This window comes from Triturus cristatus, chromosome 2_1 (assembly GCF_964204655.1).
Source record: "Triturus cristatus chromosome 2_1, aTriCri1.1, whole genome shotgun sequence".
NCBI classification, from domain to species: Eukaryota; Metazoa; Chordata; class Amphibia; order Caudata; family Salamandridae; genus Triturus; species Triturus cristatus.
The window spans coordinates 122,526,898-122,815,255 of record NC_140581.1 but is presented as its reverse complement, the minus strand read 5'-3'; the positions used below and the strand labels follow the sequence as shown (position 1 = coordinate 122,815,255).

Here is a 288,358-nt window from a genome sequence, read left to right as displayed (position 1 = left end):
CCACATTGTACTCCTACTACTGCAGGTGCAGGCCAATATCCATTGCAATTTTGTAATATGGAATATATTATAAACTTAATCAGAGTCACTACAGACTGAGTTGGTGTTGGAGAACACGTACCACACGGTCATGATGCTGACCATACTATCTTTGCACACAGTCAGTTGGGTCAGAGATAACTGATGGAATAACTGCGTTTCATGGACTGGCATAAAAGGTAAACACAATAATTCAACAAGAACCACAGCAGACCTAGGCTACATGTCCGTGTAGTGGTGTGGACTGGAGTAGAGTGTAGTGGTATGAGTGACAATGGCGCATTGATTTAGTCACTTGATTTGGAAAATGCTAGGTTGCTGCATATGCCTTTTGTCTGGCTCTGTCAAAATTTAAGGTAAATGGGGGTTGGGTGCCGGGCCTGGCCTGGCCTGTGCCGTGGTTGGCCTGTTCTGTGCTGGCTCCTGTCCTGTTGTTGTCGTAGCTTAATGCTGTAGAGTAGACACGATGTATCCAAGCCGCCTCAGTCTGAAAGTGTTCTCTCAAGAGTCTTGTCTTCTCTTCTTGCACTCCACTGTAATTGAGTTTATTTTTTTTAATTCAGTTATTTTTCAATACCCCTTTTGTTTTTCCATCTACACTTACAGGCCGGCCATTACCCTGTGCTATAGTAGGAGAAACAACTCACACTTACCTTACCAATCCTCATCAGGCAGGCACCCAAGATTGATGTGCGGAGTGTCCATGGAAGGGAGGACCAGATGAATGACGAGAATGATGCAACTCCACAATTGGACCAGGATAATACAGTAACTTTAGTATCATTTATCATTCGTCTTTTAATTTATTTGATTCCTTTTTTCTCTTCAATCATTACGACTGTTTGTTGTGGTTTGTTTGGTAATTGATCCCTACAACTATTTTTTCATTTTCTTTGCTAGCTTTAAAAATGAAAGTAAGCCCGGTACAGCATGTAATTTGGTTCACTGTGAGGGCAGACAGGCAAGGCAAATTTCATATTAATAATTTCTGCCCTGTACTGTCTAATTGTGTAGTAGTAGTTAGTAAGTACAACTCATTAACCATCAAGTTCTCTTCATCATCATGCATGCATTTCCTTTTTCTCCCTTTATAGATTTCTTGGATAATGGATCATGGTCGTCTTCCAAGATTGTGTTTTACTTTTGTTGTGTCCATGCATACTGTCTGTTTTTCTTTGTCAAACCTTTCCCCAAACCTCCCTTCCCATCCATTCATCAACCTGTAACCCTCTTCCCCAGGGCTGTGTGATTTATCTTGAGGTGTGATGTGACTACATTAAATGTACACCAACAATTAATCACACACTTGCTGGGGAAGATGTGGTGAAAGCAACACTAATTGAATTTCAAGGCAGGGCAAGGATCTTCTTCTGCTTGCCCACCCATGCTGTACTTTACTTCGTTCTACTACTCCTCCCACAGTCTCTCTCAGGCAAGTGACTGTCTCTTTTTTTTCTTCAAATGCTAGTGCCAGTGTCTACTACTACCACCACAACCATGGCATCTTCTCCATTCACTTGGGAAACCAACCATGCAGCCATCACTGTGCCGAACTTCATCATCATCAATCACAGGTAAGATACGTTTGGTGTGAGGTATAATGGACTAGGAGGAGAGACTGACAGTACTAGTAGGACCAATAAAATAACTCAGTGAGGGGTACCGCATCTATCTGTTTGTATGTTACAAAATCGGCAGATCTTTTAAATCAAACACTGGCTGCGGGCCTGCAGCAGCAAGGAAACCAACCATGTGACGTAAATTCGTAAAACAGTAACCCACCCACAAAACATTAACATCGTATGTTTAAGTAAATAATATATAATTTAATACCCTAACAAAAATAAACTATCCTACTCTGACCTGACCCACCCAGCCTCCCTAAACCCCAACCAATGTCCAAAAGTGAAAGTCCCAAATGTCCAGAAAAAACCCCAACGCCCAAAACCCACCCGCCAACAAAAGGAATTAAAAAAGGGGCAAATAAACAAGGTCCTAAATTCGGCGGGCTTTCAGGTGTTTGTCAATCAGGAACTTCACCCGCTCCTCTAGGTGCTCCTCCAAGCGTGCCATCCGGAGGAGCATCTGGTGGCGAAATGCCCTGCAGTTACATCCAGGGTGGGGGGCAGCAGTGCTTGATATTGAGGCACGGCGGCGGGAGGCTGCCTGACCACGGCGCCGTAAAACTAGAGGCGGGGTCTGACTGGGGCCCGGGGCATTGGAGGAGGCTGCAGCTGCAGCCACCTCCTCCTCCTCCTCCTCCGCCTGAGCCACCAGCCGCCGGTATTCCTCACAAATGGCCTTCAGTTTACGGCACCGGGCCCTGGCTGCCAACTCCTTCCGCATAGGTTTTGGTTGGGAAGGAGGATCTATATCAAGAAAGAAAAAGAACATTGTTGTAACCAATACTCTTAGCAAAACAGTAACACAAAATTCATTCAACACATAGTGGCACAGTATCACTAGCAAGCACAGTACATAACATTTGTGGTAAGTATCTATCCTCCTACTTCCTCAGACTCTAACATTTGTGGGAGTTTCAGGCATTATACTAGCACTATGTACTCCAGTACACACCAGTCGTCTTGTTCTTATCTCTAGTTTAGCAAAATTACATAACCTTGTAGTAGCCGGCATGCCCGCTCAGTCAGCTAAGCTTGCACCCAAGAGAAACAGATACGAGTCACATGATGCAGACTCACATTAGTTTTATTTACTACTACTGTCTGCTGGTGGGGAAGCTCATATTTTTGTATTACGGGTGGCACTGGCCATACTCTCTCTGTTACATGAGGGCAATTGCTCAATTTCACTTTCACCCTGCCCTGGGTACTACAAAAAGGCAGATTATTTATCGGATCCAATGATCATTGCTTATATTATAGATGGTAACTCGACATCAGGTCAGTAGCGGTCGGTGGTGGGAGTGCTGTCGGGCGGTGACGTGGGGAGGGGCAGGGTGGGGGTAGTAAACTATGGATTACGGACAATCACAGGTAAGTAAACAATACATATAAATAAATAAAACAAATTTTGTTGCACGCACTGCATCGCATTTGGCGGTGCAGTGCGCACAATGAAAATCGGTTTAATTTATTTTTATGTTTACTTACCTGTATTTGGCCGTAATACATAGTTTACTCCCCCCCCACCCTGCCCCTCCCCACGTCACCGCCCGCCAGCACTCCCACCACCGACCGCTACTGCATAGGGTACTTTGTTTTCATTGATTGTGTAACCAACAGATAGGCCACCCTTTGCAGGCTGGCTGACACAATCGAAAATACATTAACATAGGTAGGTAGTGGTCCTCGGAGTCGGAGGAAGGCGCTTGATAATATATATATATAAGATGTGCTTGCAAACTACTGTGAATTAACTGTATTCTGAAAATACTACTTATATTCCCCTCCGCTTTGCTACTCTGGCACAGTTTCTTTTACATTCTCTTCAAAGTAAGACTCTCCAGTGACAGTCTCCACCTATGCTGTCTATTGATGATAGTACATCCAGGCATACATCCATTAAAGTAAATGTCTATCATTCTTTTTTATATATCTCTTAACAAACCTTAGTTGGTTTCACCAACAACCACCCATGCGTCCGCTCCTTCCTTGCTTGCCTTGGCACTGAGTTTGAACCAAACACCGCTGATGATTCTTGCTATCTAGTATCCACCCATACTGTGTCTCCCACCCAGGCAGGTATCCTCTTTCACCTTCCACACATCCTTCAACAACCCATGCATCTGATCTGATTCCTATCAGCCACCTATGCATGCTTCCAACATATACTTCTCTGCCAGTCATATTACATCTCGCCCGTCCTTCCACCCTTCTTTCCCTCTTTGTTCAACACATCCATCAAGGTCATCTGATCTGAGTTTTAGTCTTCTCCATAAAACCTTCACAGCTCAGTTGGAGTCAGATAGAAGAGGCCATTGGTTACTCAACTCACGCTGCTAATGCTAAGTAAAGGGTGTCTTCTTCAACAGTTGTATAATGTTCACTACAACTTAATAAGTCTCACAGTACAGTGAGTGAAGTGAACACACTTCCATCTAGTAGTAATGTCAAGAAGTAATGAATATAACTTACCACCACCCGCCACTGCTGCTGGCTCCCCCCCTGTAGCTCCTGCAGGTGCCGCCTGGTCTCCCGCCCCCTCCGGAATGACCGCATCGCCGCTGGCCCCGCCGGCACTGGTGGTTGGTAGTATGCCTAAAAAAAAATTACACATTTTTAGATGCCTGTACACCTCCCCCTATTTTATTAGTTTTCACTAGGAAGATTGAAAAAAAAGTTCATGCAACATACATCATCACTAGTCCAAATCGGGTACTAGAGCAGTAGAGTCAGTAGACAGATACTAGTAGTGTTATATGGTCCCTCGGGTCATCTAGTTCTACTCTACTCTTTGGAAAGTTAGCCTGAGCCATGTAACCCTTTTAGATTCATCATGTCTACTACTCTTTTTGCGGATATTATACCTCGCAGATTGTTGTGCAGTAGACGCCTTTGAGGCCACATGACGGTTGCGTACAAGTGAAGAGGTCGAAAAACAAGCCGCTTTGTTATGGAGTTCGGTTAGTCCCTATTGCTTAGCCATCACATGTACATGTTACACTTTTTGCCACGGCTGCGAAATGCTTGCATTATTGCAGTATACTATCTAACGCGCAGCATTTTTCTCATGATAGGCGGAAGATTCCCTTCTACAAACCAGAGATTTGCAGAGCTTATGATGCATGATGTAAAAAGTATTTCTACGTTCTACGGTGATGGGTCTTCCAGAATTCACACAGATCTTTAATCTTATGCTTTTTGCTGTTGAAGCTGGCTGTAGTAATAATTTCATATAACGACGTACAGAGCTTGTTACTTATTTGAAAATAAACATTTTGAACTTACACATAGACTCTGTGGTATTTGGTGTGTTGGGGTGGACTTACACAAGTGAGTGAGCAAAAGGGTGTTATTATGTTCTGGGTTGTCTGTCTCATCATCATTGTGGGACCTAATGAGACACTATAGCTAGTCGGTCAGGGGATTGTGGGTTCTTCTGACTGAGGTGTGAGTAAGGTCCAACCTCCCATCACCAACATCGTATTTTCTTGTGCATAGTTCTGTATGTGGCTCTGCAGAATCCCTACAACAGTAGTAGTATGTACTATCTGATCCAAAATACTAGTGAAATATCTGGTTGGGCATTTTGTTGGTGGGAATTGTCAAAGCCTCAAGATTAAGAAGACTAGAAGAGGACAACCCAAAGGACAGGACACAGTGGCTAGACTATTGGTCAATCTGAGTTTTATTCCAAAGAAAACCTTCAATAAGGAGTGGCCAACTGGGCAAGCTTAGCTACAGACAGACTAATAGTAGTAGTAGTACAGAGAGTCATAGCAGAGGCAGTTAGAAGGAACTTAGAGGCAGGGATAACCAGAATTTGGAAACAGATAGTCAAGGTCAAAGAAGCTTTTGTAAAAAATTGAATTAGAAAGTGGAACCATAATTGTTAATATTAACCACTGGAGTACTTACTGGGGCCAGCAACAGGAGCCTCGGTAGAGGAGCGGTCCTCTCATGGTTGTTGTTGTCCCGCCGATCGTGTCTTCTTGCCCCTGGGTGGTGCTGATGTTCATGTAAGATATAATAAAGAAAGAGACAAACATTAAGGAGTGCTGTGAAACAAATAAATCATTTGAAAAAAAAGTCCAAAAACATTTTAGGAAACAACAATTGCAATACAATTGACCTATCTAATCAGATGGATCGACTACTGGGCTGCTTGCTGGATTCACAGATCATCTACTTATTTATGAAAACTCCAGTGTTCCATAATCATTCTGATTCCAAACACTAACGAAGCCTAAGTACCACCTGACCTAGACCACCTATTCCAGACGGGTCAATTGTTCACTAAGTCTGCATTTCCATTTTATTTTAGCCATCAAATGCATAGATGAGATGGAGGACACATGCATAAATTTGTGCATACACCAAATTGTGGGTTGGTTGCATCTGATCTTGTTCTGCTACTGACTGATCCTGCTAAGCCTTCCACTCACTAAACAAACTACAAAAGGTTCTATGGATGACTGGGGTAAGCAGCACTCAGTGACAGAGGAGACATCACGCAGACCGTAAAACAATTATTAACTAATACTAACTAAACCTAGTATCCATCCACCACTATTTCACAGGAGGACAATGGAAGGACTAGAGTCTCTCTAGCAATAGCATTACCTAACTTCAGTTCTCTAAAATAAACTCTTACATTAATCAGCCCAAGCTAGCGCAAAGTTGCAAACAAGTTAGAGTAGCACCGAGCACCTGGGTCCTACAATCACAGAAGATTTTGAAATGTAATTTACCAGCAATGTTAGCAGCAGTAATATTGTTATTCGTCAAATATGTATACACAACAATACCTATACTAAGTTACTCACCAAGCCCAACAACCTCGACACCTAGCTGATCCAACAGGTCCTGCTCCCGGTCCAGGATGTCAGACCACCGGTGGGCCAGCTGGTTATGGGTGCGCCGAACCCCTGAGCACCGAAACACTGCCCGGCGCACTTTCGCCCACCGATGATGATGCTCCTGGGTAGCGTACCCGGAGCCGGGCCTGCCGCCTGCTGGCAAGGTCAAGGGGAGGTGGCGCTGGATGAAAAAAACAAGGGCGGCCACCTCCGCCTCACCAAAAAGCTGCCGGGCCTGCACTCCTGCAGGACGCATTCTGCCGCAAGGCAGGCGGTTCTTGGCCGCAGGCGCCTTGCCCTTTGAGCTGTTAGTGGCAGTGCCCTTGGCCATGGTTCTGGGGTGGGTGGGAGGCGGAAAAGAAAAGTTAGACGGGAAAAAAGAAAGTTAGGGGGAAGAAGTAGTAGCTTAAAGAAAGAAGTAATAAAAGTTAAAAAAACATGGTAAAAGTAGAAATAAAATGCAAAATATAAACTTAGGGACAGAGAGAGATAGCTGATAAATAAAAAAAAGTCAGAAAAACTGTGTACAAAACTAAGGATTCCAAAGATTAAGGGATGATAGAAAAGTAGGCCCAGAACCATAGCATAGAGTGAAAAACAAGATGGCCGCGCCCATTCGCGACCGCGTGGGTAAGTTCGCGCGATATTTCTCACGAACACGCAATAATCGTCGCGAACAAGTAAAATGCGCTCCCGAACATGACATGCGCATCGCGAACACGCTATACGTGACCCGGAACAGGAAATAAGGCATCGCGAGCAGGCGGGATAATTGAAAAACAAGATGGCCGCGCCCATTGGCGACCGCATGGGTAAGTTCGCAAGATATTATCCCCCGAGCATTCAACCAGCGCCCCGAACACGCACAACGTGCTTAGTCAAAACACTTCCTGATTGGAGCATCACCACGCTCTGCAGCTTCACGTTCCTGTTTCCTGGATACCAGTATTGACCACGATTGCTCTGAACTGTTACAACGTCACTACGCTTCCCGAATGTCACCATGTTTTGCCATCTCTGATTGGCCATAGTACACGTCAGTACGCTGGCGGCCATCTTAGTGCGTGTGTTTATTTTTAGAAAAACGCCGGAAACATACTAGAAACACCGAGGGAAACGCTGTGGTGAACGTGGGATAGTATTTTCTTTGGCCAAAATTCGTGTTTTAAACAGGTAGGATTGTCTTCATCAGCGGTGACAGGCACACCTTTTCAAATTAATTATTCTTCACTTCGGTGACAGGCACACCTTGCATCTTTGCTTCTACAGCCTGTCTGGGATCGGTGACAAGCACACCTTGTTATTCTGCTTGTGGTACAATTTACTAAGCACACCTTGTCAAACTACTTATTTTCATTTTTTTCGGTGACAGGCACACCTTGCATTTTACTTTTACAGCCTGTTGGATCGGTGACAAGCACACCTTGTTATTCTGATGGAGAACGTATGTCAGCGGAGAGGAAAAAAAATATTTTTCTTCACTGTTTAGGTTCTGAAGGTCAGCTTGTGTATAGAACTATTCCTCCTGTTAGATCAGGAGGTGATTACAATGTGTATGATGAAGCCATTTTACATATAGACGGCAGATTTAAACCTACGACTAGTGTTGCCCTAAACAGATTTACATTTTACACCAGAGCTCAAGAAGAAGGCGAGAGCTTTGATGATTTTCTAACTGCTTTACGTGCTTTATCTTTACACTGTAATTTTGGATTAATGACTGACGAGATGACCAGGGACCAAATTATTGTTCATGTTAGAAGTAAAAAAGTACAGGAGCAATTGTGGATTTTGGGTGATCCTAATTTAGAGACTGCCATTAGTACAGCCAAAGCATTGGAGCAATCTGATAAGTGGATCAAGTCTCTCAATAAGGAAATGAAATCTTCTGATTCCTGTGAAGTCAATGTAATTAACCCTGGTACTTACAAGACTCACTATAACGACACATCTGTTCCTAGTAGTAAACAATTTTATTGCTATAGATGCGGTACTCCTGATCATATAGCTTCTTTTCCACGCTGTCCTGCTATTAGTAAAGAATGTAGTAAATGTGGACGTTTGGGACATTTCTCTAAAATGTGCAAAAATGTCAGCAAAGGTGGTTCTCAGAATTTCAAGAAGTTTGTACCATCTTCGTCCAAGTTATCCAAAGGAAAAGTCTCTTGTGTACCTTGTGATACTCATTCTTATGACCATTCTCAAGGTGATTCCCATTCTTGTGATCATTTTCGTGGAGATGTAGAATCTGGTATTGTAGTTTCTATCCAAAATTCCTTTGATGTGTCTCAAGCTGAAAAGATTTCTTCTCCTAAATGCATACATTTTGGGAAGAGAATTGGAATTAATGGCTGATTTGGGATCGCCTTGGACCATAATCACAAAAGATTTTTGTCTAAAATCTTTTGGTGAACTAATTGACCTTGATTCGTTATGTGAACCTGACATTGTTGCGCAAAATTTTGATGGATCCTACATTGATTTTATGGGTTTCAAAGAGGTATCCATTGAGTTCAAGGGTAACTCTGCTAACATTAAACTATATGTTGCGTTCAAGGGTGTCAAAGTTTTAGGTTGGAGCGATCAAGCCAAACTGGGGATTGTCTTGAACCCCAGGAACAAAGAACCTGTTTCAGTTCTTACTTTATCTTCAGCTGATACCGATTTTGTAAAATTGTCTCCTGATGTATTTTCTGATAACCTGGGCAAGCTCATGGGTTTCAGTCATAGGATTAAAATCAAACAATGTTCAAAAACTGAGAGGAGTTCCTATTAGTATTAGGACTGAGTTAAAAGTCTTGTTGGATGAAATGGTTCGGAGTGGATTTATCAAAGAAATTGAATCTTCAGAGTGGGTTTCTCCCATTGTTTTAGCTCATAAACCAGATGAAAGTATTAGGTTGTATGTTGACTTGAGGGCTTTGAATTCTAATCTAGTGGCAGATTGTCACCCTCTTCCTAACATAAATGAGATGGTATGCATGTTGGATGGCGCTTGCATTTTTTCCACCCTTGATCTCCAATCGGCTTACCACCAGATTGAACTCACGGCGGACTCCAAACATTACACCGCATTCATCACACCCCATGGCCTCTTACAATTTAAGAGGATGCCATTTGGTCTTGCTTCGGCCGCATCTCTATTTCAAAGGGCCATGTATCATATTTTTAAAGATGACAGCAATTTCGTTAAATGTTTGCAGGATGATATTTAGATTTTTTCTAAAAATGAGGAAGACCATTTTCACCATGTAAAGGAAGTTTGTCGTAAGCTAGGTAGGTGTGGTTTGACAGTCAAAGCTGCTAATTGTATTTTTTTTTGTAAATCAGTGGAGTATCTAGGTCATACCCTCTCTGGTGATGGAGTTGTACCCAAGAAATCTTTGGTCGATGCCATCATCAACGCACCTGCTCCTGACAATAAAGAAAAACTTCTTTCTTTTGCTGGCTTTTGTGAATACTATAGTAAATTCATACAGAACTTTGCAACCAAAATTGAGCCCCTTAGGGAGTTAATCAGAAAATCTACCGAGTTTTTCTGGTCGGATAAGCAAGACACAGCTTTCAAACAAATTAAGAATGAAATTGTTAATGCTCCTACTCTAAAGTCTTTCTCTCTTAATAAGAGGTGTATTATCACCTTGGATGCCAGTCTTTATGGACTTGGAGGGATGCTCAGCCAATGTGCAGGGAAGGAAGAGTGGTGTGTGGCTTTTGCTTCTAGGACCCTTTCTATGACTGAGAGGAGATTTTCTGTGATTGAGAGAGAATTGTTGGCTTGCATCTGGGCCATTGAACATTTTCGTAACTATGTCTGGGGTAATAGATTTACGCTCAGAACTGATCATAAACCCCTAGTTGGTATATTATCTCCAGGGGGAGGATGGAACTCCACTGTACGTATAGCCCGTCTTACATCTAGATTACAAATATGATTTTGAAGTCGTGTATGTTCCTGGTAGAAACAACGTCACGGCTGATTTTCTTTCTAGATTGCCGTGTTCTGATGAGTGCCGAGTTGAACAGGAAATGGACATTGTTACCACTGTCAAGGATTTTGTATCTCAGGAATTTTTAGGTTTGTCTGAGACTGAGTGGTTTACTGAAGCTAGTAATGACGTTATCTCTCAACAGATTATTGAATATGTGAGTTATGGGTGGCCCAAAGAAAAGTCTGCTTCTGCTGAAATTGCTCCTTTTTGTCGTGTTTCTAATGAGATAGAAGATCTTAATGGTTTACTTTTTAAAGCAGGTAAGATCATTCCTCCTACGTCCATGCAGAACAAGATATTATTACTTGCCCACCAAGGACATTTGGGTATGTCCTCTATGAAACGGCTTATTCGAGCAATTTTTTGGTGGCCTGGGCTCGACAAAATGGTGGATAGGATGGTTAGAGAATGTCATGAGTGTATTAGTAGTGATAAGATGCTTAAAGTGTCATCTGCTCCCCTTAATTCAGTTTCTTGGCCGGAGTGCCCCTGGCAAAAGATAGCTTTCGATATATCTGGTCCTTTCAAACAGTTACCTTCTAATGCCTGCTTTGCTCTGGTTATGGTGGACCATCATTCCAAGTGGCCGGAAGTTAAATTTGTAGCTAATGCCACTAGTCAAGTTATTATTACTTTTTTCAAGGAAGTTTTTCCACGTGAGGGGTCCCTCGAGGTTCTGGTAACGGACAACGGGGTGCAACTTATATCACAAGAAATTGAAAGTTTTCTACATATGTGTAATACTAAACATGTGACCACTTCCCTGTATGAACCAAGAGAAAATGGCCAGGTGGAATGGTTTAACCGTGTTTTTAAAGATGGTATCCAGTTAGCGGGCAGATCGGATAATTGGAGAGATGTTGTGAGGAAAAAAGTGTGGATGTATCGCATCACTCCACATTCGATGTCTGGAGTAAGTCCATTCAGACTTTTGAAGGGCAGAGAACCTATTTCGGAAATTTGTCCATGGTGGATTAAAAAAATTATTAAGGAGGATAAGAGTATTGATCTTAACCAAGTTACTAAACGTGTGGAGGACAAGCAGGACAAGATGAAAATCTTGTTTGACTCCAAAATGAATGTCAAAATTCCTGAATTTGCAGTTGGAGATTGGGTTAGAATTAAAAAACCTGGATTTTTGGTGAAAGGCTTTTCCAAATTTAGTCATCCTATTAAAGTTGTTAAAAGTTTGTAGGAACACTGTTATTACCCAGGATAGTAGAGTATGGAATGTAAGGAGAGTTGCTAAATGTAAGTCATCAAGGTACTCTACGAATGGTGATAATGAATCATTGTAATGAACAAAGTTGAGATGAGATGCACACCTTAGATAATCCAATATCTGAACCATTTTCAACAATTTACTCCATTTAAACATTCACGGCGTGCAAAACCTGCTCCGCGTTCCGTCCCATTGCGCTGCAACATTACTCAAACACGAGGGAACCATCTTAGGATCCACCAGGCTGCACAGCCACATGTCTGCCTGAATCCAATGAATTAAATTCATATAATTTAATCTGCTTTCTTCATTTTTTCACCAATAATTTTCAACCTTTCTTTTCCTTTACGTTCAATTCATTTTATTCAATCCATACTTAATGTCAATCTTCGAAAAAGGCTCAGAAGCATATAACGGGTTCCATGTCATGATTTATTTTAGCAAACCCAATGCATTTCGGGAATAGATTCCCTTCGTCAGGGGCATCTGAAAATACAAGCAAATATATACTTTTAAGCATGTCTATCAACAAAGCATTTCATTGAAATCTAAACAGCGTATAAAAATGATATTAGCAATGAGCCTATAAATAAAGCGCTGAAAATTCGTCTGCCATATATGCAAAAAATTGTAACTTTCAAACTGTACCCAATCATTTCTAAACCCACATTATTCATATATATTCAGTGTAACACGATGACACCATAGTTTTGAGTGAATTAACTCCTTATCAATGATAAAAGCAGTACCACTTCTTTGAAAACACAAACACTTATATAAACTTCTTGGCGCTTACCATGACATGCTGTTACGTCCTAAAATATCAAAACGGGATTCCAAAATAACCAAATCCAATTTAAAATCCATAGCTTCATTTTCCTGCTGTCCAGCACACCGAGGCACGCGTGTCTCATTACAAAGTAAACTGAATCTGATGCTCAGTGAACCACTATAAAGTGTTTCCGCCCTTCTTAACACCCTGCAGGTGATTAATTTCGTATGCTTGTGTCACACCCCACTTAACAACAAACCATAAGCGCTGAGCTTTTAACTTTATTCACCATGATTCAATGAGTACTACTACAAATCCCACAATGCACTATACCCACACTCTTCCACCTGGTGTAGATCACAAAACCCACTGTTTCCGATTTTCAAAACAAATTCATGTTAATAAAAGTTAAGCCACTCCTTTCCAAACCGCTTTATGTCCGTTTTTTTTATGGGCCTTGTGAGTCCTCCAAGAAATGCTTCTTTACGTAAAATTTCCAACATTGCTCTTTCCATGAAAATGCTTGTGCACTCAGTTTTTTCATAATAATCCAACACGGCACGGAACCCGGCTTCTGGGTCATTCGTCATCAACTTGTTTGTCAAATTCTTAACTTGTCCTATTGTTCATTACATTTTAAACTTTTTATGGGTGCAATCTCATTGGAGACGAAAATAATTCATGCAATGAACAAAGTTGAGATGAGATGCACACCTTAGATAATCCAATATCTGAATCATTTTCAACAATTTACTCCATTTAAACATTCACGGCGTGCAAAACCTGCTCCGCGCTCCGTCCCATTGCGCTGCAACATTACTCAAACACGAGGGAACCATCTTAGGATCCACCAGGCTGCACAGCCACATGTCTGCCTGAATCCAATGAATTAAATTCATATAATTTAATCTGCTTTCTTCATTTTTTCACCAATAATTTTCAACCTTTCTTTTCCTTTACGTTCAATTCATTTTATTCAATCCATACTTAACGTCAATCTTCGAAAAATGCTCAGAAGCATATAACGGGTTCCATGTCATGATTTATTTTAGCAAACCCAATGCATTTCGGGAATAGATTCCCTTCGTCAGGGGCATCTGAAAATACAAGCAAATATATACTTTTAAGCATGTCTATCAACAAAGCATTTCATTGAAATCTAAACAGCGTATAAAAATGATATTAGCAATGAGCCTATAAATAAAGCGCTGAAAATTCGTCTGCCATATATGCAAAAAATTGTAACTTTCAAACTGTACCCAATCATTTCTAAACCCACATTATTCATATATATTCAGTGTAACACGATGACACCATAGTTTTGAGTGAATTAACCCCTTATCAATGATAAAAGCAGTACCACTTCTTTGAAAACACAAACACTTATCATTGCTGCACTAGCGCAGGTCGCGCTGCCAGCGGGCTCCGATATTTTAAACTACCTTTAGTTTATCTTGGTTGCTTTACTTTTTTTATCCCCTGATTTTACCTACCGCTCTGCTGGGCTTCTGTCCCCTCACTCGCACTTAATTTGTGGGAAACTCACCGCCATTCGGCGGGTCCGGGTCCCGGGGCTGGATAGCTGTGGGCGCCATCTTTGTTTGGGGTGAGTGTGTTCTTGCGCGGGCGCCATCTTGGAGCGTCCCGACGCTCGAGTTGTTTTGGGAGACGCCTATTTAAGGCGGACTTACATTGTCAATCGTTCTGATCATTGCTGCACTAGCGCAGGTCGCGCTGCCAGCGGGCTCTGATATTTTAAACTACCTTTAGTTTATCTTGGTTGCTTTACTTTTTTTATCCCCTGATTTTACCTACCGCTCTGCTGGGCTTCTGTCCCCTCACTCGCACTTAATTTGTGGGAAACTCACCGCCATTCGGCGGGTCCGTGTTCCGGGGCTGGATAGCTGTGGGCGCCATCTTTGTTTGGGGTGAGTGTGTTCTTGCGCGGGCGCCATCTTGGAGCGTCCCGACGCTCGAGTTGTTTTGGGAGACGCCTATTTAAGGCGGACTTACATTGTCAATCGTTCTGATCATTGCTGCACTAGCGCAGGTCGCGCTGCCAGCGGGCTCTGATATTTTAAACTACCTTTAGTTTATCTTGGTTGCTTTACTTTTTTTATCCCCTGATTTTACCTACCGCTCTGCTGGGCTTCTGTCCCCTCACTCGCACTTAATTTGTGGGAAACTCACCGCCATTCGGCGGGTCCGGGTCCCGGGGCTGGATAGCTGTGGGCGCCATCTTTGTTTGGGGTGAGTGTGTTCTTGCGCGGGCGCCATCTTGGAGCGTCCCGACGCTCGAGTTGTTTTGGGAGACGCCTATTTAAGGCGGACTTACATTGTCAATCGTTCTGATCATTGCTGCACTAGCGCAGGTCGCGCTGCCAGCGGGCTCTGATATTTTAAACTACCTTTAGTTTATCTTGGTTGCTTTACTTTTTTTATCCCCTGATTTTACCTACCGCTCTGCTGGGCTTCTGTCCCCTCACTCGCACTTAATTTGTGGGAAACTCACCGCCATTCGGCGGGTCCGTGTTCCGGGGCTGGATAGCTGTGGGCGCCATCTTTGTTTGGGGTGAGTGTGTTCTTGCGCGGGCGCCATCTTGGAGCGTCCCGACGCTCGAGTTGTTTTGGGAGACGCCTATTTAAGGCGGACTTACATTGTCAATCGTTCTGATCATTGCTGCACTAGCGCAGGTCGCGCTGCCAGCGGGCTCTGATATTTTAAACTACCTTTAGTTTATCTTGGTTGCTTTACTTTTTTTATCCCCTGATTTTACCTACCGCTCTGCTGGGCTTCTGTCCCCTCACTCGCACTTAATTTGTGGGAAACTCACCGCCATTCGGCGGGTCCGGGTCCCGGGGCTGGATAGCTGTGGGCGCCATCTTTGTTTGGGGTGAGTGTGTTCTTGCGCGGGCGCCATCTTGGAGCGTCCCGACGCTCGAGTTGTTTTGGGAGACGCCTATTTAAGGCGGACTTACATTGTCAATCGTTCTGATCATTGCTGCACTAGCGCAGGTCGCGCTGCCAGCGGGCTCTGATATTTTAAACTACCTTTAGTTTATCTTGGTTGCTTTACTTTTTTTATCCCCTGATTTTACCTACCGCTCTGCTGGGCTTCTGTCCCCTCACTCGCACCTTATTTGTGGGAAACTCACCGCCATTCGGCGGGTCCGGGTCCCGGGGCTGGATAGCTGTGGGCGCCATCTTTGTTTGGGGTGAGTGTGTTCTTGCGCGGGCGCCATCTTGGAGCGTCCCGACGCTCGAGTTGTTTCGGGAGACGCCTATTTAAGGCGGACTTACATTGTCAATCGTTCTGATCATTGCTGCACTAGCGCAGGTCGCGCTGCCAGCGGGCTCTGATATTTTAAACTACCTTTAGTTTATCTTGGTTGCTTTACTTTTTTTATCCCCTGATTTTACCTACCGCTCTGCTGGGCTTCTGTCCCCTCACTCGCACTTAATTTGTGGGAAACTCACCGCCATTCGGCGGGTCCGGGTCCCGGGGCTGGATAGCTGTGGGCGCCATCTTTGTTTGGGGTGAGTGTGTTCTTGCGCGGGCGCCATCTTGGAGCGTCCCGACGCTCGAGTTGTTTTGGGAGACGCCTATTTAAGGCGGACTTACATTGTCAATCGTTCTGATCATTGCTGCACTAGCGCAGGTCGCGCTGCCAGCGGGCTCTGATATTTTAAACTACCTTTAGTTTATCTTGGTTGCTTTACTTTTTTTATCCCCTGATTTTACCTACCGCTCTGCTGGGCTTCTGTCCCCTCACTCGCACTTAATTTGTGGGAAACTCACCGCCATTCGGCGGGTCCGGGTCCCGGGGCTGGATAGCTGCGGGCGCCATCTTTGTTTGGGGTGAGTGTGTTCTTGCGCGGGCGCCATCTTGGAGCGTCCCGACGCTCGAGTTGTTTTGGGAGACGCCTATTTAAGGCGGACTTACATTGTCAATCGTTCTGATCATTGCTGCACTAGCGCAGGTCGCGCTGCCAGCGGGCTCTGATATTTTAAACTACCTTTAGTTTATCTTGGTTGCTTTACTTTTTTTATCCCCTGATTTTACCTACCTCTCTGCTGGGCTTCTGTCCCCTCACTCGCACTTAATTTGTGGGAAACTCACCGCCATTCGGCGGGTCCGGGTCCCGGGGCTGGATAGCTGTGGGCGCAATCTTTGTTTGGGGTGAGTGTGTTCTTTCGCGGGCGCCATCTTGGAGCGTCCCGACGCTCGAGTTGTTTTGGGAGACGCCTATTTAAGGCGGACTTACATTGTCAATCGTTCTGATCATTGCTGCACTAGCGCAGGTCGCGCTGCCAGCGGGCTCTGATATTTTAAACTACCTTTAGTTTATCTTGGTTGCTTTACTTTTTTGATCCCCTGATTTTACCTACCGCTCTGCTGGGCTTCTGTCCCCTCACTCGCACTTAATTTGTGGGAAACTCACCGCCATTCGGCGGGTCCGGGTCCCGGGGCTGGATAGCTGTGGGCGCCATCTTTGTTTGGGGTGAGTGTGTTCTTGCACGGGCGCCATCTTGGAGCGTCCCGACGCTCGAGTTGTTTTGGGAGACGCCTATTTAAAGTCGTCCTCTCCCGCGCAGCGGGAACGCGCAGTGGGACGCCGTCGCTTAGCCGGAGTCGTGCCAGAGTCCTGCCCGTCTGCGCTCGTCCGCGTCGAGGTAGCGGGTGCGGGCTATGGACTCTGGCCTCCTGCCATTGCACCATCATGTGTAACATAGCGACACTCAGGTACGATCGTGCTGATCTCTTTTCCATAAGAGACAGTCTTCTGGCGTGTAACCATGTCCCTGTACCTCCTCTCTCGGGACCTTATGATTGTTCTTGCGGCTGTTTCTCCCTGGCCACACCCATTGGGGTGCGCCCTGCTGAAGGGACTGCCCGTGGCACTCACACGGATTGCACCGAGCAGGAACTCAATATATGGAGCTTGAATGTTAGATCTTTGGTCAAGCACCATCAGTCACTACGGGACATGATAGATACGGACCTTCCTGACATCATTTTTCTTACCGAAACTTGGTCACAGGACGCTGACACTGCCATTATAAATCTGGCTTTCCCCTCTACCTACACGGTGTTTACTCTGAACCGCTCGACTAGGGGAGGTGGTATAGCCATGGCGACTAAATCCTGCTTCCCAGCTGAGTGGAAGGCTTTGGATCTTCCAATGTGTGAAAGCGCCTCGTTTAAGGTAAAGGTCAGTCATCAATTTACCTTCAGTGGCGTGCTTATCTATCGTCCACCTGGGAACGACACTGCTTTCAAGGCCGCCCTTGCGGTTGTGGTTAGCTCGCTGGCTCCTAGGTGTGCTAACTTTAGCATAGTAGGTGACTTAAATATACATCTTGATCAGACGTCATCTCTATCCATCAGCTCCTTGTTAGCGGACCTGGAAGCGATGCAACTTAACCAACTAGTCACCTCCCCCACCCATATAGGAGGACATATACTTGACCCCTTCTTTACCACCTTAGTTCGGGCTAGATCATCTGACCCGATGTTGGTGGGTTGGACTGACCATCTGCTGGTTAAGGTGTCATGTCCCCTAGACAACCCGCAACTTAAACCTGTGGATAAACAGATCCTAAAGCGCAATTGGCGTAAACTCAAGTTGGAGGAGTTTGTCAGGATATTGGAGGCACAACCCCTAGGCAAACTGCAGAATGTGGAACAGGGATATGAACAGTTTTGCAACTGGGTCCTTACTGCCCTCGATTCTCTTATACCTCTGCGCTGGGCTAAATGTCACGCTAAAAATCGTAGCCCTTGGTATAATGAGACTCTTGCCGAGCACAAGAGAACCTGCCGGCAAGCTGAGAGGGCCTGGCGAAAATCCTTTGATCCCACGTTAAAATCGCTGTACTTTGCCCAGCTTAAGACCTATCACAGAGCTATCTGTCAAACCCGGGCCGCTTATTATGCAGCTGAGTTTTCCAACAGCCCTAACCCTTCTAAGTTAATCTTCAAGGTACTCAAAGACCTGATGGGGAAACGGGCCACCTCGCAAGAAATCTGCACGGACTCTCACTGTGAAAGTTTGGCATCCTTTTTCGTGGAGAAGGTGCAGACAATCTACCGAGGATTTATACCATCTGTTCCCGGGGATGCTCCTAGTGATGTGAAGGTCTCGGTGTCCGAAACTCTGTCCATCCTGCCGGCCATGTCTAACGAGGTATTTGACACTCTGAGCCTCAAAATTAAATCTGGCTCCCCCTTAGACCCACTGAAGCCGGAGTTCCTTACCCGTCTCCCGCCTCTCTGTCGTGAGCCCATTTTGGACTTGATTAATCTCTCCCTCAGTGAGGGCGTGGTCCCGCCATCCTGGAAGCAAGCTGTGGTCAGCCCTATTCTGAAGAAACCCAACTCTGACCCCTTGCTCCCGGAGAATTACCGGCCCATCTCCCTCCTGCCTTGGACCGCCAAGGTCACTGAGGCACACGTGAATTCCATCCTGTCTGCCCACCTCTCTCGTAATAACATTCTTGACGAGAGTCAAAATGGATTCCGCGCTCAACACAGCACTGAAACTGCCTTGCTCTTTATGACCGAGCATCTGCGGTCAGTGCTGGATGCGGGGCAGACTGCGGCGCTCCTACTGTTAGACCTGAGCGCCGCGTTTGACACGGTGTCTCATGACATTTTGATGCGGCGCTTGGAGGAAGTGGGTATTGGGGGGAAGGCTCTTCAGTGGTTCCGCTCCTTCCTCTCGGACCGGTTTTTCAAAGTAGCCATTCCACCTGGCCAGTCCTCTTTCCATTCTTTGGAACTGGGAGTCCCTCAGGGCTCTGCTTTAAGCGCCACATTGTTCAACTTGTATGTGAAACCGCTGGCTGCTGTCGTCAGGCAATGTGGCCTTACCATGACATCGTATGCCGACGACACGCAGCTGGCGGTGACACTCAGTGGGGACCCTGAGGTGACTGCGCCCAGGTTCCGTGCAGGACTTATAGCTGTGGCTAGCTGGATGCGTAGCAACTGCCTACAGCTCAATGCTAAGAAAACCGAGGTCCTGGTTGTAGGGAAGCAGGCGGAACTCTGGGGAGACCAGTGGTGGCCTTCCGAACTGGGGGTGTCCCCCATCCCAGCGGCCGAAGTTAAAAATCTGGGGGTTTGGCTGGATTCTAACCTTTCTTATACCAGCCATACAAAGAAGACAGCAGCTACCTGCTTTGGTATTCTGCGAGGACTGAGGCCAGTCCTCAAATTCTTTGACCCTCCCACTCGGCAACTGGTGGTTCAGGCCTCTATCCTTTCCCGGCTGGACTACGGGAGTGCCTTGCTACTTGGAGTCAACCAGGCTGAGGCTACTAGGCTTCAGAGGGTGCAGAACGCTGCTGCACGGGCCATTGTTGGCCTTCCGAGACGTTGTTCTGTCTCTGCTGTTCTGACCTCCCTTCACTGGCTTCCGGTCAGACAGAGAATCAAATTTAAGGCTCTCTGTCTGACATTTAAGATTCTGAAGCTTTCCTCTCCCCCTGCTTTGGCGGGCCTTATTTCTTCATACGTCCCCACGCGGTCCCTCAGGTCTGAATCTTACCATCTGGCGATTAAGCCTAGGTTCAGGCTGAGTAGGATGGGAGGACGCTCCTTCCGTGTTCTGGCGGCTGAGCTATGGAATTCCCTTCCTTTACATATTCGAGCCCTAAATAGTCTGACTCTTTTTAGACGCGCCATTAAAACCCACCTGTTTGCCTCTGCTAATTGATTTCTCTTCTCCTCAGCTTTGACCTGTTGTGTTGTGTACCTGTTCAGGCGCCAGGACGCCCCTTCGCTGGGGCAGCTGTGCGCCTAATAAAAGTTATTAACATAACATAACATAACTTATATAAACTTCTTGGCGCTTACCATGACATGCTGTTACGTCCTAAAATATCAAAACGAGATTCCAGATAATGAATCATTGTTACATGATGTTTCTAATCATGATAATACCTCTTATTGTCCCTCTCTATCTGATAATAACTCTTATTCTCCCACTCAATCTGTGGCATCCAGAGTCAAGATCAATGACCGTCCGAGAATTTTACCTGCCAGATTTATGTCTTGAATTGTTATTGCTTGTTGTTCCTTTTTGTTTCTTTTTTTTTTGTTAGGGGTGAGATGTGTTACATCCATCCTTACTGTGATATTTTCTCTACTTTTTACCCCTTTTCCCCTGCCTGGAACATGGAACACTGTACCTGCGTGGTACAAGTTACGTTCCATGTTCCAGAGCCTTTAGATGTCAGTTATTTCTTGGTGCTGTGCTGTACAGCTGTTCTGTGCCTCCTTCCAATAAAATTTTACACTTACCTTTGGACTTCATTCTTTACAGCATGACACCTAGCTTTGTAGGTGTGTGAGAGCCCTAGTTCCGAAAAGGGGAATTCCCCCTTTATTTCCAGTGTGGGGTTATTCCTGGTTTACCCCACCTTTACTATCTCCCTGTTCGTTCACTTGGACTCAGAGGAACTCCATACCCTTCTTGCATACATCTCAAAAGCCTCCACAGTAATCCTAAACACTCGGCACAAAAAATAACTGACCTATGACTTCCGACTCTCGATTTTTCTTTTTCTTTCAAATGACTCTCTAATCAGCCTGTGTCAAGAATTCCTGTCATACAAGGGAAACACGCCCTTATGTAAACAGGAGAGCTGTTACATAACTCAAGGGAAACACGCCCTTATGTAAACAGGAGAGCTGTTACATAACTCAAGGGAAACACGCCCTTATGTAAACAGGACAGCTGTTACATAACTCAAGGGAAACACGCCCTTATGTAAACAGGAGAGCTGTTACATAACTCAAGGAAAACACGCCCTATAAAGGGAGGAACCGGGAGGTACAAGGCTGTCGGATATTGTGTTTACACCGACGTACCTGCTTCGTGAAGAGCAGTGTTCCGGAGTGGTGCTCCAGTAAGGCAAGAACGGAGGTAGGTCGAGTCGTTACTCCCTGGGCCGTGTCTTGCCCCATCGTCACCTGTGAAGGACCCGGAAGCTCTACCGGTCAACCATTGAGCTTCGCTTTTTGACTCGGCTGAGTCCAAGCGCAGTGGCGCTTTTGCTGGTTGGAGTCGTAACTCCCAGCCCGACCAGAGACACAGGGACTGCCAGCTGTAACGCACACCAGGAGGTGTTTGCCGCGTTACAGACTCGGAAGTCCACAGGATCGATCGAGCGGCTGCTCTCGGTTCAGTCTTCTTGCTTGTGATTGGGGTATCGGTGACGCATCACCAGGAGGTGACTCCGCGTCCCAGTGCAGTCTGAGGAAGAGGTTGAGCGGCTGCTCCCTTCAGGTAGAGACCCCGGCTGGGTGTTTCCCTGACTCCTCGATTCTCCCCAACACTCTTCGTGCCCCTCACAGCCTACCGATTGGCATTGTCGGCCATTTCATTTCTGCCCTCTGTTGGCATACGCCGGGATCGGCGTATATGCAGAGGACGGTTAGGACCATCCGTGCTGTGGGCTGGTAACGTACTTAGCCTGGAGGATTCCAGTGACTATAACTTTTGTTTGTTCTTTGTATTTTATTTGCCTTCATTAAAAGAACTAACCCTTCACAAGTGGTTGCGTCCTCATTGTCGTGTCTGTTAAACGATCCTGAGACGTTCAGGGCGTTACAAAATATCCGACCTTAATAACACTAACTGTCTCCCGGTCGATAACAGACATGGCAACACTTGATGATGTGCTGGCTGCTTTAGCGGCCATGCAAGTTGAAGTGGCTGCCTCTAGGCAAGAAACAGCCGATGTAAAAGCCAGACTGGATGCTATCCAATTGGACCCGCTCACGCCCAGCACCTCCCTCACGAACCAGACCCCTGCGGTAGTAGTGGAAATACCGGTAGCCATCCCCTTGGCAACACCAGAGAGGTACAGTGGGGATCCTAACACAGTGCAGGTATTCCTCACACAAGTGGCGCTACATTTATCGTGCAAACCAAAGGCGTTCCCCACGAGTCAGGCTCGTGTGGCTTTCCTTATATCCTATTTGGCTGGAAACGCGGCACAATGGGCCGTACCTCTGGTGAGCAGGGACGACCCCCTCTTATGTGATTGGGGTGCTTTTCGCGAGGAATTCCTGAAGGTATTCGACAGAAGGGCTGACTCGTACACGGCGGACCGTGAAATGCTTGAGTTGAGACAGGGATCCAACGACCTGGTGCAGTATCTCAACGCGTTCCGAAGGCTGGTTGCGGAAACCAAGTGGCCTGTTGCTAAACAGACGGCGCTCTTCCATCAAGGGCTGTGCGATGAGCTCAAGGACGCCGTGGCTCATATTGACCCTCAACCCAAGACATGTGAGGGCCTTATCAACCTGGTATTACGGCTGGAACATAGGCTAAGTGAAAGAAAGGGGGATCATGGGAGAAAAGGAAAATCCCTTCCATCCTATGTGACGGTGGGAAGTCCTGAAACTTCCACCGCATCCAAGGGAGAACCCATGGACATCAGCGCAATACGAGCGAGCCTCACAGCCACGGAGAAAGAGTCACGCCGTAAACAAGGATTGTGCCTATATTGTGGCAAAAAAGGCCACTACGTACGTGAATGCCCTGCCAAACCGAAGACGTCACGTTATCGGGCCAACCGGTCGGTAACAGCCGTGGTGGACATACCGGCGGAAAACTAGAGGACTCCAAGACCAGAGAAGGGGCATCTCGGAGTCACTCATCCATCCCTTCACTTTCCAACTCGGTCACTAAGGGACAACGACACCTGTTTATCACGGTGCACGTGGGAGTGCATGACCAGTGGATACCCGTTGTGGCCATGGTGGATTCAGGGGCCACTGGCATGTTTATGGACCACAACGAGGCATGCAGGCTAGGGCTAGTGCTTCTTCCCAAAGCAGTACCCGAAGACGTCTATGCGGTAGACGGAAGGCGATTGGTGACGGGGCCCATCGGACAGCACACGGGGGTCCTTCCGATGAGATATGGGAGGAACCATTTGGAACAAATCGATTTTAACATCATCCGAGCGCCCCAATATGGCGTCATATTGGGATTGCCGTGGCTACAGAAACACAACCCCTTTGTGGATTGGCCAACACATCGCATCGAAATGACGTCACCGTATTGCATCCTGCATTGTGGAATAAGAACGGAATCCCTTGACGCAGATGAGAGCGGGAGTCAGACGGTGGCTACAGCGGCAGAAAAAGATGTGGCTCTCCCCCAGGCTTATCACAGTTTTGAGGATGTATTTGATGAGGTGAAGGCGGAAGTGCTACCACCACATAGACAGTTTGACTGCCAGATCGACCTGGTGCCAGGGGCCTGCGTTCCCAGCGGCAGGCTGTATGCCCTGACGGAGCCTGAAAACGTGCATCTCCGGGGGTACCTGGATAAACTCCTCAAGCTAGGATTCATCCGCCCGTCCAAGTCTCCGGCCGCCTCGCCACTCTTCTTCATCCCGAAGGCTAATGGGGAGCTGAGAGCCTGTGTGGACTTTAGGGCATTGAATGCGATAACCATAAAAAATCGGTACCCCTTGCCTCTCATCAGTGTACTTCTGGAACAGGTCAAGAAAGCTCGTATCTACACCAAGTTGGATTTGAAAGGGGCATACCATCTGGTGCGCATGAGGGACGGAGACGAGTGGAAGACCGCCTTTAAGACCAGGTTCGGCCTTTTTGAGTACCTCGTCATGCCGTTCGGTCTGTGCAACGCCCCAGCAGCCTTTCAGTACTTTTTGAATGAGGTATTCAGAGAGGAGTTGGATATCTACGTGGTCGTATATATCGACGACATCCTCATCTATTCGTCCAGTGTGGAGGAGCACGTACACCACGTCAAAGCTGTGCTCCAAAAGCTGAGGGAAAACATGCTGTTTTGTAAACTCAGCAAGTGTGACTTCCACGTCACATCCGTGGAATTCCTCGGAGTGATGCTGAGTCCAGAGGGACAGGAGATGGCAGAACGAAGGATCAAGGCGGTGAAAGAATGGCCGGTGCCCCAAAGCGTGAAGGACGTCCAAAGTTTCATTGGCTTCGCCAACTTTTACAGGCGGTTTATAGATGGATTTTCAGGAGTGGTGGCCCCAATCACACAGCTACTGAGGAAGTCCAAGGAGTTTGTCTGGTCCCCTGAAGCGAACAAAGCCTTTGAGGCCCTGAAAAGCGCCTTTGGTAAGGCGCCGGTGTTGGCTCACCCCGATCCGGATCTCCCCTACGTGGTGGAAGCGGACGCGTCGGATGTGGCGCTGGGGGCTATCTTGTCCCAACGCAACCACGACACAGGGGTGCTTCATCCCGTTGCGTACATGTCCCGCAAACTCAACGACGCCGAACGCAACTACCATATTGCAGAGAAGGAGCTTCTCGCAATCAAGGACGCCTTCACCGAATGGAGGCATTGGTTGATGGGGGCAAGACATGTGGTATCGGTGTACACGGACCATCGGAACCTACAGTTCATGACGGCCACTAGACACCTTTCTCCCAGGCAGCTGCGGTGGATGATCTTCTTTGCGGGGTTCAACTTCCGCATCACATATCGGCCGGGGACGGAAAACCGGAAGGCGGACGCCCTGTCCCGTCAATCTGCAGTTAAGGAACCATTGCCTGCAACCGAGCGTTCCATCATTTCCCCGAGGATGGTATTGGGGGTTATCCAACCGGATACTTTCCTGAGGGGAATAAAGAGAGGGATCAGGTCATTCGCATGGCGGAGGTGGCTCCTCAGTCACAGAGAATGGCAGCTGAAGGACGGGATACCCCTGAAGGGCAGGTGCCTATTGATACCCACGCCTAGCCTAAGGAAACAAGCATTCATCTGGTGCCATGACTCTCCATGCGCAGGTCATTTGGGCTTTGAAAAAACGGTGGCTAGCATGGGACGGCATTTCTGGTGGCCAACCATGAGAGTGGATGTCAGGAGGTGGGGACAGGAGTGTCCTACGTGTGCTACCATGAAGGCCGACCATGGCCGAACCCAAGGGCTCTTACATCCACTTCCGACCCCGGATAGACCATGGGATAGCATATCACTGGACTTCGTGGTGGGCCTACCGGTAGACCAGGGGATGACGGCAATACTGGTGGTGGTGGATTACTTGACGAAAATGGGGCACTTCATCCCCTGCAAGAGAGTCCCTACGGCCGGGGAATTGGCGTCACTACTCCTAAAGAATGTGGTACGACTGCATGGATTACCTGGGGTGATCGTGTCGGACCGGGGGTCGCAGTTTACTGCGCAATTCTGGAAGACTTGGTGCACTGCGCTGCATGTTAAGACCGCCCTGTCCACCAGCTACCACCCTCAAACGGACGGCCAAACCGAGCGCCTGAACCAAACGCTCAAACAGTATCTGCGATGTTTTGTGGACCAGGGCAGGGAAGAATGGGTCGACTTGCTATGGGTTGCAGAGATAGCCTATAACAACGCCACTCACAGCTCCACACAGTCATCTCCGTTCTATAGCAACTATGGCCAACATCCCAGGTTCTTGCCATTTCTACATCCGTTCAGAGAGGACAGGATTCCCGCCACAGCGGACAGGGTGGCACACATAAAAGACACGTTGATGCGCTCAAGGGCTGTCCTAATAGAGGCCAAGAGAAGATACAAGGCTGCGGCAGATAGGAAGAGAAGGCCCGGGCCACTGTACCGCACTGGAGACTACGTCTGGATATCCACAAGAAACATGAGGTTTCGAAAGAACAGTGTGTTCCATCCCAAGTACATGGGCCCCTATCGAATTACCAAGTGTATGGGTCCCGTGAACGTGAAGGTGTGCTTGCCCCAGTCATTGCGGATACACCCTGTCTTTCATGTATCATTGCTCAAACCAGCACCCTCCAAGCCGTCTGGGACACCTAGGCCGGTATGCGTGGAGTCGGAGGTGGAGTATGAAGTGTCGGGCATACGGGCGTCCAAATGGCGCAGGGGGAAGCTGTGGTACCTGGTTGCGTGGAAAGGCTATGGCCCGGAGGAGCATTCATGGGAACCGGCTGAAGGGGTTCATGCTCCGCGCTTGGTCTCCTTGTTCCATCGGCGTTTTCCTGCCAGCGCTGGACCCGTGGGGAGCCGCTGAGAGGGAGGATGTACTGTCAAGAATTCCTGTCATACAAGGGAAACACGCCCTTATGTAAACAGGAGAGCTGTTACATAACTCAAGGGAAACACGCCCTTATGTAAACAGGAGAGCTGTTACATAACTCAAGGGAAACACGCCCTTATGTAAACAGGAAAGCTGTTACATAACTCAAGGGAAACACGCCCTTATGTAAACAGGAGAGCTGTTACATAACTCAAGGAAAACACGCCCTATAAAGGGAGGAACCGGGAGGTACAAGGCTGTCGGATATTGTGTTTACACCGACGTACCTGCTTCGTGAAGAGCAGTGTTCCGGAGTGGTGCTCCAGTAAGGCAAGAACGGAGGTAGGTCGAGTCGTTACTCCCTGGGCCGTGTCTTGCCCCATCGTCACCTGTGAAGGACCCGGAAGCTCTACCGGTCAACCATTGAGCTTCGCTTTTTGACTCGGCTGAGTCCAAGCGCAGTGGCGCTTTTGCTGGTTGGAGTCGTAACTCCCAGCCCGACCAGAGACACAGGGACTGCCAGCTGTAGCGCACACCAGGAGGTGTTTGCCGCGTTACAGACTCGGAAGTCCACAGGATCGATCGAGCGGCTGCTCTCGGTTCAGTCTTCTTGCTTGTGATTGGGGTATCGGTGACGCATCACCAGGAGGTGACTCCGCGTCCCGGTGCAGTCTGAGGAAGAGGTTGAGCGGCTGCTCCCTTCAGGTAGAGACCCCGGCTGGGTGTTTCCCTGACTCCTCGATTCTCCCCAACACTCTTCGTGCCCCTCACAGCCTACCGATTGGCATTGTCGGCCATTTCATTTCTGCCCTCTGTTGGCATACGCCGGGATCGGCGTATATGCAGAGGACGGTTAGGACCATCCGTGCTGTGGGCTGGTAACGTACTTAGCCTGGAGGATTCCAGTGACTATAACTTTTGTTTGTTCTTTGTATTTTATTTGCCTTCATTAAAAGAACTAACCCTTCACAAGTGGTTGCGTCCTCATTGTCGTGTCTGTTAAACGATCCTGAGACGTTCAGGGCGTTACAGCCTGCCTCCACTCTCAGTGTACAGTCTAGTCTAAATCACATGCATGTTTGTCTTAATTCTTACTATTGTATCTCTGTAAATTACCCACACCTTATTCCAAATATCACAACCTCGCCTTTAAAATCATACCCTGCACACTAACAATACTTAATCACCTGTAGTTTATTTATTAATACTACTAGCCAATACATGAAACTCCCACATCTCCCTCTCCCACTAAAGATCACACCTAATTCCTACTACTGTAATCTACCACATAAAATGCATGGAATGGCTCCTGTAGAACAAAAGACTAATCCCAAAAACCAACAATAACTACCAAAAAAAAATGCTTATCCTGGGACCTGGAGCAGCATGCTGTCCAGTGTAAAAGCACAACAATGCCTCTTCATGGGTAGTAAGTGCTATATAATGCAATTACAATACAATATATATCCCACACTATAATACCATACCACTCAGCAGTCAGACAGTCAATTGTAGTTCATACAGGCTGCTTAATTATTCCCTTTTACTGCCTGACACTCTTACACTCAGGTAAGACAAAACTAAGGGTCATGTCTGTCAACCAGGACTGTTCCAGCCCACAGCAATAACCTACCCATGACCAATTGACCAGGCTATCAGAATTGGAGGACAAGGCTGAGACTCTCAGTAAAGATGTCACTGAAGCCTGTAATACCACCAAAGAAGTGTTGTGTAGACTAGAAGATGCTGAAGGAATCGAGGGCCTTGACATGGTGCAATTCCTAGACATCTGGCTACGCTCCATTATCCCCCAAGATATATTTTCCTTCTGTTTTCTCTTAGAGTGGGCGCACCGTGCACTAGGGAGCAAGCCCCTGCCTGGAGTACCCCCTAAGACTGGAATCGCACTATTTCTAAACTTTCGAGATAGAGACATGATCCTAACAGAGGGTTGCAGATTGGGGGAAGTGCATCACGCCAACTCTAAAATCATATTAGTTTCTGACTACAAAAAGGTGGTTCAGATGCAAAGACGCACCTTCGACGACGTGAAGGCAAGGTTACCAGGCCTTCATGCTTATGTTCTCGGCCAAGTTCAAAGTTTTGTATCAGGGAAAACCCGTCTTTTTCCTAACACCAGAGGAAGCTTGGGCTTGGCTAGAGTGCCCCAATCAGCAGAGATGTCGAGAAGAGTGGCACGACTTCTGTCCCTACACAATGTAGGGGGCTCGGCTCAAAGACAAGCGCCACCCCAGGGGGAGGGGTCTGAGACGGCCGCGGAGAGACACTGACCCACCATGGTGGAGGCAGGGCCCTCCTGAGTGATAGCGGACTTCCTTGGACAAAAGAGCTGTGGCTCTGGGGGAATCGCCTTAACCAGGCCCAAGTGGACGATCAAGGGGTCCAGTGAAATGGGTAAACCCACCATGCCTGATATGAATTGCTGTTTGGGTGGAAAGTTCTGGACTTACGGCCAATGGGCCACTAGGGCGAAACACGTGTCGGCTTTTGTTGTTTCTTTTCTCTTCATATTTTATATTTGCACTCTTTTGACAAAAAATACAAATAAAATCAGACAAGTGATTTCGACTCGAGAAATTTTTGATGTGGATTATCCAATGATGTGGATCAATTAAGAAGGCACTACCCTCTACCGTTTCCTAGCCACCATGCCTGATAACCTAGTCAGTATTGCACGCTAATAGCTATTAATTTGTGTACATAGCCACGCAAGATGCAAAAAACAGCGTCATGAGCCCTACAGGGTCTACAACTTGCCAAGGGCAAGTTGTGAATATTTCTTGATCCTCAAAACCAAGGCTATGAAGGAGTATCCCTGTCTTCATTTCAATAGGTATCCTTTCAGCATAAATGTTCCCCAAATATGTTAAAAACCACTTTATCCATGAAACTGGTGGTTTGACTTTATTTTTATAAGAAATTTTTGGAAAGTCAAATTGCCTTCAGCAATGTAAAGGGGAAGCAAGTAAGAACTTGCTTTTTCACGTCCCGTGGCCTAATTCAATGTATACAGATGATGTACGTGAGAACCCCAGTAACTAATTTACGGCCCATCTTGTGTGAATTTCCCCGATTTTGGGAGCTGTCTGGGGTCATCCCACACTAGAAGACAAAGTGCGGTGTCAGCAGCTGTGTCGCCTGCAGCTGGCGACAGTGGGTAACCCATACCCAGATGAACGCTTCCTGGATCTGCATGCCTTGAGGGCAACTACTACGTGCACGCCCATGGACATATTTCTATATTACCTACTGCGAGGTGCATGTAGGGCTGTGCACCCTACCTTCCTCCAGGAACCGACTACGCTCCCTGCGCTAGACGTCCCCTCTGCTACACTCTCCCCAAGGAAACGTATGACACGTTTACTGCACTATGCAAGCAACTGCCCTGTCCCCATGGCAAGAGCACGAGAGGACTGGCAGCATGACCTGTGAACAGACATTACTGATAAACAATGGCTATATTACTGCTCCCAAATAGGAGAGTGTGAGAGGGAGGGTCGAAAGGAAAAGCGAGGAGGCCGAATTGAATGAGCAATTGTGATTGGGTTTTATTCAAGTGAAATTAATCGTTCCACAAAACAGGTCTAGGATGGTTTGATGGCCTTCTCTAGTCGGCGATCTTCCTCGTTGTCTTCCGGCTGGTGACGGGTTCCTGTCGTGGTCGGACTTCCTCCCCAGGTTGCCTCGGAAAGTGAAAGGAGAGAAGGCGATAAGTTTCACTGTTCAGGCTTTTCTGATATGAACCCTTCACCAGTGACTAAAAACCACCCGTTCTGAGGCACGACAAAAAGACACAGTTGTGGTGTTTTTATGGGATCAGGCATAGGACGGGGATAAGGAAATCGGGTTTATCCTGGCATACCAGAAAACCGGGATGATTAAAGAAGGGAGGTTCACGAGAATCCAAGGATGTTTGCAACACAAAAAAAGGGGGGTTAGGAGTATACACTCTACTGAGGAGCAGACATGGGATAATGGCAGAGGAGCTAAAACATGCGGATCACAGTACTCCTACTAACGCGGCTGGGTTGTGAAGGGGTACAAAGGGAGGTGCGTGATAGGACAACCGTTCTCACCACAGGTTTCCATGCATTTGTATAACCCGGTGATCGACTAGCTGGACCCCGCTTATCCCTCCCCCTTCCCGTGTCACGTACCGCGTTGGCCGCAACTCTCCGGAGTTGCGGCGGCTTATCAGCGTCCTCCTGGGGGTGTCCACCACTCTTCGGACCAGGTCTCGACCTCTCCGGATTCGGGTGATTCTTCTGAGTCGACGGCTGGTCTCGGATCCTCGTCTCCTATGATGTTGGTCGAGTGTTCCTCTCCGCTCTTCTCTTCCTCTCGGTGTGGCTGTTCTCTCTGCTCCACTGGTTCCACACGCCGTCGCTGTTCTTCCGGGTTCCCTTCATACTCGACAGTTCCCGCCTCTCTCACATTCCATTGGTTCCTGCTCAACCCGGGTGTGGCTCCTCCCTGCACACAAGAGTCAGTGGAAAGGATTAACTCATTCCCTCCCAGCCTTCGCGTACCGTTGTCGTTCTGTTGTACAAGGGATGTTAGGAAGGGTATACCGGCTATGGAGGCCACCTCCTCACATCCCCCTTCCATAACTTTCTTGCTGGCAAGGAAAGAGTCAAGGGGATATCTAGACAGATAATCAGCATTAGAATGTTCTTTCCCTTTCCGGTGAAGAGTAGTAAACCGAAAAGGTTGTAGGGCCAAAAACCATCTCATGATTCTGTCATTATGCCCTTTGTTGCGAGAGAGCAATTGTGAGGGTGCATGGTCCGTATACAGAGTGAATTCTCTTCCTTCCAGATAGTAACGGAGGGTCTCTATGGCCCATTTTATGGCCAATGCCTCCTTCTCAATGACGTGGTACAAAAGGGGGTGGTGATGGACGGAGGATCAGAACCAATCAAACACTCACACCCAGTCAACAGATCTGGGTTTGATCCATCACCGTTCTTTAGCCCACTCTGCCACCCCAGTTCAGACATGGCCATATGCAAATCAGTGTGACCCTGTGCCTCATGGGAACAGTCCAGCCCGAACTGCCAAGCCATGCCTTCCCTGGACCGGAAAAAAGCTTCCTAAGACCGGTTTCTGGCATTTCAGCCGTCTTCAGCCAGGCTTGCTTGAATTCAGTGGCAAAGTGAGCAAGGGACTCACGTCTGATCATACCCTGCCAACTTATGGCGAACAAAGCGGTACAAAAGGGGGTGGTGATGGACGGAGGATCAGAACCAATCAAACACTCACACCCAGTCAACAGATCTGGGTTTGATCCATCACCGTTCTTTAGCCCACTCTGCCACCCCAGTTCAGACATGGCCATATGCAAATCAGTCTGACCCTGTGCCTCATGGGAACAGTCCAGCCCGAACTGCCAAGCCATGCCTTCCCTGGACCGGAAACAAGCTTCCTAAGACCGGTTTCTGGCATTTCAGCCGTCTTCAGCCAGGCTTGCTTGAATTCAGTGGCAAAGTGAGCAAGGGACTCATGTCTGAGCATACCCTGCCAACTTATGGCGAACAAAGCGGTACAAAAGGGGGTGGTGATGGACGGAGGATCAGAACCAATCAAACACTCACACCCAGTCAACAGATCTGGGTTTGATCCATCACCGTTTTTTAGCCCACTCTGCCACCCCAGTTCAGACATGGCCATATGCAAATCAGTCTGACCCTGTGCCTCATGGGGACAGTCCAGCCCAAACTGCCAAGCCATGCCTTCCCTGGACCGGAAACAAGCTTCCTAAGACCGGTTTCTGGCATTTCAGCCGTCTTCAGCCAGGCTTGCTTGAATTCAGTGGCAAAGTGAGCAAGGGACTCACGTCTGAGCATACCCTGCCAACTTATGGCGAACAAAGCGGTACAAAAGGGGGTGGTGATGGACGGAGTATCAGAACCAATCAAACACTCACACCCAGTCAACAGATCTGGGTTTGATCCATCACCGTTCTTTAGCCCACTCTGCCACCCCAGTTCAGACATGGCCATATGCAAATCAGTCTGACCCTGTGCCTAATGGGAACAGTCCAGCCCGAACTGCCAAGCCATGCCTTCCCTGGACCGGAAACAAGTTTCCTAAGACCGGTTTCTGGCATTTCAGCCGTCTTCAGCCAGGCTTGCTTGAATTCAGTGGCAAAGTGAGCAAGGGACTCACGTCTGAGCATACCCTGCCAACTTATGGTGAACAAAGCGGTATGACAGCATATTTGGTTTCCCTAGGAAATAATTTCCTGCTGAGGTATAATACAGGTCTTTCCTGGTTCTGAGTGTCGGTTTGGGATAGGACAGCACCCAGTCCTTGATCCGACGCATCCGTTTGCAATATAAACGGTTTAGTGTAATCGGGACTCATCAGCACTGGCTTCGATGTTATGGCTGTTTTTAAGGTCTGAAAGGCCGCTAGCTGTTGGGTTGAGGGGGATCGTAGCACTTTCTCGGTGTTGATGTTCTTTTGCAGGAGGTCGGTCAACGGGGCAACTGTTTGTGAAAAATCTGGGATGAACATCCTATAATATCCTAGGATACCGAGAAATGCTCGTAACTCCTTTTTCGTTTGGGGAAAAGGTATATTGGCAATAGCGGTTACTTTTTCGTTTTGGGGTTTGATGAGTCCCTCCCCGAGGAGATACCCTAGGTATTTAACTGACCTAGCTGCTAGCTTGCTTTTAGCAGGATTGATGGTTAAACCGCTGGTTTTCAGGGCCTGTACTACCGCTACCAGATGATCCAGATGTTGTTCCCATGTGTCACTAAAAATGACGATATCGTCAATGTAGGCGGCGGCGTAGTCAGCACAGGGCTTCAGTACTGTGTTCATTAATCTTTGAAAAGTAGCTGGGGCCCCGTGTAACCCAAAGGGTAAAACATTAAAGTGATACAGACCTCCCGGGGTTGAAAAGGCGGTCTTTTCCCTGTCCTGTCTTCGTAGTGGAACCTGCCAGTATCCTTTACTTAAGTCTAGGGTGCTAATATACTGTGAGTTACCAAGCTTCTCAATGATTTCATCGACCCGGGGTAATGGGTATGAATCAAACTGTGATATTTTGTTAACCTCGCGGAAATCGATACAGAATCGAATGGATCCGTCGGGCTTCGGCACTAAAACTATTGGAGAATTCCACTCAGTAGTAGAAGGTTCAATCACTCCCATATGGAGCATCTGTTGTACCTCCTTCTCTACTGCCAATCTGCGGGCTTCCGGTATACGATAGGGACGTAATTTCACCCTCCTCCCGGGCAGAATATTAATGGCGTGTTCGGTTAATACGGTGTGTCCTGGGAGGGTAGTGAAGATGTCCTGAAAAGGCTGTAGCCTGTCATGCAGGTTCTCTTTCTGCCTCTCTGTCAAGTCAGGGTCTAAGCTCACGGAAAAAGGGGGGGGGTCCTTGGTTACGGCTACCAACTGGGATACCTGTCCTTCCCATTTCTTTAATAAATTCATGTGAAAGATTTGGGTGTTAGTTGGTTTTGTGGGGTCCATTTCCAGGCGATAAGTCACTGGAGTGACGGCCTCTAAGACCCGGAATGGTCCTTGCCATTGCCCCAGGAGTTTGTGGTCTGTGGAAGGCATCATAAGTAAAGCAAAATCACCCACATTCAGGGATCTATTTTTGGTTCCCTTATCGTAGTACCGTTTCTGGGCTTCTTGGGCCTGTTCCAAGTGAGTTTTACAGATACTACATATCTCGTGGAGGTGAGTCTTCAGTTTTAAGACATATTCATGTAGGGGTTTAGTACCCTCGGGAACTTCCTCCCATTCCTCCCTTGCCATGTCTAGTAGGGTGCGTAGGGGTCGGCCATATAACAGCTCGAACGGTGAGTATCCGGTGCTTCTCTGGGACTTACATCGGATAGCAAAAAGAGCAAGAGGCAACATGTCCTCCCAATGACGGGTTTCTAACTCAAGCAGCTTTTTTAGTGTGGTTTTAAGGGTAGCATTATATCTTTCCACTAACCCGTCGGTTTGAGGATGATAGGCTGATGTTCGGATCTGCTTGATGTGTAACTGTGTACAGACCTGTTTCAAGAACTTGGAGACAAAAGGTGTCCCCTGGTCCGTTATTATCTCTCGTGGAAAGCCTACTCGGGAAAAAATGTTAACCATGGCTTTAGCTATATGTAGGGCGTTTGGATGTCGCAACGCCACTGCCTCAGGATATCGAGTGGCATAGTCAACTAAGACCAACACAAATCTACAGCCGCTTCGAGAGGGGAGCAAGGGGCCTATTATGTCCATCCCTACACGAGCAAAGGGTTTTCTAATGACAGGTAGGGGACGCAAGGGGACTCTAGAGAAGACACGCCTGTTGGTTTTTTGACAAATGGCGCACTCCTTACAGTATCTACGGATTTATTGGTATATACCTGGCCAAAAGAACTGTTTTAGAATCTCCTTTTCTGTTTTTTCTTCCCCAAAGTGTCCCCCTAGGAGATGGCTGTGGGCAAGGAACATCACTTTCTCTCTATAGGTGATTGGGACTAATAGTTGTAGGGGTTGGTTATGTCCCCCCTTTCTATATAGCAACCCCTTCCTCACTAGGAACTGGGGACCTACTTGATTCGGGTCTTCCTCCTCTGTGGCCTTGTTCCATGCTTCCCTCAGCGTATCATCCTCTCGTTGTGCGGCAAAAAAACCTTGGTCGTACTGCCACATGGCTTCCTCCTTGGTCTGGGTTAGTGCTACTCGGTTCCAGTCCCTTTTCTCTCTTTTCTTTTGGTTTCTACTTTTCTGGGGTTTCTCCTGGAGTGGAGTGAGATGAGGCTCCTTGGAAAAAGGGGCGGTTAAATACCAATCGTTCTGATCGGTGAGATTTTCCGGAACAACCTTAGAGAGATAGGGGTAGTCAGAACCCAGGACTAAAGGTTCTGGTAGCCGGGGTATCAACCCTACTCTCACTGGTACTGGAGCATAAGCGGGACTGTGTTGGATTTGTACAGTTGTGGCAGGATATCTCTTGTTGTCCCCATGTACACACTGTATGTTTACGGTCCCCGCGGTTTGTGTAACCACTCCCGGGACTGCAGAAGGCTGTATGACACTCTGTAAACATCCTGTGTCCATCAGGGCTTGTCGTTCTTCTCCATTGACCCTTACGGTGTGGTGATAGGGAGGTTTCTTTCCCCCGGGATTACAATAATAGGAACGTGTGAGCCCGATTTCCATGGGCTCTTCTTTTTGGGGGCATACTCGGGCTATATGACCGAAACCTCCACATGAAAAACACTGGGGTCCTGGGGAAGGAGAGGACCGAAGGGAGTGAGGCAGGGGACCGGGTAGTAGGGTGACTGTATCCGATCTCCGTGGAACCGTTGGCCTCACTGTCTTGGCAGGTCCGCCGCTAGGCCGTTTCCAGGTTTGTTCGTCCTTCCCTCTTTGAAAGTCTTGTGCGCGGTTATACGCCCCAGCGATATCTACTGCCCTGTCAAAAGTCAGTCCCGTGTGTTGTCGCACCCATTTCTGTACGGGGGGATGTAAGGAGGATAAAAACTGTTCGAGATATATCTTTTCCATGATGTCCTCCTTGGTGGCAAATAGGGGTTTCAACCACCGGTCAGCTAGATCCCGGATCCGAAAAGAGAGGACCCTGGGGGTCTCCTGGAGGCCTTCTTTTACTTGTCTAAGACGTAGTCTGTACGTCTCATCGTCTATCCCCAACCTTTCCAGCATCGCTTTCTTCACGTCATCATATGGTGTAAGGCCTAAGGGGTTGGCAGCCTGATAGGCGGCCTGCAGATCCCCGGCCAACAGCGGTCCTAAATACTGACCCCATTTGTCTGTGGCCCACCCGGCTGTTCGAGCCATTCTCTCAAAATTAGAAAAAAAGAAATCCGGGTCCTCCCCATTTACATACTTCTGGAGAACCACTGAAGGTAGGGTGGTTTGGTTTCTTTGCTGACCCATTGTATCCACAAGTCGGTTGAAAATGGCTTCCTGGGATTGGCTTTGCTCCAACATGGTTTTATGGTGTTTCTCTCTGTCCTCTTCGGTTAAGGCTAGGAATCGTTCCATGATACAACCTAACTTTTCCTGACCTTCAGCCATTTTCTGTATTGCGGCCTCCATCCTTTCTGATCCCACTTCTGACACCACGTGTGAGAGGGAGGGTCGAAAGGAAAAGCGAGGAGGCCGAATTGAATGAGCAATTGTGATTGGGTTTTATTCAAGTGAAATTAATCGTTCCACAAAACAGGTCTAGGATGGTTTGATGGCCTTCTCTAGTCGGGGATATTCCTCGTTGTCTTCCGGCTGGTGATGGGTTCCTGTCGTGGTCGGACTTCCTCCCCAGGTTGCCTCGGAAAGTGAAAGGAGAGAAGGCGATAAGTTTCGCTGTTCAGGCTTTTCTGATATGAACCCTTCACCAGTGACTAAAAACCACCCGTTGTGAGGCACGACAAAAAGACACAGTTGTGGTGTTTTTATGGGATCAGGCATAGGACGGGGATAAGGGAGTCGGGTTTATCCTGGCATACCAGAAAACCGGGATGATTAAAGAAGGGAGGTTCACGAGAATCCAAGGATGTGCGCAACACAAAAAAAGGGGGGGTTAGGAGTATACACTCTACTGAGGAGCAGACATGGGATAATGGCAGAGGAGCTAAAACATGCGGATCACAGTACTCCTACTAACGCGGCTGGGTTGTGAAGGGATACAAAGGGAGGTGCGTGATAGGACAACCGTTCTCACCACAGGTTTCCATGCATTTGTATAACCCGGTGATCGACTAGCTGGACCCCGCTTATCCCTCCCCCTTCCCGTGTCACGTACCGCGTTGGCCGCAACTCTCCGGAGTTACGGCGGCTTATCAGCGTCCTCCTGGGGGTGTCCACCACTCTTCGGACCAGGTCTCGACCTCTCCGGATTCGGGTGATTCTTCCGAGTCGACGGCTGGTCTCGGATCCTCGTCTCCTATGATGTTGGTCGAGTGTTCCTCTCCGCTCTTCTCTTCCTCTCGGTGTGGCTGTTCTCTCTGCTCCGCTGGTTCCACATGCCGTCGCTGTTCTTCCGGGTTCCCTTCATACTCGACAGTTCCCGCCTCTCTCACATTCCATTGGTTCCTGCTCAACCCGGGTGGAGCTCCTCCCTGCACACAAGAGTCAGTGGAAAGGATTAACTCATTCCCTCCCAGCCTTCGCGTACCGTTGTCGTTCTGTTGTACAAGGGATGTTAGGAAGGGTATACCGGCTATGGAGGCCACCTCCTCACAGAGAGGTGTCCCCAAACTAAAGGCTTTGCCTCATCCATGTTCAATACCTGCAGGACCTGTTGCTTGTGAGTGGCCGCTTTCCAAAAGGCGGCCACCTACAAAAAGTAACCAGGGCACAAAAAGCCAAACTACCAGGTCACATCAAACGAATGGTGGTACTCCATGGTTAATCCTGTTCCTCGTCACCAAGAAAAGATGTTAAGATTATGAGAAAATAGGGTATACAAATGTGTTTACAGCAAGCAAAAAGCTTTGTGACCAGCACTTTAACAGAGCCATGAATGCCAGTCTAACTGACAAATGGAATATATTCTCCCCAACAAACTATGCTGAACCATTAGGGAAAGAAAAGAAGGTAACAAGTAAAGGAGAGAGAAACAGGGGCAATATCAATAACATAAAATGCCTCCATCTCCCAGAGGGCTGGTATCAATTCTAGTCTCTCTTGCGACTTCATCTCGATTCCCCACGTGGGATTATTCAAAATCTGAATCCAGCAGGTTGATTCAGGTAGTGAGTTCACCTGTTACCAAAAGGTCACACTGTACTGTTAAGTCAGGGCATTGCAATAATTTGAAACACAGTAGATACCGCTTCCTGAATGAAGAGAAACAGTCTCAGAAGTTCAAAGTATACAAATTGTCATGTAGGATCTGTGCATTGTTTGGACAACATAAACTAGGGGCTTGGTGCCAAGACTGATTCAGAACAAGTTAGAGTAATCACTCTTTTTCAAGGGAAAAAATTCCCAAGTTATTGTTTCATTTTTTTTGGGGGGGATGTTTGATTTTTCACAATTTGATTAATGCAACACATAGGCGGATCAATAGATCCCCGCAACAAAAAAGGACATTTAACAGCCAACACGTGTTTCACCCCCTTGCAAAGGCCTGGAGCTTCCTCAGGGCATGATAAATATTAAGGTCTATGCATGTTCGTTAAATCCTGTTTCTGAATTCTGTAATTGTAACATGATTGTAACACTTGGGCATTAGGTCTTCATAAACGCGTCAATGGATCCAAGAATCAAGCATCCAAAAATCGAAAAATTAAACAATAAATTTTGCCCTTGAAAAAGAGTGATTACTCCACTCTCAGTTTACCTAGAATGTGTGTAGGTGTAAAGCCAAGAATCCCCCCAAGGGACAATCCTATCCTATTACCTGGTGGGGGAGAATGAAGGACCCTGTCTTGGTTACGAACTGGACATTCCTCTTGAGATGTCAAACCGCTGCGTGGTGATTTCTTAGCATGCAAGGACCTCTGGTGTCAGCTGGAGTGCCTCCTATGTTAATCTATTGGGATGCTCATATTTTATAATAGAAAGCAGCCTTGCGATGTGCGTATAGATTAGTGATGTTATGGATATGTAGATAGCCCTGTCGCCCCGTGGATAAAGATAGAGATGACATTTTTTTACACAGTGCGAAAACAGACCTTGTACATGATGTTCAGGGCGTTGTGATAATGTTGTGCGAAGCTAAATGTGTAAACAAGTTTAGTTTCAGTGAAACTAATCCAACATTGTCACACACGCAAATATGTGTAAAAGGTTTCTGCTGAAAAATAGGACAATGTAAGAAAAAAGCTGCTTCGCCACATGGGTCTAACTTGGGAATATAACACCCACTCCTCATACTAAGGGTCAATATCTAAAAGCTATCTAAAAAAGCTAGCAGACTTTGGCTCCCCTTTTAAAATATTTATTTAAAAGCCTTTAAGTCATTATAGCATTTGAGATCCCAAGCAGTCAGAAAGCCTTATTGCCTAGACAAAAGAAAGAAAAAGCTGTTTTGGTTCATTTTGTTAAAAAAATAGGCCAAATTGTTCCCACACAGAAGAAGTCATTTGTTTATGTGTTCTAAGTGTTAGACGCAACATTACTGTTGACCACAACCGCAGATGATCATCCCAGAGGCGTACTTTGAAGCAGGTTTATGGAGCAATGGTGATTCCATCCAATTCCCACAGCAGCTGCTGAGGGAGGTGTTGTTACCCATAAGTGATCCGCAGAGCTGCTGTTCACATCACTAGCAGCTGAAGCATCCCAGGGTGGCCTTAAGAATCCATTCATCAGCAATGGACTACGCTGGGGACAACAATACGCATGGGCCTTTAAGGGGTCCATCAGTACCTCAATGTCCTGTGGTGCAACTAATTCTGGTCCGGGACATATATCTAGGACGCATTCGTGGCTGCAAAGCAGACAGTGGAAGACAGGTTGTATGCAGTCAAGCCAGACAGGCCTGAATGATAAGAGCCAATGCTCGTTCAGTTCTTGAAGCCAAGGTGTGCTGAAGCAGTATACCCTGCTCTCACAGCAATGTTTGTAAGCCCCGTCCATTGCGGAGCAGAACAATTAAAACCAGAATTCCCGCCACAAGTTGAAGGACAAGCAGGAGCCCTCCAAAAACGCTTCCCAACACGGAGTGTATGAACGATGGTATAACTTTGAAAATCGTCTGAAAGGTGCTAACCACACCAGAGTCGATACATTTAAAAAAGTGCACTATTCCCTTCGTACCAGACATGTTAAAGATACGGTGGACCAGCTCCCCAAAATGCAGCGGGAAGTTAGTATGGAGTAGTGTCTGTATCTCAGATGACGACCTTGCAACCTGGAGATCAAAAGTCTCTCTGGCTAAAGTTAAGGCCACATCCTTCTGAAAAAGCATGGCTTTCAGTTTGCTGAAAGAATCAAACTGCATGTCGGAAACATTTATTGAAGGCCATAGCACTGCCTCCCTACCTGTACGGGCAGGTCGAAACAGTACTTGTGTGCTACAGGTCAATTAACCGTCACTAGATAAGCGATGCTCGGTTCCATTCCGCAGCAACTTTGATCATTCAGCATTAAATAGCTCCCATTCAAGAGCAGCTTGAATACTAGATGAATCATGGCAGCTGGAGAACCCTTCAGATGACAAGTTTGCCACAGAAGCATTGTATGCCCTGTGGATAGAAATGTCTTTGCAGACTAAGGAACTGCTTATAGCATCCTCACAATCGGAACCGCTAAGGACAACCTCTGTGTCCCCATTTCTGCAACTAAACCTGAATGGTAAGTCCCAATACTCATGCACATAAACTTTCCCTAGCACTACATATCTGCCTACCTGTTGGTACTGGAGACAGTATTGGAATTGGAATGTTGTGACTGGTAGGGTGATATAACCATGGATTATCCAGCCAGTGGATGGTGTCTCAGCCAACGGTGAAAGGTAATTGGTCGAAATTTTCATTGTGCAACATGGTATATTTCGCATCTCTACGTGCTATTGATCTTAAATCCTCCGGTGTTACCCAGGAATCTAGATTGACAAGTGTTTGTGTCTATCGGCCAAACCAACCATCCCTTCCAATTGGGATCTGATGAATTAAAAGAACCATTAAGACTCATGGTATCTAGAGTATTCTCATTGAAGTGTGTTAAGTGCTGCCAATTCTCGAAGCGTGAGAATACAGGAATAAGCGGTGTGTTCAAATCCTTAATTTTTGTTATACAAGACATGAACTTAGTTGCACTGTTTTGTTCAGGAAAATCATTTGATGTGCTATGAGGCATGCTCTAAATAAGGCCTCTGTTTCCTGAACCTTCCAATCTTTTGTCCCCCAGACAGATTTAGTGTCTATGGTGTCTTTCCAAAAGTCGAAACCTTGTATAGACAGTTGGGAAATGAAGGAAGCAGAGTATATCAGCTTGGTGTTTGTAAGCATATTTTTCTTTGCAGGTGTAGGTGCAAGCCTATAATAATACGAGGCTGGGTCTGATGTTTCAAAACCTAAAAAATAAGCAAACTCCTGTGCAAATGTCTTTGAACTACCTTTCGGCGGTGTTGGGCAGTGTTACCATTTTGTGTAATTATAAACAGCGTGCAGGATACTAGCTTTGTGCAAAAAACAGTGACCATAATGTTGCTAGCAGAAAATTTCTCCATAGTTAGATGTACCATCATACAATTCATCATTAGAAAATGCAGCTGATTGCTCCATATCTGCAAGCAAATTATGAAAAGTTTCAATGTCCCAATCATCAGAGAAAGTACTAGAGGTGATGATATAATTTAAGGAAATTTTAAACAAATAAGGCACTTGCAACAATTCAGTAGGACCAGATACATCATACGATACCCTGTCCCAAACATTTCCCTCAGGAACTGGAACTGCTGTAATAATCACCAGGGACAGGTCCCTCAGTTCACGGTGTAGGTGGTTTAAGAACCACGTTCACGAGTTGTACTGTGGAGAGTTCTCGGAGAAAGTGTCTATTCAGAAGCAGGAAAAGGACAGTCACTAAACCAATACAGAATAACAGGAAAAGTAATCCAATTGTAATTCACAGATGTATCCAGGGAACAACAAAGTATTTTTCATCCAATGATAGAGGGCATACATTCGTAGCTTGAAAGGGAGTGGCGATGTTGGCAGTTCAGGGTCACTTGGATCCGATGAGAAATCGTCATAAGGCACGAAGTAGCCAGACGCCGTCCGGTCTATTCTTGGCAGCTCAGCAGGTTTTGTAGATGGTAAATGATGTCAGGATCGTACAGGTGCTCACCTGTTGGTTTCTGCAGAAGCGCCCGGGAACTGAAGATTAGGTCCACTACTTCCCCAACCCCGTACCGCGCCTATCAGACTCTAGGCAGCAATATGAGGTCTGGGGAAGAAGGGAAACAAAACAAGGAAAGTAGGGATCTCTCAGCTTATGGCACCAACCAGGAGTCCTCGCACAAATGGAACTGAAAGGAAAGAACAAACAATGTATCTCTATACTCTAGGAAAGGAAAATTGATCTAGATAAAGTCCTTTATAGAAAGATACCTTAAAGCCACCCTTCTTCCTCTAAGACAGGACAGGCTCCACTCTACTAGGGGTCTGAACCTTAAAGGGACAGAAGAACATGCCATTATTACAATGTAAAGTCTACTGGGAGTAAATGAGGCAAACAGATCGTAGTGCTTACTGGGCGGAGTCAATGGAGCCTCCATGTATAGGAATCCAGATATAAGTAAGAACGAATTTCAGACTGCTCTTCCCTCAGAGAAGTCTGCCTTGGCCTAAACTCATAACCCAACAGGATACTGGAATCCACAAACAGAAATGATAAGGAAAATAAAGCAGCGAATACTCGCTGTTACCGTATCCCCTCTGGCAGTTGCAGTGTCCTCTTTTCGTGATTGTTCCAAATAGGGATATGCGGTGTGGTAAACAAATAGAATCAAGTCTCTTCCCTCGGAGAAGTCTCTTCCACCGAAGGTGGATATCAGGAACGTTCCATGAACAATTATTGGGGGCTTTCAGTATTTTCCATAGTCTCCCACAAAGATAATGGACAGCCCCGAAATACACGCGAGTGACACCAGGTAATCCGACCGGTCGATGGAATTCCAATCCAGTCGACTAGTGAAACCCCCGATGCACTCTACCTGTTTGCGGGACAGCCCTTCACCCCGTGGTCCGAACAACGGACAGATACTGGAATTATTGAAGCCCTAGCAAGCAAGGGACTAGGGGCAAAGGATGCCGCGGCACTGACTCTCTGCACAGCACCGTGCACTTTGAACAAGGGAACGGGGTTCTTCCAAGTCGTGTCCAAGACGTCCGTTCGGGAACACTGAAGGCACCGTAGGACTCTGTGGCTTCTGGAAACGGAAATGACGCAAAGCGCATTTCCCGGCGGACGTCAGTCTTTTGTTGACTGCCTGACTTCCTCGTGCAAGCGCGTTAGGATCCCGTTGTCTGTAGCGGAATGAAGACGGCAATCCTGACAAATGACTCTATCTGTGGCATGTTTACATAGACATCGTCAATTTTTTAAAAATAAAATTACTGTACTCGTTGCTTGTACGGTTGTAGTTGTTTCAACAGGGAGAAGTATCATTTCATTGTAGTTCACAGCTTCTCTTTGGAGAGTGGAGTCTTCAGTCGTTATTAAAGCTTCCATCGGAACTACCTGTTCAGTAGCAAGAGGAGTGCAGTGGCTACACAGGAGCCCACGTAGCCTACTTTTGAGAATTGGCCACATAGTGTGGTTTGATCGGATCAATTGAGACAAACCTTTTGTCTCAGCGACCGGCAATGGACGGTAGAAGTACAGTTCTGGTACCCCCAAGAGCCAGGCCAGGTACAGGTGCTCTGTATGATGGCCCAAATTCTTTTTAGTTCACTATCTTTTCTCTGACCAGGTCCCCAATCTCTGGGACCCAGGCAGGCTTTGCCGGAACTACCTTTATTTCTCCAGTGATGATGCGTTTTACTTGGACGTTGCTTTGTAAGGCCTGGAATTCATTGGGTTCCTGTAAAACAGCCAAAACGTTCATTGATGTCAAATGGTGTTTCAGCCGCCACTGTGCTTTTACTATCGAGGTCTGGTACCCAGATTCTCACGCCAAACATGAGTTCATAAGGTGTACAGCCCCTGAAGATTTTCTTGGCATGTTGTTAAGTGCCCTCTGGACCACATATAGGTGATTGACCCAACTGCCACCTGAGACTAATATCCTAGCTGTTAAGGATTGCTTTAAGTCATGGTTTTTCCTTTCAATGACCAAATTTCCCTCTGGCCCTAACCTACAGGAATCTGGAGCATGAATCCATTGCCACCAAGATATACTTGAAAGCCCCATCTGATTGTAAGGGGCCGCAGTGGTTCAAATAAACACAAGCCAAAGGCTCGTCTGATATCATTAGAGGTATCTGTGCTGGACGTGCTACAGTGGAGCCTTTCATCTGCTGGCAGATGTTGCATCTAAGGACAAAGTCCTTGGTCTATTTTGATAGACTTGGCCACCAATCGCGGTGCTTCAGTAATAAAACTGTAGCTGTAATCCCTGCGTGAGCAGAACCCAGTCCCTCATGTGCAGCTAGTATCAGTTCTAATCTGCAATCAATGTTTGGTATAACTCTATCCCCCACTCCTGGAATCTGAGCATACGGAATGTTTTGAACATCTAACTTGTAGAAGTACTTAAGTGGAAAGTCTTTTGGCAGGGCTGTTACATTACGCGTGGCATCAACTGCCACCATAGTTGTTCCGTCTATCTTTGTACTTGAGAGAGTTATTGCAGCAAAGGCAGCAGTACGAAATGTTGCCTTGGTGGCTTAATCCGCCATCAAATTTCCTTCAACGTGAACACCAACACGTTGATGACTCAATGTATGAACATGAGGTTCAGGCCTTCTTTTAGCTTTGCCACTTGTTCCTAAAGCATCTTGTGCTTTACTGTGCAACCTCTGGAGTCCTTAAATTTATTCTGGCCCCAATAATCACACACAATTTGTGTGGGGACTTCACGATCCGTATTTTATAGTGCCAGTATCAGAGCTTTTAGTTCCACCAGCTGCGCCGTACAGTCTGAGTGTGTGTTTTCTTAGGACGGAACTTTCTATCATGCATGCCCCCTTTTACAGTTGTGCATGCCGCAGAATATTGCTGTTTTGTTCCTACAGCCGGCTGGGCAGAACCATCAGTATAAAAGATACATTCATATCGATCTAGAGGCATAATTTCATTTGGCAGAGGATAGTCTTGTTCGTACTGCAGGAATGCTTGTGTTTTTAATGTAGAGTCAGATCTTTAATCTACCTCTGTTACAGTGAGGGAGTTATTCCATCATGGATATAATGCTCTAGTATTTGGGATGCTTGCTTTTGAAATGGCCTCTAGGGTTGGTATCGGGGATCACGACAATTATGCGTTTCCCCTGCGCTTAGTGCAGCACAATGTGCATGTTGTACTGCAAATGTGCATGCGGAAGCGTTCAAATGTCTATAGTCTAAGACTAGAATATATGAATTATCGGGTTTCATTACAGGAAACAAGGGATTATTCATAGGTGAGGTGCAATTCTCTGTCACACCTTGGTATTCAAGTTGATCTAGGATCTCCCTGACGTGTTTCTTTGCTTCATGCTTTATTGGGTATTGTCTTTGTGGTTGAGGAATTGATTTTAAAGGGATTTCATGATCAGGTGACACATTATCACACCCAACATGATTGCGGTAAAGTGCAGCAGCTAGTGCTGACGCCCACTCCTGCATGTATGAATTTGTAACTGATTCTGGTATGAGGTCGGGGAAAGTAAGTAAAATAACTTCTTCCCCCATTGGACAATCCACTACGAAATCAGGGGGCCAATCCTTTTCAGCCAAAAGAATGTCATAAACATATGTCAGGTTCTCCCAAAAGAGACAGACGCTTTACCTGACTGGGTATGTTCTCCTTCATTTGGAGTGGTATTTCGTATAAACTATGTGGGACACTTACCATTGTATCAGGTGTTTCCACCGTGATATGCTCACTCAGCGCTACTACCGCCATCAGGTTTCGGTGAGCTATTGTGACTTCTGCCGCGCTGTCTAGCATCATTACTGCCCATTCCCTGTTCAGAAGCAGAGTCTTCAGTAGCCTGGGCATTTCTAACTTTAATACCGGCTACCTTCTTCTTTTTAAATTGTGGTTCAGAAGTCTTTTGTTTATCTTCCTGTTCAATGATGATGTCCTAAGTGCGATGTGTCTCCCTTTTCGGTATGACTCGCTCTTCCGATCTGTGTTCTGACCGTCCGTCTCTCTCCAAACATTTTTTGGATGACTCCTGAAAGGAACAAGAGGAACATGTATCAGTATCCTGATAACTGTTAGGCTTCCTAATATTTTCACAGTTTCTCAAATTGTATTTTCTCTCAGTGTGTTCCTGTTGAGAAGACGCACCCCATGACTGTGTTTTGTTTTGTTTATTTTATTGTTTATTATCCCATTTCTTCTTTGAAGAATCGGGTGCTTGCTTAGAGTTATCCTTTTCAGAATTGCTCTTAACTATGGGTTTCCCAGGTCTGGCTCCCAGATTATCTCTACCTAGTGAAGCATGTTTCTTCGATAATCTTAGGCAATTCTCGCTTCTGCGATGCAAGAGTGAATTACCTCAGGCGTTGGCGAATAGCCACTGCGGCTGACCTCCTTTTATGTTACTTAACATAATCACAGACACCTGGGCAGAATTGCCCATCAGTTTCATACCCAGATATAGGGCAGGCTTTGCCCCGTACTCATTCTGTATTTGTTTCAGTACGTCTGGTGTAACTGCTATTGAGGGGGTATCATGAGTTCTGGTATAAACGCTAGCGAAGATTGTACCCCAAGTGACACAATCTTCTATCAGGGGAGCCATCCCCATTAGCAAGCAAATTGCTAGTATTCTGTTTTTTTCCTGCGGGCCAATAAGGGGAAAAACTGCTTCAAGCTATGCTGTCTTTTGTACTATACAGAACGGATTTTCTCCCGGCTGGTGGGAATTTTTCCTATAGTGGCGTTTAGTGTTTGTGGGCTAATACCTGTAGTAGCCAATTGAGGTTGTACAGCCTGAGCAGCCCTATGAGGTTGGACTGTCAATGTTCTCATTATGTATTGTGTAAGATTTCTATACATTTTTACAAAATCTCTATAAAGTGTACACATTCCTCCTGCTGTTAGAGTAGCAATGTCTGGATGTGGTGTATATGAAGCTTAGACCGGCCAGTTCGCTCCATCTTTGCTGAGCGGACCGTGTCTCATGCTTTCTGTGGTATGGGGTAGAGCGCCTTTAAGCCAAGTGTCTTAAAACAACATGCAACAACATAATATCAAAGCACGAGTCTTCAGTACTGCAGCTGTGTGTAGCATGTTATGTCTAGGTGCTAGGGACTAACCAGAAAAGAATAACAAGGAACATTGTTGATTGACCTTACACATCGTGTTCAGACTAAACTCCAGGAAAGGCAGAGAACACAAAAGCAGCCCGTTCTCATGTGAAAGGCACAAACAGAGTCTTGCAAAAACAAAGTCATGTAGTAACGTGCGCAAAAGCAGCATCATGGCAGCAAAGCTCATGCTAACTTAGCAATGTCGACAAAGTCCCCAGGCGCCATTTAACACCCTAAGAACCATATAACAAAATATTTATAGAGATATGGTATGCACAATGCGGGAACTTCTATTCCTCCAAGCATGAATAACCTACAGCCAATACATACGGTATACCTACTCAGCTGAGGTGGATTTGTTTCCCTTCTCACTTGGGACGTCTCTGGTTCAAATGTGAATAAGGGTCTCTGAGAAAGCCCGACTAAACTACTCAGATTGACCACTAAATAAGACGGCGCCATGTTGTGTAGTTCCTATTAATCCGTAGACTCTGCGCATTGCTTGGACAACATAAACTAGGGGTTTGGTGCCAAGACTGATTCCGGACATCCCCGCAGGATATGTTGGTCTATAGACGATCTAGCTCAATTTTCCACCGTAAGCCCCCCTAACCTACCAAGGAGCAAATAGTTTCTAGCAACCACTGAACATGACAACCCTGATCCCTTAGGGATCGTGGAAACAGTACAGAACCTTTCGCTCAGTCATTCGTGCCTACTTATTGTCAGAGAGGTATACAGAGAATACACAGTGGGCCGTTTTCAATATATTTATTGAACCAGCATTATTCTTGTATAAAATACATGTGCTGCAATGATTAATAGACAGAAACAGATAAAAGTGATTACAAGCACCAAAAGTGTGAATAGTAGATATAGTTCTACCATGGTGCTAAAACAATGTATATATGCAGTCCTATAAAACAAGGCAGTACTTGACAGTACTCCTGTTCTGCGAACCCTACTCTAAGTGTACCTAGAGTGTGTGTAGGTGTAAAGCCAAGAGCCCCCCCAAGTGACGGTCCAACCCCATTCTGAAACACGACCTAGAAAAGGGACTTAAAGATCTGGGAGCTGTGAGTGCACGTGGGGGAATAACACATACGTGTATTAAAACTACCCACACACAGCAAGCTGTGTCATGCTTCATCATAGGGCTGCTAACACACCTCCGGGCAGACCAGCGCTGGAGGTGGAGCAATAGGGAGGGGGAAGACAATACAACACAAAATAGACAATAATGTGGGATCACAGGTGAGAATTGTGCAGAAAAAAGTGATTTAAAACTGGTTCCAAGGAGTCCCTATCATAATGTTAATACTGGGTACCCTGTCCAGAATACGATATGGTCACAGCAGGACCAGTGGATGATGGACTGGGGAGCTTATAATGAGACACCAGTCCCTCCTGGAGGTGGAGCAATAGGGAGGCCCTGTCACGAACTAGACACCCCTCACGAGATGTGAGATCGCTGCGTGGTGATTTCCCAGCATGCAAGGACCTCTGGTGTCAGCTGAAGTGCCTCCTTTGTTAATCTATCAGGATGCTCATCTTTTATAATAGAAATCAGACTTGCGATGCACGTTTAGATTAGTGATGTTATGGATATGTAGAAAGCCCTGTCGCCCCGTGGATGAAGATAAAGATGGCATTTGTACATAGTTCGAAAAGAGACCCTGTACATGATGTTCAGGGCATTGTGATAATGTGCGAAACTGGATATGTACACAAGTTTAGTTTCAGGGAAACTAATCCAACAGTGTTGTGCACGCAAATATCTGCAAAAGGTTACTGCTGAAAAATAGGGCAATGTAAGAAATAAGCTGCTTTGCCACATGGACCTATAATGGGAATATAACAAAATGTTAGAGAGGAAACTAAATGTGTAGAAGTTGCTCTACAGCAGACATCAGCAGAAAGCGTTACACAGCTCTACGTGGTGAAAGAGCAGTGCAGGCCTAAATTCCATGTTGATTCCAGAGAGGTGAAGAGTTCACTAGGAAACAGAATGCGTGATCAGCAAGATCTTAGAACCCATGTTTTCAAGCCTTCAGGAATTTATGGTCACAGCACATCAAGCATGTATTCTGTGCTCACAGTAAATTGAAAAGGTGATTGAAAAATAGGAGCAAGAGGTAGAGTTAGCCAAGGGTACACAGAATCTAATAAAAAGTCTTGGGAGCAGAGCAATAAAACACACACGCAAATACACATGCATTCAAAAGTAAATACATGGTTTGTTAAGCATTGTTAGAATTACAATAAAGAATGTGTAGTGAAAAAAGTCAGGAGTTAAAGACACGTGATGTGATGTTTTGTAACAAATATGTAATTACTGAGGAACCTATTATACGACCTTTTGTAAGACACATTGTTTGTGTGACTATTTAAGGATCTGCCATTTGAGACCAGCTGTTTACCTGTATGGAGATAGCTACCTTCCCTGCCGCTACAGTAAACGTGCTTTTACCTTGCCAAGAGGAGTCCTTCTTCATTTCAGTTACCTTGCAACACAAATCATGTTTGATGTGAGCATCACTGCTACACAATGCAAACACCAAAGCTCACCCATGGTGCTGGTGGTCTTTGTATTATCTGGGAAAACAAGAATACATTTTTTTGAGCTCGCGCTGGGCAGAGGTACATCATTCGATTTTGCTGTTATAACAGTTGACACTCAGAATGGATTTACAACCCAGAGTGAAAACAGAAAATGGTAAAACCTCATGTATTGCCTTTACATATGCTAGAGACTATATTTTCTTTCCATTCACACCTTGCCCACACCCATCCCTACACAGGCGTCACTGGTCAGGTTACCATGCTAATAAATGAGAGCTGTTACATGTGCCTTCATCACAGTTAGCAACGTGTGCCTTGCTTCTTTGTGAAGTATGACCAGCACCAACTAGGGCTCTACCTATCCTCCTTCTACTTTCAACTATCCACCTCCTTAATCACTACCCTGATAACAATTCAACCGTTCTACTGTGAACTAACACTTGTCTTACTCAATTATCTTAGTCATTTCTGTACCAACCATCAAATCCCTTATGAAATCTAGCTGAACTGAAATCCATAAAACATCAAACAAAAGGAATCCTTGAGGCCTCTGGAACAAATATCATGGCCATAATTGCCCTCTGGAAGACTGTCCTAAGATATTCCTTGGATTAATGTAATACATGCTAACATTTGGTAAAACGTAAGAGGCAAGAACTGGGTAATTTACTTTCACCTTTTTAAAGCAGGGCAGGTAAGGAGCCGGAGTCTTTATGGGGTATGTTAGTGCCCCCTTCTGATAAATTTGAATGCGAGGCTTGATATTAATGCAACACTGTGTGTTGCAACTGGTGTTAATGCGCCCTTTTCTGTTTTAAAATTCATGCTTTACAACTTCAGAAAACGTATGGGCCACTATTAGTTATTTACGCATTCATGGTCCTTTGGCTTTTACAAACATGAACAGCTACTAAAACAACTCGACTCCCTCCCACCCAATTTCGAGTCCATCAAAGATTAACTAAGCTCTTTCATTTGGCCCTTCATAAGGCTTATAATTGGAAACTCATTTATTGTAATAATTGAGTCTCAATCTAATATACATTTTAATAAGGAAAATTGACATGAAGTTGCTGTTCACTTGAATATAATTTCTATTGCAAGCCTTCCAACCGATTCAGGCTGGATTTCATTGGCTTTTTAAACACCCAGCAGGATTGCCAATACTGATAGAATAAAACTGCAGACAGTTGGTTTTCTACTTCTGAACTACCTCAACCGACCAACATTAAGACTTAAAAATCACACTGCCCAGTTTTAACTTTTTAACATGTCACTCTAAAAATGTTAATAGGCTGTTAAAAAAACGAAATGATTTGTGTACAGCAGATTATAAAAATAGAGCTTAACAGGTGTTTTCAGCAAACGTTTCAGGGTCGTCTCTGCATAATGGTGCCTCTGGGAAGCAGAATTTCTACCATCACTAGTAAACCTTACTGCGTGCCATAGTGTACCAATGAGTATCCATCCCCTGCTATCTTCTTGGCCTTGTCTTTTAAACTTAAAGAGAGTAGATTGGGCGCAAATGGTCTGCAAATCAATTTTTACTCTCTTATGTAAACCTGAACAGGCTGTTGTATTAACCAAATGCTGGTGCTTTCCAAGATTGGAAAAATGTGAGCTTGGTTACAAAAGACTGAAGTGAACCATACATTTTTAAAGAGGCACATGGAATGTGGTGATGGTGAAAACAGTCCTTTTACCTGACTCTCTTTCAAGAATATCCACTGTTGTATGCTGCACAACTGGTTAAAGGTGGTTCTCCTTTCAAATACCCTTTTTAGGCTATTCTACACTCACAGTCTTTGTTTAGTGATGCCCATCACAGCAGGGTAGTCTCTGACCTGCAGAACTCACAAAAGGGGCACAGAGGTGTGAGGTTTTTGTGCTTGGTTGGCATAAACCCAATGAAAGTGTAATCAGGGAAGACAAAAGACTGAGCCTCACCTAAAAGGTCCCTTTCACCTTACAGAATATGCAGTTCTACCTCTCACCCCTTCCATTTACCAAAATGCTGTGCTTCTAAAAGTCGAATTAGCAGCCACTTGCTATCAAAGTGTTCACTGAATTTTTAAAAGGAGCCCAATCACCATCATTCTCGCCTCAGTGTCTAAATATCCACCCTGCAGCTACAGAAATGCAGACAATACACTTTCATTGTCTGGAGGAGCTCTCCTCAACCTTAACCTTAAATCTTGATAAACAGGGAGTGTTTGCTTTGTAAATAATACTTGGAGCCAAAACTTCAGGGTTAACATAAGAAAACATCAGCATTGACCCTTGCAGAATCTCCTTTCAATGTTTGCATTAGTCTCAATATTTGCCCACATTATGATCTTGAGATTAGTGGGTCCTTTAAATACAGCCTAAAACTCTTAATATTTCTCTCAATATGTGTCCAGTCTTTACTTTACACTTTCAGTCCCTAAGCTGGTCAGCTGTCCTTGTTGGAGCGGTGGACTAGTGGTAGCCTGGAATTGGACAAACTGATCGCCTGATTCTAGTTCATATCAAAAGCACCTAATATTGCATGTTTAGCATAATATATCATTATATTCTCATGCAAGTAATGTTTGTTTTTAAAGCATTACATCCTCAAATTGCATGCTATGTCAGAAAGCATTCGTTAGATTCCTACAATCTGAGATGAAAAATTGTTCTTTACTTAAAAATGTCCAATTGTCAACTCGCCTTTTTCTTTCAAAAAGCTTTTTGTTCTTTTTCATCCTCTGCATGTTTTCTCTCTGCACACAACCTTCTCTAAGTCATATGCATGTTTCATACATGCCAACATTTTCACAGTGGGAGGTGGAAGATTTAGGTAAAAAAATGGGAAATGTATTTTCTGCATTGGCATATATTGAAACAGAGGCAATTTTAGGCAGGAGACACTTAAAATAAAGCCAATTAAAAAACGGTGAGTCTCCCGCCTGAATCAGGTCTATTGGCGTGTATGATGTTTGGCATTATCGCTATTAGAACATAGGAATGTTGAGGGCTCTATTGAAGATAATGGAGTAGCTCTGGGTTTATGAAGGCCGGTACAAGCCCGGAACACCAATATTCTAATGTATGTTTTTATATTTCTCCCTTTTTAGTTTGGAACATTCTACCCTTAGTGTGTGAATGTTCTGCTAGACTTACAGCCCTTCTTCCTCTGAATATTCTGGAAGACCCCCACCCCTCATAGTATTTCTGCAAACTGACAACACATAATTTCAAAGATAACAATCTCTCCTTCCAAAGTCATGCCCCTGCAGCCTCATAATACCTAATCTCCTCTAGTGCATCTGTTAATGCCACCAATCCACCTGCAGGAACTTTTCACCTGAAAATCAAGGCCCTCTACGACCACTTCAACGAGCGAACTGCAGAACCACTCCCCCCCCCCCCCCCCCCGCCACCCCAACACCACCAACCGACCCGCAATCTCCGCCTGGACCCCAGCCACCACCGAAGACACCGAATCTACCATGAAGGGCATCCACTCAGGAGCACTCAAGGACCCCTGCACTCCGCACATCTTCCACAAAGCCGCGATCGCACCAGAACTACGACGCACCATCAATACCACCTTCATAACCGGCACCTTCCCCGACGACTGGAAATGCGCTGAAGTCAAGCCCCTGCTCAAGAAACCCTCGACAAACCCCTCTGACCTCAAGAACTATCGACCCATCTCCCTCCTGCCTTTCGCGGACAAAGTCACTGAGAAGACCATCAACGCCCAACTAACGAAATTCATTGAAGAGAACGCCATCCTCGACCCCTCCCAAGCCGGATTCCGAAGCAACCACAGTACCGAGACTGCCCTACTTGCTGCCACAGATGACATCCACACCCTGCTCGACCAAGGCCACACTGCAGCCCTGAACCTACTCGACCTCTCTGCCGCATTCAACACCGTCTCCTACCGCACACTCACCGTCAGACTCTCCGACGCCGGCATATGGGGAACTGCCTTCGAATGGCTCCGCTCCTTCCTCACCTGCAGGACCCAAAGAATCAGACTGGTGCCTTTCCTCTCCGAACCCACTGAGATCAACTGCGGAGTGCCTCAGGGATCGTTTTCTCAGCCCCACTCTCTTCAACATCTACGTGGCCCCCTTTGCCGCCATCGTCAGGCAACACAGACTCAACATAGTCTACTACGCCGACGACAGCCAACTCATCCTCTCCCTCACCAAGGACCCCGTCATCACCAGGCTCAGTTTTCAGGAAGGAATGAAGGACGTAGCAACCTGGATGAGCAGCAGCTGCCTGAAGCTTAACTCGGAGAAGTCAGAGGTCTTCGTCCTCGTACCCGCCCCCACAACCTGGTGGTCCACCGCCCTCAGCAGCCCACCCATCCCTACCGACCATGCCTGGAACCTCAGCATCGTACTAGACTCCTCCCTCTCCATGACCCGACAAGTTAACGCCGTCACCTCTACCTGCTTCTGCTGGAGCGGGGTTTATTTTAAACATTTTGTATACCCTCTCCATTTTGCATGTTTCTATTAATAAGAATAATTCATTAATCATAATTGTATTAATTGAATTGCTGTGGAATTTAAGAAACCTTACTAATAAGAATACACGTGGGAATTGTATTTGCATGGCCTAACTAATACATAAACTAAATTGTATATGCATACTGACCATAGATAATTAGAATTTTGCATGAATATATGTTGCTCTCGTGATGTATTCGTGATTTGTGCTTTATTAATGTGAATATAACCCGCATTAAGTGTTGCTTCTGCTAGATAAATACACACACATATGGGTATTAGTAAGGGGATAACATTTTATTAGTCATTTCCATGTATTAATTACGTTTTTGTGTTTCTTTGCTTAAGTTGACCATTTGGTGGCCACAAAATGGCCGGCATCCCTATTTGACGAACACAACTCTATTGTGAAGGTCTCTGGGTGAAGTGCGCATGCGTCACCAGCAGCAGCAGTGGCCTCTACGCGACCCTAACTCAACTGTGCCACTCAAGGACACTCCGGGCTATCAGCCAGCTGCTCTGAAAGAAACAATAAAAGATACTTTTCCTATGAAATTATGAACTATATCTAAAGACACATTTTCCGCATGGGAAAGCTTTTGAACCATTTTAACGGACCAATCAGAAGCATTTAAAAATATTACTCGTTACTTTTGGAATGTAATTTTACTATAAAACACCATAGATTAGAGAGGTTGAGAGCGAGACCCTTCAGAAGATTTTCGATTTCCTGACGTTATGCTGACGGAGAGGACGGTGACACTGCAGGACAGCTGTTTCCTAAGACTCTGACAGTTTGAACTGATGACCAAGATTTTGACTTAAAGGACGACTTTTAGCCAGAATAGGTAAATATGATGATCCCCTGCTTGATTAAACAAAAGATTCGATTTTCAATTATTTAGATAAAGATTTAAGATTTATTACAAGAACTGTGTTGGGTCGTTATTATGAAAAGTGTATTTATGTAAATAGTTATAGATTTCGTTATCACTCCAACCAGCAGCTAGCTGATTCATGACCTATTCATGGGAGGAGTACTAAAAGGTGAAGTTTAGGCCTTAATAAATAGGGATATATGAATACTTCCTTCCATTACAGCGAGTGGAACAATCGCCTCCTTGGAAACAGGTTAATAGAGGATGAATGTTGGTGTTATGGGCCCCACCAGCGAATGTAATGATTAAATGTGATCCATGATCTGTGACGAAGAGAGGGATTTTGCATTCCGCGCTGCATCAATTTTCTTGGTAGCAGAGATATGGTTAGCTACTGTTTTGGTTTAGTGATCATTGCTTGTAAATAGCTTATTGATTATTGATTGGTATTGATTTATGTACTAACACTATATGTTGAGTTACGTTGAGTTATATGTTGTTAGCACGGCTTCTGGGATATAGGAAGTCGGAAGTTTGTAACAGTTCCGTAGCTCTCGGAAAAGACGGAGTTGTTGTTGCCCTGTAGGTACACAGGGGAAACGTGTGACAAGTGAAGTTGCACGGCGCATTGTCTGGGTTCGATTCGGCAGCATCGTCGTGTGTTGCCATTAGAAATATTCTGTGTGAGAGAAGTGTGTAGCGAAGGTTACCTGTGAAATTTTGGTCTTTAAGTACCAGGAAACCAAATGGCATACCGATGACGCTTATCACTGAAAAGGTAGCAGGTGTTCTCTGAGCTTGTTAGAAGGACAAAGTAGAGGGAAGCGCTGCTTTGTTAACAAATGTCATAATTCTGTAGTAGGGCAGAGGTAAGCGCTGCTCTCGGAAAAGACAGAAGTCTGTGTGAATGGTCTACATTTTTCCCTGTATGACAGTGTGTGTATGAAAAAGACATTCCGATTAATGGCGACACTCTAGAGACCTAATGCTAATTCTAATTAGGTGTCTTAATTCTAGAGAAGCGATTAGTTGATGCTTGTTAGAAGGGTAAGGTAGAGGGATGTGCTACTTTTTCAACGGAAGTAACGATTCCGTAGTAGGGCAGAGGTAAGCGTAAGGAAAGACGGAATTCTCGTGAGAAAGGTCTATTGCTATTCTTTGGTTAGCGAAGCGGACAATGGAGATGTTCTAGTGTTGTTACTAATAGAATTGTAAGAGTTGCCATAGAAGTTCACGGAGCGGACTTGTAAAGGAGGGGTAGACAGGAGCAGAGCTGCCGCAGTGGCTGCTGACGTCAAAAAGACCGCGCTGGGATTGGACAGTCGGTCGGAAGTGTAAAACGCCTCGGATTGGTGCGTTAGTGTAAAGCCGCGCTAGGATTGGAAAAGTACAGGGTGACGTAAACGCTCCCCATTGGTGCGTTAGTGTAAGTCGCGCTGGGACTGGAGGACTGTGACAGTGACGTAGACGCTCTTGATTGGTGCGTTAGCGTGAAGTCGCGCTGTGAGTGGACAGAATAGCGGTACAGTTGTAAAGGACTAGCGATACACAGAAATCAAGAAAATTTATTACCAGCCACCAGATAGAGAAAAGAAGTCCTGGTTTGGTAAAGTTAAGAAGTGGTTTAAGAAACATAAACAGGTCAAAACTAGGGAAGGACAGTTACTTCCTCCACCGAAAACTGACGCATCTTTAATGATTGCGAAATATGGATATCATACCTGTATTTGGTTGGATAATTGGGTAAAATATACCAAGGACGATGGAGTCCTGGCATTTCCAGAACATGGTTCCTTTAATATGGCAGTTTTAAGGAATTTACGAGAAAAGATGACGTATTTAGAACCGAGAACTAGACCAACACAGTTTGAAGCATTGACGGAGTGGGAAGACGAAATGCATGAGCGAGAAAAGCAAAGAAATGGTAGAAGTTACAGATTTTTTTTTTTTTGAAAATTCTTTTTATTGGCATTTAAGAATATAAGCATACATACATCACGTTCCGTGAAAATGAGTATGTTACATGAGTAGACAAATAGACCAACATCAATATAGAGAGTACGTATATGTCTTGTTCCGTGTGGAAGTGGTCTGTATTGTAGCAGATCATTGCCTGTATAGAAAACTGGGGAGGAGAACCAAACTGGGGGATGCCATGAAGTTCTGAGTGACGAGGTATAGGCTATGTCCCGAGTCTGCCATTGCCCATTCGGCTATATAGCTGCCTCCCGTCTAGGGGGGGTGGGCGTGTGCACAATCCGGGATGAGGTGCATCAGGTGAGCAGGGGGGGGGAACCCATCTGGCCCGAAGGTGGTGCGGGGGGACATTGGGGGGGGATCCCCCGCCGTGGAGACCCGGACCGCGTGAGGCGGTGCGGCGTAGGGGTTATGCATGTCAGCTACCAGTGCAGCTGGGGTCTGAGATTGTCTGAATTGGTGTAGTAGGAGCGCCCATTCTAGAGAGATTGGGGTTTTACGGGTACCTTTGGCCTCCTCCTCTCGTATTGCGTCCTCCTCCGCAGCAGCCCATTTAAGAACCGCCCCTACCCAAGCTGCAAGTGGAGGACCAGTAGGGGACCGCCAGTGCATTGCTATACAGCGTTTGGCCAATAGGTGGGCCAGGAAGATGAAGCGCATCGGCACCTTGTGTCGCTTTCTCCGCCCCAGGATACCCATCGCGCATCCCTCCCAGGTAGTCAAATGGGTCAGCCCAGTGAGATCTCTGAGTGTTGAGTGGATAGATGTCCAATAGTTCTGAATGCCCGGACAGGTCCAGAACATGTGAAAGAAGGCAGCATCCCGCGCCTGACAACGAGGGCATAGAAATGTAGTGTCGGGATAAAAACGTTGAAAGTGCGCTGGCGTCAAATAGGCCCTATGTAGAATGTGAAACTGTATATTCTTAAAGCGGGCATTCCTGGATACTTTTTTGGGGAATTCTATCGCTCTGTCCCATTTGCTGTCGTGAAATGGTCGTCCTGTCTCCTCCTCCCTTAGGGCTCGGAGAGGCACCAGCAGTGGGGGTGTTAGGTCCCCAATTGATTTATACAACCACGTAATAAGGTGTCGACCCCGTCCCAGTTGTAAGATTGTGTGAAGGACTGGGTGTGTGGGAGGCTCCCCCTGCGTGAGATCAGAATATGGTCGAAAGTGGCTGAGGAGTTGATGGTGAAGCAGGAACTGGCCTGGGGGCAAATCGTAATCCTCCATGAGCTGTCGGTATGGCCGGAGCTGTCCCTCGTCAAATAGCATTTCCGCTTCGACTATGTCCCTCGCCGTCCACTCCCGAAGCGTGGCAGGTGTGAAAAATCTGTCATTTCTGGGCCACCCGACCAGCGGTAGTGATGGCGTGTATGGAGGGCAGCGCGGTGCCATGCGGTGGATACGTTGCACACATTTCCGGGCAATGTCCACCTGCAGGGGGTAGGTTCGCGTGGGACGGGAACCCGGCAGAAGCAGGCGACGCAACTCGGGCAGGGGCACACATCCCGTGACAGTGCATGTCTCAAGCAGGCATCGCTCCGCCGTCCAATATGAGAGCCATTGGAGCTGCGACGCCAGGAAGTAGGCTTCGAATGAGGGCCCCCGAGCCCCCCCTGTGTCGTGGGCAGTCTTAGCTTGGCCAGCGCGATTCTGTGCCATCCCTGCCCCCATATTAGAGAGCTGAGGAGCGTATCTAAATCTTTGAAGAAGGAGCGGGGGGGGAATCACTGGGAGATTGGTGAAGTAGTACAAGAGCCGCGGGACCAGTATCATTGTAGGAATGCCGATAGCCTGACACGAGGTATGTATGGAGACCAGGCAGCATATGAGGTATTGTAATCCTTATTTAATAGGAACAAGCCACAGGGTACAGGATTTCCTCCTTTCTTTTAACTACAAATGAACTGAATGACCAAACAGGGGCATCCACAAGTTAGCACCACAGGTTCAGGGCTGAGCCAGCGTATTTCTGCTATCGCTCCTTCTCTCCTCCGATGGTTGCAGTGACCTTCTTGCCCCCTTCTCTGGTTCTTCTCACCCTCTTCGTAGGGGAACCTCCAAAACCCGGGCAGCCCCAAGGGAAAAGAAAGAAACGCTCTGGTTAGGTTCTCCTCACTTCTCCTATTTGCCTGTGCCACCGCCACCAAACGTCGTGAGAGGGGAAAAGGAAAAAGTAGGGGTCAGGAAGGAACGGTAATGTGAGAGGGGTGAGGGATTCCGATTCTACTCCGACTGTGACTGTGTTGCTTTTTCTATGTACAAGCACCCCAGGTACCCCACCAAAAAGACCCTTTAAGGGGCACTTGCCTGTGGCCACGACCCAGGTACCGGGCCGTGGCAGCTGGACCCGGGGCGTCCTTTCCCTCTCTCGGGCCGCCGGGCTTGTGCGCAGTGTACGCTTCCACCCTTGAGGGTACGGCTTCCGAGGTTTCCCCGTCTGCTTCACTGGTCGTCACAGATCCCGCTCTTCTCCGAGTGCCGTCGCTGACGTCTCCGCTGGTTGTCCGTGGCTCCGTTGTTCTCTCTCCCTGGTTCCGCTCTTCCTCCGCGCTGTCCTGGAACAACGCCTTCCGGGTACCGCCCTCCTTATATTCTATTGGCTACAGTGTGCTGACGATGCGCGTTCCGAGCGCAACTAGACCGCGAGCTGTTTCCGGCACTTCCTGGTCATCGTAGTCCGTTTCGCCCACCTTCCGCCTGGCTGCGTCGTCGTCCTCCTCACAATCATCTTTGCCAGGGCTATGGTAGAAGTTACAGATATCTGTTTGGCAGGTCATATGGAAATGAAACACATGATGAACGAATGAAAAGATGGAGGAATGCAAGTATGACTGAGGGTATGTTTCCTGTAAGAGCGGTAGGAGAGAATGAAGGAAGAAAATGTGTGGAAAAAAGGAATAATGTGGAATCAAGAGGTTACGGAGCAAATGAATCAGATGATGATGTGCTGGATGATGTGTTTTATAAAAATCCTAAGAGTTGCACTATCCCATCCAGGGTGGTGTCCCTCTATGCGCACAGCGTTGTGGGGTAACAAAGTTACCAATTTTCGTTCTGGTTAAACCAAAGTTCATTTATTCATGATTAGAAATTAGAAATTCATTGTTCCGTGTAACAAATTATCACATGTTGTGTCAACACAGGTGCTGGTGGATATCCTCTATGCATTTCGGGTGAAACCCTTCATCAGGAGGAATCCTGTAAACAAAAACAGGAGATAATGTTGCATGTCCCCTCATAGGATTTAACTTTCACTTACAAATTAAAGCGTTAACAAAGTTAAATAAGTGAAAACATGTACCATCCAAGATATCAAGCTTCAAAAAGTGCACGAAAGCATATCAAGAAACGCTGTTAAGGAGAACTACAAAGGCGTATTAGAAATTGCACCCAAGCTATCCGGTGTCTTTTTTGAAAATTTTCGGCGTGTGAATCGTGCTGTGAAATAGATACGGTGATAGCGGCGTGTTAAATAGATACGTGAATGTTATATGAAATATGCGTGCCGAGATCAAGTGAGATAGTCCAACACGTGTACAAAGTAAAGCATGCAGTGTTAGCAACATAAGCCATAAGATAGAACCACGCACCAAAGTCGATTGAGATCGTGACAGTTACCTCAGTTCACCCGTTCGAATGAGCATATCCAAACTGCTCTGATCCGAAAAACCGTTAGTAAACGTGTAGCCATGTTAAGTATGCGGATAGTGAACAAAGAAAGAAGACTCTAATAGTGGCGGCCATCTTAGAATAGGAAACATATAAATTGTCAGAACATGACAAAAAGCAATAAACAATGACTCGACAAGAAAACCGAGTTAGTACAATGTAACCAAGGCAAAATACATAAAAGTTGAAATAATAAGTTGTGGTCACCAATGTAAAATAAAAGCTAAAAAACGGTGTTGGAAAAATTAAATAAATAAAGTTATAAAGAATCAAATCAAAAAGAAACATGGATGGAAAATACATGTAAGCAGAAAGGTGGGTAAAGAAACAGTGGAGAAAAAACAATGACATTTTAAACATGTATATGAGCTTTTGGGCATTCTTGTAGGCAACAATTCAAAGTCAAATAAAGCAACTCAGTTCGAGACGATCATTCAGTCCAAGGGGTACCATGGAGTTCATTTTGTAAATCCAAAAGGTCTCTCTTTGAATCAGAAATTTTCTGTTGTCACAACCTTCCCTTAGCGGAACTGTTTCACACACTAGGAAACGTAATTGACTGACATTGTGTTTGTGTTCATTGAAGTGTACTGCTACTGTCGAATTGAGATTGTTGTTGCGGATGTTGCTTTTGTGTTCGTTTAATCGGGTTTTCATTTTCCTTTCGGTTTTGCCAATATAAGGCAAGCCACATGGGCACTTCAACATGTAAACAATATTTTTGGAATCACAAGTTGCAGAAACGAAAAGTTTTATGTTGTGACCTTTAGTTGGATGTTGTATGTTCGTGCCTGTAATGATGTTATTACAATTCCCACAATTGTGGCAAGGTATAGTACCCTTGTATTCAGAAAAATCCACCACCGTATTGACCAGAACTAGAAATGTTGACACCAAATGCCTCAATGAGAGAAACATTACGAATTATCAAGACTGAGACTATGTCACCAGATTTAGAAAAGAGAAACTCCACTAGAGAAGTAGAAAAGAGGTCGGAGAATAGAATAAATAGTGAAAATTCAGCAGAATTGGCCAAAACAACTCTAGAAATAACAGAGAAAATAAGAGAATTAACTAAGAATCTAGAAGCTGTAACAGTTCCAGTGACCATAGGTCCAGTAATGCCCATTTTTGAGAAGCAAAAGGATAGCGAACATTGCTTGACGGTACCATACCGGAACCATAATTTGGTTGAGAGTTCAGAACGGAGTCAAATTGAGAATCCATGGGGACCGACAATAAATATGTTTGAACCAAATGTTTCAAATAATCCCTTTATAAATCAGAATTATGCTGAAAGGAGTAGAACGACAATAGAAACTTTGTTGGAACCCCAGAGAAATCCAGAACAGAGTAACATAGAAAACCCGTTAGGACCTTCTGTGGAAGAACTAAGTGAATGGTTAAGAGCAGCGGTACTCAAAGTACGGCCCGCGGGCCAGTTGCGGCCCGCCAGCCCTTTCCATGCGGCCCTCGTGTAAAACAACAGACAGTTGGCAATCAACTGCAATTCCGCCTGTTGTTATTCCTCGGGGGCCGCATTCACTGGGTAAAGAAGCATCCGCAAAACCAGTGCCTCGCAAGCAAAGGCGCAACTAGAGCCAAATTTCGGCGGCGGGGGGAGGCGGGGGGCTTGAATCTTTAAGCTATAGGCAGAGTGGAGCTGATTTCGGGGGAGGGGGGGCCTGAATCTTTAAGCAATAGGCAGAGTGGCGCTGCAGGGCCTCTTAGAAGGGGTGAAACAGCGAGGCCTCATTAACATGCAAATGGTCTTTTAAAGACCTGTGAAGTGCTCGGGTGCGGCTGTGGCCCGGGAAGCTGTCTCATCCCGAGCTGCCACACAGGTGGTTAAATGATTGTAAATAGATATTCCTTCTTGCCACATACTGCTCCAAGCAAAGATGTGAATAAACATGAGAAATGAAGCATAGTTTAATTGTCCACTGATGTTGCTGGACTGTGCTTGTTTTCCATTTTACAAAATAAATGACAGTAAAATATTTTTAAAGTACATTTGGCCCATATTCAGGGGGCTTGTATTTGTGGGCTGGCAACTGCCAAAGATCACCGATGATGCCAAAAATCAGCACACAGAATCTAATCTTCAACCAGTTACCACTTACAGGTCAGCATGGCCTGTAGAACTTGGCGGGTTTTAGAAAGGGTGCATGTTTAATTTTCGTCACAAGGACAATGAGTTCTCAGACAGAGAGCGGCAGAGAGATGTAGAAGACGGAGGGAGAGGGAGGGAGGGAGACAGGGAGCGAGACAGAGGGGGGGAGACAGAGAGAGGGAACAGAGGGAGAGAGAGGGAGGGAGACAGCGAGAGGGAGGGAGACAGAGAGAGACCGAGAGGGAGGGAGACAGAGCGAGGGAGAGAGGGAGGGAGACAGAGGGGGAGGGAGACAGAGGGACACAGAGGGAGACAGGGAGACAGAAAGAGGGAGACAGGGAGGGAGACAGGGAGAGAGAGAGGGAGACAGGGAGAGAGAGAGGGAGAGAGGGAGGGAAACAGGGAGAGAGAGAGGGAAACAGGGAGGGAGACAGGGAGAGAGAGAGGGAGAGAGAGAGGGAAACAGGGAGAGAGAGAGGGAAACAGGGAGAGAGAGAGGGAGACAAAGGGAGGGAGACAGAGGGAGTTGGAGGGAGACAGAGGGAGACAAAGGGAGGGAGACAGAGGGAGGAAGAGGGAGGGAGACAGAGGGAGGAAGAGGGAGGGGGAGACAGAGAGAGGGGGAGACAGAGAGAGGGGGAGACAGGGAGGGAGACAGAGAGTGAGGGAGGGAGACAGGGAGGGAGGGAGACAGAGAGGGAGGGAGACAAAGGGACACAGACAGAGGGAGACAGAGAGAGAGAGAGGGAGACCGGGAGAGAGAGAGTGAGACCGGGAGAGAGAGAGTCCCTGTTTGGCAGTATGTCGTATGACCAAATGGGCTGCTCTATATGAGACAGCACGTTGCGTGCGATATACTGCCAAACAAGGACTCGGGAAACTTTCATTCACATACTACTGACTGTGTGAGCCTCTGAGGAAGAGAGTCATCGAAACGCGTCGGGCTCAGTCAGGTGTGAATAATTACAGGCAAGCGCGACGAACCATACCTAATAAAAGCTTGTGGGGAAAAGCAGCTTGTGTTCAAGTGCGGTTCTTCTGATGGACAAATCCCCAATGAACTGTATACATATGTGTGTGTGTATGCTGGGTCTGGTGGCTCAGTGGAAGAATGCGTCCGCTGCAGGGGTCTGTGTTCAACCTCATGGTCAGTTTTTTTTAGTTGCTCTAGCCCCGCCCCCTCCACCACTGACCCCGCCCCCACAGGTGCGGCCCTCGGCCACAAACCACACTGTAAATTTGGCCCCCGAGAGAAAGTTTGTGAGTACCCCTGGTTAAGAGGGTTACAGAAACAAGATAAAGAATCCCAGTCAATAGATGTGGCCAAATTATGGATGGTATTGGAAGAATTAATTGTAGGGACTATTACCGTAGAAAAATTGAAAATTTATCAGGATTAGGAGTTGTTATTCCAATGCAAAAGCGTGACATGGAGAGCGAAAAATCTGCTTGAAAGACTAGGAGAAGTTGCGAATGAAATGGGTATAGATATTGATAAGGTAAAAGCTTTACAGAAACCCTATCAAGTTGATTTTACTGAAAAAGATATTGAAAATCTGAACACCACAGGACAGATAGGTCAGATTAAGGACATAATAATTTTATTGAGAAAATGGGGAGACGTGGATAAATGGAGAAGTAAATGGTATAGAAATCGTAATGATGCCTCAGAAAAGACAATCTCGGCATTCCCTGTTATAGAGAAAGAAAAGGCAGTAACTGAATACCCCATGAGGGAGATTCCAGGAGGAGGGTATGTACACGTCCCATTGGCAAGACAGGACATTTTGTCATTTACAAATGATTTCCCTCGACTACGCGAAAAGCCCGTTGAGTGGTACCGGCAGGTAGACAGATTTGTAAAATTGTCGAAAGTACTATGGATAGATTTGAATAGTCTATTTGATATAATAGTACCGTCAGATTTGTGGACAGAGTGCAAGTTGATAATCAACTGGCCTACTCAAGAGTACCCTAGGGATCCTAAGACAGGAGCTCCCGACCCTGAGGTAATGAAGAAGTATGAACAGGTTATGGTATTTTTGAAAAACAAAGTGCCCCCTAAAGAGACAGATTGGGTAAAAATTGATCGAACACATCAGGAAGGAAAAGAGTCAGTACATGCATACTATGAGAGGCTAATTCAAGCTTTTAAGCAGTTCAGTGGAGATGAGAACCTGAGTGATAAGGATTTGAGTCATTTCGTATACAGATTTGTATATGGTTTACGCCCAGAAATTGGTGACATGATAAAACAGCATACGGTTGATTGGCAGAATAAGAAAATAGATGAAGTATTGAGACATGCTAAATATTTTAGTGACGAAATTGAGGCCAAACAGCGAAAATTAAAAGAAAAGGCAATGTGGGCACAAGTAAAGGTAGCTGAAAGGCAGGAAGCTCAGTTGGTCGAACAAGCAAATAACCCAGGAACTAGACCAAAATTTGGCCCAGGAAAAGGGAAAGGTAATATAGAAGAAGCTAAAAAGAAGTTCCCATGCCATAATTGCGGTAGGTTAGGGCATTGGAAATCCGAGTGTAAATTTCCCCCAAGTACTAATAATGAAAATGCATCATTGAATCCGCAGGTGCAGAATGAGGTGAGTGGTCAACGGCAGCAACAGCAGCAGGTGGTTACCTCACAGAATCAGGTGCCAAAACCAACTTTCCCGCAGAGCAGAAACACTCAGAAGTATAGTAATGAATCGGGATTCTACAATGAAGAACAGGTAAATAAACTGCCACGCGCTGTTTCACAGTATTGGCTGCAACGCGATGAGAGTGACTCAGAGGAAAGCTATTGACGGTGCCGAAAGGAGGAAGAAGAGTGCGTACTTGGCGCAACTCTAGAAGTAGACCAGACAGGACCATTTGTAGATAGGAAGGTTAATGATGAAAATATTACTTTCCTAGTGGACACTGGTGCTACTCAATCAACTGTTAGATCAGCTGATGTTAAGAATCTTCCTCTTTCGGATGAAACAATCCAAGTAGTTGGTGTGTCCAACAGACAGATAAAGACATTTCTGACAGAACCAGTGAAAGGTAGTATAGGGAATTTTTCAGAGATGCACCGCTTTGTTGTGTGCGACACCAGTCCAGTGAATTTATTAGGTAGGGACCTGTTGTGCAAAATGAATTGCACCATATTCTGTACTCCAGATGGAATAGCATTTGAAACACCAAATGAGGATGTGCTGTATAAAATGACCATAGCTAACAGAGAAAATGAGGTTACTGAGACTTATGCAATATTCAACCCTGATGAATTACCTAAAGAACTGAAGCAGTCTGTGAAAGCAGAAGTGTGGGATTTTACAGGAGAAGATGTAGGACTAATGAGAAATATAGATCCAGTAAAAATAACTGTGAAGTAAGGAATAAGCTATCCAAATGTCCCTCAATATAAATTGACCCCTGAGATAATTGAAGGAGTAACCCCAATAATTGAGAAAATGATCAAGCAAGGAATTTTAAGAGAAATAATGAGTAGTCCATGTAATTCACCGATAATGGGACTGAAAAAGCCTAATGGGAAATTCAGGATAGTGCAAGATTTGAGAAAGGTAAACAAAATTGTGGTATCATGCTGTCCCATTGTGCCAACCCCATCAGTAATTCTGTACCAGATTCCCCATGATGCGGAATGGTATACAGTGATTGATTTATGCCATGCTTTCTTTTCTATCCCATTGCATCATGACAGTCAGCAAATTTTTGCATTTCGTTTTGGAGAGCGGATTTTGGCATGGTGCCGAATCCCACAGGGGTATACAGAGAGCCCCTCAATATTCAATCAATTGTTGAAGAAATCTTTGGAAAGTCTGCAAATGCCTGAAAGTTCAGTACTAGTGCAATATATCGACGACCTTTTGGTGGCGTCGAAAACACGTGAAGCTTGCGAGGTAGACACAATAGCACTACTGAATCATTTGGCAGACGGAGGATTGAAAGTGTCACCAGCAAAATTGCAGTATTGTAAGAAGGAAGTACAGTATTTGGGACATAAAATCGAGAAAGGACTGAGGAAAATAACAATAGACAGAATCAGAATTATAAAAGGAATGAGAGCCCCCATGACCCAAAGAGAGGTGAGACTGTTTCTGGGAATGGTGGGGTATTGCCGTCAGTGGATAAGTAATTTTTCCCTGATCGCAAAACCTTTGGTAAGTTTGACCAGAAGTGATGTAAAAAATCCCCTTGAATTGAACAAGGAAGAATTGGCAGCATTCAAACGATTGAAAGAGGGTTTGTGTGAAGCACCAGCACTAGGCATGCCTGATTACGAGAATGAGTTTGAGTTGTATTGCAGTGAGAGAAATGGAGGTGCACTCTCTGTGTTGATCCAGAAACATGGAAGGTTGAGGAGACCAATTGCATATTTTTCATCAATGCTTGACCCAGTGGCTGCAGCTTTACCTGGGTGTCTGAAAGCAGTGGCTGCAACATGTCGAAGTTTGGAGCAGAGTGAAGGTATTGTGATGGGATATCCGTTGAAAGTGTTTGTACCTCATGATGTGGCGATCCTCTTGACAAGGAGTCGTACTCAGTAAATGACACATAGTCGGCTGACTAAGTATGAAAAGGTCATATTAGGTGCAACAAATGTGAGCCTTGCGAGATGTTTGAATGTGAATCCTGCAACATTGTTACCTGATGCTGAAAATGTAGAAGTGAGAGATGAAGCAGATCATGATTGTTTGGACGTGCTTGAGTACTGCACAAAGCCAAGACCAGATATAAAAGATGTATCTTTGCCAGAAAGTGATTTTGTGTTGTTTGTTGATGGGTCATGTTTGAGAACAGATGAAGGAGTGCTAAGCGCAGCATATGCAGTATGCACGGTTGCAGCAGTGATGGAAGCATCTTATTTGAAAGGAGTGAGGTCAGCCCAAGTAGCTGAACTTGTTGCTTTGACCAGAGCATGCAAAATCGGGAAAAGTGTGAGAGTGACTGTGATAACTGACAGCCAGTATGGCTTCGGGGTTGTCCATGATTTTGGTCAGCTTTGGCTACAAAGAGGTTTCCTGACCTCAAGTGGAACCCCTATTAAGAATGCTGAAGTGGTTGGAAAATTGATTGAGGCGATACAGCTGCCTAGACATTCGGCTGTGGTGAAATGTGCTGCCCATAGTCAAGGTAGTGATTACATCACTACCGGAAACAGGTATGCGAACGATATGGCACAATATTGTGCACAAAATCAGAATTCGGTCAATCGGGCCAAGGAAAGAGAAATGTCTTCTTGCTCAGTAATGTTTACTAACACCGTGGGAACTTGGGAAGAAGTGAGACAATTGCAGGAAGAGTCAGGAGATGAGGAAATGAAACAGTGGATAAAAGCAGGGTGTGCATCAAGAGAAAAGGACCGTGTGTGGGTTTATCGAGATGGAAGACCAGTGATGCCTGATAGCATGATGTCTACCATGGCATGGATGTATCATTGCCAGGGACACATAGGGAGAGACGCCAGGATTAGGTCCTTTAAGCAGACCTGGTACAATCCAAAATTCAGACTTTTAGCAGAAAGCTTATGTCAGAGATGCCTAATATGTCAGCAATACAATCCTGGGAGAAAGACAGTGGTGAGTCTAGGAACCATAGGCCGAGAAGGAGGGCCTTTTACCAGAATGCAGGTTGACTTCATTGAAATGCCTCCATGTACAGGACTAAGGTATGTTCTGGTTATAGTCTGCCTATTTTCCAGGTGGGTGGAAGCATTCCCAACAAGAAGAAATGATGGGATGACAGTGTCTAAGCTACTTTTGAGAGAATTCATCCCCAGGTTTGGGTTTCCAGTGACTCTTGAATCAGACAGAGGAGGACATTTTCATAACGAGATTGTAAAATTGATTAGTGAAGCATTGAATGTACAACAGAAACTACATTGTGCCTACCGACCAGAGGCTTCTGGTGTGGTTGAACAGATGAATGGTACAATCAAAAACAGGATTGGGAAAACGTGTTTAGCCACTGGTATGAAATGGCCTGATGTCTTGCCTCTAGTATTAATGACAATTCGAGCAATACCAGACAGAACCACAGGGTTAAGTCCTCATGAAATAGTCATGGGACGAGCGATGAGGCATGTGTACATTCCAGTCAACAAGCTGATGACAATAACTGATGACATGGTGTTGGAATACTGTAAAGGCCTGGCTGACGCAGTTCATTCTGTGTTTCATCAGGTTGGAGCAGATGCCACCACTCTTGAATGGAAGCCCGCCCATGATCTAAGCCCAGGAGACTGGGTAAGGATAAAAGTCCACAGAAAAAGAAATTGTTTGGTTCCAAGGTGGGGAAAACCAAGACAAGTCATTCTGACCACAACAACAGCTGTGAAGTGTGCTGGAGTGAAAAACTGGATCCATGCCAGCCATACTTTGAGGATACCAAATCCAGTTGACAGCAAAGAAAAAGAGTACTATGACGAATCAGAGTCAAGTTCTGAATCAGATAACGAAGAGCCAAAAACACAAGAAAATCCTGAAAGGGAGGAAAAAGAATCTGATCAAATATTAGTCCCCAGAAGTATCTCTCAGAGAAGACGATTGCAGATTTCTGATACCAGTTCAGATTCTGAAGACGAACAAGGGAGACTAGGTCCCAGAAAAGAACACAGAAAGAAAAAAGGAAAAGACAACGAAGAAGCAGTAAAAGAAATTCGAGAGAAGGAAGTTTCAGATGAAAGACCAAGAGAAATTCCACCTGAAATAATAGATCAAAGTGAAAAAGGGACAGGTACAGAGAGAGAGGGACAGATTGCGGAAGACCCCCGAGGAGGTGTAGGGAACTGCAACATCCAGCTAGGTGAAGGGATAAGTAGCCAGCAGGAAGATTGCGTGTCGGAGACCCGAGGAGGGACAGAAGTAGGGAAAACAAAACAAGTGGTGGAAAAAGAAGTTGTTGAAAAGAAAAAGCAAGTTGAAACAGAATCTGAAGAGAGTGAAAATGAAATACCAGAAGGTCGAGTTCTAAGAAAAAGGGCTTGGAGAGAAGAAAAGAATAATAAAGAAGGTAAACAGAAAAGAGATAAAAAGGACGAAGTGTGGCCAAACAAAATAAAGAGATTGAGATATCGGCTGACACAAGTGAAATCACCACGGGCAGATCAGGTGAATGAAGTGACAAGCCAAGAAAAATCGAAAGAAGAAGAGACTAATCAAAATAAGGAAGAAGGAAAAAGAACAAGGAAACCTAACCAGAAGTATAAGTCACCGGAATGGACGTACGTGGCTCTGCCTGAAAAAGAAGAGGAGGCAGACAGTCAAGGAAATCCAGAGGAGGCTGTACTGAAAGTGGTTGAGGAGGAAGAAGAAGCAGGAATCCTGAGAGTTATCTTATCCGACATCGGAGAAGAAGAAACGGAAGATCAGGAAATTCTGTATTTGGATGAACAGAAAGAAGTGAAAAACGATGAAATGCCAAACTGAGAAAATCTAGAAAACTATTGATGAAGGAATAACAATTGAGTCAAACGATAGATACTGGTAGAACCAAGTAGGGCCTTAGAGCCTAAGGTTAGAAAACTAGTTGTGAAGTAAAAGAGGCTAAGTCAAAAGACACAGTCCAAATTAACAAAGATGGCTAACATAGATAGTAGCAAAAGTAGATGTACATTCATGAAGAGATGGTGTAAAATGTGTTGTTGTTGTACAGGATTATTAATGCTTCTATAGAGCATACTTTCTCTTTTGATTTCTTTTAAGGTTACTATAGATACATTAGAAGGACACACTGAAAACATTACTAACATAAGGAAGATTCAAAAGGTAGTTCAGACTAGAATAGATAATAATTATTTACATAAAGATAGGTCTATTAATGATTTTTCAAATAATGTGTTTTCAAAGTTATTGTATGAATATGTAAAGACCATGGACGTAAGGGACTGCTACGTATGCATGCAGTTACCTGCATCTGTGTCAGAGGGAGTGACTTATCATCACCTTCCAGCAACGTATGGAATAGCATGTAGTGTGATAGCTAGCTTATTTTATGAGACAGGTAAATTAGAATATTATTTTTCAGATGTAGATAACATTTTTGCGCAAGTGCCTGCTAATAACAAACTAAACAAAGTAAGACCTGCTAAGGTATTAGGTGAATTTTTCTTAGAAACTAAGGAGCTAACATTAGAGTATATATTTAAAAATAATTTGACATGCAGTTTGAAGAAAGATGAAAAGACATTCCTAGACATGGTCGAGGAAAGGAGATTGAAAATGCGAAGAAAGGCATCTGAAGGAAAAGGGGAGAAAACAGTCTGGGATGTAGAAATGGAAAAACATATGAAGGGAGAATCTAATCCAACTTTGGCTTTAGATTGGCCTCAGAAAGGGAAACTGTGTATAAGAAGGAATCAAACGGAGTATGGCAATTATTTTGTAGGGAATAGTGAGTGCCATGATACATACCGAATCATGGGTGGATGGGGATTTAAAGGTGGAAGAGATCCAGTTTTCCCTGGACTTTATTTTATCTGTGGAAACAGGGCATATTATCGTTTGCCAGACCATTGGTATGGCACATGTTACGTAGGCCTGGTTTTTCCAAAAATCTTTCACATGGACAGAGGTAAAGATGGTGTGCATAGTTTAGGTAATCATTTAGTGCGTAGTAAAAGAGAATCTTGGGCAGAAATTGTAGGCGACATTTTTGGAGCATTGATACCAGCAGTGGGAATATCTCTGAATGCGAACAATATTAGAAGATTATCAACAGTAGTGGATCGCTTGTCAACAAGCACCGCTGGAGGATTCTTATTGGTTAATACTGAAATGGTTGCCATGCGTGCTATGGTAATGCAAAATCGACTTGCCCTTGATATATTATTGGCAAAAGAGGGTGGAGTTTGTTGAATGCTGAAAGTTCAACATTGTTGCACTTACATTCCAGACGAAAGCAAAGATCTGAAAGTTTACATTAAAAATATTACTGAATTGCATGACGAAATTGTACCACTGGAGGTTGAAGGTGTTTGGGAAAAGATTGGGAAGAAAATAGCTGCTATTAAAAATTTCTTAGTGAAAATAGGTAGTACATTTATAGGTAAAATATTATTTCCATTAACATGTGTGATTTTTGTGTTATTAATATTAAGATTAGGTTGCATGTATTGTAAAAACAAGAAAACAAAGAATAAAATAAAAAGAGAAAAACTGAAAAGAAAAGAAAAGGATCCAGATAGAGATTTAGTAGAGATATCTTTAGAAGAATGGAAAGAAAGTATGTATAAAAAGGCAAAAAGAGATGAAGAAGAAACTGAATTATGAATAAGAGCAAGAATACATTTCAATTTTCCGTAAAAGGGTGAATAAATTTAGTGTTGTTGTGGTGATAAAATCACCAAAGGGGGGATTGCTGGAGCGGGGTTTATTTTAAAAATTTTGTATACCCTTTCCATTTTGCATGTTTCTATTAATAAGAATAATTAATTAATCATAATTGTATTAATTGAATTGCTGTAGATTTTAACCAACCTTACTAATAAGAATACACGTGGGAATTGCATTTGCATGGCCTAATACGTAAACTAAATTGTATATGCATACTGACCATAGATAATTAGAATTTTGCATGAATATATGTTGCTCTTGTGATGTATTCGTGATTTGTGCTTTATTAATGTGAATATAACCCGCATTAAGTGTTGCTTCTGCTAGATAAATACACACACATATGGGTATTAGTAAGGGGATAACATTTTATTAGTCATTTCCATGTATTAATTACGTTTTTGTGTTTCTTTGCTTAAGTTGACCATTTGGTGGCCACAAAATGGCCGACATCCCTATTTGACGAACACAACTCTATTGTGAAGGTCTCTGGGTGAAGTGCGCATGCGTCGCCAGCAGCAGCAGTGGCCTCTACGCGACCCTAACTCAACTGTGCCACTCAAGGACACTCCGGGCTATCAGCCAGCTGCTCTGAAAGAAACAATAAAAGATACTTTACCTATGAAATTATGAACTATATCTAAAGACGGATTTTCCGCATGGGAAAGCTGTTGAACCATTTTAACGGACCAATCAGAAGCATTTAAAAATATTACTTGTTATTTTTGGAATGTAATTTTACTATAAAACACCATAGACGAGACTACAGACCAGCAGACGAGACTACAGTAATAACCTCTACGCCGGAATCAACAAGTCGCTGCTCTGCAAACTCCAGACGATCCAGAACATCGCAGCCAGACTTGTCCTCGGCGTCCCTCAACAGGAACACATGACCCAACACCTGCGAGATCTCCACTGGCTCCCCGTCGAGAAGAGAGTAACCTTCAAGCTACTCACCCATGCCTATAAATGCCTCCACAACACCAGACCCCAATACCTCAACGAAAGAATCTCCTTACATGCACCCAAGAGAAACCTACGATCCGCTGATCTCGCCGAAATCCCGCGCATTCGCAGAGCCAGAACGGCCGGAAAGGCCTTCTCCTACATCACAACCAAGACCTGGAACAAGCTCCCGATCGACATCAGACGCGCCCCCTCTCTGAAAATCTTCAGGAAGGCGTTCAAGACCTGGCTCTGCGACTGAACAGTGCTGCTCACCTCCTTCCCCCCCACACCTTGAGACCCTCACGGGTAAGTAGCACGTTTACAATTCCGTGATTTATTGATTGAGGAACTCACATTACCATCAAGACCCTGCCTCCGCAACTAATCCTCACAATTTTATTTAATACACCACAAAGAAACTGGAGTAAATGTATGGAATGGTTTGCTTGACTGCACAAGATTTTACCCAATATTCAACATAACATTTTCACACCTTACTAGTCTATATGTTCTTTATCATTATGTACACACTTTCGCCGTATACATCCATTACCACTATCATTGCAGCCGCCCAGACGTTCATCATGACTCAGCATTAAATCTGAAATTAAAAAGTATAGAACATGACAAAACTTGAATACATGCCAATACACCCGATTTTTGAAGCCGAAATGGCTTTATTTTGGCTGACTCCCGCTTGAAATTGCCTCCGTTTGAGTAGAAGTCAATGGAAGAAATGCGTTCTCCAGATTATTATTTTTAATCTCCCATTTTCCTCTCTTGAAATGTTGGTATGCATGCAAGAGGTTATTTCCATCAACTAAGTTTTGCTGTAGTCTGTAGATGGGATGGCATGTATGCGAACGAAACAGAGAAGACGGACGAGGGAAGAATGCCCCCCACGCCCCGCCCCCCGGACAAAATTAACAAGGCAGCCATCTTCACTGAGACAGTTTTGGGTCAGAAATGTCCGACTTAGAATGAAAATGGGCACAGGATAAACTGAAGTTCCAGTATCTATTAGTTAATCGAGTTATTTTTCCTTTCATCCACGAAAAAGTATGATCTTATTCAAAATATGAATTGATATATTACTACGTTTAACAGTTCAGTTTAAAAAGATGATCTAATCAAAATGCTTTATATGTACGAGTTTTTTCGAAAGCATTAAGGTATGCTCTACTTATTATCAGTAATTCTCCTTAGACGCCTGCTATCTTTTACCACTATTCATACACGAAACCTCTTGATTGTGAATCAGACCTGACATGCCCGAGTTAGAATTACGCCACTCTGCGGCCCCGCCGTTGATGTGCTGAGACGCCTACAGCGTGGTGACGTCAATGGCTGCTCAGCTGACAGATGGAGAATGAGACGTCACAACATGGCGTCCCGCGGTAGAGCGGGTGTCGGAGCCAGGTTTTCATAGACAGGCCGTGTCCGCACCTGGTAAGAAAGAGATGCTTCTGCTCTGCGTTACAATAATATTATTGGTGTTTTCTTCTGTTCACTTTCGGTTACATGCCTGACTGTGTACTGTGCCGGCTTTAATATGTGTGGCCTTTTCCGCGAAGTGCCTTTCCTCCATAGTTTCAAAGCCCTGGATCACTAGTTCTAAATGTATTGATTTCAGTTCCTGGATTTTCTGTTTCCAGACTGCCACGTCTTTTTGCTCCCCCGCTGCTCATGTTATTCTCCTTGCCACAACCTCCAGTCACTCCATTTCTCCTCCACCTGGACCCCAAGAGTTGGCTGCTTCTGTTCAACCCTCCTTGGACGGTGAACACTCTTATACTGCCTTCTCGGGCGGTCATGTACCGACACCAACCATTTCCTGACTTGTTATTGTGAGCGTATTTCAAGATTTAAGTTGTATTGCAAAATATATATTCATTTACAGGAGTTTAAATGGCGTGGGTTCCTCATAGTCTCAGACCCGGAAGTAATTAGAAACTGATTCTGAAACTGGACTCCATCGAGGCTAGTATTGACGCCCCTTACAGGGAAACACTGATCGAATTCTCAACAACGCTACCTCAACGACTGTAAACATATTTTAAGGTAGTCCATTCCAATTAAGTATCCATCTCCTCTTTACATTTCACGCGTTTTACTTAATTTACGTATCTAAGAGTATTTACCTTTTCCAGAGTGCTGTTTTTCTGCAGTTTTTAAATGCATCATATTCAGCTTGTATTGTTTGTGTCTGTTATCTCCGGTTGTGGGTGATTGTTTATTACCGGTCATGATTGAGATGTCTGAAGTTGAGGCTGAAGGCAGACCGAGGTTCACCAGGTGCATGTCAGTGAGTCCCGAAGGGAAAAGTGTGCATGCTCAGTCATTCCTTGATCCTACTGCAGAGCACACAGAACAGTGTTGACAAGTGCCAACTGTGCATGTGTGTGAAAGGTGGTACAGAGTTTTTGAAATACTGACAGGGCCAAATGTGATGAAGTGCTTACAGATGAATGTTTGTGGTCCGATAGTTAAATGAAAGAGATACAAGAGATTGTGTTCTAAAGAGGAACGTGATGAAGTCTGAAAAACGCAGATGAAGGATATTAGAAAGAATCGGTGAGTAAAAGAGGGCTGGCGTTTCACAGTGAGGAAGAAAGGGAAAGTGGTGTGAAGGGAAGGACTGGACTAATTGCTACACTCCGAAGAGCCCCAGCTCTTTTCACAGACCTTAGTAATGTTTAATTCAGTCTCATATTTTCATAATTGAAACACTTCAAACGTAAGTGTTCACAACAATATAATTATTACTCATGTATCCAATATAGTAACAAGAATTGACAAACTTAATAGGTCTGGCTAGTTTTAGGCGCCTGCCCGTTATTCTGTGGTGTCGGAATGCAGTCAATGTTTGCAGAGAGATACTCAAATAGTAGTCAGATGGCACACCGCACAAGACTTTACTTTGTGTTGTGAGCCGTACCCTTAACTACATAGGCTATGCCTCTTGGAAAGTATAAATAGTTAAAAATGTTTGGTACTTTTAGAGTGACCCCCCCCCCCCCCACAATCTTATTTCATCCCACTTAAAGTTCCTTTTATTTACCTGCCTGTATTTATTTGAAATGCACTTTTAATATTACGTCACCTGATCCTAGTGGAATGGAGTGGCCTGTGAAATTTAGTATATGTCAAGCTGAGAAACTACAGACACCATGTATGCTGTCTCCTGACATGATATAGTGAAGTGTTTTGATTGGCTCTGAACCCATATAGCACAGCTGTCAGCTGACTTCTGTCACGTGACTGTCTTTTAGTCCGCATTGATTAGCTTTATACATACTGAGATTTGTATTTTAATATTTTCATTTAATTTTTAAATGTGGTTCTGCAAGATTTAAAACACACCCAGTAGGACGCAAGGCCCGTTATGTTTGTTTGTAAAGTGCACTATCACTCGTGAGGGTATCCTGGTACTGAGCAGGTGTGTGCGCTTAACCCTGTCTATGGTCGGTTGGTTAAGTGACGAGCCAGGTCTTCAGCTTGTTGTAGAATTCAAGAAGAGAGGAGGAGGCTCTGATGTGCAGTGGGAGGTTGTTCTAAGCTTTAGGAGTGATGTAAGAGAATGCTTGTCCTCCTGATCTGGTTCTGTGTATGCGTGGGATGTGTGTGAGGAGGAGTGGTGTGAGGTGGAGGTGTCTGGGTAGTTGATGGAATGTTCAGGTAGGTGGGGCCTGAGTTGTGTAGTGCCTTTATTTTAATGTGTGTATGAGGAGTTTGAATTGAGCATGCTTGTGTACCTTGAGGCGGTGTAGTGTGATGTGAGTTCTGTGTGGAACCTGCCATACAGAGGCAACCTAGGTATGCATGGGTTCCGACTTTACGGGAATCTTCATATAGATGAAGGCACAGGGAAACTAATTGCACTTTTTTTTCTATTGAGAACCATGCTACCAATGACTTGTGCTTATTGCACAGTGGGCTCATATGTCGGATTAGTCTTTCCACATTACATCAATAAGATATTTTAAACCAGTACTACCAGGACATTCAATCTGCATCAGCTGAACAGCTTTTTCTTCATAATTTTTGAGTAAAACAAATGAGGTGTTGTCTGTACTGTTGTGTGTACTTCATTGCATCAAGTAGGATTAATTGCCTAGAGCTATATTTTTTAACATCTGAATTCCGCAAGTGCAAAATGTATTCTGTATCAACTGTTTTATATCTTAAGGGCACTAGTACCACCCCATAGAGGTGTTGCTTTGTGTTTTAAGCTGAATGATCTACCAGTTTGCGTCAATTTGGAATTTTAGTGATGATGATTTTGTCTTTGCTGGTATCCTATATTTTGATTAAAGAAAAGACTGCAGACGAAAGCTATGCTGTCTGCCTATAATGATGCAGTGCAGAGTCCTGAAGTAGGTAATTGTTTCCCAATAACTGTGACCAAGTTAGTAACTGAAAACTCTTGTTTGCTAGTCTTTGTGTGAAATAACTTGGCAGCTATATTCACGGATCAAATTTATCCTAAATCAGTAGATTAATTGTTTGCATTCAGGTAGGATAATTTCAAACAGAAAAGCTTTACTTAGAAAACTTAACAGGATGTGTAACGCTGTTATTTAGATTAGGTGGTAAAGTAAACAATTAGGTGACGTACTGAGTGGTGAACAAGGCAACACACCTCTAGCACAATAAACAGCGTAAAGGCATTCTAATCTACTTAGGAGAGGAACTACAGTTTGTGTATATTTTTGTTTTCTTTTGGTATGTGTGTATGCAGTGTGTACCATAGAGGTGAATAAATGTGGCCTAATAAATGCTGTTTCGAGCAAATATACATTGTGTCTGGCAAATTCCATGTTCACCAGAGTCTAGCACAACCAACATGAGCAGCAGTCTACTATACGTTAGTGATTTTATATAGAGCAATAGTCACAAGGCTCCTCTTTTTTTGTTTTACCTTATTGTACAAATTTAAACTCCTGCACACTGATTTTGATTAAAATGTTTTTTTTCAAAATATTCCTGAAAAAACAGTTGTGTTTAGGGAACAAGGGCAACCCTACGAACAAGGAACCATGGTGTGTAGTGTATATGTAGAAGATAATGGTTCTTGTGGAGAATATGAAGATAAAGATAATAGCTTAGGCACATTCACAATGACTTTTGGCACAAGGATGCTGAAAGAGAAGACATTCATGCAGAATGCAATTACCATACCAAATATTAGTTATGCAAATTTTGCAAGTGTATTTGAAAAAAACAGCTAAGGTGCTCGCAGTGTTCCAAGTGAACATACAACCAACACATATTGGGTGACAAATTTTGACATATAGCAAGGTTTCTTGGTACATCTGAACAAACCATTATATTATACAGTGTTTAGCCGCAGCCTTCTGTTTATATCACAGATACTGGAAATGGTTAGTTTATTATGCGAGTTGACAACGTTTCAACCCCGCAAACAATATTAAAAAAACAATTTGGAATTAATATCCAACAAGTCATTGTTATGAATTGTTTGATATTATTTGCAAATTGTTTTTAATATTGTTTGCATGTTTTAAATATGGTATGTATAAAGTGTGACAACGGATGACTCGTTTATAAAATGTTGGAAATCTGGTGATAACATTTGGTATATATTAAGATTACAGTTACAATTTTCCCGGGTTTTTAATCTTTTTACTGAATATTTATGGATTTGTATATTGTAAACCTTTTGAGCAAATTAAATAAACAAAAATTTCATAATGAACTAAGAAGGCAGTCATAATTGGTAATACAGGGTTAAATATTGTAAATTATTCAGTGCAGCCCTATTGTACTACTAGTTGATATACAGAGGTTGTATCGATTTGTAAGCTTTTTTACGTAAGGGTAATTGTTCTTTGCTATACTTGCTCTGTCACCTTTGGCTTAGAAGAGTAACTCTTTTGTACTTAAGTCTTTCCAATTGAGCACAGACTCATTCACCGCCTGTAATTTTGTTTCTTGCATTTTAAATGTGCACGAGATGTTCTTTGACCGACTCAAAATGTATTGCTCTTTATAACCTGGACTGAATTTATTTGTTAAAAAAAGATTGTTTTCCAAACATTGCATTGGGAAAAAATATGGTAATACAGCCACATTCACCATCTGCTCTATTTAGTTATCAGTGTCAACTATTTTTCAATGAAACCAAATGATGATTGTTGTCCCAAACTCACCTTCCAACTTTTAGTAGCTACAAAAGTATACCTTTTGAAGTTAAAGCTCTGATGGGTTTGTTTAGATTTTTATTTTCGTCATTGATGCCATTTCCATTTAACAGTTGTACATGCATTCAAATTGTTTGTTTGTTGCCTTAAAATCTTGCTACTTGAAAAACTTTATTCGGTTTAAGAGTCTAAACATTTTTAAATATTTTAGTGGTAACAAGCCTTCCTTTGTGGAACAGCTTTTATGAACAGATAAACCTGAAGTGTTGTATCCCAAGTGAGTGTTCAAGTATTAACCCTCAATATAAACATTTGAATAATTGCTGAGGCCAGTCATAGAGTTGATAACGCCTAGTGCGATGGAGAAATGAAGCGTGATGTTAAGAAATGCTGCAAAACTGGAATAAATGCTGCAGCAACAAATGATTGATGAATGCTGAATGAATCAAACATTAAGCTCCCAGTCGAGATCTGGGTTAAATTAATTGTTCTTTTGCACACTAAGCAACCCCAGTTTGGAACTAGCCATATGAAAATCAGTCTTGACCCTGCTCCTCATGGGAACAGTCCAGCCCAAACTGTGAAGCCAGGTTCTCCCTTGACCAGAAACCAGCATCCTGGGACTCGTTTAGGGATAACAACCCTCATCAGACCGATCTCTCTTCTCCCCATCCCAGTCAAAATCATAGACTAGGCCATCAGCGCCCAGCTGTCAGAGTTCATCAAAGCAAACCACGCCCTGGACACCTCCCAATCCGACTTCTGAAGCAACTACAGCACAGAGACTGCACTCCTCGCCGCCACAGACATCTGCTCCCTCCTCGACGGGGCGAGATCGCAGCCCTCATTCTCCTAGACCTCTCAGCCGCCTTCGACACCGTCTTCCACGCATCCTAATCACCAGACTCCATGACACAGGCATCTGCGACAAAGCCCTGGACTTGATCTCACCGGCCGCACCCAGCGAGTCAGACTACCACCGTTCCCCTTGGAAACTACGGAGATTAGCTGTGGAGTTCCCCAGGGTTACTCCCTGAGCTTCAGTCTCTACAGGGCTCCCCTCGTTGCCATTGTCACAAGCATCGTACTCAACCTAGTCTCCTACGCCAATGATACCCAGCTGATCCTCTCCCTCACCAATGAACCCACAACTGCCAGAACCAACTTCCATAGTGGAATGAAGGCCGTTGCTTCATGGATGAAAGACAGCTGCCTCAAGCTCATCTTGGACAAGGCAGAAGTACTCCTCCTGGGTCCCACCCCTTCAGCTTGGGACCATTCCTGGTAGCCAGCCGCGCTGGGACCCCCAGACCTCCCTTGCCCCAGACAGCCGCGCATGTAACCTTGGCATCATACTGGACTCTTCACTCGCAGTGAACCACCAAATCAACGCAGTTTCCTCAGCCTGCTTCCACACGCTCTGCCTGGTCCGAAAGACATTCAGATGGATCCCCACAGAATCCAGAAAGACGGTCACCCACGCATTCATCACCAGCAGACTCGACAACGGCAATCTGCTCTATGCCGGCGTCACCCAGAAACCGCTCAAAACAACTACTAAACGTCCAAAACTCTGCCGCCAGACTAGTCCTTGACATTCCCCGCCACAGCCACATCACGCAACACCTCTGTCAACTCCACTAGCTCCCAATCAACGAGTCTCTTTCAAGCTCCTCACTTCAGCGTACCTGAACCACCACCTCACATTGCACGCACCCACCAGACAACTCCGATCCTCCCAACTCGCCCTTTCCTCCATCCCCAGGATCCACAAGACCAGAACCGGGGAAGGTCATTCTCCTGCCTCGCCACTAAGAGCTGGAACACCCTGCCCTTGCTCTTAAGGCAATCGGCGTCTTTTACCCAATTCAGGAAGGACCTCAAGACCTGGCTTTTCAAATGATCCTCCACCCTGTCTGTCCAGCAGCCTCCCAGCCCCCCCAGGGCCTTGAGACCGTCACAGGTGAGTAGTTTTGCTTTACAAGCCCCTGATTGATTAATTTATTGATCAGTCAGGCTAGCTTGATCAGTCAGGCTAGCTTGAATCCAGTGGCAGAGCGAGTACGGTAACCACGTCTGGGCATACCCTTTCCTCTTAGGGCAAAATGTGCTGCAGCAACAAATGATGGATGGAATGCTGAATGAATCAAACATTCACCCCTAGTCAAGAGATCGGGGTTAAAATAATCGTTCTTTTGCTCACTACGCCAGCCTGGTTTGGACACACCTTTCTGCAAATCAGCCTTCACGCTGCTCTTCATGGGAAGAGTCCAGCCCGAACTGCCATGCCGGGTCCTCCCTGGGCCGGAGACAAGCATCCTGGAACTGATTTCAGGGTAACACTCCCTTGTCAGGCTAGCTGAAATCCAGTGGCACAGCGAGCAAGGTATGCACAAAACTGGGGTAGGCGGTGTTAACTTGGGTTTAAATCACCCAGATACTAACTCGTATGATTCATGAGGCTCATTATCGACTGTGAAACAAAGTTAGCAATCAAGCAAATATTTGTTCATTTTCATACTTATGTTTTTTAACTGGCCTAATCAAGAGGTATCTGTGGCTTTGTGTACCTGTTAAATTTTAGTTGCTTTCCAGAGTTTTGGAACATAGACTGCGAGTGCTTAGTTTGATGTTTTAGATGTGAATATTTAAAGGCTTTACAGGAAGAAGTGTGCATTAGTGCTAGTCATGTAGATTTCTTTCTCCTGCCTTGTTTTTCGTGTAGGTAAGCTAGCTGTAGGAATATTGTGCTTTGGTTTCTTACTGAATGGGACTATCTGCCCCTGGCTTGACAGAATAAATCCAAAGTGTAGTGCAACAACTTGTGCCTTATTTTATTTTCTGATAAGCTACTATTTATCATAATGGTCTTACAATAGACTTACACAAACTACTTCAGTCTTCCTCCTACATGTCTGTAGGGCTCCACTCGTTCAGTGGGGTAGCAGCACTTTTATTAGGCTATCTCTTCGGGATGAGAATGTTCTCTGAATGGTATATGAGCATGTACCCCTACCATGCTTGACCCAAGTGCATGTAAAATTGATATTCTGACCATGCTAATCTAGTGTGTGCGCTGTAGTTTGGTCCTGTTCATAACTTGTCCTGTGACCAGGAGGGGCACACGGAGTGTGTCCTTGTAATTGACATGGGACTACTATACTTATCCTGGGTTGGTCACATAAAGAAATGGTGGCAGCATAACGAGATTTGTGAATTTAGTCCGGACCAGACCATTTTCCTGTCCGAGAGAAGAGCAATCTACTGACCCCCTAATTGGGTTAAATTCAAGTTTGCTGCGACCCAGAGACCTTTGTGCTGACATTCCATGTGCATGCTAAGTGTGGGGATTTAGGCTGAATGTGTAAACACATGGCTGGTTACTGGGTTCTATGTATGGTGAGAGTCTGGGTGTTGCGATGAGTAGAACATATTTTGAGTTACTCTTGGTTAAGTATGGCATAAGATGCAGGTTTGATACAGCTTTCACCAGGCTGTGGAAATGCATTCATGTTACTGTGGGGATGGGGGATTGGGGCAGACACTGAAGGGAAGGAGGATGGAGTCAGAGCACCCCTTGGAAATTCTTTGAGATCTTTTTAGTGTTGGAGTTGCAAATTAGATTTTCCTCAGTACTCTCCTTTGTTTGATAGTAGGGAAGAAGGGTGGGTTAACATTGTTCTGTTAAAAGTGAGAAAGTGTCTATGCACAGCCTGGCCTTTTGAGTTACCCTGATTGTTCCTCAAGAAGGCTGATGACAGCCAATAGGAATCTCACGCTTCATTGAGGCATTGTTTTGGATACTCCTGCTTGGAGCCAGCCTAATCACTACCTGCTGTGGAAGCCACAACTTTGCGCAGAGGCTGTGTCTGTGCTGATGACAGAAAATTACATTTGAAAAGGAACCACCCCGACCAGTTCCAGGATTTAGACTGTGGATCCATGCCCTCGACTGGAAAATGAGCATAAAAGTAGGACCCAAACCACTCCGCTTTGATCCAATGTTAAGTTTTTCTTAGCCAAGGATGGGGGTGCTATGCAGAGTACTTGAAGAGCTGCTCTGTTACCAGCGCTGGTGTCTGTATGGCAGCCAGTCAACGGAAGTGAGGGGCCATCACCTGTAGTCTGTGCAAATTGCGGAGGATCGGTTTACCACCAAAGAGCCTGTCTGGCTCCTCTGCAAGGGAAGGAGTGTGCATGGCCCTATAAGGGTAGAGACTCTCCAGGAGGAGAAGCCCAGTGGTGTCCTTAGTGTAAGGAGAACGCAGGGGCAGCTCAGTGCCATTGAAGCCTCTGCTAACCTGTGTCATGAGGGGTCACCTCGTCACCCAGTACTGTTCCTGTAGTTAGTGGATCTAGTGAGGGTGATGTAGCCACGTAAGTGTAAGCCCTGTTTCCAGCCGCATCCACTGAAGATGCACGCTCGCTGAACAGACTTGCCATGTAGCTCAACCCCCAGTGATCTAAGCCAAGAGGCAGGCTTCCACCATGATCCAGCATCACTGGAGCTGAAGGTGCAAGTCAAGTGAGCTCTCCCGCCAGCGCCAAGGAACCTGTGTTTTCATGAGCAGGTAACAGGGGATTAAACCTTAAAAACTGAACTGATGGTGCAGAGGTAAACTTGTTGTGAAAACATTGTTACCAGTGAGATCATTTTTGCCAACAGCTGTTTTGAAGCAATCTATGAATGAGCTTGTGGGATAATCACCACTGAACTGAATCTGTGCCTAATATATTCCTCTGACTGTATTTTTGTGTAAGTCACTGTAGACACTGAGAGCTTCCTAGAAAGGAGAGGCGCCGTAGTGGTTGTAATGCTTGACTAGGAATCTTAAGTGAGAACACAACCCTGTAACTGAGTCCCAGTTGAGCATTTTATTAAAATACTTTTGTTTTATTGGCCCAGACAGTATCTTCTTGTTTGTTTGATTTTTGAGTTCTGAGCACTTAAACTCCACACCTTCTCCTTAAGAAGCTTTGACTGCTTACCCTCGCCTTCCTGAAAGTCCGATGCAAAATGTGTGTACTTGGCCCAGTTTGCAGAGCAATAATAGGACGGGCGATAGTGGCAAAGTAAACCTCTACGATTATGATCTAGTAATCTATTCACTGTGGGCCCCCAAAGAGGATCTGGCACTTTGTTTACTAAGCAGAAAAAAATGAAACAAAGAAACAAAAGATGCAGTTATTCATTACTCCATTGCCACTTTCCCACTATTTTGCCTTAAATCATTTCTTTCAATTTGGCTGAAGGAACGAGCATGCATGTAATGTCTGTAAAACGATCAGCTTTTTTGCCAATCCCAAATTTAACAGTCTGTGTACTCCTTTGTGCCTCACCTGCCCACAAGCCAAACTTCAGTTCATAAGCCTCGTGCCCAGCACAGCGAAGAATTGCAACTGACACTGTTTTTCAGCAAAATGAAGATTGCATGTTATTTTTAACAAGCAGATTTTATTGAGTTTATGCATTGAACATAACTGGGGAGGAAAAATGGTATAAAGTGCATACAATTTTGAAGGTACAGTAGGCAAAACAAACTGCATGATGTGTTCCATCAGTTGGCAGTAAAATAATAGAATGACCACCATCTCACTTAGATCTTCTAGTGCTTGCAGGGACAGCCCCTGGCTGTGTAGATAGGTTCCTCCAGCTTGGTACAACAGTCTGTAGCAGAGCTCCATTCAGCCAGGGATGAGGACACTGGGAACTTCAAACAGCGAGCAACGTCTCATTTAGCTATGATTGTTCTAATACCAACATGGGTGCGATTTCTCCCAACTGCTTCCTACATCCTCCAGGATGCCCAGTAAAGGGATATGAGGGGAGCAGTCCACTATTATTCTGTACAAAGAAATGCAGACCAGTAACGCCCAATAATTGTTCAAGCCCTAACCATATGAAAGAAATTGCATTTGTTGCTCATACGCCAATAGCATGTAGGTAACGGGGATTGGGCTCATTTTCCAAGAGCGTTGGGGAGTGAAATAGGATATATACAAATTCTGCAGTAGAACCAAATGTAGCGGGAAGGGATAACCAGCTTGTGTGTGGGGGGTCCATTCTTGCTTTCACTCTAGATTAGGAGCCTAATCCAACACTTTCACTTATCACGAAGGACAGTGAAGGAGTCTGGTGCGTTCACAATAAGGGATATGTAGAGGCATGACGTGCCTCTGCAGTTTAGCGGGGACAAGGTTACCTTAGGTTCAAGTGGGTTATATGCTTGTAGGTTGATCTGCGTTGGATTGTATACCACCACTGCATGTTCCAACTGCTGGTATTTATAGAATTGAGTCTTGTGCAGGTTGAATTCCTCCTGAAGAGCCTGAAATGCTTTCATCTGTGTTCATCCCAATCATCTCCAAGCCACGAGACCCCAATAAGGTCCCACCTTTTAAAAACCTGCCATAAAGGAGTTTTCTTTGTAGGTTTACAATCCCATTGGATCCTGAGTAGGGCATCCCGCTGGCACAAGAGTGTCTCCGTCATGGCCGGGTCCTGGGAACCCCCTAAACAGCCACTTAAATCTGCAAAGCTAAGTAGTATGGGCGAGCATTAGCCATCCGAATCCCTGCCTCATAGGTCGATTGGATGCATTTCTGGAAGGCTATACCCAGGCCTTTATTGTCCCAAAGAAAGGAACACACTTTCAAAACCAGGATTGTGGGATGAATAGAGAGATATTCTGGAAGATGTAGAGAGGATTTGGCAAAGCTGTAATTTTAAAGAGCGCTTCTTGTCCCAAAACATTGGGGGTTAAGGTTGACCATCTGGATGTGTCTTGACACATCTTTTGTAGCAGGGGTGTGAGGTTAAGACACCAGGTAAGGTGCAGGGGCAAGGAACAACCCTAGGCAATGGAATCTGAGTCATGGTCTCCCTACAGGGGATTTGGACCAGTTAATTGTTAACCAACATGCCTCACTGTATAATAAAAATATCGGCAGGTGGATGGAGGGGGGGGAGGGAGTGGGGGAGTCAATGAGATGGTTCTGACTCATGAAGAGCAGTATGTCATCGTCGTAGAGCATGATGCAGTCCTCCGGGCCATCACTACATTGAAAGCCTCAGACCTGAGCATTGCAGCATACCCAGGCTGCCAGAGGCTCGATTGCTAGTGCAAAGAGCAGCGGCGAGATGGTACCCCATACCCCCGTCTGGTGCCCCTACCTGTAAATGATTAGCAGCGAGATGATATGGTTTACTTTAACTGGGGTCAAGCATAGAGCACCCTGACAGAAGAAAGGAAACTGGGTCCGAATCCCATTGGTGAAAGGACCTGGAGAAGGGACAACCAGTCTATATTGTCCAATGCTTTAGCAAAATGTAAAAGCATGAGTGCGGATGTGTCTTTTAAGTCAAAGACGGTGGACCAGACAATGTGCACTCTGTGAATACAGTGGTGGGTGCTGCAGTAGGGCATAAAGCCACATGTGTTTGGGTGGTCAGTACTGGCAGGAGGTGATTGTCTAGGATTTTGGCAAAAACATAATTTCTGTGTTCATGAGAGAAATTGGGGAATAGGACGAACAATGTTCAGGAGAAAGTCCTGACTTTTGGCGGACTACAGTGTTGATCAGATCTAGTTTAGGAGGAAATTAACCTAAACTAGAGGTTCGGAAGGTGAGTGATAAGAGTCAACTTAGTTAATATGGTGCTCAATTCAAAACAAGCTTTATTCAATTTAAGAGTGTAAATCATAAAAGTATATTATATCACATTATTAAAAACGCACATCGATCTAATATAAAATGTTAAAGATTTTGTAAATACCATACATTAAAAAGCCAAATTCATGTTTCACATAGTTTTCCTATAGCTAATCACGCATCTCAGGTACATGGCTAGAGGACTAGTGAAGGGATCGTACTGTAAAAATCGTATCGTTAAAAAAAGCTGGGCGACATTGTCTCAGACCTAATATCTTTAGCATGTGTACGATCCATCTTTTCCGTGGTACAGTGTAGAATTTACAGAAAAAAAGCATGTGCATTGTGGATTGCAAAGACATATCGTTGCATGGGGGCAGAGTTCTAGACCAGTCACCCATACCGGGAAAACGTATTAGTCTATGAAAATTCCCCAAACTAAGACGTGTCAACAACATCCTGTCATAGCCCCCAGACACATTTACAAGATATGGCTACCATTGCCCATTAATAGCATCTGATTTTCCTTGACCGTGGGCTTTAGGATTTCTATTGCAAGTCTAATTGTGTCCAGATGCATTAGTCATTTATCAAAGTTTTTCTAGGAATAGTAGTGATGCTATCTGGATTATCAAAAAATTCTGGGTGCCCAATATCTAGCATGACATTTTTAACATCATTTAACCATGGTATAAAAAAACAGATTTTGAAGCGCCAGTCATTTAAAATACCGCGGTTAAAACTGGTATGTGTTGTTGACCATATCTTGTGCCGTAATAGAATCATTTGTGTCTTAATTATGTCAGATATGTACGGCAACCCTAGCTCTGCATGACAAATCTAGTTGGCAGTGCTTTTTGGTGCAGCTAGTAAGTACCTACAAAAAGCATTCTCGATTAATTGGTGCTAAGTCAGGAAGCCGTCTGGTCCCATACTGCTGATAACTCCTAGAACCTCAACCACAACAGGCAACTGATCAAGAGCAGGCCCTTTCTGTCCCACTTAGGGTGGCCAGGGGACGGTCTGTGATCAAGGGATGAGTATCTTCTCGAGCTGGGCTGTGTCACCGAACATAGAGATCACTAAAGTAGGAGGCACGGGTAGCAGCATTTTCTTTTGAGGTGCAGATTTGCTATCCGGACAGATTCTGGATCAGTCCTGAGTTGCCTGCCAATAAAGCAGCTTCCCGGTTTTGTCACTCCATCCATAGACTTGGTTGATGGAGACAACCCAACATTGTTTAGATACCTCAAAGCACAGTTAAAAAGGGAGGACTTACACCCCAATAGCTGCCATAGGGCGTACTCCTCTTTGGACCATCGATACATGCTTATGAGAGACAGATTTTGTGATTCTTGGACCGAGATCCACTGGAGTCTAGTCTTATCTTGCCTACTAAAAAATGCCTTTGTCCTACCTTGTAGAACTGCTTTCCAGCCCATCCACAGTGTCCCCTTATGAATTGCAGAGCCTTCACTCATCTAGACAGAGGTTTTCAGTTCGTGGAGTAAGTGCTTGAAGTATTGCGTGCCAACCAGGCACCTGGCATTCAGTTGATACATTGGTCTATTGGCCTCTGTGGGGTTTCTCATGTGCAGTGTGATTGGAGATGCCACTTGGTAGAGTATTTGCGGCCACAGTGACTGGGACAACTGTTGCAGGCATAAAGAAGTTGTCTATTCTGGACATACTGCTATATGGAGTGGAGAGGTGGGTATATTCAGTCACACATGGATGCTATGTTCTCCAGACTTTGCAGCGGCCCAGAGAGGCGACCCCGTCCACCAGCATGGAGAGCTGCTTTGGTACCATTGCTCTAGCCCAGGTTGTGTCTAGTTGTGGATACATTGGCGCATTAAAATCACCCCCCAATGATAGTGTGTCCTAGCTGATTAAAAAGGTTTGGAAGGCTGACCAAAAGTAAGAGAACTCCCTATCGATTGAAGAGCTAAGTTTTAAATTTTTTCCTAAAAGAAAAGAGGTCTCTTTCCTTTTTTCAGGCATAAGGGAAAGCTGTTCCAGAGCTGGGAAGTACTACCTATAAAACTTCATTGTGCTCTACTCTGGGGACCATGATATACATGCTGACTCAGAACGGAGGGATCTCATTGAAATATTACAACAAAACCAAAGTTTGAAAAATTGTGGGCCTTCATCATGTAGAGCCTTGATTGCAATGCAAAGAGCCTCAAATTGTATATGCTTCTCAATAGGTAGCCAGTGTAGAAGCGGAAGGGCAGCTGAGACTGATTTTCTTTTGGGTCTGCCGAGTAATCAATCAATCACGAAATTTGTAGAGCGCGCTACTCACCCGAGCGGGTCTCAAGGCGCTGGGGGGTGGTGCTGCTACTGCTCGAAGAGCCAGGTCTTGAGGTGCTTCCTGAAGGAGAGGTGGGCCTGGGTCAGTCGTAGGTGGGTGGGGAGGGAGTTCCACGTCTTGGCGGCCAGGTAGGAGAAGGATCTTCCGGTGGTGGTTCTGCGAATCCGTGGGACGGTGGCGAGGGCGAGGCTGGTGGAGCGGAGCAGGCGGGCCGGCGAGTAGAAAGTAAGGCAGTTGTTGAGGTATTCGGGGCCTCTGTCGTGGAGAGCTTTGTGTGCGTGGGTGAGGAGCCTGAACGTGATCCTCTTGCTGACGGGGAGCCAGTGCAGGTCTCAGGTGGGCGGAGATGTGGGAGTGACGAGGGATGTCCAGGATGAGTCGTGCAGATGCGTTCTGTATGTGCTGGAGTCTTTTCTGTAGTTTGGCTGTGGTTACAGCGTAGAGTTGTTTTCCGTAGTCCAACCGGCTGGTGACGAGGGCCTGGGTGACCGCCTTTCTGGTTTCGGTGGGGATCCATCGGAAGATCTTTCGGAGCATGCAAAGGGTGTTGAAGCATGAGGATGAGACTGCGTTGACTTGCTTGGTCATCGTGAGGGAGGAGTCGAGGATGAAGCCCAGGTTGCGTGCGTGGTCCGTGGGCTTGTGGGCAGTGCCCAGGGCAGGGGGCCACCAGGGGTCGTCCCAGGCGGAGGGGGTTGGTCCAAGGATCAGGACCTCCGTCTTGTCCGAGTTCAGTTTCAGACGGCTGAGCTTCATCCATTCCGCGACGTCTTTCATTCCTTCCTGGAGGCTGGTTTTGGGGTGGCGGGGTCTTCGGTGAGGGAGAGGATCAGCTGGGTGTCGTCGGCGTAGGAGATGATGTTGAGGTTGTGGTTGTGAGCGATGGCTGCGAGGGGGCTCATGTAGACATTGAAGAGGGTGGTGCTGAGCGAGGAGCCTTGGGGTACGCCGCAGATGATCTTGGTGGCCGCGGCGCGGAAGGGCGGGAGACGGACTCTGGGTTCTGTCGGAGAGGAAGGAGGTGATACATTCCAGGGCCTTTCCTTGGATCCCGGCGTGGTGGAGGCGGGTTGTTAGTGTGCGGTGGCACACTGTATCGAATACGGCCGATAGGTCGAGGAGGATGAGGGCGGCAGTTTCCCCGTTGTCGAGCAGGGTCCTGATGTCATCGGTGGCTGCGATTAGGGCGGTCTCGGTGCTGTGGTTTGCTCGGAAACCGGACTGCGATGGGTCGAGGGAGTCGTTTGTCTCGAGGAAGGCGGTCAGTTGCTTGTTGACTGTCTTTTCAATGACTTTTGCGGGGAAGGGGAGTAGTGAGATGGGCCGGAAGTTCTTGAGGTCTGTGGGGTCCGCAATGGGTTTCTTCAGGAGGGCGTTTATCTCTGCGTGCTTCCAGCTCTCCGGAAAGGTAGCGGATGCGAAGGAGTTGTTGATGATGTTCCGGAGTTAGGGTGCCATGATGGAGTCGGCTTTGTTGAAAATGTGGTGGGGGCAGGGGTCGGCTGGGGAGCCATAGTGGATGGTGTTCATCACGCGGGTGGTGTCTTCAGTGCTGACGGGGGTCCAGGCTCAGAGGGTGGTGGTGGGGGGCGTTGGTGGGGTACGTGGACTGGGGGCCGAAGCTGTCGTGTATATCGACGATCTTGCTGTGGAAGAACGTGGCGAGTGAGTTGCAGGGGTCTTGCGAAGGCATGATGTCGTTGCTGCTGGGGTTGGAGAGCTCTTTGACGATGCTGAAGAGTTCCTTGTTGTTGTGGGTGGTGTTGTCCAGTCGTTCCCTGAACGATGTCCTTTTGGTTGTGCGGATCAGCTGGTGATGTTTTTGGGTGGCGTTCTTGAGGGCAGTCAGGTTATCTGCCGTTTGTTCATGGCGCCAGGCTTTCTCGAGGGTACGGCAGGATTTCTTTGAGTCTTTGAGGTCAGCGGTGAACCATGGGGCTTTCCTGCTGCCAGGTTTGATTCGAGGGTTTTTCAGTGGTGCCAGGTCATCGGCGCAGTTGGTGATCCACTGTGTGAGGTTGCTGGCTGCGTCGTTGGTGTCCGTCGTGTAGGTAGGGGGGTTTTGGCTCAGGGAAGTGGTAAGCTGGTCGGTGGTGATCTTGCTCCAGCATCTTCGGGGGGCCTGTTGCGCGTAGTGGTGAGTCGTGGTCCTTCTGTAGTTTAAATGGACGCAGCTGTGATCGGTCCAATGTAGACTGGTTGAGTGGCTGTAGGTGACGCGGTTGCTGGAGGAGAAGACTGGGTCAAGCGTGTGGCCGGCGTAGTGGGTGGGGGTGTCCACCAGTTGCTTGAGTCCGAGGTTGGTGAGGTTGTCTAGCAGGGTGGTGGAGTTGTTGTCATTGTTGTTCTCCAGGTGGAAGTTCAGGTCCCCTAGGAGGATGTAGTCTGAGGAGGAGAGGGCATGCAGGCTGATGAAGTCTGCGATGGCTTCGCTGAATTGTGTGCGTGTCCCTGGGGGTCTGTAGATAAGGGTACCTCGGAGGGTGGTCTTGGGGTCGGTGTGTATCTGGAAGTGAAGGTGCTCGGCGGCGGTGAGGGTGTCATCGGAGTTGGTCGTGATGCGGAAGGTGTTCCTGTAGACTATGGCGATGCCTCCTCCGGTTTGGTTGACGCGGTCCCTCCGGGTGATCTTGTAGCCGTCCGGGATGGCTATGGCGATGTCTGGGGCTGAGGAAGCGTTCAACCAGGTTTCCGTGAGGAAGGCGACGTCTGGCGCTGTTGTGTCGAGGAGGTCCCAGAGTTCGACGGCGTGCTTGTGGACGGAGCGGGTGTTGAGCAGGATGCACCTGAGGTGTTTGACAACCTGAGTAAAAGACAAGAGCTGAGTTCTGTAGGACCTGTAACTTATTGGCACTTTTCCTTTTGATATTTGCAAAAAGAGCATTTGCATAGTCCATCTTTGAGAGTTTCAGTGCGGAAATTACAGTTTTCTGCAGGTCTTTCGTAATAAAGGGGCAGGTCTTTCTTAAAAGATTCATAGTAAAAAAAGGGGTAGATGTAATTGCATTTACGTGCCCTTCAAAGGTCAGTTGATTATCAAAAATTACTCCTAGGTTTTTAACCTTTGTTACTGGCAACGGAAGTTGGCCAAGTTGAGAAGGCCATTAATCTTGGGACCAAAAGGAGGAATCCTTTTCAAAGAGCAGAACCCCGGTCTTGCCTGAATTAAGCTTCAGGCAGTTTTGGTTATCCATTTTCTGATATCCTGCAAAAACGCTTTGCTGTCTCTGAAACATTGGATGATACTGAGATCACTAATTGGGTATCATCTGCATAATTAACAGCAGAGAATCCAAAAGATCTAATAATTTTGGGCAATGGTACCACATAAATGTTAAAAAGGGTCGGGCTATGAGACGAACCCCGGGGGACGCCACAGGAAAGTGAAAAGGGTAAAGATTTAAAATCCTCTACTGCTACAAACTGAATTTCATCTACCAAAAAAGATTTATGAAACGCAAGCTCCATCTTTTACCCCAATGTCCTCCAACCTATTCAGCAGGATTTCGTGATTTACAGTGTCAAATGCTGCTGAGAGGTCTAACAGAACCAACACTGCACTACCACCCATATCTAGCGTCAGTCTGATCTGTTCCGAGACACTGATCAATGCTAATTCTGTACTGTGATGTTTCCTAAATCCGAATTGGCAGGGTCTAAGGGACCCTGGTCCTCAATGAAAGCTGTCAGTTGAGCATTTATGACTTTCTCAATTATTTTGGCTGGCGGAGGCAATTGGGATCTTGATTAGCTTTTTTTTTTAAGTAGAGGAAGAATGTGTGCTATCTTCCAGACACTAGGAAATATCCCTGATTTAACCATGACAAAAGTTTCCGTTAGGTAGCCCGAGATGGTTTCAGCTACTACATGATTTTTTTTAAATTGTATTTATTAAATTTTGCAAATAAGACCGAACAAACCATACAAAAAGGAATTGAAATGAAACCAGTCACAGTGTACATATGCATAGGTTCGGAGGCATAACAAATATCTGAACACAAGTTCACTGAGATGTACTTTCAAGGGAGCAATGCATCCTCATTCAATTCCTATACAACTGTATCTTGGGTTGCATTGCATCAAATTGGGGAATTGCCTATAGAAATAGCACAGAAATAATACCCCTGGAACAGCTTGCAGGCATGTTTTACATAGTTAGAAACTGGTGTAGAAACCTAATAGGAAAGCCTGTAGTTCCGTAGCACTGCTTGCTGAATACCCCCCACACGAGGGATGGAGCCGGGATTCCAGATATCTTTTACTCTTTACCAGCTAGGTAGCTCTGGTACAAGCTCCAGAAGTTCTTGGGGTGACTCTGAGGAGGAAGCAGATTGCAATATAATTCGGATTGCGTGTTGCAAAACCTGTCTTTTGACCATTGCATCATTGTAGGAGGTGGCCCTCTAGCCCAGCGCATAGCTACTCCCCACTTTGCTATCAGTAATCCCATATCTACCAGGCGTCTTATATCTTTCCGTATGCGCTTAAGAGTAACCTAGCAGAGCCAGCAAGGGGTCTGGTGTCAGTCTCTCCTGTAATATCACTTCGTTTTTAGGTCTCGCCTGGCGTTGGCTGCGCGCATGCGCAGTCTCGCTGGCGAGATTTAAAGTTTGAGTATTTTCTGTAAGGGGCTTTAAGCCCCGCCCCTCTTTTCCATTGGCTGGCGTCACCGTTTATGGTAAACGGTGGCCAGCCATTGGAACAGAGCTGTGCATGACTTATTTGCTTGGCTTTTTGAGCCGTCCCACTTGGACGGGCTCGCCTGAATTACGTTCGTCGCAAAAGGTTTCTTATTTTTATGGGGCCAAACACATGGCCCCATAAAGACAAGAAACCTTTTAGCAGGCAAGGCCTTCCAAGTGGCACGACAGAAAAAGCCGAGCAAATACGTCATGGTGAGCGCTTGTATATAGCGTGACCTCGACCCAACTGTATTGGAGCGCTTTACATGAGCACTACTTACGTCACACAAGGAAACGCTCCTTTTTGGTAGGCACGGGGATAAAGTGATTTGCCCAGAATCAAAGGCTTTTAAGCTAACATGGAGCATTGTTACCCTGTTTGAAAGACGGCAGCTCGGACTGTTAGGCCACATTATCTCCCTGGGTTTTGAGGCACGTGATGTATAGGGCGGCGCATGTCTGACAAATATAGAAAGGGGGAGCAATGCCTATTTCCGAAGCTTGTCACGCTGCGCATGTGCAACGTGAATTAAAGACTTGTTGCATTGATCTCGTACGACGTAACTGCTGAGCTGCCACGCCCTCAACATTTTATTATCCATGGCGTTCTGCAAAGACCATCAGACACAAGTGCCGGGGGTTCCTCCCACCGGCGGGTCCGTGGCAATCTGCCGCTCCGTGCAATGACTGAAAGAGCTGAAGGGCAATCAAATAATTCTGACGGCACCTTATTTGGAGTGAGGTTGATGAGATACTGGGTCACAAACGTAGCGGATATCCCTTCTACCATATTATATTACAAGTGCATTGGGAAAAGGATGCGCGCCACGTTCGTGACGACTTTCCTACCCGCCAAGCTCAATGTAAATCTCCAAGTCTTCATTCATCTTGGTTAAATTGTGCAGTCGGTCGATCTGAAGACTTGTGTGGCTTCAGCGCCCCCTGCTGCTGACTGGAGAAATGTAGGTGCTGTTTTTTTTTTTTGTTCATGTTTCACTTGGCAAACCTTTAGAGACGTTTCCTCACATACCTATGGGTTCTATTTGTTGAGATAATCCTTATTTTGGCATTTCGACATACAAACCACAACTAGTAAGTATAGTGGTGTAAAGCTTCCAGCTGGAGTGCAATTAAATGCGGCCTCGTTCTTTCAAATTTAAATTACGGCCCATAAACCAAAAGTGGAAAAACAGCCTGTCGCATGCAGCAGGGTCGGAGTGGCAATGGCATGGGCAATCCGGCAGTGTCCAATGGGCTGGCCTTACAGATCAGAGTGTGGGCCGATTTTTAGCAGTTTGTGGGCCTGTTTAATATCCAGGTGAGCCGGTGTTTTCCTGTTGATTTCACATTTTCACTGATATTGCCACAAGCAGCGGATGTGGTCTAACGGCTTGGGTGGGCGACCTTGAAGCTGAGGAACCAGGTTCCAGTCTCGGCAGGGACGCTCAACATCCTGTGATTCTGGGCAGAGCATTCAATTTCCCTGTGCCAAGCAAAATGAATGTGTGGTCTGTGACGTAACTGGTGCTCGTGTAAATCGCTCGAATACCTTCGGGTTGAGTTAGTACTGTATAAAGCTGCAAAAAAAGCGTTGTAGTTAGCAAATGTATGCAGTGTCCTGTGCCCATACAGCGTGACTTTAGAAGTATGGCAAGCTCAAAACTGGCCTGATTTGCAAATGTTGGGCCTCTTTTTCAGCTGTGTTGTTCGCTAATTGGGCCACTTTTGTTTTGGTGCCCAGGTCTATTTTTTTTCCATTCCTACCCTGGCATGCTATACTTCTGAAACATTTTGATGAATTATTTCTGCGTCCAGGGGTGTGCATTAGTGAGGTTTGGAAGGTGAGTGAGGTTTTACACCCATCTCTACTAACCCATCCTACTTAGAAAGAGTTTTCATTAAGCACGGGTTCGGTGTTCGAAAGACCAGCATCAGGGTGATAAAGGTTTTTGTTGTTAAGAGTCCAAGGAAAGAAATGTGATTTTTGAAAATTAATTAACATTCTTGAAGCCCTTCAAATCTATATGTTCAAATAGATTTGTATAGGAAGAGCTTGTTAACAGCCTAGCACTAGGAGACTGGTAAGCTGGGCCTATGCTACTGAAACCCATCATCTTTGGGAAACTGTAACCTGCTATGCTTTACAGGTTCCAGTTTGGCAGCTCACAAGACTGCGTGCCTGCTGCAGTGATCTGTCTGTAAAAAAAATAATTCAGGTCATATATGAGAGGGCGGAGTATGTGTGTGCACGCGTGCAAATCGATACGTGTTTGTTTGTAACCTGAACGCTATTTAGTTTTTGTTTTGTTAAAGTACTTGATTATTAGCATGAACCTATATATGACCCCTCAAGTACCTGTTTAGGGAGTTAGCACTGTTTTATACATTGGAAGGATTCTCTGGAGCAGGTAAGGTGAGAGGCATCCGGTTTCAGCACAGATGAATAATTGCATTTGTTTATCTTTGTCACATAATGTGTGGCACAGAATGAGAAGGGCTGCTCTAAATGAGTTTCTTGGGTTCAGGTACAGGGGTTCAGGTACAGGGGCTACCCCTGTGATGAGCCCAAGGGAGATTTAAAGCATATGGTGCCAAACTCAACTCAGGGGCCCTGGATCGATCTTTTCAAATGGACAGTGTATTCTTTTGGGGTGTGTGACACCTCAAGCAGCCCCCATAATCTGTGCCCTTGTCTGCATCATGGACAGGCTTCATCTTTCCTAGCACCAAATTACACAATATTGATTGTGGTGGAGCATTTACACTTAAAAGTGTTTTTCTGTGTTCCACAGCACCGAAATATACTTTTAAGCACATGTGTACAAGGTAAGATGTCCCTGATTAAAGAAGAGTTTTGTCATAGTTTAAAAAAAGTCTTTAGCATTGTCTTTTGGGGCCAGCCGAGACCTTGTTAATACTGAACAGTGCCCTTTGGGCTGAACTCAGATGGAAGAGGGGTGAGGTCTCCTGGAAAAACGAGATTGATTCCTGTCTTAAACTGATTTCTAATGCCATTAATTAAGTCTAGCCTGTTGACAGCTTAAGTTTTTTACCATCCTTAAGTAATCAAAATGATTCATAAATTAAACAATACATACATGCATGCATGCATTTAAATTAGAAAGACCTTTCAGCCCTCTTCATCCATTGATCTGTTCAACTGCTCTTCACATGTTGCTTCTGCCAGCAAGGGGCAATGGGTACGCCCAGGGCACAAGTACTAAAAAAAAAAAAAAACAAGCATTTGCAATGCAATAGGTCTCGCATTTGCAAGAGTTTGAGCCTTTGGCATTGTAAATAACAATGCCTATTTTTCTGTTTTCAAAAACATCACATAAATAGAAGGCATTGTTATTTACAATGCCAATTGCTCAAACTCTTGCAAATGTGAGACCTATTGCATTGCAAATGCTTGTTAGAATATTGCTATCCAGTACTTGGCTATGTAGGTACACAGCCAGGACAGGTGTATGAAACCTGCTGGGCCCGCACCACATCTCTCACCTCTCGCTGTGTCACGGAGACCATATCTGTGTAATCGGAGTGGAGTATAATATACTCTATTGATAAATATTTAAAATGAATGAGTCGGTGACATCCGTTCAGGGAGACATGTTGTGTAGCTTCACAACAATAGCGCCATATATCCTCATGAGACCCCCAAATCAGTTTGCCACTCTCGCTTGGCTTTAATGAAATAATTCTTTCGGTCGTCTTGGGCTAGACTGTAAATATTAGATTAATATATGGGGGGACTCTGCTCGTAGCATTAAAGAAAAAGGGGTAACTTCCGGCGGCCCCAACATTTCTTCACCAAGGCTGCCACGGAGCGCGTGTCTAACTCTATAGAAATGGAATGTTGTCAATGGGTAACACCTTGTCTTTCCGAAATGATCTCATCTCATCTCATCTCATCCCATCCCCATTCCATCCTCCAAGAGATCACCTATTTTGGAGATATCGAGAAGTGCCAGGGCACGTATTACTTTCGGCTCAATGATCACCGGTAGCTATAGACACCATTCAACAGGTGAGTGGGGAATACACGATAGAGGCTGCCTGTCTTTTCATTAAATTCTGCCATGCATGTGTGTTGGCGTTTATAGAATCTAGAGTACCTGCCGCCTAGACGGTGCCCGAAACAGGAATGCAGCCAAGGGAGATGGCGCAGCAGGGACCTTCTCTATATGTAGATGTGGGGAAGGGGATTGTTGATGCAGCCAGTAAAAGGCATGCAAGCATTGTGCCACACAATAGTAAAGTTCTAGATCTGGTGCACCCAATCCACCCATTGAGTTAGGGGAGTGCAAGAATATCCCATTTGACTCGAGGCTGTTTACCAGCCCAGGCCAATCGAACCAGTAGGGATTTGATCCATTTGAAGAAATGAGCCTGGAGGATAATAGGTATATTTAAAAATAAGAACAGAAACCTAGGTAATACCACATTTTCATTAAGGAGACACGGCCAAGGAGAGACAATGGGAGGCGCATCCTTCTATTAACATCATCTTTTAGCTTGGCGACCGCCCTGCCATAGTTCTCCTTAAATACCGTTTCAGAGTTCGTGTGTAACTGAATACCCAAAAAGCGCACAAAGCCAAGGGACCAGTTCAGCGAAAATTCCAGTTCAATCGGCACCGTGGTAAGGGGAAAAATGGTGGATTTGGTCCAGTTAATTTTATGGCCGGAGAATTCGCCATATCGTACCACTTCTCTCAAAACTGGGGAAAGGTTCATCTCTGGATCTCTTATGTATAAGAGAGTGTCATCCACATAGGAGGAAATTATTAAGTTCTATCCAGGGAAACTTATCCCTCTACAGCTATAGTACTCTCTGAGGGCGCATGCCAAGGGCTCGGCCATGATAGCGTAAAGGAGAGGCGATAGCAGGCACCCTTGACGGGTACCCATGGAAATTTTAAAAGGAGAGGTTATCAGATTGCCTGCTCTGACCCTAGCAGTTGGGGAAGTATACAAGACAGTCACCAGTCGGGAGAAGAGATCACCAACACACATCCGCCTTAAAACTATCATCATGAATTTTCATTTGACGGAATCGAAGGCCTTTTCAGCATCTAGAAATATCGCAGCAGCTTTAATCTCTGGATTAGTGTGTTGGATAGCACAAAATACTGTACGCAGGTTATGTGTTAGGGTGCGACCTCGAACAAATCCTGCCTGCTCGGGTCTGACCAATGACTGCACCAATGGAGCCAAGCGGTTGGCTAAGACTTTGGCGAATAATTTGGTGTCAACATTCAACAATGACAACGGTCTATAGGATGAACACTCGTCAGGAGGCTTGCCCGGTTTCGGGAGGGTAACTAGCAGAGCCTCACACATAGACGGGGGCATCACTTCACTCTCTCCCATTTCCTCGAACTGGGTAATCAAATGGAGGACAAGAAGCTCTTTGAACTCCTTGTAGAAGACAACGGTTAATCCGTCCTGCCCAGGGACGCTACCGACATACATGAATTTTAACGCTTCGTGAACCTCTCAAGCCTCCAGTGGCCTCATAAGGTGTTCTCTATGTTCCTCCGCTAACTATGGTAGCTTTATATGTTCCAGATAATCTAGGGCTGCATCGTTCTCTCCAGCTGTTCTGGTTTGATACAGCGCTGAGTAGTAGTTACTAAATCTGTCTGCAATGGGGGAGGAGCTTAGCGCGTGATCAAGATGGCCGCGTGAGCCTAGAGCTCCCGAGACCCTCGCTCCCTCCGGCAGCTATCCTGTCTACTATCCTGCTTTTGATGCCCGGAATATTGGAGGGGAGCTGTTGCTGAGGCGAGAGCCGCTGTCCGGATCGAAATCGTCCACCGGAGACCGAAGTTGTACTGCCTGGAAGTTTGTGGCCTACTCCCTGCACGGTGCCCGGGACTTGCGTTTGCACAGTGCCCGTGCACTAATTGAACAACAGCGGCCGGGCTGGTGATGAGTCGGCGGAGGGAGGGTGTTCTCACTTTCACTTTCACTTTCGCCTTCCAGTCTCCACAGCGCCCGGGACGGGGCGTGCGTAGTGCCAGCCACTGGTCGCATGGTTGATTACTCTGTATGGGCAAGGAGATTGTCTACACGGCAGATTGCGATGTCGACCAAATCGGACGCCGACAAACAGAAGCCCAAGAGTACCAGGCGGGGCAGCTACACCCAGACTAACAACATGGACCGTTATGCCCATCAGAAGGGGTCTCCGGGCGGATCGGGCCCGATACTGGAGGCTTCGAAGGAAGCGACACCTCCCTCCACAGAACTAACTCTGCAAGATATCATGGGGGCCATCGAAGGTATGAAGTCCTCGATTGGGCAACAATTTGAGACCCTGGCACATAAAGTGGATGCCATATCGATTGACGTCAATCTGGTTCGGGCAGATCTGGGGAAAACTAATGAGCGGGTTCAGTCCTTGGACCTCAAGACTGCCGGCCTCCTGGGCGACGTCTCCGGCCTTCAGCAGGAAGTCCGTACCCTGCGGACGGCAAATGATCACTTTGCCCGACGGTTGGAAGAGTTCGAAGGCCGTGCAAGGCGCAATAACGTGCGCATCGTTGGGGTTCCGGAAAATTCGGAGGAGCAGTCGGTGGACCTGTTCGTGGAGGACCTGGTGGTGAACCATCTGGCGCCCAAAGGCCTCAGTAAGTTCTTTGCTGTCGAACGGGCCCATAGAGTCCCTGGCGGGAGGCCGAAGGTGGGGGCCCCTCCGAGGCCGATTGTCGCCAGGATTTTTAACTTCAGGGACCGAGATGCCATTCTGCAAGCATCGCGGGTGGCCGGCCCGCTGCCATTCCAGAACACTACTGTAAGTTTCTATCCGGACTTTACCCAGATGGTGCAGAAGCAACGGCAAGGCTTCCTGGCGGTCAAGAGAAGACTACGTGAGATGGGACTAAAATATGCCATGCTCTTCCCGGCCAGGCTGCGGGTGGTGTTCGAAGAGCGGACTTTCTTTTTTGAGTCACCCGACATGGTCGGAGACTGGCTGGACACATTGCCCCTAGGACGGACTGGCGTGGAACGCTCCGGTGGCGCAGACGGTGGTGGGGATGAACACTGAGCCAGGACTTAAGTACTAGGACTCCGGTTCCTCCGGGAGGTTGATAATCCGGGGGGTAGCGGGGGCAGTATGGGAGCTTTTTCCTCCTCTGGGGTTCTTTTCGTAGATTAGTCTTTATAAGGGGCGACAGGCACACTGCAAGTTGGGGGGCACTTTAGAGCTTACGCAGGGGTGCAGGGTGGGGGGTGGATGGGGGTTGTTGTTGGGGTTGTTGTTGTTTTCTGTTATGCAAGGCGTAAAGATGCAAGCTTCTGTGACTCGGGTCTGGTTCCACGCGGGGGGTGGTGGTCTCCTTACATGTTGGGATGGGGGGTAGGGGCCTAAAAATACTCAGTTGGAATGTAAATGGCTTGGGGGATCGTATTGAGCGTGGGATCGTCCTGCAATTTCTGAAGCGATGTACCCCTGATATTGTCTTATTGCAAGAGACGCACTTGATTGGTAACACGTGCTATGCACTCAATCGTAAAGGCTATAAATTTGTTGCACATTCCGGGTTTTCCTCGGGTTCTAGAGGGGCGGGAATACTAGTCAGGTCCTCTCTGCCATTCGAGGTTGACTCCACTACCGTTGACGATAGGGGACGCTTTGCGGCAGTAGCGGGGCGGTGGGAGGGCAGGACTCTGGTCCTGGTGTCGGTTTATGTCCCCCCTGCACTGCAGCCCTCTACACTAGCGGACTTAGAGAGGACATTGTTGGATCTCCCAGAGGGAATGTTGGTGGTGGGTGGCGACTTCAATGCGGTCGGCTCTGGCCTGCTCGACAGACACCCGCAGAGGAGTACGGGGGGGGCTCAGAAGTGGCTTCCTGATTTTATAGATACCCTTGGGCTGGTTGATTGTTGGAGACTGTTGCATCTCACACAACGACAATATACTTTCCACTCAGGGGCGCATGGCAGTCTCTCCAGAATTGATTATGTCCTTACCCTAGCTGCACACGCCTCCTTTGTCTCTGAGGCCAGACACATGGCACGAGGTATTTCCGACCATTCTCCGGTGTGGATCTGTATGGATGTTGGCAGAGGAGTGGGTGGTAGGGTGGCCCCAATTAACCCGTGGTATTTCAGGGACCCTGCGACTCGTAGTGCGGTACTGAAGGCGGTCGATCGTTACTTTCAAGAAAACCTCGGCTCGGTCACGTCGGCGGTGTCCTTGTGGGAAGCGTTCAAAACAGTGATTAGGGGTGAGGCCCTCTCCTTGATAACAGCGGCCAAGCGTCGGAGAGACGCGGAGGTCGCCCAGCTTGAGGCGGAGATCGCGGATCTAGAGTTGGCTCTGGAGGGGGAGGCCTCGGCGGAGGCGCTGCACAAGTTGAGCCTTAAACAATCGGAGTACAGGGCCCTCGTGACGGATGCGGCCAAAGCCCTGAGTAGGGAACAGCGGGGCCGCCTGTACGACGTCGGGGACAAGGCCGGGAAATTGATTGCGTGGCTGGATAAAAAGGAGCGGGTCAATCGTGTTGTGCCGGACCTTGTGACGGAGGATGGCGTCATGGTCACGGAGCCGGATGGCATAGTCCAGTGCTTTGCGGATTACTTCCACACGGTCTATACCTCCGTGTCGGACAGGCCAGTGGAGGATTCATGTGAGCTCCTGCGCGATCTTGCCCTGCCTTGCCTCTCCGACATAGACAGAGACGATCTTGATGGCGACATCACAGTTGACGAGATTGCGGGGGCTATCCGTTCTTTGCGTCCGGGCAAGGCCTCGGGCCCGAATGGCCTGCCAATTGAGCTTTACAAACTCCGACCGGACAAGATCGCTCCGTATTTGCGGGCCATGTTTGTGGAGGCGCGGGAGATGGGCTGCCTCCCACTTGATCAGCGCCTGGCAACGATTGTGGTCATCCATAAAGATGGCAAGCCCAGGAACCGGTGCAGCTCATACAGGCCGATCTCGCTCCTTAATGCTGAGCCGAAGATCCTCGCCAAAATCCTCGCAAACCGGCTGGTCAGGGTGGTCGGGGATCTGATCCACCCTGACCAATCTGGCTTCATCCCGCATCGTAATACCGCGTTGAATCTTAGGCGCATTCACGGAGTGATCGCACGGGTGGGGACGATGCGGGAGCCGGCCATGGTGGCTGCGCTCGACGCAACGATGGCATTCGACACGGTGGAGTGGGCATACCTGTGGGCTACGCTTGCGAAATTCGGCTTCGGGCCCGGATTTGTGGGCTGGGTAAGGCTATTATACGAAGGACCTCTCGCCAAAGTCGCAGTTAACGGTAGGGCGTCCCGTCCCTTCGACCTGGGGAGGGGTACCAGGCAGGGTTGTCCTCTATCGCCGCTGTTGTTCGCTCTCGCCCTTGAGCCGCTGGCGGCCTGGATACGATGGCACCCAGATGTGAGGGGGATTCGATGGTCCCCTGACCACGAAGACCGCATTTCCCTCTATGCTGACGATATTCTGCTCTATCTCACTTCACCCCGGAAGTCCCTTATAGTTGTCTGCGACATATTGACTTCCTTCGGGAGGAACTCGGGGCTAACCATTAATTGGGGTAAGTCATATCTGTATGCCCTGTGTGGGGACGTCCCGGTTCCCCCGCGGAATTGCCCGATCCAGATCGCCCGGGAGGGTTTCCTGTATCTTGGGATTTATATCTCTGCCGACCCAACGGTACGGTATGAGAGGAACCTGCTCCCTCCGTTGGCGCGCCTGCGGCGGGACGTGGCGGGCTGGCGGCGGCTGCCGCTTTCCCTCCTTGGCCGTGCGGTGCTATTCAAAATGATGTCTCTTCCCCGTTTTCTCTATGCCCTGCAGAACACCCAGGAGCTGGTTCCGGCCAGCTACTTTCGGGAGGTTGAGAGTCTGCAGCGTTCGCTGCTGTGGGACGGCCGCCCGCGTATAGCGATAGCAAAATTAACTCTCCCTTGGTACGACGGGGGTATCGCGCTTCCCGACATCCGAAGATACTATTGGGCCTCCCAACTGAGCGCGATCAATCATGGAGTCTACGGTCCGGCGCTTGGCCCTGGCTTTGCTATGGACCGGTGGTTGCTGCGGGGTGGTGGCTATTATAGAGCACTTTATTCGAGGCCACCGGCTGGGTCCCTCACAGGGCCGACCGGGGTGGCGGTGCACGTGTGGAAGACAGTCACGAACTCCCTGGGATGGAAGGATAGGCTCACCCTCGCCACTCCGTTGTATGACTCGGACATGTTGGGGAAACTCTGGCACTCTAAGGGGTTCGACAAATGGGATCTGATTGGGATCTCCAGGGTGGGGGACATGCTGACCAAGGGGCGGATTAAGTCGTTTGACGAGCTGCGGTCGGAATACGCGCTTGAGGGCACGGAATACTTCCGGTATGCGCAGGTGCGCCATGCGCTGCAGTCGGTCCTCGTTGAGGGGGAAAAGGTGCCTGAGTCCTCTCCATTGGAGGACCGGATCCTGGACGGCCATATGCCGGAGAGCACAACCTCCCTAATTTACAAAAAGCTTGTGAACGTTCGGACCGATCTCCTCCTGGGGGTGCGGGACCAGTGGACTAGAGACGGTCTTGAGCTGGACGATGAGGATTGGCAGTACGCGGTCTCCTCTCCTAAGGAGGTCGCAATCCCCGCCAGGTTGCGGCTGGTCCAGCTTAAGATACTCCACAGAGTCTATGTCACTGGGCCCCGATTGGTCCATATGGGTTTCTCCGAGGATGGGCTGTGTAAGAGGGGCTGTGGGATGGTGGGCACCTTTCTGCACATTATATGGGAGTGTGGTGTGATTGCAGAACTATGGAAGCGGATTCACGTTGTGATGCAGGAGGTCACGGGTATTGTACTGCACCCAGAGGCGCGGCGCTGTCTTTTGAATGTGTGGGGTCCTACAGACTATGACGCGGCGCAGACTCAATGGGTGACCCTAGGTAACATGGTGGCTAAGCGAGATATTGCAAGATTGTGGGGATCCCCTAGCCCGCCCACCCTGGATGCGTGGAAGGACAACATGGACTGGTGCATGTTCCGGGAGAAAACGGTGTATAGTGCGCGGGGGAGGCCCAAGAAATGGCATAAGGTGTGGGGAGGTTGGAACCAGTATAGGGGTACATATGTTTGCCTCCTGCCACTGAACCACTAGAGGAGCAACTTTCCCCCTAGCCTCGCTTCCGACTTGGGTCTTTCTGACACACCTCCGTTAGAATGTTAGCGCCTCTGCTTCTCCCTCCTCCTCTCAATCGGTGGCTTGATCTGATGTTGGAAATGGGGCCGCCCCCTCGCTGGGAACTGACGCGAACTTATGATGTATATTGCCTTGCTTGTTGTGTTCATTTTTAAAATTGGAACCTTTGTTTTATCCTGCATGAGAGCTGTAGATGACTGCACGTGTCGATTGACGAGCTGCCGAACCTCCGGGTTGTCGGCTGAATAGCAGTGTATCTGACTTATACGAATAAAGGTTTTAAAAAAAAAAAAAATCTGTCTGCAATGGCTTCAGGGTCTCGTATTATCTCGCCGGTTGCTGGGACTCCATTATTCTTCCGTCTGCCTCTGAGTACTACCGCTAATGTTGCTCCCGGGCGCTCCCCCTCACCATATGTTTTAGCTACAGCGTACTTACCTAAAAACGTGACCTCTGTCAGCGGTGTCGTGATACTCCTCCAGGGTAGCCTTTAACTGTTCCTTGACCTGCTCAGTCCCCATCTCCAGGGCCTCCCGCTCAAGAGCAGACAATTTCTTTTTTAGCACTTCCAAATGGCTTCTAATTGAACGGAGCACCCCCAAGTGTTTAGTCATAGCGATCCCTCTAATGTAGACCTTCAAGAGCTCCCATATCGTAGCAAACTGAGTTACTGAATTAATATTTGTATCAAAGAAGGTCTCAATGGCTTCTGACATCTATCTTTTTTTATTTTTTTTAAATTATAACTTTTTATTGAAACAACATGAAAACGTACAATAAAAACAAGTGCAGTGTGGTGCAGTAATCAACCTTCCAGGTGGTCATAATAAGGTAGTACAATACAGATAAAACATATCGCAGGGGCCATAGTGCAGTCACAGGCTTCGTAGTTTCCGTTGTATTCACACATCAAATGCTTTCGTTGGCAATTAGCGATGAAGGATTATCAGTGAAAGGGGTATAAAGCATGCCTCTACTTTCATTCCATGGGCCCCAGATTCTTGTCCATTTATGTGGGCGGCCGCTACTTTCGTAAATTACTCTCTGCTTGCATACACCAATTCATATCTGACATCTCAGTCTTGAATACATTATCTAGAAGAGCATAAGCCAGGAACCTCCAAGTGAATGGGGCTGGCAGTTTCAGCGGGTTCTCAAAGTCTAGTTGTATGGGAGAGTAGTCTGAATATGATCATGGGTGCACCAAGCACGTTAGTATTGCAATGCCAAGGGAGCTAGAAATGAACCAATAATCAATCCTGGTATACAGGTCGTGTGGGGCGGAATAGTGTGTGAATACCCCCGTCCCCGAGCGCCAAATATCTACCAAGTTCAACCGAGCAATTGCATCTTCTGTGGCCTTAGCTACTAATGATTGACGCTGCGCAGGGCCCCCAGAGCGGTCTAGAGCTGGATTAAGGGTACAGTTTAAATCACCACCCCACACCAGTGGGGGCGATACCAAACATCGCATGCGCTCAAGGAGCTCTCTGTAAAATTGCAGATGGTCGAAATTAGGGCCATATACATTAACAATAATGAACTCCATACCTTTACACTTGAACATGGCATACCTGCCCTCTCTGTCTGTCTTGAAAGCCTCGAGAGAGATACCACTTTTGGGGTTAACCTATGTGAGCACCCCCTCGGGCATGAGTAGAATAGCCTGCGGACGCTCCTTCTCTCTGGAATACCCTGCCCCCATCTAACTCTGTGCCTTTCTTTTTCTCTCCGTCCGCTCAGCGCCTTGACACCCACAGGTATGATTGCGCTTTATACATTTTTATCCTATCCTTATTGCTGGTCTGTCTTCACTGGCTATTTTCAACTAGTTCTTCGGAATCAAAAGACGGATACCCTTACTATGGGCTACATGTTGGTATCTATTACAAACAAAAAACATTTTCAGATCATTGCACTGATAAGATCCCATATTTTTTAGCTTGTCATTCTAATTCCCTTCTCCTATTCCTTCTCCCCTTAACTATTGCTCAGTGATTTATTTGGACCCATCACACCCTTTCCCTTTACAGATTGAACAAAGTTTTCATTGCACTTAATGTATCTCTTCCGCTCCTGCACTACTAAAGGCAGGGTCTTATCTGGTTAACTGACTCCACTAACTGCATACCAGTGCCCTCTCTAAATTTCTTTGGAAGCCTATATCCCTACTGGAGCGATTACACAAAGATACTTTTGCTAGAGTAAGGTTCGGATTAAATGGTGAATTTACGCACCCATTTGGAGTAGAGAAGGGAGTGAGGCAGGGCTGTGTACTAGCCCCCACCCTCTTTTCTCTCTTTTTAAATGGGCTGGTTGAGGATATACTGACCATAAAAGACATAGATGCACCTAGGTTGGCGGGCAGGAAAATACCTGCACTAATGTTTGCAGATGACACCCTGCTCCTGTCCAGGACGCCCATGTGGATGGAAAGAGTCCTGGACGGATTTGCTTCATTCTGCAGGAAAAGGAACTTAGTCATCAATGTGAGTAAGACCAAATATATGGTCCTCCATGCAGACATCACAAACCGCCCTACACCAAAACTAGCCGGCCTGCATTTAGAACGGGTGGACATCTTTGACTATTTGGGTTTGACACTTAATAATAAAATGAATTGGGGCACCCAGATTTCAAAGGTAAACCTCAAATTTGTACAGATAACCGGGGGAATTATAAAGATGTACAAAAATAGCCCATTAAAGTTGATTAGCCCCCTGGTAGAGGTATACAAAGCCCAAGCAAGGGGGATGGTGGCCTATGGTGCGGAACTATGGGGCCACAATAAAGTCGACACTTTAACCAAGTCAGAAAACCTTCTTTTTTTTTTTTTAGACAATTACGTGCACTCCCTATGAGCACTCCTATGCAGCCGCTTAGGATGGACTTGGGTATACAATCCATTGCTGATATGGTCGCTTCAAGACCAGTTATGTATTGGCGCCGACTATGGACTACTCCCGAACTTGCTAAATTTCAGGAGGAACTGAGATCTATCTTGATAACTCCAAAATCAGGCGCCATTCTCTGGTTAGCATTTGTAAAAAAATCTCTGAGGGCAATAGGGAGAGAAGACCTTTGGCTTACACCCGAGGAGTCATGTCCCTTATCCTCCAAAAAATCTCTGGCAAAAACCCTGGAGGATCACAATCTGATCCAGATTTTCAGATCAGTGCATAGTCCCAACCTGACCTCTGTATTTCTCGAAGTTAAAAATGGTTCTAGCTTTGAGCCTGCATTAGATCTGATCCACCCGGTCATTGCCAAGAAATTATATATACAATTCAGGCATGGCTCCCTCCCGCTATTTGCAAGAACGAATAAGTGGGCTGGTTCTAGTAGCCAAACCTGCCCTGGGTGTGGTGATCAAGAAGAATCAGAGGTTCATGTTATATTCTTCTGTGCAGCCTATAAAATCCCCAGTCGAAAATGGATTATCCAGTTGGCAAAAAACACGGGGGTTAGGAACTATAGAGATTTGTTCAGGCTGCTGAAGTATGACCCTTCTCCCCTATTTGTCACGGTGATTGCTAAATTCCTATTTTCAATGTGGTTAACCAGGAGACGTTTACTATTACATTAAGGTAAACCTTGTGATACTATCCATCCTAAACTTAGTGCTTTTTTTAGTCCATGTTTGTATGTTTTTATATATACATTTTTAATTATGTACCAGTTCCTTTGTATTTATTGTACATGTTTTATGTTTTATTGTGTTTATGAACTTTTATGGCTGACAGCCGAAATAAAGTTTTCTGACTGACTGACTATATCCCAGTGGTTTTCCCTGTTTTCGTGAACGTCCTCCGTGATGAGCCATACCTTATTTCTCTCTTTCGCCCCCTCCACCAATAATGTCACTGGTTTGATGGCTGTTTTGTTTTTAGTTGGCCAAATGCATTTCTGTGCTTTGAATCTTTCTGAACGCCTCTCTTGCTGTACATTGCTGAGTCTCGTATATTGTCAGAAGTTTGTTCAAGGAATCCTTTCATAGCTGTGCATAGACTCTTCCTTTCATCGCTTAGCCACGAGGTATTTTGTGGAATGTTGCTTATGACGCAGGATTTCATAATCCTTCATAGCATTGCTTCACATGTTTATGTTGAAACCTTGCCTTTCCGTTTGAGAAATGATTTTATCAGGTTATGTGGCCTGACCATTTACCTCTGATTGAAGGCAGTGGACTCTACTCATTAAATGTGAGTGAAGGCGAGGGGAGTTAGTTTAGGAGTAAGGTAGATTACTGTGTGAATGACTAATTCTTGGACGGCAAAGAGACCTCCTTTTTAAATAAGAACAAATAAGCGACAAATGTAGGGCATGGCTCGCCTGTCAGTGTTGTGGTACTGCTAACGATACGATAAACAGTCTATGACCCTATTGCTCTGTGCAAAACCCTGATTGTTTCTGAATGTTGAAATGTTTTATTTGTATTTTTCTTTCCTAAATGTGGATTCTTGTTGTGCCATCTCAATCGTTTATTTTTCGTGCCCCTTTACCCCAATTATCATCTGATGACTACATACATCTCTAAATTTAACTTTATAAAGTGTCTTTATAGAGATCCTCAACGTCTGTGAGGCCTGATTCATTTGGTAGAAAAGTATAAAGAAAAATAAGTTATTATTCCTAAATATACTCATAGGTATAACATTGTCTGTGACTCTGATCTAAATACTTACAATTCAAACCCAATTCTCCATGTTGGCTACTTTCGTAGACCAAGTTCTGTGCACCTGTATGAATTTTCTGGAGACTAAAATCGATGGCTAAACCTGTTGGCACTGGGGGCTGGTATATCTGATTTCGTTCAGCTATAGAATTAGGTTTTCTTCTATTCTGAAGGCGTGTCCTTTTGCTGTTGAGTCATGCACTGCAGCATTTAATAGCTGGAAAGTACACAGTCTTGAAAGGCACAATACTTGCCTTTGTATGGGAATGTATTTCCTCTGCTGACCACTCCCTGGAAAGGTAAGCTCTTGTGTTGATGCATGTTTGCCAATTCCCTCTGCTGACTGACTTTTGAGCTTAGTCATTCCTCGGACGTATTGGATGTTTAACTAATGAGGTCATATTTTCTCATTTACATCAATCAAATGATGAATTGCCCTCCGTATTTAGGATCCATTCTGAGACAACCAGCAAATAAACAAAAACTCTCATGTGGCTGTCATTTATGGTAGTTAATCGTTTTGTTAACTCTGCTTTGATGTTAAATAACACAAAGTTGTGCCTGGTCACTTCTCTGTTTTGAATGTATGAATCACAAAGTCCACAAAGGCTTTACTACCACCTCCTCCCAAACACCTCTGTGTAATTTATTTGAAACTGGATGATGGAAGAACCTATGACATTCCACTTCTTCTTTGAGAGGAGTTGGCAGTATAGTGGAGCAGTTATAAGTATAGGTGGAATGGAATTCTCTCATTGTTGATGCTATTAAAATAAGGGGAGTACTAGTTTAAAAATGTCAACTCTCTATGAAGTTCGGACCGGGGCGCTGATAGAGAAGTTCTTTATTGTGCGATGATTTTAAATCATTACAATAAGAACCATGGTTGCATGTTTGTATAAAATACAAAACAGAATACTTAAATTAAGCTAATGGGAGGCTCAAAACCTACACAAGTTTGAAATCGCCCAATATTAGGAAAGGTAGTGAAACATCCCTGTATGTTTTAGTAATGCATAAATTTAAGGTGCTAAATGTTAAGGTACTTAAAAAGATCTGGAACAGTTTTTGCCAAATAACACAGATTTGATTTCAGCTTGCGACTCCCTACTCTGACCACTTGCTGCTTGGATGCTCCTCTAATATGAACCAGGTGGAATTTTTTCATTCAACAGTTTGTCTGAGAATGAAAATTTCCAATCTTTCTTGGTCCTAGATTATTTAATCTGTATTCCCTTTCAGACTACTAAACCGCATAATCTTAATTTCTTTGTACAGTAATTAGCTAGTTTTGGGGTATTGGAAATGTCACTAGATAAGATCCCCCCCCTGATAGAACCTCACTCACCACATGTTCATTACAGCATGAAGCTACTTATGGCTCCCCTCTTTTTTCACTGATTGTAGGGCTGGGTAGGAAGGACATTTGGGCCTACAAGCACCTGAATGTCTTTCCTACCCAGTCTTGCAGTCCATTGTGTATTGTTAGACTATAGATGTTAACACGACTGTCTGTGCTCATTGTCATAGTAGAGGTGAGTTTACGCTGTGACCTAAAATCTATTCTCATTTTGGTAAAACTGGTACCACATTTCTGCAGCAAAAGTGGATATGATGGAAAGAAAAGTGCTTCAGTAATATTAAGCAGCTAAACAGTGGCTATAAACGGAAGAACAGAGCAGTGTGTGCAGTTGTTTAAAACCTCGCCGTGAGGAAATAGGATGTATTATATTGTGTCCTTGTGCGACCTCGACATATAGTACACTTACCAACCCTTTGAGAACAATTAGTTTAGTTTGTTAAACCTTTAACTCGACCCTGGGTGTCTGTGGCTCTGAGCAGTCGGGCTTACACAAATAAACAAGTGTACAGAATTTAAACAGCACCAAAATAATCAAAGCAGAAATACATGAAACACCACAGAAATTAAATACCAGTGCATAAAAAAACATTTTTGTGCAATTTTTTACACCAAAACGAATAAGATCCCCCCCAGAGGGTTCTGGAGATAAAGAATTTACAAGGTATAGTAAATCAATACTTTTTCCTTAACCACAAACAAGCATTGGCAAATTCAACAAATTTGACACTTAAACTTTTTCAGGAAAAACTTTATTAAGTGTCAATGGGGTTATTTTAGGTGACCAACTCTGGCAGGGAGTCAGGGGGGACACATAAGGTCCACAAAAATGGTTACCTCTCCATGAAAAGCAGTCTTCAGTCCTAGCGTCAATGGCTCCTTGCCTTTTACTTCTATGTAGTGCTCCTGATGCAAAGGATACAGGATGCTGACTATTCTGTGTTGTTGATGGGGGTCATCTTCGGGTTACTCCTCAGTCTACGGGCTTAGTGAAGCAATCCAGGCCACAGGGGTTGACGTCCCTCAAAATCCCCTCAAGCTTTTTCAGAAGTCCAGTCACCAGGCACAGCGGAGCGGTTTCAGTGGTTTTCTTCTTTTGGTGTTAACGTCCATTCTTGCTAGCTGCACTCCGACTCTCCCGGGTTCCGCAGATCCTGGGGCAACTACTGAGCATTGGGTCTTCATCCCTAGAGCTGCACAATGGCGAGGAGCAGTGATTCAGGAATCTTGGCTACCAACTTGAAGGCTTCTTCAGCGGTTGTGACCCTGTGCTGTCAACAGGTCAGCCAACTGATCCTTGGAATCTCTTGCTTCGGCTGGTTTCAGTAGTCGATTTCTCCACAAGCAGGACACAGCAGTCGCAGTCCCTCTTCCTTTGTTGGCCTCCAGGTTCAGCAGGTGCAGTCCATGTTGGTGCTGTCTCTTTTCGCCAGGCCTTTGGTGCAGCAGGGCAGTCCTCCTTCGGTCCTCTTTTCCATTCCAATGAGATCTGAGTGTTAGACATGCCCTTTCTATGCCCAGAAAATGCCCTCCAGGAGGTCGCGCTCACTAGACAATGGACGACTAGGTTCTCTCCTTCCTGAGTGTCTATTCTGCCTCTCTGGGCATGTAGAGCTCCCTAGTACAACCCAGAGGTATGGCTACCAAGGGGGGACACACCCCTGAAAAACTGTTTGACAACTGCCTTCCCCTCTCTTTTCCATGTGCCAGCCTACCTACCTAAGCAATAGAGCAGCCCCTCTCGCAAGTGTTAACCATTTGCCCTTCCAAGGCGGCTTCCCCTTTGATGCTCGCCTTTTGGGCCAACACCTGTGTTGCTTCCTACCAGGGAGAAGTAACGCCTCTCCCCCAGACAGGCTTCTATTGTGTCACAAGTTTGCAGTCTCCCCAGGATGGCAGAAAGCTGTCTCGGGGACAGACCCTATATGCAACTGTGAGCAGACAACCAAACTTTAGGCAACAAAAGTGGTAACTTTTTGTGAAAGATGCACAGAGCAACACATTACATTAATTTCGAATTGGGGATCAAGTCAGGCGTATTGAAATGAGTTGTTTGATAACTTACAGTACCAACTTTAGAAGCTCCAATCAGAAATTAGATAGGCTGAAGTGTCAGCTTGTAACTCTGCAGTCACTGATGGCCTTTTCCACAGTAAAAACGTAAATTATGGGTTTTTACTGTTGGAACATGTAAAAGTTAAACCTTTCAGTGTACAGCACCTTGCCTTAGGGTTCGATTGGCCTACCTTAGGGATCACTTAAATACAATAGAAAGGGAGGTTTGCTTTAAATGGCTACGTCAAGTTAACAGTTGAAAACTGCCCTTCAGTCTGCAGTTGCTGACTGGGAGCCATGTTTTACCATTTCGCACCCAGAGTGACACAATCAGTGCTGCAGTCCCTAGGGTGACACTCTAACTTACAGGCCCAGAGTACCATATATTAGAGACCTGCAAATAAATTAGCTTATGCAAATTTGGTATAATTAAATCAACCATACACATTTTAGGGTTAGTGCACTGCTATGCAGCCTAGTTAGCAAGCCTAAGTGCACTATGAGTCGAAAAACCAGCAGCATCAGTCTAGCACTTTCAAGGTGACAATACAAAAAGAGACATTTCCTTACACTCCTGTTGTCAATCTCTATTATTAAAGTTGCGTACATATGCCCATATACCCACTCATAAATACCCAGACTGAAGTTAAATAGTAAAAATTTAGCCAAATAACCTAGATGCAAGTCCTAAACCACAAGATCATTTCTGATATGAAATGTGTGATGATATCCAGCCCTGAATATTTACTCCAAACGAGAGAGAGCTATTGGTAACTGGTATGTCCATGTTTTGACTGGTATTGCTTATTTTGGTCTGCTGTTAGCCAAGATCCATTGATTTTATTAAATTATATACATAATATACTTATTTATGGGGCTTTCAGCCAGGACTTTTCTCACATTGGACTGTTTATTCACAAATATTTTTGCCCTGTTCATTATATAGCATGGGGCAATGGCCTTTTCTCTAACTTCCCTGTGAGTGACAGTATTCTGTTGTTTCACAAGGAAACACCTCTGCGCTCAAAGTAGTTACCTTCAGTGACTGGAACTTTGTCAGTGTGTTCCTTTTTGAAACCATGACAAACAAAACCAGGTTTGACAAAGCTAAAAGGCTGGCAGCCAAAGTCAGACCTATTGCTTTGCCAGTGCTTGTTTTACATTTTCAGTTTTCCCCATTGTTGTATTTAGAATCTAATAAAATGGAAGTTGCAAGTATAGTAACTCAGAGTAGTATGCCCTCTCCTCCTATAACTTCTCATCCTCCATTCCAGTTCATCTTCTAGCCACTGGTCCTGAGGGACTCTCATAACAAAGTAGCACCTGTTCTCATTAAATGATGGATTTGAGATTAGGGGCACGTCAGACCTGATGGCACAGTGGATTCAGGGTGCATTGCAGGGATTCTTAGCTTGACCCTATGGTCTCAGGTGTGAGAAGAAGCAGATCATCTCACCCTTTCATTTACTAAGATGAGTACAGTTGATTGAGTAACAGTAAACATGTTAAGTCAGTAGTAGCAAGAGACCCTCGTAGGGGTGAATGTGCACTTTACAAATAAACATCATCTGCTACAGTCCTCAACCACTTCTGAAGGCACACTGTATCCTCCTCTACTGTTCTGCCTTTTTCTATCCGTGGGAAGGATTCTTTGACCCAAAAGATACGATGGAGAGAGTGCACGGTTTAAAGTTAACCAAAGAATTAGACAATCTTTTGTTAGGAAAGCTTTTAGGGCAAAGGAGATTTTAGATAGCGCCATGTTGACCATAAAGTAAAGGCTTAACCAGACTGTATAACATCTGCACTTGTTCTAGTTAATTCATTTATGGATATTTGAGCAAGAGGAAAGTGCATGTGCAGGTATAAAGGATGCTAAGCAAGGTAAACTGTGAGCCTGAAACACTAAGTGATGTTGAACGCAACTGCATACATTAAATTAATCTTCATTTCAGTTGCAAGGTAGTGTGTGTGAGTGCTTTTCCTTGTATTTAATGTGTTATTATTTGCTATTGCAAAAAAATAGGTTTGACGCCAAATCAGGCTGCTGAATATGTGGATCATTGTGTTATGTAAAGGTTGTACAGGAGATAATCCAGGTTATCTCAAAATAACTAAGCCCAAAGGCAGGCCCACCTGCTTCTGTGGTGTAAAGCTTCGATTTTTTTTTTTCAAACTCTTGGCTACGGTTTAGTTTTTTTTTTTTGTTAAACCTTATTTTCATTTTGACAATGGCAATTTCAGTTACATTCAGAACGCTTACACGATCACAATTGGAAGTGAAACGCAGCATATATACAACATTTTGCAGCGGCAATTCCCCTGTTTGTCTTTTGACCCCATGCAATCGTGGAAAGAGACCATACATCATTATGACACCAGAGAAGGAAAAAAGAATAATAGTAGCATAAGTAATATGAAAATCCCCATAAAAACAGAGTCCACAGGCTCCTAGTATTTAACAAATTGGCAGACTTTCCACATGACTATAATCCAGCAGGCTGATATAGCGTTGAGATGTATAATAGCAAATAGTTATTTCTGCTTAAATTCACCCCACTCCAGTTCTATCCAACTCTTCCTGAGGATCTGTGGCCCTAGCTTTGCTCAACAAATATTGTCTGTACGGGCCCCATATGTCTTTAGGTGCACATCGGGCAGGCATGAGTGTATTATAATTGTCAGACTGGGTGGAGCAATATGCCAAATCTTTTTCTCAATCTTCGATTGTAGGCAACGGGCCCCTCATCCATCCCATGGCAACTCTTCTCTTTGCTAGTAATAGGCTGATGGTTGCGAGTTTTCGTACCCCCTTTCGGATCTCCTTCACATACCCCAACAGAGCCACAAGAGGCACTTCAGGCAACTCCACAGACAACAGTTCTGAAAGGATCTGGTATACTTTGCGCCAAAAAAGGTACGTATACCCGGACAAGTCCACGCCAGATGTAGAAAGGTAGCGTGGCTAGCGGAGCATCGCGGGCAAGCGTCGTCATCACGTAGCACATATTGATACAACCTAACTGGTGTATAGTATGCTCTGTGTGTATATATTTAAATTGTATTAGCCGATGTCTGCCGTTTAAAGAAATGGACCTCACGGAGGCAAAACACCATGCTCACTGTTCATCAGTTAGTGTTGTGTTCAGCTCAGCTTCCCAATCTGCTAGGAATTTTAATTTGGGCTTCTCACAAGACCTGTGAAATGATGCATAAACTCTAGTTATACTATGCTGTGTAGTAGGGGTTTGTAATAAATACGTCAATGATGGCATCTCTGCCGGTTCTACCATGCCATCTGTCTACAATTCATGTAGAGCGCAGCGGAGTCTATGGTATTGGAACATGTCTAAAGTCGTGACCCCTGCCACTTGACATGACACCTGTTCCCAGGTTTTGACCCCCCCCCTTCCTGAAATAGATCACCCAAATAGTGAATATTTAACTTTGCTACTGTACCCATTAATGATTTGTCATCCCTATGTGGGAGCCAGCTGCACCATGCGGTGGGCAGTTTGTAGGATTATATGAGAGTTAGATGTTGTTTTGCAGTCTTGAAGAACTGCGAGCCGGTACAGTTCACCGGATCTATCCTACCACGAGTAGTGCATGCTGCACCTGTCGCCAGCATAAGCAGTGAGGAAGGGGACACCATGTTCCGTTCGAGGAGATATTGTTGCATATTTGGGGGGCCGTGAAACCAGACACGCGCTTGCAATGCTTATGCAGCCCTGAAACACCGTTCCATGTCAAGAGCGTTTAGCCCTCCCCTCGCATAAGGGCGTGTAAGTACTTCCCATCTAATCCTTGGTTGCTGCCCTGCCCATATTAGGCGGCTTACCGCGCTACGTAATGTATTAAAAAACGATTGAGGTAGACCCATGGGAATATTGGCAAACAAGAACAATAAAAGCGGGAGCACCACCATTTTCGCCAGCGCTGTTCTGCCCATCAGCGACAGCGGTAATTTAATCCACCTGTCCACTGATTTGGATAGTTTCTGTAGGGCTCGGCCATATTTTTCGGACAAGACCAGGTCAGCATCTGTGTGGATTTTCATACCTAAATACCTTACTGGTTCCGTGGTCCATTCTAATGGGTACGGGGTATCTATTTGCACTGTCCGAGGTAAGTGAGAATATAAGTGATTTATGCCAATTGATATGTAACCCCGAGTGTTGGCTAAATCTCTCTACTTCTTGTAGCATGGGTAACCAATTTTGCTCCGGGTTGATGACAGTTGTGTGTCATCGGCGTAGGCCGCAATCACAGTATTGTAATGTGGGGAACGTATGCCTCTGTAGGAATGGTTTTCCCGCATTGCGCACATTAGGGGTTGGGCCACTAGTGCGTATAATAGGGGGAGAGGGGGCACCCCTGCCTCGTCCCTCTAGTGATTGCTATCGCCCGAGAGAGTGCCCCATTGATTTTCACCTTCGCTACCGGGGCTGTGTATAATACCTGAATCAGCTGCACAAAAATATCCCCAACGCCCACCTTCCTGAGTACTGCATATAAAAATCGCCATTCTACAGAATCAAAGGCTTTCTCTATATCAATAAATAGGGCCGCTGCCTCCGTCCGAGGCGGAATACACGCTTTGGTTCCAAACAGCGTACGGAGATTATTAGAGAGAGATCGGCCTGGGACAAATCCAGTCTGTTCCAGGCCTACCATCTTGGGCAGTAAAGGGGCCAGTCTATTAGCTAACACTTTTGCCAACAGCTTTGTATAGGTATTTAACAATGAAAGCGGCCTATATACGAAGAGCTGAGGTCCGGAGTTTTCCCAGCCTTGAGTAATGTAACTATAGTTGCTTCTCTCATAGATGGTGGCATGATGCCAGTCTTAACCATTTCCTCAAACAAATTAACCAAATGAGGAAGCAGCTTGTCAAGGAAAGCCTTGTAAAATGCCACAGTTAGGCCATCAGCCCCTGGGGTCTTTTCACCAGGCATGCTTTTCAGTGCAGCTGTGATTTCTGTGGGTCTCAAGGGGCCTATCAACCGTTCTCTGTCACTATTAGTCAGCCAGGACATGGCCATATACTCTTAAGTATTCCTCAACCGACTCAGAGGACAGTGTATAGCGCTGTGTAGTAATCTGCAAAAGCGTCTAAGATGGTCGGCGTGTCATGTACCAAAGTCTGCTCTGAGCTATACATCTGCGATATGTGATTGTTCACTCCCCCCCCCCCCCCCCCTTCCCCCCCTCCGGAGGTCTCACCTCCGCAGCCAGCATGGCGCTCGGTCTATCCCTTTCCGCATATGCTCTGGCCACAGCATACTTTCCCAGATGCTTAACCTCGTCCTCCGCTATATCCTGAGATTTACTTAGTTGTGTTCGGATCTGAGCCAACACTAGCGGGTCACCTGTCTCTAAGTGGACATGTTACAACAATCTCCGAGTATCTTCTGTAGATGCCAACTGAGCACAAATAGACCTGAGAACCCCAGTGTGTTTGGAGATTTTATCCCTCTTATATACAATTTAAAAGCTTCCCACACCGCCCCTAAGGAGTCCACACTCACCCAAATTTGTTGAAAAGTACTCATCTATGGCAGTACTCGGGTCTGCACTAAAGACCGAATCCAGGAGAGAATATTGTGGGAAACGCCAAGATCTTTATGGAAAGCCCCTTACTGGTAGCTTCATTGTGAGGCATAGTGGGAAATGATACGATGAAGTCCTGGACATATGTATGCAATCTTAAAATGAAGTGAGCAGTGTCAGTGAGGAGATCCAATAATCTATACGCGTATGAATGTCATGCGCTGCTGAATAATGCGTATACTCCCTCCCAAGGCGATTGCACTGGCGCCACGCATCACACATGCCCTCAGCCCGAACGATGGAAGCTAAAGCGCAGGCTGCACGTGAGAAAGGTCTTGAGGCCCCCCTAGACCGGTCCAATTCCAAGTCTTGTATAAAATTAAAGTGTCCTCCCCACAATATGCGCATGTGTGCCTGGTTTGAAATCTTGGAATGTAGGATGTGGTAGAACTGTGGATCATCGTGGTTGGGACCATACACCCCTACCAGCAGCAATGTGAAATGCTCCTTGCAGCATTTCGCTATTACATATCTGCCATTTGGGTCCAAATCAATAGGCTGTACCTGTATGCCAGAGTTCTTGCGTGTCCACATGAGTACACCTCTAGCATGTGATGTAAACCCCGCGGCTATACACTGCCCCTTCATTCTACGTAGTGTTAGCAGACCTGTCTTTGGGGGAAGGTGGGTCTCCTGTAGTACAGCTACATCAACCCGGTGTCTATGCAAATACGCTACCACTTTGCGTATTTTTCGTTGGTCATTTATGTTATGTTATCATGATTTATAGAGCGCACAGCTGCCCCAGCAATGGGGCGTCCCGGCGCTATGGTAGACAAGGAACCAGACAACAGACAATACCAGGAGAAACGATACACCGGCTCTAGGCAGTCACAGGAAAAAGGAAGGTTTTTATAGCCTTCCTAAAAGCTGTCAATTCCTCGATAGCACGGATATGAACAGGGAGAGAATTCCAAAGCTTGGCAGCAAGTACTCTGAAAGAGCGACCACCTGCCCTAGCCCTCTTAAAACACGGGACTGTAACCAAATGAAGCCCTGAAGATCTTAGAGACCGCGCTGGTACATACGGCGAGATAAAATGCTCCCAAATCTGAGGGGAAGAATACTTCAAAATTTTAAAAGAAAGACAGAGATTTAAACCGGATCCTCTGGGCAACAGGGAGCCAATGAAGTTTATGAATAGTTTTTCTGGCCGAGCAAAATCTCGGCAAACCAACCAAAACCCTGGCCGCAGCGTTTCGCACGCGTTGGAATCTTAAAAGTTCGGCCTGATTATTGGCTCCCAGCAAAAGAGAACTAGCGTAATCCAACCTAGACAGGATTGTAGCTTGTACAATAAGCTGTCTGGTGGGGGCATCGAAAAATTTCAGAATGGGTCTGAGTCTACAAAGAGTCCCAAAGCAAATGGCAGCAGTTTTCTTAGTGTGGGAGACAAAGCTAAGTTTTGAGTCCAGCCAGACCCCTAGGTTTTTAACCTCGGTGACGGGAAGAGGGGTTGGAGCAAGCTCAGACGGCCACCAGTTGTCGCCCCAAAGGTGACTCTGACTACCAACAATGAGAACCTCAGTTGTTTTGGCATTCAATTGTAGGCAGTGATCTGTCATCCAGCGGGCCACTGAGCTGATACCCCCACAAAACTTGGCTGCCTCAAGGTTGGATGCCCCACTTATTGCAACCGCCAGCTGCGTGTCATCAGCGTAGGACACCATAGTCAGGTTCCAACGTTTGGCGACAGCAGCCAGCGGCTGCACATAAAGATTGAAAAGAGTGGGGCTAAGAGCCGACCCCTGTGGGACACCTTGAGCAATAGGGTAGGGTTTAGATTTAAAAGGAGGAGTAACAACCCTAAATGTGCGGCCTGATAAAAATGATCGAAACCATTCAAGTGCAGTATTATCGACACCAGCCTCAACCAGTCGCTGCAATAAGATAGTGTGGGAGACAGTGTCGAACGCGGCACTGAGATCTAAAAGCACCAGTGCCGCTGTTCGACCAGAGTCAACCAAAAATCTTAGATTGTCGACCATTGCAAGCAGCGCAGTCTCGGTGCTGTGGCCAGCTCGAAAACCATTCTGTGAAGGGTCTAAGATATTAGCCGAGTGGAGATGGTTGGATAAGATGGTGTTAACGTGGGCCTCAGTCAGTTTTGCCGCCCACGGAAGAAGAGATATGGGGCAGTAATTCTCTGACTTTAAAGGTCCAAGGCAGGTTTTTTTAAAATAGGCATCACCTGGGCTTGTTTCCAGCTGCCCGGGACAGAGCCTGACGTCAAAGATAAGTTGACAAGGTTACATAGAGGAAGAAAACAAAGCGACGCAGATTCTCTGATTTGGGCAGGCCGGAGAGGGTCAGTGGGTGAGCCTGATTGGACCTTCATCGCAATTCTATAGAATTCCTCCATAGAAAGTTCCGGAAAAGAGCACAGAGACATAGATGTCTTCGGGCCAGATTCCAGTTTCTCCAGAGACGCAGATGAGTCAAGAAAAGAGCGATAAATAGCCTCCACTTTTTGAACAAAGAGGGCAGCCAGGTCCTCGCAATGCGAGGCAGAACGAATCTCAGCGACTGAAGCTCTACTGGCTGTGAGATCCTTAAGCACCTTAAATATTAGTTTGGTAGGATTGGTGCTGGTGTTAAATTCATGAGAGTAATAGGCGGCTCGAGCTTGACATACCGCTCTATGATATGCCTTAGTTCTAGCAAGATACAGCTTTTTCCTGTCCGACAGATATGACTTGCGCCAGGCTCTTTCAGCTTGTTTACAAGATATTTTTAAGAGCCGAAGCGAGTCATCATACCATGGACTAGATACGGGGCGCCGACATTTACTTTCAGCGATTGGGATCAGGCAGTCTATGGCTCCAGTCAGCCAGCTGCAAAAAAGGTCATAGCCTGACTCAACATCAGAGAAAGGACCTGGAGGATGTAAACCAAGGAGTCGATGGAAATCGGCAAGCTTCAGTTTTTTCCAGGGACGTCTGAAGGACACAGGTGGAATTACTCTATGAGAAGGAGTCTCGACTGTAAGATGCCACTCTATAAGATAATGATCGGTCCAGGCCATAGGCCTGGGAGGTAGCACTTTAGCCAAAGAGAAGTTGGAAAAAATGGGGTCCAAAATGTGTCCACCAACATGGGTGCAATGATTAACCAGCTGAAAAAGCTGGAGGGCCTCCAAATCAGCAATGATATTACTGACCGCAGGAGAAAGGGGAGCATCAAAATGAAGATTTAGATCGCCAATAATACTAAAGTTGGCAGCCCCTAAAGCTAGAGTACTCACAATTTCAGGAAGAGCAGACCTGAAGGCAGCATCTGGACCCGGAGGTCGATAAATGAGCAGCCCAGAGAAAGTAAAATGTGGACTCACCGAGATGCGAAAATGAGCACTTTCGCAACCAACAATGTCTAGAGCCTTCCATGTACATGGGTAGCAGGATTTGACCGCAGCTGCAATACCGCCACCTCTCGAGTTACGATTAACAGTAAAAATTACGTATTCAGAGGGGAGAGCTAAGTTAACTGCTGCCAAGGCTTCCTCATGTAACCAGGTCTCAGACATAAAAAGGATATCAGGAGCTTCCTCCGTGAGTAGGTTGTAGACGTCTAAGTGATGTTTAGCCAACGATCTCACATTAAGGTGACAAACCTTAAAAACAAAAGAGGCCTGAGGATTTGGCGGTAAAGGAACAACACAGTCAGAACATTCTAAGAAGGTTGATCTGTCAATTAAGATAGAAACCGGAGATGAAAGTTTGAAAACACACTCAGGGCACTGAAATGGGCCGGATAGAGGGTGTAATGATGTACGAGAACAAGGCGAAAACTCGCGGAGGCTCAACAGCTCTAAGCGAGAATACATTCGTAATGACAGGCCGGCAACTAAGTGGGCATGAAAGGGTACCCCGTCCAGCCTCTGCACAGCCTCTGCACTGACTCGGCGCGGACGAGCGCGACTCTGGCGCGACTCTGGCACGACTCTGGCACGGAGAAGGCACGCTCGCGCGTAATCGCTGCGCGCTTGGAGATCTGGCTTAAGTAGGCTGCCCGCGTGTGAAAGAGCGCTAGACCGCTCAAAATGACGGCCCCCAGCGTCCCCAACACCGTTCCAAAATGGCAGCCTGATCCCCCCAATAGCGTTTCTCCAATGGGACCGGACCTGCCAAACAGCGGTGATACTACCAATTTATATACAGGTAAGAGGGCAGACAGACCCTATTTAAAGCTAATAACAGGGGAAAACAAATGAAGTTAGAACTGAAATACAGAACTGGGTGAGTAAAAAGCGAGCGCAGCGCGTCTTAGCCACAGTACGCCGAGCGCAGATTTTTAACTGCTCTGAAGAGCCAAGTTACCTTGTTACCTAGGCCTCGGACGTTCCATGAAAGGAAACGTATCACTACTGGAAGATTGCTAGCGCCTGGGAAATCTGCAGTTACCTGGACCTAAGAGTACATGCACTGCGTATCTGAATGCAATTAGATAATAACGACTTTGCCAATAAAACAGTTGCTGCATCTTAACATCCCCAACTCCCACACTCCCAACCCCCCTCCCCACACCATATCAAAATAGGTAGATATAGCATTCCCCTGGCCCACCCACCCCGGTTCCAATTCTGTTCTTTGCCTGCCAACAGGGCAGCAAACCCCAACACGAAACCTTTGTGATATACACTCTGTGGCGTTGGCTGCCGGCCCCCAGTATATGATCGGGCAAGCCAGCGCCTCCCGAATCCTACAGAACCTTAAAGACATATTCATTTTTGAAAGATCTGTAGGGAAGCCATATTCAGTGACATTGTATTACTACTAGCACTACTTTGTCAGTCGCATCCCCACAGATAACACAACAAAAAGCGGCCAGTGCGAGGAACATTCAGGACGGTAAGTAAGATGAGGAGGCAGTTTCCGGGTCTCCATTAGTATCTGCAGGTGCTCTCTAGCCATCCGCTGTCACGGGTGGGGGGCATCCCCTCTTGCCTTTTCTGAACCATATTTCTTGAAGTCTTTTTGCAGAGCACTTGGGTCAGTATAAAGTCTAGTTTGACCATCAAATGAGACCTTTAGGCGAGCAGGATAGAGCATCGCATAGTCTAATTGAAGCTCTCTGAGTTTACGTTTGACCGGTCCAAACTTCTTGCTTGCCTCTTGGACCGTGGGGATGAAATCCGGGAAGAGGGACAGTTCTGATCCTTCATATGGGAGTGATTTTAGCTCTCTTGCGTGCCTTAGAGCAGCATCACTGTCTCTATAATTCAACAGGCGAATGAGTACCGGTCTTGGAGGGGCTCCCGGTGGTGGACGTGGGGCCAGTGAGCGGTGCGCCCATTCCACAATGAACACATCGGAGAACATATCAGGCCCCCACAACTGCACTAGCAGCTTCTCGATAAACTGCTCCATGGGACCCATAGCAGTCGATTCCTCCTGGCCCAACAGGCGCACATTGTTCCTTCGCGAGCTCTCCTCCAAGTCTTCAACCTTATCCTTCAGAGTCGTTACCAACTTCTCCATCGGATGCTGTGTGGACCCCGTTTCGGTCTGTGCATCCTCAGCATTGGAGATCCTGCGCTCTGCCAGATCAATTCGTTCAGAGTGTTTGTCCACTCTTTCAGACATCCTGTCTAGTCGATATGCCATAGTCTATTTTAGCATCTATAGAGGTTAAGCTATGCTGCATTGCCCCAAGAATCTGGCGGATATCCCCCTCCGGTACAGCGGCATCATCAGAACCAGCGGAATTGCTCATCCTCCCTGAGTCTCGTGTACTTTTGGTTTTCAAAGGAGATTTTAGGCTGCGTTTTGTCTGTATGCCCCATGGCTGCTGCAAAGAAAAGGTGGGTAGCTGTGTCCTTATTTTGTGCTGTGGCACCCAATGCTGAATCGCAAGATGGCCGCCGCTTCTGACTACTGCAGGCAGACGAGGAAAGTTCCACCTGGCAGGCCCCAAGGATGGTATATGCTGTGCCTGTACTGTAGTTAGGCAGGCTTACGTGGCTCCCAGCTTCCGCTGTACCTCACGCACTGCCATCGTGTATGCAGAGTCTCCCGTGGGCCCTACGCAGACGCTAGCGAAAGACTGCCTCTTATGGAAGCGTTGTCGATATTCTCATGCACCCCCAACTGGCCGTTATGGCTCCTGGGGCCCCCTGATGTCAACGTACAGTCGCAGCGCACACTGCGCGACCGACAGCATGGCCTCACCTCACACAGGCCGCAAAGGCAGCGTCTCAACCGGAGCGGGTCTGGGCAGGCGGGAACTCCCGTGCAGGCGCCAGTCCACACTGCCTTAACACAGTGCGCCATGTGCAAAAACAACAATTGATTGACAGAATGCAGAACAATGTTATACATTCACGCTAGTGCAGAGATCTGGGCCTAAATCCATAGTTTTTTTGCTCACCATGCCATTCCAGTTTGAACCCAGCCATATGCAAATCAGTCTTGACCCTGTGCCTTATGGGAACAGTCCAGCCCGAACTGCCAAGCCAGGTCCTCCCTGGACCGGAAACAAGCATCCTAGGACCGGTTTTGGGGTTTCACCCCTCTTCAGCCAGGATAGCCTGATTCCAGTGGCACAGTGAGCCCGGGACCCGCTATCATGCCCCGCGGTTCGGACCGGCAGACGGTCCAGTATATAAGGACTCTAAGCTTGCTTGAACGCGCTTGGCGTTCTAGCCTGGAATCCTGTTCCGTCCTAGTTAGTGTAGCCTGACTTCCGGTTGTTTGGTTTCCTGTTCCGGGAGTCCTTTCTTGGTGTTCGAAGTGTTTCGCGGCTAGTCCCGCGTCCTTGGCGTTCTCGAGGAAACGCAGCTTAATTTTGGTTGAGTTCTAGTACTTCAAGGCGGTGTTTAATAGCGCTCCATTCTTGCAGTTCTGCAGTCTTCAGTTACGATCAGAAACGTAGCGAGAAGTGTGAGTGTACAGTTCCCCTTTTCTTTCTGCAACCCTCCTCAGTGTTGCATTCACTCCCTGGTGGCGGTGTGTAGTGTGTGTGGCTTGGTACCCCAGTGTGCTCTGGCTCCGTTCTTCCGGCCCATTCCCGAATACTTCCTAATCCCCGTCATTTGGCCCCCACTATCCGCTCCCTCAATACAGCGGAATATACCGGGTCCAGTATTTAACGGAGTGAGAGGTGCAGCCAATCCCCGTGTACCTCCCTACATTTTAGTTACGAGTGGACGCTTGTGTTCACCAGCGTTTTGCTAACCGGTTGGGCCTCACCCCTTCCAGATCCTCTCTACTTTCTCATTCAGCGAGGATCATCCGAGGCCGAAGAACGTTATAAAGACAGAGGGGGAGCACTTACGTGGACCACGGTATTGTTTGATCGGTGTGCGTCAGAAACACGGTAACAGCGCTGTGCGCTACCTTTCATTATACATACAGCATACCCTTGAGCGGGCGGGAGGTAACAATTGTTGTTCTGCTCTACTCTAGTCTTCAGCCCTTTATCGACACCTACTTGGTTAACCTGTTACCCTGCTCCTCATTGAAGAATCGGGGTTCCTGGGTGTTAGCAAATGGTGAGTTAGCTGCAAGACAAGACTAATGATATCATGTGTGGGACAGGTCCTGAATTAGTGCTTTATGTTACATAGGATACTGGACTGTATTTTCCACGGTTCCTACCTCCCGACTGGGATCAACATCCTCCATAGGAAAGAGCATACCGAGAGGTGGGACTATAAAATCAGCAAAGTGATATTTGTAGGTATTCTTATGTGAATGGTTATATAATCAAACTTTCGTTACAGCACAGAAGGGCCTCACCCTTGGTTCCGCCTCTGCCACTATCTTGACGTCACACCCTCCTTCCCTTGTTTTGTTTCCCTGTTTTCCCCTAGCGCGTCATCCGGTTCTCTAGTGTTCGATAGAGACGGAGAACCGCAGGGGAAGACTGAGAATTATCTTCACGGACCTGACGCTCCTGCGGATCAACCCACGGATCCTTACACCCACGTCTGGGCATACCCGGCGCACTTAGGGCGAGAAAGCAATAGATACACAATTGATGGATGGAATGCAGAACAAATCAAAACATTCACCCCCAGTCAAGAAATCTGGGTATAATCTCAGACGTGAGTCCTGTGCTCTCCATGCCACTGGAATCAAGCTATTATTAGTCAATCTACTTGTTGTCCGTTGACATCTGAAGGTCGACCTATGCTCCTTGATCCTAATCTTTACCCGTCTGGCAGTCATACCAAGGTATAGTAGATCACAGGGACATTTCAACAAGTAAATTACATAGGAGGAATTACAGTTCGTGTGACTCCTTTGTTCCCAAGGGTAGGGCAGCCCTAAGTCTATACTTTTTGTATTTGCTGTTAGATGACAAACATCGCACATCCCACATCTTGTGTGCCCTGAGACTGGGGGAAGAACCCCTCTCTGATTCTCACCACCTGTTTCCTCTTGCCTGTTTCTGGTTTTTCTAGGTCTTGTGTGAACCAGAATATCTTTGATATTCTGGCTCCTCTTAAATGAAAACAGGGGCTTCTTGAAGGCAAGTCCCTTAGAATTTAAAATTCTCCAGTTTCACAAAATGATTTTTTGAATGTCACATAGACTGGGGGTTTTAGTCTCGCTGGCATCTTGAGATTAGCAGGATATCTTCATCTATTGAGAAAGTTTGGTAGCACTCCACACTAGAATGAGACGACTAAGGGTGGAGGAAGATTCGAGTCTGCGTTCCGTAAAAAAGATGACCCTTGTTCCTAATCTATATTTAACAAGGAGGTTTCTCTGTGAGTGAGAGACAGGGCGCACCAGAACAGGGCGAGAGTACACAACCCTAAATTCGTCTGATGTGTAAGAGGGCGCTAGGCTCTTCATAATAAAAGTCCTACTAGTGTGCAACATATTTTTAAATTTCAAAAATTACTCTTTTTTTTTTTTTTTTTTTATCACATTCTTTTACTTTACAGAGTGCACGCGGGCAGCTGTTCTCACTCCCCCGCCATTTCGAGTTTACGAATGTAATAAACTCTGTAAGTTTGGCTCAGTGAACGGTGCCGGGTATACTCTTGGTGTTCTGAGCAATGTTTAGTAGGTTAATGTATATAACCACACCTCCTGATTTGAAAACTTTTCGAATGGAGTGTATTGGCCGGTAGCTACAACAGCTATAGGATTGGAAGCAACCACCCTCATCCTTTTCTGAGGGGAGGTGTGAGTATTCTTCAGTGGAGATTTTTTGTGTGTTTGGGCATGATTCACCATATCAATGACATTTTGTTTTTAATCGTTATAGGTTCCTCTCGAACGGCGAGGGGCTCCACTTAAGGTGATATTTTCCTTTTATCCTCTAATTGGGAGGAGGAAGGTTCTGCACCTAGGGATTATAGTGGTGAGAAGTCCTGAGGTAAGCCGGGTTATTATTTAGTGCTGGCTGAAACATGTCGACATTTATGCAGTGTGGGGGGGTTGGAATCTCATTATAAGCTCTCCAACCTGCCACCCACGTTTTTTGTTTTGAAAATTTTGGATGGGGCACCTAATATTAAAATTGTAATAAGGATCTCCCGGTACCATTTTTATATCCCTTACTATCACTTGTTCTGCACTGTTAGCTCACCTATGGTTCCACTTCACATTATGTGTTGCATTGTCTTCCCTATTGCTCCACCTCCAGCGTTTGGCTGGCGCGGATGTGTGTTAGCAGCCCTATGATGAAGCATGACACAGCTTGCTGTGTGTGAGGGCAGTTTTATAAAATTGGTGCATTTCCATGCATTTTGAGTGCTACATGGGCCGCGCAGTAGGGTTGCAGAAGCTGAATCTTGAGTGACACAGAGGTAGGGCAGGAGAGTGAGTGTAACAGAGACAATACAGAGACTGCACTAAAACTGACGCACCGGCTACTGTGAGCTAGACAGAGACTTCAATATGAGTGGTCCAGAGACTGCGAGTCAGTGATGCAGAGACTGCCTAGTGAGTGAGAGACAGCAGCAGGAGTTACATGGAAACTTCACATTGGGTGCTACGCACACGGCACTATGAGGAGCACAGAAACTGCACTTGCATTGCCAGCAGCATCAAAAGATTTGTCAACATTAATAACGAACAGACACAGTGAAAGAGTTCATGCTTTCCTTTTATAGAGAATAATAAGCAGAACACAGAGCTTGAACAGTAGCAGAAAACATTCGACAGATACTGAACAGCCCTGAAAAAAATAATCTTCAATCAAGTACAAGAACATATACAGCAATAGAAAAGTAGAGTGCATTTCTGGAGCCTCACAAGGCAAAGCGTAGGCATTGGCAGGGTAAGCCTTCTTACACAGTGCAGGTAGTGAAACCAGCCCCACGAAAATTGAAAGAAGAGAGCGCTAGGATCGGCTGGGGCAGTGAAGAAATGTTTCGATAAAAACAAAGAGTAAACAGACCCGGTCCGGCTGTTCTCGTGACCCTGCTGCCGGAAGTTCTTCAGCCAGGACAGCACGGCATGTGGCCAAAAAGCATTGCTGTGGAGAGCTATTTAGCGCTTTTAAGTGCAAAGAAAAGCAAGTTTTGGCCGCGCAGCGCACTGAGAACACCAAAGTGGCCGAAAGCGGAGAAAGGAGGGGTGAGTGCAAGCCGAGGTGACAAGAAGGGTTGGGCGAGAAGGGAGACGGGAATGCCAGCAGCAGAGGAGCCTGATTAAAGCTGATGAAAAGGGAGGGGAGAAGGGAGGAGGGAGTGCGAGCAGCAGCTGTGCACGTGCACACAAGCTTCAGGCCTGAAATCATGTGGGTAGCACTTTGAAAACCCGTATACTAAATGTCTCTCCGTGCAGCGCATGCGCGCTGGCTCAGCGAGACCTACAAATGATTGCCATTTTTGAGACTTTGTTATAAGGCACTTGCCTGAAAAACAATAAATAAATTGTTATAGTTATGGAGAACTGATCCCTGCACCTCTGTTCCCTCTGTCCCTCAGATGTTTAAAAAAGAAGAACGTTTGTTTTTGTTTCATTATCGTGCGGCTTGGACTGTATGTGTCCAACTTACATTAAATTAAAACTACATATACTGAGACACTCCTCAACTTTGCAAACCTGATAGTCTGTTGATTAGTATTCTGCATTCATGTATATACTCCTGCTCTCTCCCATACTTGTGTACTCGATGCTTAAGTCTGGCTATCCACAATGCACTCCATCTAGCAGGATACATGAGTTTTGGTGAACAGCACTTTCCTCATTTTCTAGATCATGTCCCCTTCTTTCCTCTATCCTGTTATGACTTTATCAAGGCACACTTAGTCTTGAGTCTCCTCATCACTGAAATATCAAATTTTACACTGTGACCTGTTTATAACAACAGAGTTGATAGAGCTCTGTCAATCTGCTAATATTTAATGCCATGCAGTGTTCTAATAGAAATGGGCCTAGAAGTTGCCCATTCCTCCACCCTCTGAGGCTGTACCTAGTTTACCTTGTTCTGTGGGTGGTTTCTCTCTAAAGGGGAGTAGAACCCTGATCTCAGCTTGGTATCCTTTTATAAGTCCATAAGATGGTACTTTAATATTTCCCCCGGTGTCCCTGGGTGATATAGCATGCATCACAGTGATGGTTCTGCATTTGACCTTTAACAAATCTCTTAATCACAGAGCAACTAAGTGTGGCCACAAATCACATCCATTTTTTTTTTGATAATCAATTTTATTGAGTTTTCAATGTAACCAAACAAACGGCACCATTCAGGACTACATCACATGGGAATAGTCCAGGGTAAGCACATTTCACATTGATATAAAAGGTGACATACATACAAATCAAAGTCCCAAATCCCTAGAAGCATTCTGTAGATCCAGCCGACCCACCTTAAAACTCTTTCACCCCCACCCACTTCCCCCACATTCGGCGAATGTTCTCGGGGCATCTCCTGGCCACATAAAGAGGTCGTTCCTGGGCAGCACACCAGTCCAACCCCCTGCACCAACGCGCCAATGTTGGTGCTGTAGCAGTCAGCCAGTGGGCAGCGATATCTCTCTTTGCTACTACCAAGGCCGTGTTAAGAAAAAGCTTTTCGGCTCTGCTACCGTCCAGACCATCAGTTATGCCCAATAGAATACGCGTAGGAGCCAGAGGGACCTCCCAGCCCAAGACCTCCGTCAATTCTCCTGTTAAGGACTCCCAGTACCGCTGTATCGCGGGACAAAGCCACACCATGTGATCGAAGTCGGCGCTGGGATGGGAGCAGCGGGGGCAAAGGGCATCCGACCGGAGCCCTGCGATGTGAATGCGCAGCAGTGTAAGATAGGCAGCATGCAGGAAGTAAATTTGGAGCAACCGAAGCCGCGCCGAGACCGTGATTGTTTTTGGGCCCATCAAGGCATCTCTCCAGTCTGCATCCTCTAGCGCCCCAAGCCAGCCCTCCCACTTATCACGGAGGTGAGAGAGGGAGTTGGGGGTATTATTAGTGAGTGATCGATATAGTCTGGAAATCCCCCCCACCCCTCTCTTTACCCCCAAATCGCCAGTCATAATCTGCGCCTTCGGCGGACTGTACTCCGGCAAGGAAGTACCATCTGGGATGTATGAGCGAAGGGCATGGCGCAGCTGCAAAAGTTGGGAGGGGTGGAGAGAATGCCTGGCCTGCAGGTCTTTAAAGGAGCGCAAGTGGGTACCCCTCCAGACATCGCCAAGCAGGGATATCCCAATGAGGTCCCACTGCCGGAACCCTGCCTGGGACGCCACCTCTCCGAGCCGGGTACCACACCACAGGGGGGCATATTGCGTCAGCCTGCCCGACCAACGGGTGTGGCGCAATGAGGCCCGCCAAGCCAGGAACACTCCACAAGTAACCTCAGGGAGAGCCTGAGGAACAGCCGCACCATAGAGCATCCCCGGAGGGAGGCGAATCCCAGAGTGTGCAGTTCCAGGTGATATGCCGGATCGGACCATCCGCCGTTAAACCAGTCGTGAAGTGTGAGTAGTCGGGTCGCTAAATAATACAGATAGAAGCTCATCGGACCAAGGCCTCCGTCAAAAGGTGGAATGCGGCACTGGGCCAGGGCCAGCCTGGGCCTCTTCCCTCTCCCGCCCCCCCATAAAAACTTCGTGATCAGACCATCCATCTCCCGGAACCAAGACCTGGCTAACAAGAGTTGTGTGTTTTTGAAGCATGTAGAGAAAACGGGGTAAAATAATCTTTTTGAAAAGGGCTATCCTTCCCAAAGGGTTTAGGGGCAGAGTACGCCATTTTGAGAGATCCACACGGACCCGCTTGACCAGCGGGGTGACATTGAGTGACCATGCAAGTTCGGGGAGAAGGGCCACCCAGATCCCCAAGTACTTGAAGGACTGCCTTCGAAGGGGGATCGTCGACTGCCAATCAAAGCACTCCCGCGATACGTGCAAGGGGACCAACACGGACTTAGCTGGGTTGAGCCGTAGGCCAGAGGCACATTCGAAAAGGCTAAGCGCCCGGAGGCATCGGGGTCCCGACTGGGCTGGCTCACCCAAAAACTGCAGGACGTCATCCGAATAAAGTGCGATTTTTGTCCTCCTCAAAGCCGGGCCACCGCCAGCCCGTGAGGGAGTGGTCACTACGAATAAGGCAGGCAAGGGGCTCCATAGCCAGAGCGAAGCGGATCGGAGAGAGGGGGCATCCGTGTCGCTTACCACGGGGAAAGGGTGAGATAAAGCTCCGTTGACTAGGACCTGCGCCCGGGGCCGCTTGTACAGCGTACAGATCTATTTTAACCCTTCTCATGGAGCACTTGAATCGTTTTTTTAATTGGTCGGTCAAGGACTTTTTCTAGCATTGGTGATCAGAATATATTACCCCCAATGTATCCCTAATTTCCTTTTGGATGTGAATTGGTAGAGTTTCCATGTACTGTTGGGGATTATTCTACTTTGTATGCGTGCCACCAAAAAACACACACATTGGTTTTCGGTTAGTCTTGGCAAAAATTCTAATCTGGAAGAAGTTCTTACCACCCTGAAGAGATGGTAGTGTGCAGTACGAGGAAGCAATCGCATGTGTCTGGATTTTCTTTCCTATGTACTCAATCCATCATATTATATAAGAACACTGTGTCAGCCTCTATGTTGCTTGTGTTCAAGTGTAATCAAATTGATAAAGTTATCTTGGTAGAATTATGAATCCATGCACCTTTTCCACTATGTAGAATGTAAAGACTGCACATGCCTCTCTTTTCTAAATATTTTGGTGAAGCCCTGGATATCCACTAACAGAATAATATTGATGTTCTTCAGGGAGTTAAGTCTAGTTGAGCTACTCCAATGAGTTTACATTCTTTAGATATAGTGGCATCTAACAGTTAAAATTTGCTGTTGAACCTGTTAAACATTTGAATGTTTTCAATATTTGTTAGATTAGGAGTAAGGTAGGCGTGTACTGCTTATGGTGAGGCTGTACATTTTGTAAGGCACTTCATTGATTTTTGTTACATGAATCATCATTTGACTAGGCAATCCCACAAACACTTGTTGACTGAGACTTGCTCACCGAGGCTTGCTCTGCAAAGCCTTCAGCCCCCTCCCCACCCCCCAATGTCCCACTCATCTGCCTTTGTAACAAGAGAATCACAACTTATGTTTTCTGATATAACCAGTGACGTCTACTGCCATTTCAGTAGACAGCTGATCATTGTTAATGAGTTTACAAATATTTGTTCCTAGATTTCCCACAACAACCAGGAATCCACACTCAATTCTTGGTTTAATTCAGTTTCTTTTGCCACAGGATTTGGGATCACAGTATAACAACAAAGCTCCTAAATTAGATGTGGGTGACACCTCTGTAGGTGATACCATAGCGGGTTCCAAATGGTGCAATACGTGCCTCGTTGCCTCAACAATGTGAAGAAAGCATTTTCATTGTTACTTTTGTCCGTAGCCTTCTTGACAGAGACATGTCTCTGCGTCTTGCCACTATTTTCCATTTTCCCTCTGGTAGCATATTCACAAGAAAAGGGCCAGCCAATCTAGACATTTCTTTCCAAGTGGTCAGCCATAGTTCCACTATTATAGTTCCCAGATCATTTGGTATTTGGTTCCCTTAGGTCTTTGTAAATGGCATTTGTAAGAAAATACTCCTTTTAAAAAAATTCTTTTTTTAATTTTTATTAACAGTTTTAGTTATACAGGCATTATATATGTAGGTATACTGAGATCCAGGCCAGTCAGACAAGTATCCACGGAAGCGAAGAGTGTCTAACCACTCCTACAGGATATATCCACCTCTAGTAGCTACAATAACATCAGGTGGAGAGATATCCAGAGGGAGTGGAGAGACCGAAAGAACCACTAGGGAAGCGGGAGCAGTCAGGACCATTTGAGGGGCAAAGCTGTGTGAGAAAGAACAGAAAGGACATATAAGTATCACGATATATGCAGGAAATAATAAGTTAGCTAAGTGATTAGCGGCATAAGTATCAAGAAGTATGCTTTCCCAAACTCACCAAAAAGCAATTTCAGTTGCGAGGCAAAATGTAGTTTTCATTTGAGGAGTAAACCCGGGAAGGATTTACTAAGGAAGAGTAGGGGGTAATCTGAGCTCTTCACCCAGATAAATAGTCGGCAAGCTTATCACCTTGCAATGCCCTCCTGGAAGCAAGATGGAGTCCCAAAGGAAATAATGAAGTATATGATTCCACCGGTGAAACAAAAGGTTTTCTTGTCTGGAAGCCGTGTGCTTTGAACAAAAAGCGGACCGGATTCAGAGTATCCAATCCACCTTAGGACTCAAATGGTAATCCTCAGACGAGCCACTTATGTGGGTTGCAATATTTCTTACTCCATTATGATGGTCAAGGTCAAACAGCGGTACACAATGTCCTGGTGTGAGAGATATGCAAACAGAAACAAGGAAGTCAATTATCAGCGCTTCTCAGCGCTATTCACAGTAAGCACAGCGCGCCTCGACTTGCTGAGGTGAAGCTGGCGGTAACGCTAAGTCGCGTAACCGAGAATGGGAGTATCTTTAATTAAGGAAGCGGGCTGTAGATCAAGGTTACGGGACCGGGAGCTGGGCGGGGATTCCAAAGGGAGACACGTAGCAACGCGTCCTTGCGGTACTGGGCTTTCGGCAATTCGCCAACAAAGGAGGGGCAGAAGACAGCGCGTCCTCGCACTGCCGCGTGAATAAACCGGATTCCAAATCAGGATGTAATCGCTAGCAAAGAGTTTCTTCTGTTCACAGTCCTGTTAGCGATCTTGACTCTCGAGATTCGGGTCAGTTACACAAGAAAGGGGCGTGGTTCAAACCTAAAAAGGAAGCCAAGCACCGGATAACGGGCGTAGCCTGTTTATATACCAGAGAGTCAGCTGACCTGCATTTCAGATCAGTATGGGAAAGCATACAGGGTGATAACCTTCACAATGCATGATGGGAGATGTAGTCTTAGGAGTGTTAGAAACCACTGGAAACGTGATACAGGAAGCTTGGTGGTTGACAATATATGTAGGGTTTTCTTTTGCCCCTTCAACTTAGTTCATATCTGTATCCATTACATTATGAAATGTATTTATCTCAATAGCTAATCACTTTCTTCTGACACTGATTCTTCTTGTGGGGGTTCACAAATGTTGCCCCAATATGCGTTCTGTTTTCCCCATATCCGGGTCCATTTTTTAGGGCATTTCCTATGTAGGTACACAGATTTTTCGGTTATCATTGCGTCGTCCATGTCTTGGCACCATTTTCTAAGGGTGGGAGTCGACCTTGATACCCATAATTGTGGCAGATTTTTTTTGCTATTGCTAGACCCGACGCCACCCAATCCTGAGCTGCATGATTTAGATCCGTTGGCTCCCAGATGTTAAGGCCCTGGTGCTATAGTTACCCCCGTTACTTGTGACATTGTTTGCATGATCGCCTCCCAATACATGGCGATGTCTGCACATTGCCAGATTGTGTGCCAGAACGTGCCCGGTGCCCTGCATTGTCTGAGGCAAAGTGGTGTATTTGTCCTGCCTAATTTGTGTAGTAGCGTTCTTGTGTAGTATGTACGGTGTCGAATCTTCAGTTGTATTAGTTTCAATCTAGAGGGGATTGCTACCTCCTTGAGGGGATGCAAGTGCTTCCTGCCAGTCCATCTCTTCTAATGCTCCGAAGTCATACTCCCATTTGGTTTTTAGGATCGCTGTGGGGTCAGGCTAGTTTTTTATTATGTTTTTGTAGGTTAGCGATGTGGCTTTCTTTGTCAAATGGTCCGTGAGCAGCTGATCTTCTAGGGGGGACGATTCTGGCAGTTGTGTGCCCTGAGGGATCAGTGTTGTGAGTGCATGTCTGATCGGTATAGATCGGTAGGCTTCCGTCTCCGCTAGACCTTATGTATTTTGTAGTTGCGCAAGCGGGATAACCTCACCTTTTTTCCCCACAGGTCTCCCACCTTTGAGATGCCTATCAGGTCCCATTGCCTGAATCCTTTGGTATTTCGTAGCTTGCCAAAGAAAATGCTCCTTTTTGTATGGTTACTCCTATTTTGTTCTTGGAATGATGACGTTATTTGTTTTGTTTGTACTGGGGCACTGGTAACCATTGCTGCCTAAAATGTAAGAATTACCTACACTCCTATTGGCATGTTTAACCTACCTATAAGTCACTAGTATATGGTCCAAAAATGTACCGAGGGCCTGCACGTTAAATGCCTCTAATTGCCAAAGTTGTTTATCTTTGTGACAAGGCTGGTTCTTCCATAGAAAAGCACTGGGTTACATTATAACAACGTTAAATTCATAATTTCAGTTTTGGACTAGCTAGAAAAATGATTCAAAGACCCATTTTAATTATATTGAATTTTTAGAAAGTTGGCATTTTCTTGTCTAAGCCAAAAGCGCCTTTCTGCCAGTGTACAGTGTCATCTGACTGTTAGTGACTCTCCTGTGGTGAGATGTATATTGCTACCAGACGGTGGATAAAGGGCATGGGTGTAGGGAGATTTACCCCCTACATGACGACCATCTGGGCTGTGCCCAAAACCTTAATTAAATTTTAAAAGGTACCTACCCGGTCAAAGGCAGATGTAGTTCAAACGCGGGTCTGCCCTTTCATTGTCATGAATGCCAACCGGGCACCAATAACAGTAAGATAGGAACTGCCCCTGAAACAGTTTTGAGTAACCACAATGGAGGATTTGCCCATTATCATAGTCATATCTCAAGGTGTGCACTTGGAGCAGTTAAACACAGAAAGTGCTGCAAACGTAGATTGAGGAAATTCTGGAACCTTTCCCCCTATTGATTAGGGAGTGGCTAGGAGTTTCCCCCAATATACAGGCACTGTGCATAAATGGGCTACCCTTGGTACCGCCTACAGAACACAACTGGATGGCAGAAAGACAGCACCTGCTGTTCAACCTGTGTAGAGACCCCAAGGGCACCTGCTCCAACTTGTTCCCAGGATAAATAAGTGGACTCTAAGTGTCATTTGTCTGACCTCCTGTAAAGCTGAAGGACTACAAAAGCTGCAAGATGCCTTCTTTTTCCAACAGGCCAGCTGACCAGTTCCAACTGGATATGCCCTGAACCCTGCTAGTAGTTTCTGGGAGAGGGAGTCATAACCTCCATGTGGTACCCACAGGGCCCTGGATTTTTGGGTGGTGTTAGTGTACTCCTCTTCCCCTAAAACATGCAAAACTGGACACATGAAAGCTTCTTCAGAACTTTTCCTCCTTAGAACCGGTGGAGAGCATGGTTGTCTCTACAGCCACTGATTTCCAAATGCCAGTCGGATTTATCTTGCTGATTTCTCCTGCTTAAAGTATTTCGACTTCCGGAAGACTCCGAATGTAGAGGGACTTCACCAAGGTCGATGTCAACAGTATCCAATTGCTAATGAGACCTTTCTTGGGTAGACCTCTGGATGAACCATCTCACTGCCTTCAACTGCTCCCCCCCCACTTTATTGATTCAGCCAAATCTCTCGGAATCACCCTTGACAAGCATTCCAATATGAAGATGCATATCAGCAAGGTGTGCAAGGGAGCGAATCACCAGATGAGACTATTCCAGAATCTCAAACCTTTACTCCCACAAGCTGACTTCAAGCAGATGGTCCAAGCAGTGGTTTTGCCGAGTCTAGACTATGGCAGTGCTACGCTCTGTGCCCTCCATAAATATACCTTGGCCCCACTTAGGGCTGCATTGAATGGTGCGGCCAGACTGAATAAGAGCACAAAAAGAAATGCGCACATTTCACCAGTCTTAAAATCTCTAAACTGTCTGCCTTTTGAAGCCAGAATACAGCTAAAGATTGCCTGCCTGTCTCACAAAGCTCTCCATTTCAAAACCCTACGGTATCTAGTCCAGAATGATCTGTAGGTGGTAGACCCTCAAGTAGTGCTAACTCCTTCCTCATAAAACCACAGATCTTTTGCAAAAAGAGAACTTCTCAAAGAGCGTTCTCTGGCTCTGCCCCGAGGATCTGGAACTCTCTCCCTCCTGAAGTACGCAGAATCACCTCCACTGTTGCTTTCAAATTGGAAGTAAAAAAAATTCCTCATGAACAACTTCTTACCTTAATTGAGTTCGAATCATCTGCTGTAAGATACTGGACTTACACCTTTACGTCTTGAATTGGTTTGCTATATCTCCTTAATTAATCTTTTCTTCCCCTCCTAGATGTAGCTATTTTTGAGCTATTCTGATTTTCTTTGATTCACCCTTTGTAACGGTTTTGTTTGATATGTATTTGACGCATGTACATCCCTGATCATCTTCTCTCCCTTAATTATGAAGCACTCTGATATCCCTCGGGATCATGTTCGCGCTAAATAAAACTTTATATAAATAAATAAATAAATAAATACAGATTCCGGGCTTTGCACACTCTGAGCTTTCCCGCATTTAACGACCATGCCAAGTTTTCTGCCAGAGCCAAGACTCCCATCAAGCACCCCCGCTTTCCAGGCTACCACTGTCAGTCAAGCCCTCCTTCGGATTCAGCGTACAGCCCGACCCGCCTATGAGGACGTTTCTCGTGAAAAATTTTTAAGCCTTAAGGTAAAACTTCTCCCGGGATTTACCTAATACCTGGATCCAACTGGCAGCAGCTCGTGGTCGGCCTCAACTTTTGACTTGGACCCGGTCTAGCGCCACCAGTTAACTACAGTTGGCCCTTTGCACTTTCAGCTTCTATTTTGACTTAAAAATTCAACAAAATCATATCTTTGGTTCCCTACATTTGATTTTTGTTCCATTGCTGTCTGTGTTCATTAAAGTTTACTCTGATTTTATAAATTGGAATGGAACTTTCATGTTGAGATATGTACCGAACTGTTTTGGTTCTGATAAATGCGTTACATGTTTTTCAAAGTTAAGCCTGTCTGCTCTTTCCTACAGCTACCAAGGATTGAGTTCAAGTCTAAATTATTGAAGCCTAACTGGACCCGGTACAGAATTGTGACATGAATTGGTGAGGACATGAATGTTCTCCCCCACCGCCCACCCCAAACTAATAATCCACATGCTCACAGCTTCAAACATAAACAGCAGACCAGTAGTTATTAGAAACCCCACAAGATGTCTCGTCCCACACCCTCTTTAAAATTATCAATGGGCAACCTAGTGCATGCCAATGATGACATTAGAATTTAATGTCACGCCTTAGAAGTTGTCAATAGGCCTCTTTGAGGTGGAAAATAGAGTAATCATACTGCGCCAAAAAGAGGCAAAATGGTTTATTAGACGAAGAGCTGTAGATCATGGCCTCAGTGTTGATAGGGAATTACACAACTTCCTGGCTGTACATTAACAATCCGAGTGTCGTACCTCTCTAGTGTTTCTATGTACCCAACACCAATATATTATACTGTACTACTCTTTGAGACTCTAACTTTATGATTGCAAGCACATTAGGAGTAGCACTCCTGCTGGTTTATATCATTATCTGTGTCCTGTTGACAATTTATGTATTGTGCCAGTTCTTCTCAGTCAGTTTTTGAAGTACTATATCAAACTGTCTTCACCTGAAACCCTTCTAATTTACAGACTAACTGCTGTGCATTTCCCACCGCTTCTCTCCTCTCTTTTCATTTTTTCTATTTGAGCTTTTCTTTTGGTGACAATACTGGGGAATGGGTTTCTGCTCTTATTTGGATTTTATTGTTGTGCCCCTTGATTTGGTCTCCCTGGGATAAACGCGTCAACGTCCCAATTAAAACTACATTGCTTGCAACGATAATATATTGGATTGGATGATGTGCTATTGCAGATTAAGTTTACGTGAATTACAGGGCACTCTGAATTTATTCCTGCTTGTATTGGATGTTGCTCATTTAACGAGCGCCTTTGGAACTTTATATTCTGCTTGATAATTCCACTTACAATATTGGTTGTACTGTATATGTTTAGTTTGTGTTCATTGAGGAGTTATGGTTTATGTTGTTTTTTTAGTAGGTACTTTCCTCATGTGCTTATAGTTTCAATCTCGAGTGTTATTGCTTGTTACTATTTTTGTTTTGCGACGTTTTTTTTTTATTTTTAGGTCTAGCCTGGCGTAAGACTGCGCAGACATGCGAGATTTAATGATTTGAGAAGATTTCTCTAGTGGGCTTTAAGCCCCGCCCCTCTTTTTCATTGGCTTGCGTCACCGTTTATGCTAAACGGTGGCCAGCCATTGGAAAAGAGTGTCTAGTGACGTACACTTTTCTCTTTTAGAGCCGTCCCAGTTGGACTGGCTGCCCCGACTTACTGCTGGCGTAAAAGTTTTTTTTATCTTTATGGGGCCAAACACATGGCCCCATAAAGAGAAGAAACCAGTCAGGCAAGTCAGTCCAACTGGGACGGCTCTAAAAGAGAGAGAAAAAAAAAGCGGGAGCCGTTGTTGGCATTGCCTGTTTTGTCACTGAGCGCGGGCTGCCTGGGTCGAGCTTGTTTCATTTACATGCGCTAGTCACATGTTTTTTAACGGAAGGCTTGGTATGCCCTCTGGTTTGCTGTTGACTAACCCCCTCCCCCCCCCCCCTTCTGCCCTGACACCATCAAGTACCCCAGCCCTAACTGACCGCGTCACCCGAGGGGGCTTGGTGCGACGTGTGCCCGGAGCACACCCTGAGCGCCAGCATCTGCTGAGGCGCTAGAGCTCGGTCTGAGCAGATTTCTGGAATGAGCTGGGGCTGGAGGCTCAAGAGGATCCCGCGACCCCTCCCCCGGGCATCCTCCACACTGTGCGCATGATAAAGAGGTCGTAGTGCCCCATGCGCTTCCCTTGTGCACCCTGTTGGCCCTCAAAAGCTCCTTTCCTCGCTGTTCTTCTCTGCCCACCCGGCCCCGTGTCCCCTCTGCTTCCTCGACGCGCCCTTCACTCTGTATCCACCGTTCCCGTGAGAGCGAGTCAGACGAGGCCTTGGCCAGCACACAAGCCTCAGCGCTGCTCCCAGAGCTGCCCCCTGGAAGCTGAAGGGACAGGCCTGCTCTGCAGACAGCGCTGTCCACCGTCCCTACCGCTGCACACTAGGGCAGAGCACACCTTGAACATTCCCGGTGCTGCACGCCCTCCCCAGAGCTGCCCCCTGGAAGCTGAAGGGACATGCCCGCTCTGCAGACAGCGCAGTCCACCGTCCCCAGCACTGCACACTAGGGCAGAGCACCCCTTGAGAACATTCCCGGCGCTGCACGCCCTCCCCGGCGCTGCACGCCCTCCCCGGCGCTGCACGCCCTCCCCTGTGATGCACACCACTCCGGCGCTGCCATGGAGCTCTTCAGATGCGATGAGAAGGAGTCCAAGGAGCAGGAGATGGCCCCGGCGGAGCCCATGATCAGGGACCGGCGCCTGGAGAGCAAGACCGAGAGAGAGATAATGGAGAGGAACTTCAGCTACTACGGCAAGGAGAGAGAGGGCCTGGGGTGGAGAGTGGGCAAGAGGCTGCTGGGCATCCTGAAACGTGAGTACTGTGGCCCCGATGGGTCATTGCATGGGCACCTTTCTGTAACTCGACGCGGCCTTGGGAACTGTCTCCATGGTCTGTGGGAGCATTGCTCCGTGGGCCTCTGGAACACGTGCATCCTGCAAGCAGTATCTGTAGCCACTTGCCAGTGTGAGCACGCGCGTATGGCATTATTTTACTCCTCATGCATGTTTAAGGATGGATTAGAATCTATTCACCTACATACACTATTCTCCTCAGCATTTTAAAGTGTCTCTGGTTCTATTGACTCAGTTTGGGAGTGGATGTAAAAGAGGACGGTAATGAGATACTTGCACCACAAAACAACAGGGGCTCATCCCCCACCCATCTTCCTTTGCGCCCCCCCCCCCCCCCCCAGGATGGTGTCACCCGGTTCCCGTCCCACCACCCTCTCCAGCAGCACCTTTTAAGCACGAGAAGCGCCTAGTCAACGAACTGGAGCGATGACTTGGGACCACATGTACTTTTCTGTGCTCCGCTGCTCTCTAGCAGACATACATGATATCATACATGCATATATACATACATGCAGACACACATACATGTCCCTGCCTCTTTCCTCCTGCCCTCAGTTGTGTGTGTCCCAGCCTCTTTCCTCGTGCCCTCAGTTGTCTGTGTGTAGGTCCCTGCCTCTTTCCTCCTGTCCTTGTCTGGTTGAGTAGCATTAGGTTGTGTTTGGTCGACCTTGGGTACCTAGTCATGATTTGTGTGTGCCCTCCTGTATAAGGGGACTGTATCACACATAAACATAATTGTAAGTCCCTAACATGAATTGTCAGTTCTAGCTTCCAGGTCATAAACCGGACACCCGGTGCCTTTTAATGCTTGTAAAACTACGACATTGAGCCACAGATTCAAGCACAGAAAAAAAAAAAAAACATTAGCAAAGCAAATGGCTTTAACTTAATAAAAGGCGAGGCCTATTGCATTTTCAATGCTTGTTAATTATAGTAGCACAGCAGTAGTATGCATATTTTATCTATTTTTATACAAAAAAAATTCAGACTTGGAACTGTTTGATTGCCTATACCGATATCAGCGATAAGAGCAATCTAGCGTGATTATGGCTCTATGCACTCGCGTAGCCGGTATAAAACGTTAATGACCCATATGTCATATTCTTTTTTTTACACTGATGGCGTGATGTTCAATACTTTCCATCATGGCGATTCTTTATGCTCGATTCTACTTTTTCTTTGTATACTCTTGTTGCATGGATTCTGCTTATGCACAGAACTATGCACAGGAAACCAGGACCTCAGTGAATTGTGGTGTACCAAAAACTCACCCCAGAACCCCTTATCCGACCAGCATCAGTGTCCCATTCGTTATCCAAGTTTTATCTCGGCGGTCCCAATGTATAGACAACCCAGAACAAGCGACTTGGGGTATTCTCAGGAATGGTGGGAATCAGAAATACCTGTTCGTAATTATTCTCACATCAGTCCACAACAGAATAAACAGAGACACGGTAAAGTTTAAAGAGTTTATTTTAGAAACCTCGTGTCCTAAGATGCAGTACTTTGGCTAACATAAGCAGACAAATGATTAAGATCAAAACCATCAGCATAGTTACAATACCATAGAAAATGAAAGGAGTAATCATACTAAAATGATAGTGGATGACAGCCACCTTCCTTTCGCTAGTAAACTAATATTATTATTATTATTAGACTAATAAAAGGTCTTTAGGCTTGAATGGGGAACCCCATACCGTAAAGATCAGCTTAGTGGAATCACATCACAGGATCAGCTAGATTCTGCTCCTGGGAAAGCTCTTCTTCCGAATGTGTCTAAAGCATGTAGCCTGCAATATTAAAAGCACTCGACTTTCAGGTATTTGCAGCTGCGTGTGTGTTATGGCTAAATAGTGGGCCAATCAACCTGAACCCAACAACATGCACAGTCTAGTGACCCAGACTGTTTCTTTACACAATGTGCAGACCAAGGTCGCTGCTCACTGTTAGCGATGTGAACAACAGACCGTTCTCATGTGAAGCAAAATCGAGCAAGCATTTCTCAATTAATAACCTGTGACTACAGTGTTGTGTGCAAAAGCAGCAAAAGCGGCTAGATGGCTTTCTAACATCTAACGCGGTTGTGCTAACTTAGCATTGTACATATATAGATAACGATCTTCACTACACTCTGCCCTCTTTCTACTTAAGTGGCGTGCTTATTTAATGGGTGCTTTCGTAACTTGAGTGATTGACAGCATTTTTTGGTTTGTACTCATTCTGGATACTGACTCAGACTCCGGGGGTAAGACATACATTGTATTGAGGCATATTGCGTGTTTTAAATGGGCTTTTTGGCCTCCTGGTGCCCTAATGTACTTGTAGGCTGAGAATAGGCTATATTGGGGGTGACGTTCTGATTGCACATACCTTGACCGTGTTCTTTTTTTATTCCGAGCCTTTAGATCTGTAGCCACTGTACTGACTGCTGTCCTTTACGGGGTGAACACATTGTATCAATCTGATGGCTTTTTTTAGTGGGCCCTTGGTGCCCAAAAGTGTTTGTGGGTTGAGAAGGGCATACTGCCTTAATGGGCTGTGTTGTGGAAACAATATGATTGCACATACTGTGTTTGTGCTCGGTTTTATCTTGAATTCTCAGGTTTTCAGCCACCCTGTAGTACTCACTATTGTCCCTCGCGTCGTAGATACATTGTAACAATCCAACAGTTTTTTAAGAGTGCCCTCTGCGTTCGCTGTTTTTTTTGTCACATCGTGCTATTTTAAATTGTCTTCTTCGTGTTTGAATGGCAATCCACCTAACAATGTTTATCTTTTGACATGTTGCTCCCCATAACCATAGGACTTTATATGGATCGTTCTCGGGATATAGATAGATATAGATAGAGATATAGATATATCTATCTATATCTATATATATCTATAGATATATAGATATATTATCTACTGGCGGTCGCCAGTAGATAGTTATAGTTAGGACCGTGTTTCCATAGGATCCCGCAACATTCTATTTGGAATAACTTTGGCGCCGGTTGACGAATCCTCGCTAAATTTTCAAAACTAATGGGGCGCTACGCTCCGCTCCTACCCTGAAAGTCTCGGGGGGATTCGTCAAGCGGGGGCTGAGAAAAAAGGGGGTCCCAAAACGCGTTTTCCCCATGCATTTTCCCATAGGACCTTTAGTCCGAGCTACAGCCCGAACGGCTGAACAGAATTACTTGAAATTTGGCAGAGAGGTAGTCCTCAGGTCAGAGATGTGCCTTTTGCAGGTCTGGTGTAAATCTGTTCAGTAGGTCCTGAGAAAATAGCATTTAAATCAATATATATATCTGTAAGCGCGCTCCGTGCGCTTACGGTAAGCTTACCGTACGCGTACGGTGCCGTGCGCGAGCTCAATTCTGATTGGTGGTTACATGACTGTAAACATTCGAATCGGTCGAAATCAGAAAGTGTCGGCCGCCATTTTATGTCTCTCGCTCTGAAAAACAAAGGTGGATAACGTGAAAAGGGGGCAACGAAGAGAGTTGCAGACCCCCTAGCGTTTGTGAGGGGGTCCAGGAAGGACCAAAAAGTACGAAAAATACAATTAATAATTTTTAAAAAAAATCGCGGAGTGCGCGTACGGTAAGCTTACCGTACGCGTACGGTAAGCTTACCGTACGCGTACGGTAAAAAAAAATAATAAAAAAAAAAGAATTAACAATCACATTTAATATATAAATCTAAGGACCCCCAGGGGAGAAAAAAACAATTGATATTTTGTAAAAAATGGCGAGGCGTGCACGGCACGAAATGCGCAACGTGGGCCCACAGCGCACGCACGTTGCGCGAAGCGCACCGTGCGCGCAGGGTGTGTGCACGGTGAAAAACCAGAAAAAAAAATGTAAAATAAATACATAACTTAGCATTTAAAAAACCGTACAAATTCACTGAAAAAACCATGGGTTTCACACACGTTATAGTTAGGAATTAGCATTTAAAAAACCTTGCAAATTCACTTAAAAACCATAGGTTTCACACAAGTTATAGTTAGCTGTATATTTCACACGTAAAAAAACAATGAAATTCCACGTTTTAGTTAGATCAGGTAACTATAACTTGCGCGACCGCAATCCACAATGTTTCATTTCAGATGTCATCATTGATGTCATGAGTGATGTCACTGACCATGTCATGAGTGATGTAATATGTGACGTCATCAGCAGTTTATTGTGGGCGCGCAAGTTATAGTTACCTGATCTAACTATAACGTGGAATTTCATTGGTTTTTTACGTGTGAAATGTCCAGCTAACTATAACATGTGTGAAACCTATGGTTTTTTTCAGTGAATAGATATATAGATATATATAGATATATATAGATAGATATATATAGATAGATATATATAGATATATATATATAGATATATATATATATAGATATATATATATAGATATATATATAGATATATATATATATAGATATATATATATAGATAGATATATATATATAGATAGATATATATATATAGATATATATATTATATATCTGTCTAATCCTTTTTCTTTTTGTGCTTTGATAGATTATCCCTCATCAAGGGGGTCTTATACACTTTCCATGCCTATTGACATTACCTATTCTGCGTGACGTGGATGATTCCTACCAGCCACCGCATTGACACAGTTGTTCTTGAGCACCCTAAAAAACCTTTTCATATATTGTAAGTGGTTTTCGTTTCTTGTTTTTCATTTTCTTTCCTCTGGTGCGACCTCAGTTTTTCATTCTATAGGAGTTTGCATTAGTGTTAGCTAGTGGTATTGAACAGGTTCTTTGTATAAATATCTTTCTACAGCTAGATGTTTACATTGATATCTGACCAGCACCATAGCTATAAGTTTGTTTTCCTAATATACGTCACTAGATAACTTACATATTCATATTGTGTTTTTTCCATCATTATCTGGTGATGGTGGGTGTGTCTCTTTTTTATCTTTTATTATGTTTCTCACTTTGTTTTTTGGGGATTTAAATGACAGTGGTTTTTTCTCTTTTCACACACTGTTGATAACAGTACTGATTGTTTACTTTATTGGCAACTTCTCTTTTTTTCTCCTTCACTCGGTGTTTGGTATTGTCCTTTTTTCTTAGGGTCTGCTCAGTTGAGACTTTTGTGACTTTTTATTAAGGCAGTTAATCACATATGAACTCTTGCATGTGACATGACCTGTGTATTTCTATGCTCTTGCAGACCCGAGGTTGTCTTGGTTAAAGACTAAACACGTGTTGGCTGTGCTCGGATTTAATGACCTATTGTTAAGGCTTTTTTTTGACTAAACATACGGTTAAAATCTTTATCATCTTCATATAAAACGCACTGGGTGTTAAGATTACATATGCACCGCAATCTTTATAGCTATGTTGAATAAAATGGTGTTTTCAATGGACATTTTGACTACAGAAATGTACAATTGCATTTCTGATTGATTTGTGCTCCATACTTGCATTGGATGTTGTACATAGCATTGTCTTTGGGCAGTGTCCATGGTTGCACTTCTTTGCAGCAGGAGTGCTCTCTGTTGTAGCACATTAGAATTAAATTTACTGACCACATCCTGGGTGGGGCTTAAGTGATGGTTGTATTGTCCCATTGCGGCTGTTTTTGTAATAGATCTGGCAAGAGTGGTTTAGCTTAGACAATGTGGCCGTTGATCAAAATGTATACTGGTGTATTCTGTAATGAGCCATTGATGTGGAAGTAGTGCCTGAATACCTCTTCAAGATCTAAGATTAGCACTGCTAGCAGGCATTGTGGTAGATTGTATTGCACTTAAGTCAATGTATGGGTCAAAACATCAACACCATGGAAGGAATTGCCCACAACTGATTAATTCCTAACATAAGGAATCAAGATTACATTGGACTGTGTAACATTCAATCAGGGACAGCCCTTTCTTTCTCATTGTATATATGTTTATCATAGCTTCACTTGTTTCACTTTGCACCCATGAGCACTCTGCTGGCTGCACCGATGTATTGCATAATACAGTTCAAAGGTATATACATGTTTGCAATTTCTGAAGCTGGAAGGCTGCTTATTTGTGTCTATGTAGGCTATATCTACCTAAATTGCCTGGGGATTTGCTCACAGATGCACTAGCACTTGAATTAAGACCCATGGAACATTTGTTCCGGTTATGCTTCTTGGATTGGTCACTGTAGCACTGGCAGTATCTGGAACTAATGTGCAATGCTCAAAAGGCAATTTTGTGTGGATTGTTCTGATCAGACCTGAATCTTGAGGTGACTTACCTGAGCTGTTGTTTAATCTCATAAGCCGCACAGAATCTTCGTTTTTAATTTACTACAAAATGTTATTTGTAAAATCAGCATTTTTGATCATCTTCCATGCTCTAAAATTCTAAAGAAGTTTTGTTTTTTAAACCCTCCATATCAATATTATGCCTGGTATAGCATAGGCAAGATAACTGTGATTCAAGTAATTGCTTCAAAGTGTGCAGACCACAAGCTTGAACAGTGTTGTACCTTGTGATCCTTTTATCGTTCCCACAGTGATGGATTGAGAAACTATAATTTAGTTTGACAATAATGAGGCTGGGCATGAGTTTGTAGAATTGGCTCTTTATTAATGTCCGTAACATAGAATTGGTGTGGAAAAAAGGATCATTTTTTAAGTCTGGCTTCGACACAGTTTATGCTTTCTCACCGGTCTCCAGTGATTAAAAAAAACATGCATACATGGTTTTGGGAACCTCTTTGTACATTGATCTGCTGATTTCGCATTTATTCACATTGTGCTTCCATTCACCATGGCATACAGCATGGGCCAGGTGGTCAACGACCTTCAGCCATTAGCTCTTTAGCACTCTTCATGACTTTATCTGCCTGATCATGTGGAAATTCCTCCATTTAAAGTGCATTTCAGTGCTAAGATTGGTGGATCAGTTATTTACTTGTCCTTTTGCTTATTCTTTCCATTTATTTTTTTAAAATATTATTTTACTCTTGTGTATTTTGAAACTGTTTTCAGATTACAGCATTTCACAGCCGAAAGTACATTTCCTTTGCACCAGTAATAATCGTAGTTTCCTGTGATGTTCATTTAAGTACACCTGCTTAGTAGAAAGCACAAATAGTTTTTGATTGAAATTATTTAAGGTCTGTTTTTTCTTTTTTTTGGCATATGCTTTCAATGAATAATAAAAATATCTATTGCATGATGGTCTGACCTATTGTTGTTGCCAGTGCTTCTTTCTTTAATTTAAGCTGATTTTGACTGCATCATCTAGAAGCTTGTCAGTTTGAGAAACATTTTTTTTCTTTTTCAGATTCTAAATGGCTTCTAGGAAGTCTGCAACAGACTCCCACGGTGAGTATTCTTTGATGTCCCATATGCAATATTCTGAAAAAGTTGTACTTTTAACTCCTATTAAACTATTGTTATTTCTGGTTGTATGTTCATGGCATAGCTTATGTAAATTCACGTATAAAGTGCCTCAGATTTTTTTATTTCTGGGAATAGTCAGTTTTATTTGATTTGAAATAGAAACAGTGCTAAGCACTTATAATCCATTAACCCGCCACATACATAGCCCCTGAAACTGGGGGTGGGGGTAATTACAAAAGTTGTACCAACCAGTATTAAGTCAATAGCCAAGTGCACAACTGTCCTCATATTGTTATATGGTTACGTGGGCAGCCCCAGGCTAAGTAGATGGGTCCCTCCAGTTTGGAGCACCAATCCATTGCATTATGCGCGTTCTGCAACTTTGAGGGGTTGTTTGGCATTCAAAGGTGATCTGTGTACCTTTTGGTGAGCACTGTGCTTGTGCCCACCAGTATGCATTTGCCCCGGGTTCCTCCCAAACCCCCAGGATGCCCACTAGTGCACCTCTTGGGGAATGTTCCACTGCCTGGTCCAGATCCTCTGAGAGTACCCTCTCCACTTCTGACCAGTAATTTATTATGACAGGGCATGACTACACCACGTGGTAGAAATCGGCACCTGGGGAGGCACACCAGGTACAATCTGGCGTTAGTTGGATTCCTGCTTTCCATAAGCATATGGGGATCAGATATCTGATGGGCAGATAGTGAAATTGAATGCCCCAGAGGCAAGAGGAGACGGCCGGAACGCGAGGGACCATTCTAAATAGCCTCTAATTCCCCTCACCCAGATGTCCCAATCATTCCCCCCCCCCCCCATTTTTGATTAGGGAGCTCTAAATCTATTGGGAAAGTTGATTTTAAAGATTTTTAAGACCCCTCCATTTTGTAGAGCTCCTTGGTGTAGTCGGGCCTCAAATGAATGGTATTCATTGGGTTTGTAATCTGTATCTTGGTGCTGTACACAATTCATGGCCACCACTTTGATGGATTCAGAGGTATGGGCTGTATCACCGCAACCCTTGTTAAGCCAATCATTGAATACCAGTAGTTGGGAAGCCCAGTAGTTGAGACGAATATCCGCCCTACCACAATTGTATATTGATTGGAATCTGTTGTCCCACGCCATCATTTTGAATAGTGCTACCCTGCTGAGGATCTGGAGTGGCAGGCGTGCCCAGCAACTAAAGTCTCTTCATTCTGGTAATGAGCAGAGCAATATTAAGGGACCACAAAAGCATGGGTTCCACTGAGATATATGCTCAAGTAAAAGATGCTAAGCTGTTGAATAGGGATGTTTGTTTGCCATTTTGTTGCCTCTCGTCAGTGGATTCAGGATAGTCTTGGACACTTGGTTCGGATTCCAGACACCTCTTTGTAAGGGATACATTCTGCATTACTCTGGGGTCCCGACTCGTGAGATTGTTTTGGTAAAGGAGTACATCATCTGAATATAGTGTGATTCTGTCCTCTCTGCTATTGCCAACCACATATTTTTGTGTGTCGCATCAGATGAGCTGAGTCAGTGGTCAATTGCTAGAATGAAGAGTAGGGGTGAGAGGGGGCAACCCGGTCTAGTTACTGTGCGGATGGGGAAGGAGTTTGAGAGTGTACCATTGACCTGCACCTGTGCAGAGGGTGAGGAGGTATAGCAGTTCTAAATCTAAATCCCATATTTGTAAAGTGTGACTTATCACCCCTAAGGATATACAGACGCTGGGGGCCATCAGGAAGTTTAAGTGAGCTATTACTCAGTCACATGATGCTGAGCTGTCGCCAGCACCAGAGATTGAACTGCAAGCCCTTGCTCTGGAGTTGGCCTCTTTGGACGCTGCGCCACAGCTCTCCCCAGTTTGACATAGAAACTGAGTCTTGTTCCGAATCCCATGCGCTCCAAAATTGGGATCAGGAATCCCCAGTGGACTAAGTTGAAGGCCTTCTCAAAGTGGATTAGTAGGAGAGCACATAGTACCCCAATATGTGTGTGTGTCTGGCCAGCACCATATGCAGGTGCCTGATGGTGTGCCTCATTGCTGTGGCTTGGCATGAAGTCACACTAGTCAGGATGGACCAGGTCGGTCCTGACCCGCAGTAGCCTGCGGGCCAAGCCTTCGCAAATATTTTAATTTCAGTGTTTATTAGTGAGATTGACCTGTATGAGGCATATTGTTCGGCGCGGTTTTAGTTTATTACGACCACATTGGTGGCCATGTCTAGTTCTGTTGGGAATGCACCTATTGCCTCAGCCTCTAGGTATAGTACTGGTAGGTGGGGCATGGGGAGATCTCGATGTTTATGATAGAATTCCACAGGAGAGCCGCCAGGGGCTGAAGTTTTGACTGCCTCTTGTTTTATCCCTCAGGTGTCGACTATTTTTAATACTACTCTTGCAAACATATCCTAAAGCATTTTGCTGGATTTATTACTGAACTCACACACCCTTTAAAGGGAAGCACGCCAGCACTGATGGGCCTCAACTAGGGCAAGTTGGCAGAGTAATTTTTGGTTCTCTCCAGCTGGCGGGAAGTGGAGTTTCCATGCTATAGGTCTTGAGTTGTAGGATCTGAGCTTCTAGATCCGCCATTTGTTGGTACTTTCCATATTCTTGAGTACGTTGTGAAGATTTAGCTTTGTCCCTCATCGTGGCTTTTCACCTGCTGCCCATTGGGTGCAGGCGGATGATACTGAGCCTCGATTGATTTCAAAAAACGCTTTATTCTAACCTTTTGGTAGGAGATCAGAGTACTGATCATTGATTCAGAAATGTATGTGTAAATTCTCTGCCAAGTGGGTGCCACACTCTCCATGCATCAGAGTCCTAAAGAGTTCAACCAGGATGTCTGTGTGCTAGTGCTGGCTCAGTGTGTCGTGGAGCCTGCTGTACAGTCACGCCTAGGAATGGGGAACTGCGTTGAATTCCTCTTCTATGGTATATTCAAATGGGTGGCAGTGCTCAAAAGAGCAAGCTCACCCATCACAAAGTAAGGGTAAGTAAAGAAACAGAATTGAAAAAGGATGTGTGTGCTATACAAGGACTGATTACACTGTCGCCCACCTAGTGTTAAATAGTATCAGAAACCTTGTGATACACAATAGGTTGTCCAAAACCACTACCAAATTCCAAGATCTTGGTCCGTCAACTCAACAGGTCCTAACAATAGTCTTTCCGTTTTTGTAGCCATGTCCTATTTTAATGCGGAATGTCTTGGATTGCTATGATTATTGAACTTTTATAGCATGTATATTTTTGAAATTCACAACCTTGAAAAAGTCGTCATGTGACGAAACATGTGTCTTCTGTATTCATCCTTGGCTTTGTTCATCTGTGGACTACAATCCAGATTGTTCATATTTGAAAATGTATGTATTTGTAACCCCAGACACAGAAGACTTCTTGCATTTGGACTTTGAGTCATATTTTTAGAATTCTACAGCTTTTTCGTGGACTATTGTTTCGACCTGTTGAGTTCTTAAAATTTGGTGGTGCTTTGGGACAACCTATCATCCCCCTTCTAGGGTGGTAACTGGGGAGGCAGGAAAGAGGGCCTTGGGGGCTAAAGGATGACAGCCTGGCCGTCATCCAGATCTCCAGTAGGTGTTTGTGGTGGGATTAAGGTGTCCCAGATTAAAGAAACCTTGCAGGTTCCCACAGCTGCCATTCAGAATAGCATGGGAAGGTCACATAAGTCAAATCAAACTAGAGAAACCTTAGCATGTCTTATTGCATATACTCGGTTAAAAAAGAGAAAAAATGTAGCTTAATACAAGCTCGTTTTCGGTCCTAAATTTCTTTCAAATTGTATTTGTTTCAAATATGTGTTCTGGTATACTTCACATGCATATAATTTAGAGAGAATTCCCTGTTGGAGAGCCAGAATTGTAAATAAATAACATTAAACTTCAGTTCAAACAATTCCTTTCTTATCTTCTCTGAAATCCCCAAACTGATCCCCAAATTCAGGAGACATGAAGCGCCCAATATCTTTGGGGTGGCCCAACTGGTTTTGCTTCTTGGAGGTATTGTATTATACAATGAACAATCGTTTATTACCTGGGGTAACAAGTCCTATATTGCTCTGTCAATAGCTGAACCTACTTGCTTAATACTGAGGCGTTACCCTTTGGATAACATGAGTTATTTTTTGTATTACATTGAAATTGTACAGTTTGCCAAAAGCTCATCAGCTAGCAAAAAACAATTTATGGAATCCATAAATTAATCTCAGCCACTGATATTTACTCGGGCCTCATTCCAACCCATGATTTATTTGTCTTTGTGTTGACCAGCCATATACAAATCAGGCTTGATACTGTTCCATTGTGAAACAGTCGATGCCGAAATGCCAGGCCGGGTTTCCTCCATTGAAGAACTCTACCTACCCAGACTGGGTGCACCCCATTTAGCCTCATTCCACTGGCACAGTGAGCATGGAGAAACATCTTGGCAAACATGTCACTTTTGTCGCTAGCTCTCTTGTCTTTTTCATCTCTTCTAAAATGTAGAATCCAGGTGTGTAATCCTGTAGATTCTGGTTATGATTGGCACTTTTAGGATCTCAAACATTATGTGTTTGATTTTGCACTGCTCATTTATTAGAGAAGGTTTCAATGGAATGCAAAATTTCCTAGCTATCGTGCAGGAAAGTTTTTAAATTCTATTAAGGACGCGGAGGCGAGGATTAGGCTACATCTTTCATCTTTTATTACAATACATTAGCTCCAGCAGCCTTTCCAAGAAACACAATCGACATGAAAAGACAACATTTCCCATGAACACTGGGGAAAATAGAAATAAAGAAAGTCCAACGGAGATAGCCAATCTAACGCGAGGATCTGACATAACTTCCCCTGCAGACGCTCTGTCTCCCTCTTTCTTCGTGCGACCCCATCAAGGTAGTCTTTGGTTATTCCCGCTTGCCAGTATCCGATCCTAAGATAAGAAAAGCAATCCAGGTAAGTTCAAGGGACTAGGGCTCCTTGCCACCAACCTGTCCAAAATTACATGAGTAAAACACAAAACTAAAGGCATGATCAACAGTACTTTGCCCGAAACCTTACCCAAAAGCAGTTACTCACCATTCGTACGCAGATGTTCTGGGAGGGTTCAGAAGGAAAAACGGGTGGGCTAATCCTCGCCTCCGTGTCCTTAATAGAATTGAAATTTGCACGATCGCTAGGAAATTTTGCATTCTATGGTAGAACCGGAGGCTTCAGATTAGGCTAGTTTAAAGCTTGTCCACCACAAAAGATCCCAGTGATTCCACAGGTCTAAAATAAAATCGTTTGAAGGTGGAATCCGAAGACCAGTCTGCGGCATTCAAAATATCTTCTAGCCGCGCTCCCAAGGAAAAAGCTTTGGATGCCATTGCACCCCTCACCGAATGAGCCCCAAAACGGGAAGTATCTATACCTGCTTCCTGCATCACCCAGCGGACCCATCTTGCAATCGTGGGGGATGAAATCGCCTTGTGTGGTTTAGTAAGAGCAATAAACAATTGTCTCACGCCCTGTGGACGTATATTAACTGTTGCCACCTCATAGGCCTTTAGCGCTCTAACGACACACAATTTTGGGATGTCCGGGAAAACAGGAAAAGACACAGATCGTGAGTCACACTTAGTTCGTCTAGAAATATGAAACGTAACCCCTTCCGGAGTGAAAACTCAGCCCGTGAGATCTAGGGCCCTTACATCTGACACTCTGCGACATGAAATCAAACATAGCAACATTGCAAGTTTAGCAGACATCTGCTTGCGCGACAAATACTTGTTAGATGGCCAGGATCAGAACAGGTTTAGAACTTTAACAAAAGAATGGGGTAGTAATGCATCTGAGGGTGCACATCATAACAATTATTGGAATCAAATTGGGTGTATAGTAATAGTTGTCAGAAAAACAATAAGATCGGTAACAAGTTGAGTAAGTGGTGCCACTCGGGATAGGGAAGCACCCTACTACCTAAGTGCTGAAATATACGGATCATGCAAAGCAATCCCCGTAATTAACAGGTTTTTTACATAAAGAAATCCCGGCACTCTAAAGTCAGGTATTATTCTTGTTGGTTATTGACCAAGGAGACAAGGAACAAAGTAATGATAATGAAAAACTGGCTGCGGAACAGATTGGGTCCTCACAGAAATATATAACAAAGAGTAATTTAATTTATAAGTTTTACAGAAAGGAAAGTCATAATCATGAACATAAATCAGAACTCCCTAGTACATTTGGTTCTAGTTGTTGATTCGTAGAAAGGAGACTTGTGTTCTCTAAATCTTGATCCAAATGGATGACAGCCGACACGTGTTTCGTCACGTATAGTGACTTCCTCAGGGCTGTAGGAAGAATGTCAAGATCTTAGTTTAACTGGACACAGTTAGTATTTGGATTTACACTTTAGTCGTTTAATTCATTCTGTTATTGTGAGTTTTATTTGTTCTAAAGAATACACAAAGTATAGGAGTTCATAAGATGAAAAAATGGGAGAAAAAAGGAAGAAGAAAGAAGTGAATTTGTGCAGAAAGTGCTAGCAGGAAAATAGGGGAAAGAAGTGGTCTAAAGAACGAAGCAATGAAATTGAAATGTTATTTGTACCCATCACCATATCAGGCGTGTGAAAAGTAGATCATTGATCAAACAGTTATATTGCAATAAAGTCCAAATACCCAAGGTTGGATATAAGTACTAACCTTTGATTAAAGAGTCTTAGAACACTTTATATGTCAGACATGCAATTATGCTTCTGCCAGACGAAATATTGATTGTAGGATATTTCGAAGGACAAACTCAGACGTACGATATGATTCTGTTAAGAAGATCTAATAGAGAGCAGATGATTGGAAATAAGCAATGGACAGAGAAACACTGTTATTATTTGGATGTAAACGCGGTCGGAATATAATTTGAACAAATTAAGAAAGAGGATGTATACCCAAGAATTTTTGAACCTTGTGATGATCCAAAGGGACAACTTCAATCACAAGGAAAGCTCCTGATATCTGTACCAGTTGTGTGTGAGCAATAACGGAATAACGGATTTCCACCAATAGTTTCTAATAATGATAAAAGACAGCAAAGGAGTATTATTTAAGTATATTATAGAGAACTATACGTAGATCTTAGGTGCTATACCTATTGTTTTAGGAAAGATCGACCAAGAGTAAAATATCAAAACATTTTTTGTTCTTATAACCATTGACGGAAGTGGTTTGTATCACAGTAGAAGTTCCTGGTGTCTTACGGCTTATTTTGAAGAAGAACGAGTCTCCACCAAATTTTCTAGTGATGACAGAAGACAACATAAGCAAGTATGGACATGAAACTTGATTAGTCTAGAAATTAAAAATGTTACGTACAATACCTAATACTTAGAGATGGTGGACCGTATGATGAAACCTATTTTTAAGAATAAATCGATGTGACGGTCTTCGCGTTGTCCTCTAAGTAGTGGTTTCTAAATAAAGAGAATGGATAGTAGAGAAATAAGTTCACCCAACAACATGTTTTTTATGATAAAGACCCAGTATAAGAAGCCTCCTTACTTTTTTTTTTTTTTTTTTTTTTTTTTTGAAACCGTTTATTGCAATCTCAAATATATACAGGTATGGGCCTACAACCTTCCGGCCGGCCGCTAAAGTGACAGAAGCAAATGACATATATACAATAAGGCACTTGACTTTGCAGAGACGATAAAGCAGGAGGTATCAACAACGTGGGCCACATGACTCTGAGCCCACAATACGGTTTCGTTTTATACAACACAACAACATAAAACCACACCCGCAAGGCAACCCGCGATCGAAAATGACGACACGTGCTCCTCAAGTGGGGGACCCCAACCATCCAAAGAAATCCAGAGAGGGGAAGGGAAACAGATCCGGGACTGGGAGAACAATGTGCCCGGGGCTGAGGGAGGGGGTCAACTAGGGGGATGGAGCTGGTTAAGTGGGAGGCAACAACGGCGGCTCGCAAATACCCCCGCGGTAGGCGTTCCAGGGGCCCCATATCTTCACCCATGCCCCAGGCTTACCCCGCGCCACATACACCACCTTTTCTCGGAACATGCACCAATCCATGTGTTCTTTCCAGGCCGACACCGCCGGGGGCCTCTGGGATCCCCACAGTTGAGCAATGTCACGTTTAGCTATCATATATCCCAGAGTCACCCATCGCGTCTGCGGAACCGAGTAATCGGTCGGTTCCCACACATTCAGCAAGCATCTCCTCGCTTCAGGCAACAGCGCGACATGCGTAACCGCCCGCAGGACCTCATGCACACCACGCCAGAATCGCTCCACCCTCGGACATTCCCACAGAATGTGCAAAAAAGTCGCCAAAGCACCACACCCACGCTTACACAATCCATCCTCGGCATAGCCCATACGCAGAAGCCTTGGCCCCGTCATATACACCCGGTGGAGTATCTTAAGCTGGACGAGAGAAGCCTCCTTACTTAATATATTTTTGTTGGCTCCATCATGTTAAGTGAAGTCAAAGAACCGGCTCTGGTAAGCCCTACAAGAAACAGTGCAAAACGGAAACGCATTGTTTAAAAGGGACATGACGGTAGTTCATTATAAAAACATGACACGCCATACGTAACGTAGTTAAAAAATATTGTAGACATCAGTTATGAGAATGTGAGCATAACGGTATCACAACAATGACACAGGCTAAACAAATAAATTTATTGTCAGCAAAGTTATTGCTGTATGATGGGCTATCGTGTTTGCACAATGGTATTATTTTTAAAAAAGGGAGAGAATTGCGAAAAGGTTTGTTATTAGACTACAAAAATGAGGACAAATCGCAATTTTATTCAGATATACGTTCCAGTGTGGACAAGAAATATTTTAGCTTAATTAAGCTTATATCCCATGTATAAGTTAGTTCTGGGATATGTTAAAAATTCTAACATAATCGTTAGAAAGAATGGTCAATATTTATCGCGATTTGTAGGGTTGCATATAGTAATTGTCAAAGGCCACCCCAAATGAGAAATGTATCTCATGGTCATTCTCCTAAAGGGACAGTATTCCAAGAGACAGTATGCAAGACGTGCTTACCTCGTAGTGTAGTAGGTAATGACCGAAACGTAACTCCCGTCTCTTCTTTCCAGAAATAGACATAGGGTCATCAAATCAGCTTCTTTTATTTAGAAATCAGAGTTTGGCGCGAAAATAGCTGGAAGTATTCGCAATAGTAAATCGATCCTTGATTGGCCATCATCAGTTATAGTGTTCTGGATTGGTTACGGCAAAGGAAAAAAGGGGGCGGCCATCTTAGAGCAGTAAGAGTTACCTCGTATTTCGAATAAGAGTACGTGGTTTAAAAAGTTGGAACATTTTCTCAAAAAGTCTGGTATGGGAAATATTCTCAAAAAAAGTTCTACGATATTGTCACAATTTTTAATCCTGAGTAAAATTAAAAAAGGTATCTATTTTGATCTAGTTTGGAATGTAGTAGAGTATATTCAGTGCGAACACGAATACAGTCTTTTGGTCACTTTTTCAGCATTGACCAATTAAGTTTGAGGATATATGTCTAGATTATCGCGGCCATCTTAGAGAGGTAACAAGGCTTGATTGCTAAAGCTGAGGCAGGCATTACTAAAAAACCCGATTGATAATGATGTTAGTATCCATTAGTATTCTACTATTTAAAAGTCTTTGGCAGTGATTTTCTAATGAGAGTAAAAATGAAGATCGTATTTAAATTACATAAAGAATGGTATTGTTTCGCCACAGAAATTTTTTGTTAATTGTGTGTGATAAAGGTCGATTAAGGACAACTAGAAGTATCAGAAAAGAAGACTGAAGAATTGTATGAAAGAGAAAGACACAAGGGGATAGGGCTACTTATCTAGTACTACCAGGGCTCATAGGTGAACACAAAATTGCATACATGGATATTTTTTTGAAAAGCATGGCATAAGCTTCATCACGACAATTCATTCAGTTGACAAAGTAAATGTGGTACATAGTGTGTAATCTCAATATGACTATTGTTTAGAATTATACAGAGAAGGGGAAAATAGGCATATGCATTTCACATTCAAAATAGTATAGGCCGTAATCGGAACTGTTTAGAGACACATATTAATCCGTCTTTGAACACATTTCTTAATTTCAGAAAATTGGGATGTGTTGGTAATGAAAAATGCATTTCCAAGTGAATGTTTAGGCTAAGAAAACATGTAGCTCCTTATCAAAATTAATGCCCATTTCAACCGCTCGTAATTTGATAATCCAAAGAGCCTCTGTTTTTCTCAGATTAAGAGTCCTGTCACCACCCCTTACACCAATCGTAGTGTGGGATATTCCATGGAACCTGATTTTGTTCAGATCTGCTAAGGTGTGATGGTGATTGAAATGAACCGCTAGTGGATAGCTATTCAGGTTATTACGTATTGCCCTAAAATGTTCCTGCATTCTGATCCTGAGCGGGCGAATTGTGCTGCCCACATAGATTAGTCCACAACAGCAAATGATGCAGTATACCACAAAGTTCGTATTGCAGTTTATGAATTGTTTTATACCATGTCTTGTTGTGGTGTTATATTGAAAATCAATTGTTTTGTTGGCTGCAAATTGGCACATATTGCAATTAGCACATCTGTAAAAGCCAGTAGGTTTTGCAGGTAGCCAAGTGGTTTCTCTCTTTTTGGGTGGTAGATAACTGGGGCAAAGAAGTTCTCTAAGGGTGGTGCCTCTTCGATGAGTGATCATCGGGTTGTTAGCCACATGTTTCTCTATTGTTTTGTCTAGTATTAGAATGTGCCAGTGTTTTCGAAGAATATTGTAAATTTGGTGACTATGTGTGTTGTAATCTGTCACCAAGGCAATTTTACGTTCCCCATTCTTATTTTTATGTCCTGCTGACAGTAATTTGGATCTCGGTATGTTTTGTATTTTGTTTTTGGCACGATCTAGGATAGTCCTAGGGTATCCCCTTTTGGTAAATCTGTTTTCCAGTTTGTCCAGTTCCGTCATAAACACTGAGTTCTCACTACAGTTTCTTTTTAGTCTGGTCATTTCACCCATGGGAATAGAGTTGATTTGGGACTTGGGGTGTGCGCTGTTGGCATGTAACACCGCATTACAAGCTGTTGGTTTCCTAAAAAGTCTTGATGATTTTATTTTCTTTCACATATAGAATTGCGTCTAAAAATTCTATTTCTCGTTTGCTGATCTTGTGTGTGAATTTGAGATTATAGGTATTGTCGTTGAGACGTGTTAGTAATTCTGAGAATAGTTCATCACCACCCGACCAAAGAATGAAGATGTCGTCTATGTACCGACCCCAATAGACTAGATGTTCTGTAAGGCGTGTGTCAGACATTTTCCATAGATGATTTTGTTCAAAATGGCCCATGTATAGATTGGCATATGAAGGTGAAAATTTTGATCCCATTGCTACCCCAACCGTCTGTTTGTACCAGGTGTCTTGGTGTAGGAAAACGTTGTTTTCTAAGATAAGACGTGTTAAGTCTACGATCATTTGGGTGTGTTCAAAGAAGGTAGCATCCCTATGTGAGAGACAGTCTGCTAGGGCTGAGAGGCCTTTTTCCAAAGGGATACAGGTGTATAGAGAACATACATCCATCGTTACAAATGTGAGGTCATTAGTCCACTCCATATCTTCTCGTTTACTCAATAGGTCTCCAGTGTCTCTTATGTAGGAGGGAAGGTTGTGTACCAGTGGTTGTAGGAAGACATCTACGTATTCTGAGATGTGTTCCGTGGGGGAACCTATCCCAGATATTATTGGTCGGCCCTGAGGGAAGATACTTGGTTTATGTATCTTCGGTAGCATGTAGATACAGGGAGACCTTGGCGTTGGATTGTAGAGATATCTATATTCCATTTCAGAGATTAGACCTAATTCCCGCCAAGCTGTCAATTTAGTACGCATAAGTGATGTAATTTCTTTTAAGGGATTTCCTAATACTTTTGTGTAAGACTGTTCTCCAATTAATTGTCTTTCAATTTCTTGTATGTAATCACTATCACGCATGACGACAATATTGCCACCCTTGTCTGCTTCCTTAAAGATGACATCTGGCATTGTTGTCAGATTTTTTAGAGCCTTGTTTTCTTCCTTGCTAAGGTTATACGTAATGTGTCCATGATTGCGATTGTATCTATCTTCGAGTCTGTAAAGATCAGATGTTACCGCTTTATGGAAGGTATCTACCACATTGTCAGCATGTAGATTGGGCGTGAATGTGGACTTTTGTTTGAGACCACTGTCCAAAGAGTAATCAGGCATGATATCTAAGTCTGAGAGAACATCAGCCATGGTGGGGGGTGTGTTGGAAAGGTCATCAAGGGATAGCAAGAGATGTATGTCTTGTATTTCTTTGATAGTTTTGTTACAAGGAATTGGAACTGATTTTGTAGAATGCACCGGTACAGGTTGGTTTGCAAAGAATTTTTTTAATTTTAGTTTTCGAACAAATTTGAATACATCCACATGAACACTGGTAAAGTCAGGTAATTTGGTTGGGCAAAAACTCAAACCCTTACTGAGTACTTTAGTATCAGTTTCAGACAATTCAAGGTCAGACAAATTGATAATTGACACATTATCATTGTTAACAATGTTGGATGTACATTCTGTCATAATAGGAGGTCGACTCAGTTCTTCAGATTCCGGGCTGCAGATCGAGTAGTGGCTCCTTCCGTTGGATTTTCGTTTGGTGCCCCCCCCTCCTGGTTTTTTTGAATTTTGAGGGCCATAGTTCGTACGATTCCCTTTGCGATAACGCTCCATTTCCTCTAAAAAAGAGGATGAATTTGTTTTGGGTAATGTATCAGTCATAGTAGGTTCTGTTTCTTCTTCATTAGTGGTCTCACTGTGTATACTAGATACATCTGATCCACTGGTTGAAGGTACTGTGTTGGCTGGCTTGGGTGGTTTGGTGACAGTTGACTGTTTCGGTTGTATGTCATCGAACTTTTTTGAAAACGTGAAAACTCTACCATTTTTATAATCATTATCGTCCCTTTTTAGTTTTCGCAATTTCTTCTCTTTAATGTAAAGTTGATGTGCGTTAAGCACGTCTTTCAAAAATTTGTAATTTTTAGCAGTTGCCTCCTCTAGGTTTAAGCCTTTGATTTCTGTCTCTAATTTGTCTATTTCCTGTAACAGCAGCTCTCTTTTTCTATCTGCATGTCGTATCAAAATGTCCATCATTCTATATGATGATGAAAGATTTAATTCTTCCCATTCTTTCAAAAGGTCTGCATCTAGGTCTTCAAAGGTGGGGAAAATAATAATTCGTAGTCCACGTGGGACTTGTTTGATATCCAAATATCGTTTTAAAATAATGGAGTCCCACCACCTGGACACTTCCTGTTTGCGTGCCCGTTCTAATTTTATGAATTTCAATTTAAGACCTTTCTTTTCCTCATTTTTGCTAGGATTAGGCACCTTCTGTGCCGAGCCAGTGAAAAGTTCTTGAAGCAGAGCGTTTCTTTCTTCTTCAAAAGTTTCCATCACCAAGGCAGGCGATGTAAGTGTATTTTATAGAATATAAATATAAAGACTGTCTCTCACATAGGGATGCTACCTTCTTTGAACACACCCAAATGACCAGACTAAAAAGAAACTGTAGTGAGAACTCGGTGTTTATGACGGAACTGGACAAACTGGAAAACAGATTTACCAAAAGGGGATACCCTAGGACTATCCTAGATCGTGCCAAAAACAAAATACAAAACATACCGAGATCCAAATTACTGTCAGCAGGACATAAAAATAAGAATGGGGAACGTAAAATTGCCTTGGTGACAGATTACAACACACATAGTCACCAAATTTACAATATTCTTCGAAAACACTGGCACATTCTAAAACTAGACAAAACAATAGAGAAACATGTGGCTAACAACCCGATGATCACTCATCGAAGAGGCACCACCCTTAGAGAACTTCTTTGCCCCAGTTATCTACCACCCAAAAAGAGAGAAACCACTTGGCTACCTGCAAAACCTACTGGCTTTTACAGATGTGCTAATTGCAATATGTGCCAATTTGCAGCCAACAAAACAATTGATTTTCAATATAACACCACAACAAGACATGGTATAAAACAATTCATAAACTGCAATACGAACTTTGTGGTATACTGCATCATTTGCTGTTGTGGACTAATCTATGTGGGCAGCACAATTCGCCCGCTCAGGATCAGAATGCAGGAACATTTTAGGGCAATACGTAATAACCTGAATAGCTATCCACTAGCGGTTCATTTCAATCACCATCACACCTTAGCAGATCTGAACAAAATCAGGTTCCATGGAATATCCCACACTACGATTGGTGTAAGGGGTGGTGACAGGACTCTTAATCTGAGAAAAACAGAGGCTCTTTGGATTATCAAATTACGAGCGGTTTTCATTACCAACACATCCCAATTTTCTGAAATTAAGAAATGTGTTCAAAGACGGATTAATATGTGTCTCTAAACAGTTCCGATTACGGCCTATACTATTTTGAATGTGAAATGCATATGCCTATTTTCCCCTTCTCTGTATAATTCTAAACAATAGTCATATTGAGATTACACACTATGTACCACATTTACTTTGTCAACTGAATGAATTGTCGTGATGAAGCTTATGCCATGCTTTTCAAAAAAATATCCATGTATGCAATTTTGTGTTCACCTATGAGCTCTGGTAGTACTAGATAAGTAGCCCTATCCCCTTGTGTCTTTCTCTTTCATACAATTCTTCAGTCTTCTTTTCTGATACTTCTAGTTGTCCTTAATCGGCCTTTATCACACACAATTAACAAAAAATTTCTGTGGCGAAACAATACCATTCTTTATGTAATTTAAATACGATCTTCATTTTTACTCTCATTAGAAAATCACTGCCAAAGACTTTTAAATAGTAGAATACTAATGGATACTAACATCATTATCAATCGGGTTTTTTAGTAATGCCTGCCTCAGCTTTAGCAATCAAGCCTTGTTACCTCTCTAAGATGGCCGCGATAATCTAGACATATATCCTCAAACTTAATTGGTCAATGCTGAAAAGGTGACCAAAAGACTGTATTCGTGTTCGCACTGAATATACTCTACTACATTCCAAACTAGATCAAAATAGATACCTTTTTTTAATTTTACTCAGGATTAAAAATTGTGACAATATCGTAGAACTTTTTTTGAGAATATTTCCCATACCAGACTTTTTGAGAAAATGTTCCAACTTTTTAAACCACGTACTCTTATTCGAAATACGAGGTAACTCTTACTGCTCTAAGATGGCTGCCCCCTTTTTTCCTTTGCCGTAACCAATCCAGAACACTATAACTGATGATGGCCAATCATGGATCGATTTACTATTGCGAATACTTCCGGCTATTTTCGCGCCAAACTCTGATTTCTAAATAAAAGAAGCTGATTTGATGACCCTAAGTCTATTGCTGGAAAGAAGAGACGGGAGTTACGTTTCGGTCATTACCTGCTACACTACGAGGTAAGCACGTCTTGCATACTGTCTCTTGGAATACTGTCCCTTTAGGAGAATGACCATGAGATACATTTCTCATTTGGGGTGGCCTTTGACAATTACTATATGCAACCCTACAAATCGCGATAAATATTGACCATTCTTTCTAACGATTATGTTAGAATTTTTAACATATCCCAGAACTAACTTATACATGGGATATAAGCTTAATTAAGCTAAAATATTTCTTGTCCACACTGGAACGTATATCTGAATAAAATTGCGATTTGTCCTCATTTTTGTAGTCTAATAACAAACCTTTTCGCAATTCTCTCCCTTTTTTAAAAATAATACCATTGTGCAAACATGATAGCCCATCATACAGCAATAACTTTGCTGACAATAAATTTATTTGTTTAGCCTGTGTCATTGTTGTGATACCGTTATGCTCACATTCTCATAACTGATGTCTACAATATTTTTTAACTACGTTACGTATGGCGTGTCATGTTTTTATAATGAACTACCGTCATGTCCCTTTTAAACAATGCGTTTCCGTTTTGCACTGTTTCTTGTAGGGCTTACCAGAGCCGGTTCTTTGACTTCACTTAACATGATGGAGCCAACAAAAATATATTAAGTAAGGAGGCTTCTTATACTGGGTCTTTATCATAAAAAACATGTTGTTGGGTGAACTTATTTCTCTACTATCCATTCTCTTTATTTAGAAACCACTACTTAGAGGACAACGCGAAGACCGTCACATCGATTTATTCTTAAAAATAGGTTTTATCATACGGTCCACCATCTCTAAGTATTAGGTATTGTACGTAACATTTTTAATTCCTAGACTAATCAAGTTTCATGTCCATACTTGCTTATGTTGTCTTCTGTCATCACTCGAAAATTTGGTGGAGACTCGTTCCTCTTCAAAATAAGCCGTAAGACACCAGGAACTTCTACTGTGATACAAACCACTTCCGTCAATGGTTATAAGAACAAAAATTTTTTGGATATTTTACTCTTGGTCGATCTTTCCTAAAACAATAGGTATAGCACCTAAGATCTACGTATAGTTTTCTCTATAATATACTTAAATAATACTCCTTTGCTGTCTTTTATCATTATTAGAAACTATTGGTGGAGATCCGTTATTGCTCACACACAACTGGTACAGATATCAGGAGCTTTCCTTGTGATTGAAGTTGTCCCTTTGGATCATCACAAGGTTCAAAAATTCTTGGGTATACATCCTCTTTCTTAATTTGTTCAAATTATATTCTGACCGCGTTCACATCCAAATAATAAGTGTGTTTCTGTCCATTGCTTATTTCCAATCATCTGCTCTCTATTAGATCTTCTTAACAGAATCATATCGTACGTCTGAGTTTGTCCTTCGAAATATCCTACAATCAATATTTCGTCTGGCAGAAGCATAATTGCATGTCTGACATATAAAGTGTTCTAAGACTCTTTAATGAAAGGTTAGTACTTATATCCCACCTTGGGTATTTGGACTTTATTGCAATATAACTGTTTGATCAATGATCTACTTTTCACACACCTGATATGGTGATGGGTACAAATAACATTTCAATTTCACTGCTTCGTTCTTTATACCACTTCTTTCCCCTATTTTCCTGCTAGCACTTTCTGCACAAATTCACTTCTTTCTTCTTCCTTTTTTCTCCCATTTTTTCATCTTATGAACTCCTATACTTTGTGTATTCTTTAGAACAAATAAAACTCACAATAACAGAATGAATTAAACGACTAAAGTGTAAATCCAAATACTAACTGTGTCCAGTTAAACTAAGATCTTGACATTCTTCCTACAGCCCTGAGGAAGTCACTATACGTGACGAAACACGTGTCGGCTGTCATCCATTTGGATCAAGATTTAGAGAACACAAGTCTCCTTTCTACGAATCAACAACTAGAACCAAATGTACTAGGGAGTTCTGATTTATGTTCATGATTATGACTTTCCTTTCTGTAAAACTTATGAATTAAATTACTCTTTGTTATATATTTCTGTGAGGACCCAATCTGTTCCGCAGCCAGTTTTTCATTATCATTACTTTGTTCCTTGTCTCCTTGGTGAATAACCAACAAGAATAATACGTGACTTTAGAGTGCCGGGATTTCTTTATGTAAAAAACAAGGTTTAGAACTTTGTTCACATCCCATAACACGGAGTTCCTAGGCTCCGGGGGAACAGATAACCGGATACCTCTCAATAATTTGCAAACTAAGGGGTGTTCGCCAACCGGGCGATTATCCAGTGGCACATGACCCGCTGAAATCGCTGAACTAAATGTTTTGATTGACCTATATGCCAGTCCCTCCTTTGATATCGAGGCTAAGAAGTTAAGGACGTAGACAATGTCTGCCCCCATCGGATCCACCTGCTGTCGCAGAAACCAACTTCCCCACCTTGACCATGTGGACCAGTATCTCTTATTAGTGCTCTCGGCTCAGGACTTAGAGAGCAAAACGGCAGCCTCCTCCAAAAGTCCTGGGACTTTCCAGCATTGCTGGTAACCCGCCAGGCCATCAAACGCAGACTTCCCGTGACCAGAAGATGATGGGGATTTCCCAGAGGATCCTTGAGGAGATCGTGGCCGAGGGGTAGAGGGATTGGAAAATCCGAGGAAAGTGCCATCAGAACTGGAAACAAGGCTTGCGACCTCCATACTGGAGTGATCACCACTAGGTCCACCTTTTGTCTCCTCACCTGGGTGGATAACCTCATGATCATTGCAAAGGGGGGAAACGCATACCCTTGCTCCAATCTTGGAGGAAAGCATCCACCGCCAATGCGCGCGGTTCCAGGTGCCAACTGTAGTACCGTTTCAGTTGGGCATCCAGGCGGGAGGCAAACGGGTCCACCGAAACGGGACCCCATCGAGACTGGATCTCCCTGAACACGCTGGGGTGTAGTTGTCACAAGCTGGTGTCCTTCCAGTGGCGAGAGCACCAATCTGACACTTGGTTGGACGATCCCGGCAGATGTTCCGCTGATAGGGATATATGATTGGATAGGCAATATACCCAAAGATCTCGTGCTAGGTTCGACGAAGTTTTGAACCATGTCCCTCCGAGATGATTGATGTAGCGCACCGCTGCTACATTGTCCATTTTGAGTAGAACACAACTTTGCACCTTGTCCTTTGTCCAACACTTTACTGCGAACGAGCCCGCCATCCATTCCAGGCAATTGATGTGAAGAGACTACTCGGAAGAAGACCATCTTCCTCCGGTAGATACTTCTCCTCAATGGGCACCCCAACCGGAACCGCTGGCGTCCGACTCTATCACCAGATCTGGTTGTGAGCCAAAAATCGCCCGGCCGTTCCAGGCCTCCATATGATCGACCCACCATTGCAGTTACGTCTTTGCCTCCTCTGTGAGGAGTACGACCTGAGTAGGTGCGGCCTTTGCACAAATGATAGGCCTTGAGACGTTGAAGGGCCCTGTAATGCAGGGGCCCCAGAAATATGGCCTGGATCGACGACGATAGAAGGCCCACCACTCTGGCCAAGTTGCGGAGGGAAATCGAGGGCCGCGACAACGTACGCTTCAGCTCGTGCCTGATCCTGGCTAACTTCCGAGAGGGTAGGGACAAGGTTGCCGCGACTGAGTCCATCATGAAGCCCAAAAACTGCATCCTCTGATTAGGGCTCAGGTCCGACTTGGTCTCGTTGATGACAAAACCCAGGGACTCCAGGAGGGACACTGCATGTTGCAGCTGAGCCGTCAGACGTTAGGGGCATTGACTCATAAGGAGGATGTCGCCAGATAAATTATCAGACGGACGCCCTCCGATCTGAGGTGCTCCACCACAGGTTTCATCACCTTGGTGAAACACCACGGAGCGGAAGACAGCTTGAAAGGCAGGGACGTGAACTCGAAAATCTGAGAACCCCACTGAAATTGCAGAAAACCTCTCTGAGGGGGAAAAACCAGGATCGTAAGGTAAGCGTCCTTGAGGTCCAAACGGACCATCCAGTCTCGAGCCAACAACAGATCCCTCAGGAGGTGAATGCCCTCCATTTTGAAATGTCGGTAAATTAGCCACCCATTGAACTCTCGTAGATTTATTACGGGGCGATAGGCTCAGTCCTGTTTCTCCACTAAGAAGATGTTGCTGAGAAACCCCCGGGGGTGAAGAGTGGAGGTTGTAACTGCCCCTTTGCGTACTAACTCGGACATCTCCCTGTCGATAAGCTGCTTCTGCTCTTGCGTGAACGTGAGAGATCTGGGGCGAAAGGGTTGGGTTGGAATTTCCGAATACTCCATTTGAAACCCTCTGACGGTTTGCAAAACCCAAGCGTCGGAGGTGAGCAAAGACCAATTGTGAAGAAAAAACCTGTAGTGTGCCTCCCAACTTCACCTCCCCCAAACTCTGGAGTCTCACCTCGTTGGTTGTTGTAGGAACCATCTCCATCTCCACGTCCTCTGCCTCCTCTGCGACGGGAAAGATTTCTGGTCGGATAGAAACTTCTGAATTTTTCCGGGTCTTGATACTGTCCTCTATGGGACTCTCCCTGGTTGAAGGAGACTCTGTTGTAAGGATGGCCGGCCGAGCGCCCCCTGCCACGACCGGATGTGCCAAAAACACGCGGGGTGAAGATCCGCTTAATTGATGATTGGGCCATGTCCAGCGAATTAAATGTGTTCTCGAACTTGCCTAACTGTTTAACGAAGGGGTCTCTGACTAGGTTACCCTCCGCAATTGGACCCGCTTCTGAGATGGCCAGCTCCCCAAGTTTAGTATCGATTTTTATAAGGAGTGACCTGCGCTGTTCAGTTGAGATCGCCACATTGGCGTTCCCCAAGAAGATGATACCCTCTCCAGTTGTGCGCAGAGGGCTATCTGGGGAATTCAGGGTACCTGAAGCCTTGGCATCCTTTGCCATATCCAGAATTTTCGCTAAGGGACCAGCCGTCTCCAAAAGTTTATCTTGTCACGCTCTCCACGAGCGGTCGATGCCCTTCTTGGGATCGCGGATAAACTTTGCCAAAAAGGTGGACATCTTCGGGTCCAGTTTGGGGTTACCGCGACCTTACCCTCTAGGGTAGGCCGTGGAGGCAATTCCTCACTTCCTGGTCCAGGGGCTTACACAGTCTGGCCGCCATGTAGGCTGCCACCTTGGGGGCAGGGGTCCATTGCGATGAACGCGGGTGCAATAAGTCATCCGGATTAAGCATGTCTGTTTTCGGGTCCGGAGACGCTGATGGGGCAGGTTTTGAAGGACGCCATGGTCTCTCCGACGGAGGCCTGGGGGGATTCATCTGGGTCCAAAGTAGTCACATCGTCCAGATCACCAGAGGGTCCCTCCAGAGCTTCCTCAGGCTTGCTGGGAGGGGTGGAGGCCTTGGTGTCCATAAAGGCCTTCTTAAGGCACGCAAAAGCGTCCGTGTCTACTCCTGTCTCCTCGGAACGCTTGCACTTGGGGTCCGCCGCACTATTGGATGGTTGGCTGGGAGGTAGGGGAGTCTTAGGCCCCGACAGATCTTCCCTCTGGTCGAGGGGTAAAAGGCATTGCGCCTATAACTTTTCAATTTTCCTCTCCAAAGGCTCAACCACCTGGGAGACCGCCTTAAGAATGGAGGAATCCATGACTACAAAAGTGGTCATCCACTGGTAAATACATGACCTCCTCCTCCTTCCTCATAATAGTCTTCAAACTCCATTATGCAACTGGTCAACTCCATGGCAGATACCAACAAGGGGTTAAGGCCTGGGGCCAGAAATATACCGCCCTCGCAATTCTGAGGGGCTGACACCTGCCTGGGCCGGTCCCGTCAATACTAAACTGATCCTACCTGCAACGCGGGTGTTCTGGCTCCAGGCAGGGGCTCTCTGAATTGTGTAAAGCCCAAACGTTAATTCAGGGATCTTCCCCCACGGCCGAAGCGAGTCCGTCTGAACCGCGTAAAGATTTAACCAAGCAGAAACAGACTAGTCGCTGCCGCCGGAGGTAGACACACAAACAGTGCACTCAGAGTAAACAAAAGCGCGGTCCCCTAGCAGCGGGAGGCCGCACCACGCAGAGAGCTTGATAAGACCGCTGCGGTCGCGTAGGAGCACACTAGGCTCCCGCGGCCGATCTGAAAAGGAAAATCCAGCGATAGTGCTACCAATGCAACTAAGAGGCAATCCCCCACAGTAACTCGTGCCTGTAAGCAATAATAACCCAAAACATCAGTAAAACAATGCCAAACATGAAGTAAAGAGAGAGACTCATCTCAATGCTGCTGGAGCATCGAAGAAAGAGGGAGACCGAGCGTCCGCAGGGGAAGTTATGTCAGATCCTCGCGTTGGATTGGCTATCTCCGTTGGACTTTCTTTATTTTTTTTTTTCCCCAGTGTACATGGGAAATGTTGTCTTCTCATGTCAATTGTGTTTCTTGGAAAGGCTGCTGGAGCTGATGTATTGTAATAAAAGAAGAAAGATGTAGCCCAATCTGAAGCCTCCAGTCCTGCCATACAATTCTGATTGGAATTCTCTGCCGATATTCCATCATGTTTGCTGATGGAGAATCTTTTTGTCTGCTGTGGCTCATAAACCCTTCTCATCCAGTTATATTTAAATTACGATACAATACTGTGCTTCTTATCACAATGATGTAATAATAAGCAAACATTTTTGCTGATAAATCATTTGCATGAGAAAATAAGTAGGTCTTGGGGAAATCATTATGGCAGAAGTATTACTGTACCTTCACACAGCTTAGGAGAGCTTCCCCATCCTACCATGCATCCATACCTGTTTTCAGATGCAACAAGAAACCTCCCTAAATTGAATGTTCTGAGGACCTACAGAATCTGTCAGGACTGAGCCAAGACTTTCACTTAATACAATAGAGGGTGAGGTATGGTGATCCTTTTCCAGACAAGCAACCCTCAGGAGCTTTTATTGTGTGATGGCTTGGCACCTTAATTTTGAAATGTTTACTTTTGGGCATTACCGTATGGTAAAATACGTGATCCTGCACAGCCAAGCCAGCAATTGTAGATTTTCAAGGCAGCTACCTGTGCTTCCGCTTTCGTTTTGTGTATGTGCTAGGCATGGGTTGTTGACTCCGAGCCTCATTGTCTCTTGGCAGCAATATTTCGGCCTGTATTGCTAGTTTGTTTGCGATTTATCTCCTCTTATATTGGGTTAGGAATGCTTGCACTCCTCCAAATTGTCTAGATGAAGGGCTCTTAGATATATCAGTGAATGCAAGTAACTTGGTGTATAGACTCTTACAATCCTAGTCCAGTAGCCGTCTTTATTAAGGCCCACTCTGTGTAACTAAACCTATGGTAATGAGCACAGTGAAAAGGGACTGAAGCTATGAAAAACTCTTGTGTGTTCTAGACAATGAGAAGTCTGTGGGTAGTTTCAGCCTTCAAATAGTCAAATGCACTTTGTAATTTCTAAAAAAGAAAGTGCCTCAAATCCACGCAGTGATGAAAGAAAGTTCCATCAGAATGTGCCCTGAAAAATTGGAGAATGTGCCTTTGCTGTCCACTATTACACCCAGGTACTTGTATTCTTTTTTTTTTTTTTTTTTTTTTGTATAAAGAAACCTTTATTTGACTGCCAAGAGTTACAGACATGGGCCTACAACCACTGGGGCCGGCCGCTAAGTAGTACGAGAAGAGTGAGTTCATCGTTATACAGACATGTCAATCAAAAGATCCCGTTAGCCCGTCCGCACTCTAAGTGAAGGCAGCAGTTGTATCCGAATACCAGTACAAAAACAGTTTCAACTTTTGATTGAAAACTTATAAACATTTCACACGAACAAGGCAATAAGAATTATAAGTATCAGGACGTGCTCCCCGGGGTAGGAAAGTCCCCCCCATATAGTAATCATGAATGGTCTGCGACAGAGGAGGGGGGGGGCCCGGGAGTGGAGAAAAGGTCAAACTGTAACATACTCATGACCTAACAAATTAGGAATGTTCAGCTAGGGGGACAAAGGAACATCCAATACTATCGCAAGAGGAGGGGCGCAGATGTCTCCGCGATAAGAATTCCACGGACCCCACACCTTAGACCATTTCCTGGGCTTGCCTCTCGCCACATACACCGTCTTATCTCTAAACATGCACCAGTCCATATTCTCCTTCCATACCGAGATCGTGGGTGACCTCTGAGAACCCCATAACTGTGCGATGTCGCGTTTAGCCACCATATTCCCCAGAGTCGCCCACTGCGTCTGCGCCACATCATAATCATTTGGCTCCCACACGTTCAGCAGACACCTTCTAGCTTCTGGTAACAGAGCGACGTGTGTGACCTCTTCCATTACCGCATGCACCCGATTCCAAAAGCGAGCCACCTCAGGACATTCCCATATGACGTGAAGGAAAGTACCCAGCAAACCACAGCCACGCTTACACAGACCATCCACGGAAAGACCCATGCGCATCAGGCGGGGTCCAGTGATATACACTCTATGGAGTATCTTCAATTGTACGAGCCGCAGGCGAGCCGGAATTGCCAACTCCCTCGGGGAGGCCACCGCCGATACCCAGTCCTCATCGTCTAATACCAAACCGTCAGCTACCCAGACCTCCCTCAGGTGGGTCAACAGGTCCGCCCGGTCGTTTATAAGCTTTTTATAAATCAAGGAGATTGTGCTGTCAGGCACGTAGCCATCTAGCACCCTGTCCTCCAATGGGGAATATTCCGGGATAGCAGTAGCATCAGGAAAAAACGAACACAACGCATGGCTGACCTGAGCATACCGGAAGTACTCCCTATCGTTCAGTTTATATTCCACTTTCAGCATGTCAAACGTTATAAACTTCCCTTTCACCCAAAAATCACTCACCTTACATATGCCTATCATATCCCATTTCTCAAATCCTTTTGTTTTCCACAAACAGCCCAGCCTTTCTGAAGCATGCAGCGGGGTCGCTCGAGTCAGGCGGTCCTTCCATCCTATCACAACATTCGCAGCATGCCACACACGTACTGCTATCTTTGTTGGGCCTGTCAACTGCACACCAGGAGACTTCGAATAAAGTGCCCTATTGTAATCCCCACCAGGCAATAACATTTTATCCATCGCAAACGCCGGGTTCAGGGCCGGTCCGTACATCCCGTGATTCACCGCCGCCAGTTGGGACGCCCAATAATATCGCTTGATATCGGGGAGTGCAATACCCCCATCATACCAAGGGAGTGTCAATTTTGTGAGAGCGATTCGCGATCGCCCGTCCCAGAACAATTGCCTCTGCAAACTCTCCACCTCACGGAAATAGCGCACCGGTATAACGTCAAGCGTGTTTTGTAGTGCATACAGGAATCGTGGTAGTGACATCATTTTAAACAACGCCGCACGTCCGAGCGGCGACTGCGGAAGCCGTCGCCAACCCAAAACGTCAGCCTTTAGTCGCTGAAGTGGGGGGAGCAAGTTCTGCTCATAACGGGCCACAGGGTCTAATGTTATGAAGACTCCCAAATATTTAAACCCCGATTGCGAAATCTGGATAGGGCAGCCACGCGGGAGGAGAGGAGCATCACCTGAGAGAACGTAGACGCATGACTTAGTCCAGTTAATGACCAAGCCGGAGTTGCGACCAAATGAGTTTAGAACATCGACTAATACAAGTAAAGACTGCTGGGGAGATGTGAGGTACAGGAGAATGTCATCCGTGTAAAGAGAGATGCGGTCCTCAAATTCAGGCTTCCACTGAATGCCCCGCAATGAGGGCTCCCATCGGAGCCAGGCAGCCAGAGGCTCCAAGGCGAGTGCGAAGAGAAGAGGCGACAACGGACAACCCTGCCGCGTGCCTCTTCCCAACACAAAGGGTGTCGATACTTTGCCATTCACTACCACCTGAGCCAATGGTTCATCATGCAACAACTTCACCCAACCGATAAACCCAGGGCCAAAACCAAATTTCGCGAGTGCCGCCCAAAGATACGGCCATTCTAGAGTGTCAAACGCCATTGTCGCATCCAGAGACGCCAAAATGGCCGGCTCACGTATGTGCGCCGCTCTGGCGAGCACTCCATGGAGACGCCTCAGGTTCAGAGCCGTGTTACGGTGAGGTATGAAACCAGACTGATCCGGATGGATCAAGTCGCCAACGACCCTAATCAGACGATTAGCTAAAACCTTAGCTAGAATTTTGGGCTCCGCATTCAACAGTGAGATTGGCCGATAAGAAATACATCGATCCCGCGACTTCCCCTCCTTGTGAATCACGACTATTGTGGCAAGACGCTGATCATAGGGGAGGGAGCCCATTTCTCGTGCTTCAAGGAACATTGCACGTAGATGAGGTGCCATCTTGTCCGGACGCAGTTTATACAGTTCGATGGGAAGGCCATTAGGACCCATGGCCTTGCCGGAAGCGACCGAGCGAATGGCCAAAGCAATCTCATCAGGCGACAACGTCGCGTCCAGCAATATCCTATCCTCCTCTGACAAAGACGGCAACGCAATATCTCTCAGCAGTAGTTGAGAGTCATCCTCGGAGCGATCCGAGACTGGAGAATATACTTCGCGGAAATAGTCCGCGAAACATTCAACAATTTCCACTGGGTCAGTCACACGCGCTCCATCCGCTCTCTCGATGACTGGCACCACTCGACTCGCTCTCTTTCTTGTCCAACCATGCAATCAACTTTCCAGCCTTATCCCCCACATCGTATAAGCGCCCTTGCTGCTCTCTACTCATCACCTTGGCAGCATCAGTGACCAACGCTCTATAGTCAAGCTGCTTGAGACTGAGAACGTGCAACTTATCATTCGTAACACCCCGCTCCAGGTCCCCTTCCAACTCAGCTATTTCATTCTCAAGGCGAACCACCTCCTCAATCTTGCTTTTCTTGGTGTGGGAAATTAGGGAAAGGGCTTGCCCACGGATCACCGTTTTGAAGGCTTCCCACAACGAGACAGCAGATGATATTGACCTCACATTTTCATTAAAATAGTGTTCGAGAGACTTAACCAGGTCCGCCCGGATTTTAGGATTACGCAGGTACCAAGGATTAATCGGCGCTACCCTCCCCTCAGCTCCGGGGGCGACCTCCATATGCAACAGTAGTGGGGAGTGGTCAGAAATACCCCGGGCCAGATGTCTTACTTCCCTGACCATCACAGCTTGGGCCGCCGGCATAAGGACATAATCCAGTCTCGATAGACTTCCATGAGCCCCTGAGTGGAAAGTGTATTGCGCCTGTCCCGGGTGCAGTAATCTCCAACAGTCTATAAGTCCGAGGGTATCTATAAACCCACTCAGCCAGGTCTGCGCCCCAGGGAGATCCCTGGGGGGGTGACGAGATCCGCTCTACCGGATACGACCGAATTAAAATCTCCCCCCATCACCAGAACCCCCCCCCCGGGAGTCCCAGGACCATGCGCCCTAAATCAGCAAATGTTGCAGTCTGCAACCCTGGTGGGACATACACAGAAACCAGCGAGACAGTTCTGCCCTCCCACCGTCCTACGAGTGCAGCATACTGCCCTCTGTCATCATGGATTATATCGTCCACCTCCAGCGGGAGAGAGGCTCTAACCAAGATGCCCACCCCCCTCGAGCCAGAAGTGAAACCGGAGTGAACAGCGAGACGATATCCCCGCCTATTCATAGCATGGCAAGAATTCCCAATTAGATGCGTTTCCTACAAAAAGACAATGTCTGGCGAGAGCCGTTTCAAAAACTGCAGCACTACCCCTCGTTTAATCCTGTCCCCCAATCCATTCACATTCCATGAGAGTACTCTCAATCCCCTACCCCCATCCCAGCCTCGCGCACAACCCCCTCCCCCCAGAGAACACAACCCCAACCATCAGTCATATAGCGTTACGTTGCCTTGTAAAACATTCAAACATTCCCCAACCCCTCCCCTCCCCACCAACATTCCCGTTACAGCTCCCCCCTCCCTGCACCCCTGCGTGAGCCCATGTAGCCCCCCCAACTTGCAGTGTGCCTGTCGCCCTACCATTGACTAATCTACGAAAAGAAACCCCAGAGGAGGAAAGAGTCTCACTAAGCACCCCACAACCCCCGGGCATGTAAGAATAAGGCACTGAATAGAAACAGCGAACCAAGGTATTGAAGTGTCATCGCAATGTTCAGTCACCGGGAACCTTCTGCCCCGTCAAGCCCCCTCCGTTCTCCTCAGTCTGTTCTCTCGACTGCGTCGCTGGGGCAAAGTATCAAGCCAATCTCCAACCACCTCCGGCCGATCAAAGAAATGTGACCGATCCTCAAACTCAACACGCAACCTGGCCGGAAAGAGCATCGCATATTTCAGCTCCATGTCCCTCAGGCGCCGTTTAACACCCATGAATCCCTGTCTCTGCTTTTGGACCGATTGTGTGAAGTCCGGGTAGAAACTTCTATTAGTGTTCTCAAACTTCGTCGGCCCACTCACCCTCGAGGCCTGCAGGATAGCGTCCCTGTCCCTGAAATTGAAAATTCTGGCAATAGGCCGCGGGGGATCGCCGGCTTTCGGCTTACCACCTGGAACTCTATGGGCCCGCTCGACCGCAAAAAATTTACTCAGCCCTTTGGGTGCAAGATGGTTGATCACGAGGTCTTCCACGAAGAGGTCGGCCGCAGGAACCTCCGATTTCCCCGGCACCCCTATTATGCGCACATTATTCCGCCGAGCCCTACTTTCAAAGTCCTCCAGCCGACGGACAAATAAATCATTGGATGTCCGCTGATTACGGACCTCGGTTTGCAGGTCGGACACGTCTGTTGTCAGGCTCGACGTTTTCAGATCCAAGGATTTGACCTTTTCATTCGTTTTTGAAAGGTCCGCTCTGACTAGATTAACGTCGATCAAAACAGTGTCCAATTTATGGGCCAAGGTGTCGAATTGCTGACTAACAGCAGCTTTCATCTCGTCGATGGCACCCATGACATCCTGCAACGTTAATTCTGTGGACGATCCCGGGTCCTCCTTGGATCTCTCCGGTGACTTATGCAGTCCACTAGGGGATCCTTTTGACTGAGCATAGCGTTCCATGTTATTTGCTTGGGTATAGCCTCCCCGCCTAGTCGTCTTGGATTTTTGTTTATCTCCGTCCGATCTAGCTGCCATTGTCTGAGGGCCACCAAGGTTGTCGTCCACCAACACGATTAGTAATCTCTGGACAGCCGATCTGATAAGCCTCGGCGATCACGAAGTGTAGGCCAGGTTAGTGTCCAAGATCCAGTCAGGATTCCCAATCTTCTCACTATCGACGTGTCGTTGACAAGCCAGGGTCTCTCGGCCAGTTTCAGCAAAGAGACCCGAAAGTGAAAGTGCGGGGTACACACCAGCCCAGGTCCTGCATGCCGTTGTTGTTCACTTTCTGCCCAGGCACCACGCCAATTCGAATCCGGGGCAAGGCCAGGAGTAGGCCGCCAACTTGAAGCCAATGCTATCCCGGTTCCTGAAGTCCGATTTAAATTTGGACAACGGGGATCACCTCCGCTTAGGTTCGCCTGTAGAAGCCAGTCGATAGAATCAGGATTTATTCAGGATATACGTGAGAGGTTGCGGAGGCCCTTGGGAGCCCTGTGCCTACGCGGCCATCTTGGTTGCGCGCTAGGCTCCTCCGGTACTTGTATTCTTGAGCGGTTTCCAATAGGGCTCCTCCTAGTAGCCAGTGGTATCTGTCTGGTCTTTTTTAGAATTTATTCCAATCACCTTTTGTTTTATCAACGTTTATGCTTAATCCATTTGTAACCAAATAGCTGTATGTCACACACTCTACACTTTTCAATCTGGTGTTCATGGCAGTCACTCGCGGCTTGACTACCTGTTCACACAGGCGCAACATATTCAACACTTCACTGAGTCCACGAGCCTAGCACGGGGGATATCCGACCACTCCCCGGTAAAGTCTATCTTTGGGGCCAGCAGGCTACGGCAGCCTGGCCCCATCATGATTCAGCCCTGGTTGCTGAAAATCCCGCACATTAGAGATTCCTTGCGGCAAGACACAGATCACTATTTTGAGGAAAACACGGGGTCGGTGGCGTCGGCGATAACACTATGTGGCGCTTACGGAGCAGTTATCAAGGGGCGGGCGTTGTCCGCAATTGTAGGACACAAGACTGAACGTAGGCGGCGAGTTAGCGAATTGGAGGCGGAGATACTGCACCTCGAGCGCGGGGTTTCGCATACCCCTACCCACGAGACCCAACACATACTTAATGTCAAGAGACAGGACTATAGGCAGCTGCTCTTGGAAGATGCCAACCAACGCGCCCTAGCGGCCCGGCACAGAATATATGAGCTGGGTGAATGCACCGGTAAATTGTTGGCATGGCTGGAACGTAAGGAATTGGATGCGCGGTGGGTGGGCGCTATCAAAAAGTCGGATGGTGTGCTAATCACGGACCCTCAACACATTGCCGAAACGTTTGCAAACTACTATGAGCAAATATATACTCCGCCGCAGAATTCGCAGGCACGATTGGCGGCAGACCTCCTTGCCACTATTGACATGAGCTGTGTTTCCCAGCAAGATAAGGAGGCGCTGGAGGTGGACATTTCAATTGAGGAGATTCAAAAAGCCATTCGAGATGTCCGGTCCGGCAAGGCCATGGGCCCCAACGGAATCCCGATAGAACTCATGAAATCGATGGCTCTGAAGCTTGTTCCCCACTTGCTGAATTTATACAATGAGTGCTACGAGACTGGCGTCCTCCCACCCGACATCCGTACCGCCACCATAGTTGTTAACCGCAAACCCGGTAAACCAGAGGACGAATGTGCCTCGTACCGACCCATTTCCCTGATCACAGTCGAGGCCAAGATTCTGGCCAAACTGCTGGCCAATCGTCTGCTTCCATATCTCACTGCACTGATCCACCCGGACCAGTCGGGATTCATGCCAGGTCGTAATTCTGCTCGTAATCTGCGCCGTGTGCACGGGGCACTGGGCCGTGCTGCAACACTTGAAGAAGCACTCTTGCTTGCGCTCGATGCCAAAATGGCGTTTGATACGGTGGCGTGGGAGTATCTCTTCGCTGTCCTGGCCCGTGTGGGGTTGGGCCCCCGGCTGATAGGGTGGATCCGACTGCTATACAACTCGCCTACGGCCCATGTGTCAGTAAATAATCACCGTTCGAGCTCCTTCTCCCTAGGCCGTGGCACGAGACAGGGCTGTCCACTGTCGCCGCTCCTTTTTGCCTTGGCACTTGAGCCACTCGCGGTCTGGATCCGGAGTGACCCTGAAATCAGGGGACTTAAATGGACGGCAGACCATGAAGACCGTATTTCTTTATATGCGGACGATATTTTGTTGTACCTGGCTTCCCCGGCGCGCTCGGTCCGTCGGGTACTTCATATTTTTCATATATTTGGGGCCCACTCGGGGTACCAGATCAACTGGTCCAAATCCCAGATGTACCCCCTCTGGGGCGACCCGCCGCATAGCCCTAGGGGGTATACCATTCCGGTGGCGTTACAGGGCTTTCAATATCTCTGCATCTTCATAACATCGGACCCATCCCTATTTCATGAGCGTAACCTAGTGGGCCCATTGCAGTGGTTCAGGACAGATGTGGGCCACTGGAAGACGCTGCCCCTCACACTCTTGGGCCGGGCAGCCCTTTTTAAGATGCTAGCCCTCCCCCGTTTTCTCTATGCCCTACAAAACACGCCCATCCCGATTCCAGAATCCTATTTTTTGAAGATTGATGCAGCGCTGCGCGGTTTGTTGTGGGATACAGGGCCGCCGCGTATCGCGATGCAAAAACTGACAATGGGCTGGTACGACGGTGGGATCGGACTGCCGGACTTACGCCTTTACTACCAGGCAACAGTTGATCGCAGTCAACCAGTGGGTGTCTCATGATGATCCTAGCTTCCGTACTGACCGCTGGCTTTTGGGGAAGGGAGGTTATAATAGGGCATTGTACTCGAGCCACAAAAATTTGGGCCTGACTGGCCCCACGGCCCGGACGGTGGAAATATGGCACATGCTTCAGAGGTGCATGGGTTGGTATGGGCGGCTGACAAAGGCCACCCCACTCTGGGAGCCAGATTGTCTGGGGAGACTGAGCACCTGCGCTGGTTTCGATAAATGGGACCATATTGGTATCTCTACGGTGGGGGATGTATGGATTAAAGGCAAGAAGGCGTCATTCGCGGAGCTTCAGCTTAAATACCAGCTCGCACCCTCAGAGTATTATCGATATCTTCAGATTAGCCATGCTATCGACGGCGCCCTCCCCGGTGGTGCACCCCTTCCAGACTCCTCTCCTTTGGAGGACAGACTGTTGCTGGACCCAATGGAACGTAGGGCTATCTCCTTGACGTAGAAAAAGTTAGTTAATAATCGTACTGACCCAATGCGAAAATTACGAGCCAGGTGGGAGACGGATTTGGGAGAAATGGCTGACGAGGATTGGGTTGAACCGCTAGCTTCCCCTCGGGAGGTGGCAATACCGATGCGACTCCGCCTAGTTCAGCTCAAAGTGCTGCACCGTGTGTATTTTGATGCCGCACTGTTGTGTAAATTGGGAAGACGTCCTGACGCGCTCTGCCTACGACAATGTCACCAGACTGGTACATTTCTACATATTCTATGGGCTTGCCCACTAATTCAGCAGTACTGGATAGAAGTCACCCGACAGATGGCGTGGTCTGTAGGTAAGCTCATCGCCCCCTCTCCTCAGCTCTGCCTCCTTAATGTGTGGGACGATACAGACCTTACCCAGGCGGAGCAGGAGTGGTCGGCGGTGGGGTGGGCCATTGCTAAAAGGAATATTGCCCAGAAGTGGGCGGTAGCCACCATGCCGCTGCTGCGCGGTTGGGCCACTGATATGGATCTAGCTATGGTGGAGGAGAAAACGGTCTACAAGAGTCGAGGCTGCCCTAGGAAGTGGGACCACAAGTGGGGCCGGTGGAATAAGTATCGAGGGGACATCTGCATTTCCCCAACGGTGGAACTCAGAAGGGAGAGACAGGCTATCCTGGATAAAATGGGGACAAGTGCGGTGACCTGAACTCTTAAGGCCATCACTCGTATACTGAGGGCGGGGGGCCCCCTGATCCTAACATGTATATGTAACCACCTTTGTAATACGTTACTGACTGGCTTGTTTCAATGCTTACTGCCCTGGGGGTATCGCTTGTCGTCTCCAATGCCCAAATGTATACTTTGCCTGTGTAGGTGCCGATTAAGTGTCATGGATGCTGCTATGTTGTGGATTTTGTTCTCAATAAAAATGTTATTTAAAAAAAAAAATAGCTGTATGTTGTGTCAATCATATGTTGTAGGCCAATCGGCACTGGAATATGTCTCTTGGGGCTACAGCTTATGAAAAGGACAGATGCTAAAAGAGTGACAAAAGTCTTATGATGTAAAAAGCCATGTCTTCAGTAGTAGATGGTATTTCAGAAGATGTATCTGTTCCTGAACTCCCGCATGCCCCCCCATCCCCAAGCAGAGGACCACCTTCAGATATTGCAGCAGGAGGTAGCAGTCCTGCAGTGGAAAGAATCCTGCTTCAGAAAGGTGCTGCGGAACTGGTCCCATAGCAGAAAGTTGAGCAGGGTAGTACTCTTGGTGCTGGTTCCCAAGAACGGCGTTGGTCTTCATTCAATCCTAGACCTCAGAATTTTTAATTCTTTCCTCTGCAAGGAAAAATTCAAGATGCAGTGCCTGGTTCAGGCTCTTTCGGGGCTAAAAACAGGAGATTGGGTGACGTCTATCAACTTACAGGGTGCCTTTTTCCATATGCCGGTCCTGCAGTCACACAATAGCTGCCTGTGTTTTTAGTGCCCGGGTCCACTCACTACCAGTCGTGGTCCTACCAACTTGTTTGACATCGGCACTTTGAGTATTCACAAAGGTGATTACATTGATCATGGCCTTTCTCCGTAGCTCCGTGATCTGTGTACTCCCGTACCACTGGCTGCTCATAGCTGGTTTGCTGCAAAAAGGCGCTGTTCCACATGCAGGCAACAGCACCCCTGCTGTTAAACTCTAGCATTTCCATCAGTGTGGTGAAATTTCACCTTGATCCCTCTGTCTTCTTTTGTTTCAGTCAGTCCTGGATATAAAGCCACTATGGGCTTTTCCACAGTGCAGCTAGGTATGTTTGCATATGATTCAGGTGTTTCATATTTAAGCTCGGTCCTAACAGTGCTTTGACTTCTGGATTTCAAAGCTTCCTGCAGCCCTTGGTCACAAGTACATGCTGGCTAGCCAGTGCTGCCTCTGCAGGCAGTCATTCCAACAGATCTGGCGGCCCTCAGTGACCTCCTGGGACACTGCAGCTGTCTCACGATATCTTTCTACCCTGCACCAGCTGTGGCCATGGTAGTGATGGATGCATCCACTGTTGGGTGGGGTGCCCATCTGGAGGTTCTAGAGCTCAGAGGCCTTTGGTATCCATAACCAGAGAGGAGAGGAGTTGGCCTAACGGCTCGAGTGGTCGACCTAGAATCTGGGGAACCGGGTTCGAGTCTCGGCAATGACGCTGAACATCCTGTGATTCTGGGCAAATCACTTAATCTCCCCGTGCCTAATAAAACAAATCTTTTAAAAATGAATGTGTCCTCATGTAACGCAACTGGTGCTATGTAAAGCGCTCTGATACCCGATTCAGGTCAAGTCCGCGTTATATAAAACTCTGTAAAATTAAAAAAACAGCAAAAATTGCACATCATTCTGATGGAGCTCAAGGCCTTCCTTCCTTCTTCCCTTCCTCTTTAGTAATTCTGTCCAGATCTTGACAGACAATACAATTGCACCATGGTACATCAACAAGCACAGGGGTTTCAACTTCCTTGTTGGGAAGCACTGATCCTCTGGGATTGGGCGCACCAGCATGGAATATGGATAGTCACCAACCATCTGAACTGCTCTTTAAACAAGGTTGACAGCATCGATTGGTTATATCTTGCAGACCATGAGTAGATTCTTCATCCTGAGTTGTTACATCACATCGTCACTTTGTGGGGCATCCTTTAGGAGGATCCCTTTGCCGCTGGTGGTAATCCCCATTTTGTGCATATCTGTGCTATTCAGTATCTGTTGCAGGAATCCTTTAGGGATGCATTTAGATTGAGATGGAACTTTTTGCTTTATTACGCATTTCACACATGCCCTTGATTCGTTGAAGATTTTCATAGAGTGGGCGCAAGCCATCTTCATGTCACCCCAGACTGGTTGTGCTATGGAGACCTCCTGCATGTCTCCTTGTGTCCCCCTTCTTAGTCTTCCTTTCAGGGCAGACCTTCTCTCCCAGTCGGTGTGTCAGTTTTGGCATTCTAACCTCCAGAGCCTCCACCCTCATAACTGGATATTGATCAAGGGGCACATAAGCATGTTTCACTTTCCTCCAGAGGAGATTGATGTCATCCTTTCAGCCTGTCATACTTCCTCCAAGACTACCTACTCATGTGTAGATCACAATGTAGACCCTTGGAAGGCTTGTTTAGCAGAAGTCATACAGTTTGCACTTTCATTGGGCCAGCAGGGCTGACCGGTGGGTACTGTCAACGGGTACATTGCAGCCCTGTAGGCATTCCTTTGCCTCCTAGACCACCCATCCCTATTCATGCCATTCCATTGTTAAAGCATTTTCTACCTTCACTTTGGCCAGGGGCATTCTTGTGGCTGAGATCTGTTTCACAGCTATATTGGCTACCCTTCACACTTTTGCGAAGCCTTACTCTCTGGACTCAAAGTGAGAAATGTTGATCATTTTGCACACACCGTGCTACAAGATTTTTTTAGTCTGACCGATCGTTTAGACCTTCTGCGCGGGAGGTACGGCTTTGGAGTTTATTCAACAGGTTAGGAGTCTGCAAGTAGAATTTCCATCAGCAAAAACGTTGTTTACCTTTAGTAACGATCTCTACATGCTTATATTTGCTCAAGATCAAAATGGAATTGTCAAAAGCTTGCAAGGAGTACTGTGTTCAGGCCTACCTCTTTAAACTTTAAGTAATTTTCTGAAAGTTGTAAATCGGCACCAAAGAATGGAAACCATGCACTTGTATGCAAAGAATCTTGTGCGTTTTTGTGCCATTCTTTTAAGATTTGGGCCACAAACAGTTTTTGCATTTTGCCCATAATTACTTTACACTGACTCTATTATTGATCTTTAAAAAAAAAAAAAGTTTCCATGCATGAAAAATAATATTCTTAATTATGCTTTGGTGTAAGGGTATTTTGTTTTAAGTTGCTCAATAGAGTTCAAGCTGCATTTTTTGTGTGCACACTTTATTTTGAAAGTAATCTATCACCAATCTTGGTTTTGTGTAATTGCTTGTAAATAGAGAGCAGTATTAGCCTCAAGTTGTTACTTTGTAAAAAAATATGTACACATTTTTATACTGCAGCCATTGTCAGTAATGCAAGCTGAAAGTAGGTTACAACATGGTACACTAATTTGCAGTTTTTTTTTTAACTCAATTTGCATATATTGCACAGGGGCTCTGCACTCCAGAGTCATCTGCCAAAGCGAACCAAAGACTAGCATTACAGCAAACGACTTTTCTCCCCCCCCCCCCCCCCCCCCTCCCATGAACAGCAATACAATACATAGGAGCATTTGACAATATTGCACCACACCCCCAACTCCCTCCTCCCACTCCCTTCCCCCCCCCCAAAATCGCACTGGTCCATCCCCTCTCATCTGTAACATTGAAAAGTAGATCAACAGGTCCTAATCCAGACTCGCCACACCCCTTGCCTCCCCTCCCCCTATGCTGGACCCCGGACTTAAACCAATATCGAAGGCTCCTCCATTGCCGGAGGTTCCAGCCAGAGGCGTCGGTACTCCGCCCATCGCTTTGTGGCCAGGGGCACCCCCTGGCCACAAAGATGGGCTGCCCCAGACCCATGCAAAAGTCCAGGCCATTTATCCAGGCCGCCACGGAGGGAGCCCTCATCGCCTTCCAGCCCTTAGCAATATCTTGTTTTGCCAAAGTCATGTCTAAAAGCATGAGGTGTCGTTTATAGACATTGCCCACACCCCCTCCATAACATGGTAACAGTGCCAGCTTTGGTGTGCGGATAAGCTCCCATCCCCGGACCTCTGAGAGACAGGCAAAGACCCCCCCTCCAGAAGCGGTCTAACGATGTGCATTGCCAAACCGTGTGTATAAACATACCCTCCGCCCGACCACATCGAAGACATTCCGGGGATGCGATCATCCCCGCCCGCCACAATCGTGATCTGGTAAAGTAGACTCTGTGAAGGTATTTGAATTGGACTAGGCGTAATCGTATTGCTATGGCTGCCCCCCCGCGGGGCTGCCAGGTCCTCAGTCCAATCCTCCTCCTCCAGCCCACCCACATCTGCCTCCCAGTCCCCCCGGAGTTTCTGTAGTGTAGTTGAGCAATGCGTGACCAGAGACCGATGGATACGCGAAATCTTTTTGTCTTGTAGGTCTCCCATAAAAACTTCTGTCTCAACAGGACTAAATTCAGGTATGGACTCCAGGCCCTGCAGACTAGGGGACAACGCGTGGCGCAGCTGCAGATAACGATAAAATTGAGCCTGAGGCATATGGAACTCCTCTTGGAGATCACGAAAGGATTTTAGTGTCGTGCCCCTCAGGACATCACCAGGGTGGAGATACCGATGGCATCCAATCCCCGAAACCCCAGAAGGGCCGCCAATTGGGGCAGACGCCCATTATCCCACAAAGGAGTCTCCCGGGTCAGGACGTTCCACCAGCCCATGCGCCGCAACCTTTGCCTCCAAACCATGAACACCACACGAGTAGCTGGCGGCAGCGCACTCCGCAACCGCGCCGAGTATAAAATTGTATGCAGTGTGTGATTCCCCATAAGATAGCGTTCCAGTGCGTATGCCGGGTCCCCCCACGCCCCATACCACCACTCGTTAAGGACCAGCAGGTGCGAGGCCTGATAGTATGAGAGGAGATCCGGGGATGCCAGTCCCGCACTATAGGTGGATAAAAAGCATGTTCGTATGGCCACTCGCACCGTCCCTCCTTCCCACAGAAACTGTCCCAATGGAGAGTTCACCAGTCGGAACCATCTAGGCGGAATCGGATATGGGTGATTCTGTAGCTGATAGAGAAGTCGGGGGAGCGCCACCATCTTGAAGATTGCTGATCTGCCAAACAGTGTCAGGGCCATGCGGGACCAGGACCTCAGGTCCACCCGAACCCACACAGATGTCAGGTTACGCTCCCAGGCCACAGCCGGTACATCCGAAAGTACCACCCCCAGATATTTCAAGCCACCTGCAGCCAACTGGACCTCGGGTCGCCCACGAGCCTACCCCCGTCTGACCTCCCAACACCCACAATGTGGATTTGCGGGGATTCATATACAGACCAGACGTTTCGCCGAAGATCCACATTATCTGCAGAAGCCGTGGCCCCGTCCTGTCGATTGCGGTCAGGAAAAAGAGGATGTCTTCCGCATACAACGCTATTCTATCGGACAGGCCCGTGGCCCATTCAAATCCCCGTACCTGGGCGTCCACACGCACCCAGGCCGCCAAGGGCTCCTTGGCGAGAGCAAGCAGATACGGCAAAAGGGGGCATCCCTGCCGCGTTCCCCTCTGTGGAGGAGGTGGCGCCTGCTACCCGCACTGACGCCATCAACCCAGTGTCCAGGAGTTTCACGTAGGTACGAAAGCGTGGACCCAGATTGAGTCTAGGAAGCAGAGCAAACGGGTAGACCCAGCTCAAGGTGTCGAACGCCCTGTCCATGTTCGCCAAACGTATTGCCGCCGGTTCCCCCAACCACTGGATCGCCGCAATCACCACCTGTGCCCTGATATGAGGCAATAGTCGATTGGCCAGCGCCTTCGCCAGGACTTCGGCCTCCACGTTTAAGAGGGATATGGGGCGGTAAGAGGCGTGATGTTCCGGGGGACGCCCGGGCTTATGGAACGCCACCACTTCTGCATGTCTCCAGTCCGAGGGAAGGAAGCCCCTGTCCCGAGACTCCTCCACTACCGCAGGGTAATGTTGGGCCAATTGCACATTGTACCGACGAAAAAACTCACTCGGAAACCCATTAGGTCCGGGTTCTTTCCCAGGGTTGAGTTCCCCCAGGACCGCTCGTCTGACAAGGGGGCCTCCAGCTTATCCCGCAGCTCGTCTGATAGCGCCCTGGGAGGCAGATCTGTAATACATTTCTTAACTGTAGCGGCCGACAGACACTCCTGGGGGGTATAAAGGTCCGCAAAATATGTAGCAAAGCTCTCTGCAAAAGCTGGAGGATCAGTAATCTGGTTCCCTGCGGTGTCCAAAATTCCCGGCAGGGCTTGAGCGTGAAAGGTGCCCTGACAAAGGCGATGCAACATCTTGCTCGACTTGTCCCCCCATTGGTACACTCTGCTGCGCGTTGCCAGCCAGGCTTGCCGTACCTCATCCATCAGCAGAGCTGCGCACTCCTGTTGGGCCAACAGTAACTGTCGCACTCCCAGAGCACTCCCCGACTCTCGGTTCTGTCGCTCAAGTATCTCTATGTTCGCCTCACCGTGGGTCAGTTTCTCCCTATGCTGCCTGCGAGCTGCTGTGCACCAAGAGATGTCCACCCCTCGCAGGGTGGGCTTCAACGCCTCACATAAAGTGGCCGCACTGGAGACGGATTCCACATTCGCCATCAGATACTGAGATATGGCTTCACCCATATGAGCTGCATATTCCGCCTTCTGGAGATTCCACACTGCCAGGCGCCATCGAAACAGCTTCCTTCCCCTGTCTACATCTAGTTTTATGAGCACTGGGGAGTGATCCGAGAGCCCCCGAGGCAAAATCTCCGCCGCCACCCTCCCAGCCATTGTCCGGGGAACAAAGATGTAGTCCAATCTGGAAAAGGAGTTATGGACTGCCGATAGGTGAACCGCCCATGAGCACGTCGCCATGTGTCCATCCAGTCCCGTCACCAGAGAATGTAGTTTTGTAGGGAGATCTCTCCTACGTCCCTCCACACCCCCTGTCCTGTCCGCATTAGTGTACATAACGTCATTCCAGTCTCCGCCCACCACAGACATTACATCCGGCATGTCTGTCCACAAAGATTGTAGCCGCTTAATTAAATTACACTGCAACGGGGGAGGGGCATACACACTACCTAAAATCAGGGGATCCTCCCCGACCCTACCCTGGATAAACAAGTAGCGACCATGCCCATCAATCCACTGCTGTTCATGCGTGTAGGGGACCCTGCGATGTATCAGGATAGCCACATCACAACACCCTCTCATAAAGCCATCATGAAAGACCTGTTGGAACCCATAGCGCTGCAAGCAAAGGGCGTTTGTGCCCATGAGGTGGATCTCCTGTAACAAAAGAATATGGCCCACCGCTTGATCTTGTCCAGGACCCGTCGTACATTCCAACTCAGACTACAGAGACCACCCTGCATCCCACCATTGGACATGTCAACCATGTGGGGTTGCATCACTGTTCAATACTAACATGGAGCCTCGGTGGCATGTGCACAACCTGTAATGGACGAGCGACCTGAAAACAGCAACAACCCTTCCCCCCAACAAACCCCCCACCCCATACCTAAAAACAAAAACCTTGAAGTATCTGTCGCGGCAGGGCTGGCCTCCCACCCACAACGGGGGGATGTGAACCACCCCAACCAATGGATCCCTAATTCACAGCCCATAACCACCGGGCAGGGCTCCCGCCCGCTCACATCCGACGGTAGGTCAAGCCCAGTTCAGTACATCCCGGTTATCAGTAGTTGAAGTTTCACAGCGCAGCACGCGCATCCTCAGCTAAGGATCCAATGTCTGTCCCGTTCCCCCCTCCCCCCCCCCCCAAAGGGTCGTCCCCCTCAAGGTACTACTAGACTGTGAGCGCTGCCGGGACCTCGATCGTCTGTCCCCCTTCTGCCTCTGGCCACGGGGGCCCCCCCGAGCCACATCACACGAGGATGAGTCTGATTCCCTACCCGGTGGCGTGTGGGGCCTCACCCGCACCATTTCGTCTGTCCACCTGAATACCTCTTCTGGAGTATCAAAGAGGTGAGTACGGGAATGAAAGACCACTCGGAGACGGGCCGGAAAGAGCAGAGCATAAGGAAGTTTGAGCTCTCTTAGCAGGGCCTTGGCGGCCATAAATGACTGACGTTGCTGCTGGACCTGTCGCGTATGATCAGGGAATATCAGAATACGAGAATTATTGAAAAACAGGGGTTCTTTGGCCCTAGCCTGCTTCAAGATGGCGTCTCTGTCCAGGTTCAGTAATTTGGCAATGACAGGCCGCGGGCGACCCCCACCGGAGGCTTCTGCTGGAGAGCCCGATGAGCCCGCTCCACCACAAAGCATCTGGACATCGCCTCGGGGGGGAGCCAACCCTCCAGCCAGGTCGTGAGAAAGCGTTCCATGTTTCCCTCTTCACAGCCCTCCGGAAATCCAACGAATCGGAGATTGTTGCGTTGGGCCCGTCCTTCCGCATCTTCCGCTCTGAGCGTGAGGCCCTTTTGGACGGTCTCCATAGCTGCCACCTTTCGTTTCAACTCCACAATGTCGTCCTCCACTCTAGAGATACAAGTCTCAGCCGCAGTAATTCGGGACACCGCATTGCGTAGATCTTGCCACAGCAACGTAACGTCCGTTCCGACTGCCTCTATTTTCGCATCCAACATGTCCCTAGATTGAGTAATGGCAGCCATCAGGGCCGCGTTGTCCGGTACTGCTCCCGGTTGGCCCCCAGAATCTCCAGCCACCACCCCTGGGCCGGTAAATTTATCGATAGGCCCCTGCCTGGTCGAGCCGCCGCCCCCCCTTGTCTCTGGTCATGTTGGTGTTGTGGGCGTCTAGGACTGGCCCGCCCCCGCCCGAGCGATGCACAAACCCATCGGCCTGATCTAGCCGCCGAGTGTGCACTAGTTGGCCCCAGGCCCCACTTTTCCGGCTCTCTGAGCACCCCAGGGGCCCAGACCCACCCAGGTGTGTGGGGCCGCGAACCCCGCCTCACCAGCTTCTGAAGCGACCGGTCACCGGGCGGAGCCCACCCACCCGCACCGCCAAATATTCTTCACACAGGCAGCGACTGGCTCCCCCAGCAGCCCATCCCTCACTCCTGCAGCCCGATCGACACCGCCGAGAGCCTCAGATGCCCAAGTGAATTCCTGAAGCGGGTGGCGGGTTTCAGGCATGCGACCCGATCCTCGGTCCCCACCCCGTGACTCGATGGTGCCGCTGAGTCCCGCTACTTACTCCCCTCCAGGGGGTAACCTCGTGAGGCACAGGATCCTCCCTCAGGCCCCCGCACCAAAGACCAAGCAGGCCCAGGCTATCACAACCGGGGTGGGGGCAGCCCAACAAAGTGTCCAGTGATCCCCAAGGCAGTCCAGCTGCCCCTCTGCTCTCCCGCCGTGACTGTCAATGCGGAGGAACGAGGGGTGCACCACCACACAGCATGCAGGCCCCAAAGCGTCCAAAAGAGGGGCCAAGGTTGCCATGCTCAGTTGCAGCAGCTCCCCCCACGTGGCCCGGCCCAGCCGCCGATCCCCGTTGCACCTCTGAAAAGGGGGGGGGGGTGGGGACCGGGACTCAACTGCCACTACCACACCGGAGCCGCAGAGAGAACGATGCGCCACTAAAGGGGGGTGGGGGGGAGGCAGCCTACCAGTCCCCCGGCAGCCCCCGCGCGGCCCGACTATGCCGCCGGTCCCCCCGCAACACCAGAGAGGAAAGGCACTTCAAAGAGCAGGCCCGCCGCCCCTGTCGCCGGCCACCTCAGCCCTTGAGCATCTCAGCCCCCACAATGACCCAGGATCGGCCGCCTCTCCTGCCGCAGACGCTCCGCCTTACCACCGCGGCCCGGCCGCCGGAACACTCCGTCTCACTCCCGCAGGCCCGCCTCCCCAGCGCACGTCCCCGCAGCTCAATCGGATGGCGGGCCTCCTGCCGTAGGACCAGTCCGCTCTCCACCGCCAGGTGTGCCTGCCAGCCAGGCCGAGCTCCACCGTCCGCTCGCAGCCTCCAGCAGAGACGCCGCTCGCAGCTCCCAGGACCCTCCTCGCTCGGCCAGGCCTCTCCCTTGCAGCAGCGGAATCACAGCTCCACAGCAGCTCCCCGCTCCCAGATTTCACCAGTCAGGAAGGTATCAGGTACTGCGCCACAGACATGTTGATTACTGTCTCAAACGTTCCGGGATGCAAGGATTATCGTCTGATGTATTGCGGGCTGGACGGAGCTGGCTTAAAACACGTCCGCCATGTTGGCTTCCCAAGCCATGCCCCCTAATTTGCAGTTTTTTAAAGCCAGCGCGTACTGTCCAATGATTTTCTGATATTTTGACCCGCTGAAATTCCTTCTCCTACTGTACCCTTACTGCCTTTTCCTGGTGCTATGTTTACCAAACCACCATTTCTATAGTCTTTACTCCTCGTCGATACCGTAGACTGACTACAGATACTCTACACAGTTTGGAAGTAAAATGTCAGTTTCAACATCACTTGTAATTAATAGTCAAAGGTCTATAGTTTTTGTTCTAAATGTTCCAAACAATCTTGCCTAGAGTGCAGGTATTGGAGTAAGAACTCCAGTCCTATTGCGTATAAGACAGTGTGTCCATTTATTAAGCAAGGACGTTCTTTTTCCTTAATGGGCACAGCAGGAGTGACTTGTCCGATTTCCATACGAAGTATGTTTTTTGGCATTTATGCAGTCAGTGTTTGATCAGCCTTTCTCTCTCTTTCCAAGGCTGTTGTACTTGACATGCTCCCTCCAGATCTTGTATGTCTGCTGCCATCAACTCTTGCTGCAGCTTTCTTGCTATTCTATTCTTATGAGTCGATAGTCTCGAATATACTGTCCAGGAGACTATACCAAGTTGCTAACTTACTGTTGTTTAGGCACCACATGTCTAGTAATCAGGTCTAAATCCCTAGGTTAGCGCCGGTTGTGTATTATGTTATAATGTTTGCAAGGAGTAATGCACTTGTATAACAGGTTTGTCGATGTATTCCTAGAGAAGTAAGTGATTGTGCCAAACCAAAAGCATCACAGATTCAAAGAAGTCTGACAATTCTTCACTGTTTCGGTATTGAGGTTATCTTGTTAATGTGAAGTAGTTTGAGGAGTGGAGTCATTACTTCAACATATTTCTTTTACTGCTCTGTTTAGTCACAAAGCCCCTTCGTGCTACTGCTGTACAGTGTCCATGCCCGTCTCTTCTTTAGATCATGCTTAATCACTGGCTGTAAGTGTGAAAATCGCTGTGTTAAGCTTTCTGAGTGAAAGGTCTTGGACGAAGCTGGAAAGCTATGCATGCACCATTGCTTAAAGTTCACCAAGTATGGTGCATAGTATTTAGATATCTTCCAGCTCTCTAGATTCACAGAAGTTTTCTGAAAACGCTGGTCATATGAAAGGGCCTTTTAACTATCTACATAGTGGTTAACATGGTGGGTAGCATGTTTATGGTTTGTAATGGGGGATGGTATAGTCATTAACTTTAGACACTTTAACACAAGAATAATTTGCCTTAGTTTGGTTATTTAGAACCCTGTCTTTTTGTTAGCAAGATATTCACCGCTGCCTGAAGTGAATGTTGAATGGTTTCCTAAGGTGTTTATTTTTTCTTTTCTATGCAGGGATTTTTAGTTACATTGATGATGTCCCCTTCAAAATTGGAGACCAGTTCAAGACACCAGCCAAAGTTGGTTTACCCATTGGATTTACTATTCCTGATTACTTCCAGCTGATCAAAGAAACTGAGGTAAGTATCTTTCTATGAGTAATGTTTATTTTGTGGTTTATGTATCTTTATTTTTGCTTACTATTCGAATACCTAGAGAGGCACAACAGAGTGTCACAAAGTTTGTATTTGACTTAACATAATTGAGAAAGTGGGTACATTGTTGAATAATCCTATTTTGAAATGCTGGATGGGAGTGTGGCAGTTTAGGTGATCCTTGTGTAAATGGATATTTCACATTAAAGTAACAACATGCTGTGGGGAGTGTTTCTAGCCTTGGGTGTTGCGGGGGATTGGTATTTTGTGTGGATGATGTAAAAAAATGGCTTTGTAAGAGGCAGACTCTTCTGCATTTAAGTTTCAGCTTTTGCGTTTTGGAACTAGTGCCACAATCCATATAGAAAATTGTTTAGTGGTATCAGTTTCTTTAACCTCAGTCTGACATTTTAAAACCAAACCATGATGGATTTATTTCAATTTTTCATTTAAATAATTAAAAAACTGTTGACCGTAGCTGCTAAGATGTTATCCTCATTGGCCAAGCAGGTCCTTTTTTAGCACTTAATTGTATGTGCTAACCACTCATACATCACTGAGTTACATACAGTAAATTAGATTCTCAAAATTGCATGTACAATTCATAGGAAATCCTACTATTTTATGGAAAGATGTTAATTATGACCTTTTACTAAAATGCACTTTAAACAAGAACGCATTTTTGTTTGTAAATAACTATCTTAGATAGCACAGTTTATGGGTACGTTGCAGACCGGTTTAGGTACAGATGTACTTTCTTGGACATGCTTTTTTCCAGCCTTCTATTCCTGACTTAACTGCAGCAGGTAAGACTAGAGAGGGAAAAACTGAAAGGTGAACCCCCTGTTTTTGTTTGCTATAAATATTCACTGCATCACAAACTGTGTCTTTGGAGAGCAGGAAAATGAAAGAGAAGCCTCCGTATATTGGATAAACATACAGTAGCTGAGAGCCTGTTACCTGTTGTAACTGGTGACATGAGCTGGTGAACACATGAGACTAGGTCAAAAATGAGTCCCTTAAGGAGAAGAATGGGGGTATTAATATTTGATTTTTTTTATTTTGAGTTTGGAAGGACTGAAGCGCAAGGTAGCTCAACTCACAGAGGCCAGTGTCCAGTTGTGGCAGCATTCATAGTATTCACAGGAAGAGCTACCCACGAGTCTGGGAGCCCAGGTTGATTTATAAAAGTCTTAAACTTCTAGTGATCAAGCAGTTTTTTTTCAGTTCATCCGGGCTTTTTCTTTTCATCACTGTGTACCAGGATCTTGTATAGTGTGAACATAAAAGCATGCTGTTCGGAATGGAAATGTTAACACATGCACATGTGAATCTTTAGCTTGTTTTAGCAGGCTCCACTGTAGCATTAGTCGCATGTCCGACTTTAACAGCTTTAGTGCAGTGGATGCCTATAGAATGTGAATGCTTCCAGCAAGGGATAGCCAGAGAAAATGCTTTTAGAATTGTAATTATTATTTTTATTTAATGTGAAGTACAGTGCTCTGATGTCACAGTTAACAAAGTAAAAGCAGACACGGTCATTAGGCCCCAGTCCCTTTCCAGGAAGATAGCCCACTAGACACCAGGGAGAAAGGGTTAACAAAGGGGCAGAGGGCAGCTTCCCCAATCTCCTCCCACCTCCAGGCGGTGTTGCGGTGTGGCAGTGTAGAAAGCCCACTAGACTCCAGGGGTTATTTTAAAATACATTTATTGGTTTGTGAGTGGCTCACCCTGGCGTCAAGCCTTATTTCCACGCCTAGCCCTAGAGGTCTGCGTAGTGTTGCTGTGCTGCCTCTTCCTAAAGGGGGCATGTTGGAGGGGAGGGGGCAGGGGTTTATCACAGGGCTAATATGAACCAACCAAACAAGGAACCATTCAGAGTCCATTGTTCCTGGTGCTGCAGATAGGCACACCCACACAAGTGGAATTCTATTTTTATTGGGAGAAGTGTGGAATTGCTGCAGATTTTAGAACTTTCGTTCGTGGAAATGTAAGGAAAATGCTTGATTTTAGCCTGATTTTGAGGTTTGCATTATGCCATACCACTGCTGTTCACATTGCCAAAATGGGTCAATTTTGATGGCTAAAATTTGGTCTCCATGTTACTTTTTGGTGCTTTGCTGTGGCGGGCCCACACTAGTGGGGTACCATTTTTATAAGGATGAAATTGGGATCACGGAGTAGTTGAACATTTATTACCAATTGAATTTCTCTCCATTTTGTGCTTCAAATTTTATGCCAGCGTGCAAGAAAGAACACATCTTGCAAAATGCCCTCGATCACATGATAGTATGGCTAAACCAAAATTCAGAGGTGTACAAATAACCACCATTCCTAAACTTTTTATGTTGTGCACATTCAAAAACACACAGGTTTCCTTCATACCAATTTTACATTATTAAAATCATTAGATTTTACTATATGAATTTCTGCATAGTCTGTACACAATAAAAATCATTATTAAGCTGCAGCTCAGTTGTTTGCTCGGAGTATCTCTTGGACAACCAATAAACAATATATATCTCTGTGACCAGAAGGATCCGATGTACCTAATGATATGTGTCAAAATGGCAAAAAAATTACAGATGAAAACGTTGGCTATTTATAATTTTTACTATTTATTTTAAAATTAATTTTGATTTCATTTACTAGTTTGTGAGAAAACCATGAGCGGTCTTTTGTGGAAAAAGGTTTGTAAGTCTTAAGCATGAAGTGCCCCAAACATAAAAAGAAAAAAAGGGGATCAGCTGAGTAGAAAAGCCTCAACAGGGAAGCGGTTATGGTAAATGACTTGAGCTGTGTTTGCAGTTCAAATTGGTTCTTTGTTGGGATACAGCAAGCAGTACAAAAAATCTTTGTGGTACAGGGATTTTCTGCACCCAGGAGAACCTTCCTGACGCTCTACAAGAGTCTGGGAGTTTTCCTCCCATCCACCAGATGACTCCAGTTGGGCAGAGGGCGGTCCCTGTAATGAACGCAGACTGTCACATCAACCATAAAATGAGAATAGCCTGAATGGAGACCTGGAGCAGCATGCACATAGTGTACCAAAAGAATTCCTCCTTTGCAGGTTGAACTGTAATTGCATCACCCTTCTGCTACTACACAATGCTCCACTGCAACCCCCAGCACCTCTAGTTACTCCTTAGCCATCCTAGTTATTTCTAGACGTAAACATTTGGTGTACCTGTGTTAAATAAAGATAAGTTCAGTATTAGGTTGTTGCTTGTTGAAAGTTTGAGCACCTTCAAGAGGATTATCAAGTCCAGTGGTGGGAAATAAAGGGCTTTTGAAGAGAAAATGGCTCTACGACAAGGCCAAGCTTTTGCAAGCCATGCAAAGGACCTTTGGGCCAACAGGCAGTACACTACCAATGTCTGCAAGAGGAGGTGGGCCTACTCATGAAGGTACAGTCCTGGTACTTAATGATCCGACAGAGAATAGTTGGAGTAGCTAACAAAAGACTGGCAAATGTATGGATGGAGATTCAAAGACCGTCTTGTACCTAGTGTTGCTTGAGTGTACAATACCAGGTGTAAGTTGCGACCTCTTTCAAAGATTAACAGGCACAATCTAAATCTTTTAGATACTTGGACTGGACACCAACATTGTCGTCATTATTATTATTACCTCTGTTCATCCCTGATGAATCCTCCCCACCCCTCCGCCCAAACCTTCTGCACTTTATGCCTCACCCAAACATAACCCCTTCCACAGAGTATTCTACTAAAAGTGTTGAAATTTATTCAACAGATTTAAATGTACTGTATTGGCAAGTGTTGGATGTGAAGGCATGGGGTGATGATTTGTTAAGATATATATATACAAAATACCCATAAAGATAAAAATTTGAGGAGTACAGTAGTTCATATGTATTATGTTACTTACTGATCCATTAACACTAAAGCTTTTATTTTTGTTGAAACTAGTTTAAAATGAGACCTGATCCCTAATGCCATTATGACAGGAGTAGATTGAAAACGTACATTTGAAAGTGCGGTGCATTCCACTTTTCATTTAATTCATATGATGGAGTATTTCTTTTTTAATATAAGTATTATATAGGGATGTTCCTGTATTAATTCTATGTTTGAAAATTACTTGTTTGAAAAGTAATATTAATACTGAACAAAGGGGAACCACACACTGAAATTCCAGAAAAGTGTTTCTCTGAAAGCATTTTGTCTTTTGCGCTTTCAGTTCATGCCATAAAATAATTATAAAGGGACCTGTTAATTATTTGACAAGGGCTGCAATAAAAAGTAAATTGATGTACTCTGGGGAGGGGGTATTCAATTCAAGAACTGCACTCATAGAGTGTACTACGATAGGTTTTGTTTACACGGGATGGGTAGGGCAGATTCCCCTCACTGTCTGTGCTATGTTCGTTCTTCCACACAAGAATACAGGGTTATTGGAAAGCCATACTAGGGGAACTCAATAAGATACTGAGAGACAATGTACCAGCTGACCCCAAATATATCTTCTTGGATCTACCAACTGAAATAGACCTTCCCAGGGCTAAGCTGCTTTTCTGTAACCTGGAACTGACCGTAGCTAAACAAGAAGTGGTCAGGTATTGGGGTATATCGGAACTGCCGAACCTCAAGGAATGGAGAATAGAGATGCTGATTTATATAGCAGCAGAAAGGGTTACATATAGGGTTAAAGGCTGTCCAAGGAAATTCCATCAAATATAGGGCCCATGCTTGGATTTTATCGCATAGACCTGGGAGAAGTGGAAACGCGTCACAATGCATCCAACCCTAAGCCGTTATAGGCGTTAAACTCCGGGCAAGAAGGTTATACAGCTGACTCGATTGCATATTCTGGACTGTGTTGCACTTGTTTTACTTGGTCAACCATGTCTTACTCCATTGTAATTTTTGGTGTTAGTGATGCTGATTCCATGCTACATAAAATCAATAATATAAATAAAAAAATCAAGAACTGCAATCTATCAATTTTACATCTGTGCTGGAGTTGTTGTTAGACAGATACTTATACTAATTGAATTTGAGGTGGATGCTTTAAAATAGCAAGCAGTTGTCACTTGTGTACTGAGAATGTTTTCTCAACTTTCAATAAGAAACGGAGAACAGGTACCTCATAAGTAACAGCAGTGCAGGTGGTGCTCTATGGATCTGACCAGTGCATGTTTCTCTGCCTAATGGTGCAAACGGTGCATATTTCCATCTCAACAGACCTGACTTTGCTCTTTTACACCTGGCAGACACTGGACATTGTTTTGGACTTGTGGTTGCACAGTAAAATGAAAAATAGACTGGAGGGAACATGCATACTGTACAGTGCTGTGCTGTAATAACCATGGTGAAAGACTTTGAGCTGCACACTACATTGCATGGAGTATAGTAACTGACTTTCACACCATGGTAAGTTGAATGGATATGACTACAGTCTGTGGGGACTAAAGTGCATATCTATGTCTAGTACAGTGATCGCTTGTTAGGAAAAAGCACGGAGACCCTCAACCCTTCTCCCTGGTGAGTTTCATCAGTGCATACTCTAACATGAATGTGGTTACCATGTAATTCAATAGTATCGGGAACACTACATTCTCATTCAGGTTTTCTCTTCTACAAATGTCTGTGACCAAGTACTTTAGTCTGGCTTGTTTAGTTGAAGAAACCTCTAACCAGAACTCCCAAAAAAGCATTTGGTTGTTAAATGAAAGCCTGTCACTCAAATGTGGAAGGATCAGTCAACCAGACAATAAGCGGATGTTTTGTTGAGCACTGTTATAGATTGTGGTTGCATAGAAAAGGATATATATAGTTCTAGGACAGGGGCCAAACTGCTGTTCATCTTTAGAGCTCACAAGTTCTGTTACTTAAGGGAGTAAATCCTGTTCAGCACCTCAGGCTCTTCTAGGAGAAGAGGAAGGACACCGGACCTAGACGTTTCCCTCTTAGCTTTATAATGCACAGGTAGATATACATCATACTATTTTATTTTTAGGGTCAGAACAAGAGAATTGGTATCCATGAGCTTTACTTTGTCTGTCTTATTGTGTGATTGTTTTTTGTTCATCTGTTCATGTTTTTTTTTCTTTATGGGTTCAGTTCAATCAATTGTTACTTGAAAGTATCCATGGAGAGTACTCTTATTTAGTGTGGTATTCAAGACGTACACAGAAAATCAAAAGGTCTCAATCCCATCTAGGATGGAGAGGCAAACCTAATAGAATATAGCATCTACGAGTAAGTAACTTTCTTAAATTCATTTTCTAGTAACTGTCCTGCAGTATGTCTGTGTTAGACTGTTAAATTGGCTCTATGCATTGGAGTTATCAGCACAATTACTTGAGTTCTGGCTTTGACTTCTAACTCTTTAAGTCTTCCTTTGAATGGTGCAGAGGTGTCGAACATTGGGCTATAATGTATGCTATTTACTATTTAGCATCTGCTCTCTGCCTTAGTTTCTCAGTGCGGCTGGTTACTTTGGAGGTTGGTGTTATGCCAACTACTTGGGTATGAGCCTAGAGGCCATATCTGCAAAAAGATTCCATAAATCGAAGGCAGCCAAAAGTATACATCCCAATAATGAACGGAAGTTCAGGATTATGTGCAAAGGAGCTCATTTACATCTCTGTATAATGCTATGGCATCTATTGGGAACCCCATCGTATTTGTCAAGGTGCACTGAGCTGAGTTCAGAAAGGGACAATTAGATGTCAAACCGGATTGAAAGATGAATGCAGTTAGACTCCCCAAGATGTGTCCTTACTGGTAACATATATTTATAGGTTTACTGTTGTGGCCAAATATTTGGGTAGGCTTAGTCCTCTCCTTTGGCCGTGGAACTTGGATTTAGTGTTACCACGACTCCAACTAAGTATACCTCTGCATGGATTGGAAGAATAGAGTACTAGTTTTAGCCCATGGGCCTCTACCATATGGCTTAGAGTGAGGAGAAGGAATATGTCACTTTCAGGCTGAAAATTAGCACAAAATCCATTAAGTTATGGAGTAGATGGAGGATAGAGTAGGCGAACTAGATCTGCAGTCCTGAATGCCCTCATTGGTCCTCAGCCCACGTGAGTCACTGATGTTCTGCTGAGCTGGTTTCAAGAGTCTAATGGCTCCTAAACTGCTCACTCCAGAGTAAAGTCCCACACAGGTTTCAACCCGTTGGCACTGCTCTTGGAGCTTTTTGGTCCAGGTCCTACTCCTCTTCATAACTTGCACTACACCTTCCTCTTCTTTCAGCAGCATTGTACTTCTCTCCCAGCATCACCTCGATTACGCTTGAGACTTTGGACTGAGTGCTTGGTGCATCAGGTTTCTCCCTGTCTTTGGGGATCAGCCCAGGCAGCAAGTCCTCTGTGAAACAATTGTAAGATCTGCAGGACATGTTGGGGCGGAGTTGGCGTAGAAGTATGAAGTGAGGAAGTAGTAATCAATGAAATTCTGTTGATATAATCTTGTGCATATTGCACCTCATCCCATGCTCCTCAAAGGTCACAGTATCTGTGCATTAGATTCTGCTCTCATCAGTCGAGTTAAAAAAAACATAAAGTGGCCTAATTAAGCTCCTTTCTTATGGATCCTACCTATGTACTCCCCAAAAATGTTACATCTTATATTTCTAGAAACGTATCGTTTTTTGCTCCAATCTCTAGAAGGGCTGTCAATTTTTTATTTATAATCTGGAACTCGAGAGTTCCAAATAAAATGACAGTCACATTAAAATACCTTTGAAAAATGTTGAAACTTTTACACAGATAACTTCCGTTTTAGGGAAAAAGAGAAATTGTTGTGCCAACGCTGCTGTCTTAATATTATTCTTTAAAAACCTTGCCCTTAAGATGTGACGATGCGGAAGGATCAATGCGGGGCAGACCAATAATACATGATTAAGATCCTGAATACCCATATTCCACACTTTTTCTTTGTCTCTGGAGTTAGACCAGTTTGTTGTAAACCCATTTAAAGGAACCGAATTCATACGTAATGATCCAAAGGCGAGGAGGACAATGCTTGCGATTCCAAGACCAATATTGCCGTGCTACCTGTGATTTACAGAAATAGGTCCCCACCGCACCCTTTTCCTTTGCTATGCATTATTTTATATCTAATTGTTGACTAATGAGACTGGAGAAATTTTTTAGAAAGCTTTTGAATTGAAAATTAGACCAGTGTTGCCTGCTTTAATTCAAATTGGTTTAACGCATGATCTAGATCCCTGGAAAATGAATATTTCCTTGATTCTGTGCTGAATATTTCCAAGCTCCGATGGCCCCACAATAAATCTTGTTTTACTCTTCTTAAGCTGAAAATCCCACCAACTCATACTAATCAATCCTTGCATATAGAAAATTATTGAGCCAAATTCCAGTTTTAAGGAAGGGACCGGGAGAGACAAATTGAAATTGCACAAATGCAGCATTTGCCCTTTCATTTTCTCCCAAAAATACCCCTTCTAAAAATTAATAAATTGAATGGAATTTAGTATTGTCGGGGGGACTTTCACCGTATAAACTTATAGCAAGTGAAGTGTCTCCACCCCATAGCACTATAAAAGGCTCTTAGCCCATTGGCATATGATGAAGTCTTGGAGGAACAGTAGTTATGATCGTTTTCTCTCATACTGCCGGTCATATTTTTTTTCCAAGTAGGGATAGAATTTTACTATCTTCAGCTTCTCAGGACCTAATACCCCAGACATAGTTACAGGACTTTCGGACTTCACTACCTTCTGAAATCAGTACCTTACTTTTTGATACATTAATTTTCAAAAAATGAAGAGTAACATACTGCTGTAAAGAGGCCAACCTGTTTAAACCCTTAGGCCTCGTTTAACTATATTGTCTGCATGGAAAAGGACAGATACCAGTGAAGCAGGATCCCCTTCTGTTTGCTAAGCTGTCTGGGAGGTCTGAAATGCAAAGAAAGAAAAGCAATGGAGCCAACAAACAACCCTATTTCACACCATTTTTAGCCTCTATCCTGACCCAGTAACACCTGACACCAAGTGGAAGAATGAAGAGCGATAACTGAAGTGAGCAGTGTTTCGGGCATACCTAAATTCAACAACTCTTTCCATATGTTGGGCGGTCCACGATTTCGTAAACTGTGAAGAAGTCTATAAATGCAACATTCACATGAAGCCCATGGATAGGAACATACCTTTCCACCATCGGCTAATATTTTGTCAAGTGTGCAGTGTTTCTTGCTGAAACCCGCATGTTCTATAGTCTGAATCAAACTTTTCTTCTTCAACAAACTCCATAAGGAGTTCCAAGATGCTTTTAGCAAATCTTTACCCTACTGCATCAAGCACTGTGATTTGGCGATAATTACAGGGGAGATTACTGGGGCCCTTTTTGTGTTGAAGAATTAGGATACTTCTGTCATATGGTTCCTACAAAAAGTAGAACAGTGTATCTGAACAACATTCCCGCTAGAATATGGGGACTGAGTCCACACATATCAGAGTATGTTCGCCCAATTCCTATCTAGCTCACAGTGTCCCATCTAATACCCAACCCTTCCAGGGTACCAGATGGTATCTGCAACCTCAGAACATGACTAATTTAATTCCTCAAGGAAAACGTGGAAACAGATCTATCCTTTGTTGTTTGCTTTTGCCTGTCCAAGGTAAACACAAGAAAGATACAAATTGGCTTTTCAAACATTTATTGAAACCGTGGTATTCTTGTATGGAAAGTGTGAACTGCAATTATTAGAAGAATCAAATAAAGCATTGTAACCAGCATTACAAGAATGGTGAAAAAGATAAACAGTTCAACCATTATAACATTACTGTGTGATTATGAATATATTTATACTCCTATCTAATACTACCTACGCTATCGAGAACATAGTGGGAGTACCCTCTCCAAAATCCTTTTCGACAGCCTAACCTCCATACCCGTTTAGGATGCATCACGAAGCAGATCTGGTGTAGATCAGGCTATCTCTCTTTGAAAGATCACGGTCAGAGTCAGCAGGCTTGCATCTGTGTCGGTGCACATCGTTCCAGGATAATTCCAGTAGAAGTGCTGTTCTACAGAGTTTGGCTCAGAGGCAGTTCATATAGTAAAAGCAGTGTTCTAATTGCGCTGTGTCAAAGTTGCAAAGCTGATGCGATGGTTAGGCTGGAGTCTTAAAGCTGTCTCCAACTGCACAATCAAATGCAAGGGCATTACATTCAGTGTTTCTAGCCTTGGACATAGTGTACCTGCAACATGATAATGACTGCTAGGAAATGTGCTGCATGTAGAATAGTTTCTCAATACAATATCGTGTAAGTGCAAAGCATGTAAAAAGTCACCATTAGAAAAAGATGTCAAGTTAAAAACGTGTAGCTAAAAAATTGATTTTGTGCGCTGAACCTGTTGAACTTTACAACGTTTCCAGACCAAGAAGAGAGAGTTACTCCAGGTTGAAGCAGTGAGCAAAAAGATGTGAGGAACGTAGCCCACAGTGAAGCCTCCCTTTTTATAACGGTAATAGAGATCTCATCAGGCCCCATTGCCTCAGAAGGTCTTATTCCCATAAGTATAACCTCAATCTCTTTCGTAGTAGGAGCACTTCATACTGAGGAACAGGAGCCAATGTCAGATCAGGGAATAGGTGTCCACTCTGGGCGGGCATTGCATGAATATTATTCTTCCAAATAAATTCTCCATTCAGCTTCCTTTATTAGGATAGAGCGATTTTATTCTAATGCCACAAATTATTTACCAAAATCTTTTAACATGTTTGTGTGAATCTGCTTCTTTCAACTGAAACCAATTATGGTCATCCTTCTCTTTTTTGAGGGACAATTTAATTCTCTGCCATCTTAAAATTAATCAATTTAATTCCTTCTGCAGAGAAAGATATTGGCTCCTTACTAGTCTATTTATCTCCATATTTTAATGAGTAAAAGGATTAAAATATGCTCTCCCTAAAGAGACTGGGATGTATAATTGCAATAGTAAATGGAACAATCATGTAGTACGTTTGAACAGCTGAGAGATGTTTTATGGCTAAAATTCGCAGGAGTATCATTCTCTATTCTTCCATTCACTATTAAAATGTCTTGTTACTTAATACTTGCAACAGGCTTCTGTTATCTGTTCTACTATTGGATGTGGGGGGGAGATAGAATAGAGGGAGCGATTTTTAGGTCTCGCCTTAGCCAGCGCTTTAGCGCTGCTCTGGCAAGAGTTTTAGTAAGCGGTATTTGGAAGTGCAGACTAGGGGCTTTTCAAGCCTCCAACTACAGTGCATGTGCGCCGGGCGCGCGCACCATTTGTCAGCCTGCGTGATCACTTTCGCGGCCGCTTTGATGTTCTCAGTGAGCCGCGCGGCCACTGAACATCAAAGCGGCCGCAAAAGTGCACACCATTTGTCAGCCTGCGTGCCGCTCTCCGCCTACCCCCCTCCCTTATCCCACTTCCTGCTTGTTTTATTAGCAGCCCATACATTTGTTTTGTGAATGTTCCTGTGACAGTATTTTTCCTCACATTGTACACTATTTGTCCTTTAGCTATTCTCCCAACGCACGCATTTCAAGTGTGCTTTTTTTGGCAACATTTTGTATTTGGATTTTTAGATACATTTTTACCTTACGTTTTGAGTATGCCGCTGCACGTATTTCAAGCATGCCTTTGGGCAGCATTTATGTTTGGATTTTTAGATGGCTTGTGTACCCTGTCTTCTGATTGATGAACAGAACAGTTCACAAATCTCAGCGCCAGCGGTTTGATTCCAGACCCTGCAATTATGTGCTTTAACTTTATGCATTTTTCCTATGTATGTGTACATGTGTCGACTGGAGACAGCATGTGAAGTGGAAAAAATGCCCTCCCCTTTTTAAAATGCGATATAGTAAAAAAGTTGTATCTTCCTGATTAGTGAAGGGGCGGATGTTCGCAACCATTCATCTGAATATACTTTATCTCGTCTGAACGGGTCATATGTAATAAACATACACTGAGCATGTGCACGCAAGTAGTGTCTATGTGAGTTTACTCATCTGTCATCTATTACCCCACACTAAGCATGCGCAAGTGAGCAGTATCCTTTGAATGTGCATGATCAGAGAGTTACAGTAATATACTGTTGATGCATCACACACCATCGTTTTTCACATGTGTTTTTGAGTTCAGTAGTTGCAGGGGTATTCATCGGTACAGTCACATCCCTCCTGCAGCTTCTTTATTACAAATCCTTTTAAAGACGGCCTGTGAGCTTGCTTAGGATAGTCACAGACAGCGGGAGTGTGTCACCATGAATAATAAAAAAGTACGGTCCCTGATCCAGACACATCAAACACGACTGGGGCTGGAAAGGTGAGTTGAAGTGAAATCTGCAGCTTGAGCGGCTCGCCTCCTGCCCTCTCCTCGCACAGGCTTTACAAGCTCTCAGTGATGCTTATCACAAACCCAGCTTGTTTTAAGTGCACTCTCCCAGCCCTCCTCCAGTGCCCACATGCTGCTTTAAAACTACCATCCACTTGTTGTTGGTGTGTTCTCACACTGCGTCTGCCCCTTGTCTGTTGTTGCTCTTTTGTGTTCAACAACGCTTCCCTCCCTCCCCCACTGTCCATTCTGCTTCCTCCCCCCTCCTCCTCCTTCGTGACCCTGGATGGCACCTAATACAATTTCATTGAGCTCAGGGAGGAATGTTTAATTATTTTCTGCAGGCCTCGGCAGAGATTAATTGTGCGTGCTTCTCTTTCAGTTAAGTTCAGAAGTGTATTACATTTTCTGGAGAATATTTGAAATAAACAACTGATAGGAAATGTTTTGAGTGTCCCACCCTGAACATTACAAACGCACCCATTTAACAACGAAAACGACAGGCTTTACAGTGCAGAAATAAGCGCGTCAATGCGGCATTCGTATGGAAAATGTACGCACTGGGGGGCTTATTTACAAACCCTTTGTGCCACTTTTACGTCACTTTTCCAAAGTTAAAAATGACGCAAAAGTGGCGCAAGGGGCTTGTAAATAAGCCCCTGGGCGCTTAGTCTAAAAGCTGGACAGCAGTGGCCTCCATTAAAGATGCTAGCTACATTGGTATTTCTTCCCCATGCCAAAGCTCTCTGGCAGTGTGGTATGTTCTTTCAAAAAGTGACGTACTAGAGTTTGTTGGTGCAGTTTAAAATCAAGGATGCAACTAACATGTGAAATGTCTGCCGGCATGCTTGATGCACAGATTGTGCTGGTTTCCCTGGCTCTCGCTCTTTGAAAATTAGCTTTATATATTGCAGCACTCTATTTCTCAGAATGTGTACTCTCAAGAAGGCATTTTTCTATCACACAAGTTACCTACCTTGAAGTCTTTGCAAAATTCAAACTCATGAGCTGAACATTCACAGATGTCAGCAGAGAGCGTTTAACTTGTGGACTCCTCCTGGCATTATTTGTTAAACACCACTCTTTCCTATTTCACTATAAACAAGCATTGGCATAGCCAATAGGCCTCGCTTTTGGAACCTTATAAGTATTTAGTTATGCAGTACAATATCCTAGGTGCAACAACATCAACTGCTGCATGTCTAAAAACTTATAAGGTCCCAAAGGCGAGACCCATTGGCTATGCCAATGCTTGTCAGTGCTTCTTCTTTTGCTTTCTTCTGCAATAGGAGTCTAAAAGTGTAGTTTGATATTTTAGCACTATGGTCACCTACCAATACAATGAATTTACATTCCTCTCTCTTCATGATCTAAGCGATGAAAGAGTACATGTTGGTTACCAGTTGTCCATAAATAGAGTCAGGCGCGATATATGCATTTACCACCAAAATTGATTAATTAATATCCTTGAGGTATTCTTACCGCCTAAATTACTTTTGAATCATATAAAAATGTACTTAATGCCCAGCTATAGATATTATTTAAGAGTATTGCAGCTACCCCCCACCCCCAATCCATGTCTCCTCCTAGGAGATTTTGCAGGACTACTTATGACAAAGTAACGTTCTAAAGCGAAATCTTTAGTTAGCCAGGTTACTTGGATACATATTACTGTAGCCGCCAAACTGTTCAGAAATATAATATTCTTACTGTCCATGCATAGAGCTGCAGAATTCCAAGAGGCCGGTTTGAGGTTAATAGGTGCTTCTTTTTCAGTTTGGCCCAATGGTAGCCATAGAGTTCAGTACGTCTGCCACTGGATCTCTACCTTCAGATGTCGTTTCGGAGGTGTGGTTGACCACTTATCACGGCGGACTATATCCCACTGGGGATTAAGAGTACTTATTAAGGGTACCTTCCCCACTGTTTTCGTACTTTGTTATTGGCGTGCTGAGTAGACTCGATGCTGATTCTGATGTATATTATCGCCTCAAGGTTACTTAATCTTTCAAATTTATGAACTGAGTAATGACAATGATTACTAAGTCCCTGTAGTTGGACTGAAGAGCCCTGAAGAAGTTCTCGTGGCTTGTTGCCGATTAGAACAAAACGCTTTGGCTGCTTTTTAGTAAAATTTTGTTCGGAGATGATAATAAAGGACTGAAAGAAAATACAAAGAGACTGAAAAGTTTTTTGTTCAAGTGCACTGCTCTTTATGGAATATAGCTTTTGAATCTGTGAACAGTGGCATCGAAGGGCAACAGGTGCTGAGAAGTGTGCACAAACTATCACTCTAATAGGATTGCAGTACAACCAAGAGGTGCTTTGCTAGAAGTCCGTTTCCCAAGTTCTTTTACGTCTGCCACTCCACTCCAGTTCAGTCTCTTTATCTAGATCTGGGGTTTTCCTTATAGTATAGGGAAACCCTCCTACCCCTCCATCCCCATCGAACCCCAAAGATTGTTTAATTATTCATTTGACAAGTTTTTTAACAAGGAGGTTCTAACATCCTTCTCCTCCTGAATGGGTATTATGTCAATACCATAACTACATAGCTTATCACAGTTTAATAATACTGGATTGGTTACAACTTTTGAGTTGAAGGACACTCCAGCGCTGCAATTTGTACCTATTTGGACCAGTGAAATATCCCTACTTTGGACCATATGTAGCTCAGCAGTGTCAGCAAAACAACCCAATAAAGTTCCATTCAAATAAAATTCTTGGTCGAAAATGGCTATAAATTCCAGCATCAAAGGCACATTCAACAGATTACAGAAAATATTTTCCCCTACAGACCACAACTTGTCACAACTGTATATTACATTATCCCCTACATTGAAGGAAAGCATCAAAACCAGAGGGTTCAGGAGAAGAGTAGGGACCTCTTGTGGGGAGACCATGGTTGAGGTAGCAATGTTGTCACCCACTCATGGGATTGACGATAAACCTGGAGATAATTGCAAGAAGGATGTTTCTGCCCTTTACTTTGTTATTCTTCCCACTCTCCACTGTTGGTCCCAAGTCAAGGTTTAAGTCCAATCTGAGTTTTTTTGCTCACACGATTGGACATTCTACTCCGTTACTCCTCCTTGTGGTATTTTGTTTTTTGTCTTGCTTGCTTTTCCCACTTTTCTTCCCTGTAGAACTTCGCCATGCAGGTACTACTTTGTTTTGACAGATTGGAAAAGGATTGTTTTACAGCTGCTGGTGGGTCTCTGGGGGGTTGGATGGGGGGGGCGTCTGAGTTCTTTAGTTGATTTTGGTTCGAACGGATTCTGCAAAGAAAAAAATCTGCTCATTCTCCGACTCACTCTGGGGTCAATTATTGTTTACTGTTAAAAGAGGAGGGCCAGCTTGCATTCCCGTATCCCTCCAGCAATGGATATGGAAACACCACTACTAGAGGTTAACTTGAGGGATGTCTGAGTTAAATAGCTCAACCGAAGCTCCACTTCCCTTTTCCCTACTCAAGGCCAAGGGAGAAACAGCCTTTCCCAATACATTTCTGCTATCCAAAATCAGTGACTCCATTAAGGCAAGAGTGGGTCTAAAATATGATGAGAATTGTTCACTTATTTTTTTTTTCCAACAGAGACAATATACAGGACAAGATTCTCTCAAGACACTACAGGGATTCAGAATACTGAACATATTTCCTAGGAAGGTTACACAATGAATGTGAATTCAAATGCAGTTCTGGGGTACCAGACAACCTTGAAGTGGTAGAAACTCCTCACTAGGAGAACTGCTTTAAAGCTGCATCATGGATGCAGGATTGAACTCTAGGTTGGGCCCAATGTGCCTTTTCCTGTTCGGGGAACGTGAAATGGGTTCAGAAAAAACTCGATATTGCGTAGGTTCGATGTCCATATCAGAGAGAGTAAAATCTTCCAGAGATGATTTTTCCGCAGTATTTAAATTCATGGCGTCCAAATGCCTGTTCACACTGTTAGACACCAAAGGCTTAGAGGCATTATAGGAAGCTACAGATTCTAGTGCAATCTTTGAAATGTACTCACTGTTAGGGCCAGGCCATTGACTCCCAACATCTGCTTGGAAAAATAAGTTGAGATTGCATTAAATACTTTCAAAGCATTCTAATGTAAGGATTTATTTCTCTGGGGTTGGATTTAATTTTTTGGCATGCTTGTATGTAAACCAATCTCCCAGAAAAATGTTTCTTCGATGTCATGGCTTCTTTTCCAGGGAGACCTTCTCTGCTCTATAGGACTTTAGATGAAAAGTGCTTTATGCGCTAACTGATTGGACCCAGCTCAAATTACTGGGGGCGCAGAGGGAAGAAGCACAGGTAGAAATTAAGTTTAGAACGTTGAAGGAACAAGAATACTAAGTTCAAAAGCTTCTGCGCTATCAAATAGTCAGTTATCCCTAACTGCAGACAGTCATTGTCCACTGCCAATGGATCCACAAGCTGCTCCTAGCCAAGTCTGACAGAGTACTACAAGCAAACACACTTTCCCTACTCTGGGGATCACTCTTTCCCCAGAGCAACCACCTCAGCCAACCTCAACGCCCTTTGCCCTTACCGGGACTTGCCAGTAGCCTCTGCTTCTGAAATGCCAGGGCTTTTGCTGCTTATCGGGGTGGTGGTGGGGGGGGGGGGGGGGGTTAGTGCTGGGAGTGGGGTAAAATCCAAAGTCACAAACCAGCCGCAACAAAGCACCAGCTTCAGACAGTTTTATATGGCCCTGCCCGGCGTGCGTAACACCTGATGGATAGCGTGTCATGCACATTATGGGCGTGGAATGAGATGCGCTAAAGAGTGTGTCTTGACCATATGTTTACGCCGTCTTATGTTTGCCCTGCGTGCTTGTATTTTGGGACACCTGCTATTCCCAATGGGTGTTGATGCAGGTACACGTGCGCGTCTGCGCCAGATGCAGCTGACCTCCTTTAGTGTGGCATACCCAGATGATAGCTTCGTTTCCCATCAGCAGGTGTTTTGGGATCCCGTGACTCAATTTCTGAACCCTATGACTGTTGGCTCCGAGCATTTCTGCGAGGTCTTCCAAGACACGTATCTGGCTCCATCCACGTTAACATTACTTGAGGAGATGATTACCAACCCTTCGCCCGTAAGCTGATCACGCGCATCTATGCTGGTATGCAGAAGGCCTCACCAATCGGAGCGACCTCTGCTCACAAGACTCAGTTGGATGACCTCAAAGTGGCGATAAGGGGGGAACAATAAACTTGCTGCTGCTTCCAGTTCAAGGCCCTATCCCCCAAACTACTGGTTGCGCTTGATTCACTTTAAAATTTTACGCAGACTTTACCAAATGCCTGTACGTCTGCTGCAAATGGGTTTTGTTGAAGCTGTGCACTGTGTGCGCGACGCCACATACTGCTTTCCTGCACTAGACGTAGGAATGCCTCAAGGTACGGGACTTCTTGGAAGTGGTCCAGTCCTCTGGGAAATCACTAGTATCGCGGGCCATTCTTCTGAGCACTCTCCCCTAGTTGCGCCTTTGGGCCATGTCAAAGAGGTTTCTCCTGAGATCCGACAGCTGACAGCTATCTTGTTGCTGCTCGCCAAGCGTAAGGTGGCGATGCATTAGGGTAGGCATCAAGTGGCCAGCAGGAGCAAGTTGCTTCATGATGGTGCTGCTTGCCAGGAGATGCAAAATGCATACTGGTAATTGATGCACGTACTCATGTCCGAAGGACATTGGGGCCGCCTTGACAACTTCTCCCAGACTACATGGAGACACGATTGAGGTTGTTTCTGGTCCCTGTAGTGCCCTGTAGACTTGCCTAACTGTCCCTTCTCATGTGACGGCCTGTCCTGCCAATGTGGGCCTTCCATCCTGTAGGCGTGCTATCACCAGACCCTATTGACTGTGTAGAGTTTAGACTTGACAGAGGGGGCAAGTCTGCTTGTTATTTCCCCATCCCCACTACTCTTGCTCCACCTCCATTTCCCCTCCCAATTCCCCCTCTCCTTTCCCTCATACTTTACCTATGCATTCTTGTGATGTGGAGCCTATCGGTCGACCAATACTGCATTGTATCGGAGTCTGGAATGCATACTGCACTGAAGTTCTGCTGTAATTGTTTGATGCAAAACGTAATAAATTTAAAAAAACAAAAGCAGCCCAAGGCCGTGACCAAAGCAGTAAGGCCGCAGAGTACCCTCGCTTTCGCAGCCGTGCGGGGAGTGGGAGTAGTGCCCCTTCGTCCCGCTTCACTGCTTTCCGTGAACTGAGGAGTGGCGAGTCTGAGGTAGGAATCAGATGCAGGGTGGGTTCTGATGCGGAGGCGGCGACTTCCTCGGCTCCCGCTCCAGGGTACAGCGTTTCTGCTCCCTCCTCTCCCTTGTGCATTCCTGTGCACCAGCACTCTCCTGTGCATGCAGTATCTGACGTAATGCCTGCCATTAGTCTTGCACAGTAGTCCTCCGTATTGGCAGTCCTCTTATGGCTGTCTTTTGCTTGGGTTTCTTATCTCTGGTAAATCTCCTAGCCAGACTATAGGAGGAAGACTCGAACAAAGGCACGTACTGTACCCAACAGGCGATCAGCCTGTCAGTGGGATGTAATAATGGACTAGCTTCATTTCAGTGTCCCTTGGGACTTTCTTCTGCATGTACATCTCTCTCTATTAAGGATTTCTCTTACCCCAAAAACTATTTTGGTACATACTCCATTATTTTTCTTCAAAACAAAGTTTTATTAAGTCAGCAGATAAGACCATCACATCTTGAGCAGGAGAAATACAGTTTGTTCTGGTCAGAATTATAGAAATCAATCTGGCGACTTTCGCATAACATTTATAGAATATAAAAAAAAACATTTTGTGCTTGGTAACTGCAGCCCACAACTTTATGACCAAGTGTGCCATGTGCAATACAATAATCTGTAGAACATACCTTGCAAGCCACTTCCCATAGACTACAGGCCCTTGTTTCATCTTCCTTCCCCCTGATCCTTCATTCAGCGGTTTCAACATCAGGAGAGCATGGTGGAGGGGATCTAAGATAAGACCTCGAAAATGTGCCCAGTGTTTCCAGATTTTAAAATGCTTCTGGGTTGCAACCTCGTGCTTCAAATACAGGCCGTTCCATGTTCATACACCAGTCCAGACTCTCCCTCCACACCCCAAGTTTGGGCGGAGCCGAGTCCTTCCATGCCCTAGCTATATCACTTTTGATCAGGGTAAGGCCCAAGAATAATAGATGTTGTTTATACAAATTTTCCCTAATCTCTTCGGTGACGTGTAGTAGTGCAAGCTAAGGGGGCAAGGGTATTTTCCATCCCAGTACTTCTGACAGACAGGTCGTGACCCTAGTCCAAAATCTACAGAGCCCCGTGCATTCCCAAATGGTGTGTATGAACTTACCATCTGCATTATTACAGCGGAGACATGTAGAGGAAGCTATCAGTCCTGCCCTCCATAACCTGGATCTAGTAAAATAAGCGTGGTGTATATATTTAAACTGAATGAATCGAAGGCGCGATGCAATAGCGGCTTCTCTCGGGGACGCCAATATTTCCGTCCAATCATCAATATCTAGTGGACCGAGATCAATCTGCCTCCTCTCCCAGAGTGAGTCCATGGTCACAGAGCGATTAGTCACCAGGGATTGGTATATTTTGTCCGTCTTGTGGTCTCCCAGATCGCCCATAAAGACCCTAGCCTCTATCCGGTTAAACTTCGGGATGGATTCCAGGGTCGCTATGTAAGGTGTTATGGCATGGCGAAATTGCAAATACTTGTAGAACTGAGTAAGCGGCATCTCGTATTTCTTCTGGAGCTCTTGGAAGGACTTCAGAACAGTTCCGCTCATCACGTCTCCCAACATAGAGATCCCAACGATATCCCAGTCCCGAAATCCTGACAGAGTAGAAACCTGTGGCATAAGACCACTCTGCCAAAGAAGAGTTTCTCTTGTCAATGTACCCCACCATCACATTCTGCGCAGTGACCGCTTCCATACTCAAAAACCACCCATGTGGCATGTGGGAGCTGAGGAAGCTCCCTTGGGGCATGTAGGAGCAAATGTGGTAGGGTGCTGCCCATGAGCCATCGTTCCACGTGATATGCTGGATCATTCCGATTTCCGTACCACCAGTTGTTTAGCACTAAGAGATGAAACGCTGCATGGTGCAATTGAATATCTGGTGACGCTATCCCTCCACAATAGGTAGACTGGAAGCATATTTTTAGTTCAACTCTAGCGGTCTGGTCATTCCAAAGGAAGCGGCTCAGTCTGGAATTAAGCTGTCGGAACCAGGCATTTGATATTGGAAAGGGATGATTCTGCAGCTGGTAAAAGAGGCGAGGGAGTGACACCATTTTAAAAATCGCCTATCTACCCAATATAGATAGAGGCATACATGCCCAGAACTTCATTTACATACTCCATTATTGGCAAATTGTTGTTGGATTTTATCGTAATTTCCCATTTTATCTAGTCTTAGTGTAGATTTGTCTTTAAACTTCAGTCCTCCGGAGGGTTAATGTCTGATTATGATCTTATGTAGATCTGAAAAGCTCTTTGTCTATATTTGGGTATCTTGATCCTGGGACAGAAAGCCAGTCCTTAGTTTTACATTTCTATATCGGTTGGAATGAGTATCAAACAATGGTTCAGAGCCATATCTTACAAGTGGTGGCCCTTGGGAATTTGCAATGTTCGAGTTCTTCTGCCTCCACCGAAAACCTAGAAGTTAAGTTTGATAATCTACTCTCCGTGGCACCCCAGCTCACTGTTGCCTCATTCTGCTTTAGCATGATAACGTTTTAAAGTGAAGTAATTGGTTCCTCTCCCCTCTAGCCAGAAAGGTTGTAGTACATTGTTTAATCACTTGGAGATTGGATTACTCCAGTTCACTTAATCTTTGTCTACCTTCCCATCTTATTTGGAAACTACAATTGGCACAAAATGCAACGGCTAAGATGCTTCTCAATCTGCCCCTAAATCTTCTCAATCTCAGACAAATTTAGCGATCAGCATTGGTTGCCCATTGGGGAAAAAAAAGGATTGTTTAAAACACTCTTTTGTCCAAAGTGCCGCCTTCAAGACTAGCTCTAAGTAGCCCCCAAAATCTCTTGACTCCCTGCTCCCCTCTGAGAACTCGAAGGTCATCTAATACCGGGCTATTGCTGCTTCCAAGATACCATTCCAGACTTGAAGGAGGCCAATCTTATTTCTATTCTAAGCTCCAAAATGTGGAACCAACTCCATCTGAGATTATGAATCATCTCTCATTGCCCCATCTTCTTTAAAGAATTAGAAACCTGGATTTTCATGGCACCTTGATCCTTTCTGTGACTGTCCTGTGGTAGCCGGGACCTTGTTCCTAATGCCTGGAAGCCCAGTTCTGGCTATTAATGCAGTCAATAAATCCTTGTTACATTACGTTACCTGTTAACAAGATGTCTTCCTCCATTGCTCTGTGACCAATTCATTATGAGGGTACAGTTGGTTTTTACAGGCGGTAAATTAGGTTGTCTACCCAGCAGGTGTACAGGTAACAAGCACTGACCAAGCCAACAGGTCTTTCATATGGATGAGCCATTGGAAATCATGTGGGTGTGGGTAGCCGAAGGTTGTGGGTGTGTAATGGGACAGTTTAAAAAAAGTAACAACTATGAAGTGGCCAGTGTTGGCCATTCATAGCATTTTTTTAAGTCGTACTACTGGGAGGGATAAAAGAAACCTGGACGGGAGGGAAGAAAGGCATTGGGGGAGGGTGTTTGGTGGGGAAGAAGAACCAGGATGGGAGGGCGGGTGTTGGGTGGGAAAGAAGAACCATGATGGGGGTGGGTGTTGTAGGGTAAAAAGTGCTTTAAGAGCACTGACATGGGCTGTGTTCAGCGTCCTATTGAGCTTTAGGAAGAGTACCTGAATAGCAGCGGATGGCCAGCAAAGGCACACTAATTCAGTTTAATCTGTGCTTGACCCATGCACCCCCAAAAGAAAAAGTGATACATGGCAAGCGCTGCCCAATTAGATGGCAGCAAAGAGTTACAACGCTGCAAATAAGTCGTAAGTAATGGGTTCACAGGAGTCTCGCAAGCGAGAGCATGTGCACTAGTGCATTCTCAAGCAGGAAAGACATTAAAATGAATGCCTCAGTAGGATTAATACGGAAAAGGGAAGTCATTAGGAACAGCAGATGGCATCCCAAATACAAAGCTGACTTTTAGATATTGGACACGTTTGTAGGCCGTAGTATGAAGAAGGCCTTTGGTGGTAACTTGTCAGCCAGCTTGTCTTAATTCTCAACAAGAGGTTGACCCAACTTCAGAACCACAGACCTTGTTTTCACAGGGAATTATTTAATTTCAGTAAAGCTGGCAGTCCGTTGGAATTAAGAACTCTACAAACTGACACTGTGGTCCTGTCATCTTGAAAGGTTTTGTGGGATTGTTTACTTTAAAACTTGGTGCTGTAAGTGAAAGCCTGAATGGATAAGGAGTTATTATCAATCAATGACTAAGTGGTCTTGAAGGTAAGACTGAATATGCATATTTTATTCCTGTCTCTTCTGTGGAAGAGACCCATTCAAGGCACAACCCTGGCACTAACATAAAATCTACTCCTGTCTGGCTAGCTGGTGGGCAAACCTATTTTAGAATGCCTTTGGTGTGTGTGAAAACAAGTTTGGCACTCCCATAGTTCTGATAGAAGTAAATCTCCTCTACCTGTAGCATGGCCATCTATAATGGATCTCATTCGATAACTGGAAGCAGTGTTCCACCTCGACCAGCATGCCCATGTAGTTTGGATAGTGTCCAAAGTAGATTTTACATCATCTAGGTTTAATGTGCCAATCTCAGTTTAAGTCTCATGTAATGAGGATGTGACTCCCTTTATACGCCTCCTTTTTAGCCCCCATATTAATGGATCATACACAGTATTTACGATCATGCTTTGAAGTCCGAGCCCCATTGATAAACTCGAATAAGAGAAGCTTAGTTCACTATTTTCTTTAAAGTAATTACTAATAAATATATAAGTATATACGTAATTCAGAATTGTGAGTTGGTGTTTCCTTTTTGTTAATGGAAAACCATCCTGATTAAAATTACATATTCATTCTAGGTGCTGAAACATGTTAAACGAGTGTGACCGGCTAGGCGTAACATACAGACCCACCTGTTTTTAATATTGTGGACAGGGGTTCATGAGTAAAATTCTTCTGTAGTCAGTGGCCCACCCAGTAACAATTCTAACCCCTTTAAGGCTTCCATCCCCTTACACTTTACCCTCACCGTTCATCTGATTGAAAACGTACTGTAGTTCAGCTTCAGACGGAAAAGCCATTGCTATGTAGTCACAACTACGCATGACCATATTGACCAATCCTTTTCCACGAACATACTTTTGCCATTTATGTCCATTACCACGAATCCTTTACCACAAGTATGTCTTCACCTCGCATGCCTTTTCAATGAATTTAATTCTAAAGGCAAGAATGCTAAAGGCAACTGCGTGATAAAAGATTTAATGGTAAAGGCATATGTGTGGTAAAAGATTTAAAGGTAAGTATAAGTACAATACAGTTACCTTGACGCTGGGCACAACTCCGATCCATACACAGAGGTGGGGCTGTCTGACGCCGATAGCCACCTGGCTTAAATTGCAACAGACAATACTGAACATGTGTTTCCTGTTCCGTACCACCCCTTTGAGCCCCGTGGCTCCTACTGTAACAGCACATTGCTCCCCATTTGGGAAGTGCGGTTTGCATTCATCCCTCTGGTTATTTAATAATGTAAATTATCCATACTGCCATTTCATTGCTGTTTTCCTAGGAATTGTGCTGTGCTGCTGAGCTTTGCTACAGACCATCTTGGGACCATTAAGAGGGGAGGTAAGGGCAGGGAAAGAGTCCTGCTGCGAGACTAAGAGGGTGCCATATTTGTGTTGTTACGCTGCTGTGTTCCTCCATGCTCTGGGCTACCTTGTGAGTTGAAGCGTTGTTCTGTGTTCAGCTGTGAGTGATTGTGTGTGCTTGTGTTAATGTTACAAGGTGTGTGAAAATAGAAGTATTGAGATTAGCTTCATGTGTTTGCTATTAGGCAAAGGTTTGTGTGTTGACCTGCTGTGCATGTGATTTTGTGGGTTGGTGGGTGTTGTGTTGGTACATGTATATGCGGGTAGGTAGGTATCTGTGGTTTGTTAGTGTAAATGGGGATGTAAGCTAGTATGTGAAGCCGCTGGGTATGTTTGTGGGTGTAGATCTGTGTTGGTGTCAGTATACTAGTTTGTAATTTTGTATACTAATATTACAGGTTATGTATGAAGAGGAAATAGAGTTTACACTTGCCTATTACATTTTTACCACGCATGTGTCTTTACGAACAATGCTGTTACAATGAAATTTTCGTGGTAAAGGCATTTGTGTTGTAACGTTTTTTTTTTTGTGGTAAATGCATGCGTGGTAATGACTGCAGTGAAAAAGCATGCATTGTTCCATCATACAACCCATCAGATAGGATGACTTCCATTTCTGGATGGAGGTCCCAGTGATAAAGCATGCCAAACTAAGTGTGTGAGGACCTATACAATATTTATATTTTGGTTATTCTTAATTACTCTGAGCAGAATGGTGCTTCTAAGAGACTTGTGTCAACAACCTTCATTTTGGTTTTTAATGATAATTTCTTTACTTTTTACTAATCTAGTTTGGGAATTTGCAGTTTGCATGGGAGATTAGGCCAGTGTGCATGAACTGCATGGCCAAGGCATGCTATTAGCCATCTATCTATAGAGAAGCAATGATTTAAGCTACGTGCATTTAGGTGACAGATTAGAGATTGCAGTGACAGTTTTTTTAGCTCGTAGAAAATGTGTTCAGTCTTTGTTTTTACCTTTTAGTTCTGTGTTTGTTCCTTAATTTTAGGATGCTACAATGTTGTTTTTCAATACTTTCTGTCGGAAAGCAGGGTTTGGTTGTCACTGCAACCAACATCATGAGAGCCATGTTTGTCTGCATTGGTGATTAAGGATTTGAAGGATAGATGTAAAGTGGCTAAATTGCACTTCGGTGGTATCACAGCCTTTCTATGGTGTTAATTGAATTCTATATAATGGTGCACTTATTTGTCTTTGTTAGTTCAAGCCACCTAGACGGTGCATACGCTGTGTTGAGGCATATTGTGGCTTACCAACAACCCCAGTCCTGGACCGGACATCACCATCCCGATGGCTACAAAATCACTGGCAAGACCCTCTCCGACTGACCACGCACTCAAACAAATTAACGACAACCAAGGAACACCTCCATTTCCAGACCAACCCCAAAACCTCCCTCTGCGGCACTCTGGTCTACAGACCCCCCAGCCTCCTTCACCGACGCCATCATAAACCTCATATCACACCAGGCTCTCGCATCCACCGAGTACTTCCTACTCTGAAATCTCAACTTGCACCTGGAGAACCCCAGTGACCAGAACCTACCTCCCTACTAGAGAATCTCGCCAACATCGGACTCAAGCAGCTAGTTACCGCATCACCCACACAGCCGGGCACATGTTCGACCCAGTTTTCTCCACCAGCGGGAACATCACCTATAGCCACACCAAAGAACTCCTTTAGACTGACCACCACTGCATACATCTCGCCTTCACCATACCCACTGTACGCCACCACCCTCATCGCCCCCACGCCACCCTCCCCCCACCCACCATGTCGCAGCTGGAACAAGGCCACTGAATAACATCTTGCCGACTTCCTTGGTACGACCACTCCGCCAACAGTAACAGACGCCAGCACTGCAGCTTGCAACCTTCACCGATGGATCTCCAACTGCCCAACTCTTGAACCCCTCGGGAAGACACCAAGCAATCAACACTCCAAGAAAGCCAGCTGGTTCACTCCTGCTCTCCACAATTCCAGGCACACCAGCCGACGACTCGAAGAGTTGAAAGGACAACAAATCCTGGAAACACACGCAAGCTCCAAATCCGCTGTCAGCGCACAACACAGTCTCCTCAAAACCACCAAGAAAACGGCCTTCCAGGACAGAATAAATGCCAATACACACAACAACAAAGAACTCTTCACCATTGTCAAGGATTCGCCAGGTCCAACAGCGAGACCTCATGCGTCCCATCCACCCAAGACCTCTGCAACATACTCTGCACCTTCTTCCACCACACAAGATCAGGCAGATCTATGACCGCTTTGACACCCAAGACCCCTGCCACCACGCCCACCACCACCACCGCACGCAACAATGCTTCACCCCAACAGATCATGCTCAACTGGACTCTGCTCCCCACAGACGACACACACAAGACCATGAAGAGCATCCATTCAGTAACCCCATCGGATACCTTGCCCGTACCACATCTTAATAGAGCAGTCTCCTCCATCGCCCCCAGCTTAGCCATCAACTGCTCCATCCACACCGCCACCTTCCCTGACGACTTTAGACATGCTGAGATCAACCCCCTGCTGAAGAACCCGTCCGCCGACCCAAAAGACCTCAAGAACTTGAGACCCATCTCCCTCCTCCCCTTCCCATCCAAGCTCATTGAGGAGGTCATCAACGCCCAACTCTCAGAGTTCATCAAAGAGAACCATGTATTGGACACCTGCCAATCCAGTTTCCGAAGCAACCTCTGCACCGAGACCGCACTCCTCGCTGCCACAGACTAAATACACTCCCTCCTCAACTGAGGCGAAACCACAGCCCTCATTCTGCTGGACCTCTCTGCACCTTAGACACGGTCTCCCATCCCACCCTAATCACAAGACTTCACGACGCCGGCATCCACGAAAAGGTACTGGACTGGATCCACTCCTTCCTGACCGGCCGAACACAGCAAGTCGAATTCCCGCGTTCTTTTCAGAACCCACTGGGATCAACTGCGGAGTGCCCCGGGGCTCCTCCCTGAACCCCACCCTCTTTAACATCTACATCACAGCCACCATCGGAAGCCACGGACTAAACCTGGTCTCCTATGCCGACGATACCCAGATGAACACCTCCCTCACTAACGAACCCACAGCAGCCAGAATCAACTTTCACAACAGAATGAAAGCAGTTGCTACCTAGATGCAAGACAGCTGCCTCAAGCTCAGCTCGTACAAAACCGAAGTATTCATCCTGGGTACCACTCCCTTAGCCTGGGACGACTCCTGGTGGCCAGCTGCACTTCGAAACCCTCCCACCCCCAAGGACCATGTAAACAACCTCTGTATCATACAGGACTCCTGGCTCTAAAAAAAACCTCCTAATCAACGTAGTATCCTCATCCTATTGCCACACGCTCCGCCTGCTTCGAAAGACATTCAAATGGCTCCTCTCATAATCCACAAAGACTGTCACCCACGCAATCATCATCAGTAGACTTGACTAGGACATAACACTCTATGCCCGCGTCACCCAGAAACCGCACAGGGAACTACAGAACATCCAGAACACCGCAGCCAGACTCGTCCTCAACATCCCCCACCGCAGCCACATGACACAACTCCACTGGCTCCGGATCAACAAAAGAATCACCTTTAAGCTCCTCACACATGCCTACAAGTCCTTAAAGTACGCAGGACCAGAATATCTGAACCACTGCCTTGCTTTCCACGCACCCACCAGACCGCTCCGCTCTGCCCAACTCACCCTGGCCTCCGTCCCATGGACCAAAACCTGAGGTTCCTCGCCACCAAGACCTGTAACACCCTACCCCTCTATCTCAGGCAAGCCGCATCGTTGACCCAGATCAGGAAGGGCCTTAAGACCTGGCTCTTCGACTGAACCTCCACACCCAGAGTGATCAGGGGTGAGTTGCCACGCTTTACAAACTCTCTGATTGATTGAACAACATAGAGGGAGTTGGAACCTGTCCTTTTCTTAACCATTTGTTGTCTTTCCTAGTCACTTTTTCACCTGCTTCTTATTAATGTGCTAGCTTGTCAGTCTTCTGTTTGTCCCTTCCATGGAGCATTGGCTCTTTACAGTCTTTCCGATTGGCTCACATCACTGCTTGTTTTTCTTTTGTGTAAAGCACTCTATTAGAGTGTATGTGTTTTCGAGCCTTCTCCCTTGTGCACATCTATCCCTGTTAATCTCTGTTGCCAGACTGCTGATCCCAGCTCCCCTTCGTCTTGTGTTCATCCATGTGCTTTTCCCCTTTGTTTTACCCCACTTACTCCTTCTGTGTTGGTTCTCTCTCAACCCCCATTTATTTTTTTTGCTCCAGCCCTCATGTTGCTTTCATATCACGTCCAGCACTCCACACTTTGTTGCAACTGTGTGCCCTTCCCTGTTGAGTTTCTTATCACTCCCTAGCATTCTTTTTGGTCCTTCGGCTCTCCCTGCTCTCCTTTTTAAAACAAAACAAAAGTAGCCACTCTGTACAACATTGTGGACTCTGTGCTACATAGGTAAAAACCATTGGCGAAGCCAATAGATCACAAATACAAGACCTATTGGCTTTGCCAGTGCTTTTTTACTGTATCTTTGTGCAGCTGTCTTGGTTCCAGTTACCAGAATGATATTCTCTGTAGTTTTTTGCATTTATATGTGGCAGACCTAGTCACATTAGCAACAAAGTGCTTAACGTGTAATGGCAAAATGCAGTAAATATGTGAATCTAAATATACATACTACTGATAATATCAGGGAGGTGGGGAGTGTGATTATTTCAGTTTTGTTTGAATAGGTAGGTCTTAAGGTTTCTCTTGAAACATCAAGTGTTTCAGGATGGTTGTTCAGGTGTCTTGGAGCCAGACTTCAGAAAACTTGATTTTCTATTCTATATTTTCCTACTCACATTGAGAACAAAGTGCTTCACAAGTAACAGCAAAATGCAGTAAATATGTGGATCTAAATATATGGACTAAAAATGATAACATCACGGAGGTGGGGTGAGGGATTCCTTCAGTTTGGTTTGAATAGGTGACTCTTAAGGTTTCTCTTTAAGCTTCAAGAATAGCAGGTTGTTCTGCAGTCTTGGAGCCTGACTTCAAAGGCTTATTTTACAATGTTTTATTTCTTACTCTATATATTCCATCCATTCTTTGCTTCTGGAAATTATTTTCCTTCGAGTGCCAATAATTAGAACAGAGATAAACAAACTTAGACAGTGTACCCTACAAGGACCTAGCACATGACCCGCTTGCCCTAATTGCTATACATATATTGGGAGTCCCCAAAGCTGTGTGTGCACACTGTTAACGCACCCACTGTCACGGTGCAATCCAATACAGGAATTTAACAATTTCTAACCATAGCAAAGGTACAACACTAACAGAAAAAACAAACAGGCCCACATCAAATTATTAGATCTGTGTCCACATATGTTTTCTTCAAGTTCTTCATTTATTCAGAAAGTGTTAAACCGTCAGGTTGAAAAAGAACAGCTGACATGTTTTGCCCATACAGATAGACTTCTTCAGGGCATCAAAGAGGCACTCCTGAGAAATAGAGCATCAGGGTGTCCGTGGTAGGCAAGAGCTTTGTGGAGGATGACAATTCTCATTCGCTATGGTTATTAAGAAGTCCAAGTGAGCTTCACTTAAAATAAATTTGCCAGAAACAGGGTAGATCCAGCGAATAGAATTCAAGCAATCTTACCACGATAAGGCGGACCGTGTATAAGGGGCAATCACCAGATCCCACAGTAAGTAGACAAGAGGTTTTCAAACTTTTTGTAGCCAAGACCCCTTGTCAAAGGTTTTTAGGCATAAGGAGCCCCTTCTGATAAAACTTTTCTAGAACCTTGTACTCCTCACCATCGATAACTATCTACAATCATTACCGCCCCAGATTCCCACAGCAAATAATTTTTACAATGGGGAAATAATATTACTGTATTTAGCAAACCAAAGGTCCGTGAGCGTGGGAGTGTAGTCAAAGGTGTAACTAAATACAAAGGGCTTTGTTTATGAGGAATTGGCGTAGGGCAGTGCTGTAATCTTAATGGGCTGCCCTATGCCAATGTGAAAGGGCTGGAATGCACTGTATTTTTGAAATACAGCGCATTCCTGTCCGTTTTCCTTGCGTAGGCGCTGCATAGCAGCAACATAGGCAACATTGTTTTTGTACAGGAAGGGGCACCTTCCTTCACATAAACAATCCAAGAGGTGTTTTCCTCTTCCTATTTGAGCTGCAGAATGCAGCGCACATGGAAAGAGAAACGAGTGAGGGGAAATTAAAGAATCTTCTGGGGAGGCTTCTGTTTTTGGAGCTACCCTAGGTTTACTTGATTTTGTAAATATGGGGCTGCATCAAAATCCATGTGTTGCGTGGGAACCCCACTCAAAGCCCATGGAACACCTCCTTGACGCAGAGTAAGGCAACGCAATGACTTGCGCTGCTATATCTTTCTCCATATCTATGAGGCCATGCAAAGCTACGCAGGGTGACTTTGCACCATCTCACAGGGATGGTTGAGATGCTTCCTCTGGCGATGCAAGTCTCTCGGAAATAAGCCCCAAAATATTCTGTATGTTTTTTTGGTCTTTCACCATCAATAATGGGCAGAGTAGTGAATTTTTTTTTTTTAAAGTTGGTACTTAGTGGGAAATGCACTGAAGGACATTATGAAACTTTTATTAGTTAATGCACTGCAGAGGTCTATGTGTAACCAGAGAGCCACAGAATTAAATCTTGATTGGTGCAGTGGAGAATAGTGAGGTGTATTTTAACTGCTACGAGGTCACAGCCTATGAAAGAAAGCACTGTGAATATGGAAGTCATTATTTTATACTTGCATTACACACAGTTTAAGATCGAGTGCTGCAAAACGTGCAAACAGTTTTACAATAAAATAGTGCTTACAAAATGTAGATGGTAGTGATACCAGAGCATAAGTAATGCAATTTATTTTTACATAACTGCCCCTTCAACACCTCTTTAGGAGTACAAAGGGCTGTATAAATGCAGTTAAAATTAAAAGCAAGCACTTCACAGCACAGTTAACTCTTTGCACTGCCACTCAAAAAAACAAATCTTTGTCATCACAAAGCTGGGTGTGATTTGAACAATTAAAGCCAGAACTGGCTTCGAAGCACCCATTACACTTGCAGAATAACTGATTCAGGCAAGCAGGTACTCTGGCATGCAGGCTTTTCCAGCACTAGAGTCAGTTGATAAAGCATCAGCTGATTAGGATCTAAATTAACTGTCCCAGGACAGCTTTCTTTTTCCAAACCGAAAGCAAATGTTTTTGATTACAGTCACAAGTGAAGCTGGGTAGTGTGCGACCCCCCCCCCCACCCTTCTCAGGACTCCAGGGCCCCCCCCGGGGGTCGCTCCCCACAGATTGAAGACCTATGAAGTAAACACACGTGAAAGAGTGTTTGAATTATGTAGGCCAGTTTTAAATACATTTTATCACCAAGTTGGAGCTAGTGGAGTTCTTTCAATTTCAACTAGTCTGGCTGCAGTAGTAGGATATGTCTGACGGGTTCAATGCTATTTTGGCATTGACCTGCGAGTAGGACATTGACCACTATATAAGAAAACAAAAGCCTGAAAGTCCTAAAGTCTTTGGGTAAGGTGGAAGGTTTCAATTTCATGAGAAGGTTGAGGTGGAATGAGGTAGTTTTAACTAATTTGAAGATGTGGGGATTTGGGTAGATGTTTTGGTTAACCATGATTCTGGGGGGTTGTGCTGCTGGGACCAAAATCAGTGTAATACCTCGGTTGGAGAGAATTGGTAGTCCATTATAAAATGGTAAACGACCAGTAGAGTAGAAAAAGAGAAATTTGGTTATAAAGGCTTTATCTTGAGTGAGAACACATTATTCGAGCTGGAGAGATTTTCTCTGAATAGTTTTAGGGTAGTGATGTTGGACAGGCTTGATATTTTAAGGTAACGTGGTGTTACTGGTGTATTGGGAAAATGTTATCCCTTGAGCTAGAAACAATGACAAGGATGTAAAGGGTGAATAAAATCCAAGAGGTGTGCCAATGTTTAAAGTATGGGTACAATTCTATGATTCATAATATAGTTTGTTTTCATATGGGGACATAGAAGTCCGAGCAAGTGTCTCATCTGAATTTACAGTATAATCTAGTATTTCACTGCGTTCTTTGACTAGCTTGATAATCAATTTGACTAAATGTATGCTGTAGTGAATACATTTTGGACACTATATGCTGATTATAATTCTTTGTTCTTTTTTGTGCAGTATGATTTCTCCCTTGAAAAAAAAACAATTCAGTGGGCTGAGGAAATTAAACAAATCAAAGAGGCTCAGAAAGAAGCACAGCTGAAGTTAGAAGCATCTATTGCACATGCTAATGCTGACACGCACTGCTTCACGGAGGAGCATGGATTTTCTGACTCAACGGGACAGATGCCCCCTCCCATCAACCCTGTTCATGCAAATGTGCAACACAATAATATTCTGACCCCAACCCCTGCTCACAGTGCCATAAAACAGAAGGTTTTGAGTCCACCTGATATCACCTCTGGCTTCAATCCAGCAGACTTCGAGTGCGAGGAAGACCCATTTGATAACCTGGAATTAAAAACCATTAACGAGAAGGAGGAACTAAAGAGCATTTTGGATATTCATGTTAGACCGATTCCAAGCTCTGAATTAGACCACAATCAATCACAGGCGGTTCCCGAAACTGGATTGGTCTCTGAAATGAAGGAAGAGGAAGATTTGACAACTGGTGAAAGACCTTCCTTGGACTTCAAGCACCTACACAAGCCGAATGGCTTTGTCACTTTACCACAGTTTGAAAATTGTGATAAGATGCCTGTGTCTTCCAAATTGTCCCTTTCGCCAATTACCATGGTTAGCAATATTAAATCGCTTTCCTTTCCAAAGTTGGACTCCGATGAGGGAGAACAGAAAACATCAAAACTCACAAGCACTTTCCATAGCACTAACTGTCTGCCCAACGGCACTTTTTTGGGCTCTTTAAAAAGCTGCTCCCAGAACAGTATTAATGAACTAAATGAGCATCATATGCTAGGCATTTCCACTCTACGTTTAGATGGTGTAATAGCAACAACTGCATTGTCCTCTAGGATGCCTGTTGCATCGTCAGATGAGATTTCATTTTCGTCTCAAAATGCAGGCGCAAAGGTAAGGTTTATGTTAGAACTGTTAAAGGCCCATTAGTAAAATATTGCAACTATACGTTACAAATCAAACTGTTAGCTTTTCTCTCCATAGGTTTAGCTAATGTGTGAAATGTTCTGGATATTGGTTAGTATGAGCATCTTCTGTGCAATATTTTCCAGCATTCCACATTTGATTCGTCTTGCATTAGCTTTCATACACTTATTGGGCTATGTGTATTTCAGTTTTTGTTCTTTAGAAAGTGTTGCAAGTGCCAAAATCAGTTCTATAAATTAAATCAAATGTATGGAATGGCCGTTATCAAGATTGTTAATCACGAATTACCAAATCTTTGTTAATTTGATACTTAATTAGTAGACCAAGTAGCATGTCGAAGTGGATGCTGGGTGAGTGCAACCCTCCCAGTGAATCCAAACCCTGAAGCAAGTATTTTCTACAATGTGGATATTTATGATGGTGAACCCTATATAGGCAGGTATGCAAGATATTTGTTGTTCAGAGTTGCTGCTGGGTAATTGACACTTAGCGTACACCTATGATGTCCAGTAAATGTAGATCCTCCAACCATGACTTCATCAAATCCATGAGTGTGATTTTTAACAACACCCTTCGACTCATGTTTGTAACCATTGAAGGAAGTTGCAATGTGAACTGAAATTTGCCACTTGGGGTGAATGTTTGCATGCACCAATTCTTAGTTTTCAGGTGTAGTGTTCTTTGCATTTGTTTGACAGTATCCCATAACCAAGGCATTTAAAAGAAAATCTTTTTATGTAAAACACAAACAAGGTTTAAAAAAAAAAAAAAAATCTTTTGCACAGAATCCTGACTTTACTCTCGGCCTCGACCCCTGGGAATTCCACCACTGTACGACAGATGCCTGCCGCTCCATAGGCCATTTCTTTGACCTCTCGGGACTGCGTCCTTTTTTTGTGTTCCGTACCGATCATGGGATCCCCAAAACGGAACGCTATCGATACTAACAGATTAAACATTGGTTGGTACACAGGGATGTAGGGAGGGTGCGGAGAGACTTCTCATTCAGTTTGAGAAGTGGTTACTAACACGACACAGCGATGCACGACTGACCTCGGACATTTACTTGATGCACCTCAGACACTGGCAACTGTTGTGGGAAGGGAAGCTGAGCAGGGCACTCACACAGAAGGAATGGAAGGATATTTATTACCGGGCCCACCGCACAGCACGCAATGTCGCCTCTGTCGAAACTCCCACTAAATTGGCCACCTATTGGTATTTAACCCCGGTGATGCTTCACAGGGTTAATACTTCACGTAGCCCACTGTGCTGGCGAGCCTGCGGTTACTGGGTACCCTCACCCACCTGCTATGGAAATGCCCCTCTCTTGGGACATACTGGCAACAAATCCTAGACGACGTAGACTCTCGCTTTGATACCCAGATTCCTAGATTTCCGGTCTATGTCCTTCTGGGCCTTCCCAACACCATCACCTTCCCTCTTAGGTCCAGGAGGGGTAAAGAGATGACATTGGCCTTAGGCGCAACGGTCAAAAATGTCCTGACGCACTGGGGTACCAAGACAGTCCCTACACGACTAGGCTGGCTTCATAGGCTATGCACCATTTTGGGCATGGAGAAGATTTCTCTTTCCTTGACTAATCCGTGGGCTTCTTTTCATGATTTGTGGGCGCCTACTGACATCCGAATTTACGGAGTTCACCTGCCCCAAATACCTCAGACTTTTGAGACTCGCAAATCCTCCTACACCGTCTGCCCACACCACGTTCACCACTTAGTATGCTTTGGGAGTTTCCCCTCTGGAGTGCCGTGCATTTCCTTATCTTATTTGGGTGTAATTCTTTTCGGGGAGGAGGAATGGGGAGAGCGGGGGGTTGTTTTCTTCTTTCTTATCTGTTTATGCCTGTCGAATGCAGCAGCGAATTGCCGGGTTTCATCCCGATGACTGCTGAGCACAATGGCTCATCCGTTTCTTCTTTTTGCAAAATCAATAAAAGAAATGTAAACAAACATTTTTTTTTTTTTGTTAAACAACCATTACAAATAAATTCAGCAGGTATAACACTGTTACAGACTGTAATAACTCGCACTTTCCCCTCCTACCCCTACATCCCCAAAACAAACGTCACAGGTAGAATCTTTGTCACTATACTGTTGGTCATATATACAGAGATGGCCCCTATGTGTGTTCCAATTTGCCCTCGTTTTCTCCCAATTCCTGGGGCATCCTCGGCTCATAAACCACCCATTCTGCCAACATACACCGATCCAAATCATGTTTACATGCTTCTATGTCTGGCGGTTGAGTGATCCCCCCCAGGCTTTAGCATTGTTTCTCTTGGCTACCACTAGGCCCGTTGTCATCCAGATTCTAGTTGCCCTTGAGGTATCAGTCTCGCCCAAAACATTCAGAATACACTATCTGAAAGAGACAGTTAGTTATAAATTCCTCACCTTTGAATTACCCCCAGGCACCAGACTGGATCCGGAGAATCTTTTCTTAGCAGTACCCCTGTGAATCAGTAGGTGGCGTCGGTCGTGGTCGCAGTGCCTACTTCGACTCCTGGTGCGTGAGGGATATACCATTGTCAGACCAGCTTCAAACCCTGCGAGGGCTTTACACAAACTGATGTCTGTGACGGACCCGCACCTTGTGTGTCTTTGGTGTCTGGACCGTGACCCGAAGTCATGCTCTGACTGCAGGGCCATGAATCCAAAGTCTGCGGGAGCTTTTGAAGGCCCGACAGTCTGTTCTGCGTCGCTCCCGGTCTCTCTGTTGAGGGGAAGGTTTCGAGACAGTTTGCGGAGTCACCACACCTCGTCCAATTCTCCAAAGTCCTCGGGTAAGTCAAAGCACAAGAAGAAGGCGAAGAAGCACTGGTGCTCTTCACCTTCTCCCCGTCAGTCAGCTAACGCGATGCAGGATCTGGACATGTCGCTCTAGGGCTCAGTCTTCGATGCCTCCTTCAAGGATGAATCCTCACCTCCCTCCGTTTCTGGGCTTGATGGTATAGTGTACCCCTCTCCCTAAAGGTATCTAGCACGTCAGATCTATTTCCCTGTTCGTTATCCAGAGTGTGTAAGCTACCCTCATATGTTTCCAATTCTCAATGGAGTTCTTTCTGCGCCCCTATCGATTGTCCCAGGCATTGCCCCCTCATCACCACTTGAAATGCTTCCCACTCTACCAGTGCTGTTCGTGTATTATTGCAAAGTAAGTCTCTATGGCTGCGCCTATAGTTTCTTTGAAGCAGGTATCTTGTAGCACCAATGAGTTTAGCTGCCACAGCGGAGTCGGTGGGCATTTCCTCAGAGGTTAAACGGTCAGTAGGAGGGAGCTGTGATCTGAGAATGTATGCCCCAGTTATTCCGTGTGGGTAACAGAGCAGCCCAGGCTAGATGTACACAAAAATAGGTCCAGCCTGGTGTGTAGTTGGTGCAGAGGGGAGTAATATGAGTAGTCTTGGTCCCCTACATGTTGCATCCTCCAAATGTCCTCCAGCCCCAGTGTCCCCTCCAATGCCGGAATCCTACTGTTGTGCGGTGAGCTTGGGTGCCTGGTAATGGAGGGTATGAGCTATCCAGGGTAATGTCAGTAACGCAAGTAAAGTCGCCCCCCAGCAGTATGTTCGGAGTTAGCACCTCCGCCATAGAGGCTGAAAGGTTCTGAAGAAATAACACTTAATCTTGATTAGGGGCATATATACTACCTAACGTGATGTTGTGTCAGAGGAGCCTACCTTTCAACAGTATATATCTTCCTTCTTTGTCTGTTAGTGTTTGCAGGAGTTCAAATGGTACACCAACCGTTACCCAGATCGTTGCACCTCTAGCATATGCAGAGGAGGTTGCGAGTATTTGCCCTCTGCATCTCTTGCGTAGCTTCTCCACTTCGTAACGAATGAGGTGCGCTTCCTGTAGGAGTGCAATGTGCACCCTTCTCCTGCACAAGTGTCTATGCACATTGTGGCTTTTAGCAGTTGAGTCCATTCCCCTGATGTTACATGTCAATACTTTGTGTATACCCTCACAAACCAAAACTTCCTCTTTCCCAAAGCAGCCGGGCATCAACCAGCCGTACAAATTACAAGCAAACCATCTTGGTCGTCTGGTGAACTCTTCTAAAGCTAGATGAAGCCTTCCAAGGGAGATAGGCTGCGGCATATGTGCAAACGCAAATACTCTTGTGCTCAGTGCAACTCGCGCCAGCCCATTTGACAAATGTCTCCAGCCTGTCTAATTATAATCATAGCAGGGCGTATTGCAGTGTCCCAGTATATAACTCCCCTCAAAAAAGGGCTTAGTTCGAACAGAGGTTGCCAGCTATTCTTGGGGTGACAATCTGCATTGTAACACTATCGACTCACAAGCTATCTGAGTCCGAGTCTATAGTCCCTTTAGTCCATCCAGAGCCAGATTCTTAGACCGGATCAGTGGGCTTCATGATTTCAGCTACAGTCTGCAGGGCAGCAGCTATCTCCTTCTCTGTCTGAGATGGGCTAGATCTTTTAGACCGTTTGTTTTGACCTGGTCCGCGCCCTCTTTCCTGACTTTATTGCTCCGCGTGGGTTCTCAGTACTGGCAGTCTTGGGTGCATCCCCGGATTTGTATGATTCGATCCATTCTCAGGCCACCTCTGGGTCTTAACAAAAATGTGTCTTCCCGTCAAGCATTATGCAGAGCCTGGCAGGGAACATCAAGGAGTACTGTAAGTTCTCGTCATGAAGTGCCCTCTTGACCTCTAGATATGACACACGTCTTATTTGTACTTCAGCCGTATAGTCAGGAAAGATTAAGACCTTGCTATTTCCCACCGTGAACGGGCCGTCAGTTCGTGCTTTCTGCAGAAGGACATCTGTCTATAATGGAGTTTTGCTACCACTGGGTGCAGCGGGCGACCCGGGGCCGGGAGCCGAGCGGGGACCCTGTGTACCCTCTTGAAAGTGTAAAATGTTCGGGGGCCCTACAGTGCCATTACCTTACTGAGCCAGGGTACTACATGTTGTTGTTTTCCGTTCACTCCGGTAGTCCAACTATTCTTATGTAATTTCTCCTATATCGCCCTTCTGCCTCCACAGCCTTGCGCTCCAGTGCGCAGACCCACTCCGTGAGTTCAATGACCTGGCGAGTCAAATCCTTCTGTGTGGTGTGAAGTTCCGTGATTGAGACCTCTACAGTCTTCACCCTTTCTGCCAGCTTATGGTGTTCAGTTCTGAGCAGGTCCAGCCCCACCTACACATTACTGATATCCTGGTGCATAGTTGCTTTGGTGTCTGCAATTGCTTCCAGGATTTTGGTTAATTGTTGTTGCACTGGGTCCATTGGGGACTACGGGAGGTCCATGGGTTTCTTCTCGCTTGTCCGAGGTGGCACCTGTCTCCTCCGCTATGGCTTTACCCATTTTCCTCTGAGCACAGGGTTTCAAGGGACCAGGCTGGGCTGTCTGGGATGATACCAGTCTGTTTTTCAGCAGGAATATTATATACTCAAAAAGGTTGGAGGTGAAATGCAATATGCAATCGTCGGTGAGGATTTACGTGGGCAGACTTCAGATTACCACTGTGGTTCATGTCTGCCTCTCTAAGCCTGGACTCGTCACAAATGGGGACGGTGGGCCGCCTCCCAGGCTTTTTTGCGGCACTGAACGGGTGTGGACCTCACCTTCCTGTAATGGAACTCGCCAGGGTTTTTAAACTGTTGCGTTTTCTGACTCCCTGCTGAGCGTGGCTGGGCCCCTAGTCTTCCACCCAGGCCGCTATGATCCTGCCCCTCTGATAGAGTATCTTTACAAGAGCCCACAAACTGCAAACAGGCCTCTGATGCGAGCACCACACATTCGCCACGGCCAGGAATTAGCAGGCTTCAGTAGGTGCCTCCACTATCCAGGGACCTTCACCCGGTCGCTGCAGGCATTGTGAGTCACTTCGGGGGCCCAGGTGGGGCCCCCAGGACAATCAATCAGGTGTTAAGCGCGACTACTCACCAAAGGTCAAACACAGATCTGAGTCTTTGTCAGTGAAATTGCTCTCCCACCCTCGCAGCTCCACCATCGAGTGAGGCCTCCCCCAGCCCTGCACTCTCTAGTGTGGGTGTTCGAGGCCCTCCTCCACCCGCAGGTTCGCCTGTGCCTCATCCCTAGTGGTCCAGTGGACCTCTGTCACCCTTTATTTGCTCTGCTTTCTGCTCCGTTTTTCACTCGTTTTCACCCTCTTTCATCAATCTATTTCTCTGCACTTTTTCTGCTTTCTGCACTTTCCTGTGTTTCTGCTTGCTTCTCTGTTTTACCCTTTACTGCTCCTTTCCTGTCCGTTTTACCCCCCCGCTGCTGCTGCTCCCGCGCCCCCTCCCCCCTGCACAACCAGCACAACCAATAAAGATCCCTTCCTTCTCCCAGCTGTCCAGCCCTCCCCGATCACTGATTTTGTTTGTCATTGAAATTGCTCTCCTACCTTCGCAGCTCCACCGGAGTGGTCTCACCAGGATTTTAACCTGTGACAAAAAGGTCAAAGACAGATCTGAATCTTTGGCAGTGAAATTGCTCTCCCACCTTCGCAGCTCTACCATTGAGTGAGGCCTCGCCCAGGCCTTGCACTCTCTATTGTGGGTGTTCGAGGCCCTCCTCCACCCGCAGGTTCCCCTGCACCTCATCCCTGGTGGTCCAGTGGACCTCTGTCACCCTTTATTTGCTCTGCTTTCTGCTCCGTTTTTCACTCGTTTTCACCCTCTTTCCTCAAACTAGTTCACTGCACTTTTTCTGCTTTATGCACTTTCCTGTGTTTCTGCTTGCTTCTCTGTTCTACCCTTTACTCCTCCTTTCCCGCCCATTTCCCCCACCGCTGCTGCCCCCGCGCCACCCCAGCACGACCAGCGCGGCCAATCCAACTCCCCTCCCCCTCCCAGCTGTCTGGCTCTCCCCAGCCCCTACTTAATGGCGGCCGCTGTCCAGCTGCGCAGCTGGCGTGCGGCTGCCGTGCCGAAGGCAAGCCCGTCTGCGCCCGACCGCGACCAGCGCCAGGAACCCTGAACCTCCGCCCCGCCAACGATCTGACCCAGCAACACTACACGCACTCAACCCAGGCCGCAACAACTGCAAGCTAGCATCACCAGCCGACAACCACGGACCCTTCAGCTGTCACCGATGCCGGCACACCTGCAGCACCGCCAAGAACACGGATCCAGCACAACCCACCCACAAGAACACAACCGAACCGAAGACCCTGCAATGCATCCTCCTCAATGTCCGATCCCCCCCAAAAACACCCACCACCAACTCATGAGAGAAACAAGGAAAAAAGCGGTTGAAGACGGAATCTCCACCCATGCGCACAACAGCAAAGAACTCTTCAACATCATCAAGGAGTTTGCCCAACCCACCAGCGAGTCCACTGACATCCCTCCCTCACATAATCTCTGCGACAAACTAGGCACCTTTTTCCACCATAAAATCATGAGCCTATATGACAACTTCGACGAAGACAACCAACGCGCTGAACCCTCACCAACCACCCCCGACACCCGGAAACCAGCGATTTGACAACTGGACAGCCCTCACCACCGAAGACACTGAAGACAATGAAGTCAATCCACTCAGGGGCCCCCACGGACCCATGCCCCCACTACATCTATAACCGAGCCGCCGACACCATCTCACCCATGCTCCGCCACACCATCAACCGCCGCCTGGCGACCGCCTCCTTCCCCGACGACTGGAAACACGCCAACGTCAACCCTCTCCTGAAGAAACCCTTGGCGGACCCCACCGACCTCAAACTACAGACCCATCTCCCTGCTCCCGTTCCCAGCGAAAGTCATCGAGAAAGCCATCAACAGCCAACTCCCCACATTCATCGAAGAACACAACATCCTCGGCTTCTCCCAATCTGGCTCCAGAAAAATCTGGAAACTGCCCTCCTCGCCGCAACAGATGACATCCGCACCCTACTGGACAAAAGGAGAAACAGTTGCCCTCATCCTCCTCGACCTCTCAGCGGCGTTCGACACGGTCTCTCATCGCACCCTAATACGTAGACTCCACAATGCAGGAATCCAGGACACGGCCCTCGACTGGATCTGCTCCTTCCTCTCCGGCAGAACACAGCGGGTCCGACTCCCCCACCCCCCCCCCCTTTCTTCTCAGACCCTACATCTACCATCTGTGGAGTCCCCCAGGGCTCCTCCCTCAGCCCGACGCTCTTCAACGTCTGCATGGCTCCACTCGCTACAGAACATCCAGAACGCCGCCGCAAGACTGATCCTCAACCTGACGAAACACTGCCACATCTCGCAGCACCTGCGCACACTCCACCGGCTCCCCGTCTATGTGAGAATCACCTTCAAGATACTCACCCACGCACACAAGGCCCTCCACGACACCAGACCAACATACCTGAACAGCCGACGCATATTCCACGCACCCCAAAGTACCCTACGATCAGCCCAGCTCTCCTACGCTGTGGTCCCCTGCACCAGAAAGACCAGATCGGGTGGCCGCTCCTTCTCCTCCCTTGCGGCCAAAGCCTGGTACGACCTTCCGCTCCACCTCGGATATACAACATCGCTCCCCATCTTCGCAAGAAACCTCAAAACCTGGCTCTTCAACAGACCACCTCCTTAATGGAACCTGCACCCCCCCATTCCCCCCCACCCCACCCCTAGCTCCTTGAGACCCTTACGGGTGAGTAGTCGCGCTCAATAAACGCCTGATTGATTGAGAACAGTGGATGTATTGGATGAATTAGTCCTCTGGATCACTAGACTCAACCGACAGGACTCCTCTGTACAACGTCTTTTCTGATCAGTTATTTTCCCTGCTTCCATTTAACTGCCTTGCTATTCTACTTTGTCATTAAAGGATATGTTAAGCAGAGCAGGATGATCTATCTAGCAAACATTGTCACTGTAAAAAGATACGCATAAAGGATAATACGGTGGTGTTGTACATGGAGTAAATGTGGATGCTATGCCATGTTGGAATGGAATAAGACTTTTTTGTTAGTACCTCGGAGAAGGACAGGTCATGCCTTGATTTGATGAAGATTTAATTAATGTATTGCACTGACGTTTATGGTCAGAATAACAACCTCTACATGCAAGAGTTTGTTTCATGGTAACAAACCGGATCGGTACCCAAGTCACGTTGGAAGTATGGGATAGAGCATTGAAGGCCTTTGGGTGGGCGCGCAAACCTAGTAAACAGACGCCTCTCTGGAATTGTCCCTGGTTAAAAGAAATCCATAAACTGAGGGGCTTCACGGGGTGGGACGCCATAGGCATATCGGTCATAGGGGATGTGGTAGCTAAAGGAAATCTTAAAAGTTTCTGCATGTTGCAGACAGAGTTCGGGTTACACACATCCCAGTCTTTTAAGTATCTGCAATTGCGGCATGCTTGGCAGGCGGAGAACGCACCATCTTCCTCGCTGCCAGAATATTCACCACTAGAGGGACGTCTGTTGCAGGAACACCTGCTTACTAAGGCAGTATCACTCGCATATACTGCACCTTGAATAATGCACCAGACAGGTTGGGTAGGCTGCGGGAGACCTGGGAAATGAACTTGGGAACACTCAAACATGGACTAGAAAGCAGCCTTGATGCATCATCGGGAGGTGGCAATCAAATCTCATCTCCGCCTAATCCAATATAATATACTACACAGAGTCTACTATGATAGGGCCCGACTACACCGAATGGGCCGCGCTAGCGAACCTAGCTGTCAGAGTTGCGGTCATGAGCAGGAAGATTTCTATCATATCCTGTGGGACTGCACCGAAATACAGACATACTTGGGGGTAAGGTGTTTGGGGAACAGAGCCAAGTTTTAGAAACTGCACTACCACTGGACCCCAAATTCACACTGCTGGGCATACGGGGGGACGTAGATTTGGGAGCCCGCAGCTAATTTTTGCCACGCTAGCCCTAGTGGTGGTGAAACTGGATGTAGCACGAACATGGGGAGCAGCACTGGCGCTCCAGCTCCGAGAGTGGAAGATGGAAATGGACATGTACATGGGAGCAGAAAGAGTCCCCTACAAGGCGAGAGGATGCCCGATAAAGTTCCGCAGGGTGTGGGGCAAATGGAGGACATATTATGGGTTCGACTGAGGGTTGGGTGATGGCTAGTAGGCCTTTTGGGAGTTCCTCCTTTCACTCCAACTATGAGCACTGGTTCTCTTGTTGCCTGACAGCCCTGAAGGGGACGACGCATGACATATTACTACAAAGTTTTGTGCTGGGGTGGGTCTTGGAGGTTCAAGTGGCCCTACGGGATACCAATGTGAGATTACTCTTGATACGGACGGTATATGAATGCCACTGTACCTGATTTTGTTATGCTTTCTATTGCTTCTTGTTTTTGCACAATAAAAATATATTTTAAAAAAAAAAGGAATACAAACTGGATCGTTAAGGTGCTTTTGGAATTGGTTTTCTTTTTGTCAGTTATCCTGTTCCTTTTGATATATGCTTAATGACCTTTGTGTTTTTTAATTTTTTTTAATTAAATACGTGTGGACCCAATTACAATAATATTTAACAATTCATACATATATACGGCGTATCTTATTTACAATTTCAAAATGCAAGACCTAAATAAATAGTACGTATAAAAAAAAAATTGGTATCCGTTAGAATGTTTGGCATCTCATAATCATACACACATAGGGACCGATAAAAGGCATAAAAGTGGACAATACTATACAGGGAAAGGTATATACATAGAATAATAAAATCGCAGCTCCTACCTTGGCCTGAGACCCTTTTACGGCTAATAATTCAGAAAGTATATCAGTCCAAACTAGATGCCTATCCCATTCCCTCTATCCTACTGGTGTCTGGGCGTTGAATGTTCTGTCTCCACCTAGCTAAGTGTGCCCAGATTGCCAGCCCCAGCTTTCTCATCTCTCTGCCCCGGCGTGAATAAAGTGCAGACTCCTGGTTATGAACCCCTAGGAGGCGTGCTAACCACATTTGGAAGGTGGGGGGATCCAAATCCTTTCACCTCGATGCTAAAAGTATCCTGAGGACCGCTACACAAATAAATAAGAAATATTCTTCCTCCGTATCTAGGCCCAAACTGTTGTTATGACCCAATATCATCAGGGTAGGGGATAGGTTAATCTTTTGCCCTAGCACCCCCTCCCAAAACCTTACCATCTCATTTTTAACTGATAGCAGCCTTTCATAATCATAAAACATGAGTCAGGGTAGCTGGTCCTTCCCCGCATCTTGGACACTTGTCATCCTCCTTTTTTTTTTTTTTTACCCCACTTAAAAAGTTTAGCGGGAGTAAAATAAACATTAAATAAAGTTTTATAATGTTGTGCCTCTAGGTTTGTAGAGCGGAAGATTTTGTCCGATAAGAGCAGAGCCTTATACAAATTAACATCTGGATTATTTAATTTTACTGCCCACATGGTTTCATTTTTCTCCAAATCATTTTGTGTGCTTTGTAACAAAATGCCATAAATGTTCTTGATTCTTTTACCGCTCCCTGCCATTTGCTCTATTAGAGGGATTTTACCCCCAGGTGATAACAATGGCCTGCGACCAGCTAAACTTTTCTGAATTTGAGCATTTTTAAAATCTTGTCCAGCTGCAATCCCGTACTTCTGCTGAAGGGTACCAAAAGAGAGTAAATGATCTGCTTTAAATAGATCTCCAATTGTTTTGCTATGCAGAACCTTAAATCGTACCTTCTTATAATAGCTCCCATCTATTTTGCGCAGCAGCAACCCTCGGGCCTCCCTACCCAACATAAGCTTGAATATCGAAGGGAGGGTGTCTTGGCATGCTTCCTCAAGAACTTCCCTGCTGACAGGGAAAAGTAATACTGCCATCTAACACAATAAGCATGCCCATTGATAAAATCTAATATTCGGAAGCGCCTCCCCTTGCCTGCGGGAGTGTCAGATACTTTAGGCAACGCCTAATTTTCCCATACTGCCAGGTGAAGTTTGCGAATGTGGCCTCAAGTGATTTCATAATATGCTCATCAATCATTAGGGAAATAGACCAAAACAAATACATAACTTTTGGGAGCATAGTAATTTTTAAAGCTTTCCCCCTTCCAATAATGGATAAATGCAAGCCATCTATCCTTTTAAGATCTGAGGAGATTGTCTTCACTACTGGGTCAAAATTAATCTTGGTTATTGTATTACCTGCTGAACTAATTCGTACCCCAAGATAGACAGCGCTCTCTGTACACCTAGGATCGCTCATGTTGATGTTATCTGTGCAAACTATAAGGGTCTTGCTTTCGTTCAACAGATACCCTGATTTCTGCCCAAATTCCCTAGCTATCATGGTAGCTTTTCGAATAGCGCTGGCTGGATCCGTAGTTATAATAGCTAGGTCATCGGCATAGGCTAATAGTTTAGTCTAAAAACCATTGGTGATGATGGGCTTAATATCTTGACACCCCAGCAATCCTTCTATCGGAGGGTTTATGTATAGGGCAAACAGTATTGTCGAGCATGGACACCCCTGTCTCGTCCCTCTTGATATAAAGATGTTATCCGAACTAGCACCCATTAGTTGTATTCGTGCCTTTGGATCCGAGTACATTGCCTTTATTGCTCTGATGATTCTAGGTCCAAACCCTTTCTGCCCTAATATACCCCATAAATAGCTCCATGCCACTCGATCAAAGGCTTTTTCCGCGTCGAGGAGGATCATGGCCATCCGGCCCCCTGTAGCAGCCTGTATATATATATATATAACGTGATGGTCCGCCTAATATGTTCTGTCGTCCCCCATCCGGGGATAAACCCGTGCTGCCACGGCGAGACCACACTGCATATGACCCTCCCCAACCTCTTAACCAATAGTTTTGAGTATAATTTTGTATCTGCATTTATTAGGGAAATTCGTCTATATGATGATGGATTGTCTGTTGGTTTACCTTTTTTGTGGAATACTATAATGTTTGTCTCTTTCCACGATTCTAGAATTTTACCATTATGTTGTATTCCTACAAATAAATCTAATAATATAGGGGCGATTACGGATTGTATACACCTATAAACTTCCAATGGGATACTATTAGGGCCGGCTGCCTTACCTGCTGGTAGCTCCTGAAGAGCTGCAGTTACTTCTTCTAATGAGAAGTCCTTATCTAATTCCTCCTTTGCCTGGCTATCTAGCTGAGGGCCTAATTCCGCTACCTCCAACCTAGGCAGATCTGTATGCTGCTCTTCTTTATAGAGTGCCTGATAATGCCTGATAATGTTCCTTAAATACCCTAAGTATATCTTTTGACTCTGGGTATATTTGATCATCCTCTCGTATGGCTGTAATTAGGTCCCTAGTATTTTTTTGCCTGATTCGGAGCGCTAAAAGTTTCCCTGCTTGCTCCCCGGTTTCATAAGATTTACCCAGCTGCACTTGGTATTCATCCGCTGCCTTCTGTGCTAGACATTTATTTAACTGTTTTTATGGACTTAATCCTATGCTGTAGGTCTACCGTCTCATCCCCCTGCGAGATTGCTACTGTATGCTGCTCCTCTGCCTTTGTTAATTCACCTAATAGCCTGTCATTCTTGATCCGGGCCTCTTTCTTTGCCTAGCAACAAAGCTGATCGTTTCCCCTCTAAAGGCGGCTTTAAATGCATCCCATACTGAATGTCGACTGACGCTGTACTGGTTGTTTAACAAAATCCTGCACCCATTTCTGCAGATATTCTATATATGCCTAACTTAACAAAAGCTTTCTGTCCAAAGTCCAATTAGAATATATTTTTTGGGGGATATCTGCGTCAATAGTCAGTAATAGTGGATTATGATCGGAAATCACTTTCGGAAATTTTTTAATCCCCACTTTGCTAATCAAGGTTGATGAAGCCAAAAAATAATCAAGATTAGTATGTTTTTTATGAGCGCATGAATAATACGTAAAGGCTGCCTTGTTTCTTTCCTCATTTCACCAGACGTCAGCCAACCCATGACTGGTAATGAGAGAGGCCAGTGCTCTATATACTTTGGGCTTTCGCCCCGTGTAGTTATTCTTATTACTACAGTCGGCTGATATATTAAAATCACCGCACATAATTAAGGGGCAGGGCCAAGTTTCAAGCTCAACTTCCAGATGCTCAAAAATCGCAGGATCATCTTGATTTGAGCCATATAGTGTGCATATCGTATGGCCTGTTTCGAGCTCCACCACCACCCAACGGCTGAGTGCATCTATTGTTTTACGCTTAGCCCCCCCTAAAGAAGTCTTTGCAAAGATCGCAACACCTCGGATGCTGCAGGTTTGGGATGAGCATGCCAGTAGATTGTACCCTCTTAACCTTAGCAAAATTCTTTTCCCCCAGGGAATATGTGTCTCTTGTATACATACCAAGGCAAAACAATTCAACCTAACATATTCATCATACCGTTGTCTTAGTCCATTCATTTAATCCTCCTACGTTTATTGTACATATATTAAGTTTCCCCATTCATATTAGTTTCCTTGTACCATCTAATTCCACTGCTATATTTTAACGGTCCATTTTGCAACAACCTCACGTGCTAATCTATTTGGTTCCGGGTAATACTTTTTCCCCCTTTATCCCCCCCTTGCCCCCACCTTCTCCCCCTCCTTTTCCCCCCCTCCCAGAGACCAACCCTCCCTGCTACTCTGCCCTACCACCACCCAAGTGAGGCACTTGGACCTAGGTCTAATCATAGGATGAGCGCAACATGCATGACCGGGTTAATCTTGTTACTGTGTTTGAAACAATTCCCCTTTGGAGTCCTATTAATACATAAAACTAAGCATATCTACTCCTTAAAGTCCTTACATCTCCGAATGGTAACTGTGTCTATGAAATGTTTTGGTTTTTTGCCCCTTTAAATATTGCCTGTGTGCTGTTTTTTTTCTTTGTTTTCCCCCCTTTTAGTCCAATTAAATCCTAGTTCTTTAGCTTCACATATATCAAACTTATTTAGTTTTTTATTTGTACAGACCATCAAGAAATTACTTTGCTTTGATTTCCGTCGTGAAGTAGCGCGTCTGACCTTCGTGAATCACTTTCAGCTGCGCCGGGTTTATCAGGTATATTTGAATATTTTTATCCTGGAAGGGCTTTATCATCTGCCTTAATCTCCAGCGTCTCTCTCCCGTGGTGTGACAAGTCTGGGCGCACAAAGACTGAGACTTTGCCACTTGATCTTTTAGATTTTAATCTGGCCTTGTCCGATATTATCTGGCGCAACAAAAAATTGCCAAAATATAAAAATCGCTTGTGGTCTAGCTCCCTCTTTCATCTGATAACTAGGTTTAAAGGGAGTATGATGAGCTCTCTGTATTTCACATGCCCAGTTCCATTCTGCTAACTCTGGGAAAGATGACTTTAGCAGCTTGACTACGTATGCCCAGGGATCGGACCCTTCCACTCTCTCAGGAATCCCTAGCAGCCTTAAATTGTTCCTCCTCTGTCAATTTTCAAAGTTCTCCAGCTTCCACTGGATGTCTTTGATTTGTGATTCGTGTGCTTCGGTCCGGGTTGTTGCTCCTCACAGATCTGCTTCTGCTGTAACAATTCTTGCCTCAAGATCTGCCATTCTTTCCCCTATATTAGTACAAGATTTCGACAGTTTCCTAACTACCCCTTGCATCTTTCGCATTGCTGATTGGGCCTTCCGGCTGTCCTGACGAGTCTTGTCCCAGTGCATCAAGATTGCTTGATATATGGCTTCTAGCGTTGGAGGGACCGAACTGGCCTCGGTTGACATCGCTCCGAATGAGATTTGAGGTCCTTACCATCCCGGCGTTGTACATTTGAACGATGACTTAACTTTTTAACCGTCAGGAGCTGTACCTTTTCACCTTAATCTGGGTCTGTGTCTATATTGCTTGCCTCAGATGAGGAACTAAAGCTGTCCTCGGACCATTCAGACCCTTATGATACTGAAAAGAAGCAGTCGCTTGGTTCTCTATCTGGCTCCCCCTTATTGCTTTTATCCACCTCTACCAAGCCAGCCGCTACCAGGTTATGCCGAGATTCAAACACTGAAGTAGCCTCATTGTGACCCACATCATCTGCGCCTTTTTGTACCTCATTAATAAGCTTTATTTCCTTGGGTTGGGAGCATATTTGATCAGGGTTAGATTAACATATATCTTGAGGCTCTGAAAGTTCTTTCTGTTACTGAATCCCCACATTCATTTGGTATCTCCACTGAGTCTCTTTCCTTCCTGCAGACCCCTGCTGGCAAAGAAATACTCATAGCTGCTGTTTGTAATTGCCTACCTTCATTATGCGGCTTGGGTGAGTCCATACCCTCTTGTTGTATCGAAGGAGCATCCAGAATCTCACTCTGTTTCTGCTTCAGCCCGTGTGTCGCTGGTGTGCCTACCGGCCTCCTAAGCGGCCGCCATCTTGCCTCGGAATTTGTTTAATATAGAGTAATTTATCCAGAATATCTCACTATCTGGTAAAAATTGTATTAATGCTCAGCTTGCAAATGATTCAAGTAAGTTGGAGGGATCCAGATAGACATTATTGGACCTTAATTCACACCTAGCAAGTGATCTGGAGATATTATCTTTGTTTAAATTTAAGCTAATTTACAGAAAGGGGAGAAAACATGACATGCATACACTAACCGCTTCAGATTTCAGTGAATTTTATGAGCAAACCAATCAAGTTACTACTTATGGTTAATACATTACTTTTGAGACAGGGAGGTGGTGATTGCTGTTACTCCTCTTTTGAATACATTAAAAATATCTCTGGAGAGAATTTGTGCAAACCGTTCACTGTGGTGTACTAACTGGATGTGAAGAGGCCGTCATCTGAAGTCTTGCTGGACAAAAGAAAAAATCCCTGCAGCCATCTGAAATTAAAATCTTTCATTAAAAAAAAATCTTTTAAATCAGTAGGAATTATTCTGCTAAGAAAACGCAATATTGCCAAATATTAAAACCACAGGAACAATTTCAGATTACCAAATCTCTCCTGCCTTTAGCTGCAATCTTCATTAAAGTATTTTCAGAAGCAGTGTAACATTTATTTATTTTTTATCTAGAAAATCATATTAACATATATATATATCACGAAACAGGTAATCTGCCTCTAAGTCAGTGTCTCTAAACAGGGGTTCTCCTTGAATGACATCTTATTGTCTAAGATCATCTAGTTTATTCAGTCTTTTGGCCTGCTTAGGAAGAGGTGGCATTACTGCTAGCGTCAACAGCCATGAACTGCGTAAAAAAAATTCAGCTACCGATGGTAACACCTGTTTAATTAACGTCCTGTGTGCTTTCCAAGTAAATGAAGATTAGCACCTACCCTGCTAAAGAAATCTAATTTGAACCCTAAAGTTAGGATTTTACCTGTAAATAGACCTCTCAGATATTCAGTATTTTGGCATGCCCCTAGGAACTGGATAGATGCATCCTTGGTGACTGGAATGATATGTCTTGTCTAATGCCTATGAGGAAAACCTTTGCTGCTAAAACTCAGTTCTCACAGCATCTTTTGATAAGTGGTAATGCTTTCCTGGTGTGCAGTTACCAATGAATGGCTTTGCAATGTTATGTTTTCATCTTCCAAGGTTCAGAGGAGTTTTCCCCCCGTTGTCTACCTAGATGTTTAATTTTGATCTTAAATCTCTTGAGGCTTCCTCGAGACCATGGGCTTTATTGACATTTATCTGCAGGTTCATCTGGTTGTTGGTGTGCCACGATAGCATTTATGTACAGTATCAACTGGTTTCCACTTTCGGGGAAAATCCATGGCAGGTTGGTGGTCTGATATTGAATTAATTGGGAATTAATAGGGAGCTGATGCTCTTGAGTCCTAGTCATTTGCTCCGTTTTTCACACGCACACCCTATTTCACCCAGTCTTTTAGGAAATTTTTCCCGTTTTCAACTAAGGCACTAAGAAAACCAGGAGTTCTCCATGGCTGCAATCTTTAGCACGAGGTTCCAAGTGGGTGTGAATGGGGTGGGGAGCTTTCATTAACTCAAAGCAAGATCATGGCAATTCATTGCTGGCTAGACTTCCAGCAGGCCAGGCTCACTACCTGCATTATGTAGAAAGTACTGCCCTATGGATGGTTTGTGGTTTCAGAAAGAAGGATGCAGTTAGCTCTAGTGTATACTCTCTTCTTCTGGTGAAGCAATACTTTCAAGCTACTTGGATAAGTATTCAGATGATTGAGGTGTGTACCTGACCTAATTGGAAAGTAAGATGGGTGTCAAACCAATTGTTCTACTCTGATGATCAACCTGGTTTAATGGTACATTTTGCAGGTACAAAAACGAGTAGGAGCAGGAGAGTTTTGCATTTGGGAACCACCCTGTGGGTCATACTGTCCCTGAGGATACCTTTTCTGTCTAAATCTGTAGAATGTAGTCACTCACCACACCCCCCTCCCAGCCCCCTACCACCCTCCCCCCACCCCCACACCCAACAGGAATATCATTTTTAAATACTACTTAGTGCCTTTCCTAACAGCCTGTACAAACAGTCATCCAAAACTCCAACTGGTTATACGTGGGGCTGCACTGTCCTTTCTGCTAAGTCCCTACCTGAGTTCATCAGGCTCCTCGCTCCACCCCCCTCCGCGCCCCCCCCCCCCCCGAATGTGACTCACTAACAGTGTTTGTTACCACACACACTCTTAGAAGCACAATTTAAGGCTCACCAAAGGTACTGTTTCTGCCTCAGGCATGTGTCCGCGTGAGTACATTCTGCATTGGGACTTGATAACTATTTTATTGTGATTGCTAGTCACGCTCACTCCACACTGCTGCTATCTCCTACCTCTGGGCAGGCCTCTGTCTATCGCTCAGTCACTGAATGAGGCTGGATGTAACTACAATCAATCCGTCAAATTTTTATTGTTTCAATTAGTTAAAACCATAACAATATAGATATTCTGAAAACAGAAGAGAACAATAAAATAAAATTGGTTAATTCCTTCAAATCTTAAAAGTTAATACTCGAGTAAATGTAAAGATGTCCGTTAAACCATTAATAGATCAGTTAATAATATTCAGATGTTTACAAAAGTACGCGATTAACCCCTTCAGTGCCCGCCCCTTTCCCCGCCCTGTGCCGGCCGTTACATTAGCGGGCGGGGTTTATGACGAGCTGGTCTCGTCATGGGCACAGCGCAACCGCGGCCCATGACGAGACCAGCTCGTCATGGGCATTGAAGAGGTTAACAGTTAATAGAGCAGAGGGATTAATTAGCCCATAGTCCGCTATGCAAAAGTGCATACTTTTCAGACGTTCTCAACCACCTTTTCAGTATTTTCAGTGTACTGTATTCACTCTCAAAGACCAATCAGTCTTGTTCAGCATTACCTGGCAATGGCTCAAGATTCTGTTTTTAAAGCTTGCTCATGTACGGTAAGGAACTTTCTCAGTTGACAATATAGTAAGGTGTCAGTTGGATCCAAGCCAGCTATGATTGCAGATCTGCTCGTCCTTATTCTTCTGATGTTCATAGTGTTTTTTAATAAAGTGACTTGTGCTTTTAACAGCTTAGGACATGTGCAGACTAGATGAATAAAGTCCTCTTTGCTGCTTCTACATAATCTACATTCTTTCGACCCTTTGTGGACCCATGTTGGCTGGTCCCCGATGGACGGCATTTTACCTAAACACAGGGCCATTAGTTGTAACTTTCGATAGACTGAGAAGGTGTTGTTTAGATATGGTGCTGGGGTAAGTGTCTTATAGTTGGTGATTACCAACCAGGCGTGTTTTCTCTTACTGAGGATGTTTTTGTCTACTAGCAAGGAGTGGAATTTTGCAGATTTGTTTATGGCTTGTTTGAAAGATGAGTAAGACAGGCTGGTTTTCCAAAGCTCACCCGTACATGTTGCTGATAAAGCTTTTTTTAGCTATTGATTGTAGGTAGACTTTTCATCCTTCTCTAGTTGCTCCCACAGAGCCTTATTTAGTTCAGATTCTGCTGCATTTTGCTTCAATCTGTACCATTGCTTAATGGTTGCATACATGTCCCCCCCAACCCCTCCCTCCCCAACGTTTCGTTGGTTACCCCAAGTTCTAATCTCACCTGAGCTGGGGACATGGACTGATGAATTTGAAAGACCCTTTTGTATATTGAAACTTGTTACTTATTTAAAAGGTCAGCTTCTTTCCCGTGAAATGCAGTACTATTGTATGATAACGTTGGTAGCGCTTTAGCTGTTATTACTGCTAGTAGAGGTTTACATGATGGCCCCTTCAGTTTTTTTGCTAAGGTCCTGAAGGCAAATGATCGGGCATTTGTTCTCAATCATTTGTGCTTTTTGTTCCCGATGATTGTGACTACTGTCGATGTAAAAACTCAGATACTTGTAATTAGAGACTGCCTCTAGCTTTTTGCCCTCTAATTGAAAGTGCTGTTTGGCCGTCTGGTGTCAACTGATCAGCATTTTTTGCTTTATCTCTAACTTATTGTCAACTATGTATTCCAGCATTCCTCCAAGTGAACTTCGGAGGCTGATCTTAGTTAAACTCATCAGGACTACGCCATCCGCGTATGATAGATGGGATAATGACAGAGTACCCAATTGGGGTGGATGGGAGTTGATCTTGTTGAGCTTTTGTGCCAGGTCTGCCATGAAGACATTAAAGAGATGCGGTGCCAGCACGCACACTTGTTTCAGCCCTTTAGTAGTTGTGACCTTCCTTGATAGTCATGAGCTGTCTCCCAGCTTTACTCTCATCCATGTATTAGAATAAAGAAGCAGTATTCCTCTGAGTAGGTTTTCTGGGATTTTCCACGCATGCAGTTTTTTCCTTAGAATGTGAGGGTCCACGCTGTGGAAAGCAGCCTTTAAGGCAACAAAACAGAGGTGCAGTTGTTGTTTCCTCTGCATGTATTTGTTGGCAATCAGTGAGAGCGATAGCATGTTTGTGATTGTCCCAGTCCCTTTTCTAAAGCCTCTCTGATTGACCGGTATCAATTTTGACTTCTCAGACCAGGTAATCAGTTCTTCCAATATCAGTGAAGCGTAGTACTTTTGCGTTTATGTCCATAAGCACAATTAACCTATAATTGGACGGGGGAAGGTCTGTCGCCTCCTTTAAAGATCGGTGTAATTACTGATCTTTGCCAGCTCCGCGGGATTTGCCTTGCATTCTCTACTTCTTCAAATAGATTTTTTTTGTCTCCCGCTCCAGAAATCTGGTGCTGATTTGAAGATTATGGGGGAGGGATACCATTTGGTCCTGGGACCCCATTTCCGCGACCCTTCAGAATTATTCTTTTTACGTCTTCTAGTTGGTAGCCTGAGTTACCAGATATGGTCCCTAAGCTGCAGGCGCTTATCACGGTACCTTTCCTATGTACTTCGTTTACGTTCGGCACTTTAGTCTGATGACCGGTTAGGGTGCTGTTTGTTTTGTATAATGGTCCTGTTGTTAATCGTAGGCTCCTCTTGCTCCTCGATGTTTACGTGCTCCTTCTCTTTACCTACTAGAAGGTTCGGAGGCTCGATTTCTGTAAATCTTTTTATTAATAGCGTGGTCCAATCTTTTTCTTGTACACTTGAGGTGATCAAGAGTTTTCAGGCCATTTATTATTTCCCAGAATGTGCTTGAATAAATTTTCTTCGCGGAGGGAAGTAATTTAGCCCAAAAGTTATCCTTGCGTCTTCTTTTGTGTTCCCGCAATTTCTTTTTGTATTGTTTCCTAAAATTACGTATAGATTCCCAGTCTGAGCGGGTAAGCTCAGTTCTTTTCAGTTTCCTTAGATTATTTCTTAGTTCTTGCTTAAGTTTAACAGCTTTAATTGATGTTGACGTGATATTTTTAGTTTGCGGGCCTGTTTTGATTTGCCGGGCATGATGGTTATTAATTTGTCAGTGAGGCTTACCCACTCTTGTATCTTATTTAATTCACTGGTTTCAGTTTCTATTTTGAACCTCTGTAGTTTGACTTGAAGTTCGTCAATGCTCCCTGTTGTCCATTTCAGCAGTTTCAGGTCGATTGAGAACGTGCTTTCTGCAGTGGTCATTCTAGTTTGACGCTTAGGAAGCTTTAGACTAAAGTAAATATGTTGGTACAAGTGGTCGCTTTTTGTGGTAAATTCAATGACAAACCGGGTGAGAAAGGGCATTAATGGTAATGATATTGCTGTGTAGTCGAGCCTTGATTGCGATTTCACTCCGAGGTAAGTATTCTTTGCCGGGTAGTCTTCTGGTGTTCTGCCGTTTATTATTCTCAAACCCAGGTACTCAAGCGTTTTCACCATTTGTTGTCCAACTAGATCGGGACGAACCGAGGTGAGCTGATATTGGGTTTGTACGTCCCAGGACTTGTCTGCTGCTAATTTCTCATCCTCTTCTGGTGTATAGATTAAATTTTAATTGAATTCTCCCATTATCATGATTTCCCAGAAGGGGTTTATGTTTCTGATGTCGTTAATTATGGTTGTTAACAATGCCATGTGTGCTTTCTTCTCTTTCGCAGATGGATGTACATAGGTGTTAACTAATAATACAGGTTCCTTTTTGACTGGTAGAGTTTTATTAGTTGCACATTTGGTCCATAGGGAGCTATGTCGTCTGATTTAATATTGATTGCAGTTGAGACATAAACTGCTAGCCCTCCGTACGTGCCGCCTGTGTTTATATGCCGGTGTGCTAAAGTGTTTAAAGCCTGCAAGAAGCAGCTCCTCCAGTGCCCAAGAATCCTACAAAGCGATTATATCGCATGTCACCCAGTCTTGTAAAGGCCTGTCTTCTAGCCATTTCTTAGCCCCGGCTATGTTCCACGAGATAAGGTGGAGGGTTCCTTGGCGGCTGTTCGTTGTCTGTTGGCCTGTAGGTCAATTGGCTTTCACTTTATTCAGCGCACCCGTGAACCAACTCCAGTTGCCAATGTCAGACTCTATGATTTCCTTTTTTCCAGCATTGTCCACATTGTGTCTTATCAATGGGCTATTTCTCCTCGCGTTCCGAAAGACTGAGTAAGCCTGTTCCTTTGTAGCCAGGTTGTGCCCCGAGTTTCCCTTCTCTGTGGATTTTTCCCCTAGTGGGCCTGGTAACACGATTTTGCAGGTTTCAAAATCCTTATGCCCCATGTATCAAATTGTTGTTTGAAGGTCATGATTAGCTGGGCGACCTCCGCCGTATGCCAGGTTGTGAGGGTTTGTTCGTTAGGGTTACCATTTCCTTTCTGGCAAAATTCCACAGACAGTATCTGGTCTGAATTTAAACGTTTTAGCCCAGGGATAGTTGCAAATAATTTAAGTATGTTGCCCCTATTTAAGATGTCCTGTTTTCCCTGGAACTCATACTCTGGTGTTTGTAGTATTTGTTGTAGTTGTTGTCTAGAGCACCAGGTAATGCTGCTGTTGCACACACCTTGATCCATTTCCGCCGATGTGGATATTTGTATTCTGTGATTGTCATTGTTTGACTTAATTACCCTTTTCGACATCTTGTGCTATGGTGGTTAGGGGTAGCCTGATGCTCTGGTTGATCTCTCTTGCAAACAGGGTCCTTCCTTTGGGGTCCCAATTCATTTTCAAAGGTTGCTGCCCTTGGCCAGTTCCCGTGTTTGCTTTCTTAAGGGGTTGCTTTCTCTATGTTTATGGTAAATATAAGGTTTTCGGGTTATTGGATGGTCCTTGTTGCCGGTCAAGCAGATGAGCTCTTAACACACTGGATTGCAAAAGTCTTGCAATCCTTTTTCTCGTGAGGTTGTTTCCGCGTCGTCATTAAACATGTGCTCTTTATTTACCATTTCGCCTTGTTTGTTCCCCATCCATCCCAATAGGCTCCTGTCATTGTTCCTTGGCTCCTTGCTCTTTTGTGAGTTGAAGCCTTCATTCCCTTTAGTCTTTCCTTTTGTCCCGTCCTTCCGCTTCGAGTGCTTAGCGCTGTTTCTGAACAATTGCAATGTCGATTTTCCAGCTTGCCCTTCCTTTTTCCATTGTTGCTTTGTCCCCGGGGGCAATGTCCCTTTGTGGTGATCTCTTCTTTGTTGATTCCTCGTATTGCCTTTTCTGTAGTTTAGTTTGTCGGCACTCTCTATTTGAATGCTGCTCTGTGTGTTAGATTTTTCCGTACAAGGGTTCTGTACACCCCCGGTGTTTGCTACTTTTTTTTCGCCTTGTCTGGGCTCCGCTGTACTGCTGGCATTGTTAGCTCTTTGTTCCTTAGGGGACCACTCCTTATTATCCTCAATCGAAATGTCCATTATTCCCTCCGAAGATCTTGTAGCATTTGATATATAGTCTGTTTCTCTAGTTACACTAAATATTGGATACATTTTGGATCTTTGCTCCATATTGACTGCAGATATTTTGTTTCTTGCTTTCCTTTCATGTTTTTTTGGTCTTTTCGTTAATTTAGTTGAGATGCACTCTTCTGGTTTTGGATCGGGAGTGACACTTGACTCGGCTGGTATTTATTTTTTCTTTGTCTTGGTCGCCCTCTTTCTTGTCCTCCTGTTTAAAGGGGGCTGATTGTATTTTACCTTCAGCTTTTTTTAAGTTGGTGCATGGAGTTTTTTGCTGTCTGATAGCTAATATTTGTTCTAGAAGGGTTGGAAGGAGGCTTAACTTGTCGATGATTGGGCCACAGCTGCATGGACTTTGCTCTAACGTATATTTGGATTGTGCTGCTGTTATTAGCTTGTTAAGTTTATCCAATTTAGTGTCTATCCCTGCTATGTGTAGCGCTATGGTGTTCATTAGATCTATTTGGATGTCAAGTTTGCCCGATTGAGGGCCTTTACGGATGATTGAAGTGTGTCTATTACGGACCTAAGGAGCTCCGGGTGGATTCATGTATCGCTGGGTGCTTTCTCTTGTTGGAATTTCTGCTTGGTGCCTGTGTGTTCTGTATTTGACAGATAATTGCTAGTTGCTGTTTGACTGGTATTCTGGATTGGTGTTATCACTATTCCGTTTTTTTCCAGGTCAGGTAGTTCCCCTTCATTTTGCATTGGGGCTTTATCGTCCTCTGGACCTTCTTTTTTTTGTTGAATCTTGTGACAACTCCTTGTGAAATGTTGGGCTTGGGAGCCTCAGCCATGAGTTTTCTAGGTCTTCCAGGTCGTTTACTTCTATGTTAGTCTGATGAATCTGAGCTTCCGTTCTGAGGACCTGTTTAGACTCGTGTGGTTTTACAGGTGTGATGGAAGTTGTAGGCGTTAAGGAAGTGCCGGATGCAGCGTTCGGGCTAATGCTTAGGTCTGATAGGGTGGCCCTTGCAGTCCTCTATTCCTTTGCCCGGCCTGGACTTCTCTATTGCCTTGGGGTCACACCCACTAGTACTGTTTTTTCCCCTCTGGCCTTCCCTACCGTAGTAGTTGCTTTTTTTGATCTGCTCTCTTCCTTTTCCTTGCTTGTCTGCCACATGTTTTTGGGGTCCATTTGGTCCAGTTCGCGAACTATTGGTCCCGAGGGTGTCAGAGCGATTGGGTTCTCTTCTATTCCAGCGTTTTGTGCCACCCTTTGTGGGGTTAGTGGTGCAGGGAGACCTGGCAGATCTCCAGGTGTTGAGAAGATTGCGGCCCATGGGTTTTTAAGGAAGGAGAAAGCTTTATTTTTTTCCCGTTGTGCATCTAGATTCCTGGTTCCTAAATAATGTTATGATCGGAGAAATGAGTGGGCTTTCTGTCTGTTCCTTTTATTATCTGATTTGTATTTTGGCTTTTTTCCTGTGAGTTGGTACCACTTGTTGCTAGCTGTAATCTCGTATTCAGATTTACAATATAATTGCAGATTGTGTAATTGTAGATTGTGAGTTGAGGGCTGTGGGTTTCTCTTAAGTCACTCCTCACTAGACTCTTCTACCACCACAGCCTCGCTGCTTTGCAGGGTCGTCAGTGTACGTCTTTATTCCTTCTCAGGGCTGTTGCTGCCACTGACTCTGGTCGCTCCGTGCTGGGGACGCTATGCAGGGATACTACCGCAATGGGTAGCAGTCACAACCTCTGAGGCTAATTTGGCCATGCCAAATGTGCAACTGCTTCTGCGTGAACTTCGCTGTCTTCTCTGCTAGCTTATCTTAGCGTCCTTACTGCTACATCACTCCTAGTGCCAATGCACTCTGGCTTGGATCAGGTTGCCGTCGCTGACGCCTCAATGTCTTGCGAAGCCTCGTACAGCCTCTATTTGCACAGCCTCTGTTTCATCTCTGCTCTGTTCTTTCAAATGCTGTGGGGCAGCTCCTTCTGACCGGGACCGAGCTGACTGTGCCTCTGCCCCCCGCGTCTCTATTCTGCCCACACTGCACTAGATTGCTGGGCTCCACTCGTTTCTTTATTTTTAGGTCTTGCCTGACCCAGCGCCTGACCCACTTTTACCGCGATTACTTTCACTTTAGCGACCGCACGGCCGCTTTGAAGTTTGATCGCGATCACTTTTGCGTTTGGCATAGCAAATAGGTCTCGCTTTTGGGACCTTATAAGTATTTAGTTATTCACCTGTTGCATGGCTAAACACTTATAAGGTCCCAAAGGCGAGACCTATTGGCTATGCCAATGCTTGTTTATTTTATTTTTAGGTCTCGCCTGACCCAGCGCATGCGCTGGTCTGGCGAGACTTATTGAGAGGGCTCCAAAAAGTGCTACCAGGCCAGCCTAGAGCTACAGTGCATGTGCAGCCAATAGGTCTCGCTTTTGGGACCTTATAAGTATTTAGTTATGCACCTGTTGCATGGCTAAACACTTATAAGGTCCCAAAGGCGAGACCCATTGGCTATGCCAATGCTTGTTTTTCCTTTCCTCTCGCTGCCACTGCTACTCTGCAGCTCTGCGGTAGACCTGTGGCTCACGTGCAGCTCTCTGGCTCTGTGGCTCACCCGCTCGTTTACCGGAGTGGAAATAGATGCAGAGCACCAGAAAGCAGGGCACAAGGAGCAAGGAACACTGGCCCCACCAGCCCCAGCCTTGCACCCCCACTACAGGGGTTCCCCTGGTCGCTGGATGCTGCTGCTCCCGCCGATAGAGAGACGACGACGACACTACCGCTCTGCACAGCTCCGCTCTGCACTGCGCTCACTGCTTCCGGAGCCGGTAACAGTCCCAGCAAACTCAAGGCAGAGTGCGCGTGGTGAGGTTCCGTTAACTTACGTGCCGGCCCCCCACAAGCCGCCCTGCCTTGGTCTCACTCCGCTGGCCCGCAAGGCTGCCTCCGGGAGGGCTCAATCAGGTGGTATGGACAACAAAAACAGCACTGCTTTTTCCAGCAGGACACCAACGCCAAACACCGACGGAGTGCAGCTCTCAGCACCGGAACCGGAAAGGTTAATCACTTGTTCAAGCCAAGATGTAAACAAGTCAAGTCAAGAAAACTTTATTTCGGTCAAAATGTCCTAAAAAGTACATCGTAAACTAACAAATGGATAAAAACAATACAATTGTACATACAATTTCAAATTTAAAAATTCATAGAACTTTGGGATATAAGATTTGGACAAGAGATAGCACAGTTAGATTGGAAAGTGCCTGGTGCAATAAATATATAAATTACCTAAAAACAGATCCTCAATAAAATAAGGAAACAAAAGTTCCTATATATAAAAACTTATACATGAGCAATAAGCGGGAAATAGGTTTGCAACAATTACTAATCGGCAATCTATTTTTCATTGTGAGATCCCAGATAGGCCCTTCTGGTACACCATATTGAAAACAAAAAACCAGCCACCGAGTAAACTATTGGGATACCCGAGTCAGATTTCAGTATCCTAAAGGTTTCAAGACAGGACCTGCTGCCCAGATTCCTACAGATCTGAGCCAACCAGCGACTCCTTGCCTTCTGATATCCGGAGCAACAAAAGAAGACATGGAGCTCTGTTTCCTCGGAGTGATCACACACCGGACAATGGGTCAGGTTTTGATTTCTCCATTTAGATGTAAAACAGCGAAGTGGGAGTACCCCATATCTAAATTGTAAATGGAGCTTCCTGGCCGCTGGTGGTGTGATGAGATCTATTGCCGGTTCAAAACAAGGAAATGCTTTTATTTCTAAGAAGGCACTAGTGCATTTCCCAATCCCAGAACAATTGTTAAGTTGGGTTAGTTTGTAATCACTATAGCATGCCTTCATATGACCCTTAGATGTTAACAGACAAGCAGACTCGGGGTCAAGCCAACAATCTCCTAGGCCCAAGCTAGATAAAAGAAGCTTTATATGGTCAAACCACGGGATTTTTAAAGCGCCACATGACCTTAGTACCTCTGAAAGCTCCTCCCTATATGGTATAAGCTCGGGGGCAGTCCACAGACGACGCCAATACATTATGGGCTTGAGGCCCGCTACTTCAGCTATTGGTGTTATGCCTGTGTCCTAGCGTAGCGGGACCAGGGGGGTACTGCGAGGTAGTCTAAATAACTGTCTTAGGTATTGGTTCTCCACCTGTGACAGTTTTGTCATATTTAAGTGGCCCCATAACTCTGCGCCGTATAAAGCTCCACCTCTTGCCTGAGCCCTATATATTTCAACTGCTGGGATAACAGTTCTTTTACTAGACTTATTAAAAACCTTCATGATGCCTCCTGAAGATTGCGCTAGTCTTAGCGTAGATTTTGTAATATGAGCTCCCCAATCCATAGACTCAGTTATTGTGAAACCCAAATACACAAAAGATGACACCCTTTCCAGAGGTTTACCATTTAGGGATGGATTAGGACGTGAGCTTTTTGGACAGTTAAATGCCATGAATTTAGTTTTTTGGAGATTTATTTCTAAACCTCTATCCCTGCAAAACTCCTCAAATTTGTCCAAGACCTTTTGTATCCCCATAGGTGATTTAGCAACCAAAAGGGTGTCATCGGCGAACATCATAGCCGAAATTCTACGAGAAGCTAGCTTAGGGGCATCCAGGTCTTTTGCTGCTAACAGGGTATCGATTAGGCCATTAATGTAAAGGCTAAACAGAGTTGGCGCAAGCACGCAACCCTGTCGGACGCCACGGTTAATTGGTATAGGAGCTGTAAGATTACCATCCTTCCCATACCTAATTTGGGCATAGTTGCATTCATGCAAACGTTTAAAAAGTTGAATTAGATAGACAGGGACCCCCATCCCACCTAAAACTGACCATAAATTCTCCCTTGGTACTAGATCAAATGCTGATATTAAATCTACAAAAATTAAAAAGAGACTACCCCCCTGCAGGCAAACAGTCTTCCAATACAGTAATTGTAATCTTAGGACTTGGTCCAGGGTCGATAGTTTTTCCCTGAACCCTGCCTGGAGGACAGACAAAATGTCCCTCTCTTCCATCCATGACTGTAGTCTGAGGAGGAGAACTCTCGCAAAGATTTTTTGGGAGATATCTATTAGACTTATAGGTCTATAGTTGGTCGGGAGGAATGGGGAACCCTTTTTAAAAATCAGAATTATTTCCGCACCTAGCCAACTTGGAGGGATCTTCATACCTTGCATAATTGAGTTAAAAAGCATCCAAAGGTAGGGAGCCCAAATAGCAGGTTCACTTTTGAATTAATCACCGGGTATCTTGTCCAACCCTGGGGCTTTGCCCGAAGCTATTCTGGCCAATGCGGTTTTTATTTCTTTTATAGAAATACTCAAGCCCGGGTCACCATCAGATAGAGGGTTTATGTCCTCAGTAACCGCAGAACCAGGAGCTGATGGATCGCAACCAAGAGCAAGATCAACACCCGATTCCTTGGCATACAGAGTTTCTAAGTGGGTCCGCCAGGTCTGTTCGTCTAGATTTGGTTCAACCGCGCTACGTAAAATGGTTGTGCCAGAATTAGCAATTCCCCAGAAGGTCCTCATATCTCTATCACCCAAAGCGATTTTCATAGTAGCCCAATTTTCAACTTCCCAACTTTGTTTTGTCTCGTATATAACTGCTTTATAGTTGGCTCTAGCCGTCCGAATTGGAGGGCGGTCTTTGGTTTTGATACTCTAGACCAATACCTTTTTTGCCTTACGGCAAGAGATGTTATACCAGGGATGAATAGGCCACTTATCTTTTTTCAGTTTTTTTGTTGGGAAAAAGAAATCGTAGGTAATTTTTCCTAGTTTGTCATAGTTTAATTGGGCCTGCTGAAGGTCTAAACCCTCTCTAATCGGGCTCGACAATTGGAATGCATCTGTAAAAACCGGAAGCAAGGCATCGTATAGGCTGGCCATTTTTTCTTCTGATTGGATCAAATTAGACCATTTCACTCTCTTTCTACAATGCGTGACCACAAGCCTAGAGTCAAGAGGGTTATCCATGTCCAACTGACTCCCTATGTTCAGCGCTTTAAGTTCCACCACAAGAGCGGAGTGGTCGCTATCAGAACGAGGAATTATCTTAAAATCCAACATCCTATCCCATAAATGTGAATTAATAAAAATATAGTCTAATATGGACCCCCTATTTTTACTATAGAATGTATAGCTATTCGATGACTCAGATAGTGATCTCCCATTACAGGCACGAAGGGAATGCCTCATAGTGAGACAGCTCAACTGGATCGCCAATGGGGACCATGTTTTGACTTTGGGGCAACCAGACTCTGGAATTTTTAAAAACTGGTCCTCATCATATAGACCGTCCAGTGGTAGTCCTTCCAACGGTTCAAATTGACAATTAAAATCCCCACCTAGTATAATCAATTGGTTGGTATCAATGGTACCGAGGAAGGTGGTTAATTCCTCCACAGTGTTAGATTCATTGCCTTTTGGGGAGGGTCGTGAATAGACATTAATTAAAACAGGGGGCTTTGCCAAAAACTGTAGCATTACACATAAAATGTCACTGGAACCTGTGTCATTTAGGGTTGCAGAACACCCCAGGTGGGATCGCACCCAAATTATAAGGCCCCCGGAAGGTCTCCCTTTACCCCTCGAGGATGCCAAGATGTTAAAGTTGGCGTATCCTAATTTAAGAACCTCTCTTCTTGCCTAGGTTTCTTGGAACATGCAGATTTCGAACCGATCAATGAACGTTCCCCAATCAGGGTCGTCTAATTTACTACTTAAACCCGCTATATTCCAAGATAAGACCCTTGTTATTTCGGCATTGGATGGGTTCTTATGCGGGGTCACAACTGTTTTTTGATTTGGGGGAACATTTGTTGGTTCAGCGCTACCGATAGGTTTACAGGCTAAATGCATCGGATGATCTGGGTTTTCAGAATGGTCGGGCCACAAAAGAGGATAACTTAAATTGCGGGAGCCAATCTGACTCCCTGTAACTAATTCTTCCACAGACTTGGAGATCATCCCTGTTTGCCTACCTTGGTGCTGTAAATCAGGTGATGTCGAAACTATTCACACTTTATTAGTAATGTCAGACCCCCCCTGTCAATCCACTCCCTCAAGGGGACTATACCTGTTACTAGTGGGGATATTAAAAGTTGGGTATTTATAGAACAACTGGGCTGGATTAGGGGGTGCCACTTTTAGAATTGGGACTCTCCTTTTCAACTGAAATGAGTACTCTTGATAATGAGTTCTTATTGGGGGATAGAAGTACCCTAAGGGAAGTAAAGTAATAGACCCCCTATTTTTCCCGTATTCTGTCGCTAGAATGTGCTCGATGATGCATGGATTTCTAAAGTTGATTATTACACAGTCCCCATGTATATCCTTGTAATGCTTACCAATCCATCCTACCCTTCTTGTAGTCAAAATCTCATGGGTGTTGTCATAGCTAAAATCACTGTGATTGGCTAACCAGTGAATGGTTTTATGCTTTAGCTCTACATGGGATTCTGATGTACCCTCTCTTAGTGCTGGAGTTCCTGCTAGAATCAAAACATATGGTGCAGACTCGGGTGGTAGATTTATGGTTGGGGGGTACTGTTTTTGGGTTTTGGATTCAAAGTCATTGTATACCTGATTTGAAGGGGTATCCACCAACCCCCGACTACGGGTATCCACTAATGGAGTTTTTCCTGGAATCCGCGGTCGGTCCTGGAGCGCCAAATTGGTTGGAGCCAAGCAACATCCCGCATTAGTAACAGTTTCCCCCCTATCGTGTGCAGTTTTTCCCTGTAGAGTCAAATTGGAAGAGTCCTTAATAGCTGTGGTGGACCCAGATTGCGTATTGCTTGTTGGGACCAGGGCATTAACCATACTCTGTTTGATATTTGTATCTATGAACATCTCCTTATTTTATTCCCATGCATCCTGCTTTGCTAACAGGCTATCCAACATTGCTATTACAGGGGTTAGTTCATCTTTGATAATAGCTCTTATCTGCTGTTGACGAATCTGCATCAGCAAAGTGACCCACGCGGGCTGATCATTTATAGTTACAGAACTAGCCTCAGTTGGAGGCCTACCTTGCTTCCCCTTCTCCTTGAGCATGACCTGTCCCTTTCTCTTTTTTATGGGTGATTTCAAAATGTGTTTAGTTTTTTCCTTACATTTACGTCCAGGACAGCGGGGGACCTCCTCTCTTGGAGGATCCAGGGTCTGGATCACCTCAATTAAAGAATGATCTTTAGAGAGCTCTATATCTGATGTCCGTGTATTAACTAAAGAATCAGAGACTTGTGAATGTAGCTCTTAGTTAGGAGTAATAGAAAGGCGCCGTTCAGTGCGTTCTATTTCTGTGGCCACTACTCCTAAGGCTTTCTCAAGCATTCTATCAATGGATGTAGGTTTGGGCATACTAGTTGAGGGAATAGGGTTATGTTGCCTCACAGTGCAAGCCCGCTTCCCCATCCTAGCACAAAATAACTAGAGCGCAATACAATACGTATAAATCAAGTCCCGGAATTTCACACGGACAAAGAATAAATGATATGGAAAAACAGTTATAGTGCTATCGTGGGGATTTGGTCATTGTCACAATTAGTCGTAGTACTCAATTGCAGCACAGAAACCACAGTATCCTCTTGCCACTCACGGAATGCAGGCGAACGGAGTGTGGCCCAGCCCAGCCTCTATCTGCCTCAGACGGCCACAGACGGCCCGCCCTTTGCCCGGGCTTCGCCCGGCACTGCCCGCGCGGCGGGAGTTCCTGCTCACTTTTAAGCGCCACCGGGCGCGAGATGACAAGATGCGTCTTCTGGCCGCTAAGGCATCTGGGTGGTGTAGTCTCCCCACGCAGCGGCCGTGCCCTTAGATGCAGCGGGGCTTCGGCGGCGGGGGAGACAGGCAGAATATGGGCTGACAGTCCTCGACCAGTGTAGGGGCTCAGCTGGGGACCGCAGTGAAGCAGCAGAGCGACAGGTAATGGCCCCACAAAGAACGTAGTGATTCAGGCAGGATTCCCACTCTGCCGAAGTTCCCGCTCACTTTTAAGCGCCACCGGGCGCGAGATGACAAAATGCGGCATCCGGCCGCTAAGGCTTCTGGGTGGGGTAGTCTCCCCACGCAGCGGCCGTGCCCTCAGATGCAACGGGGCTTCGGCGGCGGGGGAGACAGGTAGAATATGGGCTGACAGTCCTCGACCAGTGTAGGGGCTCAGCTGGGGACCGCAGTGAAGCAGCAGAGCAACAGTTAAGGGCCCCACAAAGAACGTAGTGATTCAGGCAGGATGTAAACACATCACTCCTGCTTTTTCCCTGGCTCCTTGACATGGGCACCACAAGTCTCTCCGGGATAGGAGGAGAGATTCCAGTTTCAAACTAGGAAGGTAAAGGGCACAGGGCGGCTCTAGACAACACATGACCGTTCTCTGTGGGGACCTAGCTAACAGTGTAATGTGTGTACCAGAAGGCAGAGTACAGGAATGGCGTCGACATAAATGAAGAAACTAAAACCGGAAATAGCCTGCCCATAAATGTTTGAGTATATTGATCAGGAGCGACGCCTTTTCTGGGTTACAATTTCGAAGAACACGACTGTAACATTCTTTACATTCTTGTTTTTAGGTGAATTGTGTGAGTTTATAAATATCGGGCGCCTAGTCAACAAGAGGCAATTTCAGCCTAGTATCACAAGATCGGGCGATCAGACTTCAACATCGTGGCATATGTTTCATGGTCAGCAGATACTGTGTACCTTTGTCTTTGTTTTGAAAGGCAGAGTACGAGTACCTGCATTTCTCAGCAGATGTTCAGTACTTTCATTGGAAGAGTACAGTCACTTACTTCTGTGCACTTTTAAATTTCCAATTCAAGCACTGATTTTAAACAATACAAATGAGTACATAATGTAGAACGTAATTCTCAGATGCACGGGCATTCAAGCTCTGGCATGCAAATGCAGGGTCAAAGAAGGCCTTTTCTGATTGGATGAAGGAACTCAGTTGTCCTATAGAGTGAATAAACCCAACTGACTGTACATTTTGTTCACCTTTTTCATTTTAAGCCTTGCCCCACATTTTTACGTAAACATACAGCTACCTACCTAAATTAGCAATTACAATCTATTTGTGGCAAAACTTTGCACTCAAATTACATCCCGGTGCAAAAAGTGCCGATTAATGCGTGCAGTTATTGTTCCTGTATACATTACATTTTCTGCACATGCTTTTTATCCTCAATTCAGATGTAGTGGTGACAAGGGAAATGTAAATCGCTCTGCCCTCTGAATTTGTGATAATGCACAACCTCCGCACCAGCACAGCAAAGACCACCTTCGCATCAGTGCAGCACCCTCATAGAATCGGCACAGCATTATCACCTCATCAGTGCACCACCACCACTGCAGCACCAGCTCCGCTTCAGTGCAGCATCACCTCAGCACAGCACTAACTCAGCACCACCAATCAGCACCACCTGAGCACCGGCTCAGCTCCACCCAAGTACCACACAATCACTCAGCACCAGCACAGCATCACTCCGCACCACCTCATCACCCAGCACCATCTCAGCATCAGCACAGCACCACCACCTCGTCAGTTCACCACCTCAGCGCCAGTGCAGCACCACCTCAGCGCCAGTGCAGCACCACCTCAGCGCCTCCACAGCACCACCTCAACATCAGCACAGCACCATGTCTGCATCAGCACCACCTCCACATCAGTGCACCACCAGCAGTGCAGCGCCACAGCAGCTGAGCACCACCTCCGCAACAGCGCAACCCCAGCACAGCATCACCTCAGCACAGCACCCACTCAGCACCACCTGAGCACCCGCACATCAGCATGACTTAGAACCACCTCAGTATCACTCGGCATCACCGAAGCACCACCAGCACAGCACCACCTCCCCACCTGCACAGAACCACCTCTACATCAGTGTACCACCAGCGCAGCCCCACCTTGGCCCCAGCGCAGCCCCACCTTGGCCCCAGCGCAGCCCCACCTTGGCCCCAGCTCAGCCCCACCTTGGCCCCAGCTCAGCGCCACTTCCGTACCAGCACAGAACCACATCGGCCCCAGCGCCACTTCCGTGCCAGCACAGAACCACCTCGGCCCCAGCGCCCCTTCCGTACCAGCACAGAACCACCTCGGCCCCAGCACCACTTCCGTACCAGCACAGAACTACCTCACCACCAGCGCAGCGCCACCTCGGCACCAGTGCAGCACCACCACCACAGCATCACTCGGCATCACCCGAGAGCCTCCTCACCAGGACACCACCAAAATGAACTTTAACCAGTATAGTTTTATTGACTCCATGAAGGAATCGTTCATAGATTTTTCGAACTGTATATTTAAAAGTTCGCTGCTTAACCTAAACCTAAATACTGGGTAACTGGAGCAATTATTAACTGTTCCTAATTGCATCTTGAGCAAAGTCTGCTAATATATATATAGAATGATGCACTTGACTCCTAATGCTAATGATGAAGCATGACTCAATCAAAAAGCCTTTAAATCCTTGGGTCTAAAAAACTATCCCCAATGGTTAGTGGCATTCATTATTTTCTTCAAATAGGGATCCTTTTTCCTTTAACTCCTTGGGACTAAAGAACTATCCCCAGTGCTTAGTGGCACTCATTATTTTCTTCAAATAGGGATCCTTTTTCTGTGTGATTTTTGCATTTACTTTATATTGTAGATTAAACGAATGGACATATGAAGATTCAGTGCTTAGCGGGCAGTAGTTATGGCGTGCTAGCGATCTGTTTCATATTTCCAGTAGAATGTATGGCGAATAGATGAGTTACAATCCTTCAGAAAGACCTCTTATTGTAGCATGCATTTAAAAAAAAAAAAAAGTGGATGAGAGTTGCAAGCATATAGGTGATGTGGCATATGTCCTTAGACAGCAATGCACTCGCCAGTCTACAATTGGAATACACTGTTGGATAACATGCATTAGTTCTCATCTACCAAATTGGAGAAGACTAAATGTACTACAAAAAACTATATAAAGTTGATTGGTTCCCCCATGTGCTCAAACTAAATCAAAGTGCTGCAATACTACTACCCCATGAGACTCTAACGTTTGTAGTTTGAAGTGTTGAACATTTGAAAAAGATCAACGTTTAAGTCATGAGGTTAAGACTTCTGAAAAACATTTAGACATTATCAAACAGAAAGAGTACCCCATAGTATTATGAGACTCTGTACAGGAGAATATGGCACAGTGCCGTGCCGAATAATTATTGTTAACTTGCCGCTCCAGACAGTGCAACTATTGAAAGCCTGCTTGAAACCTTAAATGGATAAATTGGACATACTGCGAACAAATGACTGGTAAATACCTAAGCAAAACATTGATTGCCTAACTCATTCTGGATATCTTTGAAAATGTGGCTATATTGAGGGCCAGGCTAGAGGTCCACATGCCATTTTAATTTTTCATTCAACATTTGGCGCTGTGAAGTGTGTGATATGTTGCGTGCACATTCATTAAGTTTGTGAATCCGAAGCCCCTAGAAGCCCATGTTAGATTAATTCATATATAGGTGAAGGTGACAAAACTTCTTAAAATTTCCATAAATAATCCATGGTGCTTGCATATCGCATGTCATCTGCTCACTGAAATATTCAGCAGGTGATATGTAGCATTAACTACAGATAGTGATGGATTTGGGCTCAAGAGTGATAAAGTAATTTTGTTCAGTGTTAGCATTGCATCTATGGCGGAGACAATAGCCTTCACAGAAGTCATAGACCAACTTCTACATCAGCTACCTTAGACTAGCTGATTGCTGTCCAAAACTGCTACTGTGATGTCTGCTTTGATCAAACCGTTCTTGTTTAGAAACATGGAACTAAATATTAGCTTAATAAATTTCCCTGTTTGGGAAAGATATTTATTGAATATGTTCCGCCCAATGTTAGATGTAGCTGTCACTTTAGCTGGTGTTTCAAGATGAAAGCATCAATATAGATGTTTCCAGTTACTGTTGGCTTGCCATTATCACTGTGTGGGAGGCATTGATCTAAGGACAGTCTGTAAATATATTTTATGGAAAACTTCACTGAGGTTTTGCTTATCGAAACCTGCATTGTATTCACTTGAAATCGTATTGTGACACCTTGCTTGCTAAATCTTTTAAAAGACATTTGTGTTTTTGCCTCCCATACTTGCTTCAGGGAGTGATATTGGTCCTAATATCTTACAAGCTTATGCTTTGTCTTCTTTTAACAGAATGCTGCCACACATGTCACCGTGTCCCAAGTGCCCAATAACACCAGCTGTACTAGGTTAACCAGCGGGCTACCTTATTCTGATTTACTGCATGCGATGTCTGGTACGGAGAGGCAGTGCGTGGAGACGATTGTCAACATGGGATATGCCTATGAACATGTCCTACGAGCCATGCAGAAGCAAGGGCAGAATGTAGAGCAGGTAAGTAAAAATGTAGCAGTGAAAGACCTTTAGGTCTCTTAATGCAACACAAACCTGTGCATTGGATAGTAATAAACGAGAATCATGGATTAAAGATGCATATTTCATAAGCCTAGGGTTAGTGTCATGCAGCATCTCTGTGCGGGAGCCCCTTTCATGAGAATAACATGTCAGTTAAAACCTGCTATGCATCTGGTGCTTGCTGGCAAAAAACATATTCTAAAAGTAGACTTATTTGTGCATTTTCGCTGAAAAGGCCATGTCGGTATTCTGAAATGGCTTAAAAAATTATTTATATATACTTGAGTGAGAAATGGTATTTTTTACACGAAGCCAACTAAGGTAGCATAATACATTTTTCATCTTCTGGTAATGAGGGCTGTGGCCTCCTCTGACCTCTTAATTACTTTCCTACAAATTGGCAGAGTGCAGCTTCAAAACAAACCAAGGGTATAGTAAAGGTGTTGACGCGGGAGCTGCACATCGTCATTTGGCATCTCATATGTTTACCTCTGGACCCTTTTGCAAAAGATGATTCATCTCAAATATTAATGCTACTGATCTGTGAGATAATATACTGGAAGGAATTGTACATAAAGTGTGAATGCCTTTGAAGTGAATCAGCCTAAAGAGATCTATGTAGTTACTAGAAAGAAAGCTCTGCATTGCTTTTGAAGCAGTTAAAACCTGCAAACTGTTATGTGATGTGAGGTAACCACCTGTCTTACTCATGGCAGCCTGGTGAACACACTTAAAATCCATTGCTTTACTTGTTCTTCAGAGCCGAATTGGAACCTAAAGCAGTACGCTTCCAATCTGGCTTCAACCACTTCTCTGCTGCAGATCAGTTTTCTAAATCCGCTTAGAGGGTCACTGGGGGCACAGAAGCTGCCCGCTCTGAATGCTTCACTTTCGAGCCTGCACATCTGAAAATCAGCCAACTCACCAAAGCCCCAGGCCTACCTCACTCTGCAAACATCCTTAAGCAGAGGTTTATGGTTACCTTTGGTGTGCTGCTGCTTTTAGTGGACACTATTTTCTTAGAACACATTTTTGGTTGTTACTAATTTAACACAATCTGTTATTAACAACTTCATGTTTTTATGGGGTGTTTTAATTTCCCTCATAACCTTTGAACCAATTTCATTGATCTGTTATTTCTCTTCTACATTTGACACATTCTTAAAGATGTAGCTTGTTGATGTCAGTTTCTGTATTTGTTTACTCTAAATGTTGCTTGGTAAAGGGTTGTACCGTACACATGCACACACTTCTCCGATGGTTAGGCTATTGAGTGTCACACTTTACCAATTATGCATGCTTCCGATCTACCACACTTTCCAAGAAGATGATTTAAGAGTTATAGCTCTAGCAAATAAGTCTATTCTCTCCCTGTAGTATGCCAGGGCTTTTATGTAAATGGTCTTGAAATGCCACGTTTCATGTTATGTCCTGGTTTAAACAAACAATTTGACTATGAGGAATGGTTTAATGTTCAGTCAGTTTTGTATGTCTATAGCATGATTTGTGTTATGATCTTACAATCATTTTTTAACTGCACAATTTTTATAATCTACCATTGAAAACGCTGCATTTCTTGTCCAGTTCACTGTTGCATATTTAACTTCATTTTGAAAATGCGATTGGTGTTTTTATACTATTTCCTGTCTGCATCCGTTCTCCTTTTATATTGTTATGCTTGATTATACTTTTCATGAATTTATTGGAGTAAATATTAAACTAGTCAAACTTATTTCAGTATACAAAAATGTCAACACAAAACACATAAAAATGACTGTGCACAAACCATCTTAACAACCATTCTTCTCAAGTGGCAGAATACATCTGAAATCTAGCTGTTGCAACTCAATGCTGTGAAATTTTGTCAAGAATAATTTTGAAAATTAAACGTGTTTGAGACTTTCCATGTGCAAAGATTCAAACAACCGATCAGGATTTTGTAGAGTGCACTACTCACCCGTGAGGGTCTCTAGGAGCTGAAGGAGGGGGGTGTGAGCAGCTCCATTTGGGTAATCCGAAGGGTCAGGACTTGAGGTCCTTTCTGAATTGGTGCAATGTTTGATACAGTGTTAGGCTTCGTCTGAGGTGAAGGGGGAGTTCGTTCAAGGTCTTGGCTGCAAGGTAGGAGAAGTATTTTCTACCTGCTCTGGTCCTGTATAAATGAGGGACGGTGGCTAAGGTGAGGTCGGCTGAGCGGAGGTTTCTTTTTGGGTCCTGGAAGGAGATTTGGTCTTTGAGGTCTCTGGTTCCTTTGTTGTGGAGGGCTTTGTACACGTGTGTGAGCCGTTTGAAGGCTATTCTTCTTTTGACGGGGAACCAGTGGAGGTCGCGTAGGTGTTGGGTGATGTGGTCATGTCGTGGGATGTCGATGAGTCTGGCTGTGTTGTTCTGGTCGGTCTGTAGTTTCCAGAGGAGTTTTTTGGTTGACTCCAGCATGGAGCGTGTTTCCGTAGTCCAGTCTGCTGGTGATGAGTGCTTCAACCTTAGTAATCTCCTCTGATGAGATATATGGACTAATTAGAAAATCCCCCTAAGCACACAGTCAATCAAATATATTGTCCAAATATCAAAAAAACTCTCTTGGTCCAAGTCCAGATTCAGTTATTTATTCATATGCATCACGTCTCCAATGCAGCCAGCTGGTATTTTCAAAACAAAGCTTGATCTTAGATGTGTAATTTACAAAAACAAATCAGCCAACACGTGTTTCGTCGTGCAATATCGTGCACAGTAGACTTCTTCAGGGCTGCAATCCCACAAAATTCAAAATTACTAATGTTCACAAAATCAGACCGTACAAGTAAAGGAAGAGTTAATACTCCCAGTGATGAAAGGAAGGCCACCACCAATAATTGAATTATAATCGAAATGAATTCCAGTTAAAAAGTTATGTTCTTAAAAAAGAAAATGTCACCAAGTTGATGCCAATAGGAGAGCAGAAACAATTGCGCCATAGAAAAGCTCAGAGACTGGAGAAAGCGTAATCACCCTTAATACAAGTTGCATCTGCTTGTATTTTTCCTTAGCATACATACGATTGTATGCCCAGGTCAGGGAAAATATGGCGCTCCTAGATCTTGTATTTATAAACAACCCCAATTTAGAAAACCTAAATATCAATCTGAATCGAAGGTTCATTATAGCCTAAAACTAAGAAAATCTCATATCACCTCTTGACTTGAATATCTTTGCAAGTTTATAGGCTTCGAAAAGTTTTTTTATCCCACAATGGCTTTTATCCCTTCTTGAAAATTGCGCCTGGTGATGTCTGGTTCCTTGGTGACGGAGAGGATGAGCTGGGTGTCATTGGCGTAGGAGACTATGTTGAGTCCGTGGTTTCTGACGATGGTAGCGAGGGAACCCATGTAGACGTTGAAGGGGCTGTGGGAGGATCCTTGAGGTATGCCGCATCTGATCTCTGTTGGTTCAGAGAGGAAAGATCGTATCCAGTTTAATGCTATTCCTAGGATGCTGGCGTCATGGGGCTTGGTGGCTAGTGTGTGGTGGGAGACTGTGTCGATGGCTGCTGGTCCAGGAGGATGAGGGTTGCCATGTTGCCTTGGTTGAGGAGTGCGTGGATGTCCTTGGTGGTGGCAATGAGGGCGGTCTTGGTGCTGTGGATGCTGCGGAATCCGGATTAAGAGGTGTCTAGGATGCTGTTGGTTTCTGTGAAGTGTGCTAACTAGGTTTTGACCGCCTTTTTGATGACTTTGGCGGTGAAGGGGAGCAGAGAGATGGGCCTGAAGTTCTTGAGGTCCTTTGTGTCTGCGGAGGGCTTCTTTAGGAAGGGGGGTGACTTCGTAGTGTTTCCAGTCGTCGTGGGGAATGTGGCGGTCTTGAGGAAGCAGTTGATAGGCATAGCTTGGGTGTGATGGCAGTGGCAGCCCTGTGAAAGATGTGCGGTCGGCAGAAGTCCGTAGGTGCTCCGGAGTGAATGCTCTTCATTGTCTTTAAGGTGTCTTCTGTGGTGAAAGGGCTCCAGGTGAGAAGGGTCTGTTGGATGGCGTCGGTGGGGGGTTGAGGCAGTACCATGGTCTTGGCTGTCGAAGTTTTCGTAGAAAGTCTTGATCTTGAGGTGAAAGAAGGAGCTGAGTTTGTTACAGAGGTCTTGGGAGGGAGGGATGTCAGTTGTTTTGCTGTTGGGTTTGGTGAATTCCTGTATGATGGCGAAGAGTTCCTTGGAGTTGTGTGCGCTGGAGAGGATTTTGTCTTGGATGGCTGCTTTGTAGTCTGAGTGTGCTTCCGGGTTTTTGCTGTTTCTCCACTTCTTCTCCAGTCGTCGGCATGAGCGCTTGGATTCCCGGAGATCGGTGGTGTACCAGTTGGCTTTCTTGCTCTGTCATCTTGTGGTATTCTGGAGGGGGGGGGGGGGCGAGGGTGTTGCCGATCCATTGGTGGAGGTTGCTTGCTGTTGTTTTGGCATCTGTCGTAGTGGGGGAGAAGGGGAGTGCAGGTGAGGGCGGAGGTGAGGTGTTCTTCGGGGACTGTGTTCTCACTTCTGCGTGGGAACGGAGAGTGCGATTGTGAGCGGTGAGTTTCGTGAAGAAGTGGATGCAGTTATGGTCTGTCCAGAGCAGTTCCGTGGCTGAAGCGAATGTTTTCTCTGGCGAAGATGGGGTTGAGTGTATGTCCTACTGTGTGAGTGGGGGTGGAGACCAGTTGCTTCGATCCTATGTTGGTGAGGTTCTCCAATAGGGTGTTGATGTTGGGATTGCTGTGATTGTCCAGATGGAAGTTCAGGTCTCCGGAAGCATGTAGTCTGTCGAGGCAAGGGCATGCGATGGGGTCTGCAATGACGTTGGTGAAGGGGGTGCAGGGTGCAGGAGGTCTGTCTCCGAGTGTTCCACGGTGCGTCGTTTTGGGATTGAGCTGAATCTGGAAGTGGATATGTTCCATGGCGGGTAAGGCGTCCGAGTTGGTGGTTGTGAGTCGGAGGGAGCTCTTTTGAATGATGGTGAGGCTTCCTCCTGGACGGTTGAGGTGGTCTTTCCTCAGGATCTTGTATCCTCTGGGGATGTCTGGTGCGGAGCTGGTGTTGGTCCAGGTCTCTGTGAGGAACGGGATGTCAGGATTGTGAGTGTTGAGGAGGTCCCAGATTTCTACGGCGTGTCTGTGCAGGGAGCATACGTTGAGCAGGATGCAGCTCAGTGGCTTGTGTGCTGTGGCATCGAGCATGTTGGGAGTAGCTGCCTGGGTCTGGAGATGGGTGAAGGTGCAGTGGCAGTGTCCACAGGAGATTGGGCTTTGGGTGTTGCTCTTCATCGAAAGCTGGCAGTTGTTGTTGCGTCCGGGGTTGAGTGGCTCATGGCTATATGTTTAAATAGGATTTAGCATTGGTAAGTGAACTAAAGTCTGAATCACTTTGAGAGATATGTTGCTTTCGGGCAACTACAATTACTTGTTATTCCTTGTTGGCCAACCTAGAATAAAAAGGTCTAGATGTGGGGGCCGGTCCTTTGCATATAATGGTGCTATTGATTGGAATGCTCTCCTTCTCTTTTTGCGGAATGAATCTAACTTTTTTTCGTTCCGCAAGCTTTTAAAAACCTGGTTGTTCTAGCTCTTCCTTGTGCTCTCTTTCTGATGGATACATCTGCCAGTGGATTCCTCACCTTGTGAATATCCCCTGCGCCAGCAACATTCGGAAACTTTTGTAGCAGTCCACGCCGATGGGGTCGAAGACGACGTCACAGAGACACGGCTCCGCTCGCGACTCCGCTGACGTCACCGGCTCCATAAGAAGACCTCGTCGGCGTGATGACGTCAGTTCCCTTTTTTCCGCGCCGACGACGCCAACGGATTTCGGGAATCGTTACCAGTAGCTTTACCTATTACTTTGTGTATTTTCTGAAAATTTTCTGTCTTACTTCGAAGATGTCGACAAGGATGTCTGGTTTCAAGCCCTGTCGAGAATGTGGCAAGCACATGTCTATTACCGACCCACACGAGGACTGTGTTTGGTGTCTTTCATCCGACCACGATGTGGGTGGTTGTTCCAGCTGCCGCAAGATTAACTCGAAGGCTCTCAAGGAAAGAGAAGCGAAGCTCTTCATCGCTCGGATGAAGAAGGAAAAAAGAGGAAGGAGGAGGTCTGGATCCAGGTCGAGGTCGGCGTCCAAGTTGACTTCGGGGCATGCTTCGAAAAGTAAGAAGCATAAGAAAAAGGAGGCATTCTTCACATCATCACTCCGACAAAGGTTCGGCGTCGGAGAGAGTCAGTATCCTTCTCCGGTCCCGACTTCACCTCCAGCTCCTTCTTCTCCGGTGACTTCGCCGGCTCCGGCTGAATCTCCGGTGCCGGTATCATCCCCGACGCCGGTTCCATCTCCGGCTCCAGCTGATTCTCCGGCCCCGGATGAGGATCTTCAGGCTCCGGGTGAGACTGTGACGCTGCTTGTAACACCGTCGGCGCCGCCAGGCCCGAGTCCGGTGCTGCCTGACCAGTATCCTGCATTCCCTGGTCCAGGTCAGGACCCCTCGCATTATCTAAATGCGATGTACGGGGTGTTTTCAAGGGCCATGTATACCTCTGGTGCACCTGTGGGTCCGATGGGTCCGATGGCTTTCAATTTGGGAGTGCCGCAGGTCTACCCTCAAGCTCCGTTAATGCCATTCTTTCCGACGACGCCGTCTTGGCAGCTACCGGCGCCGAGAACATCGACGCCGCTTCCCTCTTCACCGGCGCTGACATCGTTCGACGCCGGCTGCTCCAGCGAATCCGCGTTTGACGCCGCTGCCGGCGCCTTCGGATTCGAACACGGCGCCGCCGACGCCGCTGGTGCGGATTCGTTCCAGAAGGGAAGTACAGAGAGTGGTGGATGAGAGACGCTTTCTGTTGGAAGAGGCTGAAGAGGGAGAGTTAGTCGAATCTGATGAGGTGTTTGAAGAACTGAAGGAGGCAAGTGGACTGGATTTGTCTCCAGAGTGGGGAAATCACTCCACCATCAGATGAGCCTTCTAAAGATGCAGCGCCGTATCATGCGGTCATCAGAAAGGCTGCAGAGTTGTTGGACCTACAGTTACCGTCCACGTAGTTCAGGTCTAATATACTTACTGAGGTGCTGCATTCACCTACAGCGGTCTCGGAGCCTTTGTTACCCTTTAATGAGGCTATTATGGAACCTGTGCTGGAGGTATGGCGCAAGCCTTTTTCAGCTCCTGCGGTCTCCAGGGCAGTCGCAAGGAGATATAGAGTGGCTCCAGGGGATCCTGAATTTCTAACTTCGCACCCTTCGCCTGAGAGCTTGGTGGTCCAGGCGGCTTGTTCGGGAAGGTCAAAGGGGGCCTTTCCTCAGGTTCCAGGAGACAGAGAGGCCAAAAAGGTGGACCAATCGGCCAAAAAGGTCTTTTCATCAGCCAGCATGGCTCTCAAGTCCACAAATGCGATGTGTTTATTGGGGCGCTATATCCATGCGCTAATGGATTTGGCAAAGAAGATTGCACCAAAGCTGTCGGAGGAGGATAGGGCCGGCTTCAATGAAGTTCTGACTGATGCCCAGGCGGCTGCTCGCCAAGTCATTCAGACTGGACTGGACACGGCAGACTCAGCTGCCAGAGTCATGGGGGTCTTCTGTTGCCACCAGGAGGGGTGCATGGCTAAAGTCCTCTGAATTCTCCTCGGATGTGCAGTCGACTTTATTAGACTTGCCTTTTGATGCGTCTGGCTTGTTCGGGAAGAAGGCGGATGCTGCTCTCGAACGCTTCAAGGAGAGTAAGGCTACGGCTAGATCGTTGGGCCTTCAATCCCAGCCGAGAGGTTCTTTTAAAAGATATAGGGGCTTTGGAAAGGCGACTTTTCGCTCCTATAGACCGACCCAGCAGCAGCAAAGCTCTTTGTCCAAGGGATACAGAGGAAGAGTTAGGGGTCGCTCACGTGGCCGTCAGCTCTCCTCCTCCTCTGCCCCTCCCACCACTGCAAAGCAGCCCTAGATTCGACATTCCGGATCATGCTGGTCCTGTGGGGGGCCGGCTTACCCATTTTCTACAAGATAGGGAATCTGTAACTACAGATCTCTGGGTTCTGGATCTTGTAGAAAATGGGTACGCCCTTCCCTTTCGGGAATTCCCTCCAAATTACCCTCCTTGCCAAGGGGCTTGCTCGGAGGACCACCTTCTTCTCCTGCAGGAGGAAGTCCTGAAGTTGTTTCAGAAAGGTGTGATAGAGGTGGTTCCAGAGCTGGAAAAGGGGTCAGGGATGCTACTCCCGGTATTTCCTGATTCCGAAAAAGGACGGCAGGTTACGTCTGACATTGGACCTCAGAATTCTGAACTTTTACCTGAAACAGGAGAAGTTCAAGATGCTCACCCTTGCGCAGGTTCTATAGGCGCTGAATCAGGAGGACTGGATGGTGTCGCTCGACTTGCAGGATGCGTATTTTCACATCCCCATCCTGAAGTCGCACAGAAAGTATCTCCGTTTCACAGTAGGGTCGCAACATTATCAGTTTGCGGTCCTACCGTTTGGTCTTACTTCAGCACCTCGAGTCTTCACGAAGGTGATGGCAGTGGTGGCAGCCCATCTCAGAAGGATGGGGATTTCAGTTTTCCCTTATTTGGACGACTGGCTGATAAAAGCGGAGTCGCCAGAGAAGGTGCTGCGTCATCTGCAGGATACAACTCGGCTGTTGTACAAATTGGGTTTTTCGATAAACGTACCCAAATCTCACCTGGTGCCCTCTCAGCGCAACCTGTTCATAGGTGTGGTACTGGACACTACTGTGTGTCGAGCATTCCCTCCTCCTCAAAGGATTCTCGACATACAGGAAAGGATTCCTTTATTTTACAGCGGAGCGGTCGTTCCAGTTCTGAAGGTCCTTCGCCTGCTCGGTCTGTTCGCTTCCTGCATCCTGTTGGTCAACCATGCACGCTGGCACATGAGGGCGCTCCAGTGGTGCCTCCGCAAGCAGTGGTATCAGCACAAAGGGGATCTCAGGGAGTCTGTGAGGATCTCCAGAGAAGCTGCAGCGGATCTATCTTGGTGGAGCGTGGAGGGCAATCTGTCCCAAGGGAAGCCCTTCCATCTACCTCCATTGGTGGCCACAGTGATAACGGATGCATCCACTTTAGGGTGGGGTGCACATCTGGGGGATCTGGAAAAAAGGGTCTTTGGTCTCCGGAGGAAAGGTTGCTTCATATCAACCTTCTGGAGTTACGGGCGATACGCTGGGCACTCAAGGCCTTCCTCCCTTCCCTTCGCGGTCCGTCTGTTCAAGTCCTGACGGACAACACGACCGCGATGTGGTATATAAACAAACAGGGAGGGGTGGGGTCTCTTTGTCTCTGCAGAGAGGCCCTGCGTCTCTGGTCCTGGGCTCAGGTCCATCAGATTTGTCTAATGGCAAATCATCTGGCCGGGGTTCTGAACGTTCGTGCAGACCATCTCAGTCGGCAGTTCACCGCCGACCACGAGTGGAGGCTTCATCCGGAGGTGGTTCATCGTGTCTTTCGGACGTGGGGAACTCCTCGGGTGGACCTATTCGCCACTCAAGAGAATGCTCACTGCCCGTCTTTCTGCAGTCTCCAGTATCCGATGCAGGGAGCGTTGGGGGACGCGTTTCAGTTGAGTTGGGGGTTCACGACTCCTTTACGCATTTCGTCCCATACCCTTGATTCCTCTGGTTCTGAGGAAGATTTGCCAAGACCGGGCCCAAGTTATATTGGTCGCCCCGGATTGGCCAAGAAGGGTGTGGTACACAGATCTTCTCCACCTCTCCTCGTGCCCTCCGCGCCGTCTCCCGCTGAGGGCAGACCTCCTCTCGCAGTCGGAGGGGCAGGTTCTACACCTCCAGAGCTTACACCTTCATGCCTGGAGATTGAACGGGGCAACCTGAATTCTTTCTCTCTCCCACCAGATGTGGTGGATGTTATTTTATCGGTCAGGCGACACTCCACTAAATCTATATACTCCTATAGGTGGTCTAAATTTGTGCTTTGGTGCGGAGAGAGGTCCATTGATCCCTTGAAGGCTCGTTTGTCTAACATTCTACAGTTTGCCCTGTCTTTTGCTAAGCAAGGCTTTGCTGTGGCTACTGTGAAGGGATATTTATCGGCTCTATCGGCTTTCCTTTGTTTGCCGGATCAGCCGTCGCTGTTCAAGTCACCTATTGTTCTTCGTTTTATAAAGGGCCTTACAAACAAGTTTCCTCCGTCTCCTTTTATTATGCCTCAATGGGACTTAAACCTTGTATTAACTTCTCTTATGGGTTCTCCCTTCGAGCCCTTACACAAGTGTCCCTTGAGGCTGTTGTCCTTTAAGACGGTATTCCTCATTGCAATCACCTCGGCAAGGAGGGTAAGTGAGCTTCAAGCTCTAAGTTCAAAACCCCCATTCTTGACTGTGCATGCTGAACGAATGGTACTTAGGACCAGGGCTGCGTTTTTGCCTAAGGTGGTAACTCCTTTCCATCTGGGGCAATCCATTACCCTTCCTTCTTTCTATCCTCCCCCTCACCCTTACAAGGAGGAGGAGAGACTTCACCGCTTGGACCCTAAGAGGGCGGTGAGCTTTTACCTGGACAGGACAAAGGACATCAGAGTTGATGACCAGCTCTACGTGGGCTTTGCTGGCTGCAGGAAAGGTCGAGCGGTGCACAAGCGCACCCTTTCCAGGTGGATTGTCTTGTGCATCAAGATTTGCTACTCCCTGGCTGGTAAGGAACCTCCGGAGGGTTTGAGAGCTCATTCCACTAGAGCAAAGTCTTCCACGTCTGCTTTGTCTAGGGGTGTTCCTGTGGAGGACCTTTGTAGGGAGGCAACTTGGGCCTCCCTCCACACCTTCGCAAAACATTATTGCTTAGACACCGAGGTGAGGAGGGACGGACATTTTGCGCGATCCGTCCTGCAGGACTTTCTGGTATAGAAGGGTGGACACCCTCCTCCGGGAGTGGGGACTGCTGTGGAATCTATTCACAAGGTGAGGAATCCACTGGCAGATGTATCCATCAGAAGAACAAGTTACTTACCTTCGGTAACGCTTTTTCTGGTGGATACAGTATCTGCCTGTGGATTCCTCACTGACCCGCCCGCCTCCCCGTTGTCCATCCTTCTATACCTGTAATTCTATGCCTGTATTTCTATTGATGGTGTTTCAAATGTGTTCATTACTGTCAAAGGCATTGTTATTTCTTGTGCTTTGTTATTTATTCTCCACACTGTGTGTTGATCTGCATATTGTGTACGGTGTATACTGTGTATATATATATTGCTGTCAGTCCGTCCGTGTGCCTTGATGGCACGGAAAAAAGGGGCGGAACTGACGTCATCACGCCGACGAGGTCTTCTTATGGAGCTGGTGACGTCAGCGGAGTCGCGAGCGGAGCGGTGTCTCTGTGACGTCGTCTTCGACCCCATCGGCGTGGACTGCTACAAAAGTTTCCGAATGTTGCTGGCGCAGGGGATATTCACAAAGTGAGGAATCCACAGGCAGATACTGTATCCACCAGAAAAAGCGTTACCGAAGGTAAGTAACTTGTTCGTTTGTTCTCTGTCCGCAGCGCTGGGAGGCCTCTGGGTAGCCAACGTGCTTTACAAATTCCATTTCATTCATCCATTCATTCATTCACTTATGTGTTACACTTGACATTTTTTGGACCCTGAGTATGGGAAACGTGGGCTTCTACTAAAAGATAAAACAATGTATTTTATTAGTTAATATTTGTCAGATGAAACCATACTTGCCTTCCATCAGGCCTCTGCTCTTCCTAGGCTCACAGTCCTCCTTTCCAGTTGTGGAATTTACTCTCCTTCTCCCCTTTATCTGTTTCCAATTAGAGTGAATAGTTAAATTAGAACTTTTATAGTACTGCATTATGAAGACCACTGGCATCTTTTGAGTAAGCTAACTCCCAAAGCAGCTTTAAGCTGTGTAGGTTGTTGTAAAAAACCTTTACAGGTTGATCGACTATCCGGTTTAAGAGCCACATGATATCTTCCTGTGAATGCACCACAATGACAGATCTTGTTTTTGGGCTTTTCACATTGAGCCAGTTTTGTATGTTGTCGCAAGATTTGTGTTATGATCTTATGATCATTACTTGACAGCAAAATCTTTATAGTCTACCTGTTCGAGTTCTGTTTGGAAATGCTTAATTGCTTGTTCTGTTCACTAAGCTGTATTTGAATTTGTTTTGAAATTATGATTTGCCTTTCAGCTTCTGCCTCTTTTTCAGCCAGAGTGTCTCCAACCAGTGGGTACAATCGTGAGTCTAATGGGAATGATGCCATCTTGCATCACAATAGTCCCAATTGTAAGGCTACACTTGGCCTTTGGTAGGAGTGTCTTGCAGCCTAGTGGTCACATGCCCATGCTCAATAGGATGATCTATTGTAGAAATTAAGGCAAAGTTGCTCCGATCTGTGTAGTGCAGTGTTGGTCAACCACGAACATGGTGCAAGGCCTGTCCTTCACATACCCAGTTCCACATGTGACTATTACCATGGATACCTCTCTCCTAGATTGCTGTGCCCACTTACCTCACCAGGCTATCCAAGGAGAGTGGCCCTCTCAATACCAAAGGTTGCCACAGCAACTTCTTGGAACTCTTGGCTATACAACTGACCCTCAAAGCCTTTCTCCAAGTAAATTGAGGGAAAAAAGTCCTAATCAAAACAGATATAAAGGCAGTGTATTACATACTGAAGCAGGGAAGCTCTTGTTCGCCTCAGGTCTTACTGCGTAGAGCATATGGCATTGGGCGATCTGCCACAGTATTCACCTGCTTGTGGAGCAACTACAGGTGGTAGCCAGAAATTTGCAGACCTACTCAGAAGGATGCTTCAACAAATCCATGGGTGGGAACTCCACCACCAAATCTTTCACATTTTGCCTCTGGAGAAACTCACAAATGCCCACACTTTGCAGCCAGATACCCACAGCCAAAGTCTATGGGCAATGCACTATGGATGAACTGGTGAGTGACATTTGCTTACACGTTTCCACCCCTCCCTCTACTACCATTTGTGATGAGGAAGCTCAAGCAGACATCAGTCACTCTCATTTAGTTGCTCCAACGTGAGTGAGCAGCTCGGATGTGCCACTCTTCCGGAATTCTAAGTCAGGTTCCACAAGAGGCTTCCTCTTAGACCAGAGAGGGACACAGAGCCACAGTCAAATCAGGCACCTGGACTCAGCACAGCTCATTCTTGTGATTTGGCACCTGAAGTCCTAGAATTTGGGTAGCTCTGCCTGTTTCAGGAATGGATGTTCTTTTGTAATGAGGCCCTTTGAACGTCTTATGCACTTACGTGTGGAGGTTTGCCCTTTTCTGCATTTCCAGTAAATCAGACCTTTTAAATTCTACAGTACAAGGGATTGTGATCTATTGTGTCCACTTGTACGAGGTAGGGTTAGCCTACATATCCATCTCCTCCATCTAAAGGCAGTTGCAGCCTACATGCAAAACAGACAGCAATATGTCTTTGTTCAGGATACCAGTGGTCCAAGCATTTATGAAGAGATTAAACTGGTCCTCCACCATCTGCCTGGAACTTCTACATAGTCCTTACCAGACTTCAGTGCCTACCATTTGAGCCTTTGCACCTATGCCCTCTCCAGTTCCTTTCCTGGAAAGTAGCCTTTCCAGTTGCCATTACTAAACAAGAACCCCTTATACAAGGCCACATGAGTAGGTCTAAAGACCAACCACAAATTCCTTCCTAAGACAATGTCACTTTTCCATCTCAGTCAAACCATAGAACTACCAGTGTTTTTCCTGCAGCCAGAATCTGCAGCAGAATAAGCATTCTGCAATAAAGATGACAAAAGGTCCCTCATGTACTACAGAAAAGGGACCAAGCCATTCCGCAAGTCTGACCAGCGTAATCTTGTTTGCTAAACCTCACAGGTGGCATGTCATTTCTAAACCTTGCACAGCCAGGTGGCTTGTCAATTGTATTCAGACTTAATACACCGGGACTAAAGAGTACTTCTCTCTCCCTTTATGGGCCACTATTTCCTTACCTAGTATTTGGAAAGCAGCCACATGTTCATACCCTACAAACGTTGACCAAACATTCTTGTGTGGCTATATTGGCTTGGAAACTAGCTTTATTTGGCCAAGCAGTATTATGAACATTATTCCACACAGCTGCATCATCCAGGCGCTAGCCACCACAGCTTTTACTGCTATATAGTCTATGCTAAGTATGTGGATCTATAGCATACATGCTCTGAACAGAAAATGTTATATATCTTAAAGCATGTTAGTAGCTTGTATTCTTTCCGATTCACTTTCACCCACCCTCCTCCCATGAGCGCCCGCAATGCTGCAGTTCTTTTTACTATAACTGCCTTCACTATACATCGTGCTAATGCACCATGTGTTTTTTGCTCACGCTTTATACAGCCTCACACCTGCTCTGCGGACAACAATCTAACATGGAGTCAGTACCCATGTACAATGCACGTATAGAGGAGTCGCACTGTATCTTGTGACTCTAAAATCTTTTTTGAATCAAAAAGCCTTGCAAACGTCCAAGTCCAACACTAGATGGCAGGATTGTGTTGGGTATGTGAATTTATAGCACTGCGTGCCAGAAGTAGATGGTTACAGGGTTAGTAGCACTTTCCATCTTTATATATTTAAGGCACTGGTGAGCTTGTTCTTGTTTCTGATGCTCTTGTTAATATGGACGCTGAATTTAACTTGTATATACCTGTACTTGACATTTTCTTGGGTGGCATCTAAGTTTGCTTATTAGAAAAATGCAATTCAAATATATTTAACAAAAAAGGAGCTTGAGAAGAAGGTAGGTAGCTAGATGGCCTGCATGAAAAGGGGTTGATGCATGAACCCGTGCTGCCTGTGAGTGTAAATACAGATAAAAAGTTCCAGACATTGTTAGTCTGACAGCACAGAATGTTATAACAAGCATTTGCAATGCAATAGGTGTCGCATTTACGAGACTTTGAGCTATTGGCATTGTAAATGTCAATAGCTTAAATTCTCGCAAATGCTCGACCTATTGAATTGCAAATATTTTTTGTTTCCTAGCGTCCGTTTCTGCGCTTGCACTTCAATAAAGGCCACGCCCCTTTCTCTAGACGAGCCCTGTCTAAAGAAAGAGGCACGGCTGCCATTAAAGTGAAAGCACGGTATGGGCGTTTTTACCCAAAACTCATTTGTTTGAAAAACAAATGCTTTTTTGGTAAAAGCACCCCAAACAGCGCTTTCATTTTGATGGTGGCCGCGCCCCTTTCTTTATACGCGCCTCTAAAGAAAGGGGCTAGGCCTCTATTAAGTGCAAGCACGGCATTGGGGCACTTGGAAACAAACCCCCTATTGTTGCACAAACAAAATTGCTGTAGATTGTGTCAAAACATTTGCCACAAAGCATTTAATGAGAAACTGTAAGCTGCATATTAGCAAATGGAATTTGAGCTCAAAGGAAATTGAGGTTAAAACATAGAAATTATAACTGGGGCAACACATTATCAAGAAATTTAAAGCTTAAGATTGGGGAGAAGTGCACATTGGAAGACTTTTTTTCTTTTTCTTTTCAGTTTCTCCATGTTTGAAACAGAGAATATTGTGATGAATAGGGCAGGCAGCCCTGTACTTTTGAATTTCTTCACTGGTTTCATCCAGCTATCTCTTCTCAGTCAGACCTGTTGTATCCAATATAGACTAATAGAGGGCTTTGTGTCCCCTCCTTGCTCGTTATTTGAAGTCTTTTTTTCTGTCTGTTCACAGCTCTTGATTCAAAGGCTTTCCTTCATTTTCTTCTATTTGTCCTGCCCGAGAAATATTTAATTCTCACCGTGATTAGAATGAATGATTTTTATCTTCGGCTATCAGAGCTTTGGAATATAGTGCATAAGAACCATTTTTCTCTCCCTCCCTGTATCTGTGTCATAAGGTGGTACGAAGGGATCTATTTCCTTTACGTTTTCGTTTTTTGGAGCACACCTTCTGTTAGTGCTTAACAAATGTCTAATATACCTGCATCATCTAGTACTCTGTCCCTTTCAGGTAATGAGTTTGCCTTTGTTTAACCCCTGTGCACCATGTCTGTTGTTGGTCTGGTGTGCTGCTGTGGTTGCAATGCCTTCTGAATATGAAAGGTAAAACAGTGTAAACAAGGTCAGGGCATGTTTTATCAGGGGAACCAAATCCTTTGAGATTCATGCACTTTTTCCTTTCCTCCTTTAGGTACTGGATTACCTGTTTGTACATGGACAGCTCTGTGAGAAGGGATATGATCCATTGCTTGTCGAAGAGGCTTTGGAAATGCACCAGTGTTCAGAAGAAAAGGTTAGATTGAGCGGATTATTTTTCATTTTCAGTTGTATCAAAAAAAGCTTTACTGCAAACGGCTCACAGTATCATGGGATATTTGTAAATCTGAAGCAAGAACTTTAAAAATATCATAAAAATGTCTGAGTAAAATAAGCTTTGAGATGATGAGCCATGTAAGGACAATCTCCTTCAGTTTTAACCATAGTATTTAGCTGCTACAAGTATTTTACTATACACTCATGAGGAATTGTTCTTTACTAATCACAGTGACAATACTACTGACACTTTTTCATACAGGCCTTCTGTTCCAAAAGTGAATCGTGTCACTTTCTCCTCACGTAGATGAGTCACAAATCTGGAAAGGTGAGCGATTTCTGTGACGGCAAGCTTTAAGTTTCAGTAATTTTTATTGCAAAACTCTCTTAACAGTCTGCAATAAAAAAAGTAACAGTTTGTTCATAGCTATTAATCCCGCCTATGAAAGCTGTCCGTTTGCACCACTAATACACTCCATAGTACTTTAGATTAATTTGCTACCTCAATAAAGCACCGTCCAGTCACACAGAGCAAAAAGGTATAGGACCTGGTTCCAGATAAGAGTGGTACAGTGGAGCAAGGGAATAGCACTGAAAGACCAGAGGCAGGAAGGAAGAGGTGTCTTCCACAGTGACTAACTTCGTTGAACCATAAACATTTGGCCTCTTGTCTCACCATCTTTTATGTAGTGAGAACAAACCCGTTAAGGCACATTATTTATCATTAAAAAAAACTACAAACAATTAGTCCTATGCAGCACAAACCATCCGGTCTCTGAAGAAAATCTATTTTGTATGTATGTGCTGGTTTTTTTAGATGGCAAACCTATCTCGAAAGCAAGTGTTGAACAGGGACCGTGGCCTCCAGGAATTCCCAATAATGGAGGGAAGATCAAGGATAGTCAGGTCAGGGGTACTGCTCATTAAAAAGGTGTTTTGAGCGTTTCTCTGACTTGTGGGATAGTTAGAGCTGATCTAATTTTGATAGGGATGCTATTCTAGAGCCGGTCTATAGTCTGTCGATAGCTAGGCTCCTGATCTGGCATTGTCCCTGAAACACCTCTACTTTCTTTGCCAAGAAAGCTGGACATTTGTTATTGAGGTTTCGTAAGTATTGCAGTTAGTCTTCAAGATAATCCCAGCAAGCGAAGCCAGTGTCTGTCTTTAAACAAGGGCGGTCCGGGGGTGGTTTTGGGGAGACCACTGAACAGGACATTGCCTCTTTTCAGGGTGGAGCGGACTAAGGCTTATACAATTGTTCTGAAGTTGTCTTCCGAAGGAAAATGGTTTCACCGGAGTTTAAACCAAGCTGCCTTGGTCTTCCTGGCGATGTGTTACTTAAATGAGAGGTCTGTGTTAAGCATCAATCCCAGAGATTCTTCATGGTCTGTTAGCTCGAGGGTTGGAGTCTGGTAGGTTTAGGGTGGAGAGACAGGTTTGAATTTAAGGTGCTTTAGAGAAACTAGAGGAATTCAGTCTTTGAGGAGGTTTTCCTTCTGGAAGTTAGTTGACTTAAAATATTGGATCGGTTTAAGGCACGATTTGAGTTTATGTAATTCCTTCGGTGAGGGTGCTTTTAGGTACAGATGGATATGATCTGTGTATTGATGGCTTTGCTTCTGCTAGAATAGATCTCAAGGAGTCCATGTAGAGGTTGAACATGAGAGAGAATGGAGCCCTAGGGAACTGTGCCAAAGATTGGCATTGACAGTAATCTTGTGGGACCTATTTGCTCTAGCTAATTCTGGATGGTGATGTAGGATGTGGACAATTTCAAGATGTTGCCTGATCCTGTTGGAGGAGGGAGTTGTTGACTACTTGGCCTGTCTTAGAGATGCAGCGTGGTCTGAAGCCTCGTTGTTCGTCCTGGAGATTATTATTCTTTCTGATATGCACCTTTAGCCGGGTGGTGACTGACTTCTTTGATTTTCTCTATGAATGCAAAGTGGAAAATAAGATGGAAGTTGCTGAGAATCAATGGGTCCAGATCCCCTTGAACTGCTCAGCGAGAGTAAGGCTTCTCACTCACTAATGGCTTTGGGATGCTCCCCGTAAGTCAGTTGCACAGAACTTCACTTTTGTATGTAAAGAAAGTTAGAAAACCCAGGACAGGCTGAGACGGGCACCAAGGACCGTAATATCTACTCTCCTGCCTCTTTAATTGCCGACTGCAAAATCTGCCTCTGTGATATTGAATGACTCTCTTGTTGTGTTGTACGAATGCGCTTGGCAAAGTGATGGGGAAAGACTCCCATGCAAGCACTGGAGGTTCCTTTACACCTACACCAGTGTACAACCTGTTGACGTCCTCTGCACTGCAGAGAGATTTCTAACTCTTGACATCAAGTGGTTGTCCCCTGCATTACAGGAGTTAAATTATGTCCTTACTGTCTGTTTTTCATCTTGTGGCCATTTTCTAGTATAGATTCTTCCAAGCCTTTATTTTGCATCCTTTTAAATATTGGACTGACTTGTAAACCTTTTGTTTCTCTTTTTCCTTTAGACAATGGTGTTCCTTCAGCTCCTAAGTACATTTAAAGAAATGGGCTTTGAACAGAAAGACATTAAAGAAGTCTTATTAATACATAACAATGACCAGGAAAAGGCTTTGGAGGAACTAATGACCCGTGCTGGTGGAAGCTGAGAGTCTTGAGGAATCAGAGCATATTTCATGGGGATGAATCCAGCCTTTGTAAACTGCTAACTTATATTTATTTTCCGAGAGTCTGTTGCCTTTTAGGAAGGGATATGTCGGAGAAACTGTTTGCTATTTTAATTTGCCCTTTTTAGAGAATTGAACAGAGCCCATGCCGGTCTGTGGAAGTTACTTACAGTGTGCTGTACCCAATGAAGAAAACGAGAAAGTGTCCTTTTTCAGACATCGGAATAAGATTGCATGGCCATTTACATGAGATGTGTGTAGCCTGACAACATGCTCACTGTTGTGGAATCCTGCTGAAATGGGGAGAGCGAGCTTTTTCGCTTGGGATTAAGTTCTTTAAGATCACTTTATCTGGCATATACTTGCTATGGCCTAACTTCCTCACATTGAAAGAAGTAACATTACCTTTTCTTGCATAGATTGTTTTATTTTGACATTCATAAAACATTGTCTGGAATTGTCCTATTTGGTTTCTCTCCCATGAATTTCACAGTGCAGAGTCTGCTGGACCAGCTTGTTCCTGCGTTTGCTAGGATGGCGCCTATGGATCAAACCTGTATCTTAATTTTCTGCAACCTCAAAGAAACACGGCCCGAGAGCATGTCCTTTGAACTCCTGTTGCTCATCAGGTGTTTTAGTTTGAACAGATGACTTTTTCTTGACCAGTTGGTCTCTAAGTTAAACAGCCCTCTGGAAACAAAGGGCTTTCCTTTCAAGCACTTTCCTGAAACAAAGACTACAAACTCATTGCAATTTATTTTTATTCACACTGTACTAGATTACTTTATATATCCAGTTACTTCTTGTGCTAGAAAACCGTTTTTGAGGGTTTGTTTTAATAGTACAAAGTGTATAATGTTGTACATTGTTAAAGATGGAAAGCATAAAATATAAGCAGTCTTGATAAAACTTTAAATAACTTGCTAATTATTTTGATTCTGCTTAAAGAGGTACTAATAAATTCTAAAATGTCAACCTTGTTGCCTCTTTGTAAATTGTTTTATAGGGTGCTGTGCTTAGCATATTTGCACTATTTACTGAGGCAAATGTGCATTGGAACGTAGCTCCTATTTGCAGCAGTTTTGAGATTTAGGACCTGCAATAATCCTCTGTGTTGGATTGGTAAAGAGCACATGGGGCTATGTAATATTCATTCTGATGGATATTAAATTCTGCAGATTTCTCACTCTGTCAATCTTTCCAGGTGCCCGACTAGATCCGGAAAACAGGTAGATGGTACAATTATCCTTTGTTGCAACTCTATCCCAACAGGATGCATGGAAGCATCACCCCTGCATACTGATGTTCGCACCTTTTTTCTTGTCCCTTTGACAAAGGATCTGGGTTTCCATTCCTACCTTGCTTTACCAGAGCCCTCTTTTTAAACTGTATTTTGACAAGTGTGCATGTATGTCGCCCCCGAAGACAACTGGCTTAAAGATTGTTGCGTGTGCCAGAAGCACGTCTATTTCACATCCTCATAATGTCTTTCTGTGGTGCCTCTACATCAAACATAACAGGTGTTTCTTGATGCATCCCAAAGCCATCAGGGAGTGAGAAACCTTACTTTAGTTGAGCACTTCAAGGGAGATCGGTCCCTGTCCAGATCGCCTTGATAGGTAAGTCGAAGAAGAAAAACGAGTTAAAAAAAAAAAAAAAAAAAGCATAGCAAAATTGGGATTCATAGATATCCAGACACTCCCAATCTCTGGAGATGTCTCACAATTGACATTCAACAAACCCATTGTATACTTTGCCTTATTCTTTAGATCTGAAACCAAACCTTAAGCTGTTTCTCCAGCTACCAGCTTATAATATTGATACTGGATTATTTTTTGATTTGCAGAAATACAGTGGTCTATCTATCTTCCTGAATCTGTCCCTGGTTCCCCTTCAAGACCGCCAACTGAAGAAAGAGTTTATTTCACAGTTGTGGCTAGCATGGCAGCAGAAGTGCTAGAAGCTGCTGCTCCCCACTAAGGAGACTCAGTCAAATTCTATAGAGATTCTAGGTCCTGAATCTTCTCCTTCAGAGCCTCTTTTGGCATTTAACTAGGCTCTATTTAATATGATTGGGTGCAAACCCCTGCCGGTCTGTATTGCTGATCAATAAGGAGATTCTGTGCCGGTGCAAAACAAAAGGTATATATTCGAGGCATATGAGCTGCAGATTACACACTTGTGCATAGATCGCCATCTGGTGTTGGGCCCGGTTGTTTGCAGTTTGTTTTTCCTCTTGGAAAGTCTTTGGAAATCACGAGGTCGGTGACTCCTCCTTTGGATCGTATTGCGCATGGGCTTCGGCTCCATCCTCAGATTGTTTTTTTCCGCCATCGGGCTCGGATGTGATCTTCGCGCTCCGGTTCCGAACAGCTTCCAGTTCGACGGTCGACGCGCAATCCTCACCCCAAACCGTGGTATTGTTTCGATCGCGATCTTCCCCACTCATCGGCACGGACCTTCAGTTCCAGTCGTCGACGGCGGCCGTCGGGCCTCTCCAAGCTTCGGTCCTGGCTAATAGAAAGGACTCCATTTAAAAAGTGCCCTCAATGTGGGTCCAAGTTCCCCCACACCGATCTCCACGAGGTATGCAATCTCTGCCTCTCCCCTGAACACGAGGCTCGAGACTGTCCGGCGTGTAAATCCTTCCGGTCCAAAAAGACTATTCAGGACCGAAGAGCCAGAAGAACTATGGCTCACTCCTCGACGACTATTCCGGACGACATCTTCGGAGAAGGCATCCACGCTCCAGAGCGGTACACCGAAGAAGGCCTCGTCAGCGCTTCTGCAGCCGACGACTCAGATGTGGAGGACATCACCCCGGCGCAGAGGGTCGTGAGTACTGATCCCCCCACCCCCACACCCCTGCCGGCACCGAAAAAGGCTCCGGTCACACCTTCGCCTCCAGGCCTAAGCAAGACCAAGGACACTGCTCCTCCCCCCCCCCCCCCAACACACACCCCTGCCGGCACCGAAAAAGGCTCCGGTCACACCTTTGCCTCCATGCCTTCCGGCGGCTCGGGCTCAAGCCAGCCTATCCCCGGTGCCGATAAACATGCTTCGGCTCTGAAAAAGAAGCCGACCCCCATATCGACACCGAGCTCCGCACCGAAGCACTCTGAGTCGAAACCCTCTTCGGCATCGACACCACCTTCGGTGCCGACCGAAGCACACAAGGCCACCGGCACCTTTCGAGGCCGAAATCCATATCGGCGCCGACCAAGCATCCAGAGGTTCACAAACCAGGTTCCAAACAATGAACCGGCATTGAAAAGCCTAAAAAGTCAATGGCCCGACGCCTTCGGCGCCGACGGACAGACCAGCCTCACCGGACTTATTTACACCGGATCCCTTGCAGAATACACTCACCAAGGATCCAAAAACTGGACATTTGACACTTTCTTCCAAAAAGAGACATTTGGAGAAGCCTGCTCCACCTCCTCCTCCAAAGAGGAAGGACTCTGCTACCTCTCCGTTCAGAATACCTTCTCCACCTCTTCACCTCCTCCACCATCTCCACCTCCACCCCCTCTGCCTTCTCCACCCCAACCTCATCGTTCTCCCACCCCTTCTCCACACGATGATGATCACGGGGACCCATATGATGACATAGGAGATGTCCCCCAGGACCTACTCACAGGGGACCCCACTCCTACAGGATCCCCAGACCCATGGGACGACTACAATATCCCAACGTCCCACAAGATGAACTTTACCCCTCCAGGCCATCTCCACCAGAAGACTCATTGGGGTTCCACCATCTACTTCAAAGGGCGGCACACTATCACGGGGTAGACTTGCATACTGACCCCGTGGAGGAAGATTTCCTCCTAGACACATTCGACACCACACCTCCATATTACCTATGCTTAAAGGGGTGGTAAAGCATGCGCCAGAAGTTTTTAAGGACCCAGTTAGGGCCAGGGTCATTAACCCGCGCATAGAAAAGAAATACAAAGCTGCCCCCACAGATCCCTCCTACATCAGAGGGCCAGCGCCACTAGATTCACTAGTGGTGTCCACTGCACGCAAAAGGGCAAATTCCCAGGCGTCAGGCGAAGCACCACCACCTGACAAAGAGTCAAAGCTACTGGACGCATCAGGAAAACGCACTGCGTCACAAGCAGCCAATATGTGGCGTATAGCCAATACTCAAGCGCTATTGGCCAGATATGACAGGGCACATTATGAGTTAGAAAGCATAATGCACCACCTCCCTGAAAAATATAAAGCTAGGGCCAACATACTAATTCAAGAGGGTAAGACTATCACTAACACCTCTATACGCTGTGCCTTAGATGCAGCAGACACAGCTTCCAGGGCCATCAATACCAGCGTCCTCCTCCGTCGCCATGCTTGGCTAAGAATATCCGGGTTTAAACCGGAGGTACAAGCCTCCATCCTTAACAATCTCTTTTACCAGGAACATCTATTTGGCCCAAAGGTGGATGAGGCCCTAGAAAAAATGAAGGATACGGCGAAGTCCATGGGAGCCTTACAGTCACACCCTCCTAGACGTTCCTTTCGCCGCTCTTCCTTTTGGAGTACATCTAGAGGCTACTCCTCAGACACCGCGTCCACTTCGTACAAATGCCCCACTCAGTCCACCTTCACGAGGGGTTATCAAAGAGACGGCTATAGGGGTAACAATAATAAAGGCAGAGGCAAAACAAACAACGCCCGCTCTGCCACAACGCCTACCCAATGACTCCCCCCCCCCCCCCCCCCCTTTCCCCCCCAGACCATTCCACTCCGGTCGGGGCGCAGACTCCAACATTTCCTTCCCGTCGGGGCTACCATCACCTCAGACAAATGAGTGACACAAATAATACGATCAGGCTACTGCCTAGAACTAATATCTACCCCCCAAACATTCCACCCAGGCAGCGCCCAATGTCACAAGAACATTTAATACTCCTAAAACAGGAGGTAATCTCCCTCCTACAAAAACAGGCAATAGAACCCGTCCCTGCCAACCAACAAAAGATGGGAGTC

The 288,358-nt window shown here is 45.5% G+C and overlaps 1 protein-coding gene across 3 annotated transcripts; it reads left to right on the top strand.

Annotated features, from left to right (window-relative positions):
• Nucleotides 1-74,752: 74,752 nt before the first annotated feature.
• UBAP1 (ubiquitin associated protein 1) lies at nucleotides 74,753-284,338 on the top strand. Of its 3 annotated transcripts, XM_085628752.1 has the most exons (8): nucleotides 74,753-74,908; nucleotides 149,294-149,334; nucleotides 193,349-193,473; nucleotides 225,921-226,832; nucleotides 264,210-264,410; nucleotides 280,580-280,681; nucleotides 280,964-281,029; nucleotides 283,205-284,338. In XM_085628752.1, the coding sequence occupies exons 2-7, from the start codon at nucleotides 149,301-149,303 to the stop codon at nucleotides 281,006-281,008; spliced, it is 1,419 nt and encodes a 472-aa protein (XP_085484878.1). In that variant the 5' UTR covers nucleotides 74,753-74,908; nucleotides 149,294-149,300; the 3' UTR covers nucleotides 281,009-281,029; nucleotides 283,205-284,338. The 3 variants fall into 3 exon arrangements, with proteins under 3 accessions (XP_085484878.1, XP_085484860.1, XP_085484869.1); XM_085628734.1 differs by lacking the exon at nucleotides 280,964-281,029 and having other exon boundaries at nucleotides 74,754-74,908; XM_085628743.1 differs by lacking the exons at nucleotides 74,753-74,908; nucleotides 280,964-281,029 and adding an exon at nucleotides 75,413-75,520.
• Nucleotides 284,339-288,358: the final 4,020 nt, after the last annotated feature.

Coding starts and splice junctions, on each gene's coding strand:
- UBAP1 (XM_085628734.1), top strand. CDS start 149,301: ATGGCTTCTAGGAAGTCTGCAACAGACTCCCACG. Junction 264,411..280,579: donor AAGGGCAGAATGTAGAGCAG/GTAAGTAAAAAT, acceptor TTCCTCCTTTAG/GTACTGGATTACCTGTTTGT. Junction 280,682..283,204: donor ACCAGTGTTCAGAAGAAAAG/GTTAGATTGAGC, acceptor TTTTTCCTTTAG/ACAATGGTGTTCCTTCAGCT.